General features: G+C 37.2%; 1 protein-coding gene across 3 annotated transcripts; it reads left to right on the forward strand.

Moving 5' to 3' along the window:
* The first annotated feature begins 48,899 nt into the window (after positions 1-48,899).
* ANOS1 (anosmin 1) lies at positions 48,900-192,135 on the forward strand. Of its 3 annotated transcripts, none has more exons than XM_066982325.1 (14): positions 48,900-49,234; positions 76,286-76,333; positions 126,750-126,812; positions 130,028-130,250; positions 135,517-135,701; positions 143,223-143,352; positions 153,384-153,586; positions 156,254-156,401; positions 160,109-160,258; positions 176,948-177,042; positions 179,806-179,977; positions 181,079-181,299; positions 184,125-184,266; positions 190,534-192,135. In XM_066982325.1, exons 1-14 carry the CDS (start codon positions 49,058-49,060, stop codon positions 190,602-190,604), a joined length of 2,028 nt encoding a protein of 675 aa, XP_066838426.1. In that variant the 5' UTR covers positions 48,900-49,057; the 3' UTR covers positions 190,605-192,135. The 3 variants fall into 3 exon arrangements, with proteins under 3 accessions (XP_066838426.1, XP_047922757.2, XP_066838435.1); XM_048066800.2 differs by lacking the exon at positions 190,534-192,135 and adding an exon at positions 184,974-190,410; XM_066982334.1 differs by lacking the exon at positions 160,109-160,258.
* Positions 192,136-288,358: the final 96,223 nt, after the last annotated feature.

Below are 288,358 nucleotides of genomic sequence, written 5' to 3' on the forward strand. Positions count from 1 at the left end.
TCTGTTCATGTCTCTACGGGTGTTCTTCTGTGACAGTTGCTTCTCTCTGCTTCTCTCTCTTCCATGTGCTCTCTACTCCAAGTATTATTTTTTTTTTGTATTAACTTGATAAAATGAGGCAACTAACATCGGTCTGAAAAAAGAATTAATTTGTAAAAGTTATCTCCTACCAGTTGCCAGGCAACAGCCTACCACATCACCAGTCAGTTGATGGCTGTCTTAATTACTCTCTTAATAAGTATTGCTTGGGTTTAAGCTGTCTTCTGTAACACAGTTCTACAGTGAAGTCCACTGGGCTGTCGTTTCAGGTCCCTACTCAGGAAGGACAGTAAATACTAGGTTTGATAATTGCCTCACATAACACAAACTCTCTTCTATTTTGTAATATATCTTCTATTATATAATAAACTTTGCCATACGTACATGACGCAAAGTTTCACAGCAACAGTTGTTTTTCCAAAGGTACTTGGACACCTGAGCTGACAGACAGAGAAGCTCATGTGCAGAAGCCATCCACGAGGTTTTTTGTTGGTCTGCACATGTATAGTTTTGCCCTTCTGGGACAATAAAGGCCCATCATTCATGTCAAGCTTGTGTGTCAGAATTGTCTGGGCCGCTGGTTTTGATTGATTCTAAACAAGGTAATATGCGGGCCTCACTCCTTTTAGGGTAATTCAACTTCATGAACACTTTGGCCTTATACATTAACAGGTTTTGTCTTACTCAGTTATAACAGTTGCAACTCATTTTGTTACTGATACAAATGGCTGCGTGATATAAATGCATTTAAGGAATAATAACCTATTGTGTAATTACTTATAACTCTTTAACATATAATCTGCTGGCATGAAACAATCATTTTAAACTGCACACTTATCCTGGATAGTAGGAGAGGGTAATCTGAAATCCCAACAGGCATTGTTGAGGAAAAAAAAAATCATGATTCTATGATTCTATGATTCTATGATTCTATGACATTTGTTAATAATTCTCTCCATTCATTTGTGATATTTAATCCATCATTTCTAGATATACAGCTCCATAAGTGAGTATTCTGAAATGCAAAGCTAAAAGTATCAGTTTTGGATTAAAAATAAATAATTAAAAATAAGTATTTTCTCCATGTAATATTACATTTTCCAGATTTAATTTCTTTTTCAAGGGAAGATTATGTCCAAAAATGAATGTGCAGTCACAAAAAGTAGAGATATGATTTTAATAAGTAAGGGCTATTACAAATACAAAGAAACCAGAGGAAATGAAGTCATACTCAGATGCTTTACATAGTTTCAGCTGTTAATAACTAAGTCATTTTTTTTCACGGCCTGCATTCATTAACATGCAGGTCTTCTGCAGTAAAGTGCTTCATTTGTTTCACGCTTGCCATAGTTTTGGCTAGGATAGAGTTAATTTTCCTCCTAGTAGCTGTTAGGGTGCTATTTTGGATTAGGATGAGAAGAGCGCTGATAACATGCTGATAACATGCTGATGTTTTAATTGTTGCAGAGCAGTGCTTACACCAGGCCAAGGACTTTTCAGCTTCTCTCTCTGTCCTGCCAGCGAGCAGGCTGGGGGTGCAGCAGGAGCTGGGAGGGGACAGACCCAGGACAGCTGACCCAAAGTGGCCAAAGGGGTATTCCATACCATCTGACGTCATGCTAAACAATATATAGGGGTGGCTGGCCGGGGTGGGGGGCCGGCTGCTCGGGGATAGGCTGGGCATCGGTCAGCGGGTGGTGAGCAATTGCATTGTGCATCACTTGTTTCGTACACATTATTACTAGTAGTACTATTATTATTATTATTATTTTCCTGTCTTAATAAACTATCTTTATCTCAACCCATCGGCTTTCATTTCTTTCCTGATTCTCTCCCCCATCCCAGAGAGGGAGGAGGAGGGGGAGCGAAGAGCAGTGTGGTGCTTAGCTGCCGGCCAGGTTAAACCACAACAACACTGCAAGATAACATTTGAAAATATAGTAAGAACAAGATGAAGACATAATAAATACAAAGTGAAGAAAGTGAGTCCATGCTCTTAAATTAGAAGGCTTTGAGTAGCTATAGCAATTTGATAAATGTCTTTTAATAGCTTTGATTCATGAGCAATAAACACACAAGTCTTCAAATTTTTGCATCTGATACTTTTTATTAATCAGTTTTCTGGTGTTGTTGAGACGTCTTTGGTTTACCCAATGTGATTTTAGCTGAGTGTATCAATTAGTACATAGATTTTACACAGTGCATAGTACATAGTAAGACCCATAGGCCATGAAATACTTTATAATTTGTCACAAGATAGAGCTGTTTAAAAGGAGTAACTGTTGTGCTATAAAGCAATATGATTCTTCATGCCTCTTAGCAGAAAATCTATTCAAATTTCTAAATGGTGCCAAATTAAAGAAAGTGCCATCCAAGATAAATGATGGCATTGAAGTATGCCACAGGTTGCTCAGGAACTCTTATGGGACACATAAAGAACATGTGAAGGAGATGAGATTGGTAAGGTGAACTTGAAGAGAATTTATCTGTTTTATGCATGGCCAGCAGTACTCTCATGATCTTGTATTCAGATGAATGAAAAAGCCCTGACCATTGCTGGAAGACAGCTGTAGCAGCTGCAGGATGTATCACAGTAGTTTACATTAGTATGTGAGGCTATAAACTCAACAGGCTGACATTAATGAATCAGATTACAGAACCACAGAAGTAACTGAGTTTGGAAGTGACCTCTAGTCCCACCTCTGCTCAAGGAAGGGTCAGTTAGAGCAGGATGCTCTGTACCATGTCTGGGCAGCTTGTGAGTATCTCCAGGGATGGAGATTTCACAGCCTCTGGCTAATCTGGTTCTAGTCTCTCACCATTCTTGTGGTCAACTTATTTTCTTCCATTATCTAATCAAAACTTTTTGTTGTCCAACTTTTGTCTGTTGCCTCTCATTATATCCCCGTACACATCCAAGAGTAAAACAGCTGTCTTTCTAGTTCTATTGAGTTAGTCTGGATCCAGACTGCAGAATATCTTTGCTGAATTTACAATAAACAAGGCAATTCTCTTAGTCCAGTTTCATTAGTGGTAATGGTCCACCCTGTTGTATTAGGAGGCTTATTTACGACAGAAGGAAGCCTGTTTATCCTTCCCTTGCAAGAGGCGTATCAAACAGATAAAATTAGTGTGAAATTTCAAAATCATCTTTTCTATAAAGCAAAGACCTTGAAGATTCTTCATGACAGATGACAGAGTGAGTATCATCAACACTGAGGCATTCAACTGGGGTATTATAAATTCTACCCTGTTATTTTCAACATCAGGTGGACATTCTAGTAGGGAACGAAAACATTTTTGATCTCTAAGTTTTGGCAGAGCAAAAAATCAAATTTTCATTGATATCTGATTATGACCACTGTAAGCCTATGATCTTTCATACCCAAACTCTTCATAGTGTATATTTCACTAAAATATTTGACTTGTAGAAATTGAAGATTTTCTAAAAAACTGTTGAAGTCCCTGTGGGTAAATCTGAAGACCTCAACCAAATCTCATCTCTGAGATGAGATATAATATTGAATATTACATTTATTTTTGATACTCTTATTATAAGAAACGTAGTGTAAAATCTGGAAAGAATTTATTACAATAAAAATAAGTAAAGCATGGATAAACTGACGAGTATGAAATGTAAGTAACTTGACTAAGAGAAAGAAAAAAATAGAAATGTATCTTTGCAAATATCTGGAGAACATAACCATCAGAAAAAAAAATCATTCATTGTGCACTACTAATCTACATAATTTTAATAACTTTCAGAGTTACTCTGGCTTTGCAGAGCATAAATGAATAATCCAATTTGTATGAAGGAAAGCAATATATTAAGGTAGCAAATGGATGTAACGTTATATACTAAAAAGAGGAGAACAAAAATATGCTGAACATAAGGAAAGCTTCTTGAAGTTTAAATGTACCTAGCTTGAATACAGACTGAGATGGTTGTTTGCAAACATGATGAATACCAGAAACATTTTTTTTTTGTAAGAAGATTCAATTTCCTCAAGATAAGAGATCAAGATCTCACCCACCATGAGTAGCCTAGTAATCTAAACAATGTTTTGTAACTCACAAACTTAATCTTTGTCAGTGGAGAAGTAGCTTGATTTAGCGCAAGAGAACAATTGGTTTCATCTTCCACATGAGATCACATTTGCGGAGATTGAGTCATGAAGTCTGGGTTTTGTGACCATTTCAGAAATGGCTATATTATATTGATTGAAGACGTTCTAATTGAAGAGTCACTAAGGTTTGGAGATAAATTCTGTTTGTCTGCTATTATTATTTTTTCCTATTTGATGGTATAAATATATGCTTACTGTTTAAAAAAAAAGCAGCTTAGAGCAACTTTTTTCTATTTAAGTAATGGGGGAAAGTGATATGGAGTAAAATGATATGTAAGAGAGTGGTTATTATTTTACTTATGTGAATGACTAGTGAGACAGACTTGTCCATTTTACAGTAAGGTGAATTAATGGTCAAATCTAGTCCTCACATTGGTGGAGGACAACAGATTTGAGAGAATATCTTTTAGTCCTTATCAGTATGATACATCCCAAACAGTTGATCCCTAACAGTTACAATGGAAAAATTGAATGGGACCAGAAAGAATATTTTTAAGAGTTCAAGTTCACACATATCATATGGAGTGAATTTTGTTCACATGTGTTAAGAATGAACATCAAGACCTAATATAGTTTGCTAATATTTTAGACAACTATTCTTTTACCAGTGGTTTTACTTCCATTTATGCACTCACATTTTACTACACAGAATCTCTGATTTAAAGGACTGATTAAGAATCAAATTCACGTACTGAAAAGAAAAAAAAAAAAAGATTTCAGAGCCAAAAGGATGTTCTCAAGGTCTTTCTACTTGTTAGTCTGTGTGTACATCCATTTATAACCGGCAGCTTATTAGAATTATTTTACTCTATTTAAGGAGAACTCTTTATACATATATATATTTTTTTTCACAGAATCATAGAATATCCTGAGTTGGAAGGGACCCATGAGTCCAATGACCAATGAGTCCAAATCCTGGTTCTACACAGGACCACCTGAAAATTAGACCGTATGTCTGAGAGTGTTATCCAAACACTTCTTGAACTCTGGCTGGCTCAGTGTTGTGACCACTGCCCTGGGGAGCCTCTTCCTGTGACTGACCACCCTCTCAGAGAAGAACCTTTTCCTAACATCCAACTTGAACCTACCCTGATGCAGCTTCATTATATTCCTTCAGTTCCTTTTCTCACTATTAACATGGCTAAAACCATTGCTTTCATTTTCTTGTCCAGAATTTTCCTATCAATCAGAGATCTAAGGTTGGGAATGGGGCAGCACTTTTCTACATTTCTACCTTCATGTCTCTTTGAAGGAAAACTAAAAATTAGAAATCACTTCAATTTAAGAGAAGCATGATACCTATAATTACAGTGGGAATTTTGACCAATTCCCACTGTGAAAGGCAGATTTAAGCATTGTGTAATGGAAGAAAATTCAAAAGTAATATTAATTCTAGGATGATTAAACAGAGTATTGCTTCACATTTGTTGTGTGTCGTCTGGAATTCCATCTCACTGAAAAGCTGGCTACATTTTCAATAGAAAAAGAACAGTTTTAGCATTTACCAACGAAGTCACTTTCTCCTTTCCAGAGCAATGTTCTTATTTTCTTTTTAATCTTTTTGTCACATGAAAACCAGTCATAGTAGTGAAAAGTGAACAATCTAGGATGTTAGTGACTTCTTTTACTGCTTATGCAGTTCTGTCTTCCAGATGTACCCTAGTATTTTACATAAGTCGGTAATAATAATTTTAAGTTCATTAACTAAACTAAACAACAAAAAATTACCCTCCCTAATTAGTTTTTTTTTTTTTTTTGAGGATTCCCCAGAACAGACTTCTGCAGGCTGGAGGAATGGTCTGAGAGGATCCACCTCAAGTTCTACACAGGAAAATACACGTCCCCTGGCTGGCACTAAGAAAGCCCCTGCACCAGAACAGCCTGGAGACTATCAGGAAAGCAGCTTTGTCAAAGCCGCTTTGTCATGTTGACTCATGTTCAGATTGAACATGAGTCAGCCCTATGTTCACGCAATGAGGAAAGTCATAAGGTCATAAGTTTATAAGGTCAAATTTTAGACTAAGTTATTGTGGAGGTTCTAAAATCTCTATCCTAGGATCCTGAATCTTATTTGTTGAGCAATGAGCAAACTGAAGAGAGAGAGAGGACAGGGACAATGATGATTGCATTCTGCTTACTTAATGTCACTGCTTAGATCATGCACCACTTACACAACCCATCTATTCTTTCACTCAGAAACTGGTCTCCTTTGAACATCAGTACTCCTTTAAGGTGAAAATGGTTGTATACATGGAAAATGGAACACACTGCTATGTTGTCTATGTTTTGTCCTCCAATGTCTGTAGTCTCTTGACTACTCAAAAACTTAAATGGTGAAGAAGGGATAAATTAATCTGTTTGGAGAACACAGAAGCATTACAGAGCAATATGGCAAGAGGTTCACCACAGCAACAGTAAAGCCACAGAACACAAGTCAGAGAGAGATGTTTGTTGCTATACAAGAGTTTATTGTTATAATCTAATGCATAATGTGAAATCAAGTTCAAGTGAACGATGGTAAGGAAAAAAAAGAGGGCCTTGTAATTAAAAGGAATAATCACAGTTTACTAGATTAAACAACATTTTAAAATTGACTGCATAATTATTTTACAACTCTATGTCTTGTAAATATATTGATAGAATCTAGCAAAGAAATCGAAATACTAATTTCTTTAATTTGCAAAGATAGACTTGCTATTGTGTGTCATGACAGCTATCCCTGCTCCGGGCTAGTATAGCAACAAGCAAAATGGAAATACTGCCACCTTGTGTCTGAGCTGACATGAAACGTTACTCTAGGTGAAAAGCTCCAATTACGTTATCTGTACGTGTGTGAACAGCTCTTGAGACCCTAAACCTGAAAGGTTCCATGCACAGGTTTAGAATAAATATATGCAGGAAATACTGTACATAGAGTAATCATAGTATTGTATATAAGAACATGAAAATTTAGTCTAATCATTTATCACACAGGATGCTCAGGAAACTCAATTTTATACATGTATATTGGACTACTAGCCCCAGAGAAGTTAGCTGCAGCAATTGTAGCCATGAACTTGTCTTTTAAGACATGTTCTTATATTTTTATTCAAAAGAGAGCTTTTTTAATTATTATTTTAAGTGTGGTTAACTTATTCCAACAGAAATATCAGTGTTAATAGTTTGAGATAATGTTTAAAAATTAGTTGAGCTGTAAAGACAGTTCTATCAATTTTAAAATATTCCTGATTTAGCAAAATTTTAAAATGTAAAATAACCTACTTTAGAGGATGTAAAAAAATAGCTTCACACACACACAAAACGTATAATTAAATGATTGCATTTAGCAAATAAAGATAGTGTAATCTGTTTATTTTGCCATGTAAGGTGTTCTTTTATGGCAATGGTTTGACAATGTACTTCAGAGAAGGTAAACAGGAAAATTTAAATCAGCTCTTTTCAGTGACTCAGCTTTATTCAAACGAACGGTTACAGTCACAGTAGCCTTCAAAGTATTTTATTGCTATAAGCAAGCACTAAGCCAGATCCTAGTTTTCCAGTTAACTACACTGGGACCATTAATGCATATCTAATTTAGACATGAATTATTCAGCGCCCATTACTTGGGCATTATTAAAAACCTTTAGCAAGTCAGGTAAGTGGATAAGGGAAGATAAATGCATCTGCCACTCTATAAATGCACCACTTTTGCAATAGCGTAATTACATTGCTATGGGGAATGGAATATTTGCTGTTGACTTATAGTATAAAAACGTTATAAAAATATGTGAGGCTACATCAGCACCATAGTCACACTCAAGGTCAACCCTGACCATCACCCTTCCTGAGTCTGTCAAAGCTTGACTCTACTGTGAAGCTTGTTCCATACGCAAGCCCTTCAAGAAACCCACTCCTTTGCAATTTGAAATTCTTTGTTTTCAAGGCAAGCTGGCAAAAATTGAATGACTGAAGCTATGAAAGAGAGCAGCAATGGGGATTAATGACAGGAAGTCTTTGGGCTATTGAGGATTTTGTCTGAAGTCCTGAACCCACTTTAGGAGAGAGTATAGTTAGGGCCTTGAGCACTGACATTCAGAAAGATTCTGGCTGTCTTGCATTGAAGGCAAACTTAGGGGTTAGCAGCAGATGTTAGAACATCAATGGGATGGAGGTGAGACTGGGTTTTGGTATAACTTCAGAGTCTGTGCAGGCAGATCCAGAAGGCATAACATTCTGCCACAGTACGGTGGAAGTGGCATACCATCAAAAAGCCAGAAGTCTTGACAGCTCACTGGAGATTGCTTCTGGTCAGAAATTGTTCATATAATGAGATTATAGAGTAATTCTAGGGAACAGGGAGGTTTTTTTGTTTGTTTGTTTTGTTTTGTTTTTTAAATCATAGTAACTGCACTCCAATAAAACATTTAGCCACTTAAGTAAGCTGAAACTTAAATATTTAAGTTGACCACTTTTAGCGATTTCTGTTGACTTGTTCATAAATGCGTTGCAAAGTCACTGCTCTGTGAAATTCTGCCACTAGCATTACATATTACTGCCTTTAGCAAAAATACATTTTAATGGGAAATCCTGAACTGTGCCAGCAACTGGTAAATCTTGCGTGGTGTGTGGGGGATTCCATTAACAGCACAGATAAGGCTGCAGTTAAGCTGCAAAAGTTTAAAAGAATTAACCCATTTATTTTACTGAAGTAATAAATAATTAGAATCAGCTCAAGAGAACTGAAGTTCTTTACAGCAGTCAAACAAGTAGAGATTATTTTGACAATACTGTTTGAAAAATGTATTGCCATTTGACATCATTTATTCATATCACATGGCAAGGAATGGTAAAATATATCTTAAAGGAATCAAGAAACATATGTGCAAGTGCCTTTCTCAGTACTAAGCAGTAACATTTGTTTCGCTGTATGGTATCTACTTGAATAGCGTAACATTCCATCTACTGAATTAACAGGTAGCTGAAATATTACCCACTACTGTAAATAGAAATACTTATTCTCCACTATATAAAAATGAAATGTATTTGAATTACATCATAGTTGTAGGAAAATGTTTGGATGTCATAATCCAGTGCCAGTCACAAGAGAAACCCTGGTAGAGAGTATTTCATATTCTTGTATAATAAAGTGAGATTCATCTCACTTAATTTCAGGGGTTTTTTTTGTTTGTTTGTTTGTTTTTCTTCTGCTTACCTTTTTTTTGTTGTTGTTGTGTTTGCTTGTTTTGTTGTTTTATTTATTTTTATTGTCGATTATAAAAGAAGATACATATCTCCAGAGGGCAAGTCAGCGGAGAGAAACAAGGCAGAAAAATCAATTAAATTCTAGATGTTTGGCAATAGAGAAGTTTTGCCTAACACTTCAGTCTTCTATTTGGGACCTTGTTTCCCTTGACATTTCTGATAATTAAGTGCCAACTCAGCTTTTCTATGCATTGTACTTCTTTTTTTTTTTCCCTGTTGATCAAATCTCAACTACCCCACATATGTTAGGAAAGAAAGTTTGATCCTTCTTGTAGATATTTCAGGCTCTTTATCTTTCATACTGGCATGGAAAATGCCAATTCAGAGCCAGTTCTACTATGACTTACACAAATCATGTCTAATTCATTTAGCTCTTATATTACTCTTCTGAAAAAAAAAAAAGTAATATATGTCTCAGTAATTAGTACTTGTCTAACAGCTTAAGGTAAGTTAAAGTGAGGTTCCCATTTTCATTATGACTTCCTTTAGACAATGCAATAAGAACTATTTATTATGAACATGATAGACCAAGATGCCCATGAAAAATGTGAAAGGTCATTAATAATTCATTCCCACTTACTGTAGAAATCTTTGTCAATAGCATATATCTGCTATAATGTACTGTCTCATCTGCAATGTCAAACAATAGCAAGAATGACACTTGACTTCACCTGTTTCTTTGGCTATTGAGAGTAAACCCTGTAGGACAGGCCATGAGTTTTCCAGAGGTGTTGTGTAAGTTCCCTTCTGAAAATACAGTTGGAGAGCCTCAGTGTTTCAGGAGTTTTGGAAGTGTTCTCTATGAGTTTGTTCACAAGGTCTTTGATGTGGTGTACATTTTATCCTGCGAAATAACAGGGAGAAAAAAGACAAGTTCACATTGACTTGAAGATACTGCACAGAAAATTTTGATAGCAAGGAGATTTATTACAGATCTCCCTTGCCATATTGAGGTGGACAATTTCCATCTGGCTACTCCAAGAGTTCCTGAAATGGGAATGGCTGTCGTAAAGAGTTCCCCAAAGGTCTGAAAGGTCAGTAAGATTTTCCACTTTAAAAGAACTGAAACTCATTTCTCAATTGAGTGGCATATGACAAGGAAAAAACAAAACAACAAAACAAAAGCAAAAAAAAAAACAAACAAACAGCTTCCGTGTGTGTAGTTAAATGGCTTCAGACTTGATTTGTTGACATTTTGTTGGCTGATAAGAGGATACACCTAAGAATAAAATGCACATATGGGACATTTATTTGTCAAACCATCCCTGACAAGTGAAATTTCCCATTAGACTACAAATACAGAACAGCTGTGAAAACCTAGACAACTTATTATAAGCAAGAATAGGCTGAACTAGAAAATAAAAAGCAGTTATTTTGGAAATTAAATCTCAAAGCTCTAAATAACCTCATAGGAAAAAAAATTTTTAAGTTTAAGTTTTTTTATAGTAATCATATTTTTCTAAAATGAGGAATATGGTGTTTTTTGTTTTTGTTTGTTTTTTACTGGTGTCTTCAAAATTCAAGCTACAAACATCTTTTTATTTATTCAATACAGAGAAAAGATAATCAGTGGTAGTACATGCTATTATCTCACACTGTCACAAGTCCAAATGTGAGATCAAGTTATTCTGAAACATTTCAAGTATGCTTGTATGTAGCATGCAAGTTGTAACATCTTTTTCATGTTTTGGCTGTGTCAAAATGCAGACCTTAAGAACAAGTTTGAGTAAAATCTTCTGCGACTGAAAAAATATTACTCAAGATACTTGTTCTAAAATTTTCTAGATTGTGTGACTGGTTGTCTTATGCAAGCACAGTGGAAGGCATATATCAAACATTGTATAAGCAAGTTACAGTGCAGCACTCTTAAGCAAGTTGCTTGGAAGTTTGATTTCAGAAGCTTTTCTTTTCCAAATATAGCTTTCATATAACAAATTAAATGAAAGGTTTATGTAGTGATCTTACGTCAACAGAAAGGGATATATTTCAGCCACTGAAATCAACATAATTCCTCAGGTGGGTACTACAGAATAATTTAACACAATTGGTGGTCTGTGCTTAAGAAAAGCAAAACGCTAGAGCAGCAGGGATTCTGCAGGTCAGGAAACAGCGTGGGAAAACCTGCTGGTACTATATATGGCATCCTCATTTCAGTGAACAGTAATTTCAAACAGTCTTTTAAAGTCATCAGTAAATACATAAAACCTTTCATATGAATTTTAACTTTAGTCAATTAGTAACAGAGATGCGAAACAATGGATTATTTTATGTCTCACCTGAAGTCATTTGTAATTTCCAGAGCTAGTGTTCCAGAGCTAGCATACAGATATATCCTGTAAATAAAAGCATTAAAAGCATTTGGATACTTCAGAAACAAAATGTGTTGAAGTCATTTTTATTAATCCAGATCTACAGTGATAAGTCATATTCTCAGAAATTCTACAATTAAAATTAAAATATCACCATAACAATTATCAAAAATTGGGCTTCAAAGCTGTATTATATTTGGAGATTCTTTGCAGTCAAATTGCAATAAGATGTCAAGTTAACATTATATGTCTTTCAGTGTGAAAATTCATTTGAATTAAATACATTCTAAATCAGCAATTATGGTAGCTTGGCGTGATTAACATGAGTTAAAATGAATCAGAGATGAGGTTAATCACATAAAATACCTGAAGTATAACTTTTCTTACAAGGAGAAGTATCTCAGGAACTGACAGAAAAGTATAGAATAATCTAGCTTAAGAATTTCTCAAGAAATATGCTTATTTTTCATATACATTTTCACTAAAGTTCTCCTCTCCTGCTACACATATGAAAATGTCATCACAATAAAGGCAAAAGCTCAATATCAGAAGACAACAGGAGAAATAAATGAAGATAACCTACTCCTGTTACACTACAATATCAATTTCTTACCTTGCATCTTTATTAAGTACAGATCTACAACTTCTCCTTAGGTCTGGTGTTTGAAGCCAGGAGGTTAGATAGCCTTTACTCTTTCCAATAAGTCCAAGCTTGAATCTAGTATGTCAAATTAATATTGAAACATAGCACCACATTAGCTTTACACAGTAATATGATGAGTAGACAAAATCCTTCTTTTAGACTGTACTTTTTTGTTTGGATGGCATGTTTAGTACGAACTTCTAAAATAAAATACATAGATGACTTAAACTAGCTTACAGGGCTGTCTTTGTTCCTACCAGCATTTTACATTTATAGATTTATATAAAGTCATCTTTCTCCACAGGCTAAGAATTACAGAAATGCCAAGTTTTCTGCTTAACAAAACCAGTTCCCAAAAGGGCAAATGACTACAGGATCCAACTGCTTGCAAATTATTTCAGAAAAAAAAAAAAAAATGAGAGAGCAAAGAGAAGATGAGGTTTAATAACACTTCATATTTATCCAGGGATTCAAAACGTTGAAGTTTGTTAAATAAGAATGATAATACATTTCTGTGCTTTTAGTAAGCATAGACTGCTCAAAGGACTGAGCTAGCACTGAAAAGAATGAAAAACAAAACAAAACATACATGAGCGAAGGGACTTGCCCAAGGTCACAGTCAAGTCAGCAGTAGTGACAGTGATCAAGTGTATGTTGATAGAGAACAGTGTTCTGTGCCTACAAAAGGAAGGTATTTTCCCTGTTTTAAGGATCTACAGTTCATTACCCACAAGGGACTATATGAAGTTCTGATGCAGCTGTACTATAGTTCTGCTGATAACTTTAGGCAGAATATTTTCTCTGGCATTTATTTTTGTAGTATGAAAACCCAACTCCCCTTTACTTAGTAGCCATATACAGGATTTGAAATTTTCCACTAGCTAGTTTCAGTCTGTAGCAGTTCAAATTCGATACACCTTAATGTAAAATAACAGAAGACCTTCTGTCCTTTTGCTTCTTTCAGTTGGATTTATGCCATTGGGAACACCTCCCTCCTCCCTCTTCTTCTTCTTCTGACTTAAGATTGAACTAAAACAAACAAACAACAACAAAACCATAAAAAATCTTTGTACAACAATAATTCCAACTTTCTTTCTTTCTTCCTTACAATTACCTTGATTTATGCTTTGCAAATGTATGTTATTATTTACCAGGCACCATAACATTATTTACCAGGCACATAACAACACATAACCATAACATTTTATGTTTAAAGTATGTAAGGTAGTCATGGAGTCATTTATGCTGTAAGAAATCTTGACTTGCATGTGATCCACACTTGCAGCTCCCAGTTCCTCCTGATCTATTTCACTTGTGTATTGCTGTTTCCTAGTGCAAAACCACATAAAATACTGATCTGTTCTCTCCCACAGTCTGATCTACAATCTATTTCCTTCCACTGAAAACAAAGCCAAAAAAACCCACCCAAAATAAAAAGACAGATTTGCATCTGCCAAAAGCCCTGATGGGCATGGATGTAGATTTTTATTTATTTATTTTTTATTTTCTTTTTTTTACCTGCATTTTATCTTGTTCTCAGCATGTCAACTCCCTAACTTCCACACAGAAGAAAAATTATAATCTTCAAGCCCTTGCTTTAACTTTTTTTCATTCTGATCAGCTACCCACGTTTTTGTAGTGGGTTTATGTGGCAAGGTTTTGGTAGCAGGGGGCCATAGGGGTGGCTTCTGTGAGAAGGATCTAGAAGCTGCCCCATGTTTGGTAAGGGCCCCACTGCTGACCAGAGCTGAGCCAATAAGTGATGTTGTTTTGCGCCTCTGTGAGAGCATATTTAAGACAGGGAAAAAAATGCTGAGCCACACAGCAGCTGGGAGAGTGAGAGGAGTGAGGAACAGCCTTGCAGGCGCCAAGGTCAGTGAAGAAGGAGGGGGAGAGGTGCTCCAGGCGCCGGAGCAGAAGTCCCCTGCGGCCTGTGGTGAGGACCATGGTGAAGCAGGCTGTCCCCCTGCAGCCCATGGAGTACCACGGTGGAGCAGGGTTCCACATTGCAGCCCGTGGAGGAGCCATGTGGACCCCGTGGTACGGACCCATATCTGGAGCAGTTCTTGAAGAGCTGCTGCCTGTGGGCAGCCCACGCCGGATCAGTTCGGCAAGGGCTGCATCCCGTGGGAGGGACCCCACAGCACAGGGGACGGGAGTGACCAAGAAGGAGCGGCGGAGAAGAAGTGCTATAGACTGACCATAACCCCCATTCCCCCTTTCCCCTGCGCTGCACGGGGGGAGGAGGTGGAAGAGGGTGTATGGGGGGAAGGTGTTCTTGGTTTCTTTCCTTTGTCTCTCACTTCTCTAGCTTGTTAGTAATAGGTAATAAATCTTACTATCTCCCTATGCTGAGTTTGTTTTGCTCATCACGATAATTACTGCGCGATCTCCCTGTCCTTATTTCAATCTTTGAGCCCTTTTCATCATATTTTCTCCCCGTTCCTCTTTGAGGAGGGGGAGTGAGAGAGCGGTTGTGGTGGAGCTCGGCCGCCCACCTGAGTAAAACCACCACAGTTTTCTAGGTGATCTTTCACTTCTCCATGCTTTTGAATGCCTAATACTTTAATAGTAGTGATTCCAATCTATGCCATAGAAGGAGTTTGCTTTGGAACGTTCTATGATCCTTTTCACTGGTTATCTAGATCAGGAAAATGATCGGAACATAAATATTTACTTTTTTTTTTTTTTTTTTCCCTGTAGAAACCAAAATATGGAAGTGCTCTTTGCTTCATCAGTTTATATATAATACAACATAACTGTGCTATAAAGTAGAGTTAAAGCAGTTTTGCTTTAAATCCTGAAGGAGTGTAGTTACTAGCATCGTACTGAACCTACAGTCCATCAGCTCCATCCAAGCCACAACGATCATCATTTAAGAGATTTCAAAGCTTCTCGAGCAGGGGATACCATATAGAAATGTACCTCTCCCATCATACAAGGTTTTTATCCAGAGAACCTTAGTAAGTAGGAAGGATAAGTCCCCAAGACTCTTTGTTTTACTCCCTTGAATTATCCTCAAATCAACTCCAACATAGTCTACTTTTAGATCATCAGGATAATTCTTTCCAGTTTTCTTCACACTTAGACCACTCTCTTGTCTTGTGGTACCATATCTCACAGCAGTTCCCAACACCAAGTTCTGCCCAAAGCAATGCTTCCCCTTCCAATTAAATCAAGCAGAAAGCAGCTTTCCTGGTTGCTTATTCATTGGTACTAACATCTTTTCTCAGGTAAAATACATCTTCTGCTCTTCTGGAGCACAGTCCCACACCTGGAGAGATGACTAACAAGTCACAGGTGAACTCCCATAAGTGGTTAACCTCCCTTCTGACATTTCTGTGGTGTTCTAATTGAATTTCTATGCTGAATGCACACCTCATTGGTCTACTTTCCATTTTCGATCTTCTACTATGTGGGATATGTGACACTTCAAACATTAAATATGTTAGATGTTAGAAGTAAGGGCATGAAGGGGTAATTTCTATTACACAGTGTGCTTCTTTTACTTATCACATTTGAGATAGTAATAGTTTCATCTATTAATCTTCATGTACTCATGCAGATAGGGTGTATGAACTGAAGGCAGAAAAACAACTCTTGTACCTTGTTATCAGTAAATTATTATTATTATTATTATTATCATTATTATTATTTGTTTACATAGCTACACTACCATTTTTTTCTACTGGGGAGCTGCAAGTTGCGTTCTTTCCTCCTGGTGCAGTTTTGAGAAGTAAGAAAGGAGTGAAAAGGAAATGAAAAAAGGTGATCTTTTAGTGTCTGTTCCCTAGATTTTCTGGCAATCACCCATATAAATCATACAACACTGCCAAAATGGAAGGCTGACATCATTTTATATCAAAGTCAGTGTTTTTGTTCCTCAGGTTTTTAGAAAATGGTTCTGAGACACGCCTAAAACAATTTATAAGGGAGATTTGCTTTGAATAAGAAAATTCAAAATATTTCCCTTGCAGACTTATAATTTTTCTCACACACCCATGTTTTCTCTGGATTCCTCAGCTTCAGATATATACTGGATCATCAGTTGGAAATAATTTCATTTCTCTCAGGGCAGAATTTTTGACATTTCTCCTCTTTTGCCTTGAAGTATGTCTTTGCAGCACTAGCTGTGATTTAACAGTGTTACATTAAGGAAAAAAGACTTTCTGAAGATAGTGAAGAATGATATTTTCTCTCAGAGTTAAAACAAGCAAATGCCTGCCTGAATTTTATTTGTTACTTGTGGCTCAGACTTGACCCTGCTGAATCTTGTGTATTTGCATATTTACAGGGCTTACCCTGAATTTGATTTGGCTACATGGTATTTGCTTTGTTTTGTTTGGATGTCAATAGACATACATTGAGATGATAGAGAAAATAATGCATATCATATCATCAAAAATATGTTATAGATAAAGTATATGGAGATCATGAAATTGATATTTGTGTTGAATTTCTAAACTCTTTGAATAAACTTTACTTACATGTTAAATAGGTAGAATACTTGAAAATATAAAGTATGTAGTATAAAGTCAGTAACATTCTTTTGAAACATGATTTTGTTCTTGTTATCAGCATGGCTTATATAATTGGAATTAGTACAAAGGGGGAAAAGGATTCACTAGGGAAACAACAGTTAAGAAATATGTAAGTTTTTTCTATTTAGGATGGAAATAGGAGGAAAAAAGTGAGGTTGAAAATAATCAGTTACAGAAACAAAAGAGGAATTTCAGCCTAAAGAGAATTTTTCTGGCACTTTTTTTTTTTTTTAAACATAGAAAATATTAAACTATACTTGATACCACTTTTGAACTTGCTCCAACTGCAGAAGCTATCTCTTGAGTGTTTCCATAGGACTCCACAGCTTCTGGTCTTAACAAAATAGGGAGAAGTTCTCATTTAAAGATGTTTCACACATGAAGTCTATATACTCTCCAACAAAGTCTATGTGAATTGAGACTTGAGGGGGTTAAATACAAGATGTCTTGGAGTTTATTTTTTAAGTCAGAAAAAAACTTTAGAAGTATAAAACTTCGTAACATAAAACTTCATGAAACTCTATTTAACCTTTGAGATTATGCTTCCATTAAGGTTTCTGTTTCCTCTTCACTCTTTCATTCATTCATTATGCCATAATGAGCTATTTCTGAGGCATAATATGAATGTGCCCGTTCTTAATCTGTACTGTGATAGAAAAACAGAAGGAAAATAACACTGTATGATGCAATTCATTTTCAGTATTTTTTTCTACTATCAACCCTCTCCCATCTCATTTGAATTTCAGAGGAGAAAAGAAACACAACAGCTGCCTTCCCCTATTCGTGATGTCTTGGCAGATTCAGATTAGTGGAAAACTGTGCAACCTGCCTACTCTTATTAACTCTAAGGGACACAATGACTTGGTCTTCTTGTAGGCAATTTCTCTAAGAAACATAGGATGGAAAAGATAGTGGGGACTACGTGTTGTTTCCTAAAAAGATTAAGGTGAGAAATTCTGGTGTGATAGTAGAAGGTATACTGAAGTAATCGTTACCATTCTGGAGCTTGTCTGGGTTATGGTGCAAAGCATCTACATGTCAGACTAGAAACTGTAGTTGAATTACTGGCATGTGATTTCAGCTTTTCGAGTTTGTTTGACTGTCTTAAAATATAATAATAATAGCAATAAAAATCTAAACATACCTGGATTAAATTTTGATCAAATCAAGGAGCATTTGGACAATGGTCTCAGACATATGGTTTGATTTTTGGGTGGTCCTTTGTGGAGACGGGAATTGTACTTAGTGATCCTTGTGGGTCCCTTCCAACTCAAGATTCTCTTTTCCCTTCCTATTACTAAGCTAGGTTCAAATGCTTTTGTACATTATTCATCTGCTACCAAGGATTTGGCTCCGACAGGTTATTTCATCCAATGCAACCATTTCACTTGTAACTGCTGCTTTAATTTCCATTACCTTTGGAGAGCTATTTATGTACTGCTAATGTAGTTAACTGTTAATGTTAGTTCTTCCTCATTTCCACTACAGAATATTAATGCAGTTCAAGGGGAAAACTAATTTAATAGCATTAGGCATTTTGGGAATGTATAAATAAATGAAGGACAAAATAAATTAGAAGATGAACCTGGAATGCATGGGTAATTAATACCAGGTATATATATTTTTTCTCATCTGGGAGAAGAAAGGGTGCTGAAAATGTCATTGCATTTTATATATCAGTATTTTTCATTTTTCCTCTGTCTGAAGGGAAGACACTGATGATCTGTTAAATCAAGTAGGGAAAGAATAGATATGAAGATATTTCAACACTCAGTTCAAATCTCTCTATTATTCTTGGCAATAACTACTTCTATAACTAGGCTTGAAAGGCATTGTATGAGAGAGTATAACGACATTTCTTGGTTTAGTTTCCATAGCCCTTGGATTCTGCTGAAGGCTTCTTAACTCCTTGGAGTTTAGGAAAGACTGAAATTGTCTGAAAAAAAAGACACAGGCCCAATGTGTTCCACTAATACCAGTGAGAGGTTTTGTTCAACTTCTTCCCATACCAGGACCCTTGGAACATCTATATTTATTGACAAGCTGATGGCATTCATTATTCTAAATATATCTGTAAGTCTAAACCCTCTGATACCAGGTGATTTCCTCAGTCTTGAAGTCCATCTGGCAGGATCCACTCAACGGATATAATTTATACTTGATTTCAAGAAATTCACCTCAAAGGAAATTTTTCCACATACACTTACATAAATAAGGGGTGTGGATTACTTCTTTCTGTAATTATCTTGAAAGGCTGTTTTTTCAGAATCAGATAGCTTGGTTATCTTTTTGGCTATCTTTTCCTTCGCTATATTCATCAATATTCTCTATTTTTGATTAAAGCAGTTTCAGTGTCTTATAATTTTGTGTTTACATTTGTATTTCATTCTTAAGTATTCCTAATCTAGCTTTTACAGAAGACAGAATCTTCTCAAAAGTTAATATGTCTTCAGAATTTTTTTCCAGTTTAACTGGTAGAAAATCTTTAGGAGCTGTGGTTTGGAGAGACCGCATGCTGCCGCATTGCTGAATCTAACCTGAGACTCCCATAGGTCAGTTTACTTTGAAGTTAGAGTTATTATCTAATCTTTCTCTCTTTTTTATTATTTTTTTAATTTTTATTTATTTATTTTTTTAGCTCTCTGTTTTGTTCATTCGCAAAGTAGTAGGTATTATTTTTCCCAAACTAAACAATGTTTTTTAGGACCTGAGATGTGTTAAAGGAAGAAAAGTTATTTATTTATGCTTCACCAAATCCAGCTAATAAAAAAAAAATAAAAAAAAAAGCTCCAGCAGGTGAAATTTTGGACTCAATCATCACTCTAACAACATATACCTGAAGATGGTGAGGGTATCCAAATTTGAACAGTACACGTGAAGACTAGGATGAGGCTAGTATATAGATATATCATATATATTGTAGAGCCCACATATATATTTTTATCTCTCTATATATATTCCTGCAGAGTTGCATGACTCTGCAGGAGAAGAGACAATATAATAGCAGACAATATAATAGTTTACATGTATATGTGTAATACCTACTATTTGCTTTAAATGGCCAATAATAATAAAAACAGCATGTTTTGCTGAGACATCATGTGGGAATGGCACATTTTTATGAATTAGTGAGCTGCTGTCAGAGCATGTTCATGACCTTTTAGATCAACAAAATATTGTGATTTGGATGAATTAGTGGTAGGCTGCTAAATGAACTTAGTGCACCTATGTTTCATTTGCTACCATTAAAATATAAATTTGTGCTTTTTCTCTTTTCTAGCAGTTATAAGCATATGTGATTCTAGCTTTCTAAATCATATCTATTGGTTACATACTTCAGGCCCAGCTACTGTACACATATGGATTAAATTACTTATTGGGACACTGGTCAGATCTCAACTGTGATGTGACGATTATCAGATGTTTTTTACCCTTCTCAAGCACAAAGGCCTGAAGTATATATTAAGCCATAAAAATTCTATTTAGGGTAGTGTTAAAGTTCTGATAAATTCCTAGCAATGTTCAAGAAGATGAAAGTTGAAGCTGTTGATGACCAGAAGTTACTATGAAAGAGTAATCCTTACTTTCCAAAGGCAATATCTTAAAATCTGACAAAGTGGCTCCTAAGAACTGACCTCATAAATTGCATGAACTTCAGACATATGCATTTTCACGGATATCAGGTATTCACAAATAATAGGCTTGCCATGCTAGGAAAATTATTTTAAAAACATTAAGAAAATTGTAACTATTTAGGAGTTGAATGAATACTTTCATGAAAAGATTGTTTCCGGTCATAATGTTGATTTGATATTTTGAAGAATTTTTAAAATGAAAAACGTGTTTTCTCTTAAAAATGTTAAATTGTACAGAGGAAAAAGGGTTTTATTTCCATGATGTAGATGTTTTTAAACCATGATGTAGCTTTAAAAAAAAGCTATTATTCATGCACTTTTATCCAATTTCTAAAATTTTGATTCATTATTATTTTTCATTTCAATTTTTTAAACAAATCTTGTTGTTGTTTTTGTTGTTGTTTTTTCCATGACTCCTAGCTAAAATGTATGTTTTATTTCTCAGTGAAAACAACAGCAAAAAAAACCCTAAACTTTCACTGTTTTTATCATTCTTCCTTGTTACTGGCATAAATTGATTAACATCTATGTTATTTTAATCAACACTTTTCTATTTATTTTTTTTCCTTTTTCCTTCTCCGTAATATTCCAAAATATCATGAATATTAAAACTTTTGCAGAGTAAAACTTACCCCATCCATGTTCCAACATGAGATATGTCTTTTGCTACAGATTTTTTAAAAATTGAATTTAGTGGCAAAAAAAAAAAGGAAGATGAATACAGACTGCAAATATTCTATAGTGATTAAAAAAAAAGAAATCTAGAAGGTGTTCTATTTTAAATCTTTGACAGAAAGTGTATTGAGGAATTCAAATGCGTTAATGATGTTAATTTTTCTATTTGTTTGGTTCATTTTACCACAAGAGCTCTATATAAAAGTTTCTAGGTTTTGCATTTAATTAATAAACTCTGGTCACAATTATCCATGAAACAGCTTGGATCTATGAAACTATTGTAGTCAGAGAAGAAATTTGCTTTAAGCTAAATTTAGTTTTAGTGGAACTATGTTGATGATGTTCTTCCACTGATCACGTACATATGTAGTTACAAGTAAACTTGCAGACTAGTGCATCAGCTGCAAGTATGTGATCTGCAAATAGTATAATTTTGGTTGGCCTTTGCTGTTTTAAGGAGTAGAACTGCATGAAGGAAAATTCTTTCTTCGTTTGAGATATTACTGAAGAACCTATAAATCAATTTTGAAAACCCATGAGATACTTAGTATTCATACCGACTTAGGTGAAGTTTTGTTGGCTATTGTAACGGTCGTCTCCAAAATGGCTGCTTCTTTGTTACATAAAAATAAGGCCAATACCTTGAATATGAGGTGAATTTGTGAAATGAAACTTCCTGAAAAAATCTGAAAAGAACCATGTCTTTGGCAATTACATATTCAAAGAGTGTAGTTCATCTAAACAGTGCACATCATAGCAGTGAAAATTGCTGTATTAATACAAACCAAGTATGATCTGATATGATCTATGTTAATGTATACACTATGAAAGAAGTCATAAAACATTTTCATCCTAAGTGGCCCACAGCTGCATCAAGATTTGTAAGTACATATATTTAAAAGTTACTCTAATCGAATGTGTATTTCTGGTTCCTTAGCTTGTCTGAGTTATGAAGGTCACGACTCAATATGTTTAGAAGAGTACATTTGGAGAAAAAAGTATTTGTTACGAAAAGCAAAACCAGATAAACAGAAAATATAGAGGATGGTGTTAAATGGTTGACATGTAGCGCTATGACACTCTTTGTGTCCTTTATGTGAAAGTATTTATATACAAATTCACAGTATAGATTGGATAAGAGGCTCAACAGTAGATGAACAGATAAGGTGTAATTTATAAATACCCACTGGAGAAGGGCCTACATTTACTTCCACTACATGAGAAGACAGACCTAAAACATAGGTCTCACAGATTTGTGACATGGGGGCAGACCACAAAAAAAAAAAAAGGTTTATCATGCTTCCTGTCCCCGTTATAAGACATTAGCACTTTGTGAATATGGCAGGAAGTACAGCACCAAGGTTGTTTTGTTGTTCTTGTTGTTGGGTGTATTTTTTTTTTTTTACTGTTTCCTCAATGCTACATATCACATTCAAGGAACCAGAGAGAAATGTTCTTCTGTGTGAACGCAGCTCAGTGCTGTAAATTCACATCTCTGCAAGGTGAACTGCTGCAGAGGAGAGGAGGGCTCAAGACCTCCTTTCATATTACGTTTGAGCTTACAGCATACACTGCAGAGGAGAATACAAAGTCCTCTGCACAAAAGCCATGGTAGAATATGGTGGAGCTAGGGTGCCAAAACAAAGCACACAATATTCTCAATGTGGCATATTAAAGGGCAATACAAAATTTCTTTAAAAATATTATAAGCTTGAATTTTTAGCAGTTGAAGCTGAAAGATAAAATCCCAGTTCCACTAGCAGCAATATGAATGCCACTGTTGACTTTATTGAGGCCAGATTCCAGCTGTTGTGTATTGCGACTTACTGAAGTTATGTTGATTTGCACCGGTTGAGGGTTTGGCCCAGACTGGCTAAGCATTGCCAGGTATTGTACTATGTGCTATTGTCCACTGGGGATAGGGTTAATCATCAACTTGCTTTACAGGTGAAACGGTATCCACCAAAAGGTCAGAAACTCCTGTCGCTACCAGTCCTAGGTGAATTTTAGAGACTGCTGTAAAAGTACCTTAATGAATTGCAGAAGACAATATAATAACCCATATGGACGTTTTACAGCAAAGGAGAATATATTACCTTCATATCGAAGAACATATGATGGATTATTTTTCCACTCCTTTACTGCAGTATCTTTTCTTTTTCAGTAGTTGAAGATAATTTTGAACATTACTTCATTTAGTTTTGAGGCCAGACTTTAACGGTGTATGAATGTGATACAGTCATAGCTCCTTTGTATAGATGATTTGATACCGAATAGATTCAGCATTGGTTCTAATAATTCAGATTGGCCTTTGATAAAACTCATTCAGTACTTAGGAGTACTATATATTTGCATCATTCAAAACAAACAACTGGAGTTGGGTGGCAAAACTTTTCCTTAAATACCATGGGTTTGCTCCATTATTAGGAATCTAATTTCCTTGTCCAGAACATTTCTGATCTGTTCAATGTGGGACTTGGAACTCTTGACACATCCCTTCCTGCCTTCACTTGAACCATAAAGAATTGTGTGCAGTGATGTAGGAACAACACTCCATTTCTGAAAGCCTGCTTTGCCTGTGGCATTGTAGAATTTGCCCCAATTATCCTACGAAGGGAATGACAATCATGTGTTACCTAACTTTTTATCCATTACAAGTCCTTTAAAAAAGATGTCCCTTATACTTCGTTGTTCTTGGTTTCTGACTCTAACTGAACTATGAGTTGAAGACCAAATATCATAGCTGGAAGAATTTAACTGTGAGACTATCCAAGAGAAAACAATCTTTTTAGGGGACATTACCTGATTTCCCCATGTCTTTTCTGCCTTGCCATGGAACATTATATCCAACCATAACAGTCCCAACTGTCCAGGCAGAATCACCACGTCAGACATTTTGCAGACCTTCCTGCAGGCTCCAGGAGCCTCTAAGGCCAGCTGCATTCACAGCCTCAATGGAGAGAGGAAGGGTTGTTGTCACACGTATTATAAGTACAAAGTGCCTCTGGGCACTTCAGTTCACAGTTCTGGCATCTTCCCAGAGCTCTCTAACTACAAGAGCAGAAGGATTTGTTACATAACGTGTGCAGTAGAACTTCTTGTCTGTACATGCAAGATGGACTCCATTTAATAACTCCTCAGAGAATTTGTATATACTTTTATTAGAACAAAAGACACCCAACAATGCAAACAATCTCATTTCATGAAACTATTGGGTGCACATCATAGCTCTTAAATATCAAAATTAATGAAGAAGAAAACATACTAAGTAGGACTGATGCATATTCTTAGGTTAATTTTGGGCTCCAGTGTGGTACTGTAGGAAATGCAGTTGTCTGAACTGTAATATAAAATGCCAGTGGTCACCATTCAAAAGTCTGGCTTTACTCCAAAGTATGATGACTGAAGTTTTATTGGTATTCTGTACTGGGAAGCTTTGCAGAATCTTAAATGCCATTATAAATGCTGACTTTGAGTGGTTATTTCAATAACAGAACAGACAATTATGTGTACAATGGGAAAAACAGAAAGGATTCTAATGCTAGAGGAGGGAAATGAAAAACATTATGAAGTTATGCAAAGGTTAGATTGGAAAGATTCCCTGAGTATTTAATTATGATGTGCAGCTGTTTTTTTTTTCTTCACAATTTGTGTTAAAGACTGACAAAAAGAAAAATGTAAGTTCAGAATATAGGTACTGCAGATTGGTTTAAAAGACTGTTTTAAGTAGATCTATTAACCTGTCTTGAAAGGAATATAAAATATGGTGTATAAAAGCTGGAAATAGCAAGTGATGGAGTGCTCTGAAAGAAACATGAAGAGATCAATTATCACTGTATGTGAGACAAGCTTTACAGAACAAGAGCATAACTATATTAGGTGATTCTCACATCATTTTATGCTGAAGTATATATCAGAAAGTTAGATGGTGGCTATAAAAAAAGAATAAAGGTCTACACCACATCAAAAACTTTATTTTCTATTTGATGGTAAAATTTACTTGAAATGTAAGAAAGTTCTGATGGATACAAATAAGTAGACCGGGAAATGTGTGTGGAGTAGAAAAAGCAAAATCTTAAACAATATTTTGCAGTGCTTTAAATCTCATGATGTGATTATAATAGCCATAACATATAATATTGTTTCTGGTAGAAGATACCAGGTCCTTCTGAAAGCAAGAAATTTGTGGGCATTCCTAAATACTTAATAATATAAACTGATAATGTTTCAAATTCATGAAGTCTTAATAGAAGCAATGGCTATATTAGTGATGTTATCCTTGACACAGGTAAGATAGGTGATAAACAGATTAACAGTTTTTTACATATATTTTTCAGAAGGACTTTACAGGATCAAGAAACATGATTGCCCTTTTGCAATCAACAATCTGAAGCATGAAGAAAACATCAGATCTGATGATGGTTGGACAGTAAATCTGCAGCAAAGCTGGGAGCAAAACATAGGGTTACTGACTCCCAGCTTGGGACTCTAACTGCATAAAAATATAACCACTACATGAAATCAAATTCCTACGTTACCCTGCACTGAGAGAATCAGAATAGTAGCCATCAGACAACCATTATATTTGTACATAACTTGATTTTATAGGTTCTGGTGTAAATCTTCTTTATGGACTTGCAATAGAGTGAAGTTAGCGGTGTCTCAGTGGAGCCTGTGAAAGTGCTGTTAGATCAGGACATAGCATAGAATAATGGAATAATGACACATGTTTGAGGTAAAACACAGCTTTCTGAAGTAGTGTAGGATGAAGGAATAATTTGTTGCAGAATGAGTACTTAGAGAGAACATTTTGATTGCTTGGAATGATTCCAAAAAAGCAAACCTTTTTTTTTTTCTCTGATAAAAAAAATAATAATCCTGCCATAAATCTTTCATTAAGAATTTTATTATTGTTTATTATATATTTTAATCTTCGGTGCACTTTAATAGTGTTCTCTTTGATGCTCTTCTCCAGTGATAATCAAGCAAAAGTTACATAGTATTGCAACAAATCAAAAAAGGCCCCTAAACGAACACCAAATCTTCATGCACTCATTTCTTGCATAAACTTCCATATCAGTATCCAGAACCTCTCAAACTGTACCTTCAGTCTATTGGAGAGAAGCAGGCTATACCAGGTTCAGTCAGGTTTCATTAAGTGGTGACTGTAACACCACCAGGAAGTTGATAGGACAGCCAGGCCTTTGCTGAGTTTTTGGAACACAGTATTTCAGTAGAATGATGCTGGGATTTAGACAAAAAATATGTTACTGATCTTGTTCATCATCTGTTTCTCAAGAAAATGGCTTATTCTACTGCTCCCTCTGCTATATATATATTTATATATATATGTTCTATTTTAATCAGTACCATTTCTAAACTGCATTTCACACAGAATCACACAGAATCATCTAGGTTGGAAGAGACCTCCAAGATCACCCAGTCCAACCTCTGACCTAACAAGTCCTCCACTAAACCATATCACTAAGCTCAACATCTAAATGTCTTTTAAAGACCTCCAGGGATGGTGACTCAACCACTTCCATGGGCAGCCCATTCCAAAGCCTAACAACCCTTTCAGTAAAGAAGTTCTTCCTAATATCCAATCTAAACCTCCCCTGGCGCAACTTTAGCCCATTCCCCCTCGTCCTGTCACCTGGCACATGGGAGAATAGACCAACCCCTACCTTGCTACAGCCTCCTTTAAGGTACCTATAGAGAGCGATAAGGTCACCCCTGAGCCTCCTCTTCTCCAGGCTGAACAATCCCAGCTCCCTCGGCCACTCCTCATAAGACTTGTTCTCCAGACCCCTCACCAGCCTCGTCGCCCTTCTCTGGACTCGCTCGAGCACCTCCATGTCCTTCTCGTAGCAAGGGGCCCAAAACTGAACACAGTACTTGAGGTGCGGCCTCACCAGAGCCGAGTACAGGGGGACAATCACTTCCCTAGCCCTGCTGGCCATGCTGCTTCTTATACAAGCCAGGATGTTGTTGGCCTTCTTGGCCACCTGCGCACACTGCTGGCTCATATTCAGCCGACCATCAACCAATACTCCCAGGTCCTTCTCTGTCAGGCAGCTTTCCAACCACTCTTCTCCCAGCCTGTAGCGCTGCTTGGGGTTGTTACGCCCCAGGTGCAGGATCCGGCACTTGGCCTTGTTGAACTTCATACAGTTGGCCTCAGCCCATTGCTCCAGCCTACCCAGATCCTCCTGCAGAGCCTTCCTTCCCCCGAGCAGATCGACACACGCACCTAACTTGGTGTCATCTGCAAACTTACTGAGGGTGCACTTGATCCCCTCATCCAGATCATCGATAAAGATATTGAAGAGGACCGGCCCCAGTACTGAGCCCTGGGGGACTCCACTAGTGACTGGCCTCCAACTGGATTTGACTCCATTCACCACAACTCTTTGGGCCCGGCCATCCAGCCAGTTTTTAACCCAACGAAGCGTACGCCAGTCCAAGCCACGAATAGCCAGTTTCTTGAGGAGAATGTTGTGGGAAACGGTGTCAAAAGCCTTACTGAAGTCAAGGTAGACCACATCCACAGCCTTTCCCTTATCCACCAAATGTGTCACTTTGTCATAGAAGGAGATCAGGTTCATCAAGCAGGACCTGCCTTTCATAAACCCATGCTGACTGGGCCTGATCGCCTGGTTGCCCTGTAAGTGCCACGTGATGACACTCAAGATAATCTGCTCCTTGAGTTTCCCTGGTGGTGATGTCAAACTAACAGGCCTGTAGTTCCCCGGGTCTACCCTCTGACCCTTCTTGTAGATGGGCGTCACATTTGCTAGCCGCCAGTCGACTGGGACCTCCCCTGATAGCCAGGACTGCCAATAAATGATGGAAAGCGGCTTGGCCAGCTCCTCCACCAGTTCTCTCAGTACCGTCTGGTGGATCCCATCCGGCCCCATCGACTTGTGTACATCCAAGTGCTATAGCAGGTCGCCAACCATTTCCTCGTGGATAGTGAGGGCCACATTCTGCTCCCCATCCCCTTCCACCTGCTCAGGGTACTGGGTATCCAGAGAAGAACTGGTTTTGCCGCTAAAGACTGAGGCAAAGAAGGCATTAAGGAACTCAGCTTTTTCCTCATCCTTAGTAACTAGGTTTCCCCTCGCATCCAGTAAAGGATGGAGATTCTCCTTAGTCCTCCTTTTGGTGTTGATGTATTTGTAAAAACATTTTTTGTTATCTTTAACAGCAGTAGCCAGATTTAGCTCCAGATGAGCTTTGGCCCTTCTAATTTTGTCCCTGCACAGCCTCGCAACAGCCTTATAGTCCTCGTGAGTGGCCTACCCTCTTTTCCAAAGATTGTAAACCCTCTTTTTTCTCCTAAGCTCGAACCACAACTCTCTGTTCAGCCAGGCCGGTCTGCTTCTGCGTCGGCTCGTCTTTGGGCACGTGGGGGCAGACCGCTCCTGAGCCATTAAGATTTCCTTCTTGAAAGGTGCCCAGCCTTCCTGGACTCCTCTGCCCTTCAGAACCTCCTCCCAAGGGACTCTGCCAACCAGTGTCCTGAACAGCTCAAAGTCAGCCCTCTGGAAGTCCAAGACAGTGGTTTTACTGGTCCCCTTCCTGACTTCGCCAAGAATAGAGAACTGAACCATTTCGTGGTCACTCTGCCCAAGACAGTTTCGACCACCACATCTCCCACCAGTCCGTCACTGTTTGTGAACAGAAGGTCTAGCGGGGCACCTCCCCTGGTAGGCTCTCTAACCAGCTGCATCAGGAAGTTATCTTCCACGCTCTCCAGAAACCTCCTAGACTGCTTTCTCTGGGCTGTGTTGTGCTTCCAGGGTATGTCTGGGAAGCTGAAGTCCCCCGCAAGAACAAGCGCTGACAATTTTGCAACTTCTGCCAGCTGCCTGTAGAACTCCTCATCCATCTCCTCATCCTGGTTCGGTGGTCTATAACAGACCCCCACCAGGATGCTTGCCTTGTTGGCCTTCCTGCTGATCCTAACCCACAGAGACTCAACCTTATCAGTCCCAGCCTCAAGTTCTACAACATCAAAACACTCTCTAATATAGAGAGCCACACCACCACCCCTTCTGTGCTGCCTGTCCCTTCTGAAGAGCCTATAGCCAGACATTGCAGCACTCCAGTCATGAGAGTGGTCCCACCACGTTTCTGTGATGGCAACCAAGTCATAGCCGGCCTGGTGCACGATGGCTTCCAGTTCCTCTTGTTTGTTACCCATGCTGCATGCATTAGTGTAGATGCACTTCAGTCGGGCCATTTCCTAGCTCTCCATATTAATTGGTTCGCCATAAGTAGCTTACAAGAAAGAATCTTTGTTGTTTTGTTGTTATGTTTGACTGTAAAGCCTTTCTGAATAATATCACATTGAAATAAGCAGAGGCATGAACCCTTGAATGAACATATTAATTCATAAAACCCAACTAATTATGAAGTATGAATTATTCGGCAACTGGTGTGACCTGATTGGCTGTTTGTTATATGCAATTCAGTATACCTCTAAGATAAAATACTTAAAATGAACTTCATACTTAAAGCATCATTTTAGACCCTGAAGTCACATTGAAGGCTCACTGCTTTTGTTGAAATTACGTTACTGGTATCATTATAAGTAAATTTCTTTCTGCCTTTAAAATTGTGTAAGTTCTTGCTAAAATAATTAAAGCAATAAACTAAAAATAAAAAACTCCTGCTGTTTGAACAGTTTCATCTTCTTACTAGGATGGAATGACATCTTGGTTAATTGACACTTTTGAATTAACATAATTCATAAGAAACTGAACCATAAGGAGCGTGGGCTGGATTTTTAATATAGTTTTTAGTCACAATTGATTTTTCTCAAGTAAAACTCTCTAGCGTTATTGTTTAGCTTCTCACAGGTGAAATCAGTGAAGATCTGTTTTTGAGTTTTAGGTAGTTGTTTCACTTTTTTGTGTTCTGAATAAGAAAGTCAGAAAGCTGCTGGTCTCTTTTCACACAGGCCCCCCCCCACTACCAAACCTTGCCACCTATACCCAAAACACACTAAAATTGAAAGGATACCCTTACATCTCTTGTTTGAAACATGTACAAAAGTGAGATTCCTAGTATGTCTCCTATGATATGACAGATTTTTGAGAATAAAGTGCTGTCTCAGAAAAATATTTGTTATACTACTGTGGGAGCAGGTGGAATATATGTTTCTGTAGAGGAACAAGTAGTGCATTTTTTGTTCCAGTACAGCATCAGTTCCAGTACAAGCACCAGCTCAGATGAAGAACTTTGAAACACGTTTCCACCCCTCTTGGTGGGGAGGGCAGATATGGAGCATAAACTGGTCTGAACTGTTCTGGGATAGGGGCCCTCTGTGTATCCTATTGTCTCCTATGCAATCATATGCACCACTCTCAAAGAAGACTTAAGTTTTCCACTTAGCGTGGGATTAGGGCATTCCTTATGGACACCTGCACTCTTGCATTCTCACCTGCTCTTCTTGAATCAGAGTTTCTTTCCTCTTGATTGCCCAACTCAGAGGCTTGGTGATGCCCTTATTTGTTCAGCCTCAAAATCATAGATTCTTTTGTGCAGAAGAACCTGTTTTCAACAGTAGAGTTGTTTTGGGGCCATCCTAAACTATGTGACACAAGCTTTTTGAGGGGGAAGGAAGAAAGTGGGTTTTGATAATAGACGTTGAAATTCCTGACAGAAGCATAAAACTCTGCTCAGCGTTGCTTACTGGTGAGCTTGGGTATCCACTTACAGTATGCTGGCTGCTCTGAATTTCCTATTGTGGTTGCTAACTCAACTGTGGTTGTATGAGCTGCCTAAAATTCAGTTGTTGCAACACAACCTCACAGTAGTGCTTGGAGTCAATAAACCTATTTGAAAACTTACTCTTCTGTCACATTTGAAGCAAGGACTTGAATCCAAATTGTTTAGATCCTCAAAGACTACTTCAGTTAATAATCTACTGGATGTTCTATTTGCTTCTGTTGTTGTTTTTTGTTTGTTTTGGTTGTTGTTATTGTTGTTTTCCTGGATACTGTATAAACAATGAACTATTAATTGTATATTAATTGTAGCAGAAATTTCCATCTCTCTCCTAGGCCTAAAGAAATATCCTCATCATTGAACTATGGTATTTAAAACTTGCAATTTCTTCTCTGGCCACAGGAAAACTTAATTATTTTATAGAGAAAATTCAACAGAAGATATTAAGGGAGTCCTGAATATCCAACAGACACTTGAGATACAGATATGCTATCCTAAGCAGCTCTCAGACAGGATAAGTTAATGAATTATTGCTTTTAGAAACTTCCTAGAATTAAGGTACCCAAACTTTGGAAGCATTAGAAAGGAAAATTTGTGCAATCCTGTTGTCAGGAAGGTAGGTCTGTATAGAATTGTTGATATCAAATAATAATTAATGTGCCTCAAGATATCAAAATGATCTAGTTGTCAAAGTTGGAAGCTGAGTAACTATGATCTTTTGTAACTCTAGTCTTTGTTAAAGCATATGCAGACTGGTAAAAAACTTCCCTAAAGTGTGTAACATATATCTACTGCTACCACAAGAAATTAATATTTTTTGGACATTGTAGAACTTTCTAAATAAATGTCTACATCAAAACTTTTTCCTGTACATTCTGCCTAACTATTCCCCCCATGAATACTTGTATCATTCAGATGCTAGGAAAAAAGAAAGTTATTGGACTTTTCTATGTTTGTCATCTAGTTTCCATACCAGGTAATGGACATCACTTCCAATGTTGTGATCACACACTCCTTTCTCTTAAACAGTGTTTAATACTTGCTAAATATATATATATTTTTTTTTCTCTTGTATGCCCTATATAAATCAGGTTTATGTAAGAAAAGGCCATCTCTTAAGCTTAAAGAAATTCAAAAATTTCTATTTTTCCACATACAATTATCATGTGGGCTAACTGAAAAGAACAGTGAAAATAACAGGAAGAAGGAACTGAAAAAGAGTACTAGTGAGAATGTTTCAAGAAAAAAAAGAAAAAGACCATGGCATTGTTATGAACTGCAAGCACATAAAATGCTGCTATGAAGAAGAAAGAAATAATAAGTTCTCTGTTCCTAGAGAGGACAGAAAAAGAATTAATAGGCTTGAGTTACAGCCAGGAAGATTTAAGATAGATAGTAAGTAAAATTTTCTAACGACATGGATCATGACACACTGGAATAGATTGCCTGAAGAGCTTTTGGAGTTTCGGTCATTGGAAATCTCTAAGGACAGGTTAGATAAACATCTATCAAAGTTGACAGGTACAGTTGATTCTGCCTGCAGGGGAAGAATAAAGTAGATGACCTTCTGAGGTCTCTTCCAGCCTTATTTGTCTCTGATTCTGTGATAGGTAGCAGTTTAGTCTACAGGTACACTCATGACTTCAATAGGGGTATTTATAGAATAAAGTACTCTTCAAAAAGACATTTGCAAACATGTCATTTTTCTGCAAGTAAATACATAAAAGGAGTAGAGCTCCTGGCTGAAAATGGCACCCAGTTTTTTTTTTTTTTTTTTTTTGTTTTTTTTTTTTTCTGATCGAAATAACTACATAGTAAATGGATTCTGTCAAGACTGTGGGTAGCAGTTGGACTTGAATTTTTAAGGTTTCCATGGGAAGCCACATTGCCTCCCTCAGCATTATAAGTAAGATACTGAAACACATTTAAATGTCTACCTTCCAAATACTCTTAAAGGATATGATTTCTGTAATATATGCAATTGGTGGGCCTGTAAGAATAAAATAATTCTTGGATCATCTCAAACATCAGGCAATAAAATATAGGCACCATTATATTTGGGGCTGCATACAGTCTCAAAATATATATGGAATTCCATCACCAGTGTTGGCTGGAGTTACCTCAAAAATTTATTATTTGTAAAAGAGATACCCTGAGCTCATTTGTCAGGGAGTGACATCTAGAGCATTTACCAGGCAAAATTGTTATTGTGAGATTTTACTACCAGGTTTTAATTATCATTTTAAAATAACAAACAAATAAAGCACTGTAAATCTAACCCATTTAAGAAACTTACTCTTCACTTTGGCATTTCCCTGTGTCTCTCCTCCAGAACTCAGGAGATTTTTACAGAACTGATTGCTTTAGTGCTGGGCACTTGATTGACATTCCAGAGATGGCATATCTTTGCCTAACTATTTATCTACCCACACTTCATCTATATGGTTACAACGAGGAACGAAGTGTGAATAATCTGCCCAAATATCTGCTGTTACAGACATTTGCATATCCGCACCTGTGACTTCCTTTGGAGTCAGTGGAGAGAAACAAGCAGTCAGCATGTCATTCGGGTGACTGATTTTTGATCAGCTCCTTCAGCATGAGATTCTTTGTGCTCTGAAAGTACTTATTTATTTCCTGTGTCTATGAAGAGAACACAAAATGAAGACTGAAAAGTGGACATTTATATTAAACAGTTAAGTAAATGAATATCTTTTGTTCTAAGACAAATTTTCACATTGTATCTAACCACTTCATAGTCACATACTTCTTCCTCTCACAGCTTCTGTGGAATAGGAAGAGTAGTTGGAATAGGAAGAGCAGTACTTCTAATTATGATGCTGTTAAGCATTCAAGAATTACATAAATGGTCTGGTGAAACACGGATGGCAAATCTGCAATAATACAGATCTTCAGAATGAGCACAATCTTGCAAGTATCCATATGGTAAAATAATTGTTTCTGATTTGGAAAGGAATAAATTATCTTCCAAGACTAAAATACATATACACTTATATGTGTGTATTCATACTTACATGGTGTACATATCTAGTCGGTCTAGAATGAAGTTGTAGAAATTAATGCCTCAAATGAGTCCTTGAAATGGAGAGATGGGTGAAAGGTAAAGTAAAGAAAATAACTTTTCCACAGTGTACAAAAAACATGAAATGAAGAATCTCTAATAGACAAGGAGTGCCTTATGAAATATAGTAAATCCCTAGCTTTTTTTCTAGCTCCCATAATATCACCTCCAAAAATGTGTGTGAATACTGCCAGCTATTATATTAAATTCATTATCCTTATATTGGGAATAAATCTCACATGGATTAATATGTCCTGCTTCTCTATACACAAAGAGTTCAAAGAACATCAGGTAACATTCTCCTGGGAATTTTGATTGTCTAATGTTTATTATGCATTCTGAGCAAGGTGAAAATATCTTGCAAGATGTGAAGAAGTACAAACCAGAAATATTCTTGAATGTTTTCAGTAATCTAGAAAATGTTGCTGGTAGGTTTTGGAGAGCAACTTGTTACTTGGGCAGATAATGATAGGACAAGGGTGTTTAAAACTAAAAGTAGGGAGATTTAGATTAGATGTTAGGAGGAAATTCTTCACTCACAGGGTGGTGAGGCACTGGAACAGGTTGCCCAGAGAAGCTGTGGATGCTGCATCCCTGGAGGTGTTCAAGGCCAGGCTGGATGGAATTTTGAGCAGCCTGATGTACTGAGAGGTGTCCCTGCCTAGGGCAGGGGACATGGAACTGGATGGTCTTTAAGGTCCCTTCCAACACAAACCGGTCTGTGATTCTATGACTCTAAGAAGGTTCTCAGAAATTCTACTTACAGTTGACAAAGCTGGTTTTAAACTACACAGCAGAGGAACAAGCAGATCAGGGACAATGCTGACAATGCTAATGACAAGAAGTGGCTACAATGCACAGTTTTTCATAATGATATGTGTGAGGCAATACATCCGTTAGCAGTAATATTTGGTTCACACTATAAAAACTTACCCAGTAATTACAGTGGGAAAAGTGGCTTTATGCAAATACCAATTCATCTTTCCAGCAAAAATAAAGACAGAGCACCAAGGAAAACTGAATTTAGCTTCCTCATGGTGATAGTGCTGGGGACAAATCTAGGCTGTAGCACAGGCTGGAACAGGTCCTTAGCAAGGGGCAGATGGTGTTTCTTTGATGTGGTATTTAAATGCATTACAGCCCCAAATTTTTCTTTGGATACAACATATATGAACATTTTGTGCATTCTCAGTGGGCTGTCTAAGGAAAACTATATTCTTCAGATAAAATTGGTGAAGAAGGATTCACAGAGGAAGAAACTTGTTCTCTTCCGTATGGAAATAAGAAGCTTACAGAAGAATATTGTTCTTCATAAAAGTAATCATTTAAGACTGAATATACAGAATATAGCTGTCTTTTCTTGAGCAGACCTTCTTTTGGTTATCTGGGCCAAAATCCAACTAATTAAATTTGTAAGTTTTTTTTTTTTTTCCTGAAGATAAAATGGAATTTCAAAATGTCAGTACTATGCTTAATATCCACTTCTTGTTGATAAATACTATGTTAAGTGTAAAATGGCAGAATCAATACTGTTTCAGAAAAATATATCAGTAAATATGAGGATTGCAACAAACAAGACAGATGATTTTTTTTTTATTTTTTTGCAGAGTCTTCCTATAATAGAGAACTTTTAAACAGATTTGCAGATAGCAACATTATTTCATTTTCAGTGTAAATTTTCTGCACAGGAATTCTTACCTCTATGATATTGTATAGATGTCAGATTAGGTGGCAAGTGGCGGCCCTGCAGCATGTAACTCTACACAGGCCACATGTCTGGTCCACAGGAAGACAGAAACCCAGTGGTTGGTGTTCTGCATCATCAGCTGTATTGAAAATTGAAACATAACACGCATGGTTTTTAGAGCTACAGTAACAATATCTTGCATATCATCATCACCTCAACCTTCCTATCATGAGATTCACCTAGTCATTCTTTTTTTTTTTTTTTTTTTAATACGTAGTTCTGGTTAAAGATACTATTTGTTTATGTATTTAAATATCTTTTGCAAGGCTTTACATTATTATTCTTCTCTTCCATCACCAAGTAAATTCAAACTTTTTTTTTTTCTTTTTACTATTTTCTCTTTTTAAAACCACCACAATTTTCAAGGTGGTTTTATTCTGAAAGTCCTGGGTTGTTACTTTCAACTTTTTCCTTGCTTTGTCTGCAAATTCCAGATACAGTTTTCTCTTTTGGATTAATGTTCATGGTTCTTCTATATTAAAGACCTTAAACTCTCAATCTAGTCATTGTCTCTGATTGGTTCTCATAATTTGTCGAAGTTTTTCCTTTCAAAATCTAAATCTTTTCTTACAGACATGCTTTTGTTTATCCTGCTGTTTCATTTAAACAGGATCAGCTAAGGATCATTAGATTCAAGGTTGTTTTCTGAAGAAGGCTCTTTTATAATGGTACTTTTATATTGTCACATATTTCATATTACATCTACGTCTTAGATTACATTGCCATCAAAAAATAGTTATTGAAGGTACAGGACAACTACTGAGCACAGGAATTTGAGATATTAATATATTACGTGACGTAAATCCCTGCCTGCAAGGAATGGTATGAAAATCACAATTTCAAGCGTTCAAATATAAAATTATAATGCAACACCTAAATTACCCTGGAAATTAATTATGCCTATTTTACATGTGCATCATGTTAAGGTATTTATTTACGTGATCAAATTTTGCTTAATTTTTCAGTTGGACTCCTCCCTCAGGCAGTGCACAAAAAGCATGAAGATGAAGCTGTCTTCTTTTGGAAACATATTTACCCCAGTTTTGAAAGAGCTGAATTCTCCTCCTGAATCTTTACACAAAAGTGTCACGAGTGTCAGAAACACTGTGTTCCAAGACATTTGGGTTTTACTTCCCAGATTCAGTCATAGCAGTATATATCTTTGTCACATCAGGACTGAATCATCATGGTTTCAACAGCAAGCAACATGTAAACTGCAACTAATTAAATACCTCCAGTTTGATGCAGCAAATTAGCATGAAAACATCATTCCAATATTTGACAAAGAAGACCTGTAAGTGTCTCAGTCAAAATTCTAACTTGACAGACAGTCTTGGGATATCATACAACTCAGGTTATATTTAGGACATTATCCATACAGTTTCTTTTATCTCAAAATTAAAGTATATTCCAAGCACTCCGAATGTGACTCTTGACGACTTATATTCAATAGTGACAAAACGGCAAGATCTTTCAGCAATTGCATAGCTTTTTCATCTGTTCATTGCCAAGAAGATTTTGGAGATGGAAAGACTTAGACAATATAGAATAAAATGTTGTGGGTGTACATGTAATGATTATACCACTCTAATTTAATTTCTTTAAAACAAAATTCTTTCCTCAGAATGAAGAAGAGAAGCACTCTCTTTCTTTTGTAGTCTGATACTACCATTCAGTTTCATATTTAGTAGGTTTATTTTGAAATAACTAGGTGAATAAGGTTGTGGTAATTTGCTCAATTCTGCAAAAAGAATCTTTTCTTCCTTTTCAAAGGAAACAGAGAGGTGAAGTCTTCTAAACTGTTATATGGCACTTTATCACAATGTCATTTGCAACTAGGAAATGACCTTGTGTCTTCAAAGTCGTGAAATTTTATTTTAAGAGGGTGAACAATCTCACCCTGGTGATGACAAGAAGATAAGGAAAGAAGACAAAATCCATAATTTAGCAATGAATTAAAGAGCTCTCAAAAAATATAATGTTCATGGAGTTCAAGGAGTTTGCTGCTGTTAAAACACATAGATTTAATTCAGTTTTGTTATTTTGTCAGGAATGCCCCAGGCTAGGAGTACTGAAGTGAAAAAGAAGACTTGGTGTCATTTCTAATAAATAGAAAATGTTAACTTTCTCTAGCTGTAAGAATTATGTACCTTTTTTTGTTGTTGCTGTTTTTATCCTACCTTGCAGAGCAACAGAGTATTTTGCAGTATTTTCTCATTATTTTATTTGCAATGATCATAAAATACTGTCCTCTAAGAAAGCCACAATCTGCATTTTTTTTCATAGTTGCCATGACAGCCACATAATTTTGATAGGGTTAAAAGATTTTACAAGTACATATCTTTATTTTTTTTTTTAAAGTCATCATAGCAATACCAGACAAGTATTATTAAACATGGCTGAGCATTATACAATCATGAAAGCTACAAAAATGACGTGAGGTCAAGAAAAATTGTACCTCTGGTCGAGAGCATGACAACACAGGAATTTGCTATGGCATTAAAAAACATTAAAACTCTGATTATTTTGGGAGGTGGGGGATTGGGGAGGGTGTTAAGGCAGAGGGCAGAAGGGAGAGGGGAGAAGTATTTTGGGACGGATTGAACAGATTTGATACAAATGAGAAAAAGTGAACAAACAACAGCTCAACATTAAGACCAGTTTAATATCAGTTTAGCTTCTCAACTAAATGAGTGAATTTTAAGGAGTAGTACAAAAAGCAAGCATTCTGTGAGGATCTGCATCTTGCCTTAGATCACCAATATGTCAGAGACATGCACCCTTTTTTACCCTTTTTTTTTTTTTCCTAGTTATGTAAGATATTAAACAACTTTTAATAAGACTGAGGACAGAATTTTTAAATTCTTGGCACTCTAATTAAAATTGAAAATACAACATTTCAAAAAAAAGATTTCATTCTGCTTTGGAACCTAAACTACACTTTTAAACAGCCTCCTGCAAAATGTTGAAGACATATCACTTTGAAGTGATTTCTGCTTAGCTAAAGTAAACACAAACTGTAATAATCTATTTTCTTTTTCATAATCTGGTGGAATTTATTGTATGTTTTATTCTTATAATTATTAGCTAGTTCATGGCATATCAGCAGCAACATAGTCACATATCGCACTACTACTGGCATGTGACAGTATGAAAAGATACTGAAATATTTCAATATTCTTAAAATCAATACCAAGAGCTGACTTTGGCACATTTGGAACATTGCTCTTCTCCTGTATTGAAAGGCTTCCTTAGAAACAAAAACAGGAGATGCTTTGACATAAGTATAAAACTTTTGTCACTTTTTTTTCAAAGCATTCTTTACCTGAGATAATTTTAATAAAAATATTTTAAAAAAACTTCCATTCTACATTAAAAACATGTTTTGCAATGATCAACATTTAGATGAAAGAATTCTGATCAGATTAGTTTCTTCTAGTGTTGACTGTAAATAATTATTTGGATGCCCTATCTAAGAGGTGTACGGAATGGTATCAACTGTGCACAAAAAAGTTAAGCATATTATGGGAAAGCCACTACACTGTACCGCTGTTTCACTCAGCTGCTAAACTCTGACTTCTTCAAACTCCAAAATAATGCCAGTTTTTGTGAAAACAAGCAAACAAACAAAAACAACCAAACCCACATTTTTTCTCTTATGTGGGAAAACCAATATCATAACTACATGACCTCCTATTGCGCAAGTTCTCCAACCTCATCTTCACAGTGACATTTGTGAAGACAAATCAAACAAATAACTGTGTTGCTTAACACACACAGTTCATCATTAGCTTTGGAGGTAAAGAGAATGAATTCTGCTTACTAATAGTGGGTATGAATAAGTCCACATTTCCAAAGTCTCATTTCTCTTGCCTAGCTAATTCATGATTAATTAATCTTTTACCCATGTAAGGCCATTATGGTCGGGATGGCTGGACAATTTGATGGCAAAAATCTAGCTGGATGGAGAGGGTCAAACAGTGGTGGCTAGTGGTTAGTACTCTACTTGGATGCCAGTGTCAAGTGGATCTTACAGGGGCCTGCAATGGGATCCCAAGCTTGACATCTTCATCAGTGACCTGGAGGACATAATCGAGTGTACTGTTGAGGTGTTTGGTAATGACACCAAACTGGAGAGAACAGTTAATAGGTTGGAGGGCAGGGCTGCCAACCAAGGGAGACAGACAGGCAGGAGGAATGGACCAACAGGAACCTCGTGAACTACAACAAGAACAAATGCCAAATCCTGCACCTGAAAAGGAGCAACCTCAGACACCAATACACATGGAAGACTGATGGACTGCCACAGCTCGCTTCAGTATTTATTTATTTATTTATTTATTTTTATTTGCAGATATGGGAAGACAGTACTGACATCCAAAGCTGTCTTGTCAGGCTAGTCATATCCTCTTAAGCTTTAATATTGTAGGGAGTGATATAACTGTCACCAGCCTCTGCTCTTCTGAGTGGTACAAGGAACAGCCCCATTCTGCAATATGTTGCCAAGTAAACAGAGGCAAACAAAGCCACTTACCTGGGGTCATTCATTACTCTTATGAGTTTCCACATGTGCCTGTCTGCACATACAAAGGTACAGATACATACTTACCCATTTTTTTAGTAGACTTAATGAAAGATAGGGGATAAAAGCAAACATATTGCTATGGATTTTCATTCTATTCATTTCAAAATTAATTAACCTTGAAAAGAGAACTGTGAAAAATAGAAGACTGAATTATTTTGTATTTTAGATCCCAACATTTGCAACACAGAGCAGGAAAATCCATAAAAACAAATTTGCAGGTTCAGCTTCTTCTTAATTGTTGTCATTTTTCATTCTATCACTTTTGGTATTATTTTAGGTTGAAGGACACAATGCAGAAACAACAAACTCTTGAGTACATCAAAAGGTTTCAGATCAATTCAAGGAAAAAAAGAATGTTTAAAACAGAATACACCATGCCTTACCTTTAGCTATTTTTTTGTTAAAAAAAAAAAAGTATCTGTAGACATCGGATAGGAATATTAAGACTACATGGTTGTCAGCCAGACATGTTTATAAAGGATCATTTTACTATGTTGTAGTTCTGTCATCCTGAATGTCCTGTTTTCTGAAATATGTTGCAAATTAATCTTAAAGGACGTATACTATTGAAAATATGCAGTTGTGAGTTGAGAAGAAATTATGTGTCCTATGTAACAGGCTGGACAGTTGTTTAAGATTGAGTCTAATTAAAGAAAATGACAATTGTGTCACACATTGCTTTCAGACTCTGCACACATTCATTGGTTGGCTCCTTGTACAGCCTGGTTCAACAGGACCTTCACCTTGATTGGTCTGTCTCTCCTTGGCAAAAGCAACAATGGCAAGTATGGCAGCAGATTAAGTTAATGAATAAATGAATAAAAGCATGAAAATACTTTTCATACACATATACAAAGAAATCTGACATTGTCTTTTTAGGAGATTACAAATCTGACTGGCAAAGACCATGTTGAAAAACTAGCATTTGGCTTATTTTTATGTGACTTTCTAACTAAAATTTGACATTAGCAATAATCAATGTAAAACATATTTGTATTAATCAGACTGGGAAAAAAAAAAAAAAGGTTTTGATAACAAATCTCCAACACTAATTGTAAATGGGAAAACGTCACAGAAATTCATGGGATTAGTGCTGTCCTTGACTCCGTATTGTTCATTTTGTGTATTGGTAACCTAGAAATGAAAAATAAAATTGCTTCTGAGGAATTATGCATATGACATGATTATTGACTCAAGTGGTAAATAATATATAGAAAATTCCGAGTCACTCAGTAATGTGAATTCATTTTTAAACATCATACATTTTAATGCTGCCATATGCAAGGTTGTACATCCAGGAACATAGAAAGTAGGTCACACAAGACACAAATAATGTTTCTTGGAAAGCTTGTATCTATGAAAGCCTTTGGGGTTTGGTGAGTAACCAACTGAACATGAGCTCACATTGTAATACAGTGACTGAGACTAATGTAGCTCTTAACAATGTAAGGTGAAGACTAATAAGACAGACTAATATTGTATCTGTATGTTATTATTGACACCTTTACTAGAATATCATGTCCACACCTCAAGGTTGGAAAGGTTTTGGAAAAACAAACAAACAAAAAATAAAAACGAGAAACAACTGCAGAAATTGCCTTGGATTTGCAAAACCTGCAATACGGCAAAACATGACAAAGAAAGCTCGGTCTGGCTAATTTATAAAAGAAGTTAATTGTGGTCTGCAAAGTAACCTCCCCTTGCATCCCAGATATATCTTCAGATGGATCTCAATCTATCTTCAGGTGGATTTCAACATGAAAGGCAGTCTTCCTTTTTCCAAAAGGTGGTAAAAAGTTCAATGTCTAAACATTAATAAAAACTGCAGTCAGACTAGAAGTAAGGTGTACTTTTTAAAAGTAGGACAACCACAAAAAACAAACCAAAACCAAAACAAATGAACAAAAAAACCTTCACCAAAGATGTTTTGATTTCTACATTAGTTTCTGTCCTGATATAAAGAGTGGATACCTTTTTATAAACATACTCTATTTCAAACAGTAGATAAGTACAGGATGTACAAAACACAAGACAAAGACTTATGGTCTATTTGTAATAAGAACTCAGACCAAATGACCTGAGTGACAAGAGGTAGCTGGGAATGTGTCAGTAAGATATACTTTCATTGGAGAACTTATTTTTGCGAACTAGTTGAAGACACAGATTTGGAGTGAGGCCTTGGCTTTGCTCTATTCTATATGACCCTGAAAAAGATGAGAGTCCCTGGGAGGAAATAAGTATGTTCATTGAACTAACAGCATTGTTTGACTCTGACCTTTCTCTCTGGGGGTCTCAAGTTCAATGTGTTCACAATTTGTCTCTTGTTTTGTCTCCTTTCTTTAGCACTGTGGACCAAATCTCATTCAGGAGCATCATTCAGGTACCATCTTTGATTCTAAGGCTTTGATCTCCATATCTTGAAAATCAAAGCTTGTTTAAATCTGCATTCTTTGGTACAATGTCTCTCCTGCTCAGTCCTTCTTATTCATTCATACAGCTAAACTCTTATCAACCACCATTTTCCATTCTAAATACTGTGACTTCTTTTCTTATCTTTCTTTCTCTTTTCTCATCTTTCTTTCTCTTTTCTCTTTCTTTTCTTTTCTCTTCTTTTCTCTTCTCTTCTCTTCTTTTCTTTTCTTTTCTTTTCTTTTCTTTTCTTTTCTTTTCTTTTCTTTTCTTTTCTTTTCTTTTCTTTTCTTTTCTTTTCTTTTCTTTTCTTTTCTTTTCTTTTCTTTTCTTTTCTTTCCTTTCCTTTCCTTTCCTTTCCTTTCCTTTCCTTTCCTTTCCTTTCCTTTCCTTTCCTTTCCTTTCCTTTCCTTTCCTTTCCTTTCCTTTCCTTTCCTTTCCTTTCCTTTCCTTTCCTTTCCTTTCCTTTCCTTTCCTTTCCTTTCCTTTCCTTTCCTTTCCTTTCCTTTCCTTTCCTTTCCTTTCCTTTCCTTTCCTTTCCTTTCCTTTCCTTTCCTTTCCTTTCCTTTCCTTTCCTTTCCTTTCCTTTCCTTTCCTTTCCTTTCCTTTTCTTTTCTTTTCTTTCCTTTTCTTTTTTCCTTTCCTTTTCTTTTTTCCTTTCCTTTTCTTTTTTCCTTTCCTTTCCTTTTTTCCTTTCCTTTCCTTTCCTTTCCTTTCCTTTCCTTTCCTTTCCTTTCCTTTCCTTTCCTTTCCTTTCCTTTCCTTTCCTTTCCTTTCCTTTCCTTTCCTTTCCTTTCCTTTCCTTTCCTTTCCTTTCCTTTCCTTTCCTTTCCTTTCCTTTCCTTTCCTTTCCTTTCCTTTCCTTTCCTTTCCTTTCCTTTTTCCTTTCCTTTCCTTTCCTTTCCTTTCCTTTCCTTTCCTTTCCTTTCCTTTCCTTTCCTTTCCTTTCCTTTCCTTTCCTTTCCTCTCTTTTCTCTTCTCTTCTCTTCTCTTCTCTTCTCTTCTCTTCTCTTCTCTTCTCTTCTCTTCTCTTCTCTTCTCTTCTCTTCTCTTCTCTTCTCTTCTCTTCTCTTCTCTTCTCTTCTCTTCTCTTCTCTTCTCTTCTCTTCTCTTCTCTTCTCTTCTCTTCTCTTCTCTTCTCTTCTCTTCTCTTCTCTTCTCTTCTCTTCTCTTCTCTTCTCTTCTCTTCTCTTCTCTTCTCTTCTCTTCTCTTCTCTTCTCTCTCTTCTCTTCTCTTCTCTTCTCTTCTCTTCTCTTTTCTCTTTTCTCTTTTCTCTTTTCTCTTTTCTCTTTTCTCTTTTCTTTTTTCTTTTTTCTTTTCAGTTGACATCAGCATTTATTTTTCATCTAATTCTTACATTTTTAAATAAGGACTTTCATGCTTTCTGTTACATTTCTTCTCGTGTTTGAGAAGAGTGCCCAGTGAATATCTCTCAAGCTATCTCACCACTTTCCTCCAGATGCTTCCTCAGAACTCATTGTGCCTGTGTTTCCTGCGCCCATGTGACAAGGCCTACCACATCATTCAAAATCACCTAACTTTTTTCCTGCATTTTGACAGCAATCTTTGGACAAGCATCTGTTGACTCGTGCTTTAGACACAGATGGTGAGATTTTTTGAACAGTGAAACGTTATTTTGTCCTGCCTTCCACTGTGACCGTTAACTCCACTGCTAATATTCCAACTACCTACCATGGATTTCGCTCGTACAAGAGAAAACAGCAACAAAGAAAAATGATTTGTTCCTGTCAGAAAGTATTATTATAAGGACTACAGTTCTTCACCTATGAATGAAGAGTATCAGCTATATAAGATAGAGATTTCTGGAATTTGCTTTCAGGGCCTGAGTTAGGACTATACAAAATCATGTTCCTCAAAAGAAGTTTCAGAAAGTCTTAACTTCAGGGATCCCATGTGTGACTTCCACAGGCAAGAAATGTGCCTTTGAGAACCCAGAGTTGGGCATGGTTACTCTCAAGAGTTACTATGCTGCCCTTAGCACAGGAACCAAGATGCATTTGGTCCTCGAAGGAATGTGGAAATTCATATGAAAATCTGTTTCATCCTCTCAGTCACAGGCATCAAGATTTGTTCACAGAAGACACAAATTCTGGCACAAATTCATCCTGCTTTTAATATCACTTCTGGCTTCCATCGTTTCACTTGCAGAAAGAAACAATTTTGTGGAAGCATCTTTCAAAATGACTTCATTCTCCATGGTAAATGCTTTCAGCTTCCCTTGAGCATCAGTAAACTGCAGCAGACACAGTCTGTATTCAAACCTCAGACAGCAAATAAAAGACCACTACCTAGCAGAGCTCTCGCTACTGCAATTTCTTTGGTGAACTGCTGCTAGCAGGAAATCATGATCAAGAAATCACAAGTGGATCAGCCATCTCCCACAGCTTTACAAATCTATAAGTAATGTTAATAGAGATTAAAAACTACATCTAATATTACATCTAAATTACTGTATATCTCACATATATTACCTTCCTTATGTATGTCCTGAATACTGGTGAACTGAATATGCAGCATAGGTGGGACACATAATAGTCTCTTTAACCTCTGCCCACGAATTCACTAAAAAAACACAGACTACTGCTCTTTAAAAAGCCAATATAGTTCAAATATAAGTCGTAGAGCTGAATTAAAGAAGTGCTTCAGAGAAAGTCCCTGTGGAATTCAGTGGAGATTATGGCAAGCAATTTGTTTTAAAGGTAAACATTTAAGGTAATGATTTTCTATTCAGTTTTTTTTTTCTTTTTAATTTGGGAAATGCTCTTGAAAATAAATGTGTTTGTTTAAATTATTGTTCAAATGTTGTACCTGAACTTATAATCACGTTTTATATAACATAATTAAAGCCAAAGAGAATTGAGTAAAGAATGGCACTTTAGGGCCATTTAGTAGAATAAACTAAATCATTGTGTTAAAATAGAGTAGTTTATTAAAAAAATATAGTTTTTAATATTAACACTATCTCCTTTCTTTGTTTATGTGCAATTATAGAATAGTGTTGTTAATTACTTTATGGTAAGAAATAATTACTTAAGATTACTTAAGTTTAATTTAAAATCGATTAAAACCAACTCATTAAACAGAAATAAATCAGTACAACGCCCAGTAGCTCTCACTTCGCAAAACCAGTATGTGGCGCTGTTTCCTGTGAAAAAACAGCCCCGAGTTTCTCAAAGCTGGTCTCCAAAAACGCTTGTGTGTACATTGTCAGGTATGTCACACTGGTTTGAAGAACAGATAGGATAATAAAACCTGTATTTTTAAAAATAAGATCAATACTCTGTATTTGCAATAATATATTGGTACTGAATCAAAATACTAAAAGATTCTAATACTAAAAGATTATTTATTTTCATTTATCAAAAAACAAGCAAGCAAGCAAACAAGCAAGCAAACAAACAAAAACCAAACAGCCAAAATGTAAGAATGTATCTATTACATATATTTTTGTGGTTTTGGCTACTATTTTAATAAGGAAAAAAGGTAGGTATGCTTACATACAAGTAAATAACAACTGATGTCTGAAAAATAACTTGTGATTCAGAAAACAAAAATAAATCCAAGAATAGTTGCAAGAAGTGTTCTGAAAAGTTCACTAAAAAAAGAATCTTGTCTGTTTTGAAAGATTACCACTGTATTATCTGGGACTTCTGAAAGATCCAAAGATGTCTGACCAATTAAATGATTCCATGATTATGCCTAAAGATTGCTGTTTTTTTGCATCTCATTTATTTCCAAATGAATGTATTCTAGAACCAATTTACTAAGCTCTCTAATATGACTGTATTCACAAAGGTATGTATCTTACCTTTCAATCTGTTGGATATTTAGCCTGTAGTGGGTTTTGATTACCCACAAAATTCTTGAGCTGGGGAGCCTGTTTCTTAATCTCCATGTAAGGGAACAGGACCTGTGTGAATTCTGTTTTACTGGAACTGAACAGCCGGTCTTTTGTGTGCTAACCGAGTTGGCCCTTGCTTAAAAGGAATTCACAGACTACACTGATGATCTCTGTAACCGTGACCTTTCAAACACAAGCAACTGAGTAAACTGTGTATTCATGAACTTTTTAATTTTTAAGGGCTCTATGCCCTTTGCTACCAGACTTTATAAAACAAAGGAAACAGGATTCATACCCTTTTACTCAGAGCTGGGGATTATAATATACAACATAAATTGCATTAGCACTAACACTGGGGTTATATCTATAGAACCATCTGCCCTCTCTAGATCTGTAGTCTGATTTATAGATGGTAACATATTTTTTTTTTTTAGGCAGTTCTTATTATCTGCTAAAATATGGCAAAACTTGAAAGCATTTGGTGTATCTGTAAACACTATGAATCAGTGAAGCAATTTTCTTTTCCTGACTCAAGGCAAAAGGTTGCAAAAGATTCAGCTAAGGTTTAATAAAACCTATCTGAAAATTAGTCAGTTAGAGACTGTGATTTTCTGAACTTAATATCAAAGCCTGAATGGTCCCATAACTGTTTGTCACAGTATTGCTGGGATTGTGCTTTTACTTCTGTGCTGGTCTATAACGTGGTTCCTTATTCTTTTTCAACACAGAGATGCCAGAGTAGGCTAAGTTCATCAACTGCTGTCAGCAGAACCCTAACCAGTTCTCTAGCAGCAAGAAATCTGCCTGGATTGGGATCGGTATTTCCGGGCCACCTACTACTCCTGTTCATTGAAAGCCATAGGTAATCAGTCCAGCTCCCAAGATGAGGAATACTTCTGGAGGTGTAGCTGAGATGGTCTCCCTTGGTACATTTCCAAAACAGCCTGCTCAGAACGCTTACACAGTGCAAGCAGCGGGGCAACTTCTATGCCAGGAAGTGGCAGGTGACCCCTTCTGGTTACTGTGCTCCCTCAGGCATTGAAGGACACGGACTGTCATTTCAGTTTGTTAACACTTGCAGGAGTGAACGTGGCCTACTGGCTTCTCTCGAGTGAAGATTTCTAGTCAACTGACAGGAGGATTTAGCTCAGGCACTGTGAGCTGCAAAGTAACATCTAAACTAGAATTTGTTTCGCTTCCTGTTGTATTGGTATGTTACCCGTACAATCTGTATGTTACTCATACGGTTTAACTATGGATTTAGTCTGGATTTAACAAAGCTTTTTATAGTTTGATTTTCTGTTTTACAGATGTATATGTATAGGTTTGTGGAAAATGTATATATGGATTCTGGGAAGAAAAACTGCATTGAGGTATATGCTTTATTTCACATTTGTGTACAATGGAGTATCCATTAGGAAAATAATTATAGCCGTGTAAAATTTGTACAAGCAAGACTGGTCAAAGACCTTGCTGCATTTTGATTAGATTTTAGGTGAGTTTCCTAAAATGTATTTAGCTTACCCTAACACTTGTTTCGGTAAAGAAGACTCCTGCTGTGTAAGTGTTCCATAACCATGTTAAACGACTATTTATAGCAGCAACTGTAACTAGTACTATTAACAGGTACTATTACTAGCGAGCTTCTCACGCTACCATCTCCTGAAACGGCCAGAAGACAACTTATTTCAGCTCGCGCGGCCTCGGGATTTTCCCGCTCGGGAGGCCCGGCCCTCAGATCCCCGTGAGGAGCCTCTCTCGCCCTGTCCCGCGGCGGGAGGAGGCAGAGGCCGCAGGTACGCGGAGGCATGCAGCACCTACCCGTGCTACACCCCGCACCGCCAGCAGCTGCCGGAGCGGAGCGAAACGACCTCCTAACTTGCCGCGCACCGCCCGGGAGCCATTTTAAAGCTCCGCTCTCGCAGCTCTCCCTCGGAGGCACCGCAGCGGTGGCCGGCACCTCCGCATTACTGACCGACCCTTCACAGGCCGCTGGACCCCACCGCGGGCCGGGAGGGCGGTGCCAGCCCCGCCGCTAACGGCCGGGCGCCACACAGGTGGCGGCGAGCAGCCGGCCGAGCCGTGCCGATCCGATCCGAGCCGAGCCGAGCCGTGCCGTGCCGTGCCGTTCCGACCTGCCCGCGGCCGCACCGCCCGCCCCGGTGCTGGCGCTCGCCGCAGCCAATGGCGCCGCCTCTGTCAGGCTCGGCCCGCCCGCTGCCGGCGCGGGGGAGGGCTGAGGGCCGCGGGGAGGGAAGGGGCGAGGGGAGTTGGATGATTGAACTTTCTTGTTTAGTTTCTGCGCCGCGGAGCCTTCTGCCCCCACCGCAGCCCGGCACCCGCCCGGCGAGCGGGAGCGCACCCCGGCGCCTGCCGCCCCCCGCAGCCCCCTGCCCTCCTCCTGCCCCCCCGCCCGCCCAGCCATGGTGCCCGGCGCGTCCCTCGCCCTGCTCCTCTGGGCAGCGGCCGCCTGCGGCAGCCCCGCCGGGCCGGGGGCCGGCGCCCGCAAGGAGGACGAGGCTTTCTCCACGGCCAGATGCACCTCCAGGTGCCTGAGCCTCCAGATCACCCGCATCTCCGCCTTCTTCAAGCACTTCCAGGTAGGGGCACGGCGCCGGGCGGGGTGATCCCGCTGCCCGCCCGGGGGGTGGCCGGGTGCCCGGGCGCACCCCCGGCAAACTTCGCGGCGGCTCCAGCCCCGCCGGCACCTGGAGGCGGCGGGCAGGGGGCGAGGGCTCCTCACAGGTGGTGGCCGGGACGGGGCGGCCCCGAGGGGTGCGCTTTGGGCTTTGCTTTTAACGAGGGGTGAGGGGGGACAGTGGGTGCCGGCCCGGTGAGGGTGCGGGTAAGGCTTCTCTTATTTTTGCCTCTCCTTCGGGATAACGGTGGTGGCGAAACGGGGATGACGTGGGGGGAAGCGGGGACGAGGCGTGGGGAGAGCTGCGTGGTATGAAATGCAGTGAGCTGTGCGGAGGGAGGGCGAGCCCCTGAAGCTCCTAAAGCGGCTGCCCTGGAAGCGATGCGGGAGGTGGTGTAAGGGCAGCGGGTGTCTGCCCGCCCGTCCCCGCCTTCCAGCTACACGCACTCCTTTTATCTAACCTTGTCTTGGACACTTCCAGGGATGGGGCATCCGTAACCTCTCTGGGCAGAGGTTTTCCATTCTCCCTTCCCCACCTGTTCTCGACTGTGCACGCATTGAGCCGAATAAATGAGGGACCCCCCGGAGCACGTCTCCCTCTGTAGCCCCCAAGTCCCTTTGAGAACAAGCCTGGCGGGCAGCGCGGCCACCTCCACGTCTCGGGACAGCACGGCCCCGCAGCGCCTGGGGAGCGCCTCTCGCTTCCCTTCGGCTTCCCCGTGCGCTACGAACTGGGACCGATCGCACCGACGGCTCGGGGAAGGCAGCTCCGAGGGCTGCGGTGTTGGCACAAAACCCCGGCCGGGGAGAGGTTCGAGGATAACCCTCTTAAAAACAAAAGTCACAGCGAAAGGAAAGCCTGCCGCGCTCGTCCCGCCGGCCGCGGGAGTCGCTCGCTGCCTGTAGCAGGGTTTGGGCCGACGGGACCCGGGCTAGGACCGGGGCAGGGTGCAGTGGGCGCTGCCCCGGGCCAGGCTTTGCCGGGTCTAGGGGTGGCGAGGCGCTTGCTGGCAACGTGGCCAGCTGCCCAGCGCGTCTGGAAAGGATGGTACTCGTTAAAATAGTTCATTATCTTGGGGAGGGCTTGGGATTTTTTTTTTTTTCTTTTTCTCTTTATGGCGTTGTCAGGAGGTTGTAACTTATTTGTTTTACAGTTTCGGTGGCTAAAGAGGCAGTTTAGATCAAGCCAATTCCGAGTGAAAGGCTTTTTTTGTGTTTTCTTGGCATGATTTCTTTTCCGACGTAAAACTGCTGACAGAATGCACATTGCCAAACAATAGTGATTACATTTTAATTAGCTAGGGTGAAATAAGCTGCAAATTACTCAGTTAGGACTTAATAACTGGCTGTTTATTTTTGTAATCAGTTGAAAATCTTGCAGTTTTAACCCCAACCTCCTAAAGCACGCGGTAATTTATCTAAATTACCAGGGATTAAACTCCTGCTGGATATGAAACGACTGTAATGTTGGGAGATAAAGTGCTCTCGCTTATGGAAGTTAAGCTTTCCATTGTCTCTTAATGAAGGAGAGGAGGAGAGTTTTGGAGTATAGGGAGGACTGGATGTTCTCACAGACTGATAATGCACGGTGGAGTGGGCCATATGGTTCCACCAGTGCGAAAGGATACGATGTTCCTTTCATCCCCTCTCTTCTTCCTCCTTTTAACGCAGTCACCCTCCCGGCCCCCCATTTTCATCTTGTCTGGGAGCAGTTTCTGGAGTTCTTTTCATTGCAGAGATGCCCACTTATCTTGTAATCTGATTCAGCCTTTGAAGTGAACCAAACACCCAGCAGGAGTAGGAAGCAACTGTAGTGTCTCCCAGGTAGAACAAGATTGGAAAGAAGTGTGACCCACTCATTTCCCAGCCCTGCTTTAGGTACCACCTCAGTGTGGGGGTCAGGGCGATAGCAGCTGGGTGTGTGGTGGCAGGTGCACTCCACCACATTGCAGAGAGTTCAGTTCACACAGTTCAGGGTACCAAAACCACAGCACTACTTTTTTTTCTAGGGAATGAAGGTCAAGTAGTATAAACAAAAATAATGATTATTTCTATAACTTCTGGCTATCTTGTTTGAATGCCAATTGATATTCTTTCAAATTTTCAAAATGTTCACAAGAGATTTTCCTTCATTTCCCACCCCCTCCCTCCTGACCCCTGGAAATTCTGGAAATTTTCACCCATTTTTCTTTACCATCCCTGTTTCTGAAAGGGTCAAGAGAGGGTTTTTTATTTATTAATCTATTTATTTTATATCTGGGAATTAGTTCTAAGCTTGTTTTAAAGTTGCATTCCCAGTAGGAGATTATTTTCACTAAGGCACATTTCAGATAATTTACTTTTTTCTTTTCCTCTTCCATGTAGGCTATTGATGTAGGCTAGAAGAAGAATTGGTCACCTTAAAGTCTGTCATTTCTAGAATGCCTGATGAACTTGCTCAGATGCCTGCATTTTGTTGTAAAATTTCCAGGAGTTTTCCAATTTTTTAGGAAGTTTGGGGAATTCTGGGTAGAGATCACACTAAAGAACATTTGTGGTTGATATTGGAGATATCCCACCATGTGGGTCTTATAGGTCAATAAAATACCTACATTTTATATGTGGGTACATCTCTCTGCAGACTAAGAAGTTTCACACAAAGTATGCCGGCACAAAGTCCTTTCTTAAAAAAGCAAACAAAAAAATTCAGGCAAGATGGCTCATAGTTCTTTCTTCTTTTACATAGCAGCATATAAATTACAGCACTCATCAGCAGTGGAGAGTGATGCTCAGTCTCTGAATGAAGGGGCTCCAACATATCTTCTGGCTTCTTGGAGCATGTGCTTCAGCTTGTTTTGGGCTGTTGCAGATGAGAAAGCATTTTGTATCCCAACTGTGGAACTTGGGCCACTGTGCAGCACAGAATGAGACATTGATTTACCTGTGACCAGAAGAAAAATAGGGAAAAGAGAACATGTCTCTCTAGCCTAATGTTTAGGGCACTCACTTTTAGCTATTTTGGATATTGAGACTGGGGTTTTAATCTGTAGTATAATGACTAATGACTTGCATGAGACAGTATCTGGAGGGGTCACTGGCACCCATCCGTGCTCCTGGGTGACTGCATCGAAGAGCAGAGTTCCTACCTCTGTGCTTTGCTTCCGGCAGCATTTGTGTCTCGTTATTCTCTGCAAATCACCTGATCAGGAGAGGGTGACTAGAGAGTGTTCTTCCAGCAACCAAAAGCATGACAGCCAAGTGGCCTGCCTACAGCAGAGAAGACATTGTTTCGAACTTGATAGTTCCACTCTATACCTGTGAGGCTGTTGTCTAAAAGAGCATGTCTGTATCTTAGCGAGGAACCCAAAAGCTGCCCTTACAAGAAAGAAAGAGAAGTTCCTCCTCTGCTTTGGAAAGAGAGGAAGGGCTAAGGTGCCTGGCTCCATGAGAAGCATCAAGACTATGAATCCTCTGTAGAAGGCATGCTTTTTTTTGGGACTGAGGTTGCAAAGACGGGTGATACATTGTTTCCCTCAGCAGTTTCAGACTAGCAGTTAAGAAGACAGTTCCTTTCCCTGCGTTTCGGCTGATGGAGCAGAAACGTCTGGGATTCTAATTTCAGGTATCCGAAGTTTCTTTGTGAATCCAGCTTTATAGTGACTCACACTAGGTAAAAGCCTCATGAAGACCAGGTCACAGTTATTGCATGTTTTTTTCTATTTCTCAAAAAGGATGTGGGTATAAATACAGGACCCTGTATAGCTAGCTGGGATAGAGGCTTGAGTATTCAGACTAGTTTAGCTAGAGGTTTTCTGTGTAACCTATCTGTTTTAGTGGTGTAAGACTAAAGACTCCTTGCACTGCTGTCTATGGATGTAGCTTTTCTCGTCTGTGATATTAATTGTAGATGAACTCATCTCATTTTGGGGGAGCAGGCATGGCAATGGCCTTTAGCATTCTGTTTTCAAGTTGAGCGAAAGCACGGTTTGGATTTTAACCTCTACCGCCAGTCGTCTGAGCCAGGTTCAGAAAACAGCATGACTGAAAGTTTTGTTTGTGAATAACAGCTTGGGGCAAATGTCAGACTAAGTTCATAGGCTAAAAGTACAGCATAAAAAAAATATGAAGAACAAACATTGTTTACTTGGACCTGTGAACTCATGGATCTTTGCTCTTAGTTGCCACGTGTTACAGGCCTCTCAAGTGTCTTCCTCCTTAATACGTGAAACTCGACAAGTTGGCTCAGGTAGGGGAGGTGTACATCTCATGTGCTGGGTCAGAAGCTGTGAGGGTAGGAGAACATAGCAGAGAAGGGAAGAATGGCAGCAGCAAGAGGTTGTGGGTACCTGTCAGACCACCCCTGTTTGCTGTGAGGAGTCACAGGAACGGAGAGTGGCCAACAGCCACATGCTCATTGAACTGGAGAGTGGTGATCCCACTGGGGATCCCTCTGGGATGGTTTGCTCAATCCCCCTGAGCAGGGTCAGCTAGAACAGGTTGGTCAGGACTGTCTCCAGTCAGATTTTGAGTACCTAAAAGGATGGAGACTCCACAACCTCTCTGGGCAGTCGCTTCTTGTGATCAGTCACCTTCACAGCAAAATAAAATTTAAAAAGTGTTTCCGTATGTTCAAATGTAACCTCCTGTGTTTTGGGTTGTGCTGCTGCTGAGAAGAGTTTGGCTCTGTCCTCTTTACTCCCTCCCATCAGATATTTATAAACATTGATGAGACCACCCCAAGTCTCTTCTATTCCAGGCACAACAAACTGAGCTCTCTCAGCCTCTACTCATGAAATATGCTACAGTCCTTTACTCTTAACGGTCCTTTGCTGGATATGCTCCACTAAGCCCATGTCTCTTGTGTACTGGGGAGCTTAGCACTGGACCCAGGACTACAGATGTGGAGGAGTGACTGGAACAGACAATAGGAGTAATTACATTTTAAAGCTACAATGCAAACTAAATATTGGTACTGACTTTCAAAACCACTCTCACTGTTACAAGTTTCTTACATTAGTTTATATATGACTATTTATGGTTATCAATCCACTAAAACCAAAATGCTAATGCTAAATCCAAGCAGATGTCATGTGTTGCACCCCCCCCCCCCCTAATTTTTAGATAACTGCACATGTCTGTAGTTTTCTTTTTGTTTGTTTGGGTAGTCTTCAATTGTAAACTGAATCTTAGCAAATCCATTCCCTTATTCTTAAGGAAATCCAGGTGTATATATAGTGTGATCCAGAATTGTTGTTACTGATTGAATAGGCCTACGAGGTGTTGCTTTAAACTTGTTAAGGTGGATACTGATTAAAATGTACCAGCAACAGTATGGATGAGCTTGGTTGCATAGAGGTTCTGTATTCATACCTAAGCCAACTTGAATACTGGGTGAGTTCCAGTCTAAACTTTTGATGCAGTGTAGACATCCCTCACATGGCAAGCCAGGTTTGCGATACGTGAAGGGAAATTATTGAGAGATTTCCTTTCTTAGTATAAATCTTGTAGTAATGTACTAAGAATTAGAACTTAGGAAGTATTAAGCTAGATTGGCTAATGCTAACTCTAAATTGTTTTTGAAAGGATGGAAAAATGTTCTTTTAAGTTAATAATTCAATATGTTGCATAATGCTTAATAGCTGTAGGAGGGAAAAATAAGGCCTTCAAAATTTATTTTGAATGACTGATAACTGTATGGTGGTAGGAGATTGTTTTCACTGTTTTAAATGGAGTGTGGTCTGTCAGAACAACTAAAGTTTTTGAGGGAAAACAGGCAATCCTTTTAAAGATATAATAAAATTTCTCAGATTTTATACCTTCAGCAAATAGTGTGCAAGCGATTACCTCTACATAGCCAATGCCTGATTTTACCTACAAGTCAGGCAGCCAGTTGTCTAAGTGCCAGCACATCTGCCTTCAAATTGCTTGAAATTCCAAAGTGACTGCACCTGCAAAAATCTGCAATCAGTTCCAGATGGGAAAGCTGTAGGCCAGGCTGAAAGTCTAGGGTGCATGTGTCTCTATGTGCTCTGCTGTACAGAAGTCAGAGATCACGAAGAAACATTTTGTTGTAACTGTCTTGAATAATCCCCAAACCTTAAATTAATTTTAATGGAACCTTTTGAAAAGATATGTACTACTTTTGTAGTGATGTATAGTAGATATGTTGTGTGTTATTCCTGGAATGCTTCAGTTTCAATTGATAGGCTGCCCAGGCACCTAGGCTTAGATCTTTTGGGACATTGTTCATAATCTTTTCTACATGTTACTACTTAAGAAATGTGTGCCATCTGCTTGTATTGCCATTTCAGTACTCATCTCCTTTCCAAAAATAGTCCTTGTGTTAAATAATTCTGACTTTCATATGTCTCCTTACAAGCACACAGCTGTTAATTTCTTTTCACAGACAAATCTGAACATTTGTCATTAATTTTTTTGAGAAAATCATAAAGTAAAAATCCAAATTGTTCGTCTGTTTTTATTGTTCAGATGGCATACGATCTGGATAATTATTCTGACATTTGGTGTGCTCATGTTATTGAGATCTGCCATCATGAACAAGAAATGCACAGATCTTAACATGATCTTAAGTAAAATCTTTGAGGACAAAAAGTTCACTTTGAATAATAACGGTCACAACTAGTGAAAACACCCGCATTATTCTATGTGTGGAAAATCCACGTTGTGGAATTGAGCCACAGTCTTTGTGCACAGTCTTTGTGGTCATATCTAGATCTATGAACTTTCTCATGACCAAACTCAAAGCTCTTTGGCATCAGTGAAGGTGTGCAGTCAATGTGAGCAAAAGGGTTATAGAGCCTGGTCCTTGCTGCCTAGCAGTTTTAATTTCTCTCATTTGGGATTGTAACTTTGAACATTGTCATTCCAAATTAGAATGTTTGTCTGTGTCTCATGTGTAAGGTTTAAATACAAATCAAATAAACTGCATGGAAACAGAAGAGATTGGTGAACAATTTTATTGAACAGTAAGTGTTGCCAAGATAGTATTCTTGCTTTTTGCTTGTGGCTGATTATATACTAGAAGAAAAATCTTTATACTACATAAAATTAAAAATGCTGTTAATGTGATAAATATGTATGATACTAAATGCAATAAAACTAATAGTAATGTTGCTAATGTATTTTGAAGCAGACATTCTATGTATAGATAATATTGGCAAGGCGTACTTTTAATGTCATGGGTGTGTACCAGGAAAGGGGATGTTGCTTTTGAAAAGCATTGGAAAACTTCTGATAGAGAATTATTGGTATTTTTCAAATGTAAATCCTTTTTTCATTTGCATATATATCCACTTACTGCCGAGGAAAAGGATAGTTTATAAGCTAGGTACTGTTCATATTAAGATTATTTTTGAAACTGTTCATTGTCTGCATATGGGTTATCTCTGTCATTAACTATCACTCTCAAATGTATTAAAATACATTTTATTTAGTAAGTGTCCCATAAGGAAAAAAAATACACAACGCATTTCTGAGACAGCTTGAAAAACAGACTCATTTCCCAGATGCTGAACATTTGTCATTTTGCAAAGGGCAAATTTCATAAGAGTGAGTACTGAATTTGTGTGTCTACAAAGGGAGATTATTATTCACAAGCTGATCTGCATCTCTGTCGGCTGTTCTATGTGATTTTCTGCTTTCTGTGATTATCTGGAGTTGAGTGCATCTCTACCTTCTGTAAACAGAGAAAGTACTGTTATTTCACATCTATATTTTTAAAGATCAAAACCACGATTAATAAGCAAGTATCAGCAGTATGTTACAACAGAAGGAAGACATGTTCACAATTATATTAAGTAGGTGGTGCCTAGCAAATGTAAAGCTTACAACAAAAAACCTATTGACTAGGAGTTTACACCAAGAATTTTCATTTTTTGACCTTTGCCATAGCTAAGCATTAAGGTCTTATATCTCAAAAACCTTTGAAGTCCGTGAAAAACCTTCTGTTGATTTCAGCTGGATTAGGTCCACATATGTACACTGGGGCCATGCAGCCTTTGTCAACAAAGAAGAAGAGTGATGTGAACTTGGCATCCCAGCTCTAGTTTTATCCCCCACCCCCCTTTTTTTATCTTTTAATGTCCACAAGATCACAGGATATGAAGGTGGAGAACTGGGGGTGTTGAAAGGTAAGTGGACCCTTTAAACTTGAAAATAGAGTTCTGTTCCTTTCATCTCTGATTAAAAAGAATCATACATTCATTTTCATCCATCAAAAAGAATATCAGATATTTCCAGATTTGGGGAACAATCCCAGCCCAAAGTTTATATAAAAATTTCCATTGACTTCTGTGAAGTGCATTTTTACCAATGTGTCTCTAGCCTGTCAAAGAAGTATGTCGTCCAAATTATGCAAACATATTTATGAATTGAAAATGTAATACAGGAAAATACATCTTTCACACACAGACACACACACAAAAAAGAAGTAATTTATTTTACCATGGACACTGCATGTTTTTCTTCCCCCTACCTTGGTTTGTATCTTTCATCATCACCTTTTAAAACAGAAGTTACTTGACTCCCTCTGCAAAGGGAGTAAATACCCTGGCAGGAGCTGAGATTACTAGAGGAAGATATGGCCCCAAAACTTGCATGAGAAGCAAAAGAAAAGAGAGAGTCTTAGAAGGGAGAAAGATGGAGAAAGGTGAATTCCAGTAGGCACACACAAGGGAAGACAATGCTGGACAGAGAATTTGTCTAAGAGTATATATATTTTACTGGGACACAATTAATTCAAATTAGGGCTAGAAATAGGGAACTACCCCGCACAGACAGAAAGGAAGAGTTGTAAGTATTTTTTTGTTTCAGCTTTTTCTGAGCTGCTTTGAGTTTTACCTGGTTTAAAAAAGTTAATTATTCTTGTTTGCAATTTAATTAAAACGTGGTTTGAATATCCTTCTGTCTTCATCCAGTTTTAAAACCTCAAAGAAAATTCACCATAGAGGTCTAGGTGATTCGTGCTCATGTCATATGCCTATCCAATGCAGGCAAATAAACATCGTTTGTTCTAGACCAGGGATGCTCAAGCGTACAGTTTGTCCAGGTAACTGTGATGACCTTTGGCTAGCTTCTTTTCACCTGGTTTTCATTCAATTCTTTAATAAAAGTACTTTGGGAGGGTGAAGGCAGTTCGCCTGTGTCTGGGTGTTGGTAGCATGCTTCTCATTTTTGTCATCCCTACAGACCATGCCATATCACGCTGATTGTCTGTGAGAAAAGTGTGCCAAAGGAACAGGCTGCTTTGGCTTTCTGAACAATTCCTGCTCTCCAAACATCACTCTGTTTGTTAAACTTGTAAAAGTCACTCTGGGGAGTTTTCAACTGGAAATAAGTTCTGATGATGGCAGCCTGCTCTCTTTAGTCAATACCGTGATTTACTTGCATGTATTCTGGATTAATTAGTGATCCCAATTCTTTGGGAAAAGCTTTGGATCTTCTGGTGCATGTAGACTGTACATTTTCAGAAGTGCTGGATTTAGTGTGTTGCACATATACTGTAAGTTTGGTCATCTGATGAGAGAAGAGCTGCACATGTGGTGTGTTCTCATATGCTAGACAAAGCCTAGTTGCCTCCCCAGGCACAATGTTGGTCACTGTCTACTGCAAGGTTATCTTTCTAGTCAGAAGCTTGACAAACTACTGCCACTGTAGTTTCCCTCGTTGTCACAACTCAAACCACAAACCTAGCCAAGGTAGTGAAGAGTTCGTGCTTTTGCTCCTTGTCAGGGTTGCAGCTGCCATGGATCTTGTAATAAGATAATGTGAGGGAAATAATTGCTTTGGAGAAGATGTCTTCCTCGGAGATTGAGGTTGATGGTAAAGATTGGATGAGAATAATGTGCTTATTTAATCCAGTGTAAACGTAGTTCAACCTCCATTCCTATTCTTGGAATTTATAAGAATAGTTATGTTTTTCCTTTTTATGGATTATTCTTTTGGGGAGTTATCTTCACATTGACTTATATTAAATAAAAGAATGTGCACTTTACTCATATGAACATCTTATACTTTAGATCATAGATACAGGTCTATACATCATTTGCAGTTAATTGATAATGTTTTTTAATTGTTAATGATATCTTTGTACCACAGGAACATTCCAGTCAAGCCTCTGGGCTTTCTTTGGTCCTAGACACTGTAAATTCATTTCTTAAACCCATGTGCTGTAAGGCTTTGGATTTGTTGGGATTTTGTACATGGATGGACAAATACGTAAGGCAGCAAATAGTTGAAAGCCGAGAAAGTAGAGAGAACAATAATAATAATGTGTTCTAATACAGTGACTCAGTGATTTTTTTTTATAATTTATTCGTTTTTGGAAGACAATTCAACAAGGTTTGTGTGTTTTTTATTTAATTAGATGATTATAATTCCTTTAGAAACAACAAAATCACATTGCTATGTAACTACAGCTAGACAATAATAAAGCACATCATTATCTGTCCCCATTTTTCTTAGGCATAAAGAGTTTATAATATGTTGACATTTGAGCCATAGCAATTTTGGCAAAGGAACTGGATGTAGGAGAGCTTGAGGCTTTTTTCCCCATTTTGAGATGTCTTTCTATGTAACTTTTAATGTAAAGATCATGAATTAGCCAAACTTTGGTCAGTCTGGATCTGCAATAGGTGGAAAGAACATGTAGGGTTAGACAAACTGACAGAAAGAGGTAAAAATCATCCAGTTAATGAGGTGTATGACTCGCCTCATATAGTACTTGCTATCAGCTATGGGACACACTTGTCAGAACAAATAAGGAAAGAGGACATGGATTTCTGGAACTAGCAGCTTATTGTTGGATTTTGAGTAAAAGAATTGAATAAGCAGTGTGAAAGACAGTAGACTTCTGTTAAACTTCATGAATTTTCTATCTAGTGGATCCAGAGTATAAATGCATTTGATGTTGCATGTGCAGCATATAAGCTCATCTTGTGAAAAATTTTAACTATAGAACAACACGCAGATACATTTGTGCACTGTACAGCACGGAGCTGTAACGTAAGTGGCAATTAAATGTTTAACAGCAACTAATAGTTATTTCAAGCCTCCTCCCAGTGTTCAAAACTTTATTTTTCTTAAATAGAAAAAAGAGCAGCAATGTGGACTAGACTTTAAGTAAAACAAAACCTCAGCCATTTTCCAGATTGTAGAAAGAAATGAACAAATGAAGAAATGAGTTTTCTGAAGGATATACTGTCTGCTGTTGTTTTGGGATAGAAAGCATGACTCAGTTTTAAAGACTAAAGAGCTTTACACATGGATGTAGTGTAAGTTCCTGTTTTTTCTTTAGCTGGAGATCTTTCACATTTCTGAATGAAACTTATCAACTCTTCCATTTATATAATTAGCAGTTTAATACAGATTTTTTTTCTGGAGTTCTCATTGCTGGACTGAGTTTGATATCCCTACAGATGATGGTAATGTCTCTAGTGGTTTCAACTGAAATAATCTTAGAACAGTGTCAAATATACTAGAAATATCTGATCAAAATTTGTAGATAAAAACAATAAAATTCCCATTATACTGTTTAAAGACAATTAACTTAGATTTGTTAAATACCATCTTAATACATCTTGACATCATCCTTTACAATTCAGGGTGGTAGTAAATGTTACTATGCCATTAGGATAAAGTAAAACCGAATTGCCAGTTATTTGCCAGATGTAAAATACCTTGACTTCAAATTAAGATAAATTTTTTAGAAGCAATTCCTTCAAATCATAAGCAAAGGTAGAAACAATTTTTTGATGTAACCAGAGCTGAGTACCACTAAAGACAGTAAATAAGTAGCTGAGTACCACTAAAAACAGTAAATAAGTATTTTTTATTTTATTTTATTTTTTTTTTACAAAATGAGATATTGTCCAGTTACTGATTGTTACTCTATATATCCAGGTGCCCTCAGGGATTCCGTGGCATCCCTGTCAGCTTCATCAACAGGCATGGCTTATCCTCTTAATAATAGCAGCAGATGTCAAATTTTCATGCCCGTAAGATGCTTACTCATACCTAGTAGATCCATCTGTTATAGATCGAGCCTCAGTCAAGTTGTTCTCATCCATGACCTTCCCACTGAGAAAGCAAATCAAGCAGAGCTCCTCAGTCCAATGAAAAACAAACCTGAGTATTATCAACATATTTGTAGTACCACAACCCACTTCACTTCACTGTCTTTCTTAATTGCTTTGCACAGGTGAGAAGACTGGTAAGATGGAATGAGGCAGTGTAATAAGGATAGAATTCCTGGAGCATGCCAGAAATATCTGGGACTTTCCAAAGATGAAACAACTGAAATATCTGACAGTTTTGCAAGAATAAATGATATAAGAAAGAGAAACAAAAATTTGTTATACAAAACCTGCTGATAATTCAAGATGTTGATAACTGGTATTAACCTCAGTTGTAGATGTTTAAAATATGGACACACTTGTAGATGCTTAAACTCATAAAATATGGGCATTATCATGTTTTTCTTTTGTGTCTGTTAGTGTGGATTGAAGATAGAAAATCCTAGGCTTCAGAGCTTCTGTTATCCTTCCAGTGGAATTCTGTGAAAAAGTCCACATCCAATTGTTTACATTGACTGGGGCTTTAAAATACTGTAGCTTGGATAGGAACTTAGGCTGAGCTTTGACACCTCTCATATTGCAAGTCTTTCAATATCTACAACACAAATTAAGCTGTCTTAATTTTAAACTCTTTCACCTGATGCCAGAAATGACTGAAACGCGATATACCTGTCAGTAAATGATTGCTCTGCATAGCAGCTATATCTCTGGTAACCAGACATGTGTCAATGACAAATGCTGCAGTCCTGCCTTGAAAAGAGATTTATTTTCTTTTTATGGTATGTCTTCATTAGCTAGTTATCAGACTGTATACTCGAAAACTGGCACATGAGAGGCTTTTTGTTTGTGGAAAAGTTTATCGTATGGTGAGGCAACTTTCACAATTTTCAGTGGAAGATCTCTGTAGAAAGATCCAGTTAATATCTTTGTAGCTCAGACTGTATGAATAATTTTAGTGTCTTGTATCTTTTTCAAATAATAACACTTCATGTTGTTTTCCTGTCCCTCTCATCTGTTCTTCCTCCCACAATCTAAGGTTGGTTGCATGGTGGTCTAGAAGACAGGACTGTAGCAGTTGTATATGTTTCATATGGCATACAGTTCTTAACAAGCTGGAAAAAGCTCATAAAGAAACTGAAGAAGTGGCTTGTATCTATTGTAACATGCATTAAAAGTCTGTCTCTTTTTGCAGGAATGTATTGTCAGTGTTGCAGGATAGAAGGGGCCCCGGCTAGGATCAAGTGGAAAGGGAAAGACTCAAACTTCCCACCCTACTGTATGCTCCTTCACATGATGCCTGTTTTTTATCCATTGTCAACACAATGCCCTTGCAACCTTTGCTGTTCTGGGAGCTGTTGCAGTCCCTTAGAATAGGATGGGAGTAAAAATGCAGTCTGCAGACAAATATGAACAGGGTTTACAGGTCTGGGAGCTGGGGAGACAGCAGCACTGAGCTAAAGTCAGGGAAAAGGGGTCATGGCTTCCCTTTTTGTTACATGATAAAATAAGGAGTACATTCATCATCTGATGTTATACGTGGTATCTGACCAGAACGCGACTGGCATCCACTAGTCTTTGTTATTGACTGAATGTGGCAGTACTGGGGGTTGGCTTTCCACAGAACTGAGAGCTGGGCTGGGGAGGAACAGGCTGAGGGCCAAACCAATAGGAGCAGTGGAGGGAAGAGTGTTAGCTTGCACAGTGTGATTAGTTGTTGGGTTGTGCTTTATAGTTGAGATAATAAAGTTATAGGCTAATTAAACTGTACCCATTACATTTTGCCTGTCTTCTGTAATGTCTACGATCAAGGCAGATGTATGGAAAGACTGTAGCAATTAAAATGTCTGGGAAATAAGGCTTCTTCCTGAAATGCTGCTTTAACTGTTGTGGTAAAAGCTGTTTTTTGTGTGGCTGACATATGTTTCTTTGAGTTAGTCCTTTCTGAGCGTATGTTAACAATATTGTCTTGGTTTTTATTCAGGTTGAAGATAGACTGCTGTTTATGAGTCAAAGGGTCATTTTGATCTGGACAGTTATTTAATTCCTGAATGACCACAGAAACCTTTTGTAAATGTTTATAGGAAATTGCAGGTCTGATGAAGTGTACTTCACTCACTGAGCCTAGACTTCTATAGAAAGAGGAAAAAAAAAAAAACCAAAAGACTATTTTAAACAATTGCTAGAGCTACAAGGACTGTATGAATTTTGACACTTGTTATTTCTGAGAACTGTGCTGTGCACTTCAATAATAGACTTTATGAGTAGATCAGTGGAACTATTAATATATAATTGTAGGCATATTTCAGAAGGCATATTTAATCTGTATGATCATTATTTGTGCTGTTGTCTTTTTTACTGCTGAGATTACAATTTTCTACATACTTTTACAATATTGAAAGAACTTTGGACATTGAAACAAAGTATGTATTTTGGCAATGATGTTTATTGAGCCTATTGCCTTTCACTGATTAAAAAGGAGAAATTTCATAATTTATCAAGATAACTAAAATAGGATAAGGGATATTTGTCACTTTATTCTGTTGAGAAAGGCACTGTATGGAATGAATTTATTTACTTATTTTTCTTTTAAATGGAAATGAAAATATACTTATCCATCAGCTTGTGGTGGATATGGCTGCTACTGCATATTTGAAATATCTAGTATCTTGGAAACTAGTAATAAGAGAAAGGAAAGAAATAAATTCCTGAAACGTATCATGTTAATTCATGCTATTATATCAGAAATAATTGGTACCTTAAGTACAAGAATATGAGCATAAAATTTGATGTTGCCTGATATTTGAGTTATAATAAAATGGGTACCAGAGAGCTGTTAATTTTGATAAGGGCAGCTGTGTTCATGTATTTTTGCCAAAGATACAAGCGTACTATATAATGATGTCCCTCCCATAGATACCAGGACAGAATAAGAGAAAAAAACAGGAAAATATCACGTGACCAGTATGTAGTATAATGCATTTAGCAGTTTTATAATCAGAAATGACTCCACCACAATGCAAGCTTCATGGAGTATCCCATGTTCATATAGTTTATAGTTAAACTATTTATAATAAACATGATCTAAAAATATGGGGTTGCTACCCTATCATTTATGTTTAGTTTCTTAAGGACATGAGACACCAGAACCCTAAGCCTGTTGCAGGTCCAGAAAGGAATGGTGCCCTGAATGGTCATGAAAAAAGATGGCTTATGAGGAAAATCTAGTCTAGTAGGAAGGACTGAAATGAAATACTTCTCGTGTATGTTTGTGGGAGGTGTTGGAAATTTCCGAAGTGCATCTACATGTTAATGTTTTATGTGAATCAGAGTATGCATTTAGAGTAAGTCTCCTGAGCTACATGATCCTCTTTTTCATAGACCAACCTGAGAGGTCATGCAGTAGATTCCTTCTGGATGAACATAACTGGAAGAGGTGCTCCAGGGGGACCTAATTTACTTTAGCAGTTTATGGACATTGAGTTCATGGGACTGGACTAATTTGAAGGGAAAGGGAAGTTGGCATACATATAGTGCAAGTATTAGATCTGTCAACATCAGTTGTTTTGCTCAACAGATCAACAGATGTGCTCCTGTGCTTCACACTACTTCCTAGTGTGGAGACACCCTGGGGTATTTGTAGCTGATTCTGGAATGATTGGCTGGTAGGCAGTGCAGGCGAACACAGCCTGTGGTAAGTGTAGCACATCACATACTGTTGGGACCCAACTACTCAGTAGTCTTATAATTACACAGAATAGGCACATGGACTGTCATTTTCAGTTATAAAGTCAGATAAGTTAGCACAAAAGTAGCATGCACACATTTCTGAAACCTGGAATATTACTGTCTTTTTTGGTAAATCATGTTTTCTCAAATACACTTAAAAAAAAATCACGTCTACACTTACATTGTGTTTTGTAAAAGTAAATATTAATTTTTAGAATGTCTTTTGTTCCTTTTGATGCTAATTTCCCAGTGGGCTACCTTTGTGTCATTATTTTTGAGCCAGGATATGCTATTATTATCTTGTTATTTAATTTGCATAGCAAAATCTACTTTATGACATGAGAGAAAAGGCACGTTGAGAAGCATTTTGGAATGGTGAGGGTTTTGAAATTGAGCCTAGAAACAAATAGTCAACAAGATGTCTTTTACTTTTCATATTCATGCTATTAGATTAGATTTTGTTTCCTTCAACTGGATTACTTAACCCCAAGGAATGTGTGCAGGGTTTGGCCCCAAGTATGTGCATTAGTGTGAGATGCTGAATTTACTTCTAGTATCTTAGCGTCATTGTCTTTAATTCCCCATGATGCTTAGTGAAATGAAGTTTATTTAGGTCTGGTTTCTTTTATAGATTGATAGAAACTTCTGCTACATAGAATAAAACTCAGTTGAGATCAGTCTTGGAAGTGGTAACACTGAAGTCTGTGAAACCACAAGAAGGCAGTCATAACTCACAAGTGCAATGGAGACACCAGGATTCCTGTGGCTCGTTTGTTTTTACAGCTTGTGTTTATCTAGTAGTTTTTCCATCCATTTGAGAAGGCACTACTGTAAAAAGAGAAAAGGTGTTGCGTGCTGGAGATGCAATGTTAATCAAAGCTATGCATAGTCTATATTTTCAAAACTACTGATCTATTGTTGTTTCATTGGTAGTGACCTTTGGATTTTTGCTCACTGTCTTTCTAGGAACCTACCCATGATGACAGCTTTATAAGGAATGCTGGTGTGTATCGCAATTTAGGTGGTGGTTGCTGATTTTACTTGATTGGTTTTCATAATTACTCCGATCTTTATCTTATTTTTTTCTCTCTGTGTTTTCCTTTTGGTGCATGTTAAGTTGTGGCTATACATATTTCAATGTAAACTTCAATGAGGACAGTCTGTAATAGAAATGAAGGCTGAAGATGACTTTGCACGAACTGTTTGGGAAATAATCAATGCAAGGTTTAGGTCAATACAGTTCTGTTCATACCCACCCATCCACAGCAGGAGCCTGCCGTATCACTGTGATCAGAGCTAGTGCATTACAGGTGATGGCGGCATAAGTGTAAATCCAAAAGAAAACTTAAGATTTTCTAAAAATAGTAGTGCTACTGATACTTTGATTAAATTATTTGTGATATGCATTTGCTGGTGTTAATCTAGATGTTTAAAAGTAGACTGCAGTGTTAGTCAAGCTGTTTTCCATGATAATTTAATTTTAGTTTTTATTTACAAACTGTAGCTATGTCACCAGGATCAACTGTTAAGAGCAGATCAGTTTTGTAACTTTCTTACATTCAGTCACCTCTTTAACTTAGTCACTTTGGGTTAACCAGTAAACAACATTTACTTTTCTACAGTATAAGTGTCTGCAGTATAGAAATGGATTCTGCTGAGGAGGATGTACATTTTGTTTGTTTGTGAGGGACCATGGCGACTGGTTACAGTAACAGAAGGTCTGCATATATTTGTTCTAAAATGCATTCTTCTGTTTTTCTGTTTTTCATTTTCAGAATATTGTCACATGGTTCATTTAAAAAAAAAAAGTTAAATCTGTTGTATTTACTTGTAGGATCACAGTGGAAATATATATACATACTTAACTCTATTTCTATGAAAGTTTTTGTGTAAAACACTCACCATAAAGTTATCCAAGTGCCTGCCTGATGGATAGGTAATACATTAAAAATGACTAATATCTACTAAATAGTGTTTGTTCTCTTCTTTCATGTTGACTCCTGTCAAGTGGCTTTTTTTTGGGTATTGTTCTGGTGGTAGGTGTTATGCTTTGTTATTTTGCCAGGTTTGGATAATCATTATTTGGTTTTATTGTTGAAATTTTGGTTTTCATTTTTGTTAACGAGATCAAAGTCTAAGGAACATTCTTTATGCATCAGGGAAAAATTAAGGTCATTATAGAGCCCAACCTGCCGTCTCCTGCTTTCAGCCACAGCAAGGAGCAGCTGCCCCTCGGGGTCAGGGAGCTGGGGCCTGAGGGTGATCCCAGCACAGGCTGTGCCCTCTCTGAGAAGCAGCCCCCCAGGGCCTGCACAGGGCAGGCAGCGACGGGTGATGGTGACAGCCCCAGGCATGGGATGAGCTGGGGCCAGGGGCAGGCAGGGGCTCCAGACAGGGGCAGAAGGAGACCGGGTGGCTGGGCACAAGGCTTCAGCATGGGGACCCAAGCCCAGCTGGGAGACAGAGCCAGAGGCAAGCTACAGTGTACATCCAGGAGGCGCGACCTACAGCACTGGTGTGAGGCAGGGCCAGAGACAGGCATACCTACAGCTTAGCTCAGGCAAGGACTGATGGCCCCAGCCCTGCTGAACTGGGGTTTCTGGGTGGTGGGTCAGGGCAGGGCAGTTAAGGCCTATTTGTGTCCTCAGGGCCTTGACACTTGGCACACAACATCCTAACATCTAACAAGGGGGAATATACCAGCTAAATTCTCTGGAGCAATCAAAACTAAGCTGAAACCTAAGGCTTTTCAAAAAACAACAGTAAGTAAAATTGAAGATACTGCATAAATTATGCTAAGACCCCTTCTGAATGTTCAGTGTTCTTGTCCTTACACCTCAAAATGGTGTAAGCAGAAGTAGAAAAAATACAGAGAAGAATATCAAGAAGAAAGTCTAAACATGGAATGAACCACTAGTTGCTCATGCACTTCTTACACTTTTGTTTCAGTAACTGACCCCCCCCCCTCCCCCCCTTGAATATGAGACACTGTGCTATCTGGAACTTGGTTAGGTTCTCTGTGACTATAAAATACTTAGGAATGAGCTGTTAGGGTACATGATGAAAGCTTGTCTGCACACCCACAAAGAAGCTCAGAGAGACAATGGCAGGTGGGGGACCCCAAATCACACCCTGCCTAGCTACTCTCAGACCCATCACAGGAGCCATCAACCTATCAAATGCCCATCCCCACAAGGTCAGGGGAGGAGGAGAGAATCCCAAAAGCAGATGGGAACCTAGGTTAAGGACTCAAAGGGAGGGATGGCCTTTTTGGAGCCTCCAAGGGCTGTCTCAGGAGAACCTCAGCCCCTGTGTCCAAGCATGAGACCCATCAAGATTCAGCAATGCCAGAGCACCTTTGGAACTGAGGGGGCTGATGCCTGGGGTATGGGACACATTATGGGATACAGGGGAAAAACATTTCAGGATTGCGCAAGACTCACTCTGAGGAAGCGGAGGGGTAAGGGGATAAAAAGGGCTGGATGTGTGTAAATAAGTGATATGCTTGTCTGTTCATGCCCTGCACCTGGTCAGCACAGGCTCTCCTAATTTCTCATTAAATTACTTAACTCTTCCTGGGTGAGGGAGTCTGTTCTGTGCATGCATGTGCATACGGCGGTCCAAGTGCCAGCAACCGAAGTCATAACAGAGGGCTGAGGTCCCATGTGTCTGTGGTGCCAGTGCCTGGAATGAATGCAGGTCTGGGTGCCAGCAGCTGGGCTGGGACTGTGGGCTGGAGTGCCTGTGTGCGGAGTGAGAGCAGGTAGAGAGACCTGAGTGAGTGAAGCCACGTGCCAGCCTCAGAGAGGGACCTTGTGTTACAGAGCCTGTTTGTCTGTGGAGTCAGAGGCTGGACAGAGCCCAGGTGTGCAGGTGTGTGAGCGCTTGTGAAGAGCAAGCTGGACGAGCTGGTGGGTAGGTGAAGTTGCCTGGTGTAAATGTGCCTCTCTAGGGGTGAGAGCACAAGAGAGCTGACTAAAGGGGACCAGAAGAGTCCTGGCCATCTCTGGATGGGTCGTAAGTCTCTAAGAGCAAGACCAAAGGATTTGGCTGCTGGGTATAGTGGGAGTCACAGTCTGCTCTGTGTGTATTTGCTTGTGTGCATGTGAGATGGGCCATGCCAGCAATTGAAGTGGGGCTGTGGCTTGGGGCCTCATTTGTCCGGGTGCCAGAAACTGTGAAGACTGGTATCCAGGGGTAGCTACTGGGCAGAGCAAGTGTCTGAGCCTAGGCCCTGTTGGGATCCATGTGGCAGGTGTGTGTGTATATAATCTCAGTATCATAGAATGGCTTGAGCTGGACGGGACTTTAATGATCATTCAGTTCCAACTCCCCTGCTATGGTCAGGGACACCTCCCGCTAGATCAGGTTGCCCTGGGCCTTATCTAACCTGGTCTTGAACACTTCCAGGGATGGGGCATCCACAATTTCTCTGGTCAACCTGTTTCAATGTCTCACCACCCTCTGAGTGAAGAATTTCCTCCAAACATTGCAATACAAATCTCCCCTCTTTTAGTTTAAAACCATCCTCCCTTGCCCTATCGTTATCTGCCCAAGCAAAAAGTTGCTCTCCATCTTTTTTATAAGCCCCCTTTAAGTATTGAAAAGCTGCAATGAGGTCTTCCCAGAGCCTTTTCTTCTTCAGGCTGAACGTCCGCAGCTCTCTCAGCCATTCTTCATAGGAGAGGTGCTGCAGTGCTCAGATCAACTTTGTGGCCATCTGGACCCATTCTAACAGATCAACATCCTCCTTGTGCTGGGGGCCCCCAGACCTGGATGCAGGACTCCAAATGTGGCCTCACAAGGGCAGAGAAGAGGAGGACAGTCACCCCCTTCAACCTTCTGGCTACACTTCTCTTGATGTAGCCCAGGATGCAGTTGGCGTTCTGGGCTGCAAGTGCACGCTGCTGGCTCATGTCAAGCTTTTCATCCACCAGAACCCCCAGGTCCTTCTCTGCAGGGCTGCTCTCAAGGAGTTCTTTTCCCAGTCTGTACTCATGTCTGGGATTGCCCTGACCCAGGTGCAGCACCTTGCACTTGGGCTTCTTAAACCTCATTAGGTTCACATGGGCCCACATCCTACTCAGCCAGAGGAGGGAACAGGATGAGTCCATTGGTACTGTCCGTGTTGATGTGAGTGCTCTGTCCAACTTACAATCAAAATGTGAATGCCTGCTGTAGGCTCCTCAAATAAATTGTCTGAATATTGTTCAGGTTTGGAAGTGCTTGCTTTTTCTGCAGTATATGACAGAATTTTATATTACCTGGAGCTTCATAGTAGTAGCTAGAGTTGTCACATGGCTTAATATAGCTTAGAGATGATGAAAACCTAACTAACCAAAGTCTGATCATTTTATATCAGCATGGAATGAAGTATCCTAATTAAATGATTTTAATGGAAACAGCTCCTGTACATGCAAACACCATGCCTGTTTATCTAAGTGCGAGAAATGGTCCTGCTCGGTAACGTTCACCTAATGCTTTTTTGATTCTTGCTTTATACTATTTCATTTCTTATTAGAGCTATTATAAAGCAACAGAAATTCCTTACAGAGAATTTAATTTTTCCTTAAGACATAGTTTATAGTGAAATAAGAAACTGTACGAAGGAACAAAATTTATGCATTTATTTATATGTCATAGGCTCATAGAACCTATTCTCCCTGGATTGAAGTCAGGGAACCAAAATATTTCTGGGATTCTGTTGGGTTTTTTTATGGATGGTATCATCTAATATTAATTCTTTTCTCTCCATGGCTTCTCCAGTGGATGATCTTCAAGCTTGTCTTACAGTGGACAAAAACTTAGAAGTGAAGACACTAAAAACGTATTTACATAAATTTTCCTTTAAGCAGCAGTCTTGCTTCCCAGAAGCAGACCTTGTCATTGGACTGTATGACCTTGCTCATTCACTTATTTCTACAGAGCAGTTCAGTTTCTCTGGCCAGGTTTCAGTCTCACCTCTAACATGTTGTTAAAAAGTAATTGCAAAGGGTATAAGTGCTTAAATTTGCTCTTGCTTGGTGACTTCTGTGGCAAGTGTTCTAGCTGTTACATAAAAGAGTATCATCTTTTCATTTTTCATCCATGTTTTCAAATAAAAATGTGAGCCAGTTACTTATATGCAAAAGGGTAACTAAAATACCAGAGCCCAGGAGAGCTGTGTGGGACTGTGGTTCCCCTTTTCATATATCTGCTTCAAGTTCATGTTTATACTCACGAGAAAGGCTTTGAGAAACATTTTCTTTGGCATTTCCTATCTGCTGGATTTAGTATCTCTCCCCACTAAGCGTACAGGCTTTTTTGAATTTCATTCCTAGGTGCATGCTTTGGCATTTGGAAAACGAAAAGCCTAATTTGAATTTGTTAATTCCATTCTGCACCCTCATTCCACACATTAGAGTTGAACCTAGGATCACACAGCACTGCCACAGATAAGTCCCTATATTAATTTGTGTCTTAGTGAGCATGTAGGCAGGAAATTTAAGTCAGGCAGAGTATAAGTGACATTTTAACGTAACATGTAACGTCATGCTGTTGAGTTTTTGAAAGGTTAAGGAAAATGTTGGGAACCTGTCTCTTTAAATTCATCACAGCAACAGCTATTGATTTCTGTGCTGAAGTGCTCTGTTTCGCGTCAGTGGGAAACTGTCATTTGAGGGGCATATTTTTCTGCTTTTTTGTCATTTTGAAAGAATTAGGAACATCATCAGGAGAAGTCACTTCTGAGTGATAGCAGTTTCACTCAAAAGTGCATTGAAGATTGGGCAGGGAAGTAAAGTCTTCCAAAACTGATAGCAGGAATACATGTATTGTCATAGTAGATTAAATGGCTACTTAACTTTTCACAACTGATCTCTGGCACTTCAAAAGAAAGGTTATATCTCCTAACAGGTAATTGTGGACAAAGATGCAAATGAAGGAAATTCTCCCTCTCTCCCTCTCTCCCCCTTGAAAGGCTAGTTTTGAGTTGCTTGTGAAGGTTATTAAATTTCTTCCCCGGGGCAGACTGTAGATAGGTAAAGATTGATTCTTCATTGTCTCTTTACATGTAATTTTATCTTCAAGACTCTGCACAACTTTTTTCAAGGCATGAGAGGGCACAGAATACAGAGGTTTCTATTTTAACTGTTCAGGTCCAAGAACATTTGTTGTTTACCAGAAGAAAGCAAGCATGCGCATATGCTTGCCTGAAATAAAACCCAATAAAGCTGATTAGAGATACCAATTAATCAGTTTCATTGCAAGTAGAATCATAGAATCAATTAGGTAGGAAAAGACCCTAAAGATCATCAAGTCCAATCATCAACCTGGCCTACTGAGTCCCATCACTAAACCAGGTCCCTTGATGTCATGTCCACACATCTCTTAAAAACCTTCAGGGATGGCAACTAAAGGTCTCTGTTCACTTCCTTAGGCAGCTTGATCATGCTCTCCATGAAGAAGTGCTTACTAATGTCCAATTTAAACCTTCCCTGGCACAACTTTCCTTGCATCCTAGTGCTTCTCACCTGAGAACAAAGACCGACACCTTGCTACAACCTCCTCTCAGGCAGTTGTAGAGAGGTATAAGGTCCCCCCTCAGCCTCCTCTTCTCCAGGCTAGACAACCTAAGTTCCTCCAGCTGCTCCTCATATTTGTTCTTTTCTAGTGCCTTCACCAGCTTTGTTGCTCGTCTCTGAGCATGTTCCAGTGCCTCAGTATCCTTCTTGTAGTGAGGGGCCCAAAACTGAACATCGTGTTGTAGGTGTGGCTTCACAAGTGCTGAGTACAGAGGGACAATCACTTTCTTGGTCCTGCTGGCCATGCTATTTCTGATACAGGCCAGGATGCCACTGGCCTTCTTGACCACCTGAGCACACTGCTGGCTGTCAACCAGCACCCCAAGGTCCTTTTCTGCTGTGCAACTTCCCTGCTGTTCTTCTCCAAGTCCAGTTTGCCCAGTTGAGCACAGCTTCTTCTCCTCTTTATCATACAAAGGTGGTCCTGAGAATACACTGGTGGAAAGCTTATAGACAGAAAAAGTGTTTTTTAAGTCTTGCCCAAAGACATTTCTGCATGGTGGTGTTAAGTCACAACTAAAGTCAAAGTCAAAACTCTAATTGGCATAAGTCAGGTCAGGACTGGGTCGAAGAAAAACAGATGTGAGGTAACTGAGGATGTAATGTAGGAGGATGTAAAATGCTCCAGATGAAACACAAGATTTCTGATGTTTTGAAATTACAGTTTCTGCCATGTAGATTGGATTAAAAACAGAAAAAAAATTACAGATGAACATTTTTTAAACTTAGGTTAGCCATTTGCTAAGATGGAGAATAGAGAAATGTTCATTTAGTATTCCAGCTTCCTCTGATAACCCATTGTTCAACACAAGCCTGTAGAATTTGCCTTTACCTTGTACAGTGAAAGAAAGATCATTCATATCATGTTTGTATGAAATTGAAGTTGCTAAACAGTACTTTTATGTTTTGCTAAACTTACTTTTTAATTCAAGTTATAATAGTTTTCAGTGGAAAAAAGAAAACACTCATAGAAATTAAACATTATGAAGGAGAGCCACACACCTGGACATTTACTGCATTATTGTCTCAAGTAACAGGTATAATTCAAAAGCAGGAGTGCTTTTCCTAGTTCAGTGGAAGGCAGCAGCATAACTGAAATAAAGCGTTGAGCTGCTACTAATCTGTTATTGCAATCAGCTACCTCTGTCACGTTTTATATGAAGAAGAAAGGGGGGATAAATTGGAAGTAGCACATAAAATATTGTTTTAACATTACTGTTGGCTAGATCTGTAAATGGAGATAATAAATCCTCATATGGCATTGAGGATAATACTAAAGTATTCCCACTAGCATATGTTATTTATGGCTGTTCTAAAGTTTTATTTCTTCTATTTATGTCTCTCTATTTGAAGGGGTTGGACCCGACATGTTGCTCATAGCTAGCTATTCTTATGCTAACAAATCTCAATTTTAGCTAAATTCTACAGTAATGTCAGAGAAAAGTGGTATTATAAAATCAAGTAATGATTACATAGTAACCTGCTGGGAAGATAAAACAAATGTTCATAAAACATTGACATTGAATTGTATGAACCAAAATTTTAAAATCGCTCCTAAGTGAGTTTAGAAGTGGAAAGGAGTAGATATGTCTTTACATATATTATCCCCAGAGCTGCTTAGTTAATAGAGGAATGGAAATTTTTAGCATTACAGCTCATATGAAAAAACATGTCATATATAGAAGTTTTCTAAAATTCAGTTTGAAAGTAGAAGTAAAAACAGAAGTATTATTTGCATTGGTTTGGTTCTTAAGGTACAAGAGTAATATGCAAGTTTGTTTTATTTCTATTCCTGAATTTTGCAACATGCCTGATCCAAATCTGTGTTTCTGACTTCTCACCAAATTCAGAACATGCTTAGTGTTCAAAATGCAGAAGACACTGCTTTATCTTGTATGGCTGAAACACCCAAGTTTGTAGCCTAGTTACCTTTCCCTTTTTTTTTTTTTTTTTTCTACAAACCAAAGCTTAGAGAAAAATTTGGAAGGTGATTCTGAATTGACCTCGGAAATGATTCACCATTGGTATATTTTGGGAACTGTCTTAAGTGGGTGGTGCAAGAAAGGTGTCCTCAGTTAGATGACTGATCTAACTAAGTTTGTTTATTCCACTGATCTCAAGGTAGAGACAGAGAGACAGACACTGATCTCTCGGGGTAGAAGAGATCTCTCTGATCTGTTTTTTTTTTTTTTTTTTTTCCTGTGTATGTGTGATTTAATTTAGTTGGTCCAGCAATTAACAGAAGAGTGTGCTTAGCTTAAAGCACAAGCAGCAATGATATCCTGTTCATATCATTAGAATCACTTGTGCTTAGTTAAAAGCTGGTTTCTATTCTTTGCTGTATGAGGGCTTTATTTTCCACAAACTATTGGATAGGACCACATAAATCAAAATCCATGCTGTTTTTACTTGCTGTGCTTTCTGTTCTTTTTGGTGTACAGTCTTGCATAAAAAGGGATACTAGTTCTTTTTACTATTTATTTATTTATTTATTTTTATTTTTTTTTTTTTTTTGTGCTGGGGCCAAGCTCCTGGAACAGCTGGAAGGATTTTTGGAATGACTTGAACAACCCTGGGAGCTTGTGTGAAGGCATAGCTATATACATATATGAAGACATGCACAAACACTATCTCCCCAAACATTAGCTAAGACAAAGCCAGCTCCAAACTATAAGCTTCATCACTGTGGCAGCATGCCAGTGAATTCAAGCTCATACGCCTTGCTGAGAGCAGAACTGCTGTGCTCAGAGACTGGTCTAGTTGTCTTGAGTACATGCTAATGCATCTATTTCTGCCTCTGAGTTATAGTTGTTGAATATCCAGAGAATAATTTTGTCTTGTGTTTAGAAGCACACAGATAAAAGTTATATATCTGTAGTTTCCCGTAATTTTCTCTTTCGTAATTTTTTCTCTCCTATGTTTGACCCTTTAGAATCTGCTGTAGTAGAACAGGAGGTTACTCATGCCAGTTTCATATTTGTCTTTCTATTTTCATCATATTCCCATTTCCTTTAGCTTAAAAAAAAATAAAAAATTGCATGTGGTACTATATTGGTTGTCTTGCTGCAGTCAAGATAAAGGAGAGCTACAGTGTTTCCTGATGTGGGAAATGTGTTATCAAAAATTTAAACCAAAGCTGACATGGTTGACTTTTGGTAAACTTATGTCCCATTTAATCCAATTTTTTATTCACTTCAAGGCTGTTCATTATCTTTCCTTGTTAATTTATTTTAAATATTGTGTAATGCAATTAATGGGCTTTCAGTTCATGAATCGCTACTCATGCATATTGATTTCTTAAATACAGAGGTTACCTTTGTTTTCTTCTTAAATACAGAGGTTACCTTTGTTTTCTTCCTGGTAAATCTAGATAGGAAGTGTTAGGAAAGGTAGACTGAAAGGAGACTTCAATCAGTTCTCCACCAGTCTTGCTCGATGAAATGCTTTCCTAGCTCTTAGATCACTTAATGCTTGCCTGAGCCTTTTACTTAACACAAGAGAGTTGGAGTCAGGATTATTACTAATGTTGTGACACAACATCATTCTCTAAAGAGAACTGTAGGGTGAATTCTGTTTGAACCTACTAGGATGATCAGATCTATTCTTAAAAAAAAATAAATAATAATATTCATGTATTTTATATTTGTTTTTCAGAACAATGGGTCACTTGCTTGGTGCCAGAATCATAAACAGTGCTCAAAGGTATGGTTTTTTTTTTCTTTTTTTTTTCCCCACCTCATTTATAAAGTTATCTTGTTGCTCTCATATTGTCTGTAGATGAAACGCTTTTCATCTTAATCTGAAGAAGCACCTATTTATACTTTATTTGGAAATCTCAACCTGTAATGAAATATCCAAAATTAAAACCAGGTGACGTACTCTTTCAGGACAAAGGAATCATGTCTGAGGATAAGCATTAAGTGTAGTTAAGCCAATATAATTCTGCTGTTATCAGCAAATTTAAACCACCTGAAATCTGATGTATCATTTCTGTTTCAGTGTTTTTGAACATGAGAGTAAAATTGTCAATCACTTCAAAATATTCACTCGATAGCACTGAGGTATGCCAACACTGAACTTTTCTTTCAGTTTGGGTATTTAATTTTTAGCATGACACTGAATTTCTTTGAAGTGACTCTTAATACAAATCGCAATGGCTTCACTGATGCCCAAACCTATCCTGGCAAATTAACCTGGAAAGCTTAGAGGGTAGGTGAGCTAATAGTCAACTGATAGTGCAAGAATTTTTCTATGGTGTCTACATAGATGCAGGAATGATCTGGGAGCTGTTCTGGGTTGGAGTGGAATTACACGTTCTAGGCAATGACTGTTCATAAATGTAATGGAAGATGAGATGCATGTATTCATTGACTTGGAAATTTACCTGAAAATGGTGAAGAGTTTTCTCTAGTAATTTTGCCTCTCTTCTGAAAATGTATTTCTACAATAGTTTAGGCTTTTTAATCCAATAATTATTCTGTGAAGGGTGCATTTCAAGTGGGATTAAAACCGAGTAGCATTATAGTGTATTGTTTTCTTAATGTAATCTATGTAAATACTGATGCTAACTACTGATTTTTAACATGACAATTTATTCTTTACATTTAAGAAGTGAGATTACTGGTTCACTGATAAAGTGAATTTAGCTTTCATTGAAGTGAGTGGGATTGGAAAAGGACCAATTTATTATTGACTGTTCCGTTGCAGGAAGACAAAACAGAGCTGACCACTTTTGTCAGTATTAAAAACTGGGTATAGCAGCATCGGTAAAAGAAGAGAGGGGAATGATTCCTATTAGTTCTGCCACACTGCTAAGAATTGCGCTTCTGCCATGAAATCATATTGTTCTTGATGAAGGGGTGCCGAGAATTTGTTTCATCATAACTGAATTGCCTTTTAAGGAAAGTGTAGAGGTCTTGACCTGTACTGTTGTTTTTTTTTTTTTTTTTTAATTTGCTTATCATGGTTGCCATGATATTTAATCTGAAAGATTTTTCAATGGTTTGTGCCTGTCTAACAAGGAACAAGTCATACAGAAAAAGTTGTCCAGCAAAAGCTGGACAGTAAGGCAGAGATTATATGAACATCTCTCTGAGTCACTCCCAAGTTCATAGAATCCACGTAAAATGGATGAAAGGGTATTATTTTAAGGGTTACCTATATTATATTAGTCTCTTAAAATCAGTGTGTGAATGATACAAATTAGTCTTATTTTATAACACAAAATGTAATGAATCTTTAAGTTTTAAATTACTTAAGGTAGCATGACTATGAAGTATATGTTATGTTTTCTTTCTGAGAAAGGTAGTACATTTTGCTTAAGTAAGCAGCTTTGCCTTCTTGAAAAAAAGAAATATAAACTTAGTCAAAATGTTAGCAGAACTGAACATTAGCAGAACTAAGGAAAATATGCTTAAGGTAAGATTTGATCTTGCGTGTTCTGCAATGCAAAATAAAAGAAATGTGTTACATAACTGAAACTTTCAAAGACATGTAGAAGATGGAGTTAACCTAAAAATGCAAATTCCTTTCACTGCTGCTCAGCACGTCAGTGAGAAGATTTTATGTGATTGTGATTTTGCTAAATATCTCAGATGATGTTTTTTTAAAGGATTCTCACAGTGTCCAACCTTATTTTGTCCTGGTGGAGTTTAGCGACACAGTTTTTAAGGTGATTTCTGGTAAGGTGCAGGTGACAGCAGACATGCAGTTATTTTGTCATCAGAGGGACTCTGAAACACAGAAGCACTGTTTGCTTGCACAAGTATTTGCATGTAGCTGATACAATACTAAAAGATGATGTAGTTAATTTAGTAACTTTTCAATGATTTTGTTCTTTCATGAAAATATTTTTAAGATAGAAAAGGCACAGTGTAATCCATCTTTTTACTTGTAACATAACCAAACACATTTTTTTTAGAAATTTTTTTTTCATTCCAAGGACAAATGATATAGCCTGTAAAAGCAGAATTCCTGGACAAAAATTATAATCGTAAAACATCCAGTAGAAGGCTTTTCCATGTGTTTTTTCCTCATTGCAGGCACCTTTGATATGTGTTTTGGCTTCAGTTTGTCTAGACCTGAACTGGCAAAAAGCGGTTCCAAATCTTTCTCCATTATTCTTTGTGAGTAAGACCAGACTGTCATACAATTCTTTGGAAATTTTGTGGACACACTTATGTACATAGAATAACTGGGAAAAATATTGGAATATTTGCATACTATACAAATGATTTTTTTGTCATGGAATTCTGTGGTCTTTATTTTTAAGGACACTTCCGGAGTAGCAGATTGCTGTTCATAAGGTATTATTCAAGTTCATTTTGTCAGTGAAGTACCTCTAAAGTTATTTCAAGCAATTATATCATTGCCTTCTAATATAAGTGTAGTCAACAACCATTAGTTTGAAAATGAATACCTTTGAGAGCTACTAATTCAAAGAGATGCAAATCTAATGAACTAAAATGGTTGTTGCTCTCACAGGAACAGCTGTAGATTGCTACCTACATCCCAACAGGCTATTTATTTTTGTTATTTTAATGGAGCAAGTCACAAAAGCGTGACTTTGAGCACCAAAATATGCACCAATGATTTTATATGTAATTTAATTTAATAAGATCTCTCCAGTGGTCTATTTTACAAGGTAAAACTCAAGAGAGCACTTGAACGCATGCCCTCTTTTGACGTTAGATGGGTAATTTCAATATGCTAAATATATTCTCTTATAATTAGGACTGTTATATGTTCATTAAATAAATTGCCATTTTTGGTTGCAGTAGTTGATTTATTCCCTGTCATCATGCAGTCCTGCATCTTTGCTTGTACAGACTTAAGTGGAAGACTGAGGGCTTTCTTGGGATCTTACCAATTGCCCAGTTGGCTTCTACTGCAAATATGAGTATTGAGGTAAACATGAAGACTGTAGACTTGGCCTTTACACTGTAGTGAGTGAAGTTTGTCATGAACTTATTTAGAAATAAATTTGAAATCATAGTTATTTTGTCTAACTTTGTTTGCAGTTCTATTGTTTTGTTTGATCATATGGCCTTCATATTACTGCATAGTTTTGTCTTTCTCTGTTTTCATGTTTTACTCTTTTTTATTCTGATCACTCATCTCACTGCAACTTTACGGTGGGTGTTTGGTTTTCTTTTTTTTTTTTTTAAATCACACATGGTCATGTGGTCTCAAATGACTGAGTTGTGTTTTTTGTTTGTTTTTCTAGAAGTTGTATGGAAAAAATATGTATATTTTTAAAGTCCTTTAGTTACGGTATATACAAACAAAAAATACACTTTGGTGTTGAAGTTTATTTTAAGGTTTACACATTTTTCTACAGCTTTATCTGGAAGGAAAGTGCTTGGTATGGTTGGTTAGAATTAAAATAGTGCTTGAGAATTATTATATATACAGACTAATGTATTGTATATGACAAACATCCACGTGTTCTGTTTGTACGTTGATAAATCAGTACGTTGATTAGTCCAGTAATCATCAGGTCCTGAAACAGTTTTTTTTGTTTGTTTGTTTGTTTTAATCTCTTAGTAACTAATCTAATAACAAATATTTTAAGCATGAAGGTCAGTCTTGAAAACTTAATGTGCCTTTTTTTTTTTCCCTGTGAATATCAGAGCTTTTGGATTGCTATTGCAATAGCAATAGCAATCCAATTGCAATAGCAATAGCAATCCAAAATTTGAGGTTCCATTCAGATGTGATAATGAATACTGAAATTTATGATTTTTTTATACTTCACTTTGTTCACTGGTAGATTACTAGCAGCCTGTCAGATTTGCTGAATATTGTGAACATGGGCTTATTAGCAACATCATTAGAAACTGGAGCTGCAAAGTGGAAAGACTGAGGGAAAGCAAAATGGACTCGTTTGGGCCGGGCTCGATATGTCTTTACACACATTCATTGGATCAGGATCTATATTTCAGTCATCTCCACTCATTTCTGGGTACCACATGGATAAAAAGCTTGTTTAGGAAGAGAACGAGACAAGTAGACATGCCTTTCTTTTCTTTCACCTGCACAACTGGATAAAAATCCAGCCAGCAGCTGGTTTGGCAGAGAAATGCAAAGCTGATCAGAAGCTCTGTTAAGTCTAGTGTCTGGTCAGGTGAAGCCAGCTAAAACTGGAATCTGGTAGGTTAATATACCTATGCAAATTGGACTTGATTGTTGCATTATAGCAGAATGCTTAAGTTTCATATTGCAATTAAAAATATTTTCATGGCTGTTATCACAAAAAAAAAAAAACACAACCAAACAACAAAGCAAAAATAAGTAAAATAATATTTTGACATGGATTACCTGTGATATAGAAATAAAACCTACTTTGGTCTTGTTCCTCCTTTCTCCCTCCTATTAGCCATATTTTCTCTGATATCTCATTAACATGATAATCTATTCTCTTATTTCATTTTAAAGAATTCAAACTTGCTTCCAACACAGCTATTCAATTAAATTTGATACAATTTGCAACCCTCAGTTGTACTGGAAAAGTTTCCTCTAATTGACAGCATTCGGAAAAAACTTTTAAAAATTTTTTTATTTCTGGGCTTAATGGCAGCCACTGGAGAGAAAAAGGTAGGACAGTTCAGTGTTTGAAATACCATTGGCTGAATATGCAGAGTGTCTGAAATAGAATAAAACAGTCTGCAAGGACAATTCAAATACTGCAAGGATAACAATTTTGCACTGGAGGCTTGCTCTTTTTGTACAAAATCAATAAACTCTTTTATGTTGTGTTTTGAGTTCCCCCACTGACTTCACATTTGCTGTTGAATTTAACCTTCAAATCTTTACATAATTCTCGTTTTAAAATTTTCTTTTCCTTAACCTTTCTTTTGAAAATCTTTATGTGGTCTTTTGTACCTTCTCTCCACTAGTGTCACTGTTTTGTGTGCCTATCTACCCATTTCTTACAGATCTATCAAAGAATCAACCTGTTTAGGTTGGAATGGACTCTTGAGATTTTCTAGTGCAACCTCCCTGCTCAAGAAGTGTCAGCTAAAGCCAGTTGTTCAGTCCAGCCGGGTTGTGAGCATCTCCGCAGACAGACCACAACCTCTTGGCAGTCTGTTCCTGTACTTGACCACTCTCACAACGTTATTATTTTTTTCTTATGTTCAGATTGTATTTTGTGTTTTTTAACTTGTGCCCATTGCCTCTTGTCTGGTCTTGTCTGTCTTGTCTGGGCACTACTGAGAAAAGTGGCTATGTCTTCTTCGTTCAACCCCATTACGTATTTTTACCCGCAGATAATATCCCCTCAGGCCTTCATTTTTTTTCCAGCTCTCTCAGCCTCTCTGCTTATGGTGCATCCAGTTCCTTAATCATATTGTGGCCCTGTTTTCTTCTTTCTTACTTCTGCTTTCTAAGCCCCAAATGACTCCTGCCTGCTGTCATTCACAAGACTCCTTCCTGTGCTTAAATCCCAATATATTCTGTCATTTTATTAAAATGACAGTGAGTATTGCTAAACTGTATGCAATCACTGTTACTGTTCTGTCCTTGCTAGTCTGCTTTTACATTGTGAGCTCCATAAGCACAGAGGCCATTCTTCTCAAGTGCTTGGAAGTGCTGAGCACATAACAGGTGCTTCCCTATAAAAACAGCAATGAGTCAAACGCTGGTGAGAATAACATGAAATGACAAAGTGTTCTACATTGATGCTGGTTTAGTGAAAAATGTATTTTGGCCCGGGGTGGGGTGGGGGCAGAATGACCGGGAAAGGCATATTAAAAGACTTTGTGAAGTAGAGATTTTTTATTATTATTTTTTTACAGTTCCTTACAAAAGTTTTTTTTTATTATTATTATTTTTTTAAGCAACTGAAAGTCAAAAGACCAGCAGGCATAATTTGAAGCTGCATGTGCAGTGGCATTTACAAGGGCTGTAGATAAATGGGGATCATCATAATGCTCTGTGAATTGCAATACAGTTTTCTTGTTCCCAGCAGTCAAGGCAGTGGTCCCTGATTGATTGATTCTGCAGGAAGGCTGAAAGGCTATTTTTGAGTTTTCAGGACTGAGAGGAAAATGTGAAAATAAAGATAAATAAGTTTACAAATGCTGCAGCAAAATAAATATACTCTTTCAAAAAGACAACCTTGATCTCTTTTTAGAATAAGGCACACTCCTGAATCCAGTCTGTGAGCAATTGTTCCAGGCTTCCAACTGAGCTCTTTCCAAAGATAATGCAGGTGGAAAGATGAGTTAATGGTTTAAACAATTAGAGATTTGATGCACTCTTCCATCTGTCAAAGCCCACTGAAATGAAAGCTTGCAGTTTTAATTTGTGCCTCCAGCATCTAACTCAGCCTGAAATGGTGTCAGTGATTTGCCCTGCCCACAGTACTGTCATTCTTATGGTAAGCATTCCGTGCACACATGCTGGGAGACTTTTATCAAACATATTAGTGTGCATTTGAGAGATCATTAGCCTGAAGTAGCTGGAACATTCCAGGTTTCTGAGCCTGGAAACTCACATCTCTGCTGGAAAGTATGTTGAGCCACTCTTATTTACACAAGAAAGCTACAGCAAGATAGGGATAGCTGTAAAGTTTAAGAGGAGTAGTGGTTCTTGGTATTGTCAGTCAATCATGATTTAAGTACTAGCCATGAGAGGTGAGATAATAGCTGTTTTGATTATTGGAAAAAGAAAAAAAAATAATGAAAATTTCCATCTTGATCTGTTAGACAGTATTTTTCTTTCATCTGCTAAAAGATAAAGTAAAACCATTTAATAGAAACAGAGTTCACAGGAATTGCTCAGATCGTTGGTGTACTGAACAGATAAAATAATCCTGAGCAGATATGAATTAAGAAGGCAGTTGTTTTGCCTATTCCTTGCATTCCTGTGGATGATTTGATTTTTTTATTATATTCATCCATAGAAAGGTAGAGGGGGCTGAGAGAACAATAGTGGTTGGATGATTAAAGCTAAAGTAGTGAAGAAATAGTTCAACTGAAGTTTCTGGACATTTTTGTTTGTGGAAATAGAAGAAAGCTTTGTGATTCAGTGTTTATGTTTATACAAACACATTAGTGTATAAATGTGCTGTGATGATAGGAATCCCTTTGTTCTTTAAGGGTCTTGAAAACTGACAAATGAACAGAGTTAAAATCCGAAGAATGCTTACAGTACTTTGTAATCCTCTGATGTATTGCTCTATATTTGTAAATATTAAACTTTATTTTTTAAGTATCAAAAAAGCAGTTTTTTAAGTATCAAAAAACATGGGGTGTTAAAAATAAATAAAGGAAGTTTATATTCTTCACAATTGCCATGCTGAATCAATCAAGTTGGTCATCTTTCCATTCTCATACGCTGTTACCAAGTAGACAGGTAAACTTGCAGGTGTAGAATAACTTGCTGTTAGAAAAACTTACTTAACCCCTATTTCTTATTGTTGGGTGGTACTATGAAACATAGAGGACATGTCCTTTCCTAGACACTAGTTTTGTTTTCTCAGCTTTTACTGTTCATTTTTCACTGTTTGTTCAACTTACACTATTTTTGTCTTGAAGAGTAGATCTCTGGGACTCATGGAAGGTGTTGTGTTGGCCTTCACTCTGAATGGTTCTTTCGATAAGTTTCTGTCAGTATGACAAATGGTTAGAATCTAGTTCTTTTCATTTTTCTTCTGGCAAAAGCTAATCACCACCGCTGGAACCCTTACAATAGGTAGGGTGTAAAGGATCATGCTGGTTGTCTGTCGCTGAACAGCAGTTTTTCATTGATTTGGAATTCTGCTGAGTTTCTCATTGAGTTTCTCAATGGGTTTCTCATTGGTCTTCATCATGGTTACACAGAGAAGGATGGCAGTTTTGGAGCTTGCTTTTCTGGCTAGTTGTATCTGGTCCACTTGCTAATGTAGGTAAGCAAGTCTGTTTATTATGTTGTTTGAAATCTGAACTATAGAATACTGAGAAAGATGAGCCAATGCTGTGCATAACCTGCCAAAGATTAAGCAGCCTTCTTTCATGGAGAAAGGATACAAAATTGTCGTTAGCAGCTGAATTGTGCCAACACTGGCTTTGAGGATAATAGCATAGGAGTCTCAACTCTGATCTCAAAAATGCAGATGTTGGCTTTAGACCTTAGTCTTCATACTCTATACTAAATACAAAAATGCACTTCAGCTAAGGAGAGAGATGTGTGCTTGGGCACGCGCACACACACACACATACACGACAGATATTTATTGAGTCTGGCATTCTGAAGCACTAAATGCTTTAACTTAGCTGTTTCTGCTTCAGTGAACTCTGTTCAGAATCCAGGGATATTCAGACTGCGGAACCCTTTGTTTAGAGGTATTTGAGCACAAAAATAATTCCTTCCTAGAAACTTTTGAAATAGCAACTGAGCTATGCAGCCTAATCAACTGTAAATCTTTGCCATCTAGCAAGCAGTTGATTAAGTAACATCTAGCAGAAGGCCAATCATCACTGGAGCAACACTGGTCAGACAGTAAAGACAGACAGTACTACTGAGACTAAGACAAATGAGCAGTAAATCTGCTTTAAAGCAAGCAACAGATTTTTGTTATATCCCTTTATATCTTTAGAGTTTTCCCAGGTCTCTCACCACCCAGTTTGCTCAAACATTGTACATATTTTTTCCTCATCTTTCAATAATTTTGCAGTTGGTATGCAAAGGCAAATATGTAACATACAACTGTATTTGAGATTTTGATTTCCCAAATACAATTTTAGTTCCTTAAGCTCAGCTGCATGAATGCCACTCTGGAATTTTAATAGCTCACATAAGTCAGAGAATCTGTACAAAATTTATAACTTTGCAGTTGAGATAAGAATCTTAATTTTGTCTTATTAAATTACATTTCATTAACGTAATTAATTCCTGATGCAAAACTGGCTGTAATAGTCTGTTTAAATGTATGTTCCTTTTCTCTTCTTGTGGGAGACAACTGCAGAGTTAGATCAAATATAGCTCTAGTTAAGTGACAAAGACAAAATGTACTTGTGTTGACCTGTAATGTAGTAATAAAATATATTCAAGCAACTGTAAAGGGACAGAGCCTGAAAACCATGCATGTCTCCATCTTAAACTTGACTTTGAAAGCAGTTTTGCTTGAATAGACGTAGGGCCTTATGCAAAACCCACTGGGGTAAGGAATACTGACTTTAAACAATCTTTATATCCATCAATAAGGCAAGATTGTGTTTTTTCAAGTGACTAACCTTGGAGTTCCTCCATTACCATAATATTGGAGGAGATATAAAAATGTGTTTAGCTGGTTGAGGATACTGTGCTGAGAGGAAGCCAACTGTCTTTGAGGCACACAGCCAAGGAGGTAAGAGCCCTTACAACTCATGCATTGAGTTGTAAGGAGTGCATTGAAATAGAAGTGGGAACTATGACTGTTTTCCACTTTTGAGTTCCTGCATATAATTGGGAAGCTGTCTGAACACAGAAGCATAGTCTGTCTTGAAACAGAACTTGAAGGTTATATTTTGTACACTCAGTGTGATATTTAATCAGGCATTAAAGAGTTAAGTGCCTTTTAACACTGTGTGTCTATTAGAATAACTTTCTATACTCAGCAAACAAAAATGTTTCTGAGAGGATACGGTGTCAAAGAGCTATTCTTGTGCCATAGATGTTAAGCAGATCTCCTCACTGATTTTCACTGGAGATTTCTGCCTAAAATCTGTTCAGGTTATAGTGTCAGGTTAATTGATCAGAAAGGTTTCATTTTTTTTGTCAGTTCTTCTGTAATAATCATGCTTATTCTGTGAATTACAAATATGCAATTTGATTTTTGTTGAATCAAATGTTTTTAGCTATTTCAATAGCCTGAAGAATTTAAACACACAGAGACAGCATAGAACTATATAGACAGAAATCCCCAGAAGTGAGATGCTGACAGAAAGCAGCCGCAGGAGAACGCTTAGGCTTGTTTTACAATACTGTAACCTTTCTGAAGTTATATATGTATCTGAATAAGGTATAGAGGCTACTATGTGCAGTCTAATTTAAAATTGGTTTGCACCCTCATTTTATATAAGGTGAAGAATTACACAAGCTATAAACTAAAAGTGAAAATCATATCCACATTTCTTTAATAATGATACATATATTTAATATTCATGGAAAATATGAAGACGTATTTGGGGCTCATTTTCAACATAAGAAGTTCCTCATGCAGGACTAGCAGCAGGATGCACTATATGGAAATGAAAGAAGACAAAGGATAACTATTCAGCCCTGTACCATTTGGGTACTGGTACATATAGGCATAAAAGGGATTTACTTTTTCTGGAAGGTGTTTTCAGCTTTTGAGTTTAGCAATGAAAAATTTCCATAATGAATTCTGGAAAGGGATTTTTGCTCTGGAGTATAAACCAGTAATCTTGGAGTTATGAACAAAGGTATTTACTCTAGAATAACTGATGTTGTTCTGGCTTTAAGATGTAAAACCTATGGACTCCACCAAATGTCAGAGTTTGCAGCCTCTGATTTTGGATAAGGAAAACAGGTGTCTATGTTTTTCTCTCAGAGAGGCGATGTTGTTGTATGGCTATATATGAATAAATCCAAAATATATTAAATACCCACAATGAATTAAGGCTTGAGCAGGAAAATAAAAATAAAAATCAGTTACAGCACTTGGGATTTGAACTGATCCTTTGAGGATACTAGCAATTTTCCAGAGTTGGGAATCCAGAATAATTTTTTAAAGAAATTTCTTATTAGGAATGAAATATCTCCTATTTTATGATTTATGTGAAACCTTTATCTAAGTTGTAACTGAATTTTGAACTCATTTGGGATAGAAATACATTTATTTGCTCTACATAAATATGAACATCCTTTTAGCCCTTGGAAACATGGCTAACGACCAAGATGCTGCATAAAGTTTTTATTTTAGCATTGCTTATACCTTGTGCCCACTTGGATCAGATTTTATCATCAAGTGGATTCTGATGTGCTGTTCTTTGTAATTCTTTCAGTTTGGCCTGAGAATACCATTCAGAGAGGCTGGTTTGTGCAGCCCTTGTTAGGAGGAGTACTAACCATGCTTGCTTCTGGGTGGCATGAGTGCTCAGGGGAGGTATGGTCAGACCCAGCAGGCAGAGATCAGTCTGGCTACACTTGTTAATTTTTGTTTGGATCTGGACCATATTGCTGAGTGATATCTGAGGGTCTCATTACTCACTCACTGGGTGGCAGGAATAATGGACTATGAGCATGGGAGGGAATCAGAGTTTTCTGGGTGAGATTTTTGTAAGTTTAGGTTTTGCTGCCATAAAGAAGCACTGAGCCAGTAAGAGCTGACAAGTAACTATTTTAATCAATGACAACATTACCAAACCTGTCTTGGAAGATCATCAGCTCAACAAATACTTCCTAAAGAACTGTTGATGTCTCAGAGAAAACCTCCAACAGCTTTCTACTGGAGATCTGTTCTGCCCATATATTGTTTAGGGTTCTACTTTCCTACTATTGTTTATCATTGAAGGTATCTGCATGGCAGAAGTACTGTGTTTCTTTAGGGTTCATCTGTTTCTGCTACATTATTTGCTCATCCAAAGTCATCTTTCACTTAGTATCATCATGTATAACTCCTACGAAAATTGCGATCTACTTTTTTTTGGTGGGGTCATGATACAGAAAAGAATCACCCTTTAATTGCTCATTTTCTTCAAAAGATGAATTAAATCTTTCAGTTTCATAACTGAATATTTTAAAATTAATCTATAGTTATATAATACATTTGAATAACAAATTAGGTATTTAAAAAAAGAAGAGATAACTGGTTGGTTTCTTTCTGGCCTTGTTTTCTGCTTTTAATTTTTGCCCTACCCTTAAATAAACTGAAACCAGGAGAACTAAAATAATGGAATTTTATTGTGTGGAAAGATTATTATTATTATTTTTGTTGTTAAAGGATAATAGTGGTGTATAAAATCACAATATTCATTCAAATTAATATCTGGCTTTAAGGGAAATCATCTGATTTTCATGTTTCCCAGATTTAATAAGGTCTTTAAAGTATTGCAGAAAGAATAATTTAATTCCTTAAATGGCAAGTAAGTAGGTCATCAGGATCTTCATGGAAAGGCTTATTTGTCCTTGCTATTCCTGAGTTCACCATTCTGCAAATTCATTTTATAATACACTTGAAAGTAGTTATTGGTAAGGAAGTAGGTATATCTATATGTGTTTTTTTTTGAAGATGTCATTTTAATTGTTATTCAGGTGACATTGACAGTAAAATAGATTTGCAAATACTATTCATATTCATTAATGTTTTTAATCGCTAAAACAAGAAGACTGAATGAAACAGAAATTCAGCTCTTCTTATTCCCCCTTTTTACTGTTCAAATGGTAGTAAGATTGTCAGCTGTGATACTGATTTAGTTTGCATTATTAAAGCGTATAACATGCTTATTGGCTACTTAAACTTGTACTTTTGGCAGATTATACCAAAACATTTAAGACATTTATGGTATTCTATAAAAGTAATGGTGAGAGGACAGCATGGCAGTGAAGGGGCAGTGAACAGGCAGCATCTTAGTGTAGGCAGATCACATGCACATCTATGCAGAAAACACAATCTTCCATTTGTTAGAAAATGAGCTACAGCTTTTCTTTACTAAATTTACCTTTTATTCAAAAAAATAAGTTGTTCACCATGGAATGAAAAAAAAAAAAAGGAAAGAAATTATATCACAATAATTGGAAGGGTTTTTTTTCCTCCCTGAGTTGTCATGGTTTTCTGAGTAGATCAGTGCAATTCAAGCAGATGCTTGTGTGGCAAGTGTGTTTTGTGTTTGCACAGAAACTTGCTTGCTTGATCCTTTGGTTCAGAGTGACATTGTAAGTGCATTACAGTTTTTTTCTTTTTTTTTCCCTGGGAAAAGGTTGAAATACCTCAGTACAGTTCTACTTTTTATTGTAGTTTTATCAAATAGTGAATTTAGGAGAAAGCTCTTGAATATGTTTTATAGTGCTGTCATAGAAAGCTAGTGCATTTTTTCTTTATTACTAACATTTGTTAGGTGATGACAGGTTATCAAACAGTACAGAGCTGTTTAACACCTTTGAAGAAGACAATAAAGAGAATAGTGACACTTGCTTAACAAGAAACACAACGTGTTTTGGGAAATCTGTCGTTGAGAAGACAGGCCTGTAAAGATTTCAGGCCTATTTTGACCTTTCTGCCCCTTGATTGTGTTCTACTGTTTCAGCTTTGCAAATGACTCCACATTTGGTACTTGACTTGAAAGTAAACATCATATAACCTGGAAGCGATATGAATATGTTTGAGGAATGTAGGCAAAAAATAGTTTTTGTAATGTCTGCAATTGCATTTCAAAACACTGACTACACTTTCTGTTTATGGCTCCAGAATATTATTAAAGAAAGTCAAAATATTTTTCCTATTTAAATAAATTATATATATAGTTATTTTGGGGTGGTCTGTCAAAGTGGTTAATGTCCAAGTACTACTGATGCGTAGTACTGTGTGCCTACAGTAATCCAAGCTCCTCTGTAATGATGTATGACATGCAGTGTGCATGCTCTGTGCTATATTTTATCAACATTTGGCTAGCATGATATTCTGACCTTGTCTGATTGGTGATCTCATTTACTGTGAATGTTGCAAGAACAGTAAACAAAGCCTGGAAGAGTTGTCAATCTGCCAAGTTATATTGTTCTGTATCTTTTCAAGACAATGCTGCAAAAATTTATCTGTCTTGACACCTTAGTCTCTTGTATTAAGAAAGCCTTAACCAACTTCTCTTTAGTTTGATGGCCTACCATCTAAAAATGCCACATCGTATAAAGAGAACAGGTGGAAAGGCTTTTAAGAAAAAGCCTCAGGGTGATGGAATAAGTTAGAAAAAAATAGCAGTAACTGAAATGTGTAAGAGATTCTGAAATTGATGAGATTGCATGTTAAGAAGAGTGTATGAAACATTTAAAAAACACTTCTGTCTTATAATTTATAAACTACTATGAATAAAACTGTGTAAATATGTTGTAGAAATATATTCAGTATGAGCATACTTTTTTCTTGCATGGATCCAGCAGCCATTTACAAATGTTAGTGAGTGCAGTAATCCTGTAACAGTTTTGTTTTATTGTGTTTTCCTTTCTCCTTCTCCTTTCACTCCCTCAAGAAATCTATAAAAGAGAAATGTTCCACTCTGTTTGAACTGTAGGAGGGTTTTGCGTCTCACTCCTTAGGCGCTCTGGAAAATCTGAACCTAAATCTGTGCATAATTTACTTTAAATTGAATATTGAACTTTTTAAATTGGATTATTTAAATTTGCTTCATTTTAGAGTTTTATGTATGAAAGATAAGCACAGGATATAGAATTCACATCTTGATAATGTGGCTGTACTTCAGTCTAATTGCTTAAGCTAGATTTTGTAACTACTTTTGCTTTTAATGGGAAGCTGTTGTTGACAGTATGCATATTGAATAGGTATTTATAAACAATGAGAATTTCAAAAGTGAAGGAAGTATATAACGAAGTGGCTGCCAGAGTAAAAGTGTGATTATAGCGTAGTTTTACTGGGATTTGGGTGTAAGGTCTCCATAATTTATTTATAAGAAAGTTAATCATCTTCTAGTTGAACAGTTAAACACTGAGGACATCTCTTTTTTGCATCGTCTTGTGCCTCAGCCAATTGACAGAAGATAAGCTTCTGTACCCATCCCTCCCAGCACTTTCAAAGCACAGTGAAGCTTATTATAAATGAATGACTCATACACAGGGTGGAACAAATGCACCATTGGTAGCCTACAGAGATAATAACACTGACCTCCGGTCATTTTACAAGAGAACTCTCTCGTGTAGGTCGACTTCCCACTGCTTTAAACCCAACCAAAATAGGCTATTCATGGGGAAATGGATTGACAGATTAGAGATTTATATGCACAAATATAGGCATTAGCAGCCTGGTCTCTGCACTTCAGGACATGAGAGGTAGTTTAAATGATCTGGCCACTAAAACCAATGGGACATTTTTCTGTAAAGAAGTGGGTTTGTAAACTTCCTTCGGACTTACTGAAATATGTAGGGCAAACATAAAGGTTCAGTCTTGAAGTGTGTGTTTATGCAAGACTCCCAGTAATGTGAAGATGTTCACAAATAAGGCTAATGATAGCACTGCTGTCTCATAGTTGATGTTGGGTATAACTGAAAGAAGATAAAACTTTGAGTTCTAAGTCAACATAAGCTTGAATATGTGTTGCTTGTTTTCTCCCTTTTAATATATGTGTACACACAAAATGAGTAAGCAAGAATACATAATTTTGTAAAATTACAGATTTTAACATTTGTCAAATACTATCTATTTTACGATGATCTTGAGATATGAAATTTAAGCTTTAAAATATGGAAATGATAAACACACTAGTTCAAATTTTTACCAGACAAAGTATCAAGTGTGTCATATATCTTCATCTTCCAGCCATAAAGTATTAATGTTCATGTAACACAGTTTGTCAGTAGATCTGGTCTACCCAGTGTGTTGTAGGAAGAAATTTAATTTGTGCCTGTTTGCAGAAAGAAATGTGTTCTTCTGCCTATTTTAACAAAAGGTTATATTGAGAGGAATGATTTCAAAGCAGATGACAAATTACTGAAAAGACATTTTTATTGTAGAATAGCATTCTCTCACTGAGGAAAGAAAAACAAAGAAAGAGCAAGAGAGAGGAGGGAGAGGGGGGAGAAACTTTCCCCCTTGCATTCCCTAACACTAATTTAAGGAAAAACACATGAAGGACAATTTTTTGTTTTTTTCTCTTCTTTCAATTTCCTTTAAAGGATGAGAATCTTAACAGGATCTTTTTTTTTTTTCTCGGCCCCTTAATGCAGAACTCTATGACGTGAAGTCCGATCTAACAAAAAGGTTGTTTTTTTTTAAATTATTGTTCCAATTATGTTCTACCTGCAGAAAGCAGACAAATACATCACTAATAGTTGATTTATAGAGAATGAAATAGTAGAAATGTGTTGGAAATTTATGTGAAAGAAAATCACAAAATTACAAATGGGAGCTTCAATCCATGTATAGCAGCCTCACTCTCTTTGTGTGTGATATAAGACTTTCTGACTAGATCTTATAATGTAAGATACTGTGATATATTTTCAAGATGTTAATTATCTTAAGCTGTTTGGATATCATCATCTTCTACTGAAAGCACTGAACATGCTCCTTGTTGTTTAACTGTTCCTACACTGTGAACCTTTTCATTTTCTTATTAACTGAGAAAATCATTCTTGTTGATTAGAAATACACTACGTACCTATATATCTCTACACATTTGAAAATAGTTTTTATTCTCACAGAAGCAAATGAATTGATGCTAGCAATGACATTCAATTACCTGGCTCACGAGGCTTTTTTGAGATCTGAATCCAGAGATCTTTACTTGGTCACTCCACCCACAAGACAAATACAGCATAGGAACTTCCAGGGGCTTTTCTTACTTTGTACCCAGACAAAACTTCATTGAAGATCAAGACAGTGCAGTGATACAAGGTCTTTATCCAGCAATAACTGCCTTCAAGTGGAAGAATTTGCAATTGGGCTGCAGCCTTACAGTGATTTTCTGTTTGGAAGTTGCAGGAGGTAGCTGAGAAAAAAGCACACAGATTCATTCTTCGCAACTGGCTAATGATGGAGGTTTTCAATAAACCACAATGGGTAGGGAATGTCAATTTTTATATGTAATTCATATTTTCATAGTTGTGTTTTCACATATCTGGGATTTTAAAAAATAACACAAAGAAGAAACTTCTAGCTGGGGAAGGTAGAACATTTTTACTTATTTTTATTTCTGCTGCATTATTTATGTAAAACAGCATCTGCCTATACAGAAATGCATAATTCTCAAATATGCTCATTTCTCTTTCTTTTTAAATTTCACTTGCTTAAACTCTGTTTTTAAAGGGCTGTGTGCTTGAAAAGCCTTTTGATTCAATTATGTGGATTAGGCTTAACCTTTGTAATGACTTTTGCTAGCGTTTACAAGATTGTGCCTTTGTTAGAGGGAGTTGGCATGAAAAGGCAGAAAAGAAGCGCAGACATATGGCATCTTCTGTTTCCAGATGTCCTGCACATCTTCTCACCTCAGCTTTTAGCTTCCATCCTGAAACATGATTTCCTTGGGAGAGCTTATCTGGCTTCCCTTGGATGCAGTGGTCCATTCATATAAGTTCATTCACATCCTTCACTCCATAAAGAAAGAATTTCTTTGAAAGCTGAGTTTTACATGGATCTAAATGCAGTTTGAACATTTTACATCCAAATCTATTATTGGTTTTGCTGCTTCACAAAATCTTACTTTTACATATGCAGGAAACATAGGCTGTGCCATCCTGAGAAAACTGTGGTTTGACACAGATGCTGAAATGTGTTTGGGACTGCTGTCTGTCTTTGAACTTCTGAAATGGTGAAGATGAGCTGTTCTTGGTGAATACTCTAGTTCCTGTGGCCTTTTTGTCTGTTTGTTTCTTTTTTATGCTTGACATCCAATTATATTGAGAGACAGTTATCCTGATTTTCATTTTGTTTGCAGTACGTATTTTTATAAAGTATGGCTAGGCAAGCTTAGGTTTGAAAGGGTTGCTCTTGAACATAATCAGTCTTCCAAAATATTAATGGCCATCAGGATATTTTGAGAGACTTCTTTTTATTAGGCATTTAAAAAGAGACTGTTCAGTGAGAAGTTCTAATGGAAAAATAGAAAGCTGTTAAATGACATTGGTAATCATCCATCATAAGTATTTCCACTTGGGCCCCAATTTAGAGGCACTTGTATATGCTTTATTTATTATGTTTTTCAGATAAAATCTAGTTCCCAAGGAAATCAGTGTAATTTTGTTCTTAAGTGTCAGCGTGCTAAGGAACATCACTGATATTACTAGAACTGGGAGTACTGTTAAGGAAGAGAGTGTAATTCCGAAGCTGAACAGTGGTGCCCTACTTAATGACAGTTTATGCGGTTTGAGGATTTGCTTTTGCTTGTTGATGCAGAAATCTTTACAGATGATTACAGCCTGAGTTCCTAGAGCCTACAGAGTGCTATCTACAAGAATGTCTAAATAAAATGTCTATTTGCTTCTACTGTAAACTCTGTCTTATTGAAGGATTTTGTCTGTCCAAAATACTGGGACTATACTAAACTTCATGCCAATATTTATACTATGGATTAAATCTCTATTAGTGACTGATATGTCTAGTTAGACTGAAATTACAAATAATAATAATAATAGAATACTAAAATCCCAATGTTTCCTTGTCTTTTTGTTCAGTAGCTAGTTCACATCCAAAAGATCATGCTCAAGTAGTGCTCAAGCATACTCACACTGAAGCATACCTACAGCATGCACTTGACCAACCCTGAAAATGCAGCAGTCATGTAGATTGTTATGATAGTATCATTTAATTTGTCTCTAGTGGATTTTTTATTCAGAAGGCTATGGTGAAATAAGTACTCTGTGAAGGCTGAGCATAATGGTAATTGCCTTAGTACTACGGTGCAGTCATCAGTTGTATCATGGGAAAGTTGTCAGGCCACAAACTTTTCTTACAGAGCTTTTGTGCATATAGCTATATTGCATCCTGATGTAACCAGAACATGAGTCTCCTGCTGTAATATGAATGAATATATAACTGCACCCTTCTCTCTGCACATAGGTATAGATCCTGAGCAACCTGCTTTAGCGGACTCTGCTTTGAACAGAGCGGGTTGGACTAGCTGATCTCCAGAGTTCACTTCCAACTTCAGCTATTCTGTAATATTGATAAAGATATCATCACGAAGTGATACAACCAGAAAAAATAAGACCACTGCTTTGCTTGTAATATGTGCATCCTTGGGACAATGCGTTTCTTACCAGCCAAACCAGGTGTTTTAAGATGTAAAATTGAAAAGGGAGATATGAAACATGAAACATAAAAGGAAGAGTTGGCAGATACTGTCTTCATTATCCAACATAAAATTGTCAATTTCCTTTGAAATGCAGATTTTGTTTAAAAGAGGGAAGAGAAAAGCAGCAGCATTCAATTCACATTCAGGTTGATGTGAATTTTTTTTTTTTTTTTCAAGGATCAGATAAATTGTCTTGGAGGAGGGGTGTGTGCTAATTTTAGGCTTGCACAGGCTGTCTCTTGAGCTGCAAGAAAGTATCATTGCTTAATTTTAGCAGTCTTCATTGCTGAGGAGTATTGGAGCTAGTGCTGATGGTTATTTGGTCACTTTATAGGTGCAGCTGACTTTATTCTAAAGGAGGATACTGCTTGTACTTTTTGTGTTATGCGCAATTATGAGAGGAGTACCACAAAAATAATATATTGTGCCAAAATGAGTTGTGATAATTGACATCAACTGACACCAAATAGATTATGCCAGTGTTTAATTTGGGACATTAGTTAAGAGGGTTAAATAGTTTCTTTTTTTTGTTGTTTTGTTTTACATTCGCTCTTATTGATGGACAGAGTGGGAAGTGATGCTGCTCTGAGTTATTGGATGAGAAATGAATGCCCCTTTTCTTCTCTCCTATAGAGCTGGTAACTTACCTTCATCCTCTCTGCTCTTATTTTTTCTGAAGTTTATTTGATTGGGCTTTCTCACTGTGAGCATTCATTTATCCATAGTTCAGAGTTTAGATCAGTGTGTTGCTAAGTTCTCTGTTTGCTTCTATTTGACAAGTGGATAATACTTCCACAAGAGTATTTTTTTTGGTTTTTGATGTGTCATGGGTTCTCTGCACACCTAATGATCTGAATCACTCTGGTGAATTACATTGAGCACACGTGTGTGTGTGTGTGTACACATGTATGTGTATGTATGTACACTGCTGTAACTAGTACTTAGATGATGACAGGTTTGAAGTGGCTCTTTGGATCTTGTCCAGGGAATCACTGTCTCATTTATGCTGATTCCCATTTTCCAGTGCACCTGAAACTTTCCTGATCTTATTAATACAGAATAAAATGCAATTGTAGGATAACCTGCTGTATTTTTCCTTTGTCATTTTGATGAGTGTAGATTTTCATAATAGAAAAAACAACAACAACAACAAAACAACAACAACAAAAAAAAACAACAAAAAACAACAAAACAACAAAAAAAACCACTGTGGCTGAAGTCATGCTAATAAATAAGCACAAATTAAAGACACAATACATATGTTTCCTTTAAGCTGGGCTACAGATTCTGATTTGTGTACTACACTTTTTTTTTTTTTCTGGTTCTTATAGTACCACTGAAGAGATTATTGTCCCCAGTTGTTTATCACTTCTTCCCTCTCAGCAGTATCCCTGCGATTACTGCTTCCCCACTCTGCTAATCCAGCAAGCACATGATAGCCTGCTTCAGTCAAAACAAGTTAAGCTGGACAGATTTATATTTTTTTTTTGCTAGCCAGCCTCATTTTGACAGAAGAAAAATCACAGACTAACCTGTGTAAGGAAATCTTAGGGTTCGATATTCTTAGATGTAAAGGGAGTACAAAAGAAGACAGAGGTGGGATACAGGGATTGTCACAACAAAATATGAACAGGGTTCTTAAGGCTTGGGGAACTCATGCTGTCATCCGAGGATAGAAAGGGATTTTAAATGGTTAATTGCTTATGGATGAATGTAACTCAAGCAAAAATAAGATTATTTTGATTTATCTGGACTTGAGAAACACATGGTCTTATTGTAGATATACTTTAAGGAGTCTTAGCAAATTCTGTGTCCTCTCACTTCTCTAACTTCCCCATCTGTAAAATAAAATTGTATTTACCTCTCATGGAGTTTATTGGAAGTAGTTTTTCAGCATTAGTAAAGTGCATAGATATCACTAGAACCATTCTTGTACTAAAAATAATTCTATTCTATAAGTTTGGCATTGCATACGTGGATTTATCTAAGAATTGAAATGCTTATTGGAAAGAAAAATATAATAATATTTGAAATGAAAATTCTACACATCTCCTATGGCTGTCTTGGTAGAATTACATATTTCAGTGAATATAGGAAATATTTGCTGCCCAATGTCTTTGTGGGGTTTCTGCACCTATTTAAAAAGTATGATGATTTTATGTAAATCAACAATGATGGATGGGGAAGAAAGAAATATGAAATACAAGTGCATAACATATTAGCAGAATAGCAACCAAGGCAGCTTGTGAAGAGGGGAGGCTTGCTTTCCTATGAAATTTTAGTTCTACTTTGATATCACTTTTTATTCAGCTAAGAACAGGATAGGGATTTTATTTTAATTTAATTTTATTTTTTTAGGATACATCATATTCCTTTTAAAATCTAAAACTTTAGGTACAGACTACCAAATAAAACAAGTGACAGCAATTTATAATAGACATGGAGAGGGAATAGAGTTAATGTTTTGTGGATACAATATTAGAAAGGAAAAAAAAAATTAAAAACACAGGTCAAGAAACTATATGATCCTCAATTTGTATAATGAGATACTGGGATAACTTATTAGACAGACATGCAGACATAGAATTATCGACTCTTTTAGGTTAGAAAAACCTTCAAGATCACCAAGTCCAACCATCAACATGACCTACTGAATCCCATCATTAAACCATGTCCCCTTTGTGCCACATCCACATGTCTCTTAAATACCTTCGGGGGGGGGGACTCCACCACTTCCCTGGACAGCTCATTCAAATGCTTGACCATCCTCTTCAAGAAGAAATTAATGTCCGATATAAACCTCCCCTGGCACAACTTAAGGCTGTTTCCTCACATCCTTGTCACCTGAGAAAAAAGACCAATACCCTTCCCTCTGCACCTTCCTTTCAGGTAGTTGTAGAGAGTGATGAGGTCTCCCACCAGCATCCTTTGCTCCATACTAAACAACCTCAGATCCCCCCGCCTCTCCTTATTTGTCTTGTTTTCTAATCCTTTCACCAGCTTTGTTGCTCTTCTCTGCACCCGCTGGAGGAACTCAATATCCTTCTTGTAGTGAGGGGCTCCAAAATGTACACAGTACTCGAGGTTCAGTCTCACTGGTGCTGCGTACAAGGGGACAATCACTTCCCTAGTCCTGCTGGCCACACTATCCCTGATGCAAGTCAGGATGCCATTGACCTTCTTGGCTCCCAGGGCACACTACTGGATCCTGTGGGGTTCCTGGTCACTAGGGTGCTTGGATAATGCCACTGAATTCAATAATCATCTTTATGCCATCTAATCTCAGTACAACAAAGGAAGAGTTGTGTTACGTAACACATCAATGAAAAGGGACTCATATGCTCTATCATAGAAATCATAAACCCTTTTCACAGGTTGATCTACTTATAACTATGTGTCGTCTACACTTATTTGTGCTAAACAGGAAAATTATTATACTAGGAAAATTATTATACTGTAATAGTACAGATGGCTTTGACAAATTGAAAGCTTTATTGGGATATCTTTGGAATAATTGATGTCTCATAATGTATGTGTTCCCTTTGTCTATGCTTACGTTTTGGACTAATTCTGTTCTTTTTCATTTCTTTTGTATGATAACTGATACCGTGATAAGTTGATAGGTGTGAAATAATTGTGCCATACTTTGGCTCTCTATTTTCAGTATAAATAAATATTCATAGATAAAGAGCTTGATTCTTCTTATATGTCAGAAATGTCTCCAATTGATTTTTCTAAATTAGAGTCCTCCAAAGATACTAATGGTTGATGAAATATTTTAACTTTATTAATATATACTGGTCTGCCATGAACATGTACTTTGTTGGTCTTAGTAAACTTCTACATGGTTAGGCATAGAAAATCAACTGTTAACCATGTACTGGTGTAATGTCCTGTAATAGGATTTGGTGTGATGGAGCCTGAAAATGATGAGTAAATAATTGTTCTGCATAGTGTTTTATCTATTCCTTGAACCTCTATTTAATTCTCAGCTATCTTACTTGGCACAATTTGGTCTTTCCAGAAATGTTCAGAAGTTATTATACAGAGTGTTAGCATTGCCCAGGTGGGTTAGCGTGCAGCATCATGAAATGTTTGTCCTGAAGAAAAAAAGAAAGAAGGGGAGACACGAATTCTAGGTTCCTTAATCAACAGAATTAATAAACATAAATTAATACTGGCAAATTTTAATGTGAGGTTTTATCAACTAATGAGGATAAACTCTGACATGTGTCCTTTTCTGAAGTCTCTTGTGAGGGGCAGATAGCTAGTATAAGGGAGGCAGAGCAACCAAATCCCACATCAGCTCTCAGTTTGGCACATGGAAAAATCAACACTGTTCCTGATATGACCTTCAAAGCACCATAGCCACAAAAAGCTTCTCAAAAAGCTTCAGAAACACCTAGTTAATGCATTCATCTGTTACACAAGTATTTCTTCATGTTCATTTGCAGAATCAAACATAAAAACTCATGTCTCATCCGCTGCTCAACACACTTATCCTCTCCATTTCTTTGGCTAAAACAGTCATATGCTGCTGTACATCACCTCAATCATCCTAATGATGTTGGCTCAAGTTTGATGAAAGACATGTGAAATGTTAGGAATGTGTACTATTTATTCCTGTATTGTGACCCAGAATATCAAAGATAATTTGGTTCATAGGAAATTAAATGCTTTACCTTTCTTTATTCTATGAAACTAAAATTTTAATACTGTATCATCTTGCTCTTCAACATTTTTGTCAGTTTCAGTAACAACCTGGCTCTCATTTTATTATTTAAGTCATCTGTAAGAGACAAAAGAATAACAGGGTGAGACAAATTTAGTGTTCTGATTGAATAATTTCATACCAAAGCATGTATGCCAGCTGAGAGTGGGAAACAACCACACTTAACGTTTCTACATATGCGGGGTAAAGGGATGGAGGAAGCATTTGGATAAACCCAATGATCATACTTCTGACTTGATCTGAAAGAAGTACAGGTGTTGCTACACATTCTTTCATCTGTGAATCATTCTAATGTGTCTTACAACTACAATGAGGAAAAATTGCCATCAAAAGCCATCTGTAGCAACTCTTGTGCTTTGGGGGTTAACATGTAAGGGTGGTTACATAATGAAATAATCTACAAAGTTGCCTGCCAACTCTTTGATCTGTGGATCTTGCTTTTTTCTAGATGACATCTCTCCTAAAATCATGGTAATATGCAAAACATATTGTATGGCTCAGAAAATAAGAAGTGAAATTGTTATAAAAACTGTCGTTTCAGTCTTCACTCACAAGAGAATACATCTGATTTTTACTAAACGTGACTTCAAAATTCCTTTATGTAATTTCCCATTGTTTTTCACACAACAGGTCAAATTATCGTAACACCAGTGCCCTACCTAACAAAAATAAGCAAGATGACAAGCATGAAATAAAAATACAGATGAAACCTTTGCCCATTAATGCACAAAAAACCCCACAATCAAACAAACGAAAAAATCAAACAGGTGTAGCTGTGATGAAATATAGTTACAGTGTTAAGAATATCAGGGAGAAGTTCTTGCCATATCCCAAATCCCCAGTTGACGAGGATGTTACATTAATTTGTTCCCATGTCTGAGATAATGCTTGAATCTCTTTCTATGTGATCTGGAGTTTATCTGGAACACTTATACCCTTCAGAAAAGAAATATTTTTTCAGGGAAATGTGCAGAAGATAATCTCCAGTCTTCAGAATCATGTTTCCCTTGTGCAATCATTGCTCTTCTGTAAGAATATAGTCTGTCTATAGACAGACATAAGTATGTCTGTATCTAGACATACATTTTCCTTGTTGCAGCATGATTCTGTTTCCTTAAAATGTGAGATTTCCTGCACCACATACACATGTAAGAGTTAGCAAACTCTTACAACTAGCCAGATACAGTTGTAGAAGTTGGTAGCAGCATGGCACTGCAGATGTGTCAGATAAGGGCATCAAGCTGGAGGGAAAAAGGGGAAAGTGGACTTCAGGTGAGGTTTAAATTGGTGAGTGTCTCTTCTGTCATAGGAGACTTGGCAGGACTATTATTTTGTTCTCTCCCACTCCTCTGCTTCAAGGCAAATGCAAGGAAGGCATGTCCAAATCATGGGCAGACCTGATAGGGTAAATGACATTTTAAATTCTTTGAGAACTATTTCAGAAGTTTCTTCAGCATTCTGAATACCACATATTACTTTCATTATGTCTACATATTTCACACTTCCAAAGACAACCAAACAGAGGAAAAAATAAGCTGTTGTACTTGTGCTTTTCTATTTTTATAATAGAAAAGTACTGTTTGTGTTTTTTTTTTTTAAAATGTTGTGACTTGTTATTTACCATAGAATCTTCATAAATTATAAATGCATGTGATTTGTGCACATTCAGTGCTAGATATAACACACAATGTTATAATTAATGAATGAATCAACCTGATTTCATCTTTATGCATCTGTTATTGGAGTAAACATATAGCAGCAGCTATACTTATAGTCTGTACATATGTACAGACAAACATTTTGAATAGAAGGCTGGTATGTTTCAAATTTATGTAAGAGATTATTTTCTTGGCATCTTTTCCTGTTTATTAAGCCATAAGGACATTACATCATTTGGAGTCAAATTAAAGAGCTGTTGTAAATATAGATTAAGGTTTCATCAGATATTAGCAATAGACCTAGTCTAAATTGAATGTCTGGGAATAATTCCAATTTGTATCAAATCATACATCCATTTTATAATGTTTCACTGAAAAATAACAGGAAACAAGAAAATGTAAACTCATAAGTTAAGTTTTCAACAGGTCTTGGAATTTTTAAGTGCCAAACATATTTTGCATGCTTAGAATCTATTGACCAAAATCCTTTTTGAATTACAAATTATTTTCAGCTTGAAAGCCTGTTGTTAAGGAAATGCAGGCTGTGAATGCTAATTTGGTTCTGTTTAAGCAATTAAGAAGTGCAGTTTGAACTGGACACATTTTCTTTGAACAATACTTATACATGTGTTAATACAACACCTATGAGCTACGCTGATAAAGTAACTATCATGTTTAACAGACGAAGTTAGTAATTGGACACAATATTTTTGAAATTGATTAAAAGCTCTAGAACAGTGGTACTGTTGCAAGGTCGTGTAGAAATTAGTCTTCTGTTTTGCAGAAAAGCTGCAGGAAAAAATATTGCTGTAAAATCTTGTACAATAATTTGGCATCTCTTTCAAAGCAATAGACCAGAACTATTACAAATTAATAAAATCACCACTTTACAGACCTTTTTTCAATAAAATGCAAACAATTGCATGCTAACTTAATTGCTATAACGTTGCTGAAGTTTAGTGAACAATTTTAAATGGTTCATGTTTTGACATTGTACTGAAAACAACTTTGGAAACAACAATCTGCTAATTTTTGAAAAATGAGTTACATGGTAAGGAAGTAGTAAAACAGAATTGCATCTTTTCTTCCAAAGGCAAGCTGTGTCACACCGTGAGCAAACAGAAACATAAAGATATTTGAACAATGTAAAACAGTTTAGAATATATTGGCAAAAAATGCAAACTTGAATAAATATTTACAAAAAATGTATTCACTCAAACCACAGATAGTAAAAAAATGTGGAAAAAGAGGCCTTTTGTGATTAAAATTCTCAGTTTTCAACTATCTGTTATTATAATGTACATGATATGATCACAGGTTATCTTTCAAGACTCAATTAAAGCAATTATAGTCCAATTGAAGAACTGCTGAAGTAAATTCAAAGGTATTGATTTCAGTTGATTTGAAGCCTTATGGGCTACATCTGATTATTATTTTCAGTTTTAGAAATCTTATTTCTTACAATAGAAATTTCAGAATGCAGTTCATTGCCCTTCCTCTGATTAGTTTTTGTTATTACTAATTTGGCTAATATTATATCTTTAGTTGTTCCACTTTAAGCTTTTGGGGAATGTACATTTCATGTACATTTTTCATGTACATTCATGTACATGTTCATGTACATTTTTAATATCTATCAAACTGTCAGTTTCAAGAGAGGTAAGAAATATTTGTCTGTCTCCTCCAGCTTGGATTCTTCATGTTGCTGAGGAGGACTTGAGAAATCCCTGAGCTTTTTTAAGCAGAATATCTCTAGAATAGGCACTGCAAAAATTTGCATGCCCCCAAGACTCTTGTAGACACCCAGAGTAAAGAATGTGTAGTTGGAATAGAAGGTGAGAACATTCTAGAGTGGAAAAAGGTAAGGGCAGTATGCAGTACTGCTGAGATCTGAGAGCACTTGCTTCAGGAAGCTGGGAGACCAGAATTTAAACCTGGTAAGTTCTTTAACTCCCATAACCTCTTGCTTTGAGAAGGGGGTTGTGAGATTAGGTAAAAAAGTTTTATTGTGCTTCTTAACATGCGTGCTAGTTTGACAGTGAAGTAAGAAGGTAAGAATACATGGCTGCATATAGTATTGTCCAGCCTAAGAGTATGTAAGCTTTCTGCCTAAATTAGTAGCAAATTAACACCATCAATCATAGAATTATAGAATCATAAAGTAGTTCAGGTTGGAAGGGACCTCGAAGATCATCTAGTTCCAAACCCCCTGACATGGGCAGAGACACTTTCCTCTAGAACAGGTTGCTCAATGCCCCGTCCAACCTGGCCTTAAGCACTTCCAGGGGTAGGGCATCCACAGCTTCTCTGGGCAACCTGTTCTAGGGCCTCACCACTCTCAGAGTAAAGAATTTCCTTCTTATATCTAATTTAAACTTACCCTCTTTTAGTTTAAAGCCATTAACCCTTGTCCTATCAATACACTCCCTGACAAAGAGTCCTTCCCCAGCTTTCCTGGAGGCCCCCTTTAGGTATTGGAAAGTCGTTATAAGGTCTCCCTGGAGCCTTCTCATCTCCAGGCTGAACGACCCCAACTCTCTCAACCTGTCTTTATAGGAGAGGTGCTTCAGCCCTCTGATCATCCTTTTGGCCCTCCTCTGGACTCGTTCTAATATGTCCATGTTCTTGTGCTGAGGGCTTCAGAGCTGAATGCAGCATTCCTGGTAGGGTCTCACGAGAGCAGAGCAGAGGGGGAAAATCACCTCCCTCAACTTGCTGGCCATGCTTCTTTTGATGCAGCCCAGGATACAGTTGGCTTTCTGGGCTGCAAGTGGACATTGCCAGCTCATGTTGAACTTCTTATCAACCACCCCCCCCTAGGTCCTTCTCTTCAGGGCTGCTATAAATCCATTCTCCACGCAGCCTATATTTATGCTTGAGATTGCCCTGGCCCAGATGCAGGACATTGCACTTGGCCTTGTTGAACTTCAAGAGGTTCACACAGCCCCACCTCTCAAGCCTGTCAAGGTCCCTCTGGATGGCATCCCATCCTTCCAGCATGTTGAACGCATCACGCAGCTTGGTGTCATCAGTGAACTTGCTGAGGGTGCACTCAGTCCCACTGTTCATGTCACTGACAAAGATGTTAAACAGTGCCAGTCCTAGTACTGACCAACATTGACCCCTAAGGAACACCACTCATCACTGATCTCCACTCAGATGTTGAGCCGTTGACCACAACTCTTTGAGTGCGACCATTCAGCTGATTCCTTACCCACCAAGCAGTCCATCCATCGAATCCATGCGTCTTCAATTTAGAGACAAGGACATCAACGGGGACGGTGTCAGTGCTTTGCACAAGTCCAGTTAGATATTTTCAGTTCCTCTTCCCCATCCACCAAAGCTGTAACCCCGTCATAGAAGGTGACCGGATTTGTCAGTCATGATCTGCCCTTAGTGAAGCCATGTTGGCTATTACCAAACACCTCCATATTTTCCATGTGCTGTAGCACAGTTTCCAGCAGGATCTGCTCCATGATCACGCTGGGCACAGAGGTGAGACTGACTGGCCTGTAGTTCCCTGGATCTTCCTTTTTTGAAAAATGGAGGTTGTGTTTCCCCCTTCCAGTCTGTGGGAACTTCACTGTATTGCCATAACTTCTCAAACATGATGGATAGTGGCTTAGCAACTACATCCAACCATTCCCTCAGGACCCATGGATGCATCTCATCAAGTCCCATGGACTTGTGCACCTTTAAGTTCTTTAGGTGGTCTCAAACCTGATCTCCTACAGTTCATCATTCTTCCAGTCTCTGCCTTTGTCTTCTGGGACCTGGTTTATGTGGCTGGAGCTCTTGCCAGTGAAGACTGAGGCAAAAAAGTCATTGAGTACCTCAGCCTTCTCCATATCAGGTCTTTAGTTTCCTTCCAGAGAGGGCCCAAAATTTCCCTAGTCTTCCTTTTATCACCAGTGTACCAAGGAGACTTTCTTGTTGCCATTGATGTCCCTGGCCAAATTTAATTCTAACATGGCTTTGGCTTTTCTAACCTGATCCCTGGCTGCTTGGAAAATGTCTCTGTATCCCTCCCAGGATATCTGTCCTTGCTTCAATCTTCTATAGGCCTCGTTTTTCTGCTTGAGTTTGTCCAGGAGCTCCTTGCTCATCCATTCAGGCCACCTCATGTTTTTGCCCAAATTCCTCTTTGTTAGGATGCATCACTCCTCAGCTTGAAGGATGTGATCATTGAATATTAACCAGCTTTCTTGGGCCCCTCTACCCTCCAGGGCTTTGTTCCAAGGTACTCTACCAAGCAGATCCCTGAAAAGGGCAAAGTCTGCTCTCCTAGAGTCCAGGGTAGTGAACTTGTTGTGCTCCCTCCTCACTGCCCTCAGGATCCTGAACTGTACCATTTCATGATCATTGGAGCCAAAGCTGCCCTTGAGCTTCACATTCCCCACCAGCCCCTCCTCGTTGGTGAGAATGATGTTCCGCACAGCAAGTCTCCTCATTCGCTCATCTGTCAGTTGGTTAAGGAAATTATCATCAACGCATTCCAGGAACTCCTGGATTGTCTATGCCCTACTGTGCTGTCCCTACAACAGATATTGGGGGGGTTGAAGTTCCCTGTGAACACTACGGTTTGCAAACGTGAGGCTGCTTCTGTCTATAGAGGGCCTCACCTGCGTGTTTTTCTTGATCAGTTGGCCTGTAGCAGACCCCCACTATAATGTCACCCATCCCTCTGCTCCCTTTAATCTTGACGCCTAAGCTCTTTGTCAGCCTCTGTCAAAAATGATTTAATGACTTCAGTTTAATTTCAGCGTAACAATTTGATCTCTGGACCAGCCATAGAGCAACATGGTTACCTATCTTTTTTTTTTTGTATATTTTCTAATGCTCAGGTTGTTCAATTATATGTCTCTCAAATACATGTTCAAATATATGAAGCCTTGAGTAGAAATAGGGCAAATAAGATTTTATTAGTTTAGAACACAATGCTTCTTTTTTTGAGGATCATTGGAAGAGCTCACATCTTCTAAATGCACAATAGGAGAAAAACATTAACACTTCATCTTTTTGGTAGTCACTTTAAAATGCCAGAGTTTTTTTTTTTTTTTTCCCCACTTTAGTAAGAGGATAAGGAAAAAGGAAATTTTCAAAATAAAATGTTTTTGGGGTAGGTTGTCCACAAAGCTGTTTTGTGTATTGGATGACATTGCAAGGGTCAGTCTTCCCTTCCTCCAGCTACTTGTTCTGTCCCACTACCGTAACTTTGAAGTGAACAAGGTCAGCTTATCATCTGGATGGAGGAGACAAGCAGAGGGGGATTTTTCACTATTAGCAGCCTGCTGTTCACTTTTTCAGTTGAAGTGCAAAAGAGCAAAGAGAATGGGCATCCCAGGCAGAGCAGGAGGACAGAACCATTGATTTGGCTTATGCTGTTCGTGGAGCCTCACCTGCTTGTCTCTGCACAAGGTACTCTCTCATTGTAAAAGGCAATAGGACTTGCATCTCCTCTCACTTGTACTGCTTGATTTAATAGCCAGTGAGGAGCATGCCATTCATCAACTATGTCTTGAGTAATACTTTTTTATGCCTCTCAACCAATTCACTGGTTGCTTTGTAAAGGCATCATCTCTAATTTCCAGACTGGATCCAACAGAGTTGGAAAACACTGGTGTTCTAATTTGGTATCATTTGTTTTCTGCTTGGTTTGAATGGCTATACAGGAAGCAAAACATTGTCAGATAAAGCCCACTACAGGTCTTGTATTTTGTGTAATCTTCATCCCATTGAATAAAGCTTTTATAAGGAACTGGCATAACTGAGGGATATCCCCCCAAAAGACAAACAGTCAAACAAACAAACAAACAAAACCACCACCATCACAAAACAACGACAACAACAACAAAACACGCACACACACACAAAACCTGAAAAGCTTTAGGATATGTAGACTGATGAAGTATTCCTTGTGTGAACTTAGGAAGTAGATGTCACTGTTTAGTCTGCTTCTGTTTTCTTTATATTTTGGAGTCACTGTTTCAAACATCAAATATGCCGTCTTTCTAGACTGTATATTGTATTGTCATAGCCAAAGCTATCCTTTTAAAGATACATTTCTATGTTTTGTTTAAAAGAGAATCTGACTGTAAGATGGCATGACATTTAGAAAAATTGGTAAAATGGTCTCAAGGAGGAAATAGCTTCTGGAGAATCATGTAGCAAATGGGGGTAATTGGAGCAGTTTGAGTTATTATTGTGGCAAATAAAAAACTTCAGAGTATTTTCTCTTTCTTCTGAAACATTAAATTAATGTTTTCAGAGTACATGAAACATACTCCCACTTTTGCAGTGGGAAACAGGAAAATGTGCCAAAACAATCCACGAAGCAAATAAAATAAAGCTCTTAAATGAAAGCTTTAGCTTATAGTATTTGCAGGGTAAGTCAGTTACTTGAGAGCAGTTAGTGGCAATAAATTAGTTTAAAATGTATTACAGATGGGGCCAGCATGTTTTTTCTCTTTGAATTCTTGGTTTGGATTTGTGCCTGGAAAGATATGATGACATTTTTCAAAAAATGAGTTATAATGATCTATGGCTACAATTCTTTCTCTATTTCAAAATATACTTTATGTGTTATAGCACTGCACCTTTGTTGTGCTATTGTCAGGTCAGGGAGGGGAGAAAAATATAAAATTATATCAGCTGGTAGTTTGGAGTGGTAGAACTTTGATACGCTAGCACAATACTAATAGGGATGAAATTATAATAGCATAAAAGGCCTTTTGCAGGCACAAGATAATTTCTTGTCTTAACTGTGATAGGTTGTATCTTTAAGAGCATGTTATATGATATTGTAAGCTTCATCAAAATTATAATGACTTCGTATGTATCATGAGTCTCTGTAACCAAAGTAAAGCCTGAACTACACTCAATAAGTATATATGTATTTTTTAAACGTGGATGAAATCAATCTACCTTTCCCTACAGTGATGTCCTTTTCCTGGTAAGTCTTTTATGTCTAAACGTTGTTGATATGGCCCTCCCTGCTGGTCATTTTAGTGCCTGAAAAGGATTTCAATAGTTCCACTGAGCAAGAGAAGGACTAATGAAGAAGTAAGTAAATGAAAGTAAGTAATGGTTACAATTTAGAAGAATACCATTTTAAAGCTACTTTTTTTAATGTGTGAAGGAAAATTGTACTCATAGAAGAAAATAACTGAAAAAGACATCATTTGAAATTAGTCTCTAAAAAGCAGGTATAATTTAGTCTAAGAGGTTAAAAAGACAAAGATGTGTTTGGACAACAAGGAACAGCTGTTGTTGCTGTTGCCTTTTTTTAAGAATCTGAATGGAAAGATTGTTTATGCAAGTGACTTGGCCTAAATATTGTTCTAGAAGTTGTGCAAAATATATGAAAGATTTTGGGACAAACTCTACCACCTTGGTTGCCTGGGTGGCTCCTATTAATTTTAATGAATGTTGCATATGTTAATTAACACACAAAATTGGCCCTATGATACTGAGTCACTGAGGTTAAACTGCAAAACAGGTCATTTTTCTATGAACGTATAAGGAAATTTTAGTATACTTGAAGAACGCATCTGTCAGATGGATGCAAACTTTTGCAGCCATTCCACCTGGAACCTGTAAAATACAGAAGGAGAGAGGCACTATATTTCTTTACAGTCAGACATTATGAAGATGTTTTTAGTAGTCAAAATCCCGAAATATTCTTAATTCACTTGTGTTTAAAACACAACAGTATTTGAAAAAATTTGCAGTGTTCCCAAAATACTATTTTTCATTATTTGATCTGTAACCACTAGCGTTTATAATAAAGACTACACGTATTTTTTATGCTACAAGTAATTCTGTAAACAGTTTCAGTATACTAGCAGTTTTGCCACTGGGCAATAGAAGTTTTATGTGGTGGTAGAAATATTTTATCTAACTGTCTTGTGGAGGTTAAGGAAAAGATTTTCATTATACAGCATCAATTGATGCATTTGTTCAGACAAATATAGTATGGTTACCCCAAGGTGCTTACATATTCATCTCTAGCCTCTTGCCCAAAGAAATACTGTGGAAAATATGAAATGACTAAGACAGTTTGTTTGAATAAGCAGAAATAGTGCCCTGGTGGTTTCATACATAGAACTAAACATATTTGAAATGTTACAGCAATCGAAAATTATATAAGTTCAAATTGGATTGAGGGAGTAAAAATGAGTAAAATCATGTAACAAATGTGACTGGCAGTGAAACAGACCAGATTATATCTTACATCTTGTTTAGAAATCTCTCCATAAGTACTTTTCTATCTACTTTTATGACTGAGTGTTTTTATCTGTGAGAAATATAACACAGCCACAGAATTAGAACAGAAATGTCTGCCTGAAATGCTTGCTACAGTAGCATTCTATTTCCAGGAGTATTGTGGAATATTAGTTCTTGGGTAAAAAATGGTTTGTCAGTATGATAATCCAAGCATGCCGATTTAATTAACAGTACCTTAACCAGTGGTGGAATCTAATTTGAGATTCAAACACCTGAGCTTTGGATTCTATACAATTTGTATGTGGTTTGGGTATCCAGGCTCCCACTGTTGTCAATAGGGATCCAGCTAGTACAATCAGTAGTGTCCAGAGAGCTATTTATCTCACCCTATAGGAGACAAAGGTCCACTGAAAGGTTCTTCATACGCCACTGATTGTATTGACTAGATCTCCATCAGCTAATGGGTGGCTGGGACCCTGTCTTACGTGCAGCTTGGCTTTTAAATTGTAATCCCGGACTAGGTCTGTATTTTTTGTTTATACATGAGCATCCTGTTGCATTTAAGCTTTCATAGAGTCCTGGAGTCACTCATGTAAGGCTGGCATATGTGACAGATGCCTCAGAAAAAGGCATTTGCCTTTCAAGAGAGGCAGTTGGAGGCCAGTTGCCGTACTATGAGCTTTATTGGATATAGATACCTGTGAATGAGCAACTGAATTAAGCCCCAGATACTTTTCTGTCTGGGGAAATAACTAACTTTGCTCTGGTACATTTAAAGCACAGCTTCTGCTGAGTTTTCTGGCCACAAAGCTATATATCTCTTCAACCTGGTGTTTCATGTTCCTTTGAGCTTTGAAGATAATGAACAGTTTCCCGTCTCCATAGACTAGGGTACCTGGTATTATTACTGTGGGGGCTATTTAGACCTCAAGAAGTTTCTTTATTTTTCAAGAAAGGCAGGTTGGTTCCCCACTGTTCATTGATAGTCACTCATAGCAACGGGAAATTTTGAGGGGACCAGAGCAGAAAACAGGCCTGTTTTATCTCAAATTTGCAGTTATTTCATGAGGTAAGGTTCGGGCCTAGATCCTACTGAAGGAGAGAAAACTACCTACTTGACTTCACAGAATAATGACTTCTTTTGTGAATTTTAAAATATAGGGTTGCTCTTTTTCTGTAGCAAAACCATAGGGTGTACTACATTTTCAGTGCTACATAAGCCCTGAGGGAAAGGTTGGGACATGGGAGAAAAATAGTCCACAGAGAATATGAGCTCTGCCCTTCATATCTGGAGATCAATGAGATTCTACATATAAAGTTGGCACAAGTTCCTACCTAGCTTTTCTGGCTCTGACAAATAGTAAGAGATCATTCTTCACTTCTGTCTTTAGCCTTTGGTGACTATTTGTGTGGCCAGCAAAAGCCTTCTATGTTTGGCAGTCTACCTGCTTCAGCTTTCATAGTAAATTGTAAGGTGTCTAGGCGGATGGCCTAGAATGAATGATTCATGAGAAAACCAGCTACTGGGACAAGAGTTAGAGACGTCTTTTGTAAGGCTCCAAAGCAGTTTTTAGCATCTCTGTGTATTGGCTCTGAAGTCTTTCTTTCCTAATGTTTGGTTTCAAAAGGAGTGTTTAACTCTTAAAAGAAAGTCCTTAAAATGTTTCATTAGAAGTAGCTAAATAGAAAACAGAAAACCTGAAAGTGTCCTGAACTAAACAAAAAGCTGCAGTATTTTATTACACATTAATATACCTTCAGGGATATACAGTCCTTACAGATGACTTTGCATGGAAAGCTTTGCAGTACTTTTTTAAAATTATTATTATTTTTTTATATATTTTTTGGTCCATCCCTCCATTTTCTATTTCTCTCATCCAGCACCGTTGTTTTTCTCCTTCCTTTTGCCTGTCATCTTACTACTACTGCCTACCCTAACTCTGTTTGTATTGAGGTAAGTGGTAAAGAATGATATCCAGTTAGAGGTGCCACAACTCCACGGCCCACAGTGAAGATTCTTCAGGATTGTCAAGTTTTGCAATTTTGCAGTTATAGGAATTACACAGCAGTTCACAGGTACATGCTTTCTATATACACCTGAACATTCTAGTAGTCTTATCTAGACATGCATTACTGTGAGATTTAGGATGCCTCTGGGCAATCAGAGTAGACAGTTCCTGAGATGTTCAGGGCACCTGCAATCTGTGCTGATTTAATCTTGAATTACAATTTCTGGTTGTGACCCTTTGGCTATACTTCATTAACTAGTATGTGTTTCCTTGCATATATTTACATAAAAAGGGAAGCTATCCATTTCATCTGTCAGTATAGGAAATGCTATGCAAAGAGTGGCTTATCAGACAGTTGTTCTCTGGGGACTTAATACCAACATGCTTCCAGAATCTTACTGTGTTTGATTCCTCTGAGAGCTTGCTCAAGAGTCCCATTAAGATGAATGGCAGAAAACTAGATGAAGCATTACATGTCCCATAATTCCACTTCACATTTTTTGCTGTGGTACAGCATCACATTTATGACAATTACATTCCGTTTCATTATTTCAACATCTGCACACTATGATAGGTCACTTTAGGATGACTAGGAGTATATTACTATCAGTCTTTCCCTTTATGTATTGTAGTCTGTGATTGGAAGGATCAGTATGTTTTAGTAATGTTAGAAATCAGTGGATAATTAATCAAAATACTCAGCTTCCAAGTTGAAGTTAAAAAAATAAAGATATATATTCAGCCACAGCTGAAATTCTTTTAGGAATGATATCTGCCATCTAAATTTAAGAAGAATTGTGCTTGCCCAATTAACATTCTGAATTTATACTGTAAAGTAATGCAGTGATACCTGTTTGAGCCACAGAGATGAACTACTGCATTGATGAATGCTGAAATCAGAAGCTGTTCCCAACAGTCTGGTCAGCAGAATTATATTCCCTTCTGTTCTGGGACTGGAAATGGCCATTGGTCTAGCCCAAACCTGCTGCCAGGGAAAATATATCCATCTCAATTCTTCCAACACAAGGCTGAGGACAGTTTATTACATTCTGTGATAGTGTGATCCAAACTATTTATTTATTAACACAGCTGCCAGTTTGTCCTGCTTACCTCTCAACACCATAACATCAAACTTTATTACTCAGCCTTGTAGTGAAAATGAATCAGTATTTGTTTTTTAGACTGTGGTTTTATGACTGGCTTAAGCTGTTGTAAGTGCAGGCTATCAATTAAAGAGGTGTTTACACACTCCTCTCTCCTTCCCTTTTGCGCATGCCCCTGCCCCAGAAAGCTTGTTTTTATGAGGCTACTGAGTGAGCTGAATGGGGAAGTTTACTTGGCTAAGAACTGATTACTTTTTCATCTAGGGTCTCTGCTTCAGCTCATTTACATCTGAAGGATTGCTAGTCATGGTACACGACTGCCCGTCTTGTGGTGACATGGATTTAGATTCGCTTATGCCTACAATGTAACTATAACCTCAAAAACCTAAAAATTAGAAGACTAACCAAGACATTTAACATGAAAGTGTAATCTTTCTTGCTAATGTGTAACATACATTGAAAAATAATAGGTGGGAGCCATTTATTTAATAACCTTTGAAAGAAATTCCTTTGAAGCAAAATAACTATTTCAGGTCACTTAGTTTGAATTTTTTAAGGTATTCAGACACTTAATTGTTTAAATCACAGATTTTTTTTTTTAAACCATATATGGAACTCTTCAGCTTTTAAAGTATTATCCAACAGTGTTTATTCCATGAATTGTCATGTAAACTGATAGAATTTTAATCACTGTGTTTTTTTTCAGTAGACTGTGTTAAGATACATGAAGAGATTATTGAAAAGGAATCACATTATCTCTTTTTACAAAAGATTCAATGGATACAATAGGGATTCTAAACACGGGACAGAAAAACATTCTTTGTGTAGTGGGAATATATTTAGAAAAAGCCAAGATAAGTGTAGAGCACTTCACAGAGTTTCCGTTTACATCTTGCTTTTTTTGTTCTTCTGCTTGAGATTAACTGAATTTTAAGTTCTATTTTCTATAGAATGAAGTTATATTTCTATTACATATAATCCTGGTACTTTTTAGAAACACCATATTGTTTGCTTATTATTGCTGATCACCTTTACTGTTTTTTTTTGTAACTTTGCATGTATTTTAAAATAAATAAAAATGCAAATTCATTTTCCTTAGATCCATTTTTTTTATTATTATTATTATTTTTTTTTGCTTCTTCTCACCCACACAAATATGTATCATTAGTCTACTTCCTTCCGGTCTTTAGTTTTTTCCATTAATGCAACAAGTGTAACTCTGAATACACTGAAAATGTTCTAGACTTACTATTATTAGCTTGATCTGCCTATCAATGTGGTGGACAACAGATATATTTAAAAATATTTAGGCCTAGAAATAGACATGTAATGTAAATTGCTTGCTTCAGAGTAGGGGATGATTTTTTTTTTTTTCAAGACAACCTCCTTTTCATTTTTCTGTTCTTTTTCCTCCCCCTTTGCTACAACTGCATGAAGAGGCAGGCACAGATGCCTGCTGCCAGAATGTGATACTTAACCTGACCATCAAACAAGCCTCACAAAGGAAGGCTTTTCAGGTCCTCCAGTGAAACAACCACTGCATTTTATTATGGCGTGAAATTAGAAGTGAAAAGCCCTATGGCTCTTGCTATTTAGTAATGCGGAATATGTCGTTTCTGATGGTGATGGTCGTGCTGGGAGGGAAATAGAAAGCCAGAGAAGGGAAACAAAGTAACAATTTAGACAAAAAGACCCCCCCTTTCCCTCTTTTTTTTTTTTTCTTCGTCTCTGATTGTTAGGTGGTCTATAAAACCATACTGTGGTAGATACAAGCGAAAAGAACATTTAGTTGCGGCTCTTTCATTCAGAAATGTATGTGTGAATTTGCAGGGTGATGTACAAGGAGAGTCATCTGCTATCAGAAGAGTTCACTAGTTTAACTCATTTATAAAACAGCAACAAAAAACTTGACTGTGCTTGGAGAGAACAGTGCTGCTCTGACAGACACTCAAGTTCCATGGCAAGATGGTGTTTATAGCAAGACTGTGTGTGGTTATCTGAAGCTGCCTTTAACAGATTGGAAGGGGAAAGTGCCAGCCTGAAGAGGTTTTCCTTTTTCTGTTTGGGATTAAAAGAATCTTGTTTTCTCAATGAAAATTCTGTGCATATCTAAAATGTCAAAATATTTGTGATCACTTTTAATTTGAAACTATTATGTAATCACTAAAGCAAATAGACAAACATTAAGAAATGAAACACAGTATATGAAAGATACAATTTAGAATGCAAAATGGGCTTCTTCTTTTAGAATCACCATCAGCCAATCATTATAGCTACTGCTGAAAATTGTGACAGCCTATCCAGCGGGGACAGGACACACAACATGCAACAGGGAACAGTGATCTAGAAATTAAGAACATACAAGCCAAAAATTTCTGCCATGTTGCTTACTCTCTAAATTATAGGAGTAAATCTTGGAGAAACTTTAAAAGGAAAAGAGTTGTCATGACAGATCCATGATACATTGATACAGATACAAACAGATCAGTTTATTGGTAAACTGCATTGCAGGACTGCAACCTGAAATATGAAAGTTCAGCCAAGAATTAAAACTACTACTGTTCTCTAATTCATTTAGTTCACTTCATTACTGGTAGCATAGTAGCAGCGCTACTACAGGATTCCACACAAAAGAAATAGCACAGAAGGTGGAAGGCAGTAAGGAATTCAGGCTATTATCACTTTTGGAAAGAAGTCTAATACAGAAGCCCTTCTTAACCTTTTTAAATGATCTATCTTCATTCCATATAATATAATTTATGCACTCTGACACAGTATATATATCTTGTGTGCATGAGTGCTCCAAGCTTGATTTGCTGCTTCATAGCATTTTGCCAATTCTAATGCCTTATATCTTGACAGGTGAAATGTTAGAATGTGTAGATTTAGAGTAAGGTCTAGGAGGTGTTTTGGAAAAAGATAAGTAATTGGCATTTGATACAGTACATAAAAGCAGGTCAGTAGGAGAATAGGAAAAGAGTCTTTGTGGCAGCAGTTTGGATAGTTTGAATAAGATTAATTGGAACACTTTTAAGGACAGAGAAGATTGGTAGAGGAAATGAAGGTGTGAAAGAACGAGACCATGAGAAAGAGTATTATCTGTATAGGAAAGAAGTTGTGGTGGAATAGCTACAGTGCGTAAACATAACCAAAATATTTGTACACATTATAAACATTTAAAAAGAACTTCAAGATGATCAGAAAGTGCCATTAGGGCATGCCCCTTCAAGGTGAGAAGTCCGTATTTAAGGCCCTTCTTTAGAGAAGAGCTCATTGCTTATACAAGATGAAACAGCTTCAGCAGGCTAAAACAGGATGCTCCATCAAATACTTTGTATTTTGTGGATTCATCTCAAATGTAGGTGGTTTAGGTTCAATTCAGTGTTTCAAAATCAGGCAAAATAAAACTCAAAGTTGTTTTTTGGTGACTACCTTAGACTCTTGGCTATGAGGTAGGGAAAAAGAGGAAAGTATGTGTCTCGATTTCCTCTGCTGTTATAAAAACTCTGTGAATAAACTTTGACAAGCATTGGTCAGGAATGAGCTAATGTTTGAGAGCCAATTTTCTGTTGACATAGATGGCCATGATTTTGATTTGGTAACAAAGAATACAAACATGAAAAGCATCCTAGGATTGTTGTTCTGTCCTTTCAAACAAACAGTTCTGGTAAAGTTTGACATGCCAGGCAACTAAACTATGCAGATGAGTATCAAGCTGTCAGTGTTAAAAGTTATTTTCACTCTAAAAGATTTAGAGTTGAAACTGCAGCATTTTAGCTAAAGTGCGATGACATGACTTCTCTTATTTATTTATTTATTTATTCTGAATAGTAATTTACTTTCCAAATATTTTATGTTAAAATACTTCTTTCATTTGCAACATATTCAGTGATTCTCACCTTCAGTATATGTATCTGGTAGTTTTCATTTTCTGTTTAATTCTGGGAACTCACAGCAAAGGCTACACACACTTCCAGAAAATTTGACCTGAAGTTCTCGGCAAGGGTTGTGGTCTTTTTGGTGCTCAAATGCTGGATATTGTAATGTGGATATTTGAAGTGGTGAGTTTTCAGAGATCAGTGCAATCAGAACAGCATTTCCCCCAGATTTTTGAAACATAATGTCAATTTTAGGAACAAAGCCTGTAATGCTACTTGGTATATGCAGAGGCCCAGACAGACTTAACTGATATGCTATGTCTATCCCTTTCCCTATCTCTGTTCCAGGAAATATTAATTCTGATTGTAAGTCATAAAGCTACTTTTATTTGCTTAGAGTGTTGATAAGAATTTGTTTATTCAAATTGGTGACACTTAAAATGGTGGTATTGTTACCCCTGATGCTTTCATCTGAAAAAAATGGGTAATTAAGAAAAGGAAATGATTATTTCAAGCTCAGGTGTTTGTTAGATATCCAGCAATTCCACTTCTGAAAATCACCTGTACCATATCTACTGCTCTGGTATTTGCAAGTTTGCATAACAGGAGAGCACTAATACCCGTGTGTGCTTTTAGTGCCCCCACGTCCAAGTAAAATACACACATCAAATGCAGCACATCAAATGCAGCTGTTTGCCGTAGCAATTTAAACAGCTCTGCTCGACTTTGCAGCCAGTAAAGGTTCTCAGAAATACTCCATTCTGCTGTGAAATGGCCATTATGTTGTGAAATGACCATTCAAATGAGCACTCCACTCTCTAAAGTGCTGGTTAGCAGACAGAAGATGATTGCATCTAAATCAGTTATAGTTTGCTTCAGAAACTGTATACCTAAGCCTTGTAAAAAGCTGAGTAAACAGAGACAAAATTAAGGGTTTGTCCACCTCTCTGCCCAAGTAGCAAGGTACGACTTCGAAGAAGCATGTCAGCATGCTCTCCTTCTCCTACTTATTTGGATATTATTTTGAATAATATATATATATATGTATATATATATATCTTCTGTGACATTCAGAATTTGCAGTTGGAAGATCTGTAATTATGTTCTGCAGAGTTTGATGAAACAGAGGTTTTAGTGGTTCTCTAACCCTGGCAGTCCCATCTGCAGAAATAATTTACATTTATTATGAGCACAGTTCTTGGATGTGAAACCAGAATTAAAATTGTTTAATGCTGTTTTGAATGTAATTTAAAAAATATATATATTTCAGTATTAACACTATTTTGAGATGAATAAAGGTTGTTCATATCTTTCAAGAAGCCAGATAGAGTATCATTTTGTAGGTTTATATAATAGTATTATATGATAGGAAGGTATGCCATTTACCATCTTTAAAAAAAAAAAAAAAGAAAAAAAGAGAGAGAGAGAGAAACTAATTCCTGAAAATTAACTAAAACCGCAGATCTCCAATAGACAGACCATACCCTTTGTTTCAGTGCCAGACCCAGGTATATTGCTGTTGACTTCTGGAAAATACAAAATGGTCATCTGTCCTAAAACGTAAGGATAAATTGTCTGAATGTTGATTACATGTTAAGAGTTTTTATTTCTTCTTCATATATATATATATATATGTATTAATTAGAATAAATTAGTACTTGCAGAAGGTAACACATTCCACATTAGTAACTTGTTCCTTGTCAGCTGGACCATCACTGTACACATCAGGATGTTATCAGTACAGAACTATAAAAAATATGTTTTAAGAAAGACTAAGAAGTGCTCCTTAAAGGGATTTTAAAGACCCATATTGCTCTAACCAAGGAATTACAAGTAATTTTAAGTGCTCTTAGTTTAGTGAGCATCTAAAATCTTAAGACCTGGCTTTCATTCAAAACCAGCTCTTCATTTATCTATACTTTCAAACAGTACCAGCTGTGTTCCCAGTAGACATGACAATGTCACAGAATACCCCCACATGTAACTAATTTAAGACTTGATCCTTCTCAAATGCAAAATCATTCCTTTTCCCAAAATCATGATGCCCAGTGACTTGCAGAAGCATAAAGAGACAACACAGACAGGGAACATTTCTCCGTTGTTTAACCCATTTGTTTATTCATTTACAAGGAAAATATATTGCTACTTTAATTCTCTTGAGAATCTCATTAACAGACAGTAACTTCAGGTTGTCCTGTGAAGCTGGTATTTTACATAAAAGAATAGGTTTCACAAGTGTTCCTATTAGACTTTCAAAGTTTTAAAGATACATGAGCCACTTCCAGTCTACCTTAAATGTAACTGAATTTTAGGAGCTAAAATGTCACACTGAGTTTCTAGAAAGTAGATGACCAGTGCTTCAAAGGTTCAATCTACTAATGGGGGAGGAGAGGCAAAGAGGCTGAGAAGCAAGAGACTGACTCAGCTTGAAATGGATCTCACAGAATGCTTGGAGGCTTCTTGACCAGCATGTATCAATGTAGAAGCTAATATGACAGCTACTGATTCTGCAATTGAGCATTCCTCTCTGGGCTTATGCATTTTTTTTATTATTATTATTATTATTTTTTTTTTGTCTTGAGACACTGACTGATTCGTTAGTGCATCTCTGCTTCTAACATTTTCTTTAAAACAAGATAGATGTGTACATGCCTGCTCTAGTGGTTGGCAACCCTGCCCAGAGCAGGGGGGTTGAAACTAGGTGATCTTGAAGGTCCTTTTCAACCCAGACCATTCTATGATTCTGTGATTCTGTGTGTGCCTGACCTGACAGGGAGTACAAGCACCTGAAAGCCTAGTGCTGCAGTGCCTCACCTTGGGCACTTGATGACTAGGAAGGGTGCCCGCAAACTTTAATACACTGATACCATGAACCACTCGTGGAGAATTACTCACATGGAGTCTCAGAATCAATCAAACCATCAAGCAAAGTTTTTGGAGAGCACTGAGGATGATCCAGAGTGGAAATGAGTGGAAACTTGCATCACAATTCTGGAGTTACCTACCTGTCTTTGTAGGAATCCTCACTGCAAGTGCCTGAAATTCTTGCTGCATATATATTTACTCGAGCTTTTAATTTTGCAATATACTTTTCGAAACAGAGCCACACCTATGTGTTCTAGGTGCGTAGAGAGAGCTGATCAAAGAAAGAGCTGGTCCCTAGCTCTGGTCAAAGATTTAAACCGAAGATTAAAACAAACAAGCAAGCAAGCAAACAAACAAACAAACAAACAAGACAGAAAGAACAAGAATCTTTAAAATGGTGTATCTAACATCAGTTTCATAACCAAAAGGTTATTTCTTGATTTTAATTTGCAGAATTCAAGTAAGGTTCTTTGAGTCTATAGAAAGAAAATATCCACCTTAAAGTTTGTGAGGAAATTCATTTCCACAGGAGGTTGAGATACAAATGCATAAGTAGACTTTTAAAAAGTGATTTGACAAAAAAAAAAAAAAAAAAAAAAAAGTATAGTCCTGAGGTACACTCCAGTTGGCTTAATTGGTATCATCTCATGATGCTTTTCTTAACTTTCATTGCAAATTATTGAAGAGTTGTGATATCTACTTTTATGGGTAATGATATTTTCCTATCCTGCTAAATTATATCCTTACAGGTATAGCTTTTAGAATTGCAGCATGTCTTCCTAAGTACATGAACACTATGTCAGACACGTGTCAATTATAACAGTACTGGAGTTGGAGAATTTGGCCTTTGATTCAAACAGTAATATAAAGAGTGATATTTCTTTTTGGCATTAATAAATGAGATGAGATTCTAGGAAGCAAATTTATGAGGATTGCTTTGGGAAAATATAATCCAGAACTAATGCAATTTTTTTTTAATGTATGTGCTATTTATTTTTTTAATTATAGGTATTCCTGCTATTTCTGCTCAGTTATATCATGAGAAAGAGTTTCAGTAAACACATCTTGCATCTCATGATTCATGAGATGAAGAAGAAAAGTAGCAAGTAGCTGCCTTAAACTGTTCAGAAGAAAGTATGTTCTATGATATGATAATTCTAATATCTAATATTATTCTACCAGGTTAAGATGGTATGAATGGATTTGGACTGTATAAATATTTAGCTGTGCTTTTACTGTCCTTAGATCAAAACATTATGTTTTTCAGACAACTTAGAGTCTACTTTTTGAGATACAGAAAGTAACAGTTTCTGTGCAATTTTCTATATATAAAAACCAGATTTAAAGAAAGCCTCAGTCATTTATGCCTCTCTTACTACTTGTTCATGTTTTGCATTGTGTTTACTACCACTGTGCTAGGATGTACAGATTGAAAATCACTTTTATCATGCTTCCTTTGGGTGCAGTCATATATTTAACTGTACCAATTACAAACAGATTCTCTGTAAGAGCAATGAACAGTATATTCTCTTTTGGCTTTTGTTAAATTCTTGACCGCAAGAAGGTTCACCACTGATATTTGGAATACACATTTTTTAGATAATTTGTCTTTATGATATGACAGGTTCTCAGGAGACTGTACACTGAAAGGTGTCTTTTTGCTTTAAAAATAAATAAATAAATCTAGGTTCCAGTTAATTAACCCTAGGACAGCAAAACACTGAAATATATCTTTTACATTTAAAACATTAATTTCTGACCTTGCTGTTGTGAGCAATTGGAGTAGTGAATGATAATGAAAAGAATAATTATATTCCAACTATAATATTTTCATTCAATTTTTTTTACAACAGTTTGCATATGACTTGGTCCCACTTTGGTGTATGAAGAAGCCGTACTAGACAGATAAATTGAGGGTAGAATCTTCCCCTTGAAGTAAATGTTTGCTGTTTAAATAGTTATAAATGTCATATTCAGAAATTTACTTTAAATACAATATGTAAATAAATATACACTATTTGAATAAGTATTTATTTCAATGTTTAAAATATATTTTGCAGTTTACTAGATTTTCAAAACTGCTGTGTTGGTGTAACTCTCCCTTGTCAAAGGCAACATTTCCTATGCAAAAGCGGCAGTGATCTGCTATGAAAATCCCTTTCCTAATAATGGAAGTGGCCTGCATCACATGCTAATCTCACAGGTGGCTTATTTATAATTAAAAAAATAGGACAAAAAAGACTTCTATAACGGGTCCCTTAAATGCATTTTTTTTCAGAAATAAAATTGAAAAAAAATATAATTCAAAATACATCAATACTAAGATTTCTACCTTGAATGGAACAGTATTTTTTTCCTAATTTGATTGCCTCGTTGTTAATAGATCTATAGTAATATTTCATATGTGTGCACCTATGTGTGTGCTCATATACACAGATGGATTTTGAAGGTTGGCTAGTACTTTCTGTTAGCTCTCCTCCCGGCCCTTGCTGCATAGTTTAGCAGTCATCAACACTGCCAAGGCCTGGATGGAGAAAGCAAGCCTACAACTCCCAGGTTTAACCACAGGAGCTGACCAAGCAGGTGCTTTAGTAGGATTCAGTTTAGCAAGGCCGTGTCATTGACACCCGTCATCTTCTGAGGAGCGCTATGGCCCTCAATGACTGAGTTTCCCCTCCTTCTGCAGGCAGCTGTGTCCCGCCGGCACTGCCCTTGGCCTCACCATGGGGCTAGGGTCTGGCAACCAGGGGCCAGCAATGGTGCATCCTGCTTGCCTGCCCGTTGCCTCTGGTCTGGGCAATCAGCCATCTAGGCAGCCCAGCTTAGCTCCCGAGGGCGGGTGGCAATGACTTCCTGCAAGGCATTTCTCATTACATGAAACGGGCAAGGACAGCTGCTTCTGGGTCTAGATTCCTCCTTATTTTTCAGTGTCCTTTTAACAAGCACACATGTTCATACTCATCTGGAAAACCTGGATGCATTTGCCTGCTGGATGGGAACAGTTTTCTCAGGGGTGTTCTAGGCATTTCCTCAAAATTCTTCGTATTGGTGTGAAATGGTGTATGCTTTCCCTTCAGACATCAAGGCAAAGCTAAACATCTATGACATGACTCCCATTGGTCTGGGGAGCGTTGGGTCAGGTCTTTGCTGAATTGCATTCAAGTTGTTAGAAATGTAATATCCAAATATTATATTTAAGATTTTTTTTTTTGTTTTTATTCTATTCTCCGAAGACTAGGTTTTAAGAAAACTGACGCTGTTGCAACTTGTTCTGACTCACATTTTCTTGATTTTAATTTTTATTATGCAGTGACAGATACCTGTCAGAAAATCTTAAGTTGTCAGTGTAAGGCCTGATTCTGCTTTTTCTTGAGAGAATTTTCAACTTTGTGTTTGCCCTAGCTAGGTGGGCTAAAAGTGATGAAGAGCCATGTTGGAGGGAGAAACGTTTTACTTCAGTATGATCCAGAGCCCTGCAAATATCTTCTTCAGTAGCTTGAAAGAGGTGATTCCCACTGTATTTAGCACTGGTGAAGCCTTACCTTGAATATTGTGTGCTCCACGATACAAAACCATGTTAAGGTATTTGAAAGCGTCCAGAGGAGGGCAGCAGAACTGGTAAAAGGACTGGAAGGCATGTCCTGTGAGGAGAGGCTGAGAACACTTGAACTGCCCGGTCTGGAGGAGAGGAGGCCAAGAGTGACCTCAGTGCTCTCTGCATCCTCCTGAGGAGGGGAAGTGGAGACGGAGGCATTGACCAGTCTTTTCGCCATGGTAACCAATGACAGGATGCAAGGGAACTGCAAAAATCTGCACCAGGTGAGGGTCAGACTGGACATTTGGAGAAATTTCTTTACTGTGAGGGTGGTCACATGCTGGAATAGGCTTCCTAGCCAGATGGTTGGATGCCCTGTGCCTGTCAGTGTTCAAGATACACTTGGATAATGATCTTGTTTAGTTGCTTTGACTTTTGGTTAGTGGTTGGGCAGTTGGACTAGATGATCTGTGAAAGTACCTCACAGCTGAACTATTCTACTCTATTCTACTCCATTTTTTATTCATCTTGATGCACATTCATAACAAAGCATGCCAAAAATGAGAAACCCTTTGTAGGTGAAACAAGATGTCTGGAAAAAGAGACTAATTTATGTATACAATAGCCCTTCTTCAGACCTAGGTTGTGTAATACATTGGATCTGGCACACACTTCCCTCTCCGAATAAAAATATCAGAAGAGAATTCATGGAGAAAATAAGGTATCTCTTTTCCTGAGATTATTGCCATTCAGAGGGTAAAGCTCACTAGACAGTGGGGGATATCTCAATATCTCATCTCTTTCATGGTTTAATTCAAGGACTCAAAGGTGAGAGATGTAGATCAAGTTTCCAGCTCTTCCATGCATTTCCTTTCCATTCCTCAGCTTCCCCACCATAAGGGAACCTCACAACAAAATAACAAAGAGGATAAACATAAAACTCTGTTTATGAGGTGCTCTCATCTATGTTATTGCAAGCTTAAGTTCTACCTTTTTAGAAGGACAATCCCAAACAATTCTAGTGCAAGGTTATTGGTAACATTGCTGTCAGCTAGCAGTTTTTATCCAACTTACAGAAAGGTACAGCTCCACTGAAGCTGCACAGTTGGCTTATACACCAGCCCAATGTGCTAAGTCCAGTGCTCTGTCGAGTCCTCTTACAACAGGAATATGAAACATCTATTAAAGACTTTTTGTCCATGTAGTTGAGGGTGTATACTCTAGTCAGTGCCTGTGAAGCTTATGATGGAGGCTTTTTGGCTAGGTACATTATCTTTCTTTTCATTGGAGTATTCTGAGGGCAGTCAGATGGCAGGATACTGCTCTGGCCTGGTTCATTTTGTCCATCTTTCCTTTGAAGTGTCCGAGCGGAGATGCCCATCAGTAATGCCTTTTCTGGTGGCAGGAGATGCTGGGTCCAAAGTGAGAATATTCTGGTCTGTCCTGGATGATTATTGAAACAGAACAGCTGCCAGACAGAACAACAAATGCTGGAGCCTACTTACAGTGTGGGTAAAGACATCCCTGTAGAAACATTGAACAAGCCCTCTGAAATATAGCATCTTGGTAATTCCTTCCATGCATATCAAATATTTTGCTTTACAACATGCACGGAGGGTGGTCCAGCAATACAGTCAGCATGAACTTGGTTCTGGTCCTCATCTCAAGCTTGTGGCAAGATTGTGGATATGCTGTTTTATATACAGTCTTTGTGGCCGTGCAGCACTGAAACAAGAACTGGGAAAAGGCAAGGGTATGGAAATCCCGTCAGCCCTGGGAATAACTGACAAAGTCCCAGTGAGATCAAAAGGTTGCCCATTGTGTTTTTGCACCACTTATACCTCTGTAAGTCATGGCTAAATCCATCAGACAGTTAGGAGAGCTGTAAAATTGGAATGATCGTGGGATTGGGCTCCAATGTACAGTAACTCACCACAAGATGAACAACACTCTGGATTTAATTAAACTTCCTGACTTCAGTGACATTTTATAAGATATCCTTCTAATTACTCTGTATACAGCACATTGTGGATTTTGAAGAGCTAAAAGTTGGATCGGAAATACCAGTATATGTATTTATAACAAACGTTTGAGTGGTGTTTTGCATTCCTGAAGTATGTAACCTCTGTGAATAATGGTTTTATTACATTTTCAGGCTTTGTTGCCAGTAAGAAAAATGTTTAACTTTTAAAACACTATTTTTTTTTAGTACATTAATGATACAGGTGGACAGCTGTTCTGAGATATAGCCTTCATGTGTTCATGCTTGTTTTTGAATAGCATAAAAGTAGACTCATCCAGCCTAATACTATGTGTAAGAGAACCAAATAATACAAACACATGTCAAATGATGTGAATTGCATGTCAAAGGCCTTTCTTTTTGGTTCAGTAAGTATCTTTCTACTGTTACCAGAAAGATTAGATGTTATTGACTCCCAACAGTGCTGGTAATTTCCGGGATCATCTGTTTAACAAAGTGAAAAGGTTTTCTGAACGTGCATTTAAATTTATGTTTCAGCTACAGTAAATTCTCTTAAAGATTTTTCTTTATGTTATGCTGTGAAGCTTGACTCTGGTTTGCAGAGTTTGAATATATACTCACTGTATATCCATTGTAGTAGAGGTTGAAGGTGAAGAAATGATAATATGATACTTGAAATAAAGTGGTTTTGCTAACAGACCAGTGAACATTGTCTATTTATATGGGAATAGTGGCTAAATCTCTGCTGAGTTTACTCCATAGCTTGATGAAATATCTTCTCACATGGGAAGACAATGTGCCCATCTAATCTTGAGGCTAGTCAGCGAGGAGAAAATTTAACTTTCTGTAGTTTAGAGTAGTACTTTTGACATTGGTCTGTGATCCAGTGGCATGGTGTTAAATGTTATTAGGAACCTAGGTTCAGTAAGGCAGAAAATAAGATGGCATATAAGTGAGGCAATTGCCTTGTACAGTAAGAAATACTGAAAATGTTTCTTGTAATCTAACCATGGCTTGGCATGACCTTGCTCTGACACCAAGGCTCAATGACACAATCTTATCCTCAGGAGAAGTGGATTTTTAAAGCCTGTTATTAACTTCCTATGGGCCAAACAGACAACCAGAGAACTGGGGTCATTTGTGGATGTTTATTTCTTTCTCTTCCTGACACTTTCCCCCACTGACTCTTCCTAGTGCCTGGAGCCCTGCAAAGAATCCTGGGACTTGAAGAAAAACCATTGCCAAAGCTTCTGTGAGGTATGTCAGCCCAAGGGCACTCTTTCTCACTTTGTTCTAGCTGTCTCTTTCACTTAAATTATTAGAGGTGTGAGCTTTAAGGAGACAGCTAACAAACATGGGATTTTTTATAGCATTCACCTTCATTTGAATGGATACACATATAACCATTTAGCCATATTATGTTTGAGTAAAAAAAGAAAGATTTTTTTTTCCTGATCTCAACTTGAAGTTTGAAGCATTATTCAGCCACGCGTATGTAATTTCTCTGAGAAGGCACTGTTAAATTCCTCCTGTAAACTGCTACTTCTCCCACATTCCTCCTTTATTTTCCAGCCACGTGGAAGAAAAAGAGTAAGAGCATCTTTGTTTAAAAGACAAAATGTCACAAGTGTGGAAATCCTTGCGCGGGGTCACTAGAAAAGGTGGCCTTTCTATATGTGAAAGTCAGTCTGATTTTTCAAAGAATATATCTCCAGGAGTAACTGGATTCAGAGGGCAGGCATCAGAATGCATAATTCTTCAGGAACAAGTCTTTGGAAAAGTGTTTATGCATAGTGTTTCATGATAACCTTGTGAATAAACAAGTTTAGATCAGTTAAACTCGCACAAAAGAAGAGATAGTTTTATTGCATTTGAAACACAGCTTCTGCTGAGTTGGTGGAAGTCAGATGTTACCATCCTTAATGGATTTTTAGTACAAAGTGAAAGCATCTTCTCAGTAGAAGGTTGATTTATTGTAACCAAATCAATATAAAGATACACCTTTATTCAAATCATTTAACATGTGTTTATGAAGATTTTCAGCCTTTCCTGAAAAAAAATAAAAATGATCTTAACTGATTGCGCCCTGAACTGATTTGACTCATTCCTTGTCACTGTGAGCACTCTTCTGCTGGTAGAAGAGCATGTGTTATGTTTAAACAATTTAAACATCATGAAGATGATTAGGAAAAGCTGTCATTTCAACTAACAAAACTAATTTTGAGATCCAAATAACTACGTATAAGTAGGGAATAAGGGATTACTAGTCTATTTAGCTATGTTAGAAGAACAAGTAAAAATTTCTCATGAAAACCAACCCTTGTAAGTGTTCTTTAACCAGAATCAGTTGCTGTTTCCTTATATAACAAAACTCTGGAGTAGTGTCATAAAGAAGTTTTAGTGGGCTTAATTTATGTCATCCTCATATATCACTTCTCACTAAGGCTGTATGTTTCCAGATATGGGTGTAAATATGTATAAATTTGGTTTAAAAGAAAAACATTTGTAGAACACTGTTCTATTGTAGTTGAAAACAGTGAGCATCCCTCTTTGATTAGTGTTTTGTGGTTGAAGCTAAATTTAGAACTTCAAAAGCTAGTAATGAAGAGCAGCACATTTAGCAGCTAACTGAAAAATGAGCTGTGAAATAGGGTGAGGAAGAGAAGCCTTGAGGATGTATTATGCCTTAGGGAGCTATAAAGTTTTTAATTAAGTAGCTGCAAATTTGTGATGTTTTAGGTTTTGAAATTTGCTTCACACACACAGACACACACACACAGGGATCATTTTCTTTTCTTTCAAGCTCATGTATGCTCCATAGACGTTATTTGATTGAACTGAACCAGGCTGTTTTCATCTGAGAGTGTTTCAGTCTTTTTTTGTATTCTTTATAAAATCTGGAAACAAAATTTTAGCTTTTTATTTCTCAAGGTCCTGCATTGTATGCAATTTCTTACCTACCAAATAAGTATACTAGTTTTAGAGGAGGAACCTTACAGCTTACCTGTCTCCTTTTTTTTTTTCTTTTCTTTTTTTTTTTTTTTTTCCTCGTGAGTATAATTTCCTGCTGGTTTAGCTTCTTAGGTGGCTAACTGTGGAATCAGGTATAGCCCAACAGGAAGAACAGCAGGAGCGCATGTCCGAGGAACATTGGGGTCAATAGGAGAGAAAAGTGGACTGCTCATTTTGGCAGTTTACACTGGTTAAGCTGTATCACCAAATGCATCCTTAAGAGTAGGATAAAAAAAATCTGGACGCCTCTATGGGATGAAGTGTGAGAGGTAACTTAGTGGTACATTCCTGGACTTTGGAGTATAAACTGACACATACTCAGTGAACCACTTGGGCCTCCTTCATAGAGAAAAGTCTCATTTTGCTAGAAATATGAGAATGGTATAAATTAGAAAGTACAATATTTGAATATGGAAGAAAACATTGAAGTTACATGAATAATTGGATGGAGAGTGGGTTATAGTTTTTGTGTAAGCTTAATAATTTGTTCATCAGAACTTTCTGAGTGGAAGACTTTTGGTTCCTCTAAAATGGGAAGAAAGCCTATAGATAACTCCAGTTACATGGTTTGCTTACCTACAGTTCCACCAATCACTTTGAGGGATTTACTGTAGCTGGTTTTGCACCAAACTAAATAAAGCACCGGCTAAAAGAGGAGATGAAATCCCCATGTCACGCAGAACGACATTGGGTACTAGAAGCTGTTTTTAATAATGTTGGAAATGAACCTTGCAAACCTCTGAGTAGTACATATGCTATAAAATGTCTATGCTTTGAAACAATGTCTCCTATAGCTAGTACCTGATTTCTCAAAGAGGTAGCATTTGTTTTGATCTTTAAGAAATATATTTAAGGGTTATTTTAATCTGTATTTTCTGCTGATCCTTTTATCAGGAATTTTATTCCAGTACCATGAAGGTTTATGCAGTTATTAACATGTTAGCAAGAACATAAAGATGCTCTTCTCTTAGCCAACTCAGTTCAAACTGAGTATAATGTAGGAAGATTTTACTTACTTATCTAGAGGGGCATTACATCAGATATTGTGGGTAAAGTCTTGTGAAGTACAAAGGGAGGAATGTGGGGCAGTCAGAAAAAAAAAAAAAGACCGTTTGACCATTCCTTCCCTTTGTTTTGAGATTATTTTTTTTTCAAATCTGTTGTTGAGCAACTTTGTTGCCAAGCAGTGTGAGGAAAACAAGGGAAAGCTGGCAGATGTAAACTGCTTTATTCCATTAAAGATGGTGGTCTTACTTGAGGGAATTCATGATTCTGCATTTGGAATGCTTTTTTAGAAGCAACTTGAATATATAAATCTTTAGGGATAGTCTTGCAAAAGCTGAAAATCTGTGTTTTTCTTTAGGAGGTCTTGGAAAATGTACAACATTTTTTCTTTTCTATTTTTTTTTTTCTTTTCCCACTGTTGAAAACTTTATACAATTCCTTTGTTTTCCCTTTAGCCTCTTTTCCCCAAGAAGAATTATGAATGCCTAACTAGCTGCGAATTCCTTAAGTACATCCTGTCTGTGAAGCAAGGGGACTGCCCAGCACCTGAGAAGGCCAGTGGTTTTGCAGCTGCCTGTGTTGAAAGCTGCGAAGCAGATAGTGAATGTTCTGGAGTGAAGAAATGCTGTTCCAATGGATGTGGTCACACATGCCAAGTTCCAAAAAATCTATACAAAGGTAGAGGTTATTATTAATATATACTTGTACTAGGCTAATAACTTCAGGCCATAGTAAAGTCTCCTAGAAAACCATGACTTTTATGTCATGAGAGTTTGTATGGAGGTGAATACATAGAGGGACATGTGACTGGATGCAGAAAGGATGGATGGAGAGAAAAATGTTGCTTGATTTTCTGATTTTTATTTTTATTTTTCCTTATGATGGTCATATCTGGAAATCTATGGAATGTAAACATGTGGCTATTATGAATCATCTTAAGTAGAATGAACTTGCCAGTTTAGGTGAAATCTCAATTAATTTGATGCAGTTGAGAAAGAATGCAGCAGGAAAATATTTAACGATAAATAGTTCAAGTTGTATTAATCACAAATGACATTTATGATTATAAGCCAAGTAGATGGGACTACCAAATAGGAAGTGTGAGATAATAAGGTAAAGAACAAATCAATGCAGTGTATTTGGAATTGGTATTCTTAATGACCTAGGAATAAAATAGTGACAAATGATAGTGTCCACATATATATTACTGCATTATTTACAACTAGGGCACCATGAATTATTCAGAAGTTTTTAATTGCCTTGATTTGAGTCCTGAGATTCTATGAAAAAAGGTTTTCCTTGCTACCCATCAGCAAGAACATATAGATTAAGGAATGATTTGTGCTTAGACAAACTCCAGATTTTAATTTCTTATGATTAAATTTTTTTTTAAAAAAAAGAAAAAAGCTTTTTATATGGAAATACTTTTAAAATGTGCTTCTAACACACAGTAATGACCATTTGTGAAACACATTTTCTTGTTACACAGAATTGGAATATTTTGTTAGAAATCCATTCTTCTACTTTAGTGATAAAAAATAAATACTAATCAGTTATGCTCCTGATAACTTGGGCTCTCCATGGAGATCCTAATCAGCAGAACTCTGAGCTAAGCTCCAGGCTTAGATCTGAATCCAGTTTTATTTCCATCTGCGGAGCTCCAGTTGTTTGCAACCTTGAAAACACTGGGGATGAATATGTTTTAGTGAGGTCAGAATCGTTGCCCTTTCCTGGGGTATAAACCTGCTAACAGCATTTGAAATAGAACAGACTATAGTGATTTTATGTATGTTTGATAACAATAAATATCAGGTCTGTTTTGAAGTTGGAAGTGAAATATGTGAAAGAGACGGTGATTTGTTTCTAGGTTCATTCCATTAACTGAAATGTTGATGCTTGTTTTTGAATGTCCCTAGTGATTAGTATGTATGTCAGAAATAATGCTCTTTGACTTTTGAAACCTGGGTTTGAATATACAGGATTGGCCATCAGGAAACACTCTATAATTTACTTACAAAAGTGAAGAAAATTTGATGTAGAAGTCATAGAGGTTGACTAAGCATAAAACTGATGAAGACGCTACTTGAAATACTTTGAACAGCAGGCACTGTGATCCAGATTTCCAATATAGAAGGGAAATTCTCTTGCTTCCAAGAAACTTCAGAGCAGCTTTGTAAAATTGTAAGGGATTAATATACTGTCATCCACGCCACCTTTTAGAATAAAGATTATTAAAAAGAGATTATTTACTTCTTTCTTTCATCTTCTTGAGAAAATTGAAAAGTGATAAACTCAGCATTTGTGTTGCATGTGTAATGGTTTACATGGTCAGGCTTCATACCACTATTACAAAATTGCATACTGCAGGGCATTCCAGTAAATGTGACAGCTGGAAAAGGTAAAAACAAAACTAGCAAACAAACAAACAAACAAAACCAGATGGCATGCTTTTGGAGAGGACACAAGATCTGACAGGATATGATATGCTGTATAACTGCATACTGCAAAGTCTACTGTTGCTCAACCTAATTATATAGAAACAGAATTAACCTTCTCTAAGATCTTATCACCTATCTGCAGGAGGTGCTTGCTTGTAAGAGCATATATGTCTTGCAAAGGAAGGGCAAACCCAATGCAGTACTGCCTTCTCAGCTGATGAATTCAGCTAATTATCCTCTTCAACTTGTCTTTCTGCAACAAAGGACAAATAGAAGCTGAGCAGGCTTGCTATTCATTTCCTTCAGGGGTAAATGACCTTCCTGTCACTAAGGAAGAGCAAACTCTGCAAGCATGACTAAGATCTAGCGAATAAGTTTAGTACTTATTCTTATCATTTTGACAGCACTCACAGCTAGAAAATGAACTCAGATTGAATCTAAAGAGTCTACATAAGTTGCTAGAGTTGCGCTGTTGATCAAGCTCTAGAGATGAAAGGTACAGCAGCAGATATAAAATACTCATCTGATTTAACTGGATTTGCCCTCTAGTACTGAGTACTAAAGCTGAATTCTAAAATAATATAAGTATACTTACACAGAAGTCACATATTGAAAATGTCATTGGATTGACTGTACTTGTTATCCCAATTGTTTATTGGCTTGCATTCGGTATAGAGCTCAAATTGCCATATCATTATATAAATGCACATATATTTTTTCATCCATGTTAGGAGTATTGCTACTCAGTTATGTAGTCTTCACATTTTTTTTCCCTTTGCTGGTGATATGAAATTTTTTGTCCTACTCATCTGTCATCTGCCACATCTACCTCCTTTACGTTGTCTCAATTAGTAAAGGACTTCAGAAAGTGTATGTTCTTTCTCTATGGCCTACCTCTTTTTTTTTTTTTCCCTATGTGGAGATAATGATGTTATAAATTAAGAGTAAGTATATAAAGTAAATTTGTTACTTAACAAATATAAATGGGAGGAATATATCTGCTTAGAAATAAGCTTAAAAACAGAGAACAAAAAGGAAGAAAAAGTGATGTCCAATGTTTGATCACATTCACTTTGTCTAAATACACATATGCATCCCTAAGTAAGGATATGGACATGTATCTTTTTTTCCACACTCAGATGGTTACTGCTGAAAAATTACCCATCACCTTTTTCTTGTTCAGAAGGTAGTGGTCTCTCCAGTGTGATAGTACACCAACTTCTGTGAACTTTCCAGGCCCCCTTTTTAAAAAAAGTTTCAGGGTTCATACTGTCTAAACCAGCCTAACCAACTTTGTCTGGAACATGTTAGGGAGCAATTACTAAAGCAGACCAAACTGCAGATCTGAGCAAAGTGAATTGTGAAGAGAATGTTGTGACATTTAAAGGCTATGATGGTATGACAGTGTCATAATTGGGTAGTTGGAGCCAGAACAGTCATCCAGAATTTAAAGGTTTTTTTCATGTTTAATGAAAAATAGTTTTGTATTAAAACAATTGTGTACAGCTTTAGAGGTGTTCATTTCTGAGTCTTTGAACAACTGTTTAGAATTGTACTGGTGACATAAGTGTAACCTTTACTGTCGGAAATCCTTCCATAGAAGCTTTTTGAATTCCTATGGAATCAACATTTAAAATACAGATTCTTATGGTGGAACAGCATGCATTTATTTTTCATAGCAAAGAGATGCATGTGTGATTTGAAAGACACCTTTAGAAATGTTTTTTCCTGGGCTCTGGTACTGCACATATACAACAGTCAGTGATTTGAATTCTTCAAACACTACAGACTTCAGAGAACTAATTTGTCCCAGCATGATGAAAGGGCTGACAATTTACATAATAAAAAGCACATTGAAGAATGATTGGATCTACACATCTGGATATGAAATTGATGATGCTGGTTCTACAAAAGTGTTTCAAAATGCACTTGTGCGATGCTCTAGTCATTTATGCTGCTGCAATCCATCTGCACACAATTACATAACACCAGAGAGGCTGAGTAACTTGCAATCAAGTGAATCCAACTGCCCCTAATGCAGAGCAGATGGAAGTTTTCTTAACATGCAAATTGAAGAATTATTGTACATCATAATTAAAGAAGGATTTTCAAATATAGAAATTGGAACTGACATGATCTGTGATGTTTGTTATGCTAGGCTAAGGCATCTGGCAGTGGAATGATATCCAGGGTTTAAACTGAGTTAACCAGAGTTTAGTACTGGATTTTCCTCAGGTTGATTTTAGGTTTCTTCAATGGCTACAATATTAATTTTTATTGACTTGTAGCTAATCACTTAATCAGATTTGGAAGACATCTTAGAATATAAAAGCAGTTTGTTTACCTAAGGAAATTTGGTACTCCAGCCATCTATGACAGACTGAGTAGAAACATTTATATTACAATTTATAGAACCAGTGCATACAGATGGACTTGTTGGTCCCTGCTGAAATGGTGAAATAACACAAATTCATACAATAACTTGGTAAGAAGATTTGTATGTCAGCATAAAAGTCTTATGTGTGACAAAATGTTGCACAATCAAATATATGAGCTCCTAATAACTATCTAGGGAAATGTATCTAACACTTGATGTGTTGATTTAATCAAAAGATGCCAAATTGGAAGAGTTGTTTTTTCTTACAAGCTACTGCAAATATTTTCAAAAAAGGCAGTGTTATCAGGAGTAGGAACAACAGGAATAACTGTCCTTCAGTGACACAATGTAATGAGAAATTACCATTAAATTTTAAAAAGAACTTTTTTTCCCTGTAGTGTAGCAATTGCACTGTATATATCAGATACAACAGTTCTATTTCAAGAAGCCTTGGAATTACCTTTCCTAGATTTTAGGGAAGAGTGGAGAATGACATACCATGGAGTATGGCTGCAAGCTGCTCAGGAGAAGGCAAGCAGCATACTTGCGTACATCAGACTAATGTAAGATGTGTCAGATAATTCTGTTACTGTAGACTACACCAGTAAAGGCTTAGATGGGGTCTGTGTCCAGTTTTAGGCATGACTTTGGAGAAGAGCTGTGTCCAATGGGATAATTTCCACAGGAGAACTGCAAGAATTGCTGAATGACGCTGTGAAAATTTTATCATTAGTTTTGTTTAAAGACAAATTAGGTGAAAATCTGAATGACAGGTATAGATAGCTGCTTGGGATCGAAAGGTCTGTGTTCATCTTATCAAAGCATATCTGGAAACTCTGAGATAAGTTTTAGCTCACAACTTTCAGATTCTTAGTACCTTTAGTTTTTAAATGAAATAAATAATTAATTTTTTTTTTTTTTTAATTTTACTGTTGGCAGAGGTAGGCTTGTTGTGAACACTTCTGAACATGCATACTTATCAGCCTACCCGTTTCCCCACTTTTATTCTTCCATTTGACAAACCATCTTTTTTATTAGTATTTTTTTTTTAATACAGCTTCACCTACAGATGGTTTCATCTTGTTTTGTAAATTATTCAAATACTTTTGTTTGTATGTTCCTGTTGCAGGTGTTCCACTGAAACCCCGGAAAGAGTTAAAATTCATAGAACTGCAATCTGGAGACCTGGAGGTGAAGTGGTCTTCAAAATTCAATATTTCCATTGAGCCTGTGATCTATGTTGTTCAGAGGAGGTGGAATCAAGGAATCCATCCTAGTGAGGATGATGCTACTAACTGGCAAACAGTGGCACAGGTCAGTTCTTGGTAAAACGGTAAGAATCCCTAGATTCCAGACAATGATCTGAAGTTCCTCATCAGGTCAAAGAGTTAGATCACTTTGTAAGTAAGGAGGTAGATACACAGCGACCCCTTTCTAGGGTCTCTCTCTAAGTCACGAGATAGCCACAGGCAGGATCCAGATCTTACTCCAATGCTCAATGAGCTATTTTCCAGACTTATTCAGCAGAAATCAACTTCAATATTTTTACTTGCAGTTTTTCAGTTATAGAAACATCAAATGCTTTTGATAGGTATAGAAAATTACATCATTAAAAATGTGTGAATATATTAGTAAAGAAGTAAATATTTCTTTCCTTGTCCCCCCAAAAAATAATACTCAGAGGTTTATATTTTCAAAATGAGTTTATTTTGTAGGTTTGCTCTCTACAGATACAGATCTATAGATCGATCTGGAGGCTTGATTTTCATAAGACAAAGAGTGGTACTTTCCTGTAAGTACATACTTGTGATCTATTCAGATGGGGGTTCCAAAAAGCCATGAATCTCTTGAAAAACGTAGAGTTAGATACCAAAATATAGTGAAGGAAGCATATGAGAGACATAGTCCTTTTGAAATCAGTGTGCATGGTCTCCAAGGCATGGCTTGGGTCTTAGCAAAATGCTAAGAAATATAGTTGATAAAAAGGCCATTCAATTTTTAAAATCAAGAGTGTTAAGACTAAAACCTTTATTCTTTGTAAAATCATTTTTTCAGATGTTGCCCTCCCAATTCAGAAAAGCCCATGATGTCATGCTCTTATCACTCAGTGCAGTCCAGGCTGAAAATGTAAGATTCATGAGCAAATGTTTCTTAATGAGAAGCAGCCAACAGAGCATAAATTTTCACTTAGTTCCTTCCCAGTTTCAATCTGTTTTTTAACATGCTGACAGTTCACCTGTATGGCAGAGTTCCAGTCGTTTATCTTCACTGCTTCACCCTCATCCCTGCTGACAAGAAAAGCAAAATGCTGATTTTCAAAAGACCTGCAAAATGTCATTATAGCTAGGAAAAAGAAAAGAGGGAATAAATAGAATCATCCACAAAATAAAGTAAGGATTTGAAGTTCTGTGGCAATCTGTGTTCATTCTACATTCAGATTGTGTAGGAAAAAGGTATCTTAAAATAATGTGAAGCTTGTGAAACTGAACACTCAAAAGTGAAGTCCTTAGCTTTAGTGCAGTACTACAGGGGACAGTCAAAATGTCTTGCCCAGGAAAAATGACCTTCAGCTGAGCCTGGCATGAAACCCAGCCTGTGCAATTGCATCCAAATGAACATGCACACCCTCACATCTGATAAATTTGTAGTGACATTTTTATTGTCTCAGTTGATGTGCAGGTCTTCAGTCTGCATTCTCTATATTCAGCAAACAACTTAGTGCCTTTGCTACTTGGAGAATACCGTGTAGAAAACATAAGCCAGATGTCAATTGCTCCTCACAGTTATCATGCTATGTATATATGCTAGGCTGTAGAAACACAGTTCTTCTGGCTGGTACGTCTGGACTATAAAGGTAGCAGCACACTGCTGTGCTTTTTCTCATCCCCGAAATAGACCTCACGCACGTTTCTGGAAGCAAGCAGTATGTACAGTTGTGGAGCATATATGAATCTCTTCCATCTCACAGGGATGTACAGGAGAGAGGGTTTTAGAAATGTGTTCCTGTGCAAGAATGGTAAGAATCCTGTCAGTTGTCTTTCCTGAGGGTCTGTCACATGCAGACAGAAGGGCTGAGTTAATCACTATGGCAGGAGAAGCCTCCTCCAACTGACATCTTTCTGAGAACTTTGATGTCTCTACTGCATCATGAGAGATGTGTATTGGATTGTGAAACAGACAGCACTGGGGATTTCAGTTGAGAACAAGCTTCAGGATGCCTGACTGTCTTTGTGAACTGTGTGTACCTTATGGGGCGTTACAGGCTGGGCACCCTTAAGGGGTGCTAGTAATAAGAATTTCTGTTTCTATAGAGAAATGTAACTCAACGGTGTTTGTAGTTTTAGACGTCCTACTGGGCAGTCAAATATGTTAAGTGTAATCAGATGCATTAGGATGTATTTCATCAACAAGGTTGGATACACAGTTTGACTAAAGTGACCGTGTGCATTGCCTCTGGGTATTTTCTTGTCCATACAACTGAGAATTTTTCTTGTATGATTCCAAAGCATTGGGCTCTGAGACTTTGATTATAGGTAAAGGCTGTGAAGAGCTCAGCCATACAGCTGAAAACTCCTGGGGCATGACAGTCTAGAGGAGATGATGCCCTTTCATTGCTCTGCAAGTTAAGTTAGAGAGCATGTACGGAGCAGAGGAAGATCACAAAGCGGGTTATAATTTTGAACAACATTTTTAAAGGAATTACTTTTCACTTTTTATTTTTTACTTGCTGTCTTCTATTGCATTAATGTGGGTTAACATGTAAGTGTTTTCACATATCTCTTATGAATTTTTATTTGGTATTGAAAAAATAGTTTTGAAGAAGTTTGTTTCTTTCGCATTGTATTGTCATAAGAATGTTTTTGATGTTTGCTTTTTAAGAGGGGAGACAATCTACTAATACATTATTTAACTCTCAAAGAATATAAAGAAAACAAACACATTGAAAATAATTTTAGTTTTTTATCACTTCAGGAAACAGGAATTTTGTTAACTTTATTTTTTTTTTGCTGTGCATTTTTGAGAACACTTGACGTAACTAACAATTTGACTAATTTGCATTAGTTGATATAAAAACTACAGGAACTAAGATATAAGTTGTTGTAAGTAAGTTAACTACGATGTGCAGAGTTCAAAGTGGTGATGCCAAGTTTCTTATACTATTGCTTTTTATGGTTTAACCAATTGCATAGGGCCAGCTGCACTATCCCATGAGAATACAATATATCTGATGAGCAAAATTATTATTCTGCTTGTTGCGATGCTTTCTAAAAATACTCATATTGCTGTTTATATTTGGTACTTAGATATTTAATCATATTAATGTAACGAATTAAATTAATTCAAATATGCTGTGCCTGTTATCTCCAGATGGGAGAGTACATCTCTGTATTGTGTGAGTGGATGCCAAGTATTTGTACATGCATGAAGGCAGAGATTAATGAATTTTAATTACTAGTTTATTCCTCTATTAATACAAATAAGGAGCAGTATTTACTGCTAGCTTGATTGTGACAAACCTTAGTGCTTCATCTTGGAATTGTCTAAACTCCATGGACAGCTAATCCTTTTTAAAACTTTCAGCTTCTGAAACACCTAAACTTCTGGTTCTAAGGATGTCCAAAATTTTCTCAGCTCTTGACAGCAGGAAATCCCTCCTGAAGCTAACCACCAGTCCCATAAACTGAAGGTTTCTTTCTCCGTCATCCAGAAGAAGCTTGCTTTGATAAACATTCTTAAAGATTGCCCACCTTGTGTAAGATTCCATTCACACAAAAGAGGGGAGGTCTGCTGTCCTTTGGCAGAGTAATGGATGTGGTACTGTCAAGCTGCTTCTTTGTCAGAAGTTTAAACTTAGTTCTTCTTACACCCTGGATGATACCCCTTAACTCTTTGAACTGTAAATTCTTTCTCACTGTGCATTATTTCAAAATAAACTTCTCTGCCCAGAGAAGTTTTGGATGCCCCATCCCTACCAGTGTTCAAGACCAGTTTGGACGAGACCCTGGGCATCCTCATCTAGTGGGTGGCATACCTGCCCATGGCAGGGGGTTGGAAATGGATGGTCTTTAAGGTCCCTTCCAACCCAATCCATTCTATGATTCTATGAAGATAGGTGTGGAGCTATGAACTGATCAGGATAAGGCTGGAATCCAAGATTGATAGTGTGAGAGAAAGGGAATGAACACAATGAAATACTCCTTTGATTATTTTAAACCTTGGAAAGGGGAGAGTCTTCTGTACCAGACTTTGCTACAAAGGCCATCTTACACCAGTTCTTACCTATATATAAAAGACAGAAGAAAAATCCTTGGAGTGGTGACACAAAAATCCCATCTGAATCGCCTAACTACTATGTGGCCGACTTGTATTTTCTCATTCTTTTCCCTCCTCCTAAATAATTCTGCCCTTCCCTTACAAGATGTTTTTGAAACCTTCAGCCTGCTTTGCTCAGAGGAAAAGTTTTGCCCATGAATGCAAAAAATGTCATAATTCAATATAGCAGGCAACATCAAAGACACTAAGGAACAGTTTCTCCCAACCTCTCAGACGGAGGATGGGATTGAAGATAGGTCATCCATGCTCCAGAAAAGTACTTTAATCATCAGTCATTTGTATGAGCAACAAGGAGATTTCTCAAGGCATCTTGAAGAGAAGAGCAAATAATCTCCTTTGGAAAGACGGTACGAGGGGACTACTTTCAGGAGAGGGCCTAAACAGCTACGAAAAGGGTAGAAATATCAGTGCTTCTTACATGAGTCAGTACTACGCTAAAGTCAGCCAAATTATCCCTGTGTGCTGACAGCCCAACCACTTTCTTCCTTCTGGTCACTGGATATGACCTGTTGTTCCTTGGACCTGAGATGCACTCTTGAGAAGAGGTGTCAGGCTACTTTCTGTATTCTCCAGGTTATGTCATAGTGATTCCATGCTGCTCTTAAATAAAGTTATATACTAAAGTAAACTAGTGGGGACTTACCTTTGTCTTTATTGAATTTAGGATGATGTTGAGGATGGACATGTTGGCCAGTGATTTTGCCTGAGGACTCATTTTTTATATTATTTTATTCCAAATGACAAGTGTATTAGGATTGGAACCCAGCTTTAAAACTTTCCTCCTATAAGTAAATGCATAATAAATAGCCAAAAAAAATAATAATTTCAATCTTATAATCATTTATCTAAGAGGTGATTTTTTTTGTTTCATCTTTTATTGATTAAATTCTTTAAAACGTTATATTGGCATTCTAAGACATCAGTAAAATTGTTGTTTAATAATTTCTCTAATATTCAGGAAGAATTTCAGGTGTGTGTTGAAATTCAACCCTTAGTTTCTTAATACTGCACAGCATGCCATTTAGCAGGCTCATGTTAATACAAGAGAGATATCAAAAGCACTTTCAGTGTTATGATCTCAGCTCCAAACATACTTAAGAAGGGAGAACTAACTGAAGTAATTGAACAAAATATTCAATTTACCGACAGAGTAGTATATCTCAACACTAGCTTTCAAGCTCTTCCTTGAAATATGTTAAAACCATGTAAATTTTGCTTAGAGGTGCCAAAGTAGTTTGTAATGCAGGAGCTTTAGTTACAGATACACCTCTTGCATGCCACTGAGATTAACAGGAGCTTTGCCAACAAAACCAGTGACGAAAGGAATAAGCCTAAGGCCTGTTCATATATTAAAATAATTTTGGTGATATAGGTTGACACATTATTTAATCCCACAACATCTCACAGTTGCCACAGAAGACTGACAGAAATGAAATACGGTGTTTTAAACAAGTCCTAAGAGAGTAACTGAGCTCATGCAAATGACAACTGAGATTCCTCAGCTGAGAAATTTGGGGTCAAGTCTATTCACATTATGCCTACCTTGTAGCTAAATTCAGTAAATCTGTTTTTAAAAATCCACAATGTTGTAGCTAATTAATTACAGTTAGGTCCTGACTAATCTCAGGATCTCAGCTGCAGCAGTATCCTGAATATATCCATGATTTATTTTTCTGTTAATATAGTTATAGTTTATATCACTCTAATTCACTGTCATGTCTTGTCTTTAAGTAGTTGAGTATGTGGGTCTTCATGCTGGGAAAAACAAAAATAAACAAACAAACAAGCTAGCACATTTGAGTGCTCTATAGAATGAAAATAGTAATAAAACTGGTTCAGATAGGCTCTTTCTTCCCTAGGAGCCCCTTCATTCAACTAGATAATAAATTCTACAGGTAATGTAAAAGCTAATAATTGGAAAAAAGATGAGGCAGATGATGAAAGTGTAGGGACTGTTACCCCAGCTTAAGCTAAATAGACAAATGCAGGACTCTGAATGGAGAAGGACTCTGAGTAGCAGGAATACGTGGGGGCTCAAAGTAGCAAAACATATCAGTCTGAGAGCAGTCTATAGTGCAGCTTTAAAAGGCTCTCTTTCCTTCACATGTGCACATAAACCAGATAACCTTTTCCCTAAATTTTATTTGTCAACAAGTGACGAGATTAAGCACAGAGTAATATTTACAAATTTTATTGGTTGGGACTTTAAAAATGCCATTGTTGGAGAGCTGAAGCAACTTGCTGACATTCTGGCTATCTGAATTAGGTTGGCAGCTGCTGCTTTCTTTCACAGATTGGAAAGAAAGCAAAAAGCAGAAATTACACCTTGCCTTCTTTGGGAAGTATTTGGCATCACTGCAAGTAACATTGAAACTCATATGGTAGATTTTTGAAGTTACAGAAAACATCTTGTAAAAATAAATAGATGTCACTAAATTTCTTAATGAGTCTGCATCTTGGTCAATAAAGATATTCAGTATTGGTTGTGTAGGATATTTAGACTTATACAAGTCATTTGTTTCAAGTTTATGTGTTATTTTGATTACAGAATTAGATTAAAACACAATAAACATGACGGTCTGAAATAACTTGAAGTTTGGATAATTGAGAGGTAACTGCAAATGTAAAATCAGCCACAAATGGATGAGTTTCTAATGAGTTCTAAAACCACAATATTTCTTATGTACTTGGCAGTGATTCAGCTGTTACCAGAAGGTTGTGTTCAGCTCTGGTGTTTGTACCTTAGAAAAAAAATCAGAAACAGTGCAGAAGGCAGGTCTTTAAAAGCTTAAAGGAAAAAACAGGATAGAGAAAAGCAGGCCTCAGACTAAAGTGCTTCCTACTGAAAGGGTTCAGAGTGCATCTATGTTTATTCCATATTTCAGTAGTTAAGGCACTCCCTGCAGAAGCTGGAAATTGAATTCATGACACCAGCAGTCTCAGTGGGTGTTGTTGACAGAAAGGTCATCTCCTATAACCTGAGAAAAGCCTGCAGAGAAGAGTTAAGGCTTAGAGTGTCATTTTGACATAAATGCCAAGGATCTCAAGAGGGCTTGCATTCATTACCTGAGGGTTTTGTGTCTCCGATGAACCAGAAAAGGCGTCTTCTCACAGCTCTGGATTTTGTGAAGCCATTTTGGACTCACTCTCCCGTTTCAGGATCTGGAGAAATGAGTCCTTTGATTTGGGGTAATGAATTCCCTGAAATGTCAGTACCTGATCAGCTAAGCCCTATATATTCTGGTGAAAGTTGTGATAACTGGAAAATAATTTTGTGAATTTAACACTTGACCAGTTTTCTAAAGGTCACTTTTCTAGAAGAGACCTGCAATGCACTGTAAAATGTGCTGGTTATGTGATTTTGTTCACTATTGTTGACACTTCCATGTATTAAAGAGGTGGGTCCTCTACCTCACGGTCTGCCTAATGGGTGTCTTGTGGCAGAGAGCACAACTAGCCACGTCTGAACGGAAAGTATAATTGTGACATTTTCCCCACCAGACTACGGATGAGAGGGTCCAGCTGTCAGACATCAGAGCGAGCAGGTGGTACCAGTTCCGCGTGGCAGCTGTCAATGTGCATGGGACGAGGGGCTTCACGGCACCCAGCAAGCACTTCCGCTCCTCAAAAGGTGAGTTTTGGTTCCCTACAGCTGGCACTCACCTTCTACTCGCTCACATGTGGAGTGCAACCTGATCTGCATGTTTTTGTGGCAGAAGGTTTTTAACAGGTGGGTTTTTTGGCCATGTTACCATCAGCTTTAGAAATGGTGTGAGATTTGTTTGAAGTCAAGACAGGAATTAAAGGTTAAAGACGTCATTATTCTTTTATCAGTAAGGGGTCTCAATGAATAAATCTCTTTTTAAGCATTTTCCACACTGTTGGTATCAGACAACATGACCCTGACCTTGAAACACAAAGGAAATGGGGTTTCAACATGTTATTCCAAGATGTTTGTCTTAATTTCCTTTATAGTTATCAGTACGTTCCTGCCATATGCTTAGCAGTGTACAGGAATATTTTGTTGCCTATATCTTAATTGCAGCATCATTGTTTTAATGGAACTACAGGCTCTCTTAATATAACTTTCCCCTTGCTAGCACTAATCATAAGGGCTTAGGGATAAAAAGGGTATAATAGTGTTTAGTAGTATGTGTCTTTTCATTAGGAAGGCATGATAGACCATCCAGTAAGTGTTGTAGGAATTTTTGTTGCTGTTGCTGGTTCTGCAAGGGATGTGGGATAACTTTGAAAATATACCAGTAAATGACACTGGGGGGATGGGAGCTGGAAACAGATCTCCTGTCCCATGAATTCTTTTCTGATGCACTTTTCACCGACACAAAGCAGAGTTTACCCAGATGACTTTCAGGCACAGTAGCACAGGCCAGAAACCATCCCCGGTAGACAATCTGGATGTGGTTACTCTCTCTTAAAGACAGTTAATAATGTGGAAATAGCCAGACCATACTAGTTTACTGTGCCAAACAATGAGATCTAGCACTCTTCACTGTATTTCTAATTGAGGTGAAGTTTCTAATAGACAGACTTGTCTTTGTTTTGGTAGTGACAGAATCTTTACACTCTTATAACAAATACTTTGAGGAATGCATTTCCTCTTTCTGAAGATATAATTGACTTACAATATAGGCAGTCACCATTTATGGGTTTCCATGTTAGCTTTTAGCTTGCTGTTTGGCCATAATCAATCCTAGAAAAAATATTATTGTAGATACAGTTATATAGGCAAGCAAGTGCTTTCAGTGATATGGATGGTTTATTTATTTGTTGAATAAGTCTACATTAGGATCAATAATTTTGGTACTATAACCCCATTTGTGGTAGGAAGGTTGGTTGGCATAGTCATACCATTACTTTTGTGACCACAAACCTTTACGAATATAAAAGTATTATTTAAAGAGTTTGTTACACTTAAGTAGCACACCATTTCAATGACATCAAAAATACAGTTCCTTCAAGCTATGTTGAGCTTACTGCAAGGATTCAGCAGCAGCAGAGGCTTTCTCTTTTTTTTTTTTTTTCATGAGCTGCAGTTCAGCAGATACAGCCCTGCATCGGTGAATCTGGCACCAACTTTCTTTTAAACTCAGATCATTGCCAGTTTTTTTTCTGAGTTTCAAAAGATTTTCCAACTATTCTGTTTGGAACCACTGTGCCTGTAGTTACATAAAGGTATATCATGATAACGCTGAGGTTTTGGCTTGAGCGTGACATTTTGAAGCAGGATGTGTATTAAATTCCCCCATAGATTTGTCCCCTGCTGCACTTGCTCACCACAGGAGCATGTTGTTTAAAACACCTACATTGGTAAAGAATATAAGAACATCCATGCTAAGTCATACTAAATGTCTCTTTAGCCCAGTATCTGACCCTAGCAAAAGTGGGTTTCTGGAGAAGTGTGACAGCATGATAAGCACAAAGATATTTCTTCAGGATAATCTCCCAAGTGGCAGTGATTTGTTTTTCAGGAGTTTGTGGTTTTGAAATGATTACATGTTAGATACCAGAGTCCTCTTTTTTTCTGTGGTCTCTTTTTTTCTGTGGTCTTTTCTCTGTGGTCCCTGAAGCACTTGCTCACCTGTAGTACTGCTTATGGCTGTCTGCTGGTTGGAGAGCACTCTAAGCACTTTTAGGACTTTGTGACAAGGACAGCAGAAGACAGTAGTACTTCTGCATGCTCTTACCTAATAAACCAAAGCAATGGGGATCTTGATAAGGGCATAAAGTATTGTAACCATCACTGTTCAAAAAGCTACTGTAACTCTCACAATAACAATTTTCAAATCTAAACTCCAGCCCTTAATCATGAATTGCTAAGCAAACAGCAAGAACTTCATTTAACTATCAGCTTTGTAGCCAGAGTCATCCTATTTGAGAAGTTAATTTGACTATTTTAGAGGCTTTGGTATTGTCACTGGCTGTTACAAAGGTACCATGTTCGCCAAATGAAATGTGGAAGCGTTAAGTGACTCACATGCAGATGCTGCTGGGCGGTGACTGTCAGGAATGACACTGGGTTGCTTCAACCAGTATCTCTTAGCATCGATGTCCCTGAGTAGGCACTCAGCAGTAACAGTTATAGTGTCATATAGACTTTTAATTACTACTTTGGAACTCAGTGGGAAGTGGCGGCCCCTTCCTGAAAGAGAGGCAAGAAACTGCTGATCAGATGTTCCTGTTTTTTTGCATGCCAGCATCTACTGTCTCCTGCTGTGCTCCTATAGGCACATTTAACCTCTAATTTGGAAAAGGAAGGAGGACTTTGGCACATCACCTTTGGAAGGTTGCTGGCTCTCTGTGGTACGTTTGTGTAAAGTGTGGACAGAAACTCACATCAGTTCTTGTACTGTTTCAATTCATCATGTCGTGCCAAGAGCAAGAGAAGATTATTATCTTCATCAGACTTACCAGAAGTTTTCTTCAAAAAGAAATCCTTTGATGAGGAAACGTGATAGCAATTCATAAGACATTTTCTCACATGAGATGCTGAACTTTTACCAGTTGCTCCTAAGTTACAGTGAATAGTAAATTGTACTTTTTTAAAGGAGGACAAATATAATATTTCTGTCACTAAATATTTTTAACTGTTAAAAAGAACATTCAGAAACTTTGATGCTGCAATTACTTGGAGAGAGACTTCTTGTCTGGTTACTGCAATACTGTTTATGCTATTCTGTGTCTTTTGCAAGTGCAAAAATATGGTTTCTAAGTAGACACAGCAAAGTAAAGTTTTGTTTTATTCAAAATAACTTTACATCTCCTGAGGTATGTAATTTCCATTAACTTTTCTATCACTAAAAAGATCCTTATTATCCAAATTACTTTAACTGCCCTGTCATGAAAAAGACAAAAACAGGAAGACAAAAGAGCATTTCATCAAGCATTCCAGCTATAACGGCTCTACACCATTCTTCATCTACTTGTGTTTTGATTTTTTTTTAACTGCTGTAGCTGTAGATATTCTTACACAGTAAAAAGTTGAGGTGAAGGTTTGTTAGCTGTTTTACACTGCCTCGTGTTCATTTCTTGCATTAATATATAAATAATAAATAATCAGTGACACAGCTGATATATATAATTTATGAAATATTCAGAGCATAAGCAGAGAGAATTTTTTATGCCATTTATTTCTTATTATTAAAGGAAACAAAGCATTTATACATGCCTGTCTGGCATGGACCTTCACACGGAACAAAGTGATGCTTCATTTTTCTAAAATTTGATACCAAAGTTACAAGAAACACAGATTAAATTATGCCTCTTTGGAGCAAAGTGGCTAGAAGATGGAGTGAGTGCTGCACCTTGGAGAGTGGTTCCTTTCCTAAAAGTAGAGCTCTGTACATGGATTTTCTGATTGATACTGTCAACTAAAATTGATCAAAACTTTCTGATATTTTGACTGTGATTTCTACTTCACTTTTTTTTTTTTTTTTTTTTAAATTGTGTTTGCTTTGCTTTTCATCTTCCACTGAGTGACAAAAATTTGCAATAACAGCAAAAAGCTAACAGAATGACTGGCGGAATATTTTGATTCCCAAAGGTACAAATATCCTTATCTTCATACTTTGACTGGTTCTCTCCAAGCAGTTTCATTTGCTATAGGGGGAGGAGAGTACTGATCCTACAATCCATAAATAAGTCTTTTTGGAAAAAAACTGTCTATGCTTTTCTTCCATTAAGTGGGCAGTGGATAGCCTAACCCAAATTGCCAGAAGTTAGTTGGCTCTAGTAATACAACTTACAATTGTATTTGGAATTTTAGGCTACTTTTTTTAGCTTTTTATGTTTCATGGTGAGAATGAACTCTCAGTAACAGGGACTGCAGTTAACTAGAGGGATCGGCATTAAACATTTCCATATAATATATTATCTTTCTGGTCTGTAGTTAGGTACTGTGCCATTTTCAAAGGCTAAAAGGGACTGTATGATCAACACGAGCCCAAACCATATGATCCTTCTACCTCTACTAAAGGTTTTTATCTTCAACATAAAGGCAGCTGCTAGCATACACAGGATAAATTGTCTAGCAAAAGGAAGCAGACAACATTGTTTTCACAGCACATAAGTACTATGCTGGATGAGATTTCATGCATGCATTACTGAGTGTTAGTAAAACCAGAACAGACACCCACTCCTGGCAATAAAATTCTTTCTGTTGCTCCTTTGGGACCAATGATTTTTTTATACTGTTGCACAGCTGCTTTATGTGTGCCATTTCCATTGGGCAAAGCCAGTCTTCCTGCTTATGCCTTGGAACTGTTTAAAAGTTGGAAACTTGTCTGTAGAGCAGCTTCAGCAGATTTCTAGAGTTGGTAGGCGTAATGTTTAAAAGTTAGCAATGTGTGATCCATTTTAAGTCAGGAAAAAAAGAGAAATCTATGTAAGAAAGGGTTTAAAATGGAGTCAAACTTGCTGTCACTTTTACAATTCAGATTGGGAATTCCAGGTTCCAATGTCATTATTTCCTCTCTGACATATATTTCAAACCATTTATTTATTTATTTTCATTACAGTTGCTCCATTTAAAGCCAAAGTGGATGCATGTGCAGCAATGTATGATGTGATTCTTGTAAGCATAGCTTACCCATGCTGTTATGTTAAGGTTGCAAAGCACTTCCAGATCCTATTGATTGAAAGAATTTTTTAAAAGATAAACTGTCTATCACTAAGTTTAATAAATGAATATAGAAAGATGTGCATTTTGAAATGGTGATGATGTGATTTTTTTATTTTTTATTTTTTATTTTATTAGATGTGAGGAATCCTCCCTTTTGGGGCCTGAAACAGAGTTTTCCTTGTGATGGCTGAGTAGCCAGCAAGACAAGAATTTAAGTCCTTTGGGTATACTCAAGCCAGATACAATGCAGACAAATGCAGTACTTACTCCATTTGCTGGAACAGCAGTCTCAGCCTTGACCTAATGAAGCTATCGTTTCTAGCAGTGAGAAGTGATTTACTTGTCAAGCTGCTGAGACCAGAATTTTTCAGATTTGAGGACAACTGTCTGTGCCAAATTCTAGTATATATAATGGCTTTTATTTTATTTGAGCTACAGCATAAACAACAAAGGAAAAGCTGCAACTATCATCACTCTTTCTGCAAACCAAAGAATTTGATTTAACACTCAGATAAATTCATGTATATAAAATTTCAGAACTTTAAATTTGAAAAACTGGCAGTAGTTTCCATTCCAGTAGTTTAATATTCATGTATCTGAATTATACATGTGGGCAGTCAGTCAAAGGGATCGCAGATATATGAACGCTAATAGCAGAGTGGTTGTTAAGCTTTATAGTCAGCAGAATTCCAGTTTAGCTTCATAGTCAAGTTAACAAACATTTTATGTATATAAGCTTTATAGTTCAGTACCAGTTATTAGACTTTGAAATATGTCAACACACAAGTTGTGTATGGCTTTTTAGCGTTTGCATAGACATACAGAAGCATAACAGAACACCTTGTAGAAGCATGACTTCTCCATTCAATAATGCAATTTTGAAGGCTTAAAAAACCAGAAAAAATACAATTATCTGGTAACTGGTAGGCAAGCATTATGAAGGAGTGTGTTATTAAGGCTACTTACCTTTTTGTTTTGTTTTGTTTTGTTTTTTTTTGCTTTTTGCTGAGGACTTTGGGGGAGGTTTGGGGTGTTTTTGATTTTTTATTTGTTCCTTTTTGAGTCTGGGGCTTTTTTTTTTTTTCTTCTTCCATTAATAACAGAGATCACAATATCTAGCCTAGTTGCTATTCCTTCTTGCTGGTGAAACTCAGTCCTTTCTAATGAAAGAAAAGATGAATATTCCTGTTTTTTGGCTTAAAAAATTACAGTTCTGTCAGTTATAATAGCGATGAGTGGTACAGAGAGACATAGAAATATATGAATAAATTATATAGTGGTATGGAAATACTTAATATGGAAAGGATCTTCAGCTGGTAGTGGCTTCAGCCACTCACTAAGTGGCTTCATATTTCAGGTAGCCAAAATCCAAGAAATATTTTAATATTGGGTCCCCACAATCAGATAGTTGTTTGTTAGTCTTTGTGTTTTTCTTTTCCTTCTTTCTTTCAGATGATTTAATGCCAAACTATAATGCCTGCCAGTGTTCAAGAGGCATTTGGATAATGCCCTTGTTAATATACTTTAACTTTTGTTTAGTGCTGAAGTGCTTTTGTAGGTTCCTTCCAACAGAATTATTCTGTTCCATTCCATTCCATTCCATTCCATTCCATTCCATTCCATTCCATTCCATTCCATTCCATTCCATTCCATTCCATTCGTGTTTTTGTTGTTGTTGTTTTTGTTGTTTTTGTTGTTTTTGTCTTTGGTCAATTTAATTGCTTCTAGATTATTATTTTCTACAGCTTAGTCTATGAGTTTTAAAAAAGCCCTTCTTGAAAACATGACAATTTGAAATATGTCGCCTTTTCATGTCTGTCAGCTGCAGAACTCCTTCCTTTCTGTCTTCCACATCTACAACCATTCCTCTTCTTCCTCTTCAAATGCCCTTTTCAATGGCATTTGCTAGGCTCACAAAAGACAGCTTGAAAAAAGTGGGCACTCAGGAAAAATATTTCTACTATTTTCATATTATTTCACATGTATATTCAACTTAAGAAGAGGATGTTTTTTCTTTCCTTAACCAATAGTTACCTGATGATTTTTAATACAATGTATTCGATGTATTAATGTACAACTCTCCCTCAGCAAAACAGTACTCTTTTTTTTTTTTTTTTTTTAATATAAATCTGCATTCTGTCTGCAGACTGGACTGTTTCTAGTGAACAGAGCATGCAGAAATGCTACTGACAATGTGATGTTTTCAATAAACTGGAATTATAGTAAGTACAGGGTGAAATCCTGGTACTGTAGAATTCAAAAGAAATTATCTATTGCTTTCAATATGTACACAGTTCTTTTCCTTACTATTTTTGTTTCTGCTTATGTTACTGAGAAAAACAGGGATGTTTGAAGTTACCTAAAAGAAAAATCCTGTGATGCTGAGACACTTAAAAGCTCAGTTCTGATCAGTCACCAACTTTATATAAGGATAATTACACATTATCTTGCATTCTTGTGGGGACAGAAACACTTGACAAGGAATTTTGGAAGAAAACAAACAAAAAAAATCAGTCATTTTCTTTAGATCTAAGAAAAGTTGATGAATAGAACTTGAAAATATTCTGAATCATGTAATACACTTTGTCCAGAAGAGCTATTTCATTTAGCTTTTAGAATTTTTAGGGCTCTTAGAATCTTTTGCAGTTGCAAAATGAAGACAAAGATGTTGTACAGTTAGAATTGTTTAGGCTTATATCTGACCATTCATGAAGACATAATCTCTGAAACACTTTAATTGTACCCCATATGTTATATATACATAATACATGATGCATAGTACTTCTGGGAGGTAACCTGAATAATTCACCTGCAGCAATATGATCATGTTGCATTTCAGGTTATAAATGTTTTATTGTCGTAATACATTGTCATATAACATTAAAAAAAAAAAAAAAAAAGAAAAAGAACCCTAACATTTTAATTCAGTGAAGATGAATGCTTAATTTTTGATTTTGGTTTTCTGATTCATGGTTCTGTTTATTGCGTCTAAATTTAATTTTGCATCTACTTATTTTAGTAAGCGATAGAAGTAAATGAGAAATTATGTTAGACAACAATACAAGCCATTTACCTAAAACAAATTGTAGAAGTTAATCTCTTACATTTATCCCCTGCAAAATACACAGCTTTGTATATGTTTAAGACAGAGATGTGTACTTCACAGGTAAGGCAATAAATGTATGAAAAGTGTTTCTGCAGAGACAGAAAAAATAAAAGAATCTGGCTTGCAGTTTCATAAAAAAATAGAGAAAGAGAAGAAATAAGGAATTCTCATCATTAGGAAAATAAAGTTGAATTTCCAGAATTTTTAAACTCAGGTATGCTTTGAAATGTTTATGTCCAAAAGATAGGTTGAATTACATGTGTGAGGCAACAGGGGCATCCATTACTATTTAACTAAAATGGCATGTATGAGGAAACAGGAGCATCCATTGTTGTTTAGCCAAGACTCCTGTTAAATAACAGGAATAAGCCATTATTTCACATCTGTTGATCTTTAAAAAGGAAATGCTGTCTTTATTAATTCTGAATGTGTCAGTTTGTATGACCTAAATGATGGAATTTTTCAATGAGACCATTTGTCATAGGGATTATCAGATGAATTTAGTATGTCTGGAAAGCTCATTTAACAGCTCATTAACCATTATAAAAAAGATTCAGGTGAACTGTGCCATAAATGAATGCCTGGTGTCTCTTCTGCACACCTTCAATTTTATATCTGGCAGTAAGTGGTGTCTCATTTGGCTGAAAATTTATGTGAAAATGGTTTTCTCAATCACATTGTTTTTTCTTGGCTTCAGCTTCATCCTATGCCTTAATTGTTACAAATTTCCTTTTTTTTTTTCTTTTTTTTTTTCCTGCCTGATATACCTTTAATTTCTCTTTTTTTCTTTTTCTTTTTTTTTTTTTTGAATCACAGTGTTTAATTTATTTATTCATCTATCTATTTATTTATTTTTTGCATTTTCATTCTATTTTGCCACTAATGTTTGTCTACCACAGGCATTTAGAAAAATAAAGTTTTCAGAGTCTTATATATTTTCACTAAATTGCTGGTGAAATAAGTATATTGCCATATTCACTCTTGATAGCATTCTTTTATAATGATTCTAAGATTACTTAGATTGAGAATCATGATTAAAAAGTAAGAGCCAGATAATAGCAACTTTGACTTTCAGAAGCTCAGCTGCAAAGTTTCCATTTATTCACTTGACTCAGAGACAGCATATCATATGTTAGAACCCCAAGGAGGATCTAAAATTCAGTATTGTAAGAGGTTCAGTTGTAGAACCTTTGACTGTCAGGTGTCCTTCTTGACTCTAGGGTTGACACACAGAGAACTGAAGGAATAATATCTCAGGTAATATTGACCAGAAATTCGTTCAGAATAGGGAAATAAATAACAGGGATAGCCAATAGCTTTTTGTCATTATAAAAATATAACTACAGACTTCTATGGCAGCATAATATCTCATTACATCTTAATTACATTTATTCTAAGGACATATTTATGTCCCATGATATCAATACAAGAATTTTTAAGAAAGACTCAACTTGTAGAAATATTCTCATTTGAGAATTCTTTGAGAACACCAAAAAAAAAAAAAATCAGCATTTCCACCATGTAATTCCAGGACGACTACACAAGGCTACTCATAGACTAGGAGCTTTTTATAGTCATTGTGTGTTTAAAGTAGTGAATACCAGAAGTAACCCTTATAGTTTAGAACATTATGATAAAGCTTTGTAATATTTGTGAGCATAGCAACAATATAACAACAATCCTAGAAGTGTAGTCCCAAAGCTGGTAAGCAAGCACATAATTGTAGTTTTAATAAGGTTTGGATTTCTAGATTTTACAAAAAGCCAGCTCACTTATGGGAATTTTTTGACTGAATTTTCATAAGAGTAACAAGAATGTTTAATACAGCTTGTGTATAGCTAGTAGATACATAAAATGAATATGATCTTTACCTTACTGAAGATGATTTTTTGATATATATATTTTTTTTTAATTGCAGATCCATCTGCTCCACCAGCTCCATCTAATATCAGAATTGCCAATATCAGTGCAAACAATGATGGAAGTGTAAATGTAATGATTACTTGGGATCTTCCAGAAGAGCCTGATATCCCAGTGCACCACTACAAAGTCTTCTGGAGCTGGACATATAGCAAATATGTGATCCCAGCTAAAAAAAAGAGAAGGAAGATTACTGATGGGGTAAGAAAGAATATAGCAAATGAGACAGAAATATGTGTGTGTGTTAATTCTGGAATGTTCAAACCTATTTCTGGCATAAAATAAATAGATTATAAGTATCAAAAATATGATAAATTGCAATTATTTCAACAAATGAGAAAGTAATTACCTTAATTTTTAAGATCACCAACCCCATAGACAATTTTGATTTCTCAATCTCTATGCTTCACTGAACTCAAGGAGAGAAGTAGACTTCTGCCTTAAAATGCAGACAAGTATTACAAGATTTTGCAGGAGAGATAAACAGAAAGTAAAGTGCTGTTTGTCCTCTATAGTGAGGCTTATTTTATTGTGCTTCTGAAAGATACATGTTGTTTTATTTCAAAGGTGTAGCATCATCTTTTGCATTATTCTTTCAGTATGCAAATAAAACTTGGGACACTATCATATAGAGTAACTATTAAATAATTATTATAGGTCCAAGGAAAACAAAACAAAACAAAATAACATTTAAGTATTCTGCTGTACCAGAGATCTGACATAGCAGTAAATTCCTGTGAGTTTTTTGATTCATATAAAATATTGCTTTACTGGAAAACTATCTGCTGTCATATTCTTAAGCATGTTGCATAGTATCTTAAAGTAGTTAATAGGAATAGAAATGTATCACAAATAACAGACTGGACTTAATTCTCTGAACTAAGTTTTATTAATGCATTGTGAGAATTTGTTTCCATGTCTGTGTTAACCCTGTGTTTTGACTCTGGTTGGCCATTTATACTGTTATGAATGACAGCTGTAGGGTTATAGTTCCCTCTCTGTCCCTCAGGCACCAAATCCTGAGAAAAATGAGAGCAACTAAAGCATTATTCTGAGTTCATTTACAGCAGACTGGACATAGCCAGATCCACTGACGTGTGAGCATGGTGGACCCACCTCTTTTCATGGGAACGGACAGGGATCAGGGTCTGGAGACTGCAGCCATCATCACCAGCTCTACACTGGGAAGGAGGGAAAAGGAAATTTAACCACAATTGGAAATGATATGGAGTCTTTTCAGGGACTGAGATAACTTAACTTTTGGTTTCTACTCAAGTTAAATACTTTTTTTTTTTTTTTTTTTAAAAAGAGCTCTGTTGTACTTTTAAAGAATCACTTTAGCAAGGTAGGAGTAGATTTGGATTCTGCTAGGTAGAAAAATTTATGTTTCTCAGGAAAACTGCCATTGGCTAGAGACCTTCAAATTGGGTATATGTTAAAACATCCAATATACAGTATTAAATAATTGTGACAAGGTTCTGGCCTTGAATATAAGGAAATCCAGAAGATCCAAGACATATCTAAGAGAAAAGACAGGCTCTTAGAATACCTTTCATACAACTCCTGGCCCAGTGTACTTCTTCTTCTGCAGCATCGCATGAAACTGTACAGTAATGAGGTTCAGACTACCCCCACAGGATACTCCTGAGGCTATTGCTTGTCAATGGTCCTTTGAATATTACAGAAACTCTTCAGTCTAAAAATTGAAACTGTAGAAAATGTGAAACAAGGTGGAAAAATCTCATTTTTTAAAGAACATTGAAAATTTTTTTTCTCAATTTTTATCTTTAGGTATGGTCTAGTTCAAATGTAGTCCAGTCCAAACCATTTTATAAAGGTTTCTAGATGATTCTAGGTAGATATTCAAATATTTTTGCTGCAGTATTTAGAAATCAATGCCGTTAATCAAGAGTTATAGTCAATAACTCAACACAAAACAAGTAAACATAATTGAAACAGGATGCTTTTGACAATCCCTGAACTGTGGCAGTGCATAGGTGTCCTCTTCACTCTGGATTGACTGTGAAACTTTACAGGCACAAAGAATTCTAATGAAAACATGGAGTAATATATTCTGTCTGTGACACAAGATAGAAGAGTATTTTTATAAATACTAAAAATGTATTTAAGAATGCAAGAATACTGTGAACCCTTGTCTCTTCTTTGCAATATTATGGGACTTAATTTATGGGTTATTAACCAGAGAATGATAAACCTACTCATGTAGGATTGATTATTCCTACTCATGTACACTTTCATGACAATGGAAACTTCATTTTTTCTTTTCCATTTTTTATTCTGTAGAGGAAAATAATCCTTGTTAATAAGGAGGTTTTTTGGATGCCTGTTTGTTTATTTTTTATTTTTGTAGAAAACGTTTTATAGAAAATATTGACAAATGTACTGAATCTTGCATTCTAGCTGTCTTAACACTAGCTGTCTCTAGACTAAGTTGTCAATGATTTGCTACTGTAGAAATTGTGGAGAAAAGAGTTTAAATTTGTTTGGCTAAAATAATTTAGGCACAAGAAAAAAAAAGTTATACATATATATATATGTTTATATATATGTATAAACACCTTTAATTTTGACCTAAACAGTACGTGTCCGCGTTTGCCAAGGAATTGACAAAATTTTGTAAACACCAGGAAAGTTAGTCCTTTATTAGTTCTTTAAAAATGACACACAAAAATAGAGTTCAGTAAAATGTTGTTTTAAAGAAAGAAAATTTTGTTCTGCTGAAATTTATATATGAGTTTTCTAATTTCAAAAGAGTAGTGAGCCCAAGATAACAGGCCTGCTTTTAATAAGAGCTTGTGTTTCAGTAATACTATAACTGCTCTGTATATTTATTCTCCTCTGTTATAGCCCCAGAATTATGTGGTCCTGGAGGGACTCCAACCCAACAGCAACTACAATGTAGAACTACAGGCAGTAACACGCTGGGGTCAGATACGCCTTAAAAGTGCTAAGGTTTCTCTCCATTTTAGCACAACGCAGGACACCAGGAATAATAGTGAGTATTCAGACACCTGAATACTTTCTCTCTTCTTTTTCTGGATTTTAATTGTTTTGTGTAATGGTTTCTCAAATGAAAGGAAATAATTTACTTAAAGCTGGCTGTTTGATAGCAAAGTAATCTTGTCTTGGTCGAGTAACCTTTTAATGTTAAATTTCTTATATAAAAACTGATCATAGTTTTCACCTAATACTTTGTCTTAGCTCCTGCTCACCTGAAGTAAACAAGCACAATGAAAATGGAAGCATGTGCATCACTGTGATGTTAATATTTTTAAAATATATTATAGTTATAAATACTAACTATATTCCTTAGTCGCTGGAGTAAATCCATTTCTGTGTCTTTGTCTTAACTAGACAGTTGTAGTTTGCAATACTTTTCAAAATCCTGACTCTTCTGACTAGACCATGAATTCAGATTCTTGGACCACTCAAATACATATCTGCTATGAATTGATATAAAACACTGACTCTTCTATTATGGAATCTAAATCGTTCATGCCTGATAAGAAATGAATTCTCAAGAAATTATTACACGGATAGGACCAACATTCAAATTAAAATCTTGAGATCTTTAGAGATCAGGTTATTTATTTTTAAGATCTTTAAAACCTCACATGCTAAGGCAGCACTGTGCTGGGCTGGGCTTTGTCCTAGTAACTGAGAGAGAATCCTGGATGCCATTATTATGCATACCTAGCCAGAGAGACATTGAGCAAGCTGTTGAAACTCTTTCTCTCATTTTACTATAAAAATATTATTTAAAATCATATCTGAATCTAACAGTAAACTGAATCTTAGTTAAATGCTTTCATAATTACAATACAATACTGAGTTACTGTCCCAACTGCCAATGTCTATACAATATAAAATACAGCAAAATTCTCATTAAAAGGTGCTAGAGATATCATTTTATATATCCTTTCCTGATTGTTTCACTTTCTATCCATTTACATTTTTATTTTAAAGTACAATCAAAGTTTAAACTTTATTTGGCACCATTTTCATAACGTTGCTGTTACCCTAAATACTCTCACCCTAACTAGTCAATCGCTGTTTTTGCTGGACCCTTCTGCAAACATATTCTGTTTGGATATGTATGAAATATTTTAAAGTAGTTGTTAACTATAACAGAACTTCATATCTACAGTAGTTTCATATTTTAATGTACCAAGAAGATAAACCAGACTTAAAGATCTTTTTTCCCCCTATTAAGCTCATTTTCGCTACCTATTTGGGCCAAAACAGTGCCTGTGAGAATTAAACCTAACACATGAAAGTACTTCAATAATCAGTCATAGAATCATATAATCACAGGATGGTTTGGACTGGAAGGGACCTTAAAGATCATCTATTTCCAACCCTCCTGCCACGGGCAGAGACACCTTCCACTAAATCAGGTTGCCCAAAGCCCCATCCAGCCTGGCCTTAAGCACTTCCAGGAATGAGGCACCCACAGCTTCTCTGGGCAACCTGGGTCTCACCACTCTGAGTAAAGAATTTCTTCCTTATATCTAATCTAAATCTACCCTCTTCCACCTTAACGCCATTACGCCTTGTCCTATCACTACCCTCCCTAATAAATAGTCCCTCCCCAGCTTTCTTGCAGGCCCCCTTTAGGTATTGGAAGGTCGCTATAAGGTCTCCCTGGAGCCTTTGATTCTCCAGGCTGAAGTTTAAAGCTTATAAGTTTATAGACAAATATATGTCTATAAGTTGATAGACAAATCTGAACATCCTTCCTATTAAAGCCGAGATTTCAAGATTCTTTGGGTCAAAACCAGTGATATCACACTTTTTAGTGTGATTGAGCACTCTGCTGAGAAATGTGTGTGGACGTTTTTGGACCTTTTCTAAGAATGGCTAAATTATGGTTTATATGGAAAAACAAACAAAATCTACCTCTGGAGGCGATGCAAATATATCTGAATTCATCTTCTGAGTCTCACTGAAGTTAGTTAGAGCTGCTTCTACTTGAGGTATTTTCAACAATACTCAGAAGCAGATGGAGAAATCTGAAAAATAAATTGCCTGAAATATTATCTAGGACAGGACATTCACGCTTCCTCATTATTTGGGGACTTCTGTGGCCTTTGGGAAGTAGCTCCAGAAGCACCGTTCCAATTTTGCTGAAGTTCCACTGTCAGCTACTCAACTCTCTGAGGAATTACAGTCTTTTTTTAGGTGTCTGTTCATGTCATCAGAAAAGAATCAGTCCATAACCCACTGAAGTAATTTAATCCTACAGACCTCTGTGAGCTTTGACCCTGGCCCTCTGGCATTATCTTTCCCCACACTCAGACATATATGTTGTCTCACATATACTCATATGCTTCACTTCTGGGAAATGCAGCAAAATTTTCTCTGTTGATCAGTATATACAGTGCGTGTGTATATATATATATTTATACACATATATATGGCAGTGGAGTAGAGAGAGAACAGCAAAGTATAAATTTAGTAAAATTAAAATACTTTAAATTTATATATACCTAGTAGATTCAAGTTTGTATTTTACTCTATCACTTTGTGATTTTCTTTCAGATAACATAAATGCTATGGTTACCTTGAGAAAGAATTTGCATACATTTGGTAGGTTTGCATTGATTTAAAAGAAGCAAAAAAAATGGAAAAATATATCAGATTTAAAAAAGGATTGAAAAAATATATTTTTTCCAGAAAGCAATTAGGGTTTTAGCTGAAGCTATATATTGGGCAAAATATTCAAGCTTACATATTATTCACGATTATTCTTGAAACTTGAGTCTTTCTCTTTTTCTCTCAAGTATGTAGTTAATAATTCATAACTTACTAATCATCGGAATCTCTGCTTTTTATTGAAGTGTAGTATAGAATTAAATACAGTTTTTTTGTTAATCTGATGCAAATACTGTCCTCAATCAGAATTGATATATCTGAAAGTGCATAATTAAATGTAGTTTGAATCAGCACTACCGACTCTTAAATTGAAAATATCTAGGAATACTCAATTATTCTAAATACTGACAATCCTGCTATATGTTCACAAACTGTTACTAGATGTAGTACTTGATGAAGGACATCGTGTTACCATTGCTTGTTGGAAGCTAGGCACATACACTGAGGGAATTGCTCAAAGTTCATTCTGCTCTTACAATGTTTTCCTAAGCATTCACTGTTCACTGTTGGAGACAGGCAAGTGGGCAAGAAAGATCTTTAATCTGATCATAGTGTTCTCATATAGTGTACCAAAGGACTGTATTTACTTTGATGTAATAACCACATGTAGCCTCTGTGGGTTACACTCAATCCCATCCTCAGGTTTTGTGTATATTCAAATACTGTGCAAATATAAAGACCATGAATGATTATACAGAAGTACAGCTAGATACCATGCTTGTTTAAAAAGTCACAGTGTTAACATTTTTTGTTTCTGGGGTTATAAATTCACTCCCTTTACTTATGATTCCTTTAAAAATTTAGAGAGCATTTTCATATTAAAATATATTTACCTTTTTCTCTCTCTAAAATATCTTTACTGAATTTCAAACAAATTATATATTTTTCAACCGTTATGAACTTTGCTCTTTAAAGTTATAATAATTTTGTTTAGGTAAGATATTGAAATAAGATTTTTTTTTTCTCTGAATTTGAACATTGTTAACATGATCATTAGACATCACTGTATTAAAATAAATAATTTCTTAATTGTTTTATGTACTGCAGATGAGCAGACATCTGCTGGGAAACCCCAGAAAGGACTGGTAGATCCTTACCCAACATTTCAAAGAAAGAAAACCACTCGTTTTCTTAAAATTGGAACTCCTTTCTATCAGGACAATCAACTTCAGGTTAAAGTCTACTGGAAGAGAACAGGTTTGTCCAATTTTTGTTTCACTGGTTTTCTAAGGAAGAACTCTCATAAAGTGTCTCAGAGTTGTAGAACATTGGTATAATATACTGAGCCTTATACAATCATTCAAAGTCAAATCCAACACCCGTCCTCCGTAGGTTATGCAGCATCACCCTGATCGGAGAAAGGCCATTTAGTGATTCCATATAACAGTAAGAATATGTCACATTGGATGGTGTGGATTATGAGAGGTATCCTTTGCTTCTGAAAAACTGCCTACCTGTTTAAATGTCTACCTCTCTTACCTTCTGTATCACATTCTGTCAAATTATATGTTTATTCCTCCATTAAATCTGCAAGCTTTGGCTCAGCCCGACTACATTTTAAGTGTTTGTCCCTTTCTTGGCTATCTTTTTTTTCTTTTTTTTTTTTAGCTTTCCCCATTAAAGTTTCATTTTGGTGTAACTTTATGGAAAGGCAAGATAATTTAAAGCTTAAATAAAAACTGAGGCATTTTTAATAATTAATGGTAAGTTTACATAATAATATTATTTTGGTTATCAAAAGTGAGTTTGTATATTCTGAGCTTTGGACTGGTCACCTTAAAATTTAACCTTCTGTAAGTGAGTTGTCAACTAGTTGTTGAGCTGCTTTTGTAGTCAGAAAAACATGGCTTCTGAGGTAACTCATCCCACACAACTGTTAAATCATGCTCTAGAATTGCCTGTGTTCCTTTCTCAGTACAGAGGGTGCCTTAGATGACCAGCTCAGACCAGACAACTTGTTTGCAGAAGGCCTGGAGATGCCTCATTTCTCTCTGGGAACCGAGGTTCAATTCTGAGCCATATGAACTTAAAAAAAAAAAAAAAAAAAAAAAAAGAGGCAAGATTCAAAGATGGGAGATGGGGATAGTATGTCTCCCACAGTCCCACAGATGTTAGGCAGGGTCAACTCACAGTTGAAAGATATTCATCTCTGTGAAGTAACTCATCCAGTTGTGGCTCTTCTCCCTCTAGCCTGTTTCCAGGAGGAAAGTGATGCATCATGTGATCAAAGTGCCACCACCCCTAGTGAAATTCACCTTACATGTATAGTAGTTTTCATGACCAGTTAAGAAATATTTTATCGTTTTAAAATAACTGGTTTTGTAAGTGGCAGAATCTCCACTACTGGTGATCTTCAAAGACAGATACAGCACACACCTTTTAGAAATGACATGGATTTGCTTGCTGTCACCTTTACTTGCATTCAAGGGATGAGCTAGTTCAGTTCATGAGCTGCTGACTGTATAGATTTTTGTATGAATCTGTGTACATTCAATTATATCAGGGGGACACCGAGACATCCATTTTTGTCATGTGGTGGAAGTAAGCTCTGTCACATGCTTTTGAGTATTTAGGTTTATGCCTCAGCCGTACAGTGGAAGATATCTTCATTTTTCTTACGTAATGAGCTGTGATAGCAAATGTATGTGAGAGGGACAGAATATGGAAGTTTGTCACAGTTTTTTTTTTTTTTTTTTAACAAAAATATATTTGTTATGAGTGACAGCATATGCAGTAACTCATCAGGAGCCTTTGTCTCATGTGGAACTGAAATATAGCCAGTTACCTCCTCCTGAGAAGCTAGCAGCTTCTATGAGCTCTTATAGGAGTTTGGAGATTAGGTAGTGCATGGATGAGGTACTTACTGCAAATTTACTAATGACAATGTGCTGCAGGAGCAAGATTTTTTTCACTGTGCTTGTGAACACAGCAGGTGGAACATTTTGGCTGTGTCTTGTCATTATGAAAGACAGCAGTTACGGGAGCCAACTGAGTTTGGAACTGTACCTACATTTTTTTCTCCTTTATGAACTGTACTGTTTCAAGTCATCTTTAGGGATTTGTAGGAGGTATAAGAATGCAGCAACTATAATAGGGAATACAGATAATTTACCTCAGCCTACTCTACAGCCTGATGTCTAGGTTATTTTCATTGAAGATAGGCAATCAAAGTTCATATCCTTCCTGACAAGGAACTGACCTCTGTCTTCTACATGACTGATGAAAGCAGGAGTCCCTACTGATTGCTTTACTGTTCTTGTTATTTTGTAGTTTGCTACAAAAGATACCGGGCACTAGAACAGGATCCCCAGGATAGTGGCCATGGCACAAAGCCTGACAGAGTTCAAGAAGCATTTGGACAATGCTCTCAGAAACATGCTTTAATTTTTAGGTGGTCTTGTGTGGAGCCAGGAGTTGGACTCGATCGTTTTGGGTCCCTTCCAACTCAGGATGTTCTATTCAGTTTTGCTATTAAAAGCAATGTTCTTTTTTTTTTTTTTTTTTCAAAAATGCGGCTATTGTATAGTCCTACATTGGGATATATGACTTTTAAATACACAGCAATTAAGAAAATATCATGAAACCATATGAAATATGTAGATTGATAATGCTGAGAGTTCTCATGACATAAGAAATAATTCAAGAAATACAAGACTGAAGCTTGAATATTTTGGACATTCGTAAGTTCAGTAAGATTTCAACTGTTTGTAGCAATCTGCTTTGTCTAATTTGTTTTTCAAGATTTTTAGTACTTTATGCAATAGACTTCGTGGTACTAACCAGAGATGGTTGCAGCGGTGATGGTATAAATATGTTGTTTAGATTTTGGAGTTTTTTAGACGAAGATATTTAAACCAGTTTGATAGATTGATATAAAGTGTCTTTTAACTGTAACAAAAACTTAACAATTACTAAAACAGAAGGGTTTCACTTTGTAAGAACAACGTTAACTCATTTTCTTTAGTAATAACTGCTCATTATTGTTAGACCTAAGAATATGTATTTTTTGGAATTCTGTCCAAAACCAAGATGGCTCTACAAAAGAGTTTTGTACTGCTTGCCAACATCAGAGTGCATCGCAAATTACAGAAAAAATCAGAAGGAAAGACCTATGTGGGTACCTTGCTGTCTCATACCACTTAGAAAATACAAACATATTACTAAGGTTGTTTTGGATTATTTCTTTATTTTCATAGTTCCATTTGCTAGCTTCAAAATTGTTTTGAATTTGAAACATTTTGCTCTGTCTAAAAAAGGACAGAATATAATCATGGAATAATTTGGGTTGGAAGGGACCTCTGAAGGTCATCTGCTCCAACCATCTGCTCAAAGTAGAACTAACTTTGAAGTTAAATCAAGTTGTTCGGCCCTATTTGTGAGGCCCTATAACAGATGTTTTTATTGTTTCCTGAATGACAGGGAATTTGTCCTTTATGAATACCAGGCTGCAGAAGCCACCTAACAGTTTATTGCAATGCTCCTTCGGATCTCCAGAAGGCATGGCGGTGTCTCTTGACATTCAAAGGTAGTTCTGCCATTACTACAAAGAAGATGTATTCCTCAGTGTCATTTGAAGATGTGCCTGTAGGAATCCAGTGAGAGAACACAATGATGACATTAAGGCTGAAGCTCTTGTTTTTATATCCCTCTGAATAGAATTAATCTGACTTCTATCCTGAAATAGAGGGGATGTTGCAAACTATTACCAAAGTAGCTTTATTATGCAGTAAAGTGATTGCTTGTCAGTACTCAGAACTGAATACAGTGTTTGAATTAAAGTCTGAGTGGAAGATCCTATTTCCATATTTATATATCATAATGTGCCACAGTTTGGTAGCTGGAAAGACTTATCTAGGCCAGTTCTTCAAGTGTCATTTCTTAAGTCCCATTAGCTTCAGTAAGCATGAGGCATGAATGGAATGTAGGTTCTATACTTTACATTAAAAACAAGCAAGCAAACAAGCAAACAAACAAAAAACACAACTCTCGGAAATAATCTTTCAATTTGAATGCTTCAGTATGATAGCAATAATATCTTTTCATCAAGAGGTATGCTAGCAAGAATAACTGCACACTTCAAGCAGTACAAGGTGCTTAGCAAATGCACATAATTTTGCTAGAGGGTCATCACAAAAGTGTATTGTAATTATATGAATACAATGGCTTCTTTCTGAAAGAAGAAAATGTCTTTCACTTGCTGCCTCTGATTTAGGCCTGGGATTAGAGAAACACGGTACATTCCTTAAACAGCATGAATTCTGCTTTTGTAAATGAAAAGAGGAACTTGCTTGTGGCCAGATTTTTTGGCCATCTTGACTGTGTGAAATTAGAAATTACGTGCTATTTGTCTCAAGTAGTGGAACCAACTTAAACAGCTCACGTTTAACTCCTTGGTGCTGGATTCACAGAGTATCATCTGTTACCAAGAACCAATGCACTCTGAAACACCTACTTAAAAGAATTAGCTACTTAATAATTAAGATCCTCAGTACCTTCTGCATTAATCAAGACTGAAAGTGCAAAAATAAAGAGAATCTTATATTTCTCCTGTTCCACAGTGGTTTGGCAACTTAGAGAGCTGAGGTTTTGGACCTCAGCTGAGAAGTCTTCAAGTTGCTTCAAAGTTGCATATCATTATGGTATGAGAATAAGATATGTCTCATAAACTGGAGGAGGAAAAAAAAAAACTATTCTTTATGAGCTCACTTTTGCAATTCTCATCACTTCCTGCAATAACTCCCATACATGAAAATAGAATGTAATTTAGTATGATTCTTTTCCAAAACAACATATCACAATAATATTTTCTAACCCAGCACACTGTCTTTACTACCGTTTTCTCAATGCTTGTTATTTGATTATAAGGTAACTATCTTTGCTCAAGTAAAGCTTTAGGTTCCTTCACTTGTCTTTTAATGAAGTCTACGTGCATTTATGTCCCCCTGTTTAAATAAAACATTTAAAGTACTTCTAGATATTTAAAATCAATATATATGCCCCTTGTTTTGCTTAAAAAGACAAATATTTAAAATGCATTAAGACTTGGCTTCAGGCTTCTTTCTTTGTGCTTCTGGTAAATGCTAAAGCAGAAAAAAAAAAACACTTAAAACAGGGAGAGGCAAAGAATCCTCCATTGTCTGATAAATCAACTAAACAAGAATAATAAATTAAATTACAGGGAAGAATAAAATGCAAGGCAAGGCAAAGCAAATAGAAAGCTGCCACAAATGCTTTTAAAACCAGATCTTAGGAAAACAAAATTAACTTTCACTTAGTTCAGGGAGATAAATGAAGTGACTGTATGTGCTGACTCTCTGTTTGCAATAACGTATTTCATATGGCAGGTTTTAAAATAATTGAAAGCTTTCCCCACGTTATCCTGTGGTCCTTTCTCACGCAACTAATACCATTGAAATTAATGAAACCGTTCAATGACATTTGGAGTTTCTAGTTGTTTTTTTTAAATAATTCAACAGTAGTTTCTTAACACTAAGGAATTACTTAGTTTGGTACTAACCGTTGCATTGCAAGATCAGTGTTTGAACAGCTGGCCATCTCCTAATCATAGATACATAAGCAGTAAAATATTTGTACTTGAAGGTATCACTGTAGTCCAGATGGTTCTTTCAAAAAGAAGATCTTAACATTAATTATAGTGATGTATACAGCAATGTATTTATCTCGTGTTTCCATGCAAATACATAGGCTCAGCAGAGGTTGATTGTGGGAGTATGCATAATGTTCATTGGCATTTAGGGAATTAATTGGTAAAGTTGGCCCCAGTCTCAGCAATCTTTGACTAGATCAACTGTTCAGAAATTCACCAGGAGACATTGCATAATTTTACTTTTCCACATGTGCTACAGCTGACTCAGATGCCTGTATCCTATGGGCTTCCCTAGCATTCTTCCTGGTGAGGCTGGACCAAGGGGCTGAGGCCAACTGTATGAAGTTCAACAAGGCCGAGTGCCGGGTCCTGCACCTGGGGCACAACAACCCCAAGCAGCACTACAGGCTGGGAGAGGAGTGGTTAGAAAGCTGCCTGGCAGAGAAGGACCTGGGAGTATCGGTTGATAGTCGGCTGAATATGAGCCAGCAGTGTGCGCAGGTGGCCACGAAGGCCAACAGCATCCTGGCTTGCATAAGAAACAGTGTGGCCAGCAGGGCTAGGGAGGTGATTGTCCCCCTGTACTCGGCTCTGGTGAGGCTGCACCTCGAGTACTGTGTTCAGTTTTGGGCCCCTCGCTACAAGAAGGACATGGAGGTGCTCGAGAGAGTCCAGAGAAGGTCAACAAAGCTGGTGAGGGGTCTGGAGAACGTGTGTTACGAGGAGCGGCTGAGGGAGCTGGGATTGTTCAGCCTGGAGAAGAGGAGGCTCAGCAGCGACCTTATCGCACTCTACAGGTACCTTAAAGGAGGCTGTAGCGAGGTGGGGGTTGGTCTGTTCTCCTACGTGCCTGGTGACAGGATGAGGGGGAAGGGGCTAAAGTTGTGCCAGGGGAGGTTTAGGTTGGATATTAGGAAGAACTTCTTTACTGAAAGGGTTGTTAGGCGTTGGAATAGGCTGCCCAGGGAAGTGGTTGAGTCACCATCCCTGGAGGTCTTTAAGAGACGTTTAGATGTAGAGCTTAGTGATATGGTTTAGTGGAGGACTTGTTAGTTTCAGGTCAGAGGTTGGACTGGGTGATCTTGGAGATCTCTTCCAACGTAGATGATTCTGTGATTCTGTAATGCGATCAGCTATAACTGTAGTGGGGAGTTGTTCCAGAGTTAAAAGAATAGCCTGTCAGAAGTATTCTTCTGTGATTCCTACTCCTCCTTAACTTTGTTTCACATAGGCCTAATCTAATTCCAGGAATAAAATTTTTGTTATCTCACTGCTGATTTTTAAAATCTCTGTCTTTTTGCTTCCTAGAAGAGAGTGAAAATGGGACCATCTGACCATCTCCACATTATACTTTATGAAATGACTACAGGGCTCGAACTATGTGGTTTGCATTTGGGTTATGTCTAAATGTGAAGAGCTAACAGTACTTAAAATGTTGCTGGTAGGAGTCAAAAAAAATCAACAAATAATACAATTAGTGGAGCAGATGAATGTGCAACTTCTCAAATAGTATGCAACTTTATGTTCACATTTACAATAGCAGCAACCTCAGGGGCATCTCCGCTGCAAATGAGATAATGTTGGGGAGGTTTTTGAATATCACAGTTTACTGCCTTTCTTCATGTTTCCACAGACACAACAGAAAACCACTAATGACTGCCTTTTACTTGCTTCCAAACCTCCATACCTTTCAGGGTAGGTGGTTAAAGCTCTCGATATGAGAGATTTAGAGGCAAGTCTCTCCAATGATTAGTCCCAGGAATGTAATTGGAAATTTTTCAAAGCCTGCCAGGAAATCAAATAAGAGAAGCCAAATCAGAATTACCTACTGTGGTACCAGAGCAAAAGCAGAACAGAAGGCTGATTTTGCTTAGCAGATCACCACTGATGTCTGCTGAAGGCAGACTGTGGCTCTACTGGACTACTTACATCAAAAATATTCACTGAACTATTTCTAACACTTTGTCTGGTTAATTCACACATTGTGTCATTTTAAAATTTACATAGTGTGTGCTATTCAAAAGTCCTCACTCCAGAACTCTTATAAGTAATTGTGAAAATGTATTCATTTTGGCTTAGGTGTTCGAAAGAAGTTCTCTTTTTATTCTTAACCTTAATAACTGAAAAATGTATTTTCAAAAGCAGTATCCCCAAACTGTATTACTAGGTCATTTCCAGTAAAAGCTTTGCCTTACATCTTTACACAATCATACGTGAAGCAATCCTACCACCCCTCCTGTGAATTAAAAGATCCTGAGGTACTGCAGGTTATCAAGATACCTTTCATCAGCTGTGGTGTAATAACCATCTGTAAGTGCTCTCAGCATACCTGAGTTCCTGGTATGGTGTGCCATGATACACACGATGAATGGCCAGTTTAAGAACTTGTTGGAGCATTTTGCATGCATTGTATATGCATGCAAACCCACCTATCAATTTTTTCTGTCCATGAGGTATGAGAGAGAAGGGAGTAGCAGGTGCATCTCTGCATCTCCTCCCATTGAGGAGTTAAGGTTAAGTTGGCTGTATACCTGGACTCTGGAAATGGGAAGAACTCCCAGATTCCCTACCCTCATTATAGCTTCCCCACTTACATTAAGGTCAAGATTTGACAAAGTTACACAGAAGGCTAACATTACTGACAGAATGTTCATAATGAGCCTTGGACTTGCTTATATTTTTTTCATTAAATTCTATTTTTGTATGCTTAGATATATGTGAAGGTCTGTATGATGCTTCTATTCAGGATACAAGCAGCTATTACGAGACTTGGAGTTTACACAAGGCAAATTTCCCTGTAATAGAAAACCAGAAAGAAATATTGTTGAATTCACTTTATGTAGGATGTTGTGTGTGGGAAAGGGAGTGGCAGTAGAGGTAATCTGGTTTAGAGATGATTCCAGACTTAAATCCTTTAATACAAACATCGTTAAACCTTGAACCTTTAAATTGTAAAACCTAGATATGGAAACAAACACTGTGTCTCAGACCCACCCTTAAATTATATAGTAATTTTTAATATAATTTTTGGAAAGGATTATTGTTGTGTTATGCAAAGAGTGTATTCTATAGAAAGATTGTTTGTTTTAAATGGAATAATGTGAGAAAAGAAATCTTTGCAATTTAAACAATGCTGCTCATGTTCCATGTAAAAGCAGGAAACAGTATCATTTGCCTTGTTAAGAATTGTTTATTGAATGTAGTTTAAATGTCAGCTGAGGGGGTTGGTGTTTATTTTAATCATACTGCTTGAATAGGTGATCATTAAAAAGTTATTGTTCTCAGGTGTCATGAATACCATGCATTTCATAGCCAAACATTTGACATCTTTGATTTTTTTTTTCTACCACTGGGTGAATCAATACACAAGCAGCTAAAGTGCCAGAGTAGTTTTCATTTCAGTCTTTTAAGAAAACTTAGCTAAAATTCCAGAGATAGAGCACATCAACATCATGGTTTTTTACAGGGGAAAACGCATTAGCTCGGTTTCTTCCAACCTAGATGATTCTGTGATACATTGTGTTGACCTGTCTATCCTGACAGCTCACTTAAGTACCATAGGTAAAATAAGATACTTATTATTCCATCATTATTTCTTGTCCTGTCATTAGCCTCAAATTTCAAATGTTGATGAGAAACTCCATGACTCATAGAGGAATAGAATAGCTTGTAAACCAATACTGAAGAAATAACTGTTATGATCAAGTATTGCTGAGATTATACTTTGCTTCTCTGCTGTACACTGAAGCATTCCCTCTCAAACCATTTTTCAGTCATACTGTTATTACAGCATGACACTGTCATGAGTAGCAAGTACCAAGTGGATCACTTTATACTAATCATGTCTTCAAAACTGAAACCACTAGTAGTAAATAACAGTGCTTCATTTATTCACTTGATTTTTTTCCAAATTTATGCCTTTCCTCCATATTTTTTCAGGACCTTTCTAGCAATTGGTTTTTATCAGAAAAACTGTTTATGAAAGCTGGTGCATTTTATAATTTTGTGTTTCCATGGAGAAGAATGGTGGCCTGATAAACAGACGAATGAAGGTCTGGGAGAGCAGAAGACAATTCGTAATATTCTATCTCAAATATTGGCATAATAGTTCTTGGTGTGGAAATATGGGAAAATTATGCTGCCATTCATGCTTGTGCGAGAATAGTGACTTAGAAGCAGTGTTGTATTGTATTATATCCACACCTGCAAAGGTGTATCAAGGGTTGCATACTGAGAAACTATAGGGCAGGAACAACTTATTCCTATTTCTTCAAGAAGTCATTGACCTGTACACAGCTTCAGGCATTTTGGAGATGATAAAATATTTTTCTTTATGTAAGACATAAATTTTACCATTTACTATTTTGCTATTTACCATTTACCATAGCACGGCTACACCACTTAATACAAAATAAATATTTTTGTCCTGGATGGTATATTATTTGACAAAGTATTTATGCAAAGCTCCTGCTATAACTTTGCCCTAGAAACAATCAAGCTGGTCGATATTGAGATGTGCTTCCTGTGCCCTGAGCTGACTCTGCCCTGGGCTGTAAAATTAAATATAAAATCTTTACCCGGTCTGGTTAAACTTTGCTATAGTCAATTTTTAGAGCAGTAATGCTGCAAGGCACACAATCCAGAAAGGAAACTACTTAATGTTGCTATATTTCTTTCTTTTTATTAATTGAAAACAATTAAAGACATGTTCAAGACCATCTTTTGACTATAGTTTGTATGGTCATTAATGTCTTGTTCCTGTTGGGTACTAAACTTTCTGGCCTTATCCATTAGCTACTCTTAACTACTGAAGTCAACACAACTGTTACTATGCTTAAGTGCTTTGTTGAATCAGGGCCAGAGCGCTCAGAAACTGGTAAGATCAACGCCCCAGTAAGAGAAAAGAAACAAAAAACGTGGCCAGTCACAAGTAATCATTGCAGTTTTGCTGTATGAAACATCAGCTTTAGCAATACATAATAGATCCATGGGCTTAGCTACATGCAAAACCAATTCCTTCAGTAATTTTCTTACTGAATAGCTTCACAGAAATTATGGTCTGTTTATGGCATTCTGTTTGAAGAAAGGTTAGGTTGGAATGAAGATAGCAGGTTTTCATATGGCAAATTATCTTCCAAACTTTGATAACAACCATTTTGCACATGCAGTTAATATGTTAATTATAAATGTGTATAGGGTGTGGGGGTGTGGGGGGGGGGTGTGCCAGCTCACTTTCCTGAAGTAATGACAAGAAATACACCTCAGAACATAATTTATTTACAGGAATACTTTTAAATGTATGCTTTCTATTTTTATTGAATTAATATTTTTATGCTGCTAAGTAAAGCTTTTTAATATATGTTTATATTCTTTACTTTTTTTTTTTTTAACCATATTTAATTCTAATGGGGAAACCTATCAGATACTGCTTATTAATTATTTCAAATCCTGTTGCTCTCCAGCAATCAGCTGTTTTGGTTTGGCCCAACAGGCAGCTAAGCACTTCACAACCATTCATTCACTAACTCAATGCCACAGTGGGATGGGGGAGAGAATTGAAAAAAAAAGGGCAAAAAACTCCCAGGTTGAGATAAAGACAGTTTAATAAGGCAGAAAAAGAAGGGAAAATAATAATAATAATGATGAGAAAAGAATGTACAAAGTGAAGCACAATGAAATTGCTCACCACCTGCTGACCAATGCCCAGCCCGTCCCTGACCAGCACCCACCTCAGACAACCCCCCCAGTTTTATTGTTCCACATGATACCACGTGGTGTGGGACATCCCTTTGGCCAGCCTGGATCAGCTCTCCTGGCTGTGTCCCCCTAGCTCCTTGTGCACCCCCACCCTTCTTGCTGGCTGGGCAGCACAAGAACCTGAAAAGTCCTTGGCTCTGTGTAAACACTGCTCTGCAACATCTAAAAGATTGGTGTGTTATCAACATTATTCTCATCCTAAGTCCAAGACACAGTGCCCCACCAGTTACTAGGTAAAGAATTATCCCAGCTGAAACCAGGACAATGTTAGTGTGCCAAACATTTTTCTTGCAATTAAGCCTTCATTTGAGCTGCTGTTGTTGAACAAGTCTGCTTTGAAATGTTGTTTTCCATCAAATCCCATTTGATTTTTCTTTCCAGTAAGTTTCTGTGATTTGGTTGCCCACACAGTAGTACTGTCACAGCTGGCATTAATTGGCATTTTTATACCAAATTGCAGGCAGACATCATTCAACAGCCACCCATCAAACAGAATAATATAGAACTATAGGGCTGAAACACTTCAACAGCAGAGACTGTTACCATTATCACCACTTGACAGGCACGGAGCAGAGGTAGGGAGGTAAGAAGTGCTTTGCCTAAAGACTTCCAGCCAACCAGCGGCACAGCTAACCCCAGTACCCAAAACAATCTGATGCAATTTACTTGCTGTAAATTAAAGGAATACAAAGAAATGCGTGCCTCTTAAATTTTTGTACCTAGTCTCCTAGAGTGGTAGTAGGTTGTTGTGATATTGATGATGCTGGGCTGAGTGAACAAACTTCACTGCTGCTCCTGCCCATGCTTATGCTGATTATCTATCTACAAAGCAGACTTCAGTTCCTCTTGACTGTCAAGTTGGCAACCTTCTGTCAAGTTGGCACTCTTCAGGAGCAGTAAATATAATATAACATGGAAAAAAGTGTTTGAGGCAAAGAAAGGAGCTGTCTGTAGTAACATGGCAGAAAAAAGAAACCACATTAGATGAAATTATTCACACCGCTGGCAGTACTGGAAATGTATAGCAAGATAAATATGTGGAAAGTGTTGGCAAAGAAGAGGAAGAGACATTACTTATTTTATTTAGTTTATTTTTCAGAAATGTATTTTTCAGAAAATGTAGAATCATTTAAACCAAAAAATCCAGCTATGAAAAGTTGCAGGATTGCCTGGCATTGTGTTGGGTGATTTTTCTAAGTGAATCTCAAAACTTCAGATGCTGTCTGGAGATTATGAGATCTAGCAGATGTAAAATGTAGGCCAAGGGCATTCCTATTAACTGTCATGCAGAATATGTTGCAGTACTTTAAGCAAAACTTTTCAATACACGGTGATTAAATTGTGCATAGAAACCAGAACTTTTCAAAGTGGCAAACTGAGGTACTTGTCATTAATTGACTTGTAATTAATTGACATTAATAACATTTTGAGATGCTTTAACTATTTTTTTTTTAAAGCTACATAATAAATGTGCACTTTCCTCAAACATAAATCTGAAATATATTTATTTTGTTAGAATGGAACAGAAGAGTTTAGGTTACAGAGGGGGAGAAAGAAGATAAATTTGGCAAAGGACATCTTCATAAATACAGTGAAAGCTTTGTGTATTCATTTGAAAATAAAGGCTGGTTTTAGTTGGAACATAAGAGGGAGGGAATCAAAACAGACATCTTTTCAACATGCTTTAGAGCAAGCCCAGATCACTACATTTCTAGTTAGAGATATGAGATGTCTGTTCAACAAAGTTAGAAGGAAAAGAGCTAAGCATACGTGGAATTTTAAGAACATGCTCATGTGATGCCTGTATAGGAATGTTTTTATTAGTCTAGGAACTCATTTTATACTTCAGAAAATTTACCTTAAAAATCATAGCAAAAATAATTAACATTAGCTATTAATTTCTTTGGGAGGATTAGTTCTGTGCAACTGTCTGAAACATCAAGAACTCTTTGATTTGGGCAGCTAAAGATCATGTCCATGTCAGTAACTTTAGGTGATTTCTTGAAGTGACTTATGTAAAATATTTTTATGGTTTGCCTTTTTTTTTTTTTTGGGTAAAGAAGTAATTGAACAAAAGTACAAACAAAAGTACAAACAAAAGAACAAAAGTAACTGTTTGAGTAATCTGCTTGCAGTAAAAGTTCTTTAAGGAGTTCTTAAGTGACTATTCTGTTGACTAACTTCACAAGCTTAGAGATGCTTGAAAGTCCTTCAAGTCACATGTTTCTATGCAAATATTTTCAGTCCTGGGAAAGATGATTGCTTGCAGTTTGTGCTTAGTGGATCAGTCTTTTTACTGTCAAATGGCATGCTTTCTAATCAGAAGAACAAGGGAATTACCAAACTTTCGAAAGACTTTCAATTGGAAGGACAGAATCAAGAAAACTCCTAACTATTAAGAGGAAGATGGATTTTATACAAAAAAAAAAAAAAAAACAACAGTTTTTATAATGTGATATATCAGAGAAAAATGTGAAATATCCGAGAACTGAAATGAAGGATTTTGCCATTTCTTTGCAGCGTTATGTTCCCATTCTAGAAGGGTTAGCAGAGCTTTCTGATAAAACTGCCAGAAATCGGTTCCAGTTATGGGGTACTGGATATTCTGTAAATATTAACTACTCAAATGACTTTTCGGAAAAAGTTATGGCTGTGGATTACAGTTTATTAACTTCAGCTGGACTTAATGCAGAACCATTAGCTTTGGAGATAGTGACTGACATTCAACTAGGCTGCAGCTTGAACTGTTCAGTACCTGTTGCTGAGTTTCTAATGGACAGCTGAAAAGAAAAATCTTAATAAAATTATATTAGTGATCTCAATGGAAGGAGAAAAGAAGGCTAGGATAAGCTTTTCTTTTGCATGTGCTGTAAACACAGAGTTGCGTAAATGCTAAACTCTAGAGCCATAAACTTTATAAGCAATTTCATGAAAAAATGTGTATTTTCATCTTTTTTTTTTTTTAAATTGAAGTCTCTTATGTGGCTTTTTAGATCATTCCATACATCATGCATCATTCTGATTAAAAAAAAAAAAAAGAATTTCTAAAGCAATCTTGTCATTTAATATGTATACTTCATTCATATATATACACTTTGAGTTCTTCATGCCTCTGGTTCTATTTAATTAAAAAATGTCCAGCTTTTCCCGTTTTTTGGAAAAGTTTCTGTCTCAAATAGGACCTATTTTTCTGTTATGCTTCAGTTTTGTAACCCAAATTACTCAAGCTTCATGAAGATGAAAACTGAAGAAGTCTTAGTATTGAAAATAAAAGTATAGAGAAGTCAAAAAGACCCCCTCTAATGAAAAAAATTTGGATAAACTTAGCTGTTGCTGTTAGAATAGATTCCAGTTAGTAGCTGATGATGTACATATATATAAATATGCATGCAAAACCCTTTGTGAAATAACTTTAATTACGTATTGACTTAAAATAAAGAAAGTCTTGTCTTTTCAATATAGGCTGGTTTGAGAATACCAGGATTCCTTTGTTCATTTTGTTTAAATATAAAAATATGAAATTGTGGTTATTAAAAACATTCATCCTATATTTACAGTCCCAAGTTAATAGGACAAGCAAGAGTGACATAAAAAGTTTTTTTAACCTCTTCCTGATTTTCTAGCTCAAATAGATAGGTTATTTGGAACCACAGCTGTTTATGAATGAGTGACTAAGGGTTTGCTAATGCACAAGAGGAGAATTAGGAAGGAAGGCAAGAACTGTGAGAGGGCAGAAGCTGCTGAAAAGCTCACAAAAGAAATAGATGTGGAGCTGCAATAGAATCCGAACAGCTTTCTGCAGTGCCAGAAGCTGCAAATACCAAATATTTTGGATGACAACTGATTTAATTACATTTCTGGAAAAAGGCATAGTGAAACTCTGGACTGATATATCTGGGTGCTGAGTTGATGTAAGCTCTTGATTCTTGGTATTTAGTAGCTTTACAAAGATCAGTCTACCTTACATGCAGATAGTTTAAAATGATAAGTTCTGATTATCAGATAATACGCAATCAATAAAAGATTTCATTAATGCAATCACTATGGTCATTTGGCACAGACTGCACATTGTTAATATAGTCAGATTAATATAGCACACAACACTTTCAGATTCTGGGAGAGGGGTGCAAGCAGGTGATAGGCAATAATTGAGTGAACTGGAACAGATAAAATCAGATGAAACCTACTTCCAAGTGCACTGTGATTGTGTCTTCATCCAAGAGGCATATCAAATGGGAAAACCCCAGCAACCAAGAGTCGAGTAAAAGCACATCCAGTTATTTATTTGTTTCTAAGTGTGAGGGAATAATTACAAGGCAACAATTTATTTCTTTATACATTTCTTTTTGAGAGCATTTGGACTTCTGAAGAAAACATGCAAATAATTAGCATACATGTTGTTATGAAGCCAAGTGCTACAAAAGTCTATTTCAAGGAGGTTTCTCATCAGTCTTTTACTAGAATACTATTTGAGCTAGTTTCAGACACTACTTATTTTCTCTTTAATTTATAATCCTTCCCTTCTGCATCCAACTTGCTTACAGCAGTCTAATGCCAGACCAGCCCTAAGGGCAGCAAAGATATTTGTTTTCCCTCTTGAAACCCACAATCGGGCACTTGGCATTAGTGGCTATGTCATACCAAGTTAATTAATAATATCAGACACGTAATTTTGCATCCTCTGTATAAAGATAGAGGAGAACTATATCCAGAAAAAAAATGACAGAATATATTTGTACTACCTGATGAGTTTTTCTTCTTTTGTCTAATTCTTTATTGCTCTTTGGTTTGCTTCCTTATGCAATCAGTATTGAGAAAAACAACTATAAATTTTTATGCTTATCCCTACAGTTATTTGTAGGGCTCTCAAAAAGTGAAGAGCTGGAAGTTGCTTGAAAGCTTATGTTTGAAAACATAGTGCTGTAAGTTTTGTCACTCAAGACTTTGGTATTACTCCTAAGAGTCAGAGATAGAATTTTATTTGGGCAGATACAGGACAGGTCTTATGATACATTCTGAAAGGACAAATCTCAGTGTTTTGCAGGCATTTTCACATACCTCCAGGCACAGATTTCTCAAGTAGTGCCAGACAGCAGTGTTGCAATGCTCTGACAATATAAACAGTCATGGGCAGTTGGCACCAAGTCATTCCATTCATTTACAAGATATTCAGAAGGAGGAGCATTGAGATTATTTTTAATACATCCCTAGATGCTTACATTTCTGAAAATGCTAATTCTCTATTTTTAAAGTTAACATGTTAGCTGATATATGGCTTAAATTACATAACTGTATAATACTTTCTCCATTTTATTAATGTGTGCTTATGAACAAGTGAGGAATTACCAACTCTAGAATACTTAAAATTCCTATATATATTCATATATATACACATATATGTGTGTGTATATATATATATACACACACATATATATATGCCTGTATATATATATATAAAAGATTGAGAAGTTGCAATGGTGAAAGTGTAATTATGTCTTCTCCTCTTTTTTTGAACCATTTAGATATCAGCATGAATCAATTCCAAGTCCACTGGTTACTGGAGTCCTGTGCACACAATGACACCAAGGGACTTGGGAAAGTAACTGAGCTGACTTATGTAAGTCTCCATTCAGACTTGTGCTTGACTCTGAATAGCTTCTAAACAGCAAGAGAAAGGATGGTTCTGTAACATAACACAGCATGTTTCATACTATATTTCACGTATAAGTAATCATAGAATAGAATCATAGAATGGCTCGGGTTGGAAGGGACCTTAAAGACCATCCAGTTCCAATCCCCCCACCATGGGCAGGGATACCTTCCACTACATCAGGTTGCACAGGGCCTTGTCCAAACTGGTCTTGAATGACTGTAGGGATGGGGTATCCACAATTTCTCTGGGCAAGCTGTTCCAGTGCTTCACCACCCTCTGAGTGAAGAATCAGTAAGAATAAGTAAGAATGCTTCTTTTTTACTTTCTTCTTGTGCAAAAGATAGAAATGATGCATCTGGAGTATTGTTTGTTTGTTTTTGTTGTTGTTGTTGTTTTAAATCCAAGCCAAGCTAAAATCATAATGCTTTGTTGGTGCTATTCAGAAAACAAGAGCAGACAAATTTATAGCTAAGTACCTATATATTTCTACAGCATATAGAACACAGGGCTTGATTTGTAATTAGAACTGTAAGACTCTATCAAAGTGTAAATACTGACAAGTAATAATAGTAATTAATAAGCTGGGTTTCCTTTTAGACATGCGGGTGTGTTTCACAACCCTGAGGAGAATAATAGAATTAGAAAAACAGAACAATAGTTGAAAAATACTAGAAATTAAATCTGAAAGTTGCACAGATATCAGATAAGGAGAAAAGATCCATGTAAGTACATGTCAGATCAAATGTATATTACAGTGTCAGTTCTTCGTACTTATATTGTTGGTAATCTAGCATCATCTAGACATCATATTGTATCTGCAACACATTATTTGAAAAACACAATATTGTGATGAGTGCATCATAATTGATTTAGTGGGTTATGTTGAATGGAATAAAACATAATTCACCTTAACTTCTTACCATGAGCTGTACTACCAGATCAATTCAATGGAGTTAATGGCATGTAAAAGTAGAGTAAATCATAAGAAATAGTTTCTCATGCAAGAAGCTGTTAGCTTGTAAGATTTATTACTTCATGGGGTTAGCAAAGCAAATATTAGCAGTGAATTAAAAAATGATTGTAATATAATGCTATGATCAATCAGTCTCAATATTTCAAGGTATGCCCGTGAAGATAGGAGAAAGTTTATATTTAATAAGTTTAGTTTCACTTGAGGTCAAGATAGACTCTTTGTACATCTGGCCAATACGTTGTGGGATTAGTTCATTTATTTCTATCAGTCATTTTACAGCAATCTGTTCAATCTAATTTGTGAAACTGTGTGTTTCTTTTGAGGGCTCATTTTTATTACAAACTCTCAGAAGAAGACTGATGCTACAAAGGGTTTGATAGTGAATATAATCGTTCAAGATATAGGCCTTAGGTTTTGAGTGTTGAGCATTTAGTTTCTGGTCCGTGGTTTTATGGACATTGAAATTAGACCATTTGCTATTCTCAGAGTGTACTTTGAGATGCATTTGAAGTCTCCTAAAATTCAGCCCAAACCCCAAATTACAAGCAGGTATCTGTTTTAATGAGTGAATGGGAAACACTGGCCTGAATAGCCTGAATAGCTCAGAATAGCCTGAAATCTTGCCTAAATATACTATTGTCTTAAAACAAAGGTCTATTTACAGTCATTTGTAAAGTAAAGGAACAGTTTTGTTTGTCTGTTTTGTTAACTGTCTGTTTGTTTGTCTGTTTATTTTCTTAAAAAAAAATAAACAATACAGTTACAGTTTAAGTAGGAATCAAACCTGTTATAATACTCTCACAGCAGGTGGAAGATGGAGAATCAAGTCCTTTCTGAGCCCAATCTCTATATCCCATTGAAAATGACCTTCAAAGTGAAGTTTTGACTAACTTGGCTTGGGATTCACTTCCAAAAAAACAGGGAGTTGTGTAGAAAAACCTTGGAGACTAGTGATTCTGAAGTGAAAGAAAGAAAGATCTAAAAGACAGTGAAAGACTTGGGACCTTAGCCAGAAAGGTAGTATTGGACATTCTCCTAGAAAAAAATAAATAAAGCAAACAAACAAAAAACAACTTTTTTTTTTCTTATAATTTGATTTGTGCTAAAGCTTTCAGGCTGTGAATTTCAAATATACTTTAGACAACATTAAGAAGTTAGAAGGACACACTTTGTGTAAAGTTTTTTCAGTCACTGTCTTTAAAAGGAGTATTGTACTTTGCAATACAGCTGTGAAGTTTATCTTCTTGATAATAATATAGAAATAGTTAATGTACTAAAGGGGAAAAAAAAGTTCATCTATAATGCCACACTGACTTTGAATGCACTTTAAAAAAGTTAAATGTAGATGAAGCCTGTCATTTACAGCAACTTAACTCAGCTTTCTTACATTTATTTAATTCAATTAGCATTTACATCCTCACATTCCTACCCCCACTGCCATCATGTCAGAGACTGTTCTAAATGTTAGATGCTAGTTGCTTTGATAGAGCATGGTGAAGGAACTGTATAGAAAGGAAAGGCATGTCAAAATGCCATGCTAATGTATTTTACTACTGAAAATAATCATAACATATGCAATGTTTGCTTTGTAGACTGAGTAAAAACAATGTTGGCATGTGTTAAGCATATCAGGAAAATATTTTATTGGAGAAAGCTTTTTATCTTCTGCCAATTTTATTTTTCACTTTTTTTTTTTTTTTTTCCCCCTAGGGATCTGTTTGCATCATGTTCTCTTTTTGTTTTTCCTGTTACAGGAGAACTACATGATTCTGAAGGACCTGTCGTTTGCATGCAAATATAAAGTAACTGTTTTGCCTGCAAAATCTAAAGGTCGTTTTAAGGCTGAGAGTATTTTCTTTGTCACCCCACCTTGCTCTGCATTTAAAGAAAAAAACCACAAGCACATTAATTGTCTTGCTGAAGGAGGTAAGACATGATCTGGAGAACTTGCCAAATAGTTTCAAATGTACTTACAATCACCAAGAAAAGTCTTTAATGAAATTCTAAAATAGTATATAAAAGATTCAGAAGAAAAAAATAAAAGAGATGATTAATGCTTATGTGAAAAATCAACTAAAATACATAGCAGTATAGATTTAAGTTGCCACATTCCTGTTTGTCAATTAGGTAAGAATTTTAGTGAACTGGTTATGAACACATGATGGCACTTGTTATTACATAGTTTTTAGTGCAAGGAGGAAGTTTCTCAGTTACATTAACTATAATGATGAATGACAGATGTGAACATAATTATGCTGGCATGATCCATCTTTTGAATGTTTTGCTACTGATGCAAGCTGCTTTTTTAGTTTGATTTTGTTTAGGTTAATGCTTCTCTTAAATAACAAATAAAGGTGCTCATACCTGGTAGAGTGTAGCTACAATTCAAGGTGTAGCTAAAAGATTATTGTAAATCACAGAATCATGGAGATGGTGGTTAAAAAGGATCTCTAGTCTCAGCTAATCCAGCCATACACTTCAAGCAGGGCTATTGCCAGCACTAGGTGAGGTCAGCCATAGCTTTGTGAAGCCAAAGTTTCCAGCATTACAGTTTTCTTCCTGGGCAACTGCAACGGAACCATACATTTCACCTAATCAGAGTGCCCCTATTAAATCGTACTTAGTTTTAGAGCATGAATTTTACTTTTTGCCTGCATCATGGAGATCTACGGGTTTTCTTGTGGTCCCAAAACTGGAAAACAGCTCAGATATTCTGAAATACAGAGGACCCACAGGATGGTTCCCTGTGAATGAGGCGTTTATAATTTTATGTGGCATTGGCTTTTCTTTCTGTCATCTGTAGCTGACGGAACTTGATTTGAAGTTTGAATTTGGCCCAAAACACCAATGGAATATATCAACGACAGGCTTTAGTTAAAACTGAAAATGTAATGGCAGAAAGCTGGCAGGATACTGGACAACATCAGAAAGAGAGCTCTGTCTGACCTTGAATTGCAAAATTAAATTAACATTATTGAATGTTATCTTTCAAAGTTTAGCTTATCTTTCTGCTTTCCAAATTTATAGTGCCAGTTCTACCAAAAGTGTTGGCCAAACCCGAGAACCTATCTGCGTCTTTCATTGTTCAGGAAGGTAACATCACTGGTCATTTTTCCTGGAAGATATCAAAGGCAGTCCTTCACCAGCCCATGACAGGGTTTCAAGTCACATGGGCAGAAGTAACCACAGAAAGTCGACAGAACAGCTTGCCCAACAGCATCATTTCGCAGTCACAGATACTGCCAGCAGTAAGTTGTTTGTTAATTTCCTTTTCTATTGCATTCATAACTGCATGCATATGTGGCATACTTTTAATTTTTAGTGGTAATGCGGATGTCACACATAGCATTCTCTCACTCTGTGGGCAAGTTGGAGCAGGAGGTGCTTTATTTTTTCCTCCTTGTTGGAAATACAAAGCACAGCTACTCTTCTCGATGGCACATCAAACATTTTAATGTGCACAATTGTCAAATTAACAGACATTATATGAGAAATGCCTAAAGGGAGAAAAAGGTCATCTGTGTGTGGCAATAAATGGTTTTTATTTTCTTTTGATGATCAGGCTGTTCAGCTTGGTGGTTACTATAGTTTTACTAATTATTTGGTGTCCATGTCCATAAATTTGATGGATTTAACCATTTTTTTTCCCTTTGAGTCACTCTTTGCTCTAAGAGAAGTAAAAATCACTTTCCCCTCTGTGAATATGCGCTATTGTCTGATAGACAAGTAAGTTGAGGAATACAAATTTCACTGTTTACTGAAAGTATTGCAATGATTTATTTGAATTCTTCCCCCTATTTGCTTTAAGACGGCCCTTGCTATTTCAGTTCCTCTAGCAGAAGCAAATGAAGAGCACTTCTTTCAGACTGCCTTGCCAGATTCACCAGAGTTCATTCAGACTCAGTTGCCAGATCCACCAGAGTCAACAAAAGGACTTAAGTAGCTGGCCTTGATCCAAAGTCTACTAACAATGTTGGGAGTCTTTCCATGCACTTCAGGGACATGGATCAAAGCAACTGTCTCAAGCAGAACAGACTGAAAATCTTTTCACAACATTTGTTTTATAAAAGAATGCATAAAATGTTTTCTTGGACACATCTTGCATTCAACACATTTTCCACAAGTCCAAGACAAGGTTCCCACAATTTTATCTTAATTCCTAGCAGACTGCCCTATGGCTATACCCCCTGTGTTTGAAAGCATGTTTTTCTCAGACAGAGCAACAAAGTTGACTGTGGATGCTCCAGAACTATGGGGCAAGCTACTATGCAGTGTGCAGAGCTGTTTTGTTCCACAGTAGTACAGGCTCAGTGGGATCCAGACTAGTTCAGTCAGAGCTCAATCTACAGTCCCAAGTGGAAGCACAGTGCAGAAAAAGCCTTGGTCTCTTCAGCAAGCCACGTTGCAGGATTATTTTAAAGCAGATACTCAATCACAGGCATTTGAATGCAAACAGCCACTTTAGCACAATAAGCAGTTATAGACCATGAGATGTTACTTTTCACTTCAGTTTTCATCTTTTGTTTTAGGACCAGGCGTATGGTTTATACATAAATTCTGTTTCACTTTTTAAGCTTCTGGTTCAGTTATGTCTAATTTAAAATATTTCTTTACCTTGTGTTATGCTTTTTTTTTTTTTTTTCCCCATATGGTTTCACTACTGTAAAGCCTGAAGATTTAACTATCTATCACTGTATGTATGTATCTATTCATAACACCTGGTTAACTTGCACAAAACTCTGATTTGAGCTGAAATAGTATCACCTACACTCTGAAACCACCATAATGTAGTGTATTTCGTGGTGATGATCATTCACTCATTTTTGTTGGTAATCTCTGATTGTTAAAAATTTAATATTTACACAACCAGGCTGAAGTGCACATGTCCCAGGAGCATATGAAAGAGCAGAGTGAATTCTGTGTGATGTATGCATTTTTCTCTCTCTCCTACCCATTATGTATGTTACATGTGGTGGAACAGCTTTTGCAAGATGTTTTAAGAGCAGCCCCATCTCAGTATATGCAATTATTTGTCAGTAAAGCTACACTTTTATCCCTGCCTTTTCTCTCTCTCAAAGCTACACTTTTACCCCTGCCTTTTCTCTCTCTCTCCTTTCCCCTTTACTTTCTGGTCTGGCAAGAACAGCAAATTATCAGTTATTCTCACAGCCACTTTCTGCTCCCTGCTGTGTGCTTGGGACAGTGCCTGCCAGCAGAGTTTGCTATGAAATTCTGGCTAATCAGAGAACCACGCTGCGTGTGCGCTGTCCAGTGTCTCTGCTCCACAGTCTTATTCCTGGGATTGGTATGCTGTGTGTTTCTGAGGTCCTTTTTTAGCTTGGAATACAGTGAATTGTGACTTCAATTCCTGAATGCCCTTCAGTCTTCAGTAAGATGTATTCCTGTTTGGGAGCATTTATAAACTTACTCTGAAATTATTTTGCACAGTTTTAAGTGACCACACAAGGTACAGAGCAATAAAAAGTGAGGACAAAACTGATATTTCACAATCCATCCTGCCAGAAACATGATTAAGAACAGAAGGGCCGATCTTCATGGTGCAACTTTGGGCAAACCGGCTGAAATCACTAGTGCTGAAATCACTACAGTGGGTGTAACCACCCACTGATTTCACTATCTGCAGCATGTACCCCAGACCTGAAAATTGCCATGAGTTAATTTATCAATCAATAGAATTTACAGCCAGATGTAAAATAAAAACAAGTGTATTTAATGAACCTGTTTAAAAAAAAATAAAAAAATAAGAAGCTAAAACCTGTTTTTTTCAGTGGTGAACATATCAACTTTCAAGAATACTAAGCTTGTACCTCTTATACATGAAACTGTAACATTAGGGAAACAATGTATGCTCAAAGTCAATGGCAAGCAAAAGTTCAAGACAAACCTCCTCAACCAAGTAACACATATGTTAAATCCTTTTTACAGATTTCTAAGAAAGCAATTTGTGGGTTCTGAGTGACAGAACCTGTTTAAACCACTGATTTGTGTGAGTAGAGCAACCATGCTTTATTTTTAGATGCCATGAGAATTAATGTAATTTATTTATTGTTAGGATCATTATGTACTCACTGTGCCCAATCTGAGGCCATCAATGCTTTACCGATTGGAAGTTCAAGTGCTGACAACTGGTGGGGAGGGACCAGCTACAATAAAATCATTCCGAACACCTACTCTTCCTCCATTTTCACCCCACAGTAAGTAGTACCTCATTTTGGCATGTTATTGTGTGTTAAAAAAAACTTCAGTCTTACACATGCAAACAGGTTGCTTGAGCCTTAGAATCTTTATTGGCTCTGGTAGAATTCCATAAACATAATGTGCATGGTATTATATGGTATTATTGTGGGTTTTTTTTGTTTTGTTTTTTTGTTTTTTCCTCTCTCTGTAACTGTCTATCAGCAGTGGTGGAATCAAATATAGTCTTTCTGTCATTCAGTTTTGTGTGGTCTTACATTTGCCACCACATTCTACCACAGCTCTTTGGCTTATACCTGTAGTACTTGGGATTTGGAGGTGGTCTCTCCTCCAAGTACCATCTAGGCCTGGGACAGTTTAGCTTTCAAGATTAGACTTTTCTGAGATGCGTTCAGTTGAGTATGGCTATAGTGTGACCATATTTATAAAGCTGTGCCATTCTTATGCATCTCTTAATGGCCATTTCAAGCATTTTATAACATCTGGAAAGGCACAACTCAGTGTTGTGAAGCCTGGCAAAAATTACAGTGAATTAGTCCACTAAAGTTGTCTGGACTGAATATGCACGTAGTTGTCAGTAGTTCGCTTAAAATCTGAAGGCTTGCAAGCTGGAGGCCTCAAGAGGCCTTTATAGGAGAATCTGGTAAATGATTGTATTACATATTCAGGGTTTGATATGTGCATACTTCCTTATCCTTTTGTTTAGGACCTCATCTGAAGCAACATCATCCACACCACTATAAGCCACCCCCAGAGAAATATTAAATTGTTTCAGATGATTATATAAATAACTGAGAGGAAAAACTGAGCTCCCAAGTGGAGGCTAGGAAAAGGCACATCTGTAGGAGCAATGAATACAGTTTTCCAGTGGAAGTTACCATGCTGTACGATCTGTATCAACTCTATGTAGTTCAGTCATCAAGAATTGTATTTGTACCAAGACAAGGATGAAGCATACAGCAAGTATCATTTCAGTACCACTACTATTCAACAAATTGAAGATTGCATCAAACTCAACACCTGAGAGAAAATAAAAGTGTGTTTATTATAACGTTTTTGTATTTCTATGTTTGAAGTAGATTGAAACAGTGTGGTGTATACAGCTTTTTATCTTAGTGACTTCAATGTTAATATATAAGAGGTTGTCCTGTGATACATACATACCTTTGAACACTGGAGGCCATGTTGTCATTAACATGTTTAATTGATCTGTTTTACTTAAAACCCTCTTACCAGTTCAAGTCCTAGAGTATTTTGCTGTTAAAGATCTCCACTTGTCTGAAATAAGGACATAAGTAAAATAAGCAGCAGAAGCAGGAACCTTTAAATAGTCAATGTTTAATAACTGCAGTATCACTGCAGAGGAGAGTGATGATACATTTGCATAGTAAACCACCTCTTCCAAAGTAATGTTTCAGTATGGAGATCTTCTATTAATATAGTTAATAGTTAAAATATATACAGGGTAGATGTACTATTCATTATAAAGAAACAGATGACAGTTAATACAATTGTTGACAATTAATGGTGATTAATACAATTAATTGATAGATTCTGGAAGAATGACCTTTAAAATCCCACTTTTTTTTTTTTTTGTTATTATCTTAAAAGGAAATGTTGATTTTCTAGCTAAAAGTCTGAATAGTTAACATTAACATCTTAAAAATGGAAATTCTGGGGCACATTTATTATTCAAGTAGCTGTAGAGCTACTTTTTTGGCTTCTCTATCTTTTGACGCACGTCTCTTTTCCCCGTGGATCTTTTGAACAGAGGGATGGGTATGTTGGCTCCATGCTATTCTGCTTACCGAAGAGTTGCATGACAATACTCTAACATTGGCTTATAGTTTATCTGAATGCATTTTTCAAATTCAGGCAGAAGGGTGCCCTTTTTAACTGTAAGGGAATACATACTGACTTTATTGTAAAATATAAACTGTCTAGAATAATTTGCTACACAAAGAGACATCCTTCGATAGTAAACAGAAACTACTTGGATTTATTATTAAGAAGGTGGAAAGTATCTGCCAATAAACTTCTATACAAATGCAATCAAAATCTAATGTTCAGACATTAGTGGCAAATATATTTTCCTTCTCTTGATTACAAATTGTATTGTAGAAAACAAATATGGATAAAAGAAATGTATGCCTGAAACTGAGGATCACATTTGTATTTATCATAGTAGGGCATTCACAAAATAATCACATATAGTTTGTCTCTACTGAAGTTCACAGTTTTGGTGCATGTGGGTTGATAGCACTGAGGGTGAAGGAAACTGAATTAATTTCTGATCACTTGGTCATTCCAGTTTTTCTATGTATCTACCTTTGCTATTAAAGTACTCTTTATTTTTTTTCCCCATTTTCTTTCTACTTTGCCTGTTGTCTTTTTTGATGTGCACTCAGTGACAAAGGACTTTTACAGAAAATTTCAATTGCCATGTGATTTGGACCTTTAACAGTTGTTTTACAAATATTAAAGGCAATGGTGATTTTAATTCCTTCCTCTGGTGGTCTGTCACCTTATCTTTTCCAAAACACATTAACAAATAACAGATAATGTTATTCATAAAATTCTGTAATGTAATTCATAAAATCTGTAATGTAATATTTATTTCAATTTTGGAAGATGGCCAGAGTCTCAGAGATTTTGGGGGATGTAAGAATGTATAATGCGTACAAGACTTTACAAAGAAAAAAACTATATGGATTGAACCGTTGTGCAGCACTGCTTTGATGTTTGGGTTATACAGGGCATAAAGTAAGGACAGAAGGTGTCTTGTTTGCTGAGAGTAGTTTTCAGTGGGATCAGGGCAAGTACTACCTCAGGCTGCTTTAAAAACTTCTGTCCAAACCTTTCCATTAGAGTCTATTCCAGTTATGCTGGAGCAATTCTGTAGTGACTTGATTAATGTTAATGAAATTATGTTTCATTCATAGTGACATTGGTAAAGCATAGAACATGGATGTCAGTCTTTATTACAATGAGGCCAGACCTGGTTTGGAGATTAAACTGGAAGTTAGCAGCCCTGAGTGATCATATCCTTAGTCTTAATTGCTGAGTGGAAGCCTTGTTCTTCTGCTTGCTTATGTCAATTTCTTTGAAACATTCAATTTTTAAAAGTAGCAGTTAATGTTAAAGAACATGGAGTATGCTTTCCTTCTAAATTAGATTTTGGCCATCCAAAAAAATGTATGTATTTGATAAAGTAGAATTGTATTGAGCAAGTGCATTATACAGTCTGTTTTACAAAGATGTAAAGTCATTTTTATCCTTCTACAAATGAGTTTATCAACTCACCTTTCAAGTGATCCTCCAAATCAAAAATAAAAAATAATAAATCTACCAAGATCATGCATGGATGTTAAATTTGAAACTATGAGTGCTTTCCCAATTATTCTTTGAATTTAGCAGTACCAATTTGAAGTTTGTAGTGCCTAACTTGTAAAGCCTTGTTTGCTGAATTGTACAGGGTGTTGTCCTAATTTACTGGCCTAAATCACATTATACATTTAATTTATCAATAGACTTGTAATTCACTGCGTGATTCACTAATTAATGATTTATTTTCCCTAGATGTTGCATAATACAGAATTAATATAGATATTGGGATGCTTTTAAATACTCTGCACCTTTACACTAATATATTATTTTCTATGTACGATTCTGATGGATTTGTCAGTTCACTTCTGGATGCATTATGTTTATCTTTATTTCTAAAAGAATTGTGAGATTATGCCATTTTTGCTAGCTGCTTTGTGAAATTGATTTTTTTGCTGTTCACCAATGATTTTTGTTTAAGAATACAATGGCGTGTTCTTGTAACTTTTTGGTGGTTTTTAAGTAGTGTATAGAGTAGGGGAAATTCAAATAAGACAAAACTTGTGCTGTACTACTATGTGTAACATCTTGAACATTCATTAAGAATACAGCACATGGACAGTAAATAAGAGGTCTGACTTCTGAAATGCTGCACATCCTCAGCTTAGTGGCTTCAGAAAGAATTGAGGTATGGCAGTACTAATATTGACATTAATGTTTGGCATGATCACACATAAAATCAAAGTCATTGTTAATATGAGTGGGAAATTTACCATTTATATTAGCAGAAGCATATAGAAACCTAAATATTGAGTAAATTCATTCAACAATAATTTCACCTCCATACTCCCTACTGGAGTCAGGGAGAGTTTTAGATAAGCAGGCTCTGATTCAGGAAGGTATGCAGAAAAGAGAACTTCTATATGCACAGAAGAAGTCAGTGGGATGGATGTATACCTTTGTGTATACAGTAGAGAGTGAGCTTTAGTGATGTCTTAAATAAAGTATGGATGTCAGAATTGAATACTCTCTTAAATTAGGGCCTTATGAAACAAAGTATTGGACCCAGACAGTTCTAAATTCTATGTACAACACCATAGAAATTTTTATTTTTGTCTTGTGTATATGTAAATGTAGTTGTGATATTGACTTATTTATTAATTAATTCTCTTATGCTATGTGCCAAGTATATTCCTACCCTTTTGATCAGTACCTGTGAACATCAATTACTAAAAATAACGTTATGCAAACTTGTGCATTGTAACCAGGAATATGATGCTAATAAGCTGTTGCATGTAGTTTAAAATAATTAAGAAAACCCTCTATTTAAAAAATGTAAATGAATACCTGCAGATATTGATGATTATATATGGTTTTGCATGCCAAAACTCATTGTTCAGTTCTGGGCATGAAATGTAACGACTGTATTACCTCTACTGAGTATATTAGTAAGGTACAATTTACAAAGTTATTAACAGAGCTCTATATGTAAAATGTTTTCTTTTTACCTAATTATATTGTAGTAGAGTTGTAACAGAACTGTTTATCTGTTACCCAAATTGGCTGTAGAAATTATGTTCCTATAACAGTCATTTAAAGTCGGTATTTATTTATGTATGTAATACAAAAAAAATGGTCTTATGTGTCTGTCCATTTATTTAGAGAAAGAAAACAATATGTATAAACAATTTGTAAAAAAAAAAATGTAAATGTAAATAGAGCCTGATTTATTTTACTCATTATTTTCATGTTTAGAACTTGTATATACTGTTTAGGTAATAAACTATCCTACACTGAAGTCTTGCTACATTATCTCCTCCATACAGGACTTAAACTTTTTATTTTATTTTATTTTTTTTTAAGTGGGAGATAAAGTGTTATCGAATAAAAATCAGAGTACCATTGGTACTCTACATTTCATTGTACATGCAGTCATAACATTTTATCCTCGCTGTTTGCTACTGCATTTTGTTTTCTTTAGAAAGTGATCAAAATAATCTGAAGATAAATTTAGGTATCATTTGAATATTTTATGTTGAAAAGCAACTCTTAAAGTAAAAAATCAGACTCAAGATCTTGTCTTCTTTTCCCCTATTTCCATGGGATAGTACACAATGGAGTTTTAGTAACCCTTTGTAATACTAATTTCAAATAATTAAAATGTTGCTAGATCTATGTCAGTGGCCTGATCCTGCAAGTCAAGATTTTTGTGATTGAAAATCATGGTGAAATCTATGTGTACACCAGATTTGGAATATTTTATATTTAAAAGTGGAGTATCCCATGATTTAAATGATATATTTTTAATAAATATAAATATCTGTCTTACTACAACATTTGTTTCAAATTGTCATAGATATGCTATCATTCTCAAATGCAATGTTTTTGGTAAATCTCTTAGCAGGTGTGCCTTTCACGTACTCTCAAATTACTTAATAAACATTTAGTTTTTGTTAACTTGAACATAAACCCCAAATTTTCCTAATTACTTTCTCAGTAGAATAACTGTTTAGGATTTTTATTGTTTATTTTTCATTTTACATAAATGGACAATGTTTAGCATAAACCCTTATAATTAAATTCCTCTCCAAGTTGTATTCCACCAGTGTGGTATGGTAAACCCTCATAGGAATTATATATCACTCTGGGTAGGTAAGTTGTCATAATAAATAGATGAAGTGTTCTATGCACTGTCACTCTTTTTCTTTTTCCCCTTTCATAACTTCAAATAAATGTTCTATTCAACACTGAATTAGAAGAGATGATGACTGGATGATGTCAATCATATGAAATAAAGCAAATTTGGTATATATTGATCAGTATGGATCATTTTGATTTTGGGTTTTGTACTTTGTGCTTCAGTGCAACTTGGCTCTCCATCATTTATTTTTTTTTAAATATATATTTAAAAAATCCTCCATACTTTTGTTTTCCTATTACAGGTGATGTATTGTCATCATCTGGATATATGCCAGCCTCCTTGAGGAAGGCCTTCAGCCAAAACACTGGCTGAGCCTGCCAGTGACAATGCAGCACCTGTAAGGGTGAAAGAAAATATGGGAGATCACTGAACACACGGCTTTGAAATATAGCCAATGCGAAAGACTCCTGCAGGCCTGAAGGGGATGTGGTTCAACAGAAATGTCTGTTCTGTCTCCCTTTGGATTGTGCATAATAGTGTTCCTGCTTCTACTGAAGGTGCTGGTAGAAGTATAGATTAATATTTAATATACACCTTACTATAAGCATTTACTGAGATTGTTTTGTGGGTCAGAAATTAAAGAATTTATGAACACTTGCTGTACCCAGTTCCTCACTTGTGATGGTAATTTATTCAGGTTATTTAATAATAAGCTTCATTCAGGAGGTCTCTTTCTTCTTAAAAGGATATCAAATTTGGAATGATTGGACTGCCATTTTTCAGGAAAGTTAGGCAAATATGCTGAACGCAAATACCTCTTTATGTTTGTGTGCAAATATATTTATACACCAAATAGTTCTTCCTTGTCTTTTTCACAAGCTGTCCAGTAGTATATTTGTAATAGGTTCAAAATTGTCAATGTTTAACTCTCTATTTGATGTTAGAACTGATTAGCCAGCATATTTTTCATACTTTTATAATTTTGTTTAGAAAATGTTGCCTGATTTAAGTGGTTCAGGCTGCATAGTTATTATTAGATGTAGAGTGATAAGCTGTAATTTCCACCCTGCCATTTCTACCTAAGTGGAAGGTAGGTAGATAGGGGAATGAATAGACTTCACCCCACCACAAACACACAAAAAAAGTGAAGGACACACACACACACACACATCTTATGTATTCATCCAATTTCCAGTGTTAGTAGTTGTCTGCAAACATACAAATTAATCTTTTAAATTTCTTTTCTGAGCTGTGCTTCAATGTTTATTTATTTTTCAGACTTTCAGTAAGCATATCTTCAAGCCAACATCAATTAGTCTCATAAGACTGATGTACAAGAAAAACAAAACGAAAAGCAAAACTTAAAACAAAAACAACCAAAAAAAAATCACTAAGCCAAAACTTGCTGTCGGATTCTGAAAGAGCCCTTTGGGACAGCTTTGCTTTTTGTGTGATATTCATTGAAACATAATGAAGACCATGAAGAGCAACACACATTCTTCTTGCTTTGAGTGGATTTCAGAAATTTTTTCTAATACCTCTTATGACAAAGAATCTGATTTAATAGCTTCATTAGTGAATGAGTTACCAGACGTATACAGTAACTTAAAGCTATTATGATGCACCAGTGAATGATTCCTGCATTTTTTTTCCATTTATTTGAAGATTGTATTAATTTCTCTCATCTTTTTGTCTCAACATCTTCTATTTTGTTCTGTTTTATTTTATAATGGATCACTATTCATTGCTTTTTTTATATGTATGTTCAGTTTGAGAACTTGCCTCATTTATTTATCATGGACATACAAGATGTATTCATAGCTTCTTTCTCGTCACCAGTCATTGCTGTGAAGATTGAGGTTTGTGGTATCTTTACAATAAATAAAGTCACTAAAATAATGAGTTTATGTATTTAGAGCTGATTTCAATAAAGTGTCCCTTGTGAACAAAATAATATTATTTTTAGATATATAAAATATCTGTGGTTGTATCTCATTGAGATTACTATCTACATAATATAGTTTTGGAGAAACTGTATTTCAGGAAACCTTAGTGTATTTAAATAACAGGCATGCTAACTACAGGAAATTGTAGCAAGCACACAGGAGTATATTAAACTGATAGATATCACTCTTATTTGTAGATTAATAAAAGCTGCTAAGACAATAAATTGTTTTCAGGTTAGCTAAATATATTACTTAGACTGAGCACAGATTCCCATTCATTGACAAAACAGGAGATGTGGATGAATACCAGAGGTTTAGAGAGATGTAGAAGGAACAACATGAACTTCTGTGATTGGATAATATCAAAATTATACACAATTTAAATTATTTTTTCTTCCCTGTTACTAACAGGGTACTCAATACCTTAACAAAATCATAAGGTGATCCTGCAAGTTCTTTTTAGGCGATTTTGTAAATTTTTTAAGTAACGTCATAAAGTAAGTGGAACTAACAACAAGAAACAAATCCTTTTATTTATGTAAATGTAATTGAAAAAGTATTATTTACCTAATATCATGCTCAGAATCACTCATCAACACACTTGCATAGAACAATATGATTCAATTGGGTGAACGCTTCAGTTTGGGGTTCTCTCACTTCCTGAAATTCAACCTTTGACTGAAAAAATCTTCCTGATTTAAAAAAAAACATATATATATTTATTGGGAAGCCATGAATAATATAACCAGTGTGTTTGGTAGCTGTCATCAGACTTCATCTAGGGAACTTGTTCTCTTATCTCAGCTAATCTCAAAATCTCTGGTATAATTTATTACATGTTATCATTCATAGATGACAGGTTGCTTAGGGCTTTGCCCTTTCATGTCTTGGTTATCATCACAGATAGAGATTATACATCCTCTCTTACTAATTACTTTTGAAACAACAATAAGGCAAATAGTGACATCTTAACTTTCATGGAAATTGCATGTGGAAAACCACATGGCATAAACAATTTTGATTATGTGTCAAATTACCAAAAAATTGCAAAACATTCCTTTGAGGGAATATAGCTTCTTTTATTCTCAGTAGATTTGGGAGGAAACCCTTCTTACACTGCCTCTGGGAAATTGAAAGATTGCAGAAAATGAAACCAGCTTCTCAATGTATCTTTATGTTGTCAGACATTATTTACCTCACAAGCCATGAGAAACAGGAAGTTCAGTAGCCAAATTTCAAGAGAGTTTGTACTGGTTGCTCAGCTCATAAAATTGAATGAGTTAGGACTTCAAGTGGTAATTTACCTTACTAATATTAAACAAATAGTTATTGACAATAGTTGCGGCCCATTTGTGTTGCTTCTTTTGTATGCCATGGGTTGTTGCCTTGAATCTTCCCTGCTCAGATAACGTTTCACCTCGAGCAGGGTACGAGCTTCTGGGGAGACCACCAAGTGCTCTGGGAGAGCTGAGCTGAGCTGAGCAGGCCAGGTGCTGTGGCTGTGGCAAAGCACAGCTGTTACCTGACCAGTTGTGCTGGTGCTGCAGATACTCAAATCCCTGTGCCTGGGGATGGCAGAGGTAGAGGGCACAGCAGCCTGGGGAAAATAAAAGTGTGCCTTCAATGGAAATGCATTTGAAAGGCATCTCATCCCATCACATAAGTGTATGGTGAGCGGGAAAGAAAGGATTCAGCACTTAAGTGCTCATTGATCCTGGGTGGACCTGGGGTCCTTGGGTCCCTGAGCTGGAAGAGAGGGTGTGTAAATGACTTCACAAGCACAGTCTGGACAAAAGAAGGAGCAAATGAGTCAGGGTGAGCCTGCTAGTCAGGGGGAGATACCCCTGCTGTTGAAGCAAAAGGTCCTGAGCTCCTATGTCTGTAGCAAGGGGAGAGAGGAACACCTCATACCTCCAGTATTCTACCTTTCTGATGGGAACAGGTGAGGGTGGACTAGCTGCAAAGAAATCTGGTAGAAAGGGCCTCATGCTGCAATCCACATAGACTTACTTCCATTGAACTTTGGCTTGTGGAAGACTTGTAGAAACACCTTGCTTTGCTTTATTAGCCCAGACATCTACTGATGCAGAATAGAAACTGGGACCTCAATGAGAAGCATCACTATAGCTGGGATACTATCTGGGACCAACACTGCCTGCTGCTCTGACAAGGTTTAGTGTCTACTTCTGGTACCTATTTCACATTGAGCTCAGCTCCTCCAAGATGAAGAGGATCATGGAATCATGGAATGGATTGGGTTGGAAGGGACCTCAAAGACCATCCAGTTCCAACCCCCCTGCCATGGACAGGGACACCTTCCACTAAATCAGGTTGTTCAAAGCCCCATCCAGCCTGGCTTTGAACACTTCCAGGGATGGGGCATTCACAGCTTCTCTGGGAAACCTGTCCCAGTGCCTCGCCTTGGAGTAAAGAATTTTGTCTTTATATCTAATCTAAATCTTCCCTCTATTACTTTAAAGTCATTACCCTTTGTCCTATCACTATGTTCCCTGACAAAGAGTCCCTCCCCAGCTTTCCTGTAGGCCCCCTTTAGGTATTGGAAGGTTGCTATAAGGTCTCCTTGGAGCCTTCCCTTCTCCAGGCTGAACAACCCCAGCCACCTCAGCCTGTCTTCATAGGAGAGATGCTCCAGCCCTCTGATCATCCTCATGGCCCTCCTCTAGAATCACTCTAACAGGTCCATGTCCTTCCTCTGCTGGGAGCCCCAGAGCTGAAAGCAGTACTCCCTCTAGGGTGTCACAAGAGCAGAGCAGAGGGGGAGAATCACCTCCCTTGACCTGCTGACCATGCTTCTTTTGATGCAGCCTAGGATACACTTGGCTTTGTGGGCTGCAAGTGCACATTGCCAGTTCATGATGAGTTTCTCATAAACCATCATCCCCAGGTCCTTCTCACCAGGGCTGCTCCCAGTGAAGAAGTGTCCAAACAAAGCTTTGAGACATGGTGTTTTGGCTTGGGTGAGAGGACACCCCTGTGTTCCACTAATCTTCACTCTTCAGCCACTGGGGTGAACATATGCACTACTGTTCCTTCTCCTTCTTTTTTCCATTGGGTTACCATATACTTGGGGAAATTCACACTGACATTCCCTAAGTAAGTCTTGCCCTGTAGGTGGTCCTTACATGGTCCTTTCCCTGCAGGTTTGTAGTCTACTTCATCTCAGATGGTCACCCATATATCATCTAGGGATAGCTGTGTGAGTTTCATCACTGTCAGACACTGTTGCTGAAAGGAGAGGGACTGTCAGATCAAAAGAACTGAATAAATGAAGGCCCTACAAGCTGGAAAGGGCAAATCCTGTCACTACATGAAGAGAGGCTGTAGCTTTTCAACTGGCTAGAGGTGAGTACCTCAAGCAGTATCACTGCGTGTTTTTTCAGCAGTGACTGCAAATAAGCGGGCTATACTTGCATGCATTATGAGGGCATCTACTGTAATGAGGTTCTGAGCTACCAAAAACAGGAGCTGCAGCAAAGTGTTGGTCAAACGGTGAGAGCATTCTTCCTAAGGGCAGAACTTGAGCCCACATGGAGGCTTATTGCACATCACAGTGGAAATCTGGAGCCTTATATCCTCATTCCTTCTGGCAAGACATTAGGTGTCAAGCAAAAGCTTTGTTATATCACTAAAAGTCCTGCTGTAGATGTCAAAAATTAAAAATAAGAGGCAATTTTTGTACAAAAGAAGACAGGCAATGAAGAGACCTGAAGACTTTATGCTAATTCCTGTTATAACTGTATGGAAACTGATGTGGGCAAAATATTTCTGCACAATCATTTTCCAGTTTTGCCTGTTGAACCAGTTAGCTTCAGAAAAAAAACAAAACAAAACAAAACAACAACAACAACAACAAAAAGGTGGTGCTCTGGCTTTTAGTAACCCTATAATAAGGCTTTAGCAACAGTGACTTTGAAATACTCTGAAGCTTAGACTTCTGAAATCAGTAGGTTGCCCTTGTATTCTAAAGACAAGTCTAAATACATGACTTGCTGCACTTCAAATGAAAGAAAGCCATTTCCAGACATGGTAAAGCATATGTTACTATCATCTTAAATGTGGAAGTATTGAAATACTTATAGATTAAATAAAATGTGTTTCTTCCTCCTTAAATGGTTACTTCATGATGACTCAGAACCAAGAAAAATGGTCACCCTTTAAATGAACCCACAGCCACAGATAAGAAAATAAAACTTATGGAATTTCTTAAAGACTTGTGCAGGAGAGAATAAAGATTGGCAAGTGTAGACCACCAGAGGTTTGGTGCCAGAAATAAAAGGAGGCCAAATGTGAACACTGGTCTCCCTGCATATCTCTGTGCTCTACATCTTGGCTGCTCTGTGGGTCCAGGTACAGTCAGGTACTGGGTCTGCCAGTAAATTCAATCACTATGTCCTTGCCTTGGAGACAGTGCAACATAAAGATAACAAAGAAATCTTCTTCTGGCCTCTGGCAGGCTGCTATCATTCTCCTAGTAAAATTTCCCGTGGTAAGGTAATACTTAGCTTTCCCTTAAATGATCAGATCCATGAACTTGGCAAAAAAAATATGTATATAAGGCCATGATTGGAAGAAAAACATCAAAAATAACTACTTAGAAGGAGACAAGGAATATTTTAATGAGGTAATTCTGTGGTTCTGTGATTCTGTAAAAATTAAAAAATATTAATAAATATGATACAAAAGTCCTTATTTCTCTCTCACATATCAATTAGCCATCCTTAGAAATAATAAAAAAAATAAATAGAAACAATGAAGAAATGACTAAATCAGTCAGAGACTGTTGGAGAGAATATTTCTGCAAATCCTATAGCATCAATTCACAAAATATGTTTCTAATGTGTCAAGGGAATAAATAAATAAATAAATAAATAAAAAGGCTGTGCAATATTGGGAAGCCATTAGTTGCAGCATTCCAGTGAGGCTGGGCATCTTGGAAAACTGCATTTGGTTATTACCATAGTATTGCCCTTAATACATTAATGTAGTTTAAAATGTACTTACGGCTTACGTAAGTATTACAGCATGAGCACTGTAAGAACACACTACACTGTAAGGGTAAGTTTGTAAGTTTAATAATGGCTGCTCGTTCTCTCTCTCTCTCTCTCTTTTTTTTTTTTCTCATGATATTTAGTCTTTCTTCTATATGAGCACCAATGCAAAATGCGTGAAGTAAGGTCTCATTTCAGTAAATTGTGCACTGATTTTTAACCATTATTGCCAAATTTAGGCCAAGCTTTTTCCACTTGTTTTTAATCTCCTTTCTGAATGACCGTAATTTAGTTCGGCATTTTAGTGTTTGGAATCCCATTAATGCCAAGTTTGTCAAATGCACATGCCTTTCCTTTGTGGCTAAGGTAGACTTTGTACTAAACTAGGCAACTTTTATGTCCCTGGGGCTATTGAGTACTATCCCCAGCCACTCCATCTGGTTCCAAGGATCATCTCTTGCAAACTCTCTTTACAAATCACTGCCACCTCTGCCCTTAAATCCATTTTAAATTTAATGGTAGCCCTGCCAGATTTGAGATTAACAAGCCCAACCTACTCATCATTGTTGACTTTGAAAAGAAATCCTAGGGTACATGAATCACTTACCCTTGATTAGATAATCTCTCTGATTCTTTCTTCTTGACAGACAATCCTTCTGGCTTTTCATTTGCACATCCTAGTTATAATTCTGTTGTCTGAGCTGCTCTCCTCTCTGCTTTATTCTGCCTTATCCCTAATAGCCATAATTCTGCCATGGGAAATCCGTTCCTCTAAAAAGCACTTTTATGCATTTCGTTTTTTTTTCTTTTTCCTAGGGATTTTCCCTTGGCTTTTTCTTGATCACTGCCACCATACTTTTTCACTGAGTATCCTGAATTTTCCCTGTGTTGAACAGTCATGCTTCTGCATCACTAATTTAACAGGAAATTCAACTACTAGCTACAACATGTTTTTTTAAATTCCAATTACTAAACACGCTTTAGTGTATTCTTTGGTCTCAAATTTGTACTCCTTGTTCTCTGTAAAATTTACAATGTTTTTACCTTTTCTTGATCACTAACTACACAAAAGACTTCTGTTTGGGCATAATATGCCTTTTAGGTTGGAATCTATCTTTTGCTAGATTGCTTCAAAGAATAACATCACCATTACTTTTTATAGAGATGATCTAACAATATCATCTCACAATATCATCCTCACAATAATTGTGTATATTATGAGATGCTTTGTCCTTCACAGCTTTTCTTTTTCCAATATTTAGTATCTTGTTATTTTCTCCTAAATGATTCAATAAGTGAGCTATGAGAAATCTTTCATAGAGGTAAGATGCGGTTGATTGTCTTACGTAGTTTTCTTCAAAATGAGGCAATTTTTCCCACCAAGGATCTAAAACTGACAACAGCAATAATAACAAAAGTTTATTAAGATGAGCAATTATTATCATTATTATTATTATTACAGAATGGGTCACTATTTGCACCATAAGATATTTATAGTTTTGGTTTCATTTCAGATATTTTCCCTAAAATTTTATTCTCCTCCACCAACATTCTAGATATAAATACAAAGAAAGGGAAAGGCAGCTCACAGCAGCTAATCATTATGTCACAAAAAGAGTGATTTGATTAGGTGTTCCTTGAAATGTTTCAAAAGTATGACTTTGTCTATAGGATAGTTCTCTGCTCTTTGTGTATATCCTTTACACTGTAAAAATGCACTGTTTATGAAAATATATTTCAGGAAGTATTGCAAGAATGTAGTCAGAGGTTTAGCTAAGACAAAAGTGTATTACTAAAGACATTCATCTTCTCTTTAACTACTTACCCCTAAGGATGGATGAGTTTGTATTCTTTTATTGTACTGTATTTTTAGTTGTGGTTGGCAAAATGATCCCTTGAATTACCAACCTTATACATAGTTTAAAAATCATAGGCCTCTCTAAAAAGAAGAAATATGTGGTTTTGTTTTGTCTTGTTTTATTTTAATTTGTACTCTGGTTTCTTACCAGTTATGAAGTAAAAAAGCAGTTACTTATGCTTTTGAGCTTTTCTCTGTAAATAGAAAAATTATTATTTTACACCAGTGACAGTAATGTAGCAGAGAGGGGTTGGAAGAGAAGTATTTCAAATTCCATGAAGTTAAAAATTTAAAGGATTGGGTTGCATGAAAAACAACAAGTAACACCACTTTTGTGAGAAGATTATGATTTGTCAATGACAGTAGTGATGAGAGTGACAGTGAGACCCATCTGCAGACAAGTTTTGACATTCTGGGAGGTATGCTGCCTCCAAAGAACCCAAATGCTGGGTGTTAGTGAAATGTTGCCAAGGGTCTTCCAACCCACTGAATACTACTCCATGCTCATGTTCCATGTGGGTGTTAATAATACTACTGGGAACGAGTTTACACAGCTTAAAAGCTACTGTAAGGCTTTGTGATTGGGGGGTGAAGGGGTCAGGAGCTCAGGTGGCTTTTTTTGTCAGTTCTGCTGATCAAAGGTCAAGGCTCAGGGACAGATGTGACATGGAGATAAATATGTGAGCAAGCAGATGGTGCTGCCAGCAGAAAGTCAGCTGCCTTGACCATGGGATAATGTTCTATAAACCCCATGGCACAAAGAGTAACCGCATTTCTCTTTCTCACTAATTTACTGATTTACTGAGACAGTTTCACAAAAACACGTTAGAGCAGTATGAACTATTCTGACCTTAACATAAGTCTAAATATTAGCAAGAATAGAGGTATTTACCATAAGGTCAGAGGAGAGACAAAAAGGAGAATGGTGTGTTGGTTCACCAAACATCTTGTATTATGTAGGAAGTAAGTAGGAGGAACTGAAGGTTATATTACATGGCTAACATTTTGCTTCAGCTGACATTTGCTTAATTAAAAACTTGTTGGACGATTCGTATGTCACAACATAAATATTGAAGAATATGGCTTGCTCAGAGAAGTCAAGTAGGAGACTAATGAAAAAGGCAAGAAATTATTCTTAAATGTGAAGAGTGTTTATATCTACTTGAGATCCAAATTATGAAAAAGCATACATTTTCTGTAAGTTTTCACATCCCTCTTCATACTGCTCAGAATTAAAGGAAAAAGAATATGAACACTGTCATGGTCAGGGTGATGGAGATGAACATAAGAATAATCCAATCACAGGACTTGGTGGTAATTACTTTATTACTTAATTACTACTTGGTAGTAGTCACTAATTGCTTCTTAAACACAATCTGAAGAAAGAATGCAGAATAATTAGGCAAGAACTCACCCGACTAAGGGACTAAGGATAGACTTACAGAGAGGACATCTGTATCTGTGCTGGCTACTCGTTAGTCAGCTGAGGCACTTACATGGTGCTGAGGTCCAGGTAACTGTATTAAAAAGGTCTGCCCTTTTTTTTTTTTTTTTAATTATTATTATTTTATTTTATTTTATTTTATTTTCATAAAGAGAACTTTGAAAAACAGACTTACATGCCTATACAGAAGATATATCACCAAAGAAAATACAGAAGAAACAATACCAAATGTGCTTGCAACTTGACTAACTTGAAGGACCTTCATTGCTAATATACAACAGGAAGCATACTGTCTGTGTGCAGGTCAGTAACAATGGATGTGGGAACAAAATAAGTTGAGCAAAATTATAAAGGAAAGAAACCTAGCAAAGGATGGAAAAAAATATCAAGGTCCAACCTGTAAGAACTTAGAAGATAACACAGAGAACTAAGCAATGGCCACCATGAATTAGCAAAGACAAAACTGTGTAAAAGTAGTGTTATTTCTTCATATAACATACTAACAAACCTTTAAGATAGAAAGAAAGAGCATTTTTCCACATCTTGAATTTAGCAGGGCTTTTGACTTTGTGTCCTACTCTTAGGATTAAATTTAAAAATATTTATTATTCAGATGAAAATATTAAAGAGAATATGCAAACTTTGTTGAAAAAACATATTTAAAGAGTAATTACTAATGGTGCATGTTGATATTGAAAAATGAATCTACTAATGTACTTCACCTTGCTCTGACAAGGATTATGTACTGTTATCATTGACATTTTGGATGATGAAATACACCTGGTAAGAATGAGTGTTCTTCTCAAATGTGCAGACTTGATAGGGAAAGTACATTTTAAGGATTAGAATTTGAAATAATCTCAAATTAATGGTACGGTTTACTATAAAAGGATAACTATAATAGGGATAAATAAAAAGTATGTTGCTAGAGCAAGAACAATCTGCTGGACAGTACAGGTTGGGGAACAGTTAGCTAAGCAGTCATCTAATAGAATTGAATTCATGGGTTTTCCATGAGCCAACGATACTGTATTGCTGCAAAAGAAAAGAAGGCAAACTATACTAAATTATTTAGACAAGAATGTGACATTCAACATACATTCAACATTAAAACCATTTTTCCTTCTACTTGGCACTAGTAATGTTTCTGTGGGAGTACTATTCTGAGAATGAACCTTACTTTAAGAAAGGCTGTGGAAAAATTAAAGAGCAAGGAGGGTGATCAGAGTTCAGAAAATGTGATCTATGATATGAATGAAGTACATCTGGAGTATGGTATTCTACAGAAAAGAAAGAGTAAAGAAGTGTTATTTACTTTCATCTATTTAGAAATGGGTTGCATTGAGAAGCAGGACGATGAATAACTAATGAACTCAAATTTTAATATTTGGAAACTGTTCTGTAATAGTGAGGACAATAAAGTAATGGAAACCCTTGCCTGAAGACAGTTTATATGGTTTCCAACATTTAAGAGCCACTGAAATAAACATCTGTCCTAAGAACAATTCATTTTGTCTTCAGGCAAAGTGCTCAGTCTGTTTTGAATATCTGAGGGCCAGGTCCGTACTCATTCCTGATGGAGAAAGCCCTGTCTTCATGAAAGCATGTTCAGTTTGGGTAGGTGCAGCACAACCCAAGCGAACAGCGAGAAAATCCCCAAGCAGTGCAATTAAGTACTCTGAGCCAAAGTGTACATATTGCTACTGGTTATAGTGTCAGCAGACTGAGACTCCAAAGATACTTCTGTCCTTCCAGATGAAGAAGTGATTGAGAATTAGTGTGCAGGAACAGGGATGCAGATGGCTCTTAGCTACAATACCCAGTAGTCCTCTTAGCTACAGTATTGTAGCCCTCTTAGCTACAATACCCAGTAGTACCATCATGCATAATGCCTGAAAAGAATAATTGTTCCTAGACTGAGTTTTTCAGAGGTTTATCAAATTTGGAGGCTTTTACTTATCTGGTACACACTTTGAAAATTAAGAAGTTACTTTGCTGAATTTTCCTTTTAACTGTTTAAAGTTCACAAAGAGCTGTGATCTTGTTTTACTTTTATTTGAAAAAAAAAACAACCACCAAAAAAAAATGTCCTAGTAACTGTTTTGTGACACTTTAAATGTCTTTAAAATATTAAAGGAAAAAGAAAATTTTATGTAAAAAAAAACAAAACATATTAGGAAAATTTCTGCAGAAGGAAAGTCAAATTTCACATCTTTCTATGTTTTCATAGCCTAAAAAATAATGGATTCTTCTTGGAGAAGTAATTTTCAGTAGAGATTTAGATATTTCATGACATCTGCAATAATCATAGAATTATTTAGCTAATGCAATACTTTGTGAGATTAGGCAATTTCTTTAAGAAACAACTACTGCAAAGTTATCATTTGATTTTAACTTACTAGGCATAAGTGCAGTATATATGATACACAGCTAGGGTAATTAGAATCACTGAATCACAGAATGGTTGAGGTTGGAAGAGACCTCTGGAGCTCATCTAGTCCAATCCCTCTGCTCTGGCAAGGTCACCTAGAGCACATTGCACAAGATCATGTCCAGACAGTTTCTGAATACCTCCAAGGAGGGAGACTTCACAAGCTCTCTGTGCCAGCATTTGGTTACCTATAAAGTACAGAAGTGTTTTCTGATGTTCAGAAGGAACATCTCGTGTTCCAGTTAGTGCCCGTTGCCTATTGTCCTGTCACAGGCCCAACTGACCAGGACCTTTTCTCCGTCCTCTCTGCACCCTCCCTTCAGGTATTTATAGACATTGATGAGATCCCCCTGAGTCTCCTCTTCTCCAGGCTGAACAGCCCCAGCTCTCTAAGCCTTTTCTTATAGCAGAGGTATTCCAGTCCTTTCATCATCTTAGTGTACCTTTGTTGGACTCACTCCAGTAGCTCCATATCTCTCTTCTACTGGGGAGCCCAGAACTGGACCCAGTACTCCAGGTACTTTACATTTCCCTTTCTTGAACTTCATGAGGTTCCTGCCAGCCCATTTTTTTCCAGTCTAGCCAGATTCTCCTGGATGACAGCACAACCCTCTTGCCTATCAGCCATGCTTCCTTGTTTTATGTCATCAGCAAACTACTCCATCATCCAGATTATTAATGAAGATGTTGAACATGGTTGGACTGACCCCTGAGGTACACCACCAGTTACTGGCCTACAAACATATTTTGTTCCACTGATTACCACCCTCTGATCCCAGCCATTCAGCCATTTTGCAGTCCACCTCACTTTATGCTCATCCATGCATCTATAATTTGTCTATGAAGAATTTATGGGAGGCAGTGTCAAAGGCCTTACTGAAGTCTGGGTAGACACCACTCAATGCTCAAGATCAAAAATGTCTTGAATTTACTAAAAAAATAAACAAAGCTTTGAAAAAAAAAGTTAGACTGCTTTCATTTTTATATCTTTATATACATATATATCTATATCATATATATCTATATATCTATATACAGACATATGCAGTAGGGAAGAATAAATATTGGCTAAATAGACAAAAAACACATAGAAAGTCAAAGATTCTGAGGGGTATATTGCACTGTGTATGTCTGCAATAGTTCATCATCTAGAAATATTACCACTTGGGAAAAGGTCAGTATTGACTTGAAATTTCCTCCATTACTAAATAATTCTCCATGCTTCATCACTTTTGTACAATCCATTTCTGTCAGCTCTACATATGACATTTGCTTTAATGCTGTTTAGTGTGTGTGGAAAGGAATGATCAAGTGGCTGTACATTGCATTATCTTTTAGGGTATACACACATAAGTGGATATAATCAAAGGAGCTTGAGTACTGACATAGTCCAGTGCATTCTTACTGCAGAGATTGAAATAGAAATTCCCTGTCAGAAGGGAATGCTAATCTCTTCTCAGGACCAGGAGACAGAAGAATCTGGGCTGAAATCTAAGTGAAAAAGCTTGCTGTACAGCATTTGGTAAATCACTGGAATCTGCTTTTTCCTGATTTTTGTACCAGTGAAGTATAGATAACAGTAATTTCTTGGTTATCTATTTAAGTAATAGATTCTTCTGGGTAGAAACTTTTTCTATAATTAACATCTTATAATGCATAGATAAATACTAGGTGTTTCTTTGGTAGAAAATAAAGGCAGAGAATTCCAAAAGAAAAATCAGTACTCTAGAATTTCTTTGTTGAACATAAAAAAAAAAAAAAAATGTCAGCTGCTAGGACAAGTTACAAGCTGTCTATAATACAAGGTGAATTATTCAATTCTCATCTTTTCTACTGCCTGCTGCCTCCCCTTCCAATTTCCCTTCACCAATATTTTTATTATGGATACAGTGCAACTAGTGTCCTCCTACAAATGCTACTATCTAGATACTTGCCTTCAGGAAGAGAAAGATGAAGTGCTGACAAAGTTGCAAGTCTATGCAATAAATATACAATCCTAGCCTGCTTCCTCTGAACAGGCAACAGCTAGAAAATAAATGCAGAGAGAACATGACGTTTGATTATATTGGACTGCCTGCTTTTTAGGTGGCATAATCGTGTTTGACGTAAGAAAGTAAAAATGTGGGGGCATTGCTTATTCAGATTTTTAATAGACGTGGCTACTGTACAAAATTTTGATCTGAATTGTGAATTAATGTTCACATAATATCATAAATATTTTCAACTTTGTCACTTTTGCTGCTCCATGTGGAGGTCCAACATTTGTGATAGAGACTAAGAAATCTCACAGCTTCTAGAGAAAGCACCTCAGAATCTGTGCAGACTACCTCATTCTTTTAATGACACTCAATATTCATTTTCACTTACAATAGTGCTATTAATATAACACTGTTTTTTATTTCAAAGATTTCCACAACCTGAGGTGCTTCTGTACAAACAAAGAGGAATGCCAATATTCCTGGACTGGACATCTAAAAGTATAGCTAGACTGACTACTAAAAGTAGAAAAAGGCATATTTTCCCACCAAGATCTGGTCAGGAAAGAGTTTGTACTCTGTTAGAAATAAGAAAGGGAAGAGAAATGTTATGACATTTAAGGGGGACAATGTCTTTCATGACAGTTATCCCTCCAGGTCAAGAGCATTTTAATAAGTTTTTCTTTCATTCCACTAGGCAGGAACACCACAGTCAAAATGCTTACAGTAGAGCCTGCAATCTGAGAAAGCATAGGATAGTCTCGTTTTGGTCAGTAGCATCAAAGATGCAATCAATAAATTCTCTCCATCTAGCTATGTCCTTACTCTGAGAAACTGTCTTGAGGGAAGTAATATTACTTCGGTGTTATTATGGTTCAAGGCTCCTTGAGTTCGACTTCAAAGATAAAAGGCTAGGTTCTCAACTAGTATAAGTCAACACAGATATTTTGACTTTAAGGTGCTACCAATTAACCTGTATTTTTGCAAGGCTTATCTCCCTGCTCTACAGTGACTTTAATAATTTTTATTTAGACTCTACTTGTTTATGTTATCTCATCAAACCATAAAGAGGGAGGCATTTCTTTCTCTCCCAGGTGTTAGTCTCCTTGCTGAAGGTCTTCAGATACCAGTTAATTTTATTGTAAGGTTGTCTTCTTATAGGAACTGACAAATCTTCACTAGGATTGCAGAGTTATGCAGCAATTATATCATTGTATTCATAGCAGGGTTGTTCCACGGTTGGCTCAGGCTTGCTGAATTACATTGCCTTAATTGGTAAGCATTCTTAAATTTTCTTCTGTTTTTCTCTTTCCATGCTGAAAGAACTGGCATACCACCACATTCCTCACAAATCAAACTTTTCCACAGCAGGCAATTTCTCTGAATATATTTTTTAAGTCCTTTCTAAGATTGAAATCAACATAATGAGAAGAAATACGTAGGAGGTTAATAAAGGTTCATTAAACAAGAACCTTTGCCTACCTCATGTTCTTTCATTTCACTTCTTTCAGTGTCCCAGAGTAGCTCAGTTTCATTAGAGCATACAGACAACTTACTAGGTCAAAAAAAAAAAAAAAAAAAAAAAAGGCGTGAAAGTTGCTGACAGACAATTAGAAAAAAATAACTCAGAATTTCCCCATTTTTCCTTATAGTTAATATATACATTCTGCAAAAGTATTACTTTCTTCTGTATATTTTTGCAGAAGTCTGGATTATTTCCACATTGTTAGTTTTTGGTATAAACTGACTGTACCCTGGGTGGGACCTGAAGAGATAACATCTGAATTTTCATCTTTAAAAAAGAATATGTTAAACTTTTCACTAGAGGAAAATTTGAGGAAAAACAAAACAAAACAAAAAACAAACAAAAATATTGAGCTTGAAGATTTTAATTTATTTATATTAGACATATTGTGAAATAGTTACGGTATCAAGCTCAGATTTTTTGTATAGCAGTTCTGTACATCTAGCATTACAGGATGCCAATAATACCAGGGAAAATACTCTCAATATTGAAGATACAACGTATTCTAAGACAAAGGATACTTGTACCAAATACACAGTATAATTAATTTCTATTTATGAAATTAGTAACAAATTAATAATTGCATAGATATTATAATAATAGTCTCTTTCCAAAGAGAATTAATGAATTTCTGGCCTGGTTTTTACCAGCATAAATTCAAAGGCCATTGTATGAAATCAGATTGAGATTTTAGGCAGTGTTAATTCAGAATTCTATGTACATAATCACAACTAAAATCTGCTGTGATTATAATGCTTTATTTGGCCTTTTTATTTATTTATTTATTTTACTTCATTTACTTAATTGATTTGGGGGATATTCAACTAGAAAGATCATTCTGTGTAATCTTAGCACTATACATTTATTACAAAGTTACAAAAGATGAACTTCCAACCCGGTTTCTGCAGCTGATAATATGAAAGCCTAATTCAAAGAAAAAGTAAGAAACTGTGAAAGCCTATTATGGCTGTTTCTCCTAAGCATATGTCTCTGTGTCAGTTAATAAATATACATGAAAAAGTTGTTTAGCATCAACAGCATACTTGATTCTACATTTCTACACACACAAGACTAATTTACATTTCTCACCCTGCAAAATGGAGACTGAGAGGAATCAATCACTTCAGGTATTTTTTTCCTTTTTCTTTGAGAGCAAATTAGCTTATGAACAAACCAACAAAAAGAGCTCTCTGTCTACAAGCCACGTGAACACAAACGGATTTTAAGAGATGTCAATATGCAGCAAGCAGATGGTAACAGCAAACACATGATAACAGTTGCAAAAAGGTAATAAATAGAGAGATGGCACTGTTAACTATGCAAACACTTTGAAGGGGATGGTGAGGGTGTGTGTTCAAGGTATAAGTCATTGTAATGCTGAGCAAAAAGAAAAATTAAAAGGAAAAAAACTATTAACTTCTGACGGTTAGGAATTAACTAGTGAAAGTGACTGAAACAACTTACTGAAAAGTGAGGTAAAGGTAAAATGAGCAGGAATAGGCATTTTAGACTATCTGAAATGAAGGGAGATAGGTATGATGTACATGCTTTATGCAAGAGTTTTCTCCCACACATAATGCATATTAAATACAATTTAAAAATAAATGTCAAAGTTCAGTGATAGACAAATTAAGCATCTTTATTGCCCTGGCCTGGAGATAGATGGTCTAATGGCAGGAGAGATGAGTCAATACTGTTATTTTATAGCAAAATAGCAAAGATGTGTCCAAAGAATAGATTTTTTTTGTTCTCTTATCTTCCAAGAAATTGAAACCTTGCTTGTTCAAAACAGCAGTAACGTGAAAGGAAAAGCCTGCTTTTCACTTAATGCCAAATATTCAAAAAGATGTGCAAAAAAAAAAAAAAAATCCAACAAAAAGCTCTTACTGTTGTAAGTCTCACATTGCTGGGAAAGTAGTATTTTGATGCTATCATGAAATCAGAACAGAAGGTGTGTAACTACAATCACATCTTATTTGTATCAAACAAAAGATGGTGAAAGATGGGAGCAGAACAGAACCAAAAGCAGGACTGAGGTGGGGCATTCAAATAGCAATGGGTAAATAGGATATGGAAAAAGAATGCAGTAAAGAGCTAGGTAATAGTAAGAAAGGCAGAAGGGGAAAGAAAGAAACATGAACCAGAAACACAAATCAGAAAGGTAGATAATTGAATTTCTACTGTAGAAAAACTCTTCTACTGACCAGGAAACCAACCCTCCTTCTAAAAGTAATCAAATTACTCCATTAATATTCATAGATGCATGGATGAAGCAAATGCACAACTTGGACAGTCACAATCCCTGTGTTGCTACTGCAGTCTTTTGGGCAGACAGGGTCTGTATTTTTTCCATCCAGTCACCTACTAAAAAGGCAGGTGTCAGGAACTCAATGTCATTTCAGCATTGGCTTAACTGGAATATAGAGAAAATGTTGAGCAGTTCCTACAGACAGCTTCCCTTCTTAGCACAACTATATAGTGCATAGCACTGGCTTTTGTGTGTGTGAGGGAGCACTGAGAAGCTTTGCAGTCCTGAGAAACCAAAAGTCTCCCAGACTACAGTTAGACCTCCCAAGAATTTCCAGGAAAAAAAAATAATAAAAGAAATCATTTACTCAAAACATTAACTTCATTCCTTAAATGCAACCCTCAATTCCCAAGCATGTGTTTACATTATCCTGCTGAGTTTTTGCTTCTATCCTGTTGTAACTTTCTGTGGTAGATGGTAATACTGAGACCTCAGTGCTATGTGGCCTGGGTTTTTACTCATCACAAAAGAGAAAATTTTCCTTTTTGCCCCAGGCACAGGCAGAGCTTTCATCCTTCAAGAGTTCTTTACTTGTATGTGTGAAACAGAGCAATCTTTAGTATGGGCAAACAGGGCCTTGGAATTTGAGAAACCCCAGTGATAATGTAATGCTTATGGAAAGACCAAAGAATTTGGCTCCTCTCTGATCTTTCCAATCCAGTTGAGGTGCAAGTATCTAGCTGAGTGTCTACGCTTTGCAGGAGTATAATTAATTTAGATGGTTAAATTGACTAATTCGTTCCACTTTACACACATACACCAATCTTTGTGAAAACCCAGTGAGCAAAATTTCTGCAACAATGAATGTGCTACAAATACCTCAGGCTTCACTTGCAAATTACAGCTTTAACATTGGTATTAATTGCCATGTAAGTTTTCCAGGCATTTCAGGGTGACTGCATACTGATCCCATACCAGCTGGAGCGCCTGCTACCCGCACAAGTATTACACATCAACTATATTGACATGTTGAATAAGGAGCTTCCCCAGCTCTGCTAGGGTATTTTAACAGTTTCTCCTGAAAAGTCAGTTTTAGCCTGCATGACTCCCCAGCACTGAAACCAAAACCATCTGGGAACCCAAACACAAAGGTGGTTCTGCTCAAGATGATCTTGGCAAGTATTTCCTTTTTCCTTGCTTATGGGTCTTCAACCGTCACCTACATAAGAGAAGAGCAGTTTTGTATGGTTAGGATATTTTCTAGCTGGTGAATAAGAATGGGAATGTTGAATAAGAAGCATATGTTTGTAGCATAAAGCTGTCTTAAAAACATGATGTTCCTTTCTTCCTGAAGGGAATGAAAATTATTTTTCATCCTAAAAGTTCTACTAACTGCTTACATACACTTTATTTTTCACTGCTTTTCTGTCTTACTTCCTTACTTCCAAGCTCTATAAACAAAAATGCCTTCCTTTCTGCTGTCCTTTCTCACACACAGTCAAGGAGCCAACAGAGAAACTGACAGTCTGCTACTGTTAATGGGGGCAACATGGGTCACTGCAAGTACATCAGGTTCAAGAATAAAAGTTTTATAGTTATCCACAAATTCACCATAGTCCTGAGCCATGGAACCACTAAAATATATTTTATTTTATCACTTGATCCCCCACTCATTTTTTCTCTCCCTTTTCCCACAACTTTTTCATTCATTTCAGAACAATTTGGAGAATTGCTACCATTAGTAATGCTGAACATCTAAGAGAACTACATGTAGGTGATGGTATAGCTCTTCTTGTAAAAGGCAAAGAGAAATATGACTTTTTTTTTTTTTATATAGAAAAATGGGGACCACAAAATTCTTCACTGTCTGTATGTAAGGTAATTCTGTGGGTGATTTAAAGGATTCTTACTTCTGTTGAAGTGATTTTGTTATCTATAGTATAAAGAAAGCCTAAAGCAATACATTCTTTGCAATTAATGAAAACATGAACAGAACAAGCCTGGAGATATATACATTTGCTTCTGGCTCTGAATGCAACACTTTGTGTCTGCCAAGCTCACCTCCACAGTCTTTAATGGCAAATATATACATATATATATATATATATATATATAAGGACTTTGATGTAAATGCTTTGAACTACTTCTATCTAAAGTAAGCTTCCAGGCACATGAGACTACCCTCCTCTCCACTGCCCTCTTCCACCCTCCCCCAAAAAAACTTTCTAAGCATGCATACCTAATAATTTCAGTGGACAAAAGATTGTCTTCTGAATTTTCTAAAAAATAACTGCATATAAATGCTGCATTCCTCACAGCTAATAGGAAGCTTTCTGTCTGTAGGGAAATAAGTAGAAGTGAGAAATGCCACCTTCGAGTTGAAATTGTATTGTTAAGTGTATATTCATCAATAGCTAAGCTAAGGGTATATGTGTCAAATGGTAAAAATGTATTCCTTGATTAGGTCAAACCAATGAGACTGGAAGTCAAACCTGCTGTTATTTAACTGGTATTAAAATGGTTGCAAAAATTGATACAGATAGTATCTTTGAGCAGTATCCCAGTCACTGCTCACAAAACAGTATTTTAATAGTAAAAGATTGTTCTAGGATGACAAACTTTGTGTTGAGTGTAGTAATATTTCAGTATGTTCCTATAGTGTAATTAGTTAAGCATGTCTAGATGTTCTTGTACTTTATAACCTCTTCTACAGGATACTACCTAAGGATGAGCAGTGACATTCATTCCATCATGGATTAATATATTAATTTTATAATAAAACATTTATGAAAGTTGGTGCTATAGCTTCAGAAGAAATATGCAGTAACTATTTCTGGGTGTTAAAAATATGATGGTACTTCAGAACCATAATGATTGGTGATCTGGATAATTTCCAGAGCAGTTAAATACACAGTTTCTGTAGTGATTTGTTGTTATATGTAACCCAAGAAAGGAACAAAAGAAAAACAAAAACAAAACAGGAAAGCACTTATCAGTCATTGTACCTTGAAACCTTGAAGCAGCCTCTAAATTGTATCAGCCTGTGGTGTAATCCAGGGGTTTCATGGTACGACGGAAGATTTTTGGAGTACTTTTGGGTGAGGTACACTTTCTCCTTGAATATTTCCCAAGTAATTTATAAAGAGTCCTCTACTGGCAGGACTGGCTAACACTCACGTTTTCTATACTCAGTTCAGAAGTGGATTTCTAGTTCCACTTCACAACCTGGTAAAATAGGGCCAGGTAGTATTTGGAATTTAACCCTGTGAATGGCACTGAAGGAGCAGAAGAGAAAATATGCTCAGGAGAAAGGAAAAAGAAGAAAAAAAGAAAAAAGACAAAAGAAAGAAAAAGAAGAAGAAAAAAAATAGAAAAAAAGAAAAAGTGATAAAAGATTTGATTCTAAAGATAAAGCCTTACCCTTATTCTTTTAGATTTTAAATATGTAGGGAAAAAAATGCTAAGTTTCTGACAGACCAATGAAAATTTTACCAGACTAATGAAAATTTTACCAGACTAAAGGTGGATGGACAACTTTGAAGATCTTGAAGACTCAATCAATAGATGAGGGGTTTATTAGAGATTTTTATGGAGATTTAAGTTCATATTTGAAGTGGAAGCTTTTGGTGCTCACGAAGCACTTCCTGCACTACATGAATCACGTTACCAGACATGGTTACATCAGAAATAAAATATTAAGGAAAGCTTTTGAAAAGGCCACCAAGCATCTAATAACTACAGGTTATCTTAGTCTATAAGTAAAAGAAACAAGAATTTTGCTGATGTTTCAATGTTCTTCTGAGGAATGTGTCTGTTGTATTTTATGCTAGGAAAAGGAAGCATCCAACTTTAGGGTAATGAACTAATGCAATGGGAATATGCACCAAAACATTAACAGATTAATTAATAAAACCAGAGAAGTTACTCATATTTTATTATGTGACCTATATGAAATACCTAGCACCAGAATGTGTGATATGGATATAACCTCAAAAAATTTCCTGTAAACTTCTATTTCTATATATTTCTACCAAAGAGACGCATTGGTAGTAAAGAGATCCTGCAGAACTTCACTGTGAGTCATGACTTCTGTATTCAAACAGCAGTGTACTAATACATTAGCACTAATCATCACAGAGAAATTGCTGCACTGTTCTTTGTAATTACTGAGGTTGCAGCCCTTGATTCTTGGTGTTTTGGTAGGAAAGCTAAACAGCATTAAATATACACATCTGCAAGGTAAGTATTAAGGTTTTTTAGTCTAGCATAGAAAAATTAAGTTACCTTTAAAAGAATCATCAAAATCATTTCGATCAGTATAGCTTCTCAAATGCCTACATTTCCCCCCTCTTCTTTTTTTTTTTCTTTTTTTTTTTTTCCCACCTATATATTTATTTCTTTATTTATTAATCCAAAGACTGGACATACAGTTCTTTGGAATACTTCTGGAAGAAACATATTGATCACAATATTGAACAACTAATTAACATTATTAAATCTTAGTAGATTATAATTAATTAATGGAAAACTGTGATTTATTTTCTGTTTGGAAAGGTAACCAAGATTAAGGAGATGACAAGTGGTTTAATGAATTCAAGATACTACAAACAGCTTTGTCTAGAGAAAAGCTGAATACCTTTTGTAAAGTGTCTCCTTCAAACCAGGCAGACAAATCTTTGATTTGAAGAATGCTGGTCCATCAGTAGCTACTGTGCAATGGTATATAGTATCTTTTATCTCGCTTTATATCTGAAACACTCCCCCCCCCCACACACACACACACTTTTTGGCATGGAAAACTTGCAAAGGTGGGAGTATTATCCTTTCTTCACCTCTTTCCCTCTTTCCTCCAGTTAAATAGCAGTTTATCTCACAAGTACAATCTGGGAATAATTAGCATTTGCTTCTCACACAGAAGTAGATAAATTGACATGAAATCTCAGGACCAACTGAGACTATATCTGTTTCACATTAAAATATGTGATGGATTTTTATTGCACATTGGTACAACAGTAAATGTTATCAGTGCCATGCATATCATTTGCTACAGATGAGAAAGCTCTAAATACTATGTTACTGTTCACAGACCGTGGTGTCTCTGATGCTATCAAAACTGCAATGAAATCAGAAAATATGTGCTTTCTGACATCTTTGAAATCCATAAGTACAACTGAGGCTTGTGTTGGTACTACTTTTAGAACAAAGCATCATTAAGACTATGTCCTGAATATGCTTTGTAATTAACTTAGTATCTAGAAAACTTATTGCCATTTATAATTCACCAAGTCAGGTCTCAGTGAATCAATAGGACTAGAATGGAGGTGTTTCTACCAGTACAGCCCATATTCTGGGTTTTGTAAAATTATAGCTTTTAGACTGCAAAAGGCTACGTATGTAAATGCTAAAATTAATAGCAAGATGCATGGAATATTATAGTGTGATATTATAAAAGGATTTTTTTTTCTTTTGAGGACCTGCACAACTGAAGCAGTACAGTATAATTCTCTGTCTTTGAACTAGGGCCAAAAATAACTGTGACTGAGTGTTGATAAACTTGGTGTTTGTGTACAGAAATGGACAGGGAGTAATATTTCTTTGTGACACAATTCCAGAAGAGAAAAAGAAAAAGAAAAAGAAAAAGAAAAAGAAAAAGAAAAAGAAAAAGAAAAAGAAAAAGAAAAAGAAAAAGAAAAAGAGAAAGAGAAAGAGAAAGAGAAAAAGAAAGAGAAAGAGAAAGAGAAAGAGAAAAATAGACTTTGTAATGACACCAGCCTTTTCTAGAACTTTTATTTTCTCCCTACGGATCTATGCTGAACAAATACTAAGAGGTTAAAAAATGATCCTCGTTCATGCGGAAAAATACATGGAACAAATGTTATTTTTTAAAGATGCAGTTAACCAAAGTCAAAAGGTCAAAAGAAGCCAATAATCCTGCTGCAGTAGTCTTTTCAATAAAACAGTAGCAAGGACTGTTCTAAGCCCCTTCCTCTTCCTCCCCATATTTTGGGAAGGAGATCATTTTTGACTTCAGTCTGGCTAGTGAAGCACAGCCCAAACTGAAGATCCCACAGGGAACACAATGCCTCTCTGTTTCTCTCTTTACTTTATTGAACCCTTTGGATAAAAATGATAAAATAAGCATCATTCAGAGAACCTCTATACTTCAGTCTGCATGGCAATAAACCTGGCCTTGGAAAAGCAGACATCCAGCCCATAAAATGTAATAATTTATTTTTTGAATATCTCCTTGTAATGGTAAAGATCCAGCTGCAAGTCTGCTTTGTGAGATAGTCCTTTGTGTTGTTCCTCCTCTTATTGGCAATTGTATAGTGGTTCTGATAAACATTTTCATCCTATGTACAAATTCAAAGCTTTTAAAGCAAAGCTTTTAGCTCACATTAATTGGTATTTTCAGGTGAAAAAATGTTGGAAAAAGTGTCTTTTTAGGCACAGTATATTCCCTTGGCAGTGGCTTGCTGAGGTACAGAAGAAAGAAAATTAAAAAATCAGAATGGGTAGGGTATGGAAGTGTTTTCTGAGGCGTTTTCATGGTTCTGCTTTAGATTTGTTTGTGAGGTAGATATTTGCATACAGGTGGAGGAACTGAATGAGAGATAAGCCAAGTATAAGTTTTCGTTGCACTCTGAAATAGTGAGGCTTTCTGTATAATTTGTTGTATTACAAGGATCCAAAATCCAAAGCCTTCTTTAGTTAAAATATAGTCTCTCTGTCTTACAAACATCTCTGTACTCATTCCAGTGGACACAGTTGTTAAAGGACGTTGGTGTCACGGATGAAACATCAGTTACTTTACTAAACTAAAGAAGAATTATATTCTGTTTTTCAAAGAAGCAGTAACTTATCTTCCTAGCACCTACTGTGTCCAGTGTTCCACGCTATTTAGAGGTTCATAAGACACACCTGCTCCAGATATTTACAGAGCTTTGGATTTCAGATTTCCTCCAGGTACTTACACACATCTACCTTTACCTTTCACGAGAGGCACCATCTACTCACCTGCTCTGAACTTTCTCTTCTCACTCTTCACTTTTTTTCTGGGCCTTAGCTGTTATTGAAGCACACAAACATCAGTAGAGTACATTTGCTTATAACCCGGGCTCTTCTTCAAGTACCTTCCCCTGTGAAAGAAGGGTGTATATTCATAATGGGTGTCTCACACCACAGCTGGTCTTGCTTCCAATGGACAGATCCTGAACAAGGAAACCACTCACTAGGAAAGATGATCTCCAGATTGCCCTGATCCTGAGCAGAGGCAGAGACAGCTTCAGATACTAAAGACTACTTTTCAAAGACTATAATATCTTGACAGAGGGAGAAAGCCAGTGTACAAGTGATTGGCTTGTAGTGGTCTGTGCATGTTTATATTAATTTTGTATCCTTGAGATTATGTAACTTAATAATGAAGACAGGATAACACAAATATTCTTGTGGCCTAAACTGTAGTTGCTGGTAGAGGTGCAACTTTCTGATCAATTTACATCAGAATTAAAAGTCACGTCCTGAATGCTTGGCAGCTGCATTTCTGTGAGTACCCAGCCACAGCATGCTTAAAATCCAAAAGTGGTCTATAGTATTATCAGCCAATTTAACAGTGTAAAGCCATTTGTCACCAAAAGTGCAACACAATAACTGAGAAGAAGCAAATCTTTCAAAACATTCCAACTTTTACAGTTCTCATGTTGAACTTCCACCAGTAGATTTCATTAATACTTAAAAATAAATAAATAAATAAATAGAAATCAGTCTTTTGTTTTTTCCCTTTTTTACATAGGAGAGAAATGAAATTTTCTTAACCGATGCGTACTAGTAAAGGAGTAAAACAGATCTTCTGAGCCCTAATTCAGTGAAAAACTCTTCATGCCTATGCGCTCAGAAATATTTATGAATGTTGGAATTATGAACATATGTATACTCTCTGATAAATAATGGAAGGGTAAACAGACTAGCCATAAAAAATAGCTATGATATCAGATTGGATAAATTTATAATTCACACATCAGTAATATGCATTTCTTTAAAGTTTATTAGTTGTTAATGATTTCAAAAACTATCCATATTTTTCTCATGGGTTAGCATTTTTGTCATTTACTGACTTGATTGCTGTTTGGATAAGGGCCTATAGCCACTCATTTAATTAAATAGTAGTGTGCTTACCCTTCATTCTGAAGCCTTGAAGGGAATTTTTTCTGACTAATGACAGTATTCTAGCTATTGTTCTAATTTATTCCTTAAACCCTGAAATTTATGTAGTTAAAAGTATGTTTAAGTGTTAGTACTTACTATCTTACAGGTAATAGACTGTAGCAGTATACTGAAAATTTCATTGATAAATACTTTCATGTCTAAATGCTAATACACACACAATTCATCTACACTGACACATCTAAAACAGTAATTACCTAATGCCATTCACATGGTGGGGGGTTAATTGAAATAGGTCTTGACCTTAGTGACCTGTCAGTTTTGCCTAGCAGCTTGACCCCGGTCAGAGATTCTCCCCGATAACTTTTGCTTCTTATAAAACCTCCCTGTACCTAGAAACAGTGTGATATATATATATGTGCATCTATACGTTTGTGTATATATATATGTACATCACACGAATGTGTGTATTTATGCACAATAGGAGCTAAATAATAAAAAATATTATTATTTTATCTTTCTTCTCAAGTAAAATAGGCGTTATGTGAATTGCAAAATGAAGATGCAAAGTGAAGATCTTTTCAGTTTATATCCTAATCATGACCCCGAATCTAATCTTCTAGGTGATACTAGAGAAAATTTATTGTCGCTTATGTTATCAAAAATGATTTTGTGAAAAGAATTTGACAGACATATAAGGCATTCAAATTGTAATATATATTAAAATAAGTCCTCTTAAAGGTAAATATGTAATTAGTCAAACACAGTTCTTAGTGACTGATGTTCCTAACTCAGGAGAGCACAATAGCTGAGATACTGATTTAATCTTATGCTATGCTATAACTGGAGGGAAATAGTATTCCACTACACCTCCGAAACACATTAAAATATATTTCAGTTGAGAAATTGTATACCTGAAAATTAGGAAATATCAGAATTAAAGTTACCTCTGGATCCAGAACTCAGTCATTTTGACATGAACCTTTTTCTGTGTCTTTAATTCATGACCACAGAAGACATCACTGCCTGTGCTTGTCACTTCCAGAGCCCAAAGCTGCAGTAAACACAAATGTGTTCAACTACCCAAAAGCAGGGTGCAAAGAAGACTGAACCATGCTCTTTTCAGGGGGGCCTGGTGACCAGACAACAGGCAATGGGCACAAACTGGAATACAAGAGGTTCCCTCTGAACATTGGAAACACTTTACTATGCAGATTACCAAGCACTTACACAAGCTGCCCAGAGAGGTTGTGAAGTACCTCTCCTTGGAGATGTTCAAAAACTGTCCGGACATGGTCTTGGGCAACCTGCTGTAGGTGACCCTCCCTGAGCAGAGAAGTTGGACTAGATGAGCTCCAGAGGTCTCTTACAACCTCAAACATCCAGCGATTCTGTGGTAGGTAAAGCATAGGTAGGAAGAGCTTCATAAATTCTTAGGATATGGTCAGTTGCTTTGTGTAATTAAAGCATGTATGCCATCTCCATGTGGCTGTGTGAAAGAGGTCCAGGCAGTGAGCATTGACTGCCTGACCAGCCACTTTGCTTAGTTGTTAGTTTGTCTGCTGCCCTATATAGGACCACTTCAACTACCAGGCCCAGGACAAAGACCTAAGTTTGGATAACTTCCTCTTGGCACTACTCTCCAAAGGCAGTGCGGAAAAGATCAAACCAGTTTTCTATTAAACCGCACTGTTTAGGACCCCTGCCTTGTACAGCCCTCCAGCATTATTGTCTTAGGCATCCTTGATCACCCTAGCACCCTTCACCTGACACCTTAGGGAATGTCACATCCCTCAGTTTCATTATATAGTAAATCTACTCTGGTGGGCAACAGCGCAATCCTCTTATTATTGTAGAGAGATTAATACAAAAAAAACACACCACCACCACCACCAAAAAACTTCACATGGTAGTGATGATGTAGTAGTTCTAGCAGGCAGAACAAATGCTGTATTGGTCCATCAGCAGCATGATCAGACTCAGAGCCACAAAGGGTCATAGCACCACGTATGATGTTCTTTCCGGGAGGGTGCCAGAGCAGTCGCACAGGAAACACAAACAGATGTTAAAGGAATCCTGTTTCAGAACTTTTGGAAACTCTTTCTATACCTTTTTTTGGGGGGCTCAGCCCTCAAACCCCACTTTTCTAAGGTGGGACACCTTCATGCATTGTCTAGTTTTATAGTTATAAGGTTTCTAAACAGTTTTCATTTATATCAGGGTCCTCTGATTAGCTGCAGTTCAGCTCAGTTCAGTTCTTTCTGCTGTCAAAGTCCATTTCCAAAAAGAGAGGGCAATTATTTTGGGGCAGGCAGGTGTAGGCGAGCATTTCCCTAATTACTCTTTCACTGTTCTGAAACCCACCACTGCATGTTATCTGTGGGGGCTGGTGACTCCCTGGGGCTGGTAGTATCAGGGGCTTCCAATGGGGGGCTCATATGCCCTGAGATGCGTCCTGTCCCACCACCTCAACCAGGAACGGGCAACCAGGGGCACCTGGGCAGACCCAGGCACCTTCCTGAGAACAACACTCAGATGAAGCCAGGCTGGGCTGTGGGCCTGTTGGTGGGCCCAGATGGGAGGGGAGCAAGGTTGGACAGGGCAGGGCTGTGGAGAACTGGAGCCCAGCCTTGCTGTGTCCTCACTAGGGCAGGGGCTGGAAAGCCTGGGGCTGATGTGGTGCATTGGGCCTGGGCAGGTTTGGGGAACCCTGAGGTCTGGCAGTGCCCTCAGGGCCCTGAGATGTTGCATACAATCAGTAAAGCTAGCAGGGCTGACTAGGATCACCACAACTGATCATTCCCAAACCATGTGGGGCTGTGTGTCTCATCACAGCCACAAAGGCCTTCATTAGTTTACCTTAATCTAATTATTTATTAATTCCAATTTAAATGTGCAGCTCTCAATATGAAATGTGTAAACCTTCTAGGATGAACCATAATTCAAGCATAGTTAATAACACATTTTCAGCAGTGAAGATAAATTTGAGTAGATTACTCTGATTTCAGAGCAAAGGAACAGATTCAGCAAATTGACCTGTCAAAGACCCCATTCATACATAACCCACAGTTCTTTATGCATCACATGCACTGTAATCTTGTTTTCTTTGACATTTCTCAGATGCACTAATCCTTTCATCCTGTGAGATCAAATCTGAACTTTCATTGATTTTATGTTAAGGCAACCCATGAGTCCCTAGACAATAACTTCTGTACTCTGCCCATAGTAGGTCAATTGTGTTTTCTGTCTATTGTATAAAGCTCACTATAAAACTACATTCTACTTGTTAGTTCACCTACTAAATCTGGCTTAGACGTGCTGATTAATAATCTGTTTCAACCTATTAGCCTCTGTGTAGTTATTCTGAATGTACATAAAACTAAATTAAAGAACTAAAAGGACATCCTTCTCCCACCAAAGTCATAAAGAAAGATTCTGTTGCTAATCCTGTCACTGGAGAATATATCTTCATACATACTTTGTGAACTAGAAAAGAACAAGGGACTGTTGTCGATAATGTTAATATGTTGTGGCTTTCTGTCCCTTCTGAAGGCAAAGCATCTTCCAGTTCCAACAAGAGCCAAGATCTTGGTAGGCTGAATAGATTCAAGACCAAAGGACACTGGATAGTCCACAGATATGTATGAACTATAGCCAAGGTATTAACAAACTCTTTCAAGTTATATACAACTGTTACAGTCTTCAGTATTCTTTTAAATTTGTATACAGCCATGTCTACCAGTTCACTCTATTAACTGGGAAAGAAAAGCTTTAGAAGAAGGTAAAACGGGTAGCCAGTTTTCTAAAATGACTTATCAGAGAGTTTTAGGGAAACAAATTCCTGCTAGTAATACTTATTTATGAAAAGAATTGTTATGGAAATGTTTCTGTCAAGTTTCCTGAAATTGCACAACATTTATTCCCATGAGTGGTCCCAGGAAAGTAGACTGTGCTTCTGAGACACCCTGATTTTCATTTCTAAGAGTTATTATTGGCCTGTGAGAATTATATTGTATAATAACTGCATATTATATTGAATTTTTAGAAATGGGATCATATTTTGTTAGTGAAGCCTGCTTGATATCTCCAGCTGCTCTGAGAATTTGTCACAGAAAACTATTCATTTGTCTTTCATTTATCTTTTCTCTGCAGCTTTCACTTCTCTTTCACCACAGCTCTTTCTTTTTCTCATTCACATGCTTTATCTCCCTAATATTTTTGAACTATGGTGCATTAGATATGAAAGTGTTCTGAAATTGTCAACAGTGGAAGTAATATCTTATGAATATCAAAATATGATGCTTTTTGGAGTAGATTTATACTCCCTACTTAGGCAATGAGATGCATGTGTCTCAGTGTTTGAGTACTTTCTGAACATGTAATAGCTATTATTCCTGGCACGTGTGTGGCTGATTGTTTCCAGAATGAACAAAACATAAAGCAGCATCATTATGCCTGGTAGATGCAGGCCACACTCTCAACAGTGGTCTTGTTTTTATAAATTAGTTAAATGGCTTCCAGAGTATGATGTGCTGAACTATTCGGGACACATTTCTTTTAAGCAAATGATGAAAGGCTTTCCAAGTAGTTCCAAATGGTCCATATTTGCTTTTTTTAATAGTTAGGCGTACTAGTCACCTGGAAAGTATCTGTAAAAGACCGAGGCTGTGACAGAGTCATTTACTTTTATTTAATCTTTACTTTGATTCTTAGTGCTATATTTATTCCTAATAGGACATTACAATATTAATGAAAAGTTAATATAAAGTCATGAATAGAATAAGTTTTATTTACATCTTAACACTGTCTGGAGTGCTGCTTTACTTATATTTGCATTTTAAAATATGATGTTAGCTAATGTTCACTGATAAAATTGCTGCTTTATTGTTACAGAGTATACAACATTCTTTTGGTAAAATGGCAAATCTCAGACAACTTCATCCTAGTAATAGGTAAAGTTCTTGGAGGAATGTAAATTTTCGGGTATAATTAGAAGCTGCTGGTATAAAGTAGTTCACAGAAGATATCTGATTACTCAAAAATTACTTTAATTTCTACCAGCTAATAAAAGAAATAAAAACTCATAACATGGTTTATAAATATTACCAAATTATCAAGGTTCCCATGTTGCCCTAGGGCAACATATCAAATAAGAGAAAAAGCATAGCCCTTGTTTTCGTCTTTCATTGTGTATCCTGAAAATTATTTCTTTGCAAGTTACCTTCAGAATAAATGCCTCTTGTCCCAAAGAAAACTGGTTTTCATTGCACTTGCTGCAACATCTGAAGAGATGAGACTGAGATCTATCATTACTTCTGATTATTATAAAGGTCTCTATTGGAATCCAAAGAGTAAACTGAAGAGGGATTTCTCTGAGTAGCATGGGTTACTTTGTGTTTTACCAGACAATTTTTTTCAAAAGCCATAAACGATCCAATTCCTAATGATTTCACTTCTCACTAAATGCTCTTGAAAGAAAAAAGATATATACTTCTGCCTTATCAGACTACCCTATCTTTCTCCCATCCCATTTCTTCTCAGTAATATAGCTGATAGCAATATTTAAATAACAGGAAATATTTTGAAAGTAAACTATTGCTAAAAGTGCCTTCCAAAGTATCCCACACTGCATGAAAAGAGAAGCAGAGGCTTTATTGCAAAAATATTGAATGGACCTCAGCCTTTGAAGGCTTACATTTGTGGATTTTCCAACAAGTTAATCACCTTGTCTTAAACTGAGTTTATAAGTGCCTTGGCTCATGAAGTTCATTTGATAATGTTATGCTAGCTGAGGTTCTATCCAATATGAGTCAATAAAACTGAAGTTCATGGCAAAAGTTGAGCAACTTTTAACTATGTCCAAATAGAGATGGATTTGTGGAAATCTAAGTCATGTCACCATCTGTGCTTATAGGAGGTTGTATGATTTTTTATAGGAGAAAATATGGATACTCTGAAAACTGTGTTTTTGCTTTCATATGTCCAGCTCAAATGAGGTAATAATAAGCATTCTTTTTGCAATGCTTTCTCACTAGTTTCTGATGACACTAATATTTCCTATTATCCCTAAGGTGGGGATTTCCTACTATTCCCTAGGTCTGCAATGTCTGCAATGCATAAACAGCAATGTATATCCTGTGAATTAGTTCAGAAATTACTTTATGAAAGTTTAATTCCATTTTAGTTTTTTTTTTTTTCATTATATATTTGTGCTTAGAGATCTGCATGACATGCTAGCAGGAAAAAAAGCAACAGCAAACAAACAGAAAACAGAAGAAATAGTTGCTGATTCACTTATATTTTCCTCACAAACTGCTTCACAAATATTAATGGCTATTAACCTGATAAAACCACTGTAAAGAGAACATACAGCTTGTGTTCTGAGAGGCGTGCTGATTTCCAAATATTACATACACATCTAATTTTAAAAGTGACCAAATTCAAAATTAAATTTTGTATGAGGATAGGAGAAAGTTAACAGTGCATTCAAACTCCAAAGAGAAAACAAAGCATGAGAGAATCAGAAAAAGGACTAAGACACATCTTCCAGAATTGATATCTCTTCGAAATTCCCTTTCAAGTGGAAATTGCCAAATTTCTCAGAGACACGTTTTGAGCTTCTTTTGCTTTATTTTTTTTTTCAAAAGAAAAGAGTCTGTTGTTCTCCAAGATCACAAGTGAACTATCTGTTGTTCGAAGTCATATTTTAAGGTAAAAATCTCAGCATAAAGCATATCTAGCAATTTGCTTTACCAGAGGTGTATTCCTTTTGTTGCCTTTGCCACTAACATGGACAGTTATTATGGCTTCATAAAGTAAACCTTTTTTCCAAACTACTAATCCAATAGCCTTTCGGTAAAAATCCCATTTAAGAATAAAACACTCAAATAATTATGATCAGTAATGCCAAAGACTGACTCAATCTCTAAACAGTGCCAGCAGCTTTCAGAACAGCTCAGTGTGCTAATTACTTCATACACTTTTCACAATATAGTGCTTCATTTCTTTTTTTCTTTTTTTTTTTTTTTTTACAATAAAATGCTACCATTGGAGTCTGCAGTGACTATTTGCTTTACGTGGTATACTTTGGAAAGAACTGAATAACTTGCAAGCTGAGAAAGGTAAAATTGTTGAAATAAAGCCTATGGAAGGATTTTCTTTTTTTATCATGTCAGTAATTATTCATGAAAAACAGTCTTTATTATCAGTAAATGTCCTCTTTTTGCCTGTACATTTTCTAAAGGTGAAGAAAAAAAAAAGATTACAAACACAGAATGGTAAAAGTTGAAAAGGACCTCTGGAACTCATCTAGCCCAACCCTGCTCAAGCAGGGACACCTAGAGTAGGCTGCCCAGGAACTTTTGACGTTCTAAAACCTCTCTGGGCAACCTATTCCAGATCTTCATCACCCACAATGTTAAGAATTACTTCCTAATGCTTAGACAGAACCTCTTGTGTTCCAGTTTGCGCCCACTGCCTCGTCCTGTCACTGGGCACCGCTGAAAATAGTCTGGCTTCCTTGCAACCTCCCTTCAGGTATTTATAGACATTGACGAGATCCACCCTGAAACTCCTCTTCTCCAGGCTGAACAGTACCACCACCCTCAGCCTCTCCTCATAGGTAGGAGTGGTGCTGCAGTCCTTTGATCATCTTGAGGGGAAAGATCACCCTTCCTGACATGCTGGTGATACTTTGCCTAATGCAGCCAAGAATACTCTTAGCCTTCTTAGTGACATATTGCACAACTTTGCACTTCTTGTTGAACTTCATGAGATTATTGTCGGCCCACCTCTCCAGCCTGTCGAGGTCCCTTTGAATGGCTGTGCAGCCCTTCAGCCACTCCTCCAAGTTTCATGTGATCTGCGAATTTCCTGAAGTTGCAGTGTATTCCATCATCCAGACTGTTAATGAAGATGTTAAATAGGACTGGACCCAGTACCAATGTCTGGAGTGCTTTGCTCATTAATTGCCTCCAGTTAGATTTTGTGCCACTGTTCACTACCTTCTGGGGCTGGTTGTCTAGCCATTTTTTTTTCTATTCACCTCACTGTCTGCTCATTCAGCCCATATTTCAACAGCTTGTCTACGAGGATCTTGTGGGAGACGGTGTCAAAGGCATTACTGAAGTCCAGGAAGACAATAGCCACTGCTCTCCCCTCCCCTAGGAGGTCAGTCAGTTCATCATAGAAGTTTATCAGGTTGTTCAAACGTGACTTCCCCTTGGTGAATCAATGCTGACTACTCCTGATGTTATTCTTCCCCTCCACTTGCCTGGAAATGGTTTCCAGGATTATCTGCTCCATTAGCTTCCCAGGGATCAAGATGATACTGACCAGCCTGTAGTACCCCATGTCTTCCTTCCTTCCCTTCTTGAAGGTAGGAGTGACATTTCCTCCTGTCTTCAGGTTATTGTGAGTGGGCTCACCAGCTTCCTCAGCACTTGTGGGTACATCCTATCAGGGCCCATCCCCTTACGAACATTCATGGCCTAAATAATGAAAACATGTTCAAGATTTAAAAAAAGCTAAAAGTATTGCTTTTAAAATTAAGTATGGAAGCTCTTCAGTTGTTATGTAGGCTGTGGGAAGGGTTTCTTTTTTGATGACTGATATGAACCTTGATAGGTACTGCCAGAACTATCTTGTATAACCAGCATAGTTATTCTACCTTGCTTTTTGCTCAAGGAGAGAAATAGCCTTTTGACTGCTTGAGGAGAAGAGTTTTGCTCCCTTATCATGTCAATGTTTACTGAGAAAGTTCTTGTCTATGGCCATATGTTAGAGTCCTAGAAGCTAGACTATTTTTGCCCAGCTTTTAATTTTTTTAGAGATTAAAGCCACCTCTAGAACTTTTCTTAAGTCTTACACAAACACTTGACTAACCTAGGAATAGATTCTGGTTTTCTCATTTCCCTACATTCTACAGTGATGCAAGGCGGTTGAATTGTTGGTCTGTCACAGAGGGTAACTCCATCTGACCTGCTATGCTTCACGTAGCTGAAGCATTTATGCACAGAGAGGGAAGCGGCATGGTCATTAACACTGCTGAGTACTGCAGTGCTTTTTATACTGAGATCAAAGAGCCAACTTTGCCATTTCCCACATCTCGCCTGTAAAAAGGATCACAGAACTGACATCCACTTTTAACATAAAAAAACTGGATTGCACAGAATCACACCAAATAACTGAGGATGGATTATCTAGTGTCTTGAGATTGTCTAGTCCAGCTCCTTTGCACAAGTGGTATCAGCTAGAGCAGGTTTCTCAGGGCATCATCCAGTCAGGTTTTGAATATCTCCAAGGAAGGAGGTTCTGCAGCCTCTTTGAGCAACCTGTTTCGGTGCTCAGTCACCCTCACAGTAAAGGAGTGTTTCCTTATGTTCAGGCATGATTTCATGTGTATCCATTTGTACATTTGCCCTGTCAGTAGACACTACTGGGAAGTGTCTGGCTTGCTCTTTATTTCCATCATATATTTATTCTCATGATTAAGATCCCCCCTGAGCCTTCTCTGCCCAAGCAGAACAGTCGCAGCACTCTCAGCCTCTCCCTGTGTTGAAGAGCCTCCAGTCCTCTAATCACCTTTGCAGTCCTTTGCTGCACTCACACCAATGTGTCCATGTCTCTCTTGTACTAGGGAGCCCAGCATTGGACCCAGTGCTCCAAGTATGTCTCACCAGTGCTGAACGAAGAGAAAGAATCACTTTCCTTGACTTTCTGGCAACATTACCTAATGCAGCCTAAGATGCTATTGGGCTTCACAGCCATGAGAGCACACAACCGGCTCAAGGTCAGTTGGTATCCGGCAGGATCCAAAGGTCCTTCTCTGCCAAGCTGCTTTCCAGCTGGTCAGGGCCCACCCTGAATGGTACATGGGATTACTCCTCACCAGGTTCAGGACTTCGCATTTCCCTCTGCTGATATTCATGCAGATTCTTTCTTCAGGATATGTCTGTCTTCAATTTCTTGAATGCCCATTTCTTCAGCATGTTGGGGTTCCTCTTAAAAGTGCTGTAACCATGTGGTGTATCAAGTACTCTTTCCAGTTTTGTATTATCTGCAAACTTGCTGAGGGTGCATTCTGCATAAGCAATAGGAGCCAGTAGTGACCCCGTGGGTACACCACTAATTCCAATTCTAGAATAGAGATGGTTCTTTCACTAATATACATATATATATATACACACATAAGTCAGACATGGATATAGATAAAGTTGGTTGTACACTTTTGAGATAGTGGTGTTTAGTTATATACTATGTGGTGAAAACCCTTCCTGTGGGCAGCCTTAATTATTGACTTATAGATACATCTGAGACTTGAGTTTTATTTGAGAAAGAATGGTCTTTCTGTTGTTTTTCCTAGGGATTTTCATCATATAAAATTTACATTGCATCTGTCTGAGAGGTGGGAAAGAGAGGCATTAGCAGAGAGCCTTCCTGGAAAGGAATTAGCTGGGAACCTGTATATCTGTCTTTTCTCAGACATTTCTGTTCCTAAATGATCGTAGATTTTCCATCAGAGTGAAGTAGTATCCTAATTAGGTTAGAATCATTCTCGCAGTGGAACAATAGGAAGAAAACTTCAGGGACATTTAAAGAAACCATGCCTGTTTGGTACATTAAAAACTTAGCTTGAAAGCAACTTTTGTAGGAGCTTATATATTAATAAAGAAAATTTTCTTTAATAGATTTTCCTCCTTCCATGACATTAAAGCTTTTTTCAATACTCAAAACAATCATCCCATTTTTAAATTAAATGAATTGGGGTATCTTGAGTACCTGCAGACACTTCTCAGATCTGATGGTCTCTTGTCATACCATGACAGTGTAACATGTTAAGATGAACCTGTCTCTTCAGTCTCCTACCTGTGTTCTCCTCCTGTGTCTTAGATTAATTAGAAGAAGATCTAAGAGCTAAACAGACAGGGATTTTCAGTGTGCTTAGCATATATCCTGGTCTGAGATAGTCAAGGACCAGCATTATAGGTATTACTATAGGGCATGATTGGATAAATCCCAGTTTTCAAGAAATTTGGGAAAATAACTTATCTGAGGAAATAAGGCCAGGCACCTAAATTATGTTCTGCAACATTGCAATTTACAGTACATAAATACTGCTGGGAACCCAACTTCCAAACAGTCAAACTAACAAAGGGCACGCTTTCCTCATTTAAAATCCCTGGTACCTTAGAGGATTATCAGAGCTACTACAGTGAAAGGCATGGACTATGTTGTGCACTTTTTGTAATAGAAAGAGGCACAGAAAAAGTTGTGGCCAAACAGGACAAATAAGCTTAGCAATAGTCAGATAAGTGGGAAGAGCTAATGACTCAATTAGGAGGCTCTAGATAACTAAGCAAGATTTATGTTTGGCAAAGGTACAGCAGAAAATTGTTTTACAAGTTTTGCAGTGGAAGAAGAATTATTCTGTGTTTATAGCAAGGACATGTTGGACCGGATCCTGGGTAGTCTTTTATGGTTACCTACCTATGGTAGTCTTTCTGTGGTTAGCAGTATTTTCCTTGATTTCAGTGTAACTTCAGTAAGTCAGAAATATCATCTTTAGTAGGAGATGTACAGCTCAGAACAGGGCATGATTGCTATAGTTATTAGTCTTATTTAGTACACTAGTAAAAAGTGCTAATATCTAACTAGATTGCTACAGACCATAGCCAGCTTCTTTGAGCAGGTAATGGTGTAGAACTGAGAAGAGTAAGTTCCATTTGTTTCACTATATGCACACGTATAGAACCTGGTGGGTAGCAAGAGGTGACCCACTAGGGTGTCAAAGGTACACTGTGTGCTCCACAGCTCAACACTTTCCCAACAGCCTCTGCTTCTGAAACTGGCAAAATGGGTTGAATTACATGCTGTTTTCCCTGTAGGGGAAAAAAAAAAAAAAAAAAAAGACACAAGGGTGGAAACATTGCATCACTCACAGTGGAGTCCCATCCAAGCTTGACAGACAAGACAGCTGTGTGTAGGACTCTAGTCTAGATTCTGCAGGGACTTATATATTGCACTCTGTAAGAGTCCTGGATTGTGCAAACCCTAAAGTAAAAATGGTCTTTTCAGGGATTTCAAAGCACTGTATAAACAGTTATAAATATTACCATTACAAATGGAGAAATTGGAAAACAGAGATATTCTAAGTAGCATGAAAACAGCAACTGAGATGAGTCTACTCTACTCTTCTCCTTGCTGGCTGGTGCTGTGTCCTGCTAATGTCTAAATGATCTTTTCTAGCTTAGTGCAATGGTGACTAGTTTTCTTTATTTTAATCACCTATATTCATATTAAAGAACCTCAACAATGATGTGTCAGTCTTCCTTGAATAATCCAAATTAACAGCTTTCTCTCCAAGCTTTGACAGTGGGATTTTCTTCCACTGGGCATTCCAAATGGGTGTAAGTCCATAAGTAAAGGGCAGAATAAAACCAATTAGCACATAAAGCATGAACATGTAACAGGGAAGTGGGCTGGTTTTCTTAACAGACTACATCAGCAATGAAGTTTGATCATGCTAAGTCTGTAAAAGGTCAACATCTTATCCTGACCACTTTTAGTCCTGGCCTCCTTAAGAATCTTTGCAGAGCTATTGTAATCACAGGGCTGTGAGCAGGCCAGTTCATTAAATTCCTGCTCTGCTGCTTGCAGATGTTTGAAGCAGGTGTTCTGCACAGACTAGGCAGTTTGCTTTCTTCTGCTGTGTGTTGCATTGAAGGTCAGAGGTTACACCTCAATGGCAGGGTCTAAACTGCATGGCAAGTCTCAGAGGTCTTTGTTAGGGGAGAAAAAGAATTCAGTTTCCTTAAAATTTATGTACTGCAAAAGATAACTGCACCTGCAGACTGTTGATCTTATTGAAAACACATGGTGGCTGTTGGAAGAAATCTAAAATGCTACTCTGTAGTTTCTGTTGAGAATATGCAGGGACTCCTAATGATCAGTGTTAGACCAGAGATTCTCTAATGATTCATTCATCATGCAATAGTACACATTTCTGGTACGAAATGTATGTCTTGTAATACACATAGGGATTAATGCAAATTCATATGTATTTAAAAATTGACTTTGGGCAGTGTTGCATTCCCCATCAAACAGTTGCCCTGCATAATATAATGTATGCCAGCAGGCATTCCCAATGACCCAGCTAGTTCATAATTGCAAAAGGTTAGTCCAGTCTTTCCTGGCCACCTGTGTGTTGGCTTTTTAACTTCCCAAATGGAAAGAGCAAAGATAGTTTCTTCTACATGCAGAAAACCCTGTAAAATAGACCACCCTTATTAGAAAATCTTCTGTCTTAAAAAGACTACTGTAGGCTTGCAGGATAAAACTCTGCTTTGTTTTCTTCTAGAAACAACCTCCTTTAAGCATGAAGTTTTTGGCCATGCTACGTTACTCAGATAAAAGTCATACACATATGGAAAGGGATGGAAATATCTTTGTGTTTCGCAGCTTCTATTGACATGTGGCTGTGGTACTGCTGAAAGAGCCCTTTAACTTTCAGTAATCACTCTTGAGGCTGTAATGCTAATAATTGCTGAAAGTTCATCAAAAAGGAAGACAAATGATAGAACTGAACCAAGACCTTCATTACCACTTGTTCATCAGAAAGAGCTGTTAATTTCTTACAATTACCATGTAGAAACTGTGAACAATCAATCTAGTATTCATATGTTGTTCAGAATGTTCATGAAAATTTTGTGTGAAATAACAATATGAGTTATGGATATGACAAGAAGTTTATTATGCCCACTGCATTACATATGTCCTATACACTAAACACAGTTGGATAAACTATGTACAGTAAAATATAAGAAATATAACTAGGAGGAATCCAAGTATTTTTTTTTGATTTCTGAAAAATCTGTACATATCAAGTATTTATATGTTTTCCCCTAACATCCATAGTTTTCATAGTTTAAGAAATATAAAACCTCCAATTTCATACTTCGAAATATTTCTGAACTTCTAATCCTAAGAACAGAAGCAGTTCTGTTTATTTCACAGATACTGCATTTTCATCTGTTTTCTCTTTTCTTTTCTTTTTCTCCTGAGTAATGAACCTACTAGTCATGTCCAGAAATCTATCTACAGTACTAGTGATGAGATAACTATTTTCAACTGGATATCAACAGGACCAATGTTGCAGCCTCAAATGTTTTGCAAGAACAACAACAAAAAGTATAGAAAATTTGAGTGGTGCTTTTCAGAACACCTAATATTTGTTTCAGGTGCACTCTGCTCATGTAAGCCATGACTTACTGCCGAACTCCAAGCACTGTTGGAGAAACAACACTGAATAGTTTTATACAGTTTTTGCTAAAATATTTTTACACATATCATTCAGTGTACTGTTGAACGTTACCAAAATTTATAGTCATTTTTACTAACAAAAAATCTTACATTATAACCATTTTTAAATTATGAAGCATAAATTCAGGAGAGGCACCAGGGATCCCTACACTGCTCTGTATTACCTACAAAACCTCTGACAGAGGATAAAATCCTGCACAAATATTTTCTCCAATTAAAGTATGAGGGTGATGCACTACAGAACTGCATTCAGAACTGACAGCATGATGAGTGAAGTGACACCAGAACTAAGCTGGTATCAAACCTTAAGAACAGGTGTTTTTTAACCCTATTTCCATAGCTGCTTCTCTGAATTTATAGCAATGAACCTTCCCCAGACTGAGATTACTTTTAAAAACTAACCAGTGTTGTTTTTCACAAACAGCAGTTTTCAAGGAAAAAAAAAAAAGAAGAAGAAGAAAAGAACTGGGAAACCCTTCTATTATCTTTTCTGCCTGAAAAGACTCAAACACACACTTTTCACCATCATTCTCATTCATGTTAAGTTTTAATACAAGACAGCTTATAGATCTGACTAATTTCAAATTTTCACTTTTAACAAATCACTATTTTCTGTTGAAGTTCTGTTTTATCAAAGCAGTTACATCCACCTGTTCCCACAAATCCTCTGTTACATATAAACCTCATATGGAAGCCAAAGACAGTGGAGAATCACTACAGTATGAGAACAGTATGAATGGATAAACAGGACAAGACAGAGACAAATCTTAATGTTCTGTCACTAAACTGAGACAGCTAGTGCACACTTAAAGCACATTTGTCTTGCTTACATTAAAAATTGGGTTATTAACTCATCCCATTAAAAGGTAAAGCAGTAAAATTAAGTTCACAATTTCAAAATTAGACATGTGGGACATATTTACAAGCATAAAATCTTAAGTTAGCTTGCCAGACTCTGCTTATTATTGTTATTATTATGCATATATTTATTTTATGGCTTACTGTGGATCATATACAGTCTGTTTTAGGGAACATCTTTTCATGTGGCCCATGTTGTGTGTTTTGCTCAGAAGCCACAGTATAAATCTGTCACCACTTGCAGAACGCATCTGAATGTTTTAAGGATTTTTATTTTTTGTCTCAGCTGTTTTAATTTGAATCAAGCTACAAAGCATTTCAAGAATCAAGAAAATTTCTACTTTTCTAATTTCCTTATGTATAGATATAACTTTGGGCTTTTAGTACATTATATTGATACCATGCTGTTTCTTCCTATTCTAAAAGAAAGTACAGTTGTACAATGCAACAACAAAAAATAATCCTAATGTTATTGTATTGTTTTAATAACACCATCTGCAAGTGGCTTTGAGTAATCTGTACTTCTAAACATGATGGGAGATATCTCTGGATAAAATTTAGGATTAAAGTTTTTTGCTTGTTTGTTTTCTTCTTGCTAAATAAATGCAAAGGAAAGAAGAATATGCATTTAAAACAAAACTAAATTAAACTAAACTAAACTAAACTAAACTAAAACTGCTATCTTCAATGAGCAGACAAATTCAAGCTATAATCTCTGTTAGAAAATACAGCACAGGTGGCTTCTGTCACATAATCTGGTGAATCAGGTCCTTGAGTATTATTTTGAGAATGAGAGTGTGATTAGTACTTTACAGTTTCCTCTTCCTTTCTCAGGGCACAACTGCTTCTAACTAAGTTGCTTGAGATCTATAAAAAGTCTTCTTCCACGGTGTTGCAAGTAGCAGCAAGGTGTATATAGTATCCCATCCTGTGGATTAGTACTGATGTGTGCAAAGCCCCATTTTCATTAAGTTCTCCTTTTAAAATGGTATGGAAGATGCCCAGAAGAGTCAGCCAGCAAGCTTCTATTTAATTCTGACAGTACCATTCAATAAATAGTTCCTTTTTAAGCTTCTTTGTATAACTGGGCAGCCTTTGAACTTGTGTTAATATCAATAAAATTTCCCTCACCCGGTGTCTCATTCTGTGGTATCCCCTGTTCTTTCCAAAATTTCACAAGAAAGTCTGGTTTACTGGGTCACCTCTGAGTTGGATAGCTGCACATGCAAAGTCTATCAAATCAAAGTCATGTTTAGACATGCTGCTTCTCACAAAGCTGCACAACGTAAGCTGGCTATCTCCATCATGCAAATACAGACAACAGATTTCCAGTCTACACGGAGTTGCAGAAATTCACACTGAACCAAAAGACCAAATATATTAGATGAAGACATCTCCCTCTATAACTAGTCCCAGAAAGCACTTTTCAGGCACCAAAGGGTGGGAGGAATCATGAGAAGAAGCCAGCTGGGAAGTAGTTCACACTGACAGCATAATGACAATACACATTTGCTTTCTGATTGGCCTTAAGGAAAGACTGGAAATACTTTTGCATGATAAGAGATCAAATCTGATAGCAGCTGACAGAGTTGGTATATGCTGGGAAAAAGGTTGTGGTTCAGAAGTAAACTGTGAAGAGAGGTTAGAAAATAAATTGCCACAGGTACCTGAGGGAATAAGTTATCAACTGTGTGGCACAACCTGACGATTATTAAGAGCTGTTTCCATATCTGAGGTCCGCTGCTCACTTTCTCAAGCAGAAGGCTGCCATAGGCAATCATCTGATTCTTAAAGGCAAAACAACAAGTACAACAAAGCAAACATGCAGAAATGACCTCAGACCTAGGGTTTTATCATATCTGGTTTTCGTACTATAGCAGTAGAAGGAACAAAAACGGGTCAAAATCAATTTAATCCCAAAAGGCTGGTATATTTTTGCCACCAATTCCGTGTTGTCATATACGTAACAAAGAAACGTCTGGAAGTCAGGCATTAAAAATGTTTGCAGAAATGGTTTGTGTCAGTCTTCAAATGAAAGATCACACTAGCTCATCCTCCTCAGGAGGAAGGAACATTCCTCCAGAAAGTCACATTGCAATGACAAAAACAAAAACAAACAAACAAACAAACAAACAAACAAAACAAACAAACAAACAAAAAAAACAACCAACCAACCAACCAGCCAAACAAAATGGACAGCTGCTCACTGCTCTCTCGTCTGATACATATCTTCTCCCAGAATAGCCTTTCCACTTTCCTCAAGCAAAGGATATTCCATCATGAGTATGAATGCAGATTAGGTTTTCCAGGGGACTTTTTTGGACTTCCTCCAGTTTATCTAACTGGAGATATCCCATTGCCTTAATCAGGATAAATGTGCTGGCTGGTTGGTTAATCATATCCCTGGCTTTAGCAGCTCATTGTGCATTTCCTTGTCCATGTACTAACTCTTTCCCTCCTCTCCTTCACTTGGCCCTGACCAGTTTTTGAATATTGATCAGTTATTATATGCATCACCTGACCATCTTCACTACACTATCTCCCAGGCAACAAATCATTCCCTAATTCACTTGGTTCATGATCTTTTTTTCTATTACAATCAATGGTAGCTTGAAGAGGTTGTTGGTGAGAACAGTATCCTAAAGATGCCACCATTTTAGTTTATTTTTTCCAGGCACCTCTTTCAAAATTCTTTAAATATTGGATAACTTTTAGCACCAACCAAGCAATAGCATGGAAGAGGCTGAGGTACTGAATGTCTTCTTTGCCTCAGTCTTTTCTAACAAGATCAGGCTTCAGAAATCCCAGGTCTGAGGCACCAGAGGAAAAGCTGGAGCAAAGGTGTGCTCTTGGTGGAAAAGGATCAGGTCGGGGAATACTTGAGTGAACTGGTCGTGCATAGGTATCCACTGTCTTCTACCTCCTCCCCTCAAGCAGCACAGGGAAACGGGGAATAGGGGCTGTGGTCAATCCCTAACGCTTCGTCTCCACTGCTCCTTCATGGTCACTTCTGCCCCTGCTCCACATGGGGTCCCTCCCACGGGATGCCGTTCTTCCCAAACTGATCCTGCGGGGGCTGCTCACGGGCAGCAGCTCTTCAAGAACTGCTCCCACATGGCTCCGTACCACGGGGTCCATCCCCCAGGAGCAAACTGCTCCAGCACGGGTCCCCCACGGGCGGCAGCTCCCCCCAGACCTCCTGCTCCTGTGTGGGCTCCTCTCCATGGGCTGCAGCCCTGGCCCGGGGCCTGCTCCTGCGGGGGCTCTCCATGGGCCGCAGCCTCCTCCAGGCCACATCCACCTGCTCCACCGGGGGCTCCTCCATGGGCTGCAGCGTGGAGATCTGCTCCATGTGGGACCCATGGGCTGCAGGGGGACAGCCTGCTCCACCAGGGGCCTCTCCACAGGCCACAGGGGAACTTCTGTTTTGGTGCCTGGAGCACCTCCTGCCCTCCTTCTGCACTGACCCAGGGCTGTTTCTCACTTCTCTTTTCCCAGCTGCTATTGTACAGCAGTACTTTCCCTTTCTTAAATCTGCTCTCACAGAGGTCCAGCTGCACATGGTAACCTAATGGATAAGAGGCAATGGCGATAACTTCTTGGCCAGTGCGACTGGCATGTCTCCTCAGTGACTTCCCAGGTGTCCTTGTGCAATAGGTTTGAGGCTCTGTAAGTGTAACTGAACAATATTGAGGAGCACAGTTCATCTGGTTTGGAGGTGCCACCGAGGTTAAGTTGGCCTATGTCCTGCATCAAAACAGCTCCCACCAAGAAAAACAGATGGGTCATTGTCATAGGAGACTCCCTTCAGAAGAGAACAGAAGGCCCAATATGCAGACTGGAACAACTTTATAGGGAAGACTGCTGCCTCCCTGGGGCCCAGGTTAGAAAAACAAGGAGAAAGCTTCCTTCCCTGGTGTGGCCCTCAGATTATTACCCATTATTGGTTTTTCATGTCGGCAGCAATGAAGTTTCAACAAGAAGTCCAAGGGCAATCAAGAGAGGCCTCAGGGCCTTGGGACAACTGGTTAAGGCATCAGGAACACTAGTGTTTTCCTCTGTCCTTCCAGTTGCATGGAATGATGGGAGAAACAGGATGAATCAGCAAATCAATACCTGACTCTGAGCCAGGTACTGTCACTGTCAGAAATTTTGGGGTTTTTGATCAGGGGTCATTTTACATGATACCAGGTCTGCTGGCAACAGATGAGGTTCACCTGTCTCAAAGAGGGAAAGGGATCTTTGCTCAGGGGTTAGCAGGATCCATTGAAAGGGCTTTAAACTAAATTTGAAGGGGGAAAGGAATAAAATCAGGCTTGCTAGAGATAAGCCTTGGGGACCAGTAGTTGTGAGATGTGTTAGCAAAGTCCTTTGGTCTGCTGTCCTAACAGGCAGGGGATGGAGAGCCATGTAACAGCAAAGGCACAAGGGATACTGATGGGTTATATACTATATACTGATGGGTTACTGATGGGTTAGAAATCACAGAAGTGCCCGAGAATGGTCACATAGGAATTAGGGCTTCTCCCCTCAAAAGGTGATGGGATCTCTAGCCCATGAAGTGCATGTACATCAATGCATGCAACATGGGCAACAAACAGGAAGAGCTGAAAGCCATTGTTCAGCAGGAAAACTATGACATAGTTGCCATCACAGAAACATGGTGGGATGATTCCATGATGGTATTGATGCAATGGATGTGTATAAACTCTTCAGAAGGGATAGGCTAGGAAGGAGAAGTGGTGAAGTAGCCCAGTATGTTAAGGAGTTTTTTGATTGTCTAGAGCTTAATAATGGCGAAAACAAGATTGAGTGTTTATGGATAAGAATCAGGGGGATGGCCAATGAGGCAGATATAATTGTGGGAATCTGTGGTAGACCACCCAACCAGGATGAAGAGGCAGACAAAATAATCTATAAGCAGCTAGAAGAAGTCTCACAATCACTGGCCCTTGTTCTTGTATGGGACTTCAACTTTTTAGATGTTTGCTGGAAATACAACACAGCAGAGAAGAAAGAGTCTAGGAGGTTTCTGGAGTGTGTGGAAGATAGATAACTTCCTGACACAGCAGGTAAGTGAGCCAACCAGGGAGACTGCTGCACCGGGACTTTTGGTTGTGAACAGAGAAGGACTTGTGGGTGATGTGAGGGTTGGAGGCTGTCTTGGGCATAGTGATCATAATAGAGTTTTCAATTCTTGGAAAAGTAAGGAGGGGGATTAGCAGAACTGCTGCTTTTGGACTTCTGGAGGGCAGACTGACCTGTTTAGGAGACTGGTTGGTGGAGTCTCTTTGGAGGCAGTCCTGAAGGGAAAAGGAGTCCTTCAATGCGACACTCTTCGAGAAGCAGATCCTAAAGGCACAGAAGCAGATTGTCCCCATGTGCCGAAAGATGAGTTGATGGGGAATAAGACTGTCCTGGCTGAAGCTTGGCTTCAAGCTCAGGAAGAATAAGATAGTTTATTACCTTAGAAGAAAGAGCAAGGCACTCAGGAGAACTACAAAGATATTATGAGGCTGTGCAGGGAGAAAATTAGAAGGGCCAAAGCCCAACTTGAGCTCAATCTGCCTACTGCTGTTAAAGACAACAAAAATATTTTTATAAATAAACAAGAAAAGGAGGACTAAGGAGAATCTCCATTCTTTATTGGATGTGGGAGGAAGCATAGTGACAAGACATGAGGATAAGGCTGGTCCATAATGCCTTAATGTCTTCTTTACCTTAGAGTTTAGGAGTAAGACCAGTTTTCTCTGGGTACCCAGCCCCCTGAGCTGGTAGATAGAGATGGGGAGCAGAATGAAGCCCTCATAATCCAAGAAGAAATGATTAGGGACCTGCTACACCACTTAGATGTACACAAGTCTATAGGGCCAGATGGGCTCCACCCAGGGTTACTGAGGGAGCTGGTGGTAGTGCTCACCAAGTCACTTTCCATAATTTATCATCAGTCCTGGCTATCAGAAGAGGTCCCAGTTGACTGGTGGCTAGCAAATGTGATGCCTATCTACAAGAAAGGCTGGAAGGAGGACACAAAGGACTAGAGGCCTGTCTGTCTGCCTTCGGTGCCATGGAAGGTTATGGAGCAGATCATCTTGAGTACCATCACGCAGCACTTACAGAGCAGGCAAATGATCCAAGTCCAGTCAGCATGGGTTTACAAAAGGCAAGTCCTGCTTGACTAACCAGTCTCCTTCTATGAGAAGTTGACATGCTTGGTGGATGAAGGAAATGCTGTGGATGTTGTCTACCTAGACTTTAATAAAGCTTTTGACATAATTTCTCACAGTATTCTGGAGAAATGGCTGCTCATGACTTGTACAGGTGTATGCTTTGCTGGGTAAAAAAATGGCTGGGTCGCCAAGCCTAAAGAGTTGTGGTGAATGGAGTTAAACCTAGTTGGAGGCCAGTCACAAGTGGTGTCCCCCCAGGGCTCAATATTGGGACAAATTCTCTTTAATATCTTTATCAGTGATCTTGATGAGGGTATCAAGTGTATCCTCAGTAAGTTTGCAGATGACACCAAGTTGGGCAGGAGTGTTGATCTCCTTAAGGGTTGGAAGGCTCTCCAAAGGGATCTGGATAGGCTGGACTGATGGGCTGAGAGCAACTGTATGAAGTTCAACAAGGCTAACTGCTGGGTCCTGAACTTGAGGTACAACAGCCCCATGCAATGCTACAGGCTAGGGGAAGAGTGTCTGGAAGGCTGTCTGGCAGAAAGGGACCTGGGGGTTTTGGTCAATAACTGGCTGAATATGTGTGCTCAGGTAGCCAAGAAGGCCAGCAGCATCCTGGCTTGAATGAGAAATAGTGTGGCCAGCAGGACTAGGGAAGTTATTGTCCCCTTGTACTTGGCTCTAGTGAGGCTGCACCTGGGGAACTGTGTTCAATTTTAGGCCCCTCGCTACAGGAAAGACATTGAGGTGCTTGAGAATGTCCAAAGAAGGGCAATGAAGCTATCTAGAGAACAAGTCTTATGAAGAGTGGTTGAGGGACCTGGGTTATTTAGCCTAGAGAAAAGGATGCTCAGGGGAGACCTTAACGCTCTTTACAGATACCACCAAGGAGGTTATAGTGGGGTGTGGGGCGGTCTCTTCTCCCAAGCAACAAGTGATAGGACAAGAGGAAATCGCCTTAAGTTGAAATAGGGGAGGTTTAGGTTGGGTATTAAGTTTGCTGACAGCAAAAAGCTGAGAGGAGTGGCTGATACCCTAGAGGGCTGTGCTACCATTCAGAGGGACCTCGACAGGCTGGAGGGTTGGGCCTCATGAAGTTCAACAGGGGCAAGTGCAGGGTCCTGGACCTAGGGAGGAATAACCCCAAGCACCAGTGCAGGCTGGGGCCTGATCTGCTGGAGAGCAGCTCTGCAGAGAGGGACCTGGGAGTCCTGGTGGACAGCAGGCTGACCACAAGTTAGCAATGTGCCCTTGTGGCCAAGAAGGCCAAGAGTATTCTGGGGTGCATTCGGAAGAGTGTTTCCAGCAGGTCAAGGGATGTGATCCTTCCCCTCTGCTCAGCCCTGGTGAGGCCACACCTGGAGTATTGTGTCCAGCTCTGGGCTCCCCAGTGCAAGAGGGACATAGAACTACTGGAGCGAGCTCAGAGGAGGGCTATGAAGATGATTAGAGGACTGGAGCACCTGTTGTATGAGGACAAGCTGAAAGAACTGGGCCTGTTTAGCCTGGGAAAGAGAAGACTGAGGGGAGACCTCATCAATTTATATAAATATCTGAGGGGAGGGTGTCAAGAGGATGGACCTGGTCTCTTTTCAGTTATGCCCAGAGACAGGACAAGAGGCAAAGGGCACAAACTGCAGTACAAGAGATTCAGGCTGAATATGAGAGGGCACTTCTTTACTGTGAGGGTGACACAGTACTGGAACAGGTTGCCCAGGGAGGGTGTGGAGTCTCCTTCTCTGGAGATACTCAAAAACAGCCTGGATGCCATCCTGCACAGTGTGCTGTAGGTGATTCTGCTTCGCAGGAGGGTTGGACTAGATGGTCTTCAGAGGTCCCTTCCACTCTCAGCCATTTTGTGATTCTGTGATTAGGAAAATTTATTCACTGAAAGTGTTGTGAGGCATTGGAACAGGTTTCCCAGGAAACAGTTGAGTCACCATCCCTAGAGGTATTCAAAAGATGTGTAGATGTGTGCTTAGGGATAAGGTCTAGTGGTAGACTTAGCAGTGCTAGGTTAATGTTTGGACTTAATGATCTTAAAGGTCTTGTCTTTTCCAATCTAAATGACTCTATGATTCCATATTAAAAAGCTGTTCAGGCATGGTCTTGGGCAACCTGCTCTAGGTGGCCCTGTTTGAACAGGGAATTGAATAGGATGAGCTCCAGAACACTCTTCCAACCTCAAACATTCTGTGATTCTGTGAAGTCATCTGGACAAAAATAAATGAACACAAATAGCAGCAGGTAACTTCTGCTTGAACCTCTCAGTTGCTGGGATTCTGGATTTGAAGGACAGAATTCAGGTTCAGTACAATAGAAACTGTTATTTGAGTTCCCACAATAGTTGAATAATCTATCATCAAGTGTAAGTAAATGTACTTGATCTGAATGTGGGAAAGAACAGCCTGTGTTTAATTCACTGGAATAGGGATCTATAACGGTGATAAGGATGGGTATTGGCACTTCAAGAAATAGTTAGCCATAGAGTTTCTTGTTGGAAAATAAGGTAGTTCTTATATGGAAATAAGGTTTGAATTTGAAAGATAAATAAAATCATCCATATCAACTATCACAATAACAGAAATAATATGGTAGTTTTCCAGGATAACCTTCTAATATTATCAACTAACTGCTTTACTACTAAACTGTATATAGCATTATAACACAAAGCAGCTGGTATTGACATGAATATTTTATCCCAAATCACAACAGGATTTCCAGCATACTCAACTTCCCAGCAGCGGCCATTAGGGAAAGTAACCTATGATTAATTTCAACAATACTGCAATCTGTAATAAAAGAAAGTGAGCCCCCAAACCCAACAAGCTCATACATTATGAATGAGCATGTGTATAAAACCTGCTGAGACATGATTTAAAAGAACTGACACATGGGTGTGCCAGGCAACTAGGAATTGCAGTGTAGGAGGTCTTTCAAAGAGCTTTCAGCAAATGTTATTGTAATACTGTTGTGCTGCCTTGGGGGCTTGGAAAAAGCTTAACGTATCTTTACAGAGTGAAAACTGATAAGATGAATGAGGTATAACAGAATCTTAAGAAGGAAATATTTCTCATGTTTGTTTCATAACTCAAAAAAGGTATGACGGGTCTTTCTTTTGCAAGTTTTAGGTTATAGGGCAAATGTGCAAAATACTAACAAAAGAAAAAAATGTTTCTAAAAATGGGGGAAAAGTTTTGCTTGCATGCTTAGGGCCAAAGGAAGTTCTAGTCTGCATGGGACATATAGCCATTTTGGTGTTTCTGTTCATGTAAGTAAAATATGACTCTTTCAGTAACTCTGAAAATCCATATAAATAGCAAATGCTTTAATATTTAGATGCATTGCCAGAAGTACTTAAATGATATACGTACTTAGTTAAAATGAACTTGGGAAATCATGACTTGTTTTCTTAGGTTATCAGCTTTCTTGGGTTATCAGCTTTTTCTTCACATGGCAAAACTCTTTTTCTTCCACTTACTTTTCAGTTCTGTCCTCATACTACGTTTATTCTCATTTTGTGGTGGCCTGGCCACTTGATCATCAATGCCAAAGACAACTACAGGGAGATGGGTAAGGGAACTTGATCTCTCCCCACAATCAGGAATCACGTTAATATGTAAAGGAAATAGAGAAACTTGTTCAGCTTACTTTTATTAAAGTGGTTGTGTGTCACTACAGGGACATTTGTCTTACAGAGCTGAAACTGAATCATTCTGCCTTGACCGAGAGAGAGTAAAAACAGTCTCCTAAAAACCATTTTGAACTTGCTTCTCTCTTACATTTGCTGTTTTGGTAGAGTTCCAAGACTATTAATATTTGTATATGTTCTCTTTTTTGATCTTGACCGAGTACTAGACATCTTGAAATCTATTACTTTGAGGTAGTACATCTGATTATTTTCTTGTGCGCTGAATTTAGGCAGCTTGATTCAGCAGTATCTCTTTACATTTCTTGGGAACTCTTATTTTCTTTGGAAAGTTCAGCTTTCTTGCTTTCTCTGACCTTAAACTTATCTGATGAGCTTTTTTCCAGAAGGAATTGTAGTTTCTGTCTTATTGGGTAGACTGAAGCAAATTGCCCTGCTTTCGCAGTTTAAGACATTTGGGTAGATAAACCATGTTTACATCTTTTTGACTTGGAAAAATAAAATATTTCTGTTAAGGTTACTGTTCATTACATTCATATTCTAGGATCCTTAGCAGCCTTCTAGATTTCATCTAATGCCAAATAGTTCTCAGAAACTAAAATCAGTACTCCTGCATGTCCATACAGTTAGACAAAAAAGATACTAATCCAGTGACATGACTGATGCTTCATATTTTATGTTCTGTCGTATTAACTCACAGTTGGATACTTTATGAACAATTTCTCAAGGATGTTCCTGTATACACGATGCTATTTTTGCTACTTTCCTAGCATGTGAAATACACAGTAATGAGAATATTTTTCTCTCAATTCCTTTAGTGCATATTTTTGTGTACCAAGACCATTACTATTTGTTGAATTACATAAAGATGTTTATGACAACTGTTCATGCATGTATTTAAAGTCAATATTATATCTTTAATTGCTGGCATAGTTCTACCAATGTATGTTATCTTATACAAATAGATAAATTATGGAAAATTCATGCCATTGCCCACATGCCTTGCCGATGTGACTCCCACCTACAAGAAGGACCGTAAGGAGGACCCGGAGAACTACAAGCCTGTCAACCTGACCTTGGTTCCAGGGAAAGTTATGGAGCAAATCAGCTTGGGTGAGATCACATGGCACATGTGTGGCATCCAAGAGATCAGGCCCGGCCAGCACAGATTCATGAAAGGCAGGCTGTGCTTGTCCAACCTCATCTCCTTCTATGATCGTACGACCAGACTGGTAGATGAGAGAAGGGCTGTTGATGTAGTCTACTTAGACTTCAGCAAAGCCTTTGACACGGTCTCCCACAGTATTCTCCTAAGGAAACTGGCTGCCCATGGCCTGGACAGGTATACTCTTCTCTGGGTAAAGAACTGGCTGGAGGGCCATTCCCAGTGGGTAGTATTTAATGGAGTTAAGTCCAGCTGGCGTCCCATTACAAGTGGTGTCCCCCAGGGGTCAGTACTGGAGCCTATATTTTTTAATATCTTTATTGATGACCTAGATGAGGGGATTGAGTGTACCTTCAGTAAATTTTCTGATGACACCAAGTTGGGAGGTAGTGTCAATCTGCCTGAGGGTACGGTGGCCCTTCAGAGGGATCTGGATAGGCTGGACTGCTGGGCTGAGGTGAATGGGATGAGGTTTAACAAGGCCAAGTGCCTGTGCTTTGGTCACAATAACCCCATGCAGCGCTATAGGTTTGGGGCAGAGTGGCTAGAAGACTGTCAATAGGAAAGGGACCTGGGAGTGTTGATCGATGTTCAGCTGAACATGATCTGACAGTGTGCTCAGATGGCCAAGAAGGGCAATGTCATCCTGGCCTGTATTAGAAATAGTGTAGCCAGCAGGAGCAGGGATGTGATCATCCCCCTGTACTCAGCTTTGGTGAGGCCGCACCTTGAGTACTGTGTTCAGTTTTGGGCCCCTCACTACAAGAAAGACATTAAGGCCCTGGAGCATGTCCAGAGATGGGCAACAAAACTGGTGAGGGGTCTGGAGCACAAGTCTTATGAGGAGCGGCTGAGGAAGCTGGGATTGTTCAGTCTGGAGAAGAGGAGGCTCAGGGGAGACCTAAGTGTACTCTACAACTTCCTGAAGGGAGGTTGTGATGAGGAGGGGGTCGGCCTCTTCTCTCACATAACTAATGATAGCACTCGAGGAAATGGCCACAAGTTGCACCTAGGGAGATTTAGATTAGATGTCAGGAAAAGCTTTTTCTCTCAAAGAGTGTTCAGGCACAGGAACGGCCTGCCCAAGGAGGTGGTGGAGTCACCAACCCTCACGGTGTTCAAGAAGCGCCTGGACAAGGTGCTACGAGATATGATTGAGATATGACACGTGTGTGGGATTTGCTGCTCCACCTGGATCCATACAAGTCCATGAGTCCGGATGGGATTCATCCCAGGGTGCTTAAAGAGCTGGCTGATGTCATCGCGGGACCTCTCTCAATTATTTTTCAGTGGTCTTGGGAATCCAGAGAGGTCCCAGTAGACTGGAAGCTGGCAAATGTTGTGCCAATTTTCAAGAAGGGTAAGAAAGAAGACCCTAGCAATTACAGGCCTGTCAGTGTCACATCAGTGCCTGGTAAAATTATGGAGAAGATGATCCTTGAAGTTATTGAAGCGCACCTGGGGGACAATGCAGTCATTGGTCCCAGCCAACATGGGTTCATGAGGGGTAGGTCCTGCCTAACAAATTTGATTTCCTTTTATGATAAGATCACCCATCTAGTCGATCAAGGGAAACCAACCGATGTGATCTTTTTGGACTTCAGCAAAGCTTTTGACACGGTTTCCCATAGGATCCTACTGGACAAAATGTCCAGCATACAGCTAAACAAAAACATCATGCAATGGGTGAGCAATTGGCTGACGGGCAGGACTCAAAGGGTTGTGGTAAATGGGGCCACATCTGGCTGGCGGATGGTCACTAGTGGGGTCCCTCAAGGCTCCATTTTAGGGCCAGTCCTCTTCAATGTTTTTATAAATGATTTGGATGTAGGACTAGAAGGTGTTTTGAGCAAATTTGCCAACAATACCAAACTTGGAGGAGTTGTGGACTCGGCTGAGGGTGGAAAGGCTTTGCAGAGAGATCTGGACAGACTGGAGAGCTGGGCGAACACCAACCACATGAAGTTTAACAAAAGCAAGTGCCAGGTCCTGCACCTGGGACAGGGCAACCTTGGCTATATGTACAGACTGGGCAACGAGACACTGGAGAGTAGCCCCGCAGAGGGATCTGGGGATTGTGGTTGACAGCAAGTTGAATATGAGCCAGCAGTGTGCCCTGGCAGCCAGGAGGACCAACCGTATCCTGGGATGCATCAAGCACAGCATTGCTAGTCGGTCGAGGGAAGTGATTGTCCCACTCTGCACTGGTGCGGCCTCACCTTGAGTACTGTGTGCAGTTCTGGGCACCACAGTACGAAAAGGACATTAAACTCTTGGAGAGTGTCCAGAGGAGGGTGACAAAGATGATGAAGGGCCTAGAGGGGAAGACATATGAGGAGCGGCTGAGGTGACTGGGCCTGTTCAGCCTGGAGAAGAGGAGGCTGAGGGGGGACCTCATCGCGGTCTACAACTTCCTCACGAGGGGGAGTGGAGAGGCAGGTGACCTATTCTCTGTTATCACCAGTGACAGGACCTGCAGGAATGGTGTTAAGATGAGGCAGGGGAAGTTTAGGCTGGACATCAGGAAGAGGTTCTTCACTGAGAGGGTGGTTGCACACTGGAACAGGCTCCCCAGTGAAGTAATCACTGCACCAAGCCTGTCTGAATTTAAGAAGTGATTGGACTGTGCACTTAGTCACATGGTCTAAACTTTTGGGTAGACCTATGCGGTGCCAGGAGTTGGACTTGATGATCCTTATGGGTCCCTTCCAACTCGGGATATTCTATGATTCTATGATTCTATGATTTAGTAGCTTAATGGGTAGTGTTGGTGATAGGAGGATGGTTGGACTAGATGATCTTGTAGGTCCTTTCCAACCTTGTGTTTCTATGATTTTATGATTCTATGAATCTATGTAGGCATAAAACCACCACTCTCCTTGTACAAGAGAAAACTGTTTTATTTAATCTACCATAGTAACACATATCACTTTCCAGCAATTGCTCAAGAATAATTTCTCATGGTTTTTAAGAGCCGCTCTTATCACTATCTCATTTTGAATGTAAAAAAAAAAAAAAAAATCTTAACCTTCTTTTACTCTGAAATGTCATAAACATGTTATCCTGCCTACAGGATAACAGTAAATGAAGTTAATCAGTTAAATGAAGTTATATCTGGCTTCTTCATTTACTGACATATTTCCAGTTTATTTAAGACACCATGTGTTCAAGTCCTTGTTTAGCAAGGTGATACTTAGTACATGCAACAAAAACAATTGTTTCCTTGTTTTCTTTTCTTTTTTCCCAAAAACAATAATTTGTTTTGTTCTTAGAATTGTATCAGCTATTCCTTGGTATATTCACTGCTCTTCAAAATATCTTTCCAATTATAATCAGACCAAGAAGAAGTTTTCCATCTGTGCACAGGCAAAAATAACTTGCATCCAAAACTGTACAGCAGAATCTAGTCACAAACTTCAGAACAAGACAGTTTTCAGTACAAATGAATGTAGAGTGCAGCTTTAAGTTTCAGGCACAAGAAACAATTGAAGGTGCCTGAGAAGTGCTAACAGGTAGAGGTTATATGATTATACATGCTTATTAGGAATATCTTGAAGGAAATTACATTGTTTCTCATTAGGACATTCAGAAGAAGATGATCTTCATATTTTGAAATTGTTTCTTCTAATTGTTTAGCTGTTTTACATGCTTCAAACCACTACAAGACTATGAACATTGATTTTGTCCTTCAATTGGTTATTATCCATTTGATAAGACTAATGTGGAACTACAGAATACAATACACAGAACATTCAACAAAGTGAAACATATTTCTTTTCTCATAATACAGTCTGGACCTTTGAAGAGACAGTGAAGAATAAAACAGAAAGAATAAAACCCACTTCTGAACCTGATGATATTATAAAACTTCTGATTTTAGGTTTTAGTTACGTAATCCCCCGTAATAGAGAAAGGACTACTTAAAACCAAAAAGTGGTTCTTTTTCAAAGTCCTTTGGAAGATTTTCAGGAGCTCTGTCAAACCAGAGGCAGAGAAATAATAACCTCTTGTAGCTGTAGAAAGACAGCAAGGCTGAGAAATCCATGTGTTAAAAAGTTTAAAAGTTTTCAAAACTTCTGCAACAGAAAAGAGATCATGAGGAGAAAAAGTAGGGGAAGGATAGACACATGATCTTTATCAAGGCACCTCACAAAGGGAGCTTAATTTTCTGAGCCATTTCGCAAAGATGGAATATGAAGTTCCATTTGTATTTCTAAATACATCCAGGGATTGATCTTTTGCTGAAAGACTGAGTGCTGCCAACTGGCCCTGGTCCACAGTGTTTAGGGCTAACTGCCTCTGTAAGAAGTTTGTCTTGGAGAGAGCTAGTAGGTCTATTCCAAAAGAGAGAGTCAGGAAGTGCTGTTAACAACTAGGCAGTAAGGATGCTATCTATGGTCCAGTGCTGGCCTCAGTCTCTGGCCCTTTTTAAATACAGTACAGAGGTAACCAGAGAGATATTTAGTCTTGCCTGATCCACTGTGAGCCAGATGACTCTCCAGATGGAGATGCATTTCAAGCAAAGATCACTATCATCAGTATGTAACTACCTCCAGTTTAATAATCTGTGTCCAAGATGTAGATTAATTAATGTAGATTAATTAGCACTTTTTTTTCTTTACTGAATATTTTCTTTTGCTTTGAACCAGAAATGTTTCTTATGCCTTTCCTTATTTCTAGTTTTTTTTTTTTTTTTTTTTTTTTCTGTGTTCTTATTGTTTTCATTGTTATAGCACAGATAATTTTGGAAGCCTTGAGTTGATTCCGTGCTTAGATATATGTTTGCTTTTCAATTGTTCTGTTGAATGTAATGATAATATTAAGAAATAATAAGAGCTTTGCTGGTTTGGGGCCAAGATTAACATTGCTAGATGGACTAAGCTATATTTTACATACAATTTATTATACTCATAGAATCATAGAATGGCTCAGGTTGGAAGGGACCTTTAAGATCATCTAGTTCCAAGCCTCCATGGGCAGGGAATGTTCATACTCTTTCTATGTAATGTTGAAAATGGATTAGATTAAGAAAAACAAACAAGCAAAAACAGAATGACAGATACACAGAAATCAGCCCTGGCTAAGTAGACTACAGACAGTAGACCCAGGGTACCATAACAGGGAGGATAATTTGAAGGCTGTCAGTTTGCCTAGTGCTGCACAAAAATGGAAGTCTGCTCCTGTATGCTTGATATGATAGAACCGTCATGGATCTCAAATCCAGTTTAATCCTCTTTGGCAGCATAATACTTTTCTAAAACCATATAATCAAAGGGTGGGGAAGAAAATGGTCAGGTTTAATATACAGACTAGAATTTGGACCTCTATATGAAATCCACTTCATAAATAATTTAGCAGATACATCTTTCTTACATACATTCTTATGTATAAGAAAATACTGTATTTGTTTAAGAGTTTCCTTTGGTGGTTCAGTCATTTTCCTTTCTGCTGTGGTTTTTCATTTGTCCACAAATCATCTTCTCTAACTAGTACTTTCCTCCTGACAAAACACCATTTTCAATGCTTCTCCCAAAGGGTTGAGTTTTATTGTACTACCCTTGTCAAACCAATTATAGGAATACATTGCAAATATACAACTTTCCAAAGGAAGATGTTATTTCCCAATCTTGAAAATAATACATTTGCTAAGTTATTATTAAGGATCACTAATAATTCCTGGAATCTCATGGTTAGCCAGGAATGGCAACCCATTATGTTAGGTGTTAGAATGTTTTTCCTAACCATATTGCAGTCCAAAGAAACAAGAAAAGAATGATAGAAACAAACAAAAAAACAAACTACAATATCAACAAAAAACGGAAAACACACTGAAAGTTTAGTATTGTGGTAGATGACACTGTGTTGGGGATGTAATTTCAGCATGTTTAGGTAGGAAGTGACTAGCTAAATGCTTAAATAAGGTTAGAGGAGAAAGGTGTGGAAATTAATAAAGAAAGAGTATATGTATTGGGCTTATATGGCAAGCTTTAGGTAGTGGGGAGGCTGCAAGGGTGGCTGCAGCACCATGTGAGACCAGAGGTGGCTCCAAAAGGGACCCCCTGCTGGCCAGACCAGAGCCAGGGAGCAACACTGTTTGGGCCTCTGGGAGAGCAGATTTAAGGAAGGGAAAAAACCTGCTGTGTTAGAGTGGAACAGCCCTGCAGCCCCCAAGGTCATTGCAGAAGGAGGGCAGGAGGTGCTCCAGGCAGGCAGCAACAGTTCCCCTGCAGCCTGTGGAGAGGCCCCTGGTGGAGCAGGCTGTCCCCCTGCAGCCCATGGGTCCCACACGGAGCAGATCTCCACGCTGCAGCCCGTGGAGGAGCCCCCGGTGGAGCAGGTGGATGTGGCCTGGAGGAGGCTGCGGCCCATGGAGAGCCCCCGCAGGAGCAGGCCCCGGGCCGGAGCTGCAGCCCGTGGAGAGGAGCCCACGCAGGAGCAGGGGATCGGGGGGAGCTGCCGCCTGTGGGAGACCCCTGCTGGAGTGGCAGATGGACCCCGTGGTACGGAGCCATGTGGGAGCAGTTCTTGAAGAGCTGCTGCTTGTGGGAAGCCCACACAAGATCAGTTCAGGAAGGACAGCATCCCGTGGGAGGGACCCCATGGGGAGCAGGGGCAGAGAGTGACCGTGAAGGAGCAGCAGAGACGAAGCGTTAGGGACTGACCGCAATCCCCATTCCCCATTCCCCTGCGTTGCTCCGGGGGAGGACATAGAACAGGATGGATGGGGGGAAGGTGTTTTTAGTTTGCTTTTAGTTTCTCACTGCTCCATTGCTCTAGTATGTTACTAGTAGGCAATAAATTACATTAATCTCCCTTGTGCTGTGTCTGTTTCGCCAGTAGTAAGACAGTAGTAACTGGTGAGGGATCTCCCTGTCCTTATCTTAATTCATCAAGTTTTTCATCGTATTTTCTCCCCATGTTCTGTTGAGGAGGGGAGAGAGGGAGTGGTGTGACCACCACAGTGTGTCAGAAAGGCAATTCTGGAGCGAAACCAGGCCAAAGGCATTCTGAGAAGAGAGGTCAGAAGGAGCTTTATTAAAGAGCCAGTGAGCACAGAGCTGAGCAGTCAGATCCAGAGCCTTTAAGCCTCTGCTTTAGCTGATCTGGTACTCCTTCTCGTAACTCAAGTTGAGAAGGAAATATTTGTTTAACTTTTTGGTTTTTGAATCTCCTATGTGTAAAATCTTCCTGTTTTCAAATGTATTTATATTAGAAGGGAAATCACTGAGGTCAATATTCTGTAATGTTAATTTTTTTTTTTATTTTTTTTTTTGCATTTAGCCATCAGAAGTTCCAGCAGTGTTATGCTTGTTCCAGTATGTTACTGCCATCAGCATGCAAATGTAGTTATTTGCAGAATTATGTATTAAGAACTTCATATATTCATTGACACACTTCATCTTGTAGTTTATTTTGCCAGTGATCCATTTGAATAAGGTCTCCCTAAGCATGAATTGATATGATCATTAATATTTTTTTGTGCACTTTATAAAGGATCCATGGGTAAAGACAATTTATCATGTATTTTTATTTGATCACAGAGGATGGAAAGTATTGGCAATAACTTTAATGTAAGAAATGTATAAATCTCACTTAAATGTTTCTGTGCTTTTAATTATGTCATACCGTAGAAAAAATAATAATAAAAATCATGATGAAAGCAAGCTGAGACCAGCCCTGCAGAGAAAGACTTGGGGGTTCTGATGGGTGAAAAGCTTGACATGAGTCAACAGTGGCCCAGAAGGCCAACTGTATCCTGGGCTGTTTTAAAAGAGGAGTGGCCAGCAGGTTGAGAGAGGTGATTGTCCCTCTCTACTCTACCCATGTGAGGTCCCACTTCGGGTACTGTGTCCAGGTCTGGAGCACCCAGCAGAAGAAGGATGTGGAGCTTTTAGAGTGGGTCCAGAGGAGGGCCACAAAGATGATCAAGGGCCTGGGGCACCTCTGCTACAAAGAACGGCTGAGAGAGCTGGGGTTGTTCAGCCTAGAGAAGAGAAGGCTCCAGTGCGACCTCATTGCACCTTTTCAGTACTTGAAGGGGGCTTATAAAAAAGATGGAGAGAAACTCTTTGTTCAACCAGATACTGAGAGGATGAGGGGGAATGGTTTTAAACTAAAAGAGGGGAGATTTAGATTAGAGGTTAGGAGGAAATATTTTACTCAGAGGGTGATGAGGCACTGGAACAGGTTGCCAAGAGAGGTTGTGGATGCCCCATCCCTGGAGGTGTTCAAGACCAGGAGCAACATGATTTAGTGGGTGGCATCCCTGCCTATGGCAGGGGAGTTGGAACTAGATGATCTTTGAGGTCCCTTTGAACCCAGGCCATTCTATGATTCTATGATTCTATGATTCTGTGATTCTATGATTCTATGGTTCTATGATTCTATGATTTTAAGACTTCAAAAGCAAGCATTCAGGATCTGTCCTTTGCTTCATGTTCTTTGTTGAAGTCTTGAAAGAATTTGGAAATGGCTGATTGGTTTCATACCTTTACAGCCTAAAGTACTGTCATTGCCATTGATGTGAATTCATATGATGACTTTTTGTACAAAGTCATTGTGATGAATTTGGTTGGTGCAGTATGCAGAGGGATACATACAGTTTTTTACACACAATGTTTAAACTAATGGCGATTTTGACTTCCAGTGGGAAATATTTCTCAGGTGAGTTAGTTTCGTTTGAAAATGGGTCATATTTTACTGAGGAATGTCAAGACTTTTGACAGCTGTATTTAGTAAAATTAGGACTCCGAAATACTAATTTATGTTAAATCACTTTCAAAAGATTAAAAAAGTATACATATCACTTTTTACACAAGACCCAAATCCTGGCTGTATAGGAATATTTTCTAGCTGTGGAGATTTTGTGAATTAGTCTTTATGGAGTTCTTATCCTCTTCAGTTACATTCAAACATGTTGCTCACTTAATATAATTATTTTGGTAGAGTTTTTCTCATATCTCTCCTCAAACTTTTGCCAGATGTAATTCATGTATCATTTGGATGTGTCTCTGTTAAGTGAATACACAAGTATTACTGCTTACCTTATGTAACATGATGTTCATGTCATCTTTCTATAATGGTCTTGTTTGGGATGCAAATTATGTGAATTACACTGATAAAATCCATGGAAAATTCATCCATCTGATCTGTGGTGCCAATTTAAGAAATGATAATTTCTGTCAGATTAAATTATCCTTATCTGAGTGCACAGCCTGGTTTGGATTTTGAAGCAGAACATAAATCACAGAATTACTGAATAATTTATATTGGAAGGGACCTCTGGAGGTCATTTAATCCTTTCCCACTCTCAAAGCAGATCAAATCTCTCAAGGTTGTGTCAATCTTGAACATATCCAAGGAACTGACCCCACAGCCTCTCTGAGCAACCTGTGCCAATGTTTGACCATTTTTATTGGAATAAAGTCTTCATTTTATCTAATCAGGATCTCCCTGTTGCAAGATGTGCCTATTGCAAACTGTTTCTGTCTTGGAAGTGTATCAAGAACTGTTCTCAGGTGCTGAGGGCAGCTGATGTGGAACAGACCACATTCATAACATTAAAAAATCTTGTCCCGCACAAGTAGGTGGCTGCATCCAAACTTTATTGCGAATGGCTCCTGATCCTTGTCAACCGTGTCTCTTCCCAGAAATGGTTTGGGAATGAAGACCAAGAATATACAAGGGACATACCACAGATTCCAACAGATTAAATGTACAGATCAAGTTCCAGTGCTTGGAACTAGCACTGCCTAATTTAACTAGCTGCTCCTTGTATCCATTTAATTGAATAATGTAGACATGGCCTATAATTCCTTAAGAAATGTAAGTTTGTAGTGTGTAACCAATATGATATGTCACATCTAATGATAGGTGTATTGTGATGTTTACCTGGATTTTAGTAAAGCGTCTGATACTCTCTCCCACAGTACTCTCATGGAGAAACTGCTTATAGATTGGACAGGTATACAGTTCAATGGGTAAAGAACTGGCTGGATGGCCAGGCTCAAAGAGTCATAGTGAAAGGAGTTCAATCTAATTGGTGACAGGTCACCAGTGGCATTCCCCAGGGCTCACTGTTGGGGCCAATTTTGTTTAACATTTTTATCAGTGATCTGAGTGAGGGGATTGAGTGTACTCTCAGTAAGTTTGCAGACAATTCTAAGTTCAGTGGTACTGTCAGTCTTCTTGAGGGTAGGAAGACTTTGCCGAGGGATCTGGAAAGGCTGGATCAATGGGCTGAGTCCAATCACATGACATTCAACAAGGCTAAGTGTTGAGTCCTACACTTGGGTCATAGCAATCCCATGCAACACTAACAGGCTTGAGGAAGTGTAGCCAGAAAGTTGCTGAGCAGAAAATGGCCTAGGAGGTGCTGGTCAACAACCATGTGAACATGAGTCAGCAATACGCCCAGGTGGCCAAGAAGGCCATCCTGGCCTGCAGAAGGCATCCTGGCCTGCATCAGAAATAGAGTGGCCAGCAAGATTAGGGAAGTGATTGTCCCCTTGTATGCAGCACTGGTGAGACCGCACCTTGAGTACTGTGTTCAGTTTCAGGCCCCTCACTACAAGAAGGATACTGAGTTGCTTGAGTGGATGTAGAGAAGAGTGCCAAAACTGGTGAAGAGACTAGAAAACAAGACTTATGAGGAATGGCTGAGGGAACTGAGGTTGTTTAGTCTGGAGAAGAGGAGGGTGAGGGGACACTTCATTGCTCTCAACCACCTGAAAGGAGGTTGCAGCGAGGAGGGTGTCAGTCTCTTTTCTCATGTGACAAGTGATAGGATGTGAGGAAACAGCCTTGAGATGTGCCAGGAAATGTTTATATCGGACATTAATTTCTTCATGGAGAGTGTGGTCAAGCATTGGAATGGGCTGTCCAGGGAAGTGGTGGAGTCCCCAGCCCTGGAGGTATTTAAGAGACATGTGGACATGGCACTAAGGGGACCTGGTTTAGTGATGGGACTCAGTAGGTCATGTTGATTGTTGGGCTTGATAATCTTTAAGGTCTTTTCCAACCTAGATGATTCTATAATTCTATTTGTTTTCTTCTGTAATAGTGCAGATCTGGCTACTGGCACTCCTCATATTGAGAGGACAGTCTTCCAGTGGTATAGTCAACAGATATGGTTACACACCATTCTTCTTTCTGAGGGTATGTGAAACACGTCCAGAACAAGGGAACATGATGCACCTTCTCTGTCACTAGTACCATTAGGTAAAACACATTCATTTTCTCTGACTTGGAAGCTAGACCTTCACAGAACAAACACAAGACCTGTGGAATGAAACTGTGCACTTTCATCACCGCTGCTCTCTCTCTGTCACCTTCTCAGTGCTTCTGATGTGCCCCTGTATTTTGATATGTATTTGTTCCAGGTTTCACAAAGACAGTTGCTACATTTGGGCTGTGCTTTCAGTGTTTGCACAGCTCTACGTGTATGCCCTACCAGACACTGTTACCATGTAGAAGTATAAAGTATATACAACTTTTCCCATACAATTATCTATTCATAACCAGATGTATGGATGAGATGATAAGGAACTTGGAAGAATTTCTTAGCACTTATCAAAATGTTTATGGTAGCTTTTTGAGTATTGCCAAACATTAGTAGCTGATAGCTGGCCAACCAACCAGACATGACCTGTTCTTTTTCCGAAATCAGCCAAATGCATGTAATATATTTTTGCTTAGTATGAAACATGCCAATTTTAACTGAAACACAGTTTTAAAGTCAGAAGAGGCATCATGAGAAATGAGTGCTTAAGACGTATTGCAATTTTCATTTCTTAGGGGACTGGTCAGTTGTTCAGATCTCAACCAAACTAACAGGTGGTTTAAAGTCATTACAATCTGTAGCTGTTCAACAGCTGTTGTTACTGAAATGAACTGGCGGAAATTATGTTTTGTAATATGTTTATAGTCATGAGACCAATACCACCTAGTGCTTTCATTAGCAGTTTTATGGGAAGGCAGACTTGAGGCGGAGTTCTTCTCTCAGAACAGAACTTACCTCAGTTCTGTCTACTTGAGACAGATATTAAGGTTTCCTCTTTTGATAATTTGCTTTTTAGGCCCAATTAGTAGGTGATTCCAATGACCAATATTAAACACCCATCTGAGTAGTCAAAAATGGTTATGCTTAAGAATTACCTCTTAAACAGCTTAAGTTAGGCAGAAGAAATTTCGTGCTCAGTTCTTGCATGTAAGCCACCCAAACCAGATTTTGTGGAGAAAAAGATCTGAAAATGTTTCCTGGCTTCCCAACATGTCAGGACTGTTTCCACAGTGGCAGTAAATTTGTCTGTAACATAGCTCTGCAATTAATCAGGGCTTGATTTTCATCTTGGGTAAAACAGAAAAACAGAATTGATGTAACTGTATCTTGTCATTCTTTATAATGATCTTTTTTTTTCCTTTTTTCTTCTTTTTTCTTTTTTCTATTTTTTCTTTTTTCTTTTTTTCTTTTTTCTTTTTTCTTTTTTTCTTTTTCTTTTTTCTTTTTTCTTTTTTTCTTTTTTCTTTTTTCTTTTTTCTTTTTTTTTCAATTGAAAATATACACACATGACCTAGGAAGTTTATTCTTTGAGACTGAAAGTCAGAGCTCAGCATAGAGATAAAGCAATTGTCATAAATAGTTCAATATTTATTTTTCAATACCAGCATCTGTCTTTTGGTAATGTACTTCATGATGCTTTCCGTTTATTGAAATATAACATCACTCTAGTATGCTTTCAAGCATAGATGCTCCAAATTACTCTGCTATTGCACGTAATCAAAATGCATATTATTCAAGATCTATTTCACATATTTTTTACTTAGGTCAATTTCATGCAGAGTTTGTAACATGATTAGTTTGGAAAGGCACCTGAACTCCCAAACTATCCCGAAATACTCCATGTTTAAACTCTCTTTCTCGCTCTCTCTCTTTTTTTTTTTTTTTTCCCATGCATTGTGGAAATAATATGTGTCTTGAGTTCAGTTGTAATTTTCAGCTTTTTAAGTTTCTCAGAAGTTTAACACGTGCCTCTTCCATTTTCATAATAAGCTCATGCATTTTATAATGGTTCAGAAAACTTTCAGCAACTACGGCAGGGATGCTGCCACAAGTTTTGACTATTTTTGACTTTTTAGAAAAAATATTATAGCTAAACTTGAAGTTGTTGATGTAATGAAGAAACCACCAGCATGGTTCTGTGGTCTATCCTATGCAGAAGTTAAATTCTGTTATTATACTGTCTTTTCAACGTACTTCAAGTATTTGTGAAAATCATTCCGAAGAGTATAACTCAAGGGCTGTTTATCTGAACTTTTCAATGGAATGACATTCAGTTCCATGTTCTAGTTTTGTAAATAACATATGGACAGCTTTAGAAATGACCTGGCAATAAGCAGGAACTTATATAAAAAGATCTAAATAGCTGAACTAACCTGATACGTTTTTTTTCCCCATTAACGACCCTGTTTAATTCAATTTACTGCATGCACATTTGTATGTCCTTCTCTGTGAGATCTTGTCATCCATAATACTAATTTTTAATTTCTGATGACATTGTTGCATGTACTGTCTTCTCTTTGCACCTCACCTAGGAAGACTTTGTACTGTTTGATCATCCAGCAAACTTCAGATCTGTCTGTTTCAGAGACTCTTCATTGCCTTTCTCCCCCACAATTAGTCTTACAGCTGTGAAGTCTGAGGGCTGTACTCTCAGGGCTTGTGTAAACCCCTGACCATGTATTTTGCTGAAATGAGATTTCTTCCAGAATGATGGAAATGTGCATTTTAATTTTGTAATCAATTTATAAACAATAAAAATTGCTGCAATATATTCAGTGAGTAAGCTTAAATAATTAGTTCAGCTTTTAGATTTGATATCTCTTTTGAGGTCTAGCAAATGTATTGTGCCAATCAGTAATAGCTTTAACTCGTAATAAACTTAATAACTGTATACATTGTACATAATATATAGGTAGATAAAGCTATATCTACATATGTAAATATAACTTGCAATGTCCACTCTCTGCAGTGTTTAGAAGGCTTTGGGGTATTAATATATAAGAGGCATATGGCTGAAAAGAAGCAGTTCTTCATCTGTGCTCTTTTCTTTAACATTCTTTGTGCCCATTTGACCTGTACGTTTTATTTTCTTAAAAGCACCTCTGATCCTCAGCTGTTTAGCTTCCTCAAGTGGAATCCCAAACAGGTGGCCATCAAAAAACTCGGGAAAAAATTCCATCTATTGGTGTGTACATATATATTAACAAATATAAAGTGGGTTAACATGCAAAACTTATGCCTCAAGCTAATGCAACTGACACACACAAAAATGTAATATTGGGGTGTTAGAGATAGTAACTTAAAAATTCCACCATACAGCCAATTATATCCCTAATCATTCCCTTGAGATTTAAAAAAAAACTTTAGTCACATCTGAAAGAGAGAGACACTAGAGAAAAGATGGATGTTTAAATACTTTTCTCATATAAAATGTCACCTGACTTTAAGGATTATGCATATTTTGCTTTAGTATAAACTAATGCTTTGCTTTAGTGTAAACTAATTATTAGTGCAACAAATAAACTTCTTTAGTATGTGTGATTTCAATAGTTCAGTAATCCCTATTTTATTCCCTTCATTTAAATGATTCATTGAATCATCTCAGAATATAGAGGTATTACAGATAAAACTGAACTGCAATCAACATGCCACAAAAATACATAAAGGAATTGTTAAAATCCTTTAGTCATTGTACTTTGAGTTTATTATGGTTAAAAGATTCCCTTGAACACCTGTCATTTTCTCTGTCCAACCTGCTTGTTTAATCATTGTATCAAGAATGTTAATTTGTCCCCTAAACTTATTTTTAAAGTACTGAGCTGTAGGAAACTTTGGAAATTTCAGGCAAATTGCTTAACCGTTTGCCATAGATTTGAATGATTAACAGGAAGTTTAAAGTAAGAGTTGGGCAGTAAACTTTTACTGTGAATATTAGCATCCCTAGTGTACAGCCTGAAATTCCATTATCAGCTGCTGTGCAACCTTGTTGTTTTAGGTGCTCATGTACACCTCAAAAAGCGTGAGGTGTTCAATCATGTCTCATAGCACCTGACAAAGGAAATCTGAACCCACATGAGTGTGTCCTTTCCAGTAAGCAATGCTCATTCTTTTACATGTGTTTGTCTCTTTGGCCAAATCAAAATTTATTTTTTTTTTCCTTCGAAATGGAACACTTCAACAAGAATAATTTAGTGAACCCATCTATTTCAGACACCTACAGACAGTGGGAAAATTGAACTGGCTTGCTTAGCAACTAACAATTCCCAAAGCTGTTAGCTAATAACATGCCTGTATCTACTTATATGTTGTACACTATATATGCAGTTGTAGGCATATGTAAACACATGCACAAACAATGTCTGTTTATATACACATGCTGTCCGTATATATTTGTATCTATAACATTTCTTTCCACATATTGTGAATGATCTGGAGGAAAATGATCAAGATTGTGCATTGCAACTAGAGATATGTGTCACCGTGTAGCCGAAGAGTTGTGAAGAACCATGAAAACTAAAAGTATCCTCTTTTCTCTTAACATATTCTCCTGAGTATTCTAGCTGTTCCTGCTCAGTGCTGTTACTGTGGATTCTTTTTCTCTATATATGTCTGCACACATTTAAGAAAGCTTTTGTTACCTAGGTTAGGCCTTCAGTACTCAGTGGACAGAAAGGGTCAGAAGTTAAAATTGTCCCTTTTATGTATCTAAGTTTTCTGAGTCTTCTCACACCTATTTTGCATCAGCATAACTACTTCTGCTTCATCAAGTTACTTTTAATTAATTCTAGAATAAACAGAAGAAGATTGCAGCTTCTTAAGTATATTCCTTAGCAGAATAAGGTTACATTAATTGAGAGAAGAAGAAAACAGATGTGTACCTCAGTTATTAAATGATATATTGACTACATTTTGCCTAGAATATTATGAGCCAGATTAACTCCTATGTCATATTTATCTGTATATTCCCATCAGAAACCTGAATTTGTATACTTTATGATGAAAAAAATAAGAAAATTGCTATTTTCCTTTAGTGTGCAAGTTCTGCAAACTATGCTGAAACACTCTGGGCAGGTATATTTAAGGGCCTGTCTGCCCCTTCAATTTTATAACTCATTGCAGAGCTTACTCCAATTCACGAAGCATGTGTAACTATTTAGCTCCTTTCATCATCACTCTTCTCCATCTGCACCAGTTACAAATACACAAAGCATAGTGCCTATAATTTGCACTATAACTGTGTTGGTTGTCTTCAGGGGGAAGAGGTGGATCTGTCTAGGTAAAAGGAGGAAATAGTTGCAGAACCTAAGTCAGAAAGGAGAGAAGGAAAGACGATGACAGAAAATGTGGAAGTTGAAGACTGTGTCTATTGTTATCTATTTATTTAGTTGTTGGTGTGCTAAAAAAAAAAAAAAAAAAAAGGGTCACCTATTTGCTCTTTATGCTTTTTATTCTCTCTCTTTCTCTCTTGCTCTTCCTGTGTTAATTCTCCACAGAGATGTCCCAGGTAATATCTGAGCCCATTTTTAGTTTTAGAAGAGGTTCAGAGGTGGACAGTCAAGTCAGTTCCTCTTACACCTACAGTAGACCTTGTTCAGAGTTCTCTCAAAAACTTTGGAGTACTTGTACAGATAAGGTTAACATACATGGCTATTTTTTATGATAGCGATGAGTGATTGTGTAGGAATAATTTTCAATATTGGTTAGAGATGAATATGACAAGATTTGTATATGACAACATAATACATGGTTAGGTTGCAGTACTGCTGGGAGGGAAATAAATATTCAAAAGGAGAAAACATACTGAGGATTTTGAATGAGGTTATATATTTTTGAATGGGTTTATCATTTCTTAAATATAGCATTTAATAAGCACTAAGATTAAGTCTAAAATAATGCATCATATGAAGACTACTATTATCTTTGAATGTACTTATATCTGTACTTAAGCTAACTAACTTCATTTGCTTTGTTGCAGTCTGGGCATCAGCCACTTGAAGAGGACATTTTTCTCACTACTGAAACTTCAAATTTCACACAGGATTCTATATCTTCATGCTTTCTCCCTTGGTCTACTACAAATTCATATTAGCACAATTTAATGTATCATTTTGGTTGCACTCATCACACGTCATATTCATTTTCATTGTGTTTGTCTGTCCTGGTTTTGGCTGAGATAGAGTTAATTTTCTTCATAGAGGCTCATCTAATGCTGTGTTTTGGATTTGTGATGAAAATAATGATGATAACACACTAGTGTTTTAGTTGCTGTGGAGCAGTGCTTACACAGAGCCAAGGACTTTTCTGCCTCTCATGCTGTCCCACAAGCGAGGAGGCTGGGAGGACCAAAGGATATCCCAAACCATATAGCATCATGCCCAGGAATGAAAGCAGGGGGCAAAGAAGGAGGAAGAGGGGATGTTTGTGGTTATAGCATTTTTTCCTCAAGTGCCTGTTATGTGCGATGAAGCCCTGCTTTCCTGGAAATAGCTGAACATATGCCTGCTGTTTGGAAGTAGTGAATAAATTCCTTGTTTTGCTTTCCTTGTGCACTCAGCTTTTGCTTTGCCTACTAAACTGTCTTTATCTCAACCCAGGAGTCCTTGCACTTCTACCTTTCTGATTCTCTCCCCCATCCTGCTGGGGAGCAGTGAGTGAGTGGCTATGCAGTATTAGCTTCCTGTCAGGTTAAACCACAATTGATGGTAAAGACAAAAATCCTTCTGGGAGTACTGATTGCAAAAAAATCCCCACCTTCCTACATTTTGTTGCTAAATCACGTAAAAGCAAGAACAAAGACACAGAGATATAATGATTTACATTAAAGAGATTTACTAGAAAACTTAAAAAAGTATGAAGCATGACAAAGATTATTGGATCTTTATTCTACTTCTCAGGGCTGTGGAGACTCCCGGAAGGGGCTCAGAGACAGCCCTGGCAGCCCGTGCCATCCCAGCACCCTGCCAGAAGCAGGCAGCCAGTGGCACCAGGGCAGCCCCAGCACCAGGCGCCTCTCTGGGTACAGGCAAAGCCAGGCCTGGATGTTGTAGGCCTGTGGGTGGGCCCAGCTGGGCGGGGGCCATGTCTGGACAGGGCAGGGCTGTGGGGAGCTGGAGACAGGACCTGCTGCAGGTCACTGGGGCAGGGGCTGGCAGCCCCAGTGCAGATGCGGGGGCCTGGGCCCGCGCAGGTTGGGGAGCACTGGGGGCAGGGCAGGGACAGACAGGTCTAGGAGAGCCCTCACGGCCCGGGTCCAATGGCTTGACACGTTAAGAGATAATAATAAATTCTCATTGTTTTTCAACAGTTTTTTAATCTAATCTGTTTAATTATTTAGAATATTGTAATCACTTTGATTTTTACTGCAGTCATTGATTTAGATGAGGTGGCAATAATACAGTATTTTAAGATTTTTTTTTTTAAATATTCCACATTTATGGACCATTTTACTACTTTTCAACAGAAGATTGCCTTCCCTTTCTCCTAAATCAGTCAATGAAAAAGTTAGTGATTAGATCAGTAGAAGCAGGAATTCATTTAAAATGAAAGTATGGACATGCTTCATATGTACTATGAATGTACACAAAGTTAAATGTATCTGTCCCTAAATGGGAATGGCATTTTCTTTGTGGTGCTAAGTTTGAAGTAGCATCCTAGCTGAGGTGCTGCTCAGTCTGCACTATTTTCAACTTTGGCAGCAAAAATATACGGTGAGGTTTAGACATAATCATTTTTGTTCTTTTAGGTTTTTCTTTTCCCATAACGGAAAACCTTCCATTTTTGTTATTACATTAAAACGTAGGCATGTTCATCAAAGCTATTAACCAAGAATCTGCTTTGACAGATTATGCTAAGGAAAGATTTGACATGAGAACAAAGTCTTGAGCTGAGAAAACAGCTATAAATTAAATGAGCTGAAGACTCATAGTCTGAGGCTGAATGTGAGGCCATTCTGATTAAATCAGAGATCCACATAAAGCCTGGTATAATACTTTGCAGGGTCTCAGGAAACATATGTCTCGACATTTCTGTGACAAGGAGAAATCCCTCTGTTCAAACACTGCAACAGAATGGTGGGTAGCATAAATGGATCTTGTCATAAATAATAATCTAGAGGGACAGCATTTAATAGCAGGGCCACAGAAGATGTGCTAAATACCAGGTTTTAATACAAAAGGAACATTTATTTCTTCTGAATTTTTCCTTTGTGTGTCTAGTGCTAAGAATCTGACCTCTTGTTGTGCATAGGGGTGTTTGCAGCCAAAGCCACCAGCCTCATTTTAAGGGGATTTATAAGTACCCAGGAAAAACTGATGGTCTCAGGCTTTTAAAATATTACTGTTGGGAGGCTTAATTTGAAGATTTGTCTTTGTCTATATGATGATGTCCCTGACATGTAAGTCACATCATATTTGTCTGTAGCTGTCATTTCTAGAGAATTAATGTACAGTAATTTTAGCATTTGCACATTCATTACAAGACTTCCATTTAGTTTATAATATGTTTTCTACTAGTTTCTCCATGAATACCCTCAGGAAAATAGCTAGGAAGATGTTTAGAGTATGTAAAGGTTGATATGCTTAACCAACTAAAGAATTATTTTGATTAACAATCATTTCTGCAACTGTATTAGATCTTGAGCCTTTTTTTAAAAGCAAGCTAACAAATCAGCCTAATACAGATTTATTTTTTTTGTTTGTTTTTTGCTACAGTGTGGTGTAATTTGAAGTTTCTTAAATTTATTATGGGTAGGGTTTTTTTTTTTTGTATTTTTTTTCTATTATGGAGAAAGACCAGGTGCAATGTATTAAGAAAAAACAAGTGTCTTATATGGCAAAATACTTTTTGAAAAGGTGGCAATCAACATAGCTTAAGACTGAATGGCTACCAAATCTCTTAGTCACAGACACTGACATTTAGTAGTCAGTTGCTTAATTTGAATTATTCAGCAGAACTGAGAAAAATCTGCAAATGTTCATGACTTTGCAAGGCCAAAAAATGAATCATTTCACACTGCTTCAGCCAAGATGTTTCACAAACTGTATAAGAAGAGAGAGACAGCCTTCAACAGTGTAACCATGGAAAGATCCTTCACAGTGTAGTGATTTCGTAGTGGATGTTGCGGAGGTGACTGATTCAAAGCCCACAAAACCAGTGGAGTGGAAAAAAAGTAACTCAGAACCTTGACTCTGAAGTAATTTGAAAGTTACAAAACCAAAACAGTGTTTTGAGTTGATGTTCTAACTGGAATTCATAGCAGATGTGACCATACGTTGATATTGAATGCATTGATGGGACAAGCTGTATATCTCAGATTGCTGCAACTCCTGATCTACCAATTACTTGTTTATATTCTAGTATATATCTTTTATAAGCTCTGTTAATTGCTTGGATAATTAATGTGTTAAACTCAGAACAAACCAACCAACCAACCAACCAAAAATGTTTAAAAAATCTGGTAAATTAGGTCGCATATACTTACTACTACCCATGGTCTATCTATGTATCTATCTCACTTGTATTTGTGTGTCTGAGCTTCCTCATCAGTAACCAAGTTATTAGACAGCTACATGAGTCTCAGAGATGTTAAAGTCCTACACATTTTATAGAGTGGGTAAAGGGGAGTGAGAAGAGGAGACCCTACTGAAGTCCTCAGACATATGATACTAGGCTTTATTAGTTCCATTACTTTTAGAATTATTTCCTGTAATTGCACTTCTAAAGCATTTCAAAACATTGTGATTTAAGGATATATACTATATACATAAATCTCCTGACTAATTTCTCTCTACATAAAGACATATAATTCTTTAAAGACTTATATGTTAATGATCTAACAATTGGTTGAACAAGATGCATTTTTAACTTAGGAGACCAGAATGCAGAATCCAGTGAAGTGCAAGGTGAAAATAGGCTTGTTGGCTTCCTTCTATTTGCTCATATCAAATCAAATTTACAAGATTAATAATCATAGCACTACATTTAAGTGTTTGTAATCTCTACACAGCCAATAAAGAGGTATAAAAAATGATGTCTAAAACAGATTAGACTAGACACTTCTAGAACACATTCCAGCTTAACTTTTCAGAGAATACCACAAGGTTTGAGCAAGATTCAGGGAGAAATCTTAGATGTTTGAACAGAAAATATCTAAAAATGGCACACCTGGCCATAGCAAAATGACAAGGAAATTTAGTTGAATATGTAATCACCACAGATAAGTGGTGATCTAAAATGTGAGATCTCAAGTAGGGAGCCATTACAGTTGGTAAGAAACATTAAAACTAAAGTGTGTTTGCTGTGTTGGCTACCTCTGAGGCACCAGAAGAAAGAAAAGATATGTAAAGGAGCAAGTAGAAGTGAATCCAACTCTTTTAAATTCATTATTAGGCACTGAGTTAAACAAGGAGACTTCTGTTTTCCATGCTGTTGCCAAGTTTGGTTTATTTATATTTTGTTACTGGAATGACAAAGTTTGAAAATTATGTATGAGTTTAGGAGGCAGAATCATACCAGATGACTAATCTGCCACTGCAGGCCATCCTCTTCCAGTCCTGTTGGCCTTGTATTCTTGGCTGATGGTTTACGAGGTTGACATGAAAAGGTCCTTCCAGCTTCTTTCTGTCCTGACAATTAAAACATTTTCCTGGGCAATGAGCTACCTGAGTGTTTCAGTATTCTGAGGCTGTTGTCCAGGACCTAGATGTGCTTTTTCTAAACATCGTAGTTGTATAAAGGTGACTACTCCTACTACTACCAGAATATTTTAAAAGTGTCAGTGTTATAAAAATCTGTTTTCATCTATATTTGATGCTAACTGTTTGTAATCACTGTACTACTTCACATGTGGTTTGTGGATTTAGATAGGTATTATGTCACACATCTCCAAAACTTCAGTTGTCTGCGATGTTTGGAGATCTTCATTTAAGCCTGTAGGAAACACCGTGATTCAAAATATGATTGAATAAGTATAGACACTTTTGACCCCCACTACTGGGAAAGGCAGGTTTCTGCATCCCAATATATTCTATCAAAACTTGAATTTAGGCACCACGGTCTCTATCTGGATCCTTTTCATAGTACTTTGCAGTGTTTCAGTGAAGTAGAAGGAAACTTGTGATTCTTATTCATGTAAATACAACTGGAGCTAAAATTCCTCTTATCTAACTTGAAACATTAAATAATTACAGTGCAAAATTCAAATGTGCCCCAACCACAGAGAGTAAGAAGAAATAAATAACTTAAAGAAGGTGTTTTAGATATATATCGTGTCATGTTGCAATGAGATGAACTGTGCTCTGTCAGTTAGATCAGTTTCTCTTCATTCAATGTAAAGGGAGTTTAGAATCATAACTCAAAAAGAAATTTCTATCTCTGAGATGCTTAAAATCAGATCAGATCAATTTTGAGATGAAATATAAATTTCTCAACAGAAGATGCTGAAAAAAACAAAGCAAAACAAAACAAAACAAAAAGTTATTTTTGCATCAGGGCATCAGGGCTGCATCAGATGGCAGCAGCTTTCAAGACGAAACACAGAGGCATAAAAACACCCCAATGTTCCTTGCCAAAGATTTGGACAAAATATATTTCTTCTGAGACATCTACTAGTTTTCTCTTGAAGTCAATAGGTTGTTTTCTTATCAAAAGCAGTGGATCACAGGAAGACACCTTTTGAGAACATCTAAACCAACTTCCTGATCAGAGCAGGGTCAGCTGGATTAACTTCACCCTATATATATTGATGAAACTGATAAAGTTTTATACTGCAGCACTTTGAAATAAAAGATTCTAAGTATCTCAAAGTTGCAGTGCTTTTAATTTTAATTTTTCTTGTTGCTGTTCTTGTTGTTCTTCTTCTTCTTCTTCTTTTTAAAAACTACAGATATTATTGTGTTCCGAAAGTCAGATTCAAATGAAATCAGTAAAGTTTGTCAAGCACTCTGATATTGTGGAAAAGCATACAATCAAAACCTTTCCAGCAGCTTGTTTTCTGAGCATTACAGTCAATAATACCAGGGAAGATTCAATGAACTACTCTGACATACAGTCCATCCTGTAAACTGAGTTGGGGAAATGTAAAAGTTTATACCAAGAAATCAAATTAAAATTGCAGAAGTAACAGTGATTCTGACATGTTCTATTAACTGTTATTGTTCTCAGTGGTTGGGTTTCTTTAAAGGTGATTGTATGGGTGTTTTGATTTGAAAAATTAAAATTATAAACTCTGGGGAAAAAGTTATGAGCCAGTAACTATCCATGCTTGCTTCCTTCCTTTTTATATATTTTATCATTGATCATAAACACAGAATTCCTATTAATTTAAATGTTTAATAACTTATTTTTTATGACTATTACTTCTTCATATATATGTATATTTTCCATATAAACATAATTTCTGGGTTGAATCTTTCCTCATGATTTTTTATTTTGTGAACAGAGTATTTTGAAATAGTAAGGCAGAGCTATATACCGTGATTTATTTGCTGACAAAGATAGTTTATGTAGTTCCTACTCCAAATTGCAGATTTCTGCCCACCATTGCAATCTTTTGTGTTCTCACAAGTTCTGCACTGTAAGCTGGAGAACAGAAATGTTTTTTGGTGTTTGTTTTTGAAATCAAAATAATCTAAATGACCTGGTTTGCATTGTGGTCTCATAAGTAATTGTATTAAGGATGGCAAAAATAAAACATTAGGATGAAAATGAACACTAGAATAGGGAGAGAGGGAACAGGGCCTAACTAACATTTCTATCAGAGAGAATATGCTGTGTAACTGCACGCTTTGTTACAGTAGATGAAGATTTACCAAACCAAGGATTTGAAATATTTGGATAATAATTGAATTGATTAGCTGTCTAAAATAATTAACTGGTGATAAATATAGAAGAATTATTTTACAAAAGATACAGTGCCTAGAACATTAGAATTCCCTACCAGATGTATTTTTAATGCTATGGGATCTATTTTGACAGGACTAACATATCATTTATGGTCAATCAAATTAATATAACATGTAAACAGGAAATATCTTGTGTGGCTTGATTATATCAATTCAGTAGTGTAATGGTGGCTATTTGCTGCAAAGCTCTAAAGCAGGAATAGGCTGTGCAAACTCCTGGAAAATAATGATTAATTCAGTGCATTTAACCTTGTTAAAATTTATGAAATAAATATAAATATATAAATTTTTTCATGATAGACTGGATCTTTTTACCATGAATATAGTTTGAAATACACATCAAAATTTTTCAACAGAAACAATGAACAATTTTCATCAGAAAAAAAAAGAAATTTCTCTGTGCTAATTATTAATCCTCCACTGATAGCTAAAACATTTAGAATGAAGAGGAAAATCAAACACAGCAAGATGCCTGATGCCAGTGAAGCTGCAACACTTGATGCAGGTATTGCATTATTGATACAATTATTCCATTTGAGTTCTTACAAATAAAGTCAGCCAAATACACACAAGCACATGCACACATGCATGCACACACAATTTTATACACATATATACATATCTATATTCACATCTCTAGTCACAGAGAATTAAAAAATATAAATTAAAAAGGGTTATAGATACTATGAAAATGAATTCACTGCGGTGGCTTTCACCAATTTTGACAGACGTTCTCATACATACTCATATGATAATAGCTACATGAGAAAGAACTAACAAAATGAAATTCAAACAATTGTTTAATAGTTGCTTGCAAACAAGCAGCAATCTATAGGATTCACTGACCCCAGAAAATCCTATTTTATAAAATGATCATGAGATCAGAGAATTCTCCAAGCATCTTAGTGATTTGCGCAGCAAATATGAAATGGTAACTATACCAGGACTCCACTGGCCTTCAAAGATAAAGCAGTTGTTACATATACATACACAGAGTAATTTTCTACAGTGGACTGTTCCTTGATTTTGATATTTGGTCCTATGTGCTTTACCTCCAAGAACTTATTTTTCTTCTGAGTGCATTTCTGTTGAAGCTTAAAAGTACTGATTTGGGAAGAAAGCCTTTGTTATTAGGCTGGTTCACAAAACAGAAATGTTTCTCTTCCTCAGTCTTGTAGTTTATATGTAAGCTTTGCTTTGGCATAAATGACAGCCCTGGGATTTAATGTTTTGCATTCTGTGTCCCTGTTATCGGTGCACTAAGGGAGGCATGTCCTGAAATTTATTCCAAATTCACATCTGTTTCTCCAGTTGTATAGATTTTTAAGACTCAAATGTGATGGTGCAGCTGTTGGACTTTTACACATGTTGTCTCCTCCTTTGAGAACCAAGAATTCATTTTCTTCTTCTACAGAAGAAAAGCTACAGTTTTCTTCAGGGGCTAGTTTGCATTAGGCTCTTCAGCCTGCTCAGGTCAGTGGAAAGGCAATTCTCAGAACACTCTTCCATCCCTGTGTGAGATTCAGTCACCACTCCCTAGCTTAACTCTTGAAAAAGGGAAGGCAGCAGAGGAGGTCAAAGCCACATCCATCCTTTCCCATAATTGTGGGGCAGGCCAGGTGCATTGGAGGGTGAAAGCTCAGAAAATAGTTTGCATAATTGCCTGTACATAGAAAACTGTATTTATGATGTGAAATTCATTTTGCAGACCATACTTCATTAAAATACTATTGCAAGTGTTCATTGTCACACAGAAAATGTGTTTATATATGCAGTTTTTCATGTCTAGCCGTCTTGTAGATGTGCCTGATGCTTTGGCTTTCTTCACTTTCAAATATGTGGTGGCTTGTGTGCATGTGGGAGGCTCGGGGAGGTAATTTTCACAATGAATCACTGGAAAACTGAAAACATAAGGAAAAGTTAAATACAGTAATTCCTGCACTGAAATAATAAAGCAATGAAATAATAGAAATGATGATTTCACCTTCTTTAAACTTATTGATAATACACAGTAATACTTTCCTATGAAAATTTATTCTAACACTGCAATTTGAGACTGAGATTCTTTACTGCCCTTAATACCGTTTTGTAACATTCCTTTGTGTTTTAGTGTGTTTGTTGGAATTAGGAATGCATGATTTCAGCACCCTGAGAGAACTAATGAAGATTAGTATAAGCAGTTCTACAAGGCATGAAAGCTAGAGAGATCTGGGGGAGAAGAAGACAAATCAAGGTTATAATTTGCTTTCACAAAAGAATAAGGCATGTAGTCAGATTATCTAGCAATCTAGCAAGTGCTGCAGAATCCTTTTTGGGAAAAAAAAAAAGAACACAAAACAAAACAAAAAAAAACCCACGCTTCTTCATTACATTCCTGTGATTTGTTCTAGTCCTGCTGACACAGGCTATTAAAAACCTTGTTTATATTTTAGAGACTTTTTTAAAGAGCACTTTGAGGCTTTATAGTGTTTGTAGAATGTTCTTTATAGTTAAAATTACATGCTGAGATGGCAGGCTGCTGAGCTAATATATTGTTACACTGATTAAATTGATTAAAAGCTTCATTTTTGACAGGCAAATAGTAGAGGCTGAGATCTCTTTATTGCACATTTCAGTAATTCAGCTCATGTCTTGTCCTATCTAATAATCACTCCTCAGTCTCCCTGTTTAGGAATCATCTCAGCAACGGGTACATTTTCAAACAGCATATTAGCTTCAGATCTGAATTACATGAGTCACAGTGCATTGGCATTACAAAACTCTTATTCCAGGTAATGGCTTATTCAGTGAGGTACTTGAAATACATTGTGTGTGTGTGCATGTGTGTGTTGCTGTACTGTGGACAAAGAAAGGAACCCTTGATATTTAGAAGACGAGAAAATATTAAATTGTTGTTACTGTAGCTGTGGATTGACAACAGAAATCACACTACAGAGACATTTTATGTCCTACTCTGAACAACATAGACTTCCTTACAAATGTGTGACAGAACCTGGCATAAAACATTGTAAGAAATCAGGCAGACGAAGAAGAAGATTCATCATGTTAAATCAGATGGAGAAGAGGTATTTTGCAATAAATGTGGAAGTGTTTTTTTTTTAAAAAAAAAAAAACAAAGGAAATCTAAATTGCCCTAAAAATATAGATGCCTATAGACAAATTTGTAGCCTTCTGATTGCAACAAAAAGTGCAATGTGTTCACAGCTTGCCAATAAGCAAGAAATCCAGAAGTCTAGAACTGTGAACCACCTGATAGTACTACACAGATATAGATAGTCCGTGCTATCCACAAACTACACTTCTGTACTACACATTCCTGATTTGATATAGGCATTAAGCATTTTTCAGGGCAAAACTGGGCTAGTTTAGCTAGAGATCAGTGCGCAGCCCAATGACTCTATTAAATTGCTCTCTTTCTCTGTCTTACAGCATGAAAGGTAAGAAGATGAAATGTGTCTGCCTGGTTCAAACTGAAGCTCCGTTGGCTCAGTAGCCTGAATTGCTGATTCTGCTTAATGAACCATACAACCCAGCCTCCGGCTACCAGAAGTTTAATAACTTCTGGAGTAGCAGTGACATGCTGCTGGGTATATATGGATGCCACTGATGAAGCTTTTCTCTGGATTTTACTTTTTGAACCTATTTACTATGTAGGCTATACAGTATCTTGTGACAGTGAATTTAGTAACTGAATTATGTTCCATTTTAAACCTGCCATTTAATTTGTAGACCTATTTTTCTTTTATTGTGAGGAATGATAATTAATCATTTTACTTCTTACTTTCTTCCTAATGTTCACTGTATCAGTGAGTTCTGGCATTTCCCCCTCAGCTGTCGCCATGCCTTATGCTGGTAAAGCATTCCAGATACAGCATTGTTTCCAAAACAGCTCTGACAACACTGGCAGCTGACAGAAAACTCAGTGCAGGTGTAAACAGAGTTTAAGTTTTGGTATGTTTCCTTCTGCAAACAGACATCTATAAGGGGAAGCATACAGAAAAAATAAAGGGCTTGCAAAGAGCTAAGGAAAGTGTCAAAGATATATAGGACTTTCATCCACAAGCAAATTTGAGATACTATGTCTCCCAGCAGTCAGAAGTTGACATCCTTTTATCATAACATCTATAAAAGACTCTGGAAAGAATATGGAGGTGCAACTGCCCACAGAAAGTCAGCAAAGGAACTGCACAATATTTGGATTTTTGTTTGTTTGTTTTTGATTGAACAATTAAAACCACAAATATTTGTAAAATTAAGTGGGAATCCACATCACACATGCAGTAGATGTGATATACAGGTCATAAGGGGCATCATGATGAAAGCAATTAGTTTAGATTTCACAGAGGGCAGAAATGGGGACATGCAGAAATGACGGTCATCCTAGAAGCATTTAGGTTGTACGGTATATTACCAATCCCACATTCCAGAATCTGAAATCAGTCCTATAAAGTGCTGGGAAGTATTAATAGGAAGTTACATTCTTTTTAATGCCCTCCCACTCCATCCCCTAATCTGTACATGTGTGAATAAGCACATCAGATATTTTTGATCCCATCTGTGTAAAACAGGCTCCACAATCCACAAAATCAGATCTCTTTCAGCTCAGCTCTCAGCCCAGCAGTGAATTACACATCTTTCTTTCCTGCATCTCTATGGAAGAACCTACTTTTGCATCCCTTAAAGAAAATAAAGAGTTATTTTGGAATTACTTCATCCATCAGATTTTCAACACACCATTTGTTGGTAACCCTGAGCCAGGATACAGGTGCTTAATCTCCTAGTATATGTCCTTGAATGTAAGAGGTTTGAGTGTATCTAAGGAAGAATTTGACCAGCTATGTAGATCTTGTCAACAGTGAAATACCCTTACAGCAATTATCTATAGTTAGAAATACAGCACCAAATGAGCTTCAGAGAAAAATACAAAGAGCAAATAAAATATATGTCCAACGAGGCTAATTCTTCCTTCCTCAACCACTAGTAGAAAATGTACATTAGAGCTTTTTCACTTAAAGATGTAGAGATTCCACTCACTGCCTATGCTGGTTCATCCTATAGCATAAGGATTTATAATCTCTGTTGACTCTTCACCTTTCTCCTCCCATAATCCACAGATTTTCTTCATCAAGGGACTTCTTGTGAATAAGATGTGGCATTTTAGCCAATATTTCTACATTTTGTGCTGTTGCACACCTGTTAAAATACATTTATTATTTCATTAAGGAGACTCAAAAGAGAACCAAGGGAACTTTTAAGAAACAGCTTTTAGGAATACTGTTCTTCTATAACCAGTTAACCCTTTTGTGGACTCCTTTGCCTTTTCCCAGGTTTTGTGTTATCACCAGTCTGTCCTTTTAAATAGTAGAAAATGCAGGCACTGCAGAAGTAGGCCCAATAGGTGTTCTGGTTTGTTTCTCACTGCAGGTATGTTACGGTGGACAATTTTAAAAAGAGCAGAGGCTCCTATTCAACCATATGATTATTCCTGAATATCTTTTTTCAGGTCCATTCAACAAAATTTTTCTATAAGAAGAAATTTCACTGTGTTTGTTCTTCATATGCAGGCTACTTTCCCTTTGATTGCTGTGAGATATACACACAGCCTAATTTCAGACACTTGACTTTAGCTTTCCCTTGCTTTCCGCCAGTTATAGTGATTCAGGGCAGCAGGGCAGTAGTACATTTGGAGTAGCCTACTATCTTCAGCGTCTATATGTGGTTATTGGAAAGACTGACCTCCTGACTTAAACCTATTAACCATTTTCCTAAAGGTAGGTGAAGTGACTGTCCCTTTCCCTAAAGGACTGGCCTTCTAAACTAGTCTACAGTTATTCTGGGACAAGGGGACCTGCTGAGGATTTCACTGGTACCTGGTAATGTTTTGGATTTAGGGATGAGTTAAGTGCATGTGTGTTCAGTTGATTGGACTTTGCTTTCTGTTGCACTGGTGAACCTTTTGATATCCTCTAAGATTCTTAAATCTGGACTCAAATGAAAAGATTTCCATAATTCTTAGCCACCCATCACATTCCTTACAGTTTGAGCCCTTGATATTTTTAGCTAATTTTTAGCCAATGTGGAAGAAAGCCTACCCAGAATCTAGATGATTGTTAATACTTGCAGAATGATGAATATATTTTAACAGGTGTATATCCAGCTGGCTCTGGATGCCTTGGGAAACAGCCACAGATGTGCGGAAAAAAGGAGTGTAAAGACGAAACAGAGCAGTAAATTGTGCATGACATTCTTCTGAAATGATCTTGCTTTCTGAGGTCAACCAATTGGAAGTAATTCTTGAGACTGGGTATGACAGAGCTGGGGAAGGATATGGGGAAATTCAGATGAAGAAGATGACGTTCCTAGAGTTCTCTGGGGCTGAAGTGACATATTGTCTCAGCAGTACTCTAAGATGTCACTGTTAATAAACTGAATGACTTGGGCATCTACTAATCAGTTTGAAGTTGCTGGATGAGCTGTTGGAACTATCCTTATAAAGACGTGTTTCTTTATCTAGCAGCTACTGATATCCCTGAATTACAAAGCTTGCAAAGACACGGAAAAGTATTAGTGTCCCAGATTAAATTGGTTCATTGCTGGGATCCACATAACTTTATGTACCCGTTTCTCAGTGGGGCTTCAAAGCTTAAGAAAATTGCCATTGCTACCTGAATGAATTATGAGATTGAATGAAACTGAATTATGACAGTAAAAGCATTATGAACGTTAATTTATATTATGATTCCTCTTGCTATTCTAAAGGATGCAGTCACTTTTCTGATTCTTGGTTAATGAGCTCATGAGTTAAAACATGGTAACAAGCTCAATTTATGTACCAACATATCTATCTCTGAGAGACTGTGATGGATTTTTGATGATCATCAATGTATATTTAGGGCAGAAGCTTGTCCCTGAAGATAGCCCTATTTCTTACATTGCTGGTGGGTTCAAGCCACTTAGGAAAATTACAGAGACGGCTTCAGAAACAGTGCTAAATAACTGCAAACAGATACGGATTTCTATTAAAATTCACTGGTACTTTTTCAACTGAAGCTATGTGGTACACTCTTTTGCATAAACAGGGATAGAGATTTCCTTGGATTTTGCATTACTGACATAATAACTTCCACAATAACTGACTAAAACTTCTTATATTTTTCCAGAATGCAGTCATGATTTGCACAGATCAGCTAGATAGCAAGAATTAATACATGGAATGCCATACACAGAAGGTTGCTGGATGTAAAATGGCATGTAAATGGATAAAATCATGAACATAAGAATAACATAACTTTCAAGAAAAAGGAAAAAATCAACTTATTCCTTTTTCTGTTTATATGGATAACTTTATTTCACAAGAGGATAAAAAGTATTTTCTAAGATTAACATAAGGATAAACTGATATATGATGCTAAACCAAAATCTTCATGTTTGCATATGAGGATGATGGAAAGCTATTTTTCAGTGACTGAGTACTGCTTACATTTCTCGTAGAAGAGTGTTAGAAGAAAGTTTTATTTTTTATTACACAAGCTAAAAATCAGAATTACTTGATCTCATACATGTCAAAGTTTATAACATAATTCATGAAGGGAAAAAAAAAAGAACAGCAACAACAACAACAACAAAAAAAAGAACAGTGGATGAATATGTGAATATGAATCTTATCCAGAACTCTCATGGCAAAAGATGCAAAATGGAAAGGTATGCCATATATTGACTCTCATATGCCTGACCTGATATTCCTGATTTCAGCAAGCAAAGTTACTCTAACCAGAGTCAGCCTTATTTGTGAATAAAATGTAAACTTTATGAGAGATAATAGGCAGAATTTAATGAATGAGTCTTGGTTAAAAGCTGTATATGAATTATTTATATGAGCTATATCATATACTGAGATTTTGTGTGTATGTGTGTTCATGCACTCATGTTTGTGCATTTCAGAAATCTTGCACCAGAAATGGAGTACAGATCTATGTTCTAAGTCAAGGTCTGAATTCACTTAATGGAATTTATGATGTTCATTTTACTTCAAATGCAGCAATAGAAAGAATACTGTATAAACAGACTTGGGCAGATTTCAGAAACCTTCTACATATCAGTTCTGATAAATCTAAACATCAAATTCAGATCACTCTAATTATGATTTTTTTCCTTCTGTTGTTATTGTATTGCTTATTTTCTTGCTTAAAAAAGGGGGGTGAATGACTTTTACTTTATGGCAATCATAATTTCATAATTCAGAAAAGTTGTTTGAGGCAATTGTACATGTAATAGGTTGTATGAACTAATGACAAAATGCACTGAAATGCATTAACTCCTGTATTATTTTCAATTAGGTTATGATAACTGAAGTATATGCTTATTGGCAGCAAAGACTGGACACTTGTGATCCACAAGTTTGAAATATATTAAGGGAAGACCTTTTAAATTTTTATTTATTTATTTATTTTTCTCCTATAAGGAGCCATTTTATTTAAAGCTTTGCCATGTATTGTATGAATTTCCTACTTGCATTCAAGAAAATGGAAAATGTGGTCACACAGCATTTTGTGACATGATCTTGGTGGATAAAACAGTCTGCAAACAGAACTATTTCTGACAGTGAAATGGCATCTGACACCTGAAGACACAAAGGAGCAGGAACCACACAGCACTTCTCTGATAAACATTGATTATGGAGAAAGCTACCTTGGACTAAGGTGTTATAATAGTCCAGCAGAAGCATTCAAGCTCCTCAAAGTGTGGCAGATATCTGGGATGAACGTTCTAGATCATGTTGCCTTGGGGAAAAAATCTTGGGGTGGGATTTTCCCACAGATATAAAAGTCAGGTGACCAAGAGTAAGAAAAGGCTTAAATTAATTGGATTTTTCTTAAGTGTTGAAGAGAGAAATGTCATGTCTTTTCTGTGAGATGAAAGAGGGCACAGACCTGTTGCTGTCTGGCTTCAAAGAAATAAAACCTCTGCGGAAATTACTGTTAAGAAAATCTCTCACTTTACATCATTAATTTCTTCTCCAAATGAGGAAAAAATCTTTTAACTCCTAAAACACTTCTGCTGTATTAGCCTGATTCTGCAAACAATGCATAGTGGCAACAGAAGTGAAAACAGACTTCTAGTAGGTTCAGATTTCCTATACTTTTTTCTTTGCTAAATTTGTGCCATTTTGCATTGTTGTAGCCTTTGTTACCTTTATGCATTATGTCATAATTGATTCATAAAAATCATTTCCAGTTACACATGAAGGGGCACTTTAGGCTAAAGAATGTGTGTTTAACGGATTGTGTATTTAGATCCAACTGCGGTTATTGGGAAGCTCTTGATTCAAAGTAACAGCATCATCTTCTGCTGTGGCTTTTGAAGCAGTCTCTTGACTGCTGTGACAATGAAAGATGTTGATTCAGAGACTCAGGACAGACCATGATGTTATGCTCTACTAAGGAGAACTAGGTGTTGGTTAGTTCTTTTAGCAGCACTGAAAGGAAAGAATGACACTGAAAGAGTGAGATCTGAGACAAAAACTATGATGTGGTATATGATATGCAATATTGTGTGGAACTGAAAAATATTGACCTCAAGAGTGATTCATGTTTCTGGACCAAGACAATAATTAGCAGTTGTCTATGAGAAGAAGTCAAAATTGTGATTGTAATCGTTATGATGGAAACACAAATATATTCTATCACAAATTGTGTTTTTAAAAAGTTTTTTTTTTTTTTTCCATCCAGGCCACTAGCTAATTCAGAGCACTTTTGAACAAGGCTGTTTTAATGCCTGGGATCAGTATAACTATCAGATTCTGGAAGGAAATTTCTCAGTTGACCAATTTTATTTTATTTACGATTTTATTTTATTTTATTTTATTTTATTTTATTTTATTTTATTTTACTTTACTTTACTTTACTTTACTTTACTTTATTATTATTTTATTTTATTTTATTTTATTTATTTGTTTGGCTTAGTGTAGTTTAGTTTCTTGTCGTATCTCATTTAAAGAGCTAGTCAATTGTACTCTCTCTGGGTACATTCCTGCTTCTGCCAACTGGGAAGGAACAAACAAGATCTTCCCTGTAGCAGTCAGTGTGGTCATTGATGGAGTGTTACTTAGTTGCTATGCTCCCACTTATAAAGGGTGGGAGGGGAGGCTTTCATGAATCAGGCAGTGAGACACCACATCGGAAGAAAAGAAATAAAAGAAAGGCAGAATAAATGAACTACAGGGAAAAAGGAAAAGAGAACTTGTGAAACTTCTGCAGAAAGTCTCTGGCTCAGAATTATTTGGAAATGGGAGCTCAGAGGAGTGGGAATCATCCTCTCTAAGCTGGGAAGCACACAGAGCTCTCAAAGGAAAATAAGTTACAAATCTGGGAAATGTCACTAACAATATATCAGTCTGTTTTCCCTCTCTTACTCCTACTTTCTCCCCATTTCCAGTAATTTAAAGCGAGCGGTGATTAGCCTGGTGACCTGGCGGGTGATTTCCCTGAAGAGAAAGTAAACTACAATATTTAAATGTAGCATTTGATATAAGCATGAGCCAAGCCTCACCTTTTTATGACTGGAAAAGAAGGAAACACAAGAGACTTGTGATTTCACTTTAACAGTCGTGCTAATAGCCAGATTGGCTGGTGTCAGTGTGTTCCTTAGACAGGCCTCTACATTTTTCTGGTGTAAAGGAAGAAATCACAAGAGACATTCTTTTTCCCTGTCATAACCAGGTGTTTGTTACTTGATCTCAGTAGTGGATAGAATCGTGTATCCTCTTTTTTTTTTTTTCCCCTCTTGCAAGTATTCAGTGTTTCTCCACTGAATGGTGTTCTTTGAGTTTTAATCTAAAGCTAGAAGAAGAGAGAGAAACGATTTTAGCTGAGTGCTAGGTATACTGGAAAAGTTGCAGTTCTGTGCTCTGTAAACATTAATTGCCAACAGTCCTGAGTATAGTTGTGAATTATGCAAAATAAGAAGTATTAAGACATGTACAGCTTGCCATGCTGGATCTGGCTTGAGATCTATATTGTATAGTATTTTGTCTCTGGGAGAGGCCAGAAGTTAATTAATGTTTTTACGGAAAATGTAAATGTGTGATTCTCTGCTCTGGTGCCAATATAACATCAATTTTGGCAGAGGCAATATGTGGTATCTGTTAATAGGAAAGCAAAAGGAGCTTTTGCTCCTTTTAGGAGGAAATTAAAATAATATGTCTTTGGCTTTGTTTGTGTAAAGTAATTCACAGCTGATTGTGAGCAGATACTACACTTAAATAATGTATTGCATCCTAAGCTGATATAGATTTTATAGCTCCAGTTCTATCACCAGGGCTAATCTGAGTGACATTTGCTAAAAGTATGATTCATTGTGAGAAAGACTGATTGTAGTAACAGAAATTTTAATTTAGAATGATTTTTTCTTCACTTTTTTCCTCTTTTGAAATCTATTTTAATGACCTTTTCTTTCTTATTTCAAAAAGTTCTACTTAATTTGAATTTATAAAGAAAGCTAAATAGAAGCTTGATCTTGGTCTGATTCTCTGCTGTCTTGTCCCCTTTGTAGCCAATTGAGAATAAAAGTGAAAGATTTCCTCTCATATTTAGTGCCATTTGGTATTCATTTCACCCAAGTATAAATGACAATAAGGATAGAGGGCAACATGTGATAGAAGTACAAAGCCTGAGTGGAACCGAAGAAAGCAATGTTTCTGTTCATGACTCTTTGATGGCAGTAGATCCATTGCAAAAAATGGATGTGTTTTTTTTGAAAAAGAGGTGCATGGTATGTTCCCCGGTATGTCAGAATACTCTCAAAGTAGGATTGCTTACTGCTGATAGCCAAAAGAGGTATAAAACTGTAAAATGTCAGTGCTAATTACATGTAAATCAGTATATAATTCCATTCAAATTATGCATACCAAAGTCAGACTGGCTTCAAAATCTACAAAAGCAGAATTATTCATGGTATAACCTCAAGTGGTTTAATACATTTAACATGTCCTTTAGCTGCATTTATGTTATATCTGACACTAAGGGTACTTTCTAGCAATGTCATACAGAAAAACAAACAAACAAAAAAAAATGGGAATACGAAATGAAAGTACACATGTAGATGAGATGAAAGTTAACTGTTGATTTCATGGTGTCTTAAGCAGATTATGGTTTTTATCAAGGCTGAGGATTTCTAGCAAAAATGACTATTTACCTACTGTCAGCTTTTAACTATATTTTTTATTGTTTTTTCCATTGTGTACCAAGCATATCAGATATCCCACCACATGCTAATGCTATCAGTGGGTTCTTTCAAGCTTGTTAAGATATGTGTACTTTGGCAAAAGAATCGAGAACACTGCTAGTTAATGACTCAGCAAATATGGAGAACATTTTTCAAGAGTTCAGAAGAAAATTTAATTTAAGAATCTATCTGAGAGTAAATAGGAAACAAAATAAAAAAAAGGTGCTGCGCTAGCACACAGACAGCAGAGTGAACAAAGGTAATCATATGTACATTCCAAAGGAGGAAAAAAAGCAATACATTTTCACTCAGAAAGCACCTCCCAGTCTGATAAAAAACTCTGTTTAATGATACCTTAGTGACTTACAATCAAATCCAAAGCAGTGCTAGACTCTTGCTTTGAAAAGTGTGATCCAGAAAAACTTCAGTAACTCCCTGATGAGACAAGCCCTCTGTCAACTGAGTTCCCTCTGTGCCTGTGGCTTGGCTGTATACACATGACCAGGGCTGCCTGGCCTCAACAGTGGGTTTCCTAGCATTCACCAAATCTGGCTAGATCTAAACCAAAACATGGCTGCAGGATAGCCAGCATCTCCTGAAAAACTCAGACAGGTCACTCGAAAAATCGTCATCAATACCAGTGACATTGTGCTGTGCAATTGAAAGCTCACATGATAAAAAGGATTTTTCTCACCAAATTACAGAAGAGAGGGGAATGTATGCCATGGTTTAGCTAACAGTAGTGACCTGCTGCTAGAAGATCAACATGCAAAAAGGGGTATGATGCCCCATCCCAGCTGTTATAGCACTCTCACAAGAGCTGGGATGTAGCATCAGTGGCCTTGGAATTCTGTTCAGTTCAGTTTGAGAGTGCTTGAATCTGGTTCCTGATGCTAAGATTGTAATTTATTTTTTTTTTCTGTTAATGAATTCAATGTCTAATTCAGAAAAAAATAAAAATAAAAAATCAGGAAATTGGCAGGTGGCAGATCTGAGTATCCTCAGGCTGAATCAGCAATTAAACCAAGACTTCTTGGCAAAGTCTTGAAAAAACCAAACCAGTATATAAAAAAAGTTTCTGCAGAGCTGCATTTTAAGTAAGAGGCCAATAGTAATTCTGGGTTCTTTCTTTTCTTTTCTTTTCTTTTCTTTTCTTTTCTTTTCTTTTCTTTTCTCTTTTCTTTTCTTTTCTTTTCTTTTCTTTTCTTTTCTTTTCTTTTCTTTTCTTTTCTTTTCTTTTCTTTTCTTTTCTTTTCTTTTCTTTTCTTTTCTTTTCTTTTCTTTTCTTTTCTTTTCTTTTCTTTTCTTTTCTTTTCTTTTCTTTTCTTTTCTTTTCTTTTCTTTTCTTTTCTTTTCTTTTCTTTTCTTTTCTTTTTTCTTTTCTTTTCTTTTCTTTTCTTTTCTTTTCTTTTCTTTTCTTTTCTTTTCTTTTCTTTTCTTTTCTTTTCTTTTCTTTTCTTTTCTTTTCTTTTCTTTTCTTTTCTTTTCTTTTCTTTTCTTTTCTTTTCTTCCCTTCCCTTCCCTTCCCTTCCCTTCCCTTCCCTTCCCTTCCCTTCCCTTCCCTTCCCTTCCCTTCCCTTCCCTTCCCTTCCCTTCCCTTCCCTTCCCTTCCCTTCCCTTCCCTTCCCTTCCCTTCCCTTCCCTTCCCTTCCCTTCCCTTCCCTTCCCTTCCCTTCCCTTCCCTTCCCTTCCCTTCCCTTCCCTTCCCTTCCCTTCCCTTCCCTTCCCTTCCCTTCCCTTCCCTTCCCTTCCCTTCCCTTCCCTTCCCTTCCCTTCCCTTCCCTTCCCTTCCCTTCCCTTCCCTTCCCTTCCCTTCCCTTCCCTTCCCTTCCCTTCCCTTCCCTTCCCTTCCCTTCCCTTCCCTTCCCTTCCCTTCCCTTCCCTTCCCTTCCCTTCCCTTCCCTTCCCTTCCCTTCCCTTCCCTTCCCTTCCCTTCCCTTCCCTTCCCTTCCCTTCCCTTCCCTTCCCTTCCCCCTTCCCTTCCCTTCCCTTCCCTTCCCTTCCCTTCCCTTCCCTTCCCTTCCCTTCCCTTCCCTTCCCTTCCCTTCCCTTCCCTTCCCTTCCCTTCCCTTCCCTTCCCTTCCCTTCCCTTCCCTTCCCTTCCCTTCCCTTCCCTTCCCTTCCCTTCCCTTCCCTTCCCTTCCCTTCCCTTCCCTTCCCTTCCCTTCCCTTCCCTTCCCTTCCCTTCCCTTCCCTTCCCTTCCCTTCTTTTGACAATTCCTCAAATGCCTATCCTCAGGAGTAATTTAAGCATTTGGTCATGTATTCTTATATGTGGCTTGTATCCCAACTACATTAGATTAATTTCCGTTAAGTTTTTTAATATTTTGTAGGTCTTATTACAGAAGATCCCAGGCCCCATTAAAAGTCAGTCCAATGTAGCTTCCTAAATATTCATCAATTCATTAGAAGGGATTGCTGTTCCTCATCAGAGACACCCAAGCCTTCCACATCGTCATTCCTTACATGTCACAAGTGAATTTCAGCACAAAGATTCACCTGGAAACACAGACAGCATTTGCAGTATTATATTACGGCAATTACTGAAAAGACTTAGTGAGTCATATGGTACTCATTTATGGTGTTGTTACCTTTGTGGATATGGAAAGGAGCTCATATAAATATTTAACATGTACCATTAACTAAACCTACAGAAACTCCATAAAGCATATGTTTTACCTGATGCCATTTCTACTAATTAGAGCAGTGCCTAGCAACTATAATTGAAATCAGGACTTTGTAGGAAGCAATACGTGTGCATATAATAAGAGACGGTCTTGGCCTTGAAAGAAATTGTGTATCAGCATTCTTGCTGTATATTGTAATGTCTTACACAAACTTCTCAAGGGCTTCCTTGAAATTGCAAGATAGAAGAGGATATTTCATCATTTTAAAAACTGTTCTATCCCATGCCAAGCCTTAGCTGGGACATAATTAATATAGGTTCTGCTCCATGATATTTATGAGTTAAGTGAAAAGTTAAATGTTAGTATTCTCTGGCACATTCATGCAAGGTAAAAATTTGTTCATTTGCAGCTATGTCTATAAATGTGTAAGTCAGATCTACTTTTGAATTTTGAACTTGTCTCTGAGTGCACTGAAAAAGTATTTTGGGCACAGTGGTCAACAACTCATTTGATGTAATCTGTAGCATCTTTGTGTAAATGCTTGCTTTCAGTAGTTTAACATACCAAACCACCAGAAGCTATTAAGGGAGCTTCAAGGTTACTTTCTGGAAGCATTACTATAGGAGAAACTCATCTAATGTTGAAGTAAATGTGACCCAGGTCACATCAATTTTTTAAGTTCAAAGGCACACAGAATACTTTTCAATATCAGATCAGCTCTAAAATCATATCACAATGTCCCAAAACACTTTGATAAAGGAAAAATTGCTCTTGGTGTGGTTTGAAAGGGAAATGAAAATTCCTGTGCTGTTTTTTTCTTTTCTTACCACATAATCCAACCATGCATATTAAAAGGAAATAAACATTTGCTACTGCAGGATCAAAGATGAGACAGAAAATACATTACTATTTAAGTCGCATACTCAGGGAGCATGAAGAATGTGAGCTTTGAAAAGGCGGGGTCACTACTCACTTTGGTAACTGTCGTGAGTGTTGTTCAGTCAGTCTCAACAACACGCTTGGGGGCTAGTTGTAGAAAGGCTGGAGCAGAATTTGTTCCTGTCCAGAGCAATTGCTGCAGGGGGAGGTGTTGCATCATGTGGCTGGATTGCTCTAACCACCTCCTGTGCCCATGGGCATTGTGATCAGGCAGCATCCCAGCACAGCCAAGGGGAGTGAGAAAGGACATTTCATCAGACCAGCAACGCACTTCACTTCTCACCCAGCCTACATCCAGACACTGCAAGAGGCAGATTGTAAACTAGAGGCAAATTGGGAACAGAAATATTTCCATATGCAATTCAGTCTTGTCATGTTTTGCTAAGCTGTGGGAAGGGGAAGCACTGTGCTGTACAGTAAGCATTCAAAGAAGCTTATGGCTTGTGTATATGAAGAGCAAGGCTAAGGCATGGTGAGGGCTGCATCAAGATTACAAACAAAAACCCCTCAATAACATTGCTGTCCTCTGCAGTGTCGGTGCAGCAGTTCTTGTGTACATTGCCAGTGCTAAACTATCACATACTGCAGCCTCAGAAGGGAGACAGGAAACCTGTGAGCCACATAACTGGGAAGAAGCTGTTCTTCATGGGTCTCTGTGTTCCTGTCTTGTTGCTGTCTCTTGAATCTTGGAGGCTGGTGGCAAGGCCTGAAGTTAAAGAGACATAGGGGTGCCACTGGGTCTCATTGATTCTGATTTGGAGCTTTCACAGAAGAACAAAGCTCAGAGGAGAATTTATCCTGCTGAAATGAAATTTTCTCTTTAGGTTGAGCATTAGTTGACTACTTTCTATTTTGAAGTTTTAAACCAACTACTTTGCATTTGTAATTACCCAGGGGGTAATTTAGGAAGACCATTATCTCAGTTATACAATTTTGTCTCATTTTTGCTCAATTTGGGTAAATGCTGATCTTATAATTCTTCTGAATTTCATCAGTATCTAAAAATTCTGAATCACATAAAAATAGCTTTTTGGGCCCAATTACAGATAAGAGTTTCACCTCACTTAAGGATCAAAACTTAAACATATAATTAGTCTTATATTTTGCTGAATATGTCTGGCTTGCTGGATAGTTAACTAAATGACTTTTACTGAGGAGTCAGGTGATTAATTTCTTCAGATGTTGCAGTATAACTTGTCCCAGGAGCATTGCTACCAGAGCAGTGCTCTGCTTCTGCTGAAACTGGGATACAAGATCAACACCTCAGGTGCCAATGTGGCACCATTCAAGATGAGCAGCAGAGACACATCCTGGGAGTGCTCTGGATAGGAATGCAGGGAGCATCAAATATAGATGCAACACTTTGATCTTGTCACCTTGAAGGGTAGTAATCCAAGCCACTTCCCAGAGTAATAACATGGTACCCAAGCTGGCAGAACAAGTCAAAGGTAAAGAGGTTGGGAGACAAGGAATTCACAGAAAATTGTTGCCCAGAAACAACAAATAAGAAATTCTTTCTGTCTGAGATATCCTGAAGGAAAGGTATTCTCATGTGGAATTTCTGGACCCAGAAGTAAATGGAGATATAACAGCTGATTGTTTTGAGATCTGACCGAGGACCTAAGCATAGTATTTGCTCAAAATAAACAAAAAACTACTTAGAAGCTTATCCACCTTATCTGCAATAGTTAAAGGACCTAAAGTAATAATAAGAGAAGAATAAATAAGAAAATAATTCCCAGACCATCCTCTCTAATCTATCACATTCTTTTTGTATTGAAAAGTTCTACTAAAATGCTGAATAGCAGGAAGAAATTCAACACAGAATTAAAATAAATGAGAAGCAATTTGCTGCTAGATTACAAATTGTGACAGAAGTTATAGTCAATGATATTTCCACCAGGCCTGTGTAGTTAAATCTTTATTTAAGTTTCTAAGTTGAGGCAGCAAAAATAAATGCAGGAGAAAGTCTAATCAAACAATATTGTTAAAGAATATTTATTATAAGACCAAAATGACAGTGTAAGTGGCTCAAGTTTTCAGAGATTTTTTTTTTTTCTTATTAGTTTGTACTTCTGTAAGATTAATATGTTGCTAGTGCTTATTACTTTTCCTGACCCAGGTGGATTACTAGTATGCTTTGGTTAGCCTTAATTGTATTGTATTTTCTCATAAAATTTAAGTAAAACTAAGAGATGAAGACTGCAGACAAATCTATAAATTGTTGTCCACTGCTGATGTTGTTGGCACTATGACCTTAATAGTGGCCAGCTACAGCAATTATAATTGCTCTTTTTATTAGCTCTGTTATTCTCATTTTGCACTGCCAGGCCTTCTATGTTGTCAGGAAATTGAGGGAGCAATGCACATTGGAGTCAATTAGAGTTTTTTTGGCACATGTTTTTACTTCTTAAGCTGGGATTTGGTTTACTTTTCAGGTAAAGAAATATCAAAAATTAAAAACAAACAAAACAAAACAAAACAAAAACCTCTGTAGAACAAAAAGGAATATTCAGGAGAGAGAATAAGTACAAAGGTCATGGAGAAGTAAGTGAGACACACACACACACACACACACAAAGACTTGCAAAGTCACAATAAAAGACATTTGAAAACAATTGTAGCACATTAATAGAGTGTTTGTTAGCATCCATGCCTAGTCCCTCAGCAGCTCAGCAACTGTGAAGCATATTAGAGATCTCTTTAAACTCATTTCTTCAGTTATGTGCTGTGTAATATTGATGTTTTATTTCTCATGAGTGTCAAGACAAATGTGAATAACAATGACAATTTAAAAACTCTTCTGGTCAAAAGATAAAAGGATGTTATGTCTGATATTGGTGTATGCCAATCTGTTCAGAGAAGGTGGGTACTATAACTACTCTATGCTCAAATGCATATACCTTATTATCATTTTGGCTAAACTTTTTCAATGAAATACAGCTTTCTGCCACATTCACTCTTCAAATTTATTCAGAACTGAGTAGCAAATATCACAGAATGGATGCATACACAACTTCACTATTAACTGTCCTCCATTGTAACCATCTATAAATCCACATGCAAACATTATTTTCTAGTAACTGTTCAGTTTATGTACTAACTTTTAATTAGTGTATGATAAATGACTCTTGGGCACTCAAGTAAATTGTATCTACTGGATTTTTATTATAGATACTGATGCTGAACTCTTTGAAGAAAGACAATCCATTTCTTGAAGTAGGACTGTCAAAAATGTATGATAAAGGCTGTACTCACAATTGCCAAGGAAATTATATTTTTTTCTGTGTACATGATTTCTGATTTTACTATAAAATTTCATAGTTTTCAGGAGTTCATTCAAATTGGAATATTCTTCAGAATACTTATTAATTTTATTAATGCTATTTCTGGTTAGTAATTGTCCAGCAAAAATGTTCTTCCAGATTTTCATTTCAATGTTGTTAGGAGGGTATAGTTTGGGATGAATTTCCATATATTTTACCCATGTATTTATTTTCCATGATAATAGCCACATCTCCTTATGCTTTAGTATAGAACTGTGTGAGTAGTCTAACTTCAGTTGCTGTTTTGTTTTTGCATTTTTTTATAAGACATTAGTTTTGAGCCTAAATAAAACATTTAAGTAACACCAGTTAACTAACTTGTCATCATTATTTCTGCTGATGAATCTGAGATAATAACTCCTATTAAAATCACACCAATTTAGACAAGCTACAGCTAAAACCTAAAGCCCACAAAAGGAGTATGTGCTATAATTTAACCTAAAGGTTACTATTAATAGTCATTTATGTAACACTAGCTAGCAAACTTGTCATCATTATTTCTGTTGATGATCCTGATGATTATAACTCTTATTAAAATCACACCAATTTACACAAACTACAGCTAATGCCTAAAGCTTGTGAAAGGAATATGTACCATAATTTATTTTAAGGTTTGCTAATAGTCATCGAGTATATGATGTACAATGGCCCATTAATTGCCACTGGTTCAGTTTTCCTTCAAGACTTTAACATTTTCTTCTAAACAAGAGACTTTATTTTTTTTTTATTATTTTTTTTTCTGGTGGGCTTTGACACAGTATATTATGTCAGTCTTATAGAACAGTTTGAAGCTGCAATTGATTTTTGTGGTCAGTAGCACAGGGATGTTTCATATTTTAAAACAGTTTTTTAAAATACAGATCTGTTTGTTAGTCTGAGGTGCTATCTCTGCAAACAGTGTACCTAAACACACATTCACTCAAATATAACTGTTTTTTGTTTTTTATTTTTTTTTCCTACAAACATACTTGGGGAAGAAAAAAATAAACAGAGAAAAATTGTTAGAAAGTATTTTTTCAGCTTCAGAAAATGTGAATAATATTTTGTGCATGTTTCAGATTCATTCACATAGCAATCATATTCACTTTTTCTAAGTAGGAGATATTATTTTAGCTTTGTTTCTTCACTTCTGAAGGTTTGTTTTCTGAGACTGACTCTCTGCTTGCCATCTTTTGAGCTGTGACTAGCTGTTTTATGGCACAAATAAAATATTTTAGAAGTTCTCTTTAGACTTATTCAAAACAGCTTTTCAGAACATCAGGTTCTGAAAAGTGTGGGTCATACAACACTTCATTTGAACATTATTAAACATTAACTTTAATTTAACGAAAATTTGCTGACAAGAGTGGGTTCCTGCCAGTGTACTGCTTTGAAGAGCATAATAGATATTTTTGAAAAATATGGCACAGCCAACGGGATCATTTACTTACTACATGCAATTCCAAAAAAAAGATGTGTTTTAATGGAAAGCATATGCCTTGGGCCTTTACCTACCAAAATGTCATATCTGAGTGTGCAATGAATATGCAATTAGAAAATGAACATTTTTGTGAAGAAATAGAAGAATCATGGTTGAAATTCTGGGCTACTTTATGCCAGCAAATAATCATCCCTTGACTTTGATGAAGCAAGTCATATATTCAATTACAGGTCATGATGAAGCAGGTTGATAATACCATACGTGTTTCTTTCAGGTGTCTATTTATATGGAATAAGCCCTAAGATTTATTTATTTATTTAAAAAAAAAGAGACATGATTTAAGGCAACTTTACAGGCACCATCATGTATTTTCTTTAACCAACATCAGTGTTAGATGTTGTAAGTATTACACAAATAAACCTATTACAATTCTGGAAAGGACCTGCATCCTTTTCAAAGAAAAAGAAAGGACTAATTTTTTATTTTTATTTTTTTTTACCTTGACAATAACCCAATGCTGATAAATTTCATTCAATTTATGTGAAAGATAATGGTTTAAAATGTGAGGTTGAACTGCTTCATGTTTTTCAGAGAGAAAAACTGACTTCAGATAAGGTGAGTCTGAAGGGTTAATGATATATTCCAGGTGTTTCATCTGAAAAAGTGGAGATAGAAGGAGAAAATGAGGAAATGCATTGTAAAACAAAGAACATGTGAGAATACATTTTAAAAAGAATGTATCAAAACACTATACCGTTACATCCAGTGACCATATTATCATATTGTTTTAATTATTATTATATATTTCCTTTTATTTGCCTATCTAAACTACAGACTTGTTTTAAAGAGCTTTTATTTCAAGTGCTG

Source organism: Anser cygnoides, chromosome 1 (assembly GCF_040182565.1).
Source record: "Anser cygnoides isolate HZ-2024a breed goose chromosome 1, Taihu_goose_T2T_genome, whole genome shotgun sequence".
Classification (NCBI taxonomy): domain Eukaryota; kingdom Metazoa; phylum Chordata; class Aves; order Anseriformes; family Anatidae; genus Anser; species Anser cygnoides.

What these genes read in the sequence shown, in the direction of transcription:
- ANOS1 (XM_066982325.1), top strand. Translation starts at nt 49,058, where the DNA reads ATGGTGCCCGGCGCGTCCCTCGCCCTGCTCCTCTGGGCAGCGGCCGCC. An exon ending in AGTCTACTGGAAGAGAACAG is followed by an intron (nt 160,259 to 176,947) that starts GTTTGTCCAATT and finishes TGAACCATTTAG; the next exon opens with ATATCAGCATGAATCAATTC. An exon ending in TCCTCCATTTTCACCCCACA is followed by an intron (nt 184,267 to 190,533) that starts GTAAGTAGTACC and finishes TTCCTATTACAG; the next exon opens with GTGATGTATTGTCATCATCT.